Source organism: Sinohyriopsis cumingii, chromosome 8 (genome assembly GCF_028554795.1).
Source record: "Sinohyriopsis cumingii isolate HCF-2022 chromosome 8, ASM2855479v2, whole genome shotgun sequence".
Classification (NCBI taxonomy): Eukaryota; Metazoa; Mollusca; class Bivalvia; order Unionida; family Unionidae; genus Sinohyriopsis; species Sinohyriopsis cumingii.
Genome location: NC_142968.1, coordinates 97,990,798 through 98,279,155, shown reverse-complemented (window position 1 = coordinate 98,279,155; position 288,358 = coordinate 97,990,798). Strand labels below are relative to the sequence as shown.

General features: G+C 35.0%; 3 protein-coding genes across 5 annotated transcripts; 2 read left to right on the top strand and 1 right to left on the bottom strand.

The window, feature by feature from the left end:
- The first annotated feature begins 30,349 nt into the window (after positions 1–30,349).
- On the top strand, positions 30,350–47,961 carry LOC149794211 (uncharacterized). Its single transcript, XM_089968320.1, has 5 exons — positions 30,350–30,379; positions 32,009–32,075; positions 33,100–33,205; positions 43,779–43,941; positions 46,261–47,961. Exons 3-5 carry the CDS (start codon positions 33,125–33,127, stop codon positions 47,565–47,567), a joined length of 1,551 nt encoding a protein of 516 aa, XP_089824446.1. The 5' UTR covers positions 30,350–30,379; positions 32,009–32,075; positions 33,100–33,124; the 3' UTR covers positions 47,568–47,961.
- Positions 47,962–57,159: 9,198 nt separating this feature from the next.
- LOC149794209 (cilia- and flagella-associated protein 337-like) lies at positions 57,160–265,541 on the top strand. Its single transcript, XM_089968319.1, has 31 exons — positions 57,160–57,245; positions 61,680–61,850; positions 65,770–65,848; positions 83,179–83,277; positions 85,937–86,091; positions 87,374–87,443; positions 90,399–90,555; positions 93,055–93,142; positions 98,460–98,593; positions 110,333–110,434; positions 112,651–112,762; positions 120,291–120,326; positions 122,839–122,903; positions 124,933–124,997; positions 125,804–125,963; positions 133,649–133,827; positions 138,310–138,474; positions 140,366–140,481; positions 142,973–143,045; positions 146,577–146,759; positions 147,721–147,768; positions 154,722–154,814; positions 157,248–157,413; positions 158,049–158,183; positions 158,907–159,058; positions 161,506–161,571; positions 171,942–172,053; positions 172,586–172,704; positions 252,482–252,602; positions 254,479–254,579; positions 255,744–265,541. The coding sequence occupies exons 2-31, from the start codon at positions 61,732–61,734 to the stop codon at positions 255,930–255,932; spliced, it is 3,459 nt and encodes a 1,152-aa protein (XP_089824445.1). The 5' UTR covers positions 57,160–57,245; positions 61,680–61,731; the 3' UTR covers positions 255,933–265,541.
- LOC149794210 (uncharacterized) lies at positions 176,333–215,378 on the bottom strand. Of its 3 annotated transcripts, none has more exons than XM_089968317.1 (2): positions 215,285–215,378; positions 176,333–182,290 (listed from the first exon to the last, which is right to left on the bottom strand). In XM_089968317.1, exon 2 carries the CDS (start codon positions 181,002–181,004, stop codon positions 178,935–178,937), a length of 2,070 nt encoding a protein of 689 aa, XP_089824443.1. In that variant the 5' UTR covers positions 181,005–182,290; positions 215,285–215,378; the 3' UTR covers positions 176,333–178,934. The 3 variants fall into 3 exon arrangements, with proteins under 3 accessions (XP_089824443.1, XP_089824441.1, XP_089824442.1); XM_089968315.1 differs by lacking the exon at positions 215,285–215,378 and adding an exon at positions 215,095–215,277; XM_089968316.1 differs by lacking the exon at positions 215,285–215,378 and adding an exon at positions 192,011–192,131.
- Positions 265,542–288,358: the final 22,817 nt, after the last annotated feature.

The following is a 288,358-nucleotide window of genomic DNA, read 5'->3' as shown; positions in this document are numbered from 1 at the left end:
TGCCTCAATCTTGTTTCTTATTTCACTTATGCTGATTTCTGGAGGGAGGCCTGACACAAATAGATCCGTCACTTTGGCCTCAACCTCTCTGAATATTGGGGGTGCCATGGAAATTTTAGCTTTCACCCTTTTGACCTCTAATTCATTGTCTTTCAGTATCACAATCTTTGGGGTAAATAATGTTTTTATTTAAACACCCACCCACCCTCCAATTTTGAAGACCATCTACTCATTTTATTTTCAATGTCAATAATAATTTCTGATTGCCTTGGACACTGCGTTACTACACCAAAATCTGATAGTTGACATCATGGTGGGTGATAGGCAACAAGTCTTTGCGCTGTCCCACTCCCCTTTTTTTGTGACCTAAAAAAGGGTGCTTAGCTTAGTTCCGCTTGGTTTCGTCACGTAAGCCATTCTCAATATGGTTAAATCTAAGTTTACCTATATTTTCAAGTATAGGTGTTGCGTATATCTCACTCTGGCTAGGGATTCGCGGTACTTGGTCACACACCACTGTTTCTAAATTGACTAGTACAAATATTGACTTATTAAAAATCACGTGTAAAAAAACGGCGGTAAAGTATACAATAAAGTAAATGGAAGTTGTTCAAAAATCTTTGCACATCATACTAAAAATGAAAAAATTCTAAATATTTTGCTTAAATTTTGCAAAAAATGCGCATATTGAAAAATATGTAAGAAAATTTGAAACGAAAAACACAAAATATAGACCTTGACAAACAACGAAAATATGTGTAAGACACTCCCTGTCCTACAGACTCTGGCATTCAATCATCGGTTGTACGTGCCACTGACACTAATAAAGTAAGACTTTACTTCTCAAGAAGGAGATTCCCGCCAAATTAGGAGCGGCTTTCTCGGAGTAATTCTATTTGCTCAGCAATCTTCCCAGGAGAACTTAATTTTCTCTTGCTAGTTAGAAGTTATAATTCTGATCGAAATGGTTATCACAGCCTCCGTCTCAATTCTGATTGGATGTCGCTTTGATTCGATCCAGTCAACTTAGCGGACAACGTCTTTCTCGCTGTCTGTCCATGTGGGGACGGATTTAGAACATGCCCAGATTCATCAAGGGTTCCTCTGATCTTTGTAATACATAGGTGGGAAGTAGCCCGATCAAACGCCTGTGCCGATCCAAGATGCCGGGTCGTCTCTCTGGTCACAGTAACCTTGCGTAAGAGATTAACTCTAGCCTGCGGCATGTTTAGACAGCAACCATGGTTTGTGCTAATACCTTACTGGTCAGAAAGGACAGGTACGGAAAAGGCCCGGGTTAAAAAGCCCGGTCCAGAAAGCCCAGTAACTGGTCAGAAAGGACCTGAACGGGTAAGGACCTGAACGGAAAAGGCCCAGATTAGAAAGGACCGTTTAAAAGATTGAATAATAATAATAATAATAATAATAATAATAATAATAATAATAATAATAATAATAATAATAAGAAGAAGAAGAAGAAGAAGAAGATGATGATGACATCTTTTCTACAATACCCATATCTATCCATTTCTAAGTCAATGAGATTTTTACATAGACTGCTTAAACAGTGAGCTGCAAGAACTGAAGTACAAGTCAGTGAAGATTAACACCAAGACAAAAATAAAGCACGGATAGCAAACAGTAGACATTTACCGATTACGCAGACTGTAGTACTGATATTAGGAAATTAAGACGTAAATACAAGTCTCTACAATCACAACTCTTTCCCATGCCTTCAGCCTCAACAGAGCGTGACGTGTCATACGATTTGAACAGTTTTTGGAACGATTACTGAGAAACTCCTAACTAAACTACCCCAGGCGATTATCTGCAAACTTCAGGTGTATGGTACTTGTGCCTCTTTTTTCACCCATAACATTTTATTCATCATTATTTATACTTTTTCCCCATTACATATATCTTTTAGTGAATATAGAAATCAAAACATTCCCTCTAATAAATGCATTTAATGACCATTTTGTATTCGTAAGTACAAAAGGCCGAAATGATAAAAGCCGACTCAACCATAGCCGAAAATCACAAGACTGAATCCACTTGGACCAACCATATGGGACGAGAAAACAGCTACTCCCATAAGGTATATGTGCATGAGCAGAAACAAATAATAAGATAATTGCAACATGTAATACCTATATAAACGACAAAGTCTTTGCTGTTGATCACTGATTCAGGTGCTTCGGGATTTATTTGTATACTAATGTTATTACAACCTATTTATTTTAATATTAGTATTGTTTTCCTAAATTACCTGCTGTGTACAATTTATCTCAACGACATACAATTGAGTTTTTGGTAGTTATTGTTTCATCTTATTTCACCATAATCTGTTTTCCATACCCGTTTATCAATTTATTACGACTTATAAAAAAGATGAGCAATCCCTATAATGGCGTATGTTTACTGTATTCATTGTGCTCTGGAAGTTAGGCCACGACAGCATGCGATTGCTTGTGACGTGTGTGGGTTTTGGCAACATCGCACGTTGAACACTGGTAAGTACACTTTTAAATATATTCCTAAAGTTTCATATTAATAAGACTGTGCTTAAGCTATAAAGGTAATAAACAATATTGGCACCAATATCAACCATATTATATATACGTTTTACTATTAGAATCGGTTACAGTCAACCATAGTATGTGAAACAATCGTAATGCTTAACACACATGCTTATAAACTAACTTTAAATTATATATATATATATATATATATATATATATATATATATATATATATATATATATATATATATATATATATATATATATATATATAATTTGCATGTGTGAAAATCTTCGAATTCACTTCTGTGTGGCAAAACCATTCAATTGGAAATTGGGGAGCACAAGCAAACACATTTATTATTCTTACGTACTCGACACATTCTCGAAGTCACAAGTACTACAAAGAAACATATAAAGATGGCGGTGCAGGCCATTGAAAATAAAATTATCAACGAGACTTTTGCCCAATGCTAACTTTCACAAAACAGGACAAAAAAAGATAAGAAACAGTTCTTTATTTAGGAAAATTCTCTTTATTTAAGACAATTGAGACAATTCTCTGCTAATGATGGCGATATTTAGCTTCATGTGTTCCATTCAATCTCGTATGAATGTTTTGTCCTCTGCATGGTTTAATTATACATCCTACAGAGTATGAATCGAAAACATTTATCTAAGAAGATTATATAATAAATTATTTATTCAAGGAATATCCTTGCTGGCGTACAGGGAGGCTGTAAATAACAGAGGGGAAATCAGTTTTACATACAGGCCATGCAAAGCATTGAATCAGGTAAGATATAAAGCAACTAAAATATACGAAATCATAATTACCATTATGACCATGGGAGTTGTAGGTGAAGACAAAGACGAGCCGGTGAACCCATCTTTGTTGTATATATAAACAAGTAAAAATATAGTTAATTAATTTCTGATAAAAATTTACGGCGGTAATCTAGAAATGGTGCTGACAAGTCGTAATACTATTCTGTTCAAGATGAGAGTTTATTCGAGGCAAATTTAGCGTTTAAAAAATTTATCTTAATCGTTTACAACAGGTTCCTGTGAGTATGGTTGTACCAGATGAAAACCAAGACGAGCCAGTAGACCCGCCTTTTTTGGAGTTAAGTGTAAGTGTTTAAACTTCACTGACACTTGTAATAAGGTTAACAACAGTAAATTGTTGTTCGTGTGGTTTTCATGTATGTATGTATTTATGTATGTATGCATGTATGTATGTATGTATGTATGTATGTATGTATGTATGTATTTATAAGTATACCTTAATCGTTTACAACAGGTTGCTTTGACCAGAGCTGTATCAGATGAAGATCAAGACGAGACAGTAGATCCGCCTTTTTTGAGAGTTTTTTCGAGGCAAATTTTGCGTTTACAAAATTTACCTTAATCGTTTACAACAGGTTCCTGTGAGTATGGTTGTACCAGATGAAAACCAAGACGAGCCAGTAGACCCGCCTTTTTTTGGAGTTAAGTGTAAGTATTTAAACATCATAAGGCGATACGATAAATTTTAAGGACACTTGTAATAAAGAAAACAACCAATAAAATAGTGTTCGCTGCGTATTTAGGTTGTATATACATAAATAAGTAAAAATATAGCTGATTAATTTCTCATAAAATTCACGGCGGTTATCCAAAAATGGTGCTGCCAACTTTAATCTAAAAGTGCCCTGATTTGGCTATTGGCGGCATTTGGGGTAGTTGGGTAAAGAGTACGGATGCATCCAGCGACCTACCTTAAGCGAGAACCAAGTTTTCTCACATGCAAAGTTTCAACCTGTCTGACACTGGAATCGATCCTACGGTAGTGAGCTGGATGAATTCGTAAGGCGGTCATCGACGGCCTTAATATTTACATCTCCATAAGTCACAAGTTGCCGTTATACATATGACGAAAATAAAAAAATTCAATATCTGATGCGAAGAAAAATAGAAAATGGAATGGTTTTTATTGTTTGATTTATTTCATAGATCCCTAGTATTGGCTAGTTGACGAATGATATTCCTGTGGCCGAGTTAACGGAAACTGCAGTAGATACATATGGTGCCAGTGCGTTTGTCCACATTCCCAACACAGACACGTCATTCAATAGCAGCGACAGAAACATTGGTCCAGTGAATCTTATTGAAGAAGAGTACGTATATGCAAGTAATACTAGTAATATTTGCAAAGAGTATGAGAAACGTTATTATAAACTTGATTTTGAACTCCTTGGTAATCATATACAAACATGAAACATGTGCAACCGCTATACTTCCATAAAACGTAAATGCATCAATATTGTATGATTGCTTGCATAACATTGTTTATTTCAGGTCAATGCACGATGTTTTGACTGAGACGATGATCGAATATCGTGGGATAACGTATACAATCCTAGATGAATTTTCACAGAAACATACCCGGCTATTGGTGTCCAGTCTTGGTTATTCGTATGCGGTAAAGGTGTGTGAGAAATGCAAAATTATAAATAATAATGTTGTGCATGTCTCGTCGAAAAAGTGTGTGTGTGTGTGTGTGTGTCTGCGTTTGTAAAATGCGCGAAACGGGGACATCAGTGGGAATAAACACCAACAGACCGGGGACACACCTCAAAACGGGGACGTCCCCGTTTTGTAATGTCGGTTGAAATGGAATGCTAAGACCTTACTTAATGATACAAACCTTAAAATAAGCGTATCTGAGCATCTCCCCGTTTTATCGGTATTTTTTTTCCTTCAGATCTTGCTATGTACAACAATACACACGTCCCACTCGACTCAAAACCTCGTGTGTATCAGTTGGAAACTTACTCACCAAAGATGGCATCAAGAAGAGTTAACAGTATTTTAATTCATTTATGTAAACATAGACAAATACATACGATCTATTTTCTTTTTTAACACAGGGCGTAACATTGATATACATGTTTATTAATGGGTAGTCCAATGTTCATAACACATTTCACCAAATTAGATCGGGAACACACAAAAAAACAACAATAAATGTTTCATGCATATATTATGCACGGTTTTTACGATGGGCAAGAGATGTTAGCCGTTCATCTGTGCTTGTATATTTTATCTCCTTTTTAACTCTGAGAATTAATGATGTTACATGCAAGGGGTCTTTTTAGTGAACGAATGAAAGAAACTATACTAATTTTCCTCTAATTAATGCATGACCACCAATATCACAACTAAACAATTACATCAAAACTTCAGAACTGCCTGCCTACCTCACAGCTGCAGGGTTTCTCCTGATTACATTTCCGTAACGTAACGCCGGTACTTAAATATTGCAGATGGAGTAATACAATCAATCCACACAATTAGATTTTCAACAGGGACTTTTTGGCTTCAGGGACACTTATGCGGCTCTGTCCTGAGCTCACTAAACTAAACAAAGCCATCACAAAAAAAAATTAATATTTGGTTTGTTTCATATCGAAGAGATCTTATCATACACTGGCTTATTAATGAGGGGAGTTGCACGTTCTGATGGTAACGATTGTGATAAGGTGTTTCTTGGAAATCAACTACAAATCAATTACAAATGACATGTATACATCAAATGTGTAGTAAAATAGATCGTTATCGACCGTAATTTGTTAAAATAAAAATGTCTCCGTTTTGATGGTTAAAAATCATGTCCCCGTTTTGTAGGTTTTACAAGAACACACACACACACACACACACACCACTGCCCATGGCCGTCAGCTAAAATCACAGGTGTACGCCAAGGTAATTCTTTGTCAGCATAGCATGTCACATTGGCAAATGGAACAATCTGTACAAAATCAACGCTCATTTGAATTATAAGAATCAAAATTACATGTAGTGAAAATTCTTGAAATATTCAATCCTGACACAGTGGGATACTAAAGACAATAATCTTGGAATGAATGTCTGTTTTCTTTTCATAATGTTAGTGGCTTTCGGGGTAAAGGCAAGAAATTTCCATATATGTTTAGTGTTGAATTATACGCTTGTGATTACCTCCTTTAACATAACATGATTTCTTCTTTTTAAAAGTGAGACGTGCTGCTAGAGAGCAACTTTTCACACCAATCTTGAAAATTGCATAAAACGCTATTCTGGAGAGTTCGGGACCAGATACAGTCTCTCTCCCAAAGAAGGCGCTTTTGAAAAGAGTTGCTAATAGAACCAGAGCGAAGCTACGTCCAGAAGAGCCAAGACCGATGGACTTTGAAGTTCGCGGTTTATGTAGACCTCAGATAAATCTTCAGTTAGATATAAATTTACTATAAAATTTAAATTATTTGATATTTTTTAAAATAATATTTGCTCATTAATGTTACTGTCTGCTGTCAAACTTTTTAAAAAAAATCTTATATCTAGTTTGTAATTAAACTTTGCTAGTTTAAATTTTGTCTCTTGGTATTTTTAACTTGTAGTAATCACTACGATATGATCTCTAAAATGCTTCTAACAAAGCTATACTTTGATCCATATTGTGCATTGTGAGAGGACGAAGTTATGAATAATTTATTACATGAATGATATTGATAAAAATGATCTATTTGCTCTGATATTTACAGCTGAATGAGGACTTCATCAACGCTCCTGACTTCAGAGTAGATTGGGAGCGACACTTCCTGCTGGCAAATGAATATCAGTTATGACTTTTGCGAGAAGCGAAACGGTGGTACATGGATGGAACATTTAAGGTAAATCATTACGTTGAATTCATTACTTTTTGCTGTACGAGTACCAGTTATTGCTGAACTCCAGATTTTGTCGGTTTTAAATTTATAATAGCACACATTAACAGCCTTCAGGCCCATTTGTTTAATAAGTGTGGTTATAACTTCCAGGTCCTTGGTTAGCCATTTAGACAACAGGGTCAGCTCATTTCCATCCATGCCTTCATCTAAAGGAATGGCGCACAGAAGCACTTGCGGCTCGTATTTTGTCTAATGAGCCGGAAGACGAAGTCAGCCTACCTGGCTGTAAGCTATTATTTTAAAGCTTTCTTTCTCTCTACCTGTTACAAAACTCATTGACATTTCTCAGCATGTTTATTGGATAGATATATGATAGGTAGAAGAAACAGTAACAAAATAAATACTCTCTCTGACGAGACTATGTCGTGATCTCTCGAACTTGAACCATATGTCTCTTGAATGTTCAACACAGTTTTTCCAGCACGTGCATTTCTTTACAAGAAAATGATAATGAAAATGTATGATGTGTCATTGCTGAATGTAAGGTAAATGAACGTTATGTAACCGCTGTAGAATTGATTATGGTCAACGCAATACTAACACTGATCTTATTTCGATTCTTTGATTACATATGTTTTGTTCTCTGCAGTCAAGGTTGGGACATGTTTCGTTAGAATGATTCGTACTGGACTTCGAAAAAGGTAAGCTGTTTATTAATAATATTAATGTAAATTTAAAATTGAACATGACTCAACAAGGCTAACAGTGCAAGTCTGTAAAAATTTATTGCACCACGCAATATCATTAGAACAACCGTATTACCTTTCACGTAGAATGGCTTCATACACAAACAATATAATTAAGGGATTGTTCTTTGCATATTTTCAGCTGCATGGCTCGCCATCAGAGAGGCCTTTCCCGGCGTAGAACTTAAGGGCTGTGCTTTCCACTGGTCCCAGACCGTGTGGTGTCACGTTAAGTCTATTGGATTGGCTGAACGTACATGCGACGAGAGGGCCTTCACTCATTCGTGCGTCAAGTGCCGGCCCTTCAGTTTCTGCCCAGCGCTTACATACGCCAAGCAGTGCAGATGCTACAAATGAAGGCTACAACCGATGCTACACGGACCTTTATCGGGTACCTCCGCAGGCAGTGGCTGGACAACCAAGTGTTTCCAGCCGAGACCTGGTCAGTATACAGCCAGAAAGTGCGAACGAACAACGACGTTGAAGGTAAGCAAAACAAAAATAAAGCATATCAGTATAAAGTCATTAGTCTATTAATATGCATGATATAATTCTCAGTATCATGTTAATATTTATACATGTTGATATATAAAAAAATTATTACGTTTGCAAGTAAATTGTTCGTTATCTGTTATACATTTTCAGGCTGGCACCATCGTCTAAATTCAATGGCAGTACACATGGGACTGGGCTTCTACCAGTTAGAGCCACTGCTGCGGAGGGAGGCCGATCTTGTGCGTTTAGCCGTCGAGTGTAAGGACGTTGGATGCGAGAGACGAAGCTACAGATTAGAAAATTCATCAAACACACTTTGGGACCAGTACATGCAGCACGAGATCAAAACCTCAAAGTTTTTGAGCTCCGTCGGTGAGCTGTATGGTATGGTCTCAGATTAAGTATAAACACTGTAGCAACAATTAACGTCGGCAGCCATTGTGTGCAATTTTGTTGTGTTGTACGTTTTTTTGTGTGTTGAAAAGTGAATATCTATGTATGCATGTTTTTATAGTTGGATGATTATTTGCTGCTGTTATTGTATACTTGTTTACTATATATTGCTGTTAAATTTACTTGACAGCCATTATGAGCAATATTGTTGTAGTATTTGATATTAGATTTTAGTATTGATGTATTAGCAATAATGCTTGTTATTATTAACAAATTTATAAATCTGAAATGGCATTAGCATTTGTTTATCTTTTGTTGCTTATAATAGTTAGACATTATATCTTTTCTTCTTTTTCTCTTTATATCCCACCATACAAAATTTTGTTGTTTATTTTTTTTAAATATAAATTGCCTCTTAATTCTTTTTCAATTGTGACTTGACTTTCATTGCAACCACAACGCAATAACGGTGCCTACATGGCACAACATATAACAAATGTCTATTGAAGCATACATTATAATCAACGCAAATAAAATACGCATACACATGCATTAACGATATTGAATGTATGTGAAACAGGAAGAGTCAGTAGTCTTCGCAAATGAAAATATTCATCCATCATAAATGAAATCGTCATTACTTAAGGCATTACCATGACAAAGTTGGCATGCAGAAACCACACGTGGGTGACACTAACTCGTATTCAGTCTTGATATGTTATAACAAAGATGTTATTGATTCGCTTTACTTCCAATGTTTTCTTACACAATTATTATTTGCCTTCTTTGTTCATTTAAAATAGAATATGTAATGGCGTGTGGCAATTATTTTCATGATCACTTGACGTAAGTAGTAAAGTGGGCCACCCTAGCCTCAATGGGAATTAGCATTGCAGAACCCCTTGGGCCACTCTAGCCTCAATGGAAATTTAACATGGAGAAAAACCCTGGGCCACTCTAGCCTCAAGGGGAATATAACATGGGGAAAAAGTCTTGGGCCACTCTAGCCTCAAGGGGAATTGAACATGGGGAAATAGTCTTGGGCCACTCTAGCCTCAAGGGAAATTGAACATGGGAATAGAGTTTGGGTCTGTCTAGGGACAAGGGGAATTTAACATGGGATCTTTTTTAAAAAATAAAATAAAAATAAAAAAGGGGTAGGTAATTGAAAGTCAATCTCTTTTCGAGACCTATGAGTGGCCCTGAAAAGGGCCTTTGGGTTTCTTCTTCTAATTTCTTCTATTTCTCCACCAACTTCTTATTTTCTGTCCTACACTTTTTCTCTTCTTTTCTTTCTTTTCTTCCTCCTTTTTCTCTTCTTTTGGCTTATCCTCTTCTTCTTTCTTCCTCTTCTCATTTTCTTCTTCTTTTTCAATTTTTTCGTTCCATTCTCTCATCCTTATCCTTTCCTCTTCATCCTCCTTCTCCTCCTTTATTTCTTTCATCAGAGCACTGATCATGTCCTTTACTTTTCTTAAATCGTTGATCTCCATCTTCACTCGATGGGGACTATAAGAATAGTAATCCTCGTTTAGTCTCACTAACATTTGCTCCATCATACCCAAATTGTCCATGACGTCTTGCAATGTTTTCATTTTATCAAGTTGGTTTGAAGCCATCTTCTTTTTTATTCTCTGTACAATGGTTTGAACGACGAATACTGTGGGTTCTTATAGTGAAAGCGCGAACATGATGGAAAACATCCCCCTAAAACAAAATTGATCTTACCTAGATCATGACCAAACAACGCGCGGACGTGAAGGAAACATCCCCTACTTTTCTCATTTCATATGATCTACTATCCACATACGTGAACCAGCAATAAACAAACCCCAAATCTACTATTTACACACGCAAATCATTAAAACGAAATCCATAATATACTATCCACACAATCGTACGTGAGCGGTTACAAAACCCAAACTATACTCTCCACATACGCTAAGAAACAATAAACAAACCCATAATCTACTATTCACACAAACCTACGTGAGCGCTTACAAACACAAACACACAAACACAAACACATACACTCACACTAGGAAAAAAAAGAGTCAGTGATTATATTCACACTACTCTACATACACACATTGGCAAATCGATTACTATATCTTTTCTAGAGATTTAGGGTAGCCCTGAAAAGGGCTGTTTTTTTTTTTTTGAACTCCATGACACCTGGTTAATGATGGCACCTTCCAGGCCTGGCACCACACACACATCTTCTTCCCCAGTCTCTTTTCACTCTTTTTGGGGGGAGAGCAGAGGCGGGATAAGTGGCTTCAGAATCCCAATTTTCTGTCTCTGGGATTCTGAAATTTCCTCTCTCCTCTTCTTTGTTTCTTCTCTCCTCCTCTTCTTTGTTTCTTCTCTCTTCCTCCTTTTTCATCCTTCCCTCTTCTACGATGACCTCTGCAACCAGCTCATTCACTATACGCCTGGCATATTCCAGGTGTACATGAAGTTCAAGCAGTTTAGCTAGTCTGGTGTTCATTCTGGTGGTGTTGATCAATCAACAAGGGTAGCTAGACTGTCGAACGATTTTTAATTTATTCTGAAAGCGCGGACGTGATGGAAAACATCCCCTAAAACAAAATTGATCTTACCTAGATCATAACCAAACAACGCGCGGACCTAAAAGAAACACTCACTCACTTTTTTATACTACCCATTACTAATTTAAAAATTTTCATTAATCACTTTAATATGCTATTCACATACGCAAAGCAATCCAATCAAACCCCAAATCTACTCTCCCCACACGTCAAACAGCCAAAACACATGATCTTAATCTACTATCCACACTAACGTACGAGAGTACTTACAAACACACAATCATATACACAAACACTTACACTCACACCACATAAGAGTCAGTGTTTATATTCACACTACTCTACATACACACATTGGCAAATGTATTATTATTTCTTTTCTAGAGTATTGGGTAGCCCTGAAAAGGGCTGTTTTTTGTTTGCTATGGCAATCTTTTAGTTTCTAAGAATTCGATGTCCTCTGAGGATAGACTTTCTGACGATAGGTCTGCTTCTTCGGAAAGAGAAGAAGAACTCTTTGGTGTCGATACGACAATCGACAAAGCCTCTGTCAGCTTCAGGTTCTTGTTGCTGCTGTTGTTGTTGTTGCTGCTGTTGCTGCTGTCTCTGAAGTCTGTACTTCTCTGTCCATTCTTCTTTTTCCCTGTTCATTTCTTCTCTGAAAAGCTCTTCTATCAGGTCTTCAGTGACTTTTAACATTCTCACATTCTCTATCTCTTCAGGCTTCGGTATCAGACTGTGTCTGACCCTATGCAAATTCACGTAGGCTTCGTTTAGCTTAGCTAGTTTGGATCACATCTTCGTAGAAGGATGAGTTGACAATGGATGGTTAGACTGGAGGCTACCCCGGTTCTTAAAGTCAACGCGCGGACGTGAAGGAAAACATCCCTCCACGGTTTTCGAGCCGGAACGTTCAATGAATGTCCTGAGAGGGATAGTAAGAAGTCAAAGAGCATGAATCAAGATACCTATAGTTAAACAAACCACAAAGGCATTTTTTTCAAAACACAACATTTTTTATTCAAAATCACTTAACACTAACCAACAACTCTAACATTTTTAACAATAATCCAACAATATAACATCAAACATTTTTTTCAAATCACAAACATTTTTTTTTTCAATTTACACATTATTTTGGACAGGGTTGACAACGTTGTGAATGAAATTGTGATTTCCACTGTTGGAAGTCATTAGGCCATTGATGGATACTACGTTTCATAGCTTGAGACAAAAGATAAGCATAATGGTCACAAAACCATTGATCTACTTTCACATCGTTTCTTGAAGAAGAAAGAGGATCAAAATCAGTCACTAAATGTTCAAAGGAATAGCCCAGGCTGCGATGATGCAGAAAATACACACAGTACTGTCCACACACCAAGGAATCTGTGCCTTGTAATTTCACATTATTGAATCGGGTGGTCTGAGCATTTCTTCTCATAAAGTCGATGATATCGTCGTCCAAAGGGGGCAATCCGTACGAATCGAAATATTCCACACATCCTTCTTGAGGAAAGTAGACGGCTACCCAGTGGGTTCCTGGGAGATGACTGTCGTCCGTGTTGATCACATAAGCTAGATGGTCTTGAGGTTTACGATGAGGGAGTTCATCTTTAGCACAGACGACAGGATTCCAAGAAGCCGTGTACGAACTGTGGTTCAAAAGATAATAAAGTTCCCAGGTATCCATTGATTTGTGTGGGTTTTTTTCTTCACAGGTAATGATAAGTCATCAATTCGATCCTGACCTTTTGCTTGAAAATGTCTCACAAATAAAAGGCTTTTAGCTCCGACTTTTTATTCTGGTCAAAGAGAGATTCGATGCGACGGCGCTCCAGAGACGTTAATGAAGGAGAAGAATGTTTATCCAAGCCTTTATACCACTCGTTCAATACGAATTCTATCTTGATGACACCCCAAGCTTTGTCCAGATATTCGTCCAATTTTTCTTCTTGGCTCAGCATCAGACATTTGTCGTGTTGAATTTGACTCGGATGATCGTTGTGACATCCATAGCACTCTTCCTTGATCAATTCTTTCATTACATCTGTCAGGAATGTAGCAAAACAGGAGACTAAATGGGCTTCTTGTTCTGGCCATCTTGACTTCATCATGATCACTTCTTCGTCTTGGGATTCTTCTTCTTCCACAGTCTCCTCACATTCCATCTTCAAAGTTTCTCCACTAGGTAAAGAGGGATAACAGTCTTCCATGGCATCTAATAATCTAGAATGACTTCTCTTAAACTGTTGATTTCTAGGGTATTGTCAAATTCTGCATACAGGAGGACGTTCACCGTTTCAGTTAGAGCTTCTGCAAACTGAAGTTCCACACGAATCTGACCGGATTTTATAGGGTGGAAATGTCCCTCGTCGCTACCTTGGTCTGGAGTGAAATCAAAAGCCCACAAAGCATAACCTCCTGCATAATCCTCGTACGTAATGCCGTGAGTGGTGTTGGTTCCTAACTGTCCCGTGGCTTCGTACAGGGACAAGTACGACCTCAAGTAATTCTTCTTCTCAAAGTCAGGTTCGAAAGGTCGGGTACACAAGGTTTTGCCATCGCGACTGACTTCGATCTTAGACACTTTGTAATGTTTAAACTCAAAAGGATTTTGATTGTGGACTCCGTTGAAGGCTCTATTCTCGACCATACCAAGGATTAAACGTTTGGGTAACTGCCCTTGGAACAGATGATCTCCGATCGTGGTTGTTGTTGTGGGGTTTAACGCCATTTTTCAGCACGATAGGCTATACATGGCGGCCAGTATTAATGGTGGAGGAAGAACCCGGAAAACCCCGGAAAGAACCACCGACCCACGAGAAGCTACTGGCAAGCTTTCTCACATGCCCACATTGGCTGAACCGATCGTGGATCGCTGTCCAGCAGGAATGGTGAAGGTTTTCACTTCCACGCGACATATGGGATACTTGGCGGTCGTTCTGCTCAACGTCTGACTAATGTCGTTTCCCACATTAGGTAACACTTCCACACGACGTATGTAGAGTCTGGCTTCTTGGATGATGGTTTTGTAATTGTCACTAGCAGCCACTAAATGAAAAGCGACGCTGCTACGATTCAGTCTCAGGCGAACATTCACCCCGTTCAGCAAATACTTTTCTTGCAACCACATGTCCAAATGCAAAGGATCCATCAGTTCTAAACTCTGGCCATTTATGATTTTGTCTCTTCGTTCATAAATCCCTCATTGTGGTCTTTCTTTGCATCAATTTCGGTTTGGTCAAACTTGTCTGCATCGTCAGCTTCCCATACCACACAAGCATTGAGATGAGTGTTCTTGGCGTCTATTCCGTACGTCAAGAGATTTTCCAGGTACGCTCGATAAGGGTAAGTATCCATGTTGCTACTGACCAGTTTGTTATTCAAGTACAAGTCCACTCCGCTAAACAAGGAATGCATGAAATTGTTGACGGGAGCTACTGGCTCGTCATCTATAACACCGCCTGTTTTATCAAGAACTTTGACTTTCAGGTACAAGTAACTGCTATTCAAATCGATGTAATCTTCGGGCTGCCCTTTGATTTCAAACTCGATGGGAACGGAGTCCGTCAAAGAGGAGACAGGGTGAAATTCCACCCATTGGGATTCTTGCATGGTCATCATCGTGGGGGGGGGGGGCATGGCAAACAGATCCAGTTCCGACTTGGAACAGGCGCAAGACTCTCGGTGCATCATTTTTTTCTGTGTCTCAATGATCGAAAACGTCTAACTCTCGGACAGTTTTTCTTTTCTTTGTCTTTCTAGCTTTAGACGTGTGAAGTCTGGTGAAAAGGTGTTTTCTGCCTTGTCCTTGCTGAATGCCTGACTCGGTAGCGTGCAGGGCATTTATAGGTGTGTCTCGTCGGTCTAAAAGGTCTTTACCCGTTTGCAACAAGACATTTTTGCCTGCCCTCAAGAAAGCTTCTTTGGGGTTTTGTTTGTCGATGATGACATTTTGGAGAAATTCTTTGCCGTGTGTCAATGCCGCATCTTTCAAGGCGTGCAATCCGCGTGTCACCATCGGTTTCAAAACCGGAGCCACGGAACGAAAGGCTGATTTTAACATATCTCCTAAACCGTGTCTTCGCTGTCGAGCAACCCCTCGGTACACTGGATACATGACTTACGAGTCGTGAGAGAACCGTTTTCGAAAATGGAGTTTCACTGTGACTTTCCCTTTGGTGAATGGAATATTTTGTCCCAGATCTCCTTTTATAGCAATGTTGACCGTGTCCAAATACGACTTGGTGACAGGTAAATAGTGAGGATGTACAAATTCGCGGTGGACGTGGTAAGTGTTTCCACCTTCCTCGTCAGCGAGCGTAGCAGAATCCACTTTAAAAGGAATGACACGCAGTAACGGTACGGAGGTGTGTCCCACCACGTTATACTCCACCACATCGGAGTACAAAAACATCAAATTCAGTCCTTGGTTCAGTTCTACCGGGGCACGAAATAACTTGCTAGAAGACTCGTTGTCGGAAATGGCTGGCAATTCGTTTTTCTTGATCATGGCCATCCTCATGACCATGTCCCCGCCCAACATGTCAAACAATTCAGGACAAAATAAGAAAGACATTTTGTGCCCCTCAGGAAATTCCATCAGGAAGCGACGAGCTGCTTTGTGTTACTTCAGGGTGACACTTTTTCTGACACTCTCCAAAGCTTTTAGAAACACGACATTAAACCTGGAGCTTATGGTGCTGACCAAATGTTGACCACTAAAATAATAGCCTGGGGTAATGATCAAACGATAGGTCGTCTTTTGAGTTTCTGGGTTATATATTTTGTTATCATATTTGACGTGGGTATTCAAGTACTGTTGCATTTGCTCGTCATGAACTTCCACTGAAAAAAAATTTTGATTGGGAAGGACATTGAGGACTTAAGTCGGGTGAATGATTTCTACCAAAGCCACTTCCCAATAGGCTTCGTGATCTAATGGGATGGTCTAAGGTAATTTGGCCGTGTAACAGCACAACGTGTTCTTGGGAAACACCTCCATGGAACTGTCACTGGGTAAGGTTAAGTAAAATTGGTTTTGGTGACTCATAATTCCAGAGTTCTGTGGCTGTCCGAGGGGTTACAGGACGTTAGAGGTGTGTCTCCGCCCAAAATGGGGTTGTTGTTGTTGTTGTTATTGGAGTGATGACTGGCACTGACACTGGACACAAGGTTCCCGTTCGAGGAGAATTTCAGGGAGGGATTGGGAAGCAGGTAACCGATGCAACTGCTCAATAAAATGGTCCACAATTGTTTGTCTCCTTTTTGAAATCTCAAATTGGCGATGGCTGCCCCGATGACACAATACACCACAAAGATTTGGCAGAAAAAGACGATTTGCGTTTTAGGCACACGTTCTCCGCACCACACCCACAAAGGTTGTTTTTGTAAATCTTGCAGAGAAGAACTGGGTGAAGGAGTGGTCGACGTAGCTGCGTCTGTGTGAAAGGGCGTGATGGTCACTTCTTTTTATAGTCGATGACTTGCGAACCGTCGATCTAAGAATCAAAACTGGGTGGATATCCTTTCCAACGTACTTGGACTTCTTTGACACGTCGTTTGCCCACTTTACGGGTTCAGCGTTCGAGAATGCTTTCGATGTTGTACACGTCGTCTTCTTTTTTGGTGACACGTTGTAACTCGGGCAAATAAAACGTTCCTTTGAGCACTTCTCAGTTCATGTCTTCCAATTTATAGACGGCAGGATGACGGCCATGCACTCGTCCAGTGACACGAAACAATTCGGTCATCCAGTTAGGTAAGTAACCTTTGTCGAAAGTGCGTTTGATTTTACCAATGCGCACCCAATCCCCTACGACCAACACTCCACTTTTCCTGGGGACAGCCCTCGTCGGGGACGTACCAAATAGACGCTCAAACACCAACACTTCGTTGTCGGGAGTCACGTCTTGCGGGGCACGTCCGATGCTTCGATGGTAAGATTGGTTGTACGCTTGCACCAGGTGCGGTAAAATGTCGATGTACTTCAGAGTGTGGTGATGCGTAAAATATTTCCACATGCGTTCTTTCAAAGTGCGTTGAAAACGTTCCACGATGCTGGCTTTGGTTTCGGGATTCTCGGTGGTAAAAAAATGAGTGTCACGTTTCTTTAATTCTTTTTGGAAAGCTTGGTTCAGAAATTCGGTGCCTTTGTCCGTTTGCCATCGAAGAGGGTGACGACCGCTTTCTTTCACCACTCGTTGCAGAGCTCGCACTAAGTCGCTGCTCGATTTGGAAGTCAAGGGTACGACCCAGGCAAATTTGGAAAAGACGTCGATGACACAAAACAAATATTTGTAGCCGCGATTGTAGCTGGCCAAATGAGAGACATCGGCTAAATCGGCTTGCCATTGATGATCGATGCCTTCGACTTGGGTGCGACTTCTGGAAAACTTGCGTCGAATGGGTTTGTGTAAAGTGTAGGTAGCTTGTTCTTGTAACCATCGTTGCACTTGAGGTAAACGGAGACTTTTCAGTCGCGTTTTGCCAGCACGATACAATTTTTGAACTCCTGCGTAACCTGCAGGATGGGACGGATCGTAGTAAATGCTGCCTAAGACTTTTTCCATGTGTTGGTTTGTGTGTTAATAAGGTACCCACTCTTGGAGGATGCTACTCTTTTTCTCTTGGGGTACTTTCTTGGATTGCAATGCTTTGCGTGTGCGACCGGCAATAGGTGTCGCAGAGGAGGATGTCTGAACAGGGGATATCGGTTCTTGTTTCACTTCTGTCTTCACCTTCTTTTTCTCTTGTGAGGAAGAAGGGGTGGTCATCATCTTTTTAATCCATCCAATTCTGGAGGTAGGTGGTGTTGTTAACTTGCGTACTTTTTCTGGTGGAGTTTGAAACCCTTCTTCTTCTTCTTCTTTTTCTGTCTTGGTCACTGGTAGTGGTGGTACTGGTGATGGTGCTGGACTTTTCATCAAGGTCTTAAAATCTTTCAGAGTGGGTAGAGCTGTTTCGTCTAAAGCTTTCTGGTGAAAGAGTTGCAGACGTTGCAAGAGTTGACCGTACTTTTGCGATTTTTCTGTTTCGGACAAATCTTGGCGATCCATCAAGGACTGCAATTCGTGTTGTAACTGGGACAGCTCAGTCAAATGGGGATTGGGAGGTAAATGCGGGGTGTGTTGTTCTTGCCAACGATGGTATTCCATCCATTGTTTGTAAGGCACTAAAGCTAGTTTTCGTCCTTCCATGGGATGACAGGGGTCGATTCTGAGATCTTGGGACTTCAGAGGGTCTTTTTATCTTGCTCCCATCAGTCCTGCCAACATGGTTCCCAAGACTCCTTTCAGCAAGGGGCCTAACAAGAGGGGTACAATGCCTCCACGTTGGACCAACATCTTTTTTTGTCCAAGGGGACTTTTCTTTTGAACCATTTGGCGAAGAACGTGACGATGTTTGCCTAAGCATTGTTTCTGGTGTTTGGACAAAGGGATTGTGCCTTTCAAGACGTTCAAACAACATTCGCACACGGAATCGTTGACCTCTTTGGAAGCTGATTGAATGAGCTTTTTTCGTAGGGGTGGAGAAGCTTTGGACAGGACAGATAACATGTCCCCGTGTTTGACTAAACGCGGTGGCAGTCCTTTCCTTTTCTTTCCTTGGGGTTGTTTAGAAGAGGGATGTTTTTTGGAAGGTGACATCTTTGAATCTTCAGGAGCACCAAAACACTGATACCCCGCCTTGGTCACACACCTTTTTTATACTGGAACGCGTCGCCACTGATTGTCTTTGCGTCGTATCAACTTCAGGACAGGCATGACACGTCGTGCAGGGGTACGCAACGGACTAAATCGAGCCAGTTCTTGCTTGGACAAATCCAGTAAACTTTGTAACATGCCCGATCTCCCTTGAACTTTGATTTTGGGAGAAGGTACTTTGTGAGCAGCAGCCACTGCCACTAAATTGGAGGGTCCTGCCACTGGAGAAGTTCTTCGATTAATCAACGGAGAAGTTCTTGGTGTGATCAACGTCTCCAAGTACTCTTCAGTTCTTGGCGACATCAACGGAGAAGTGAATGAACCTGAGGCTGCCGGAGACGCAGTCACCGCCGTGGCAGGTCGTGGTTTGCGAGTTTAAGGTTGCGTCCTGGCCGAAGTGCCTCTCTTGCGACTAGTTTTCTTCTGTGGACTTTTCTTTTCCTGGGGACTTTTTTCTGTTTCTTTTTCTGGGGGCTTTTCTTCTTCTTTTTCCGGTGTGGTGTCTGGTAAGAGGAGGGTCCCGCTACTGGAGAAGTTCTTGCAGACACGGGTCTCCTTGGGGACCTGGTCTTTTTCTTCTTCTTGGAGCTTCGTTTGACTTCTTTTTTCTTGTGGAGAACTTTGGGAGTATTAGGATCCCATCTTAATAGAGAGCGAATGATGACTCCTCCTAGAGTACCGCTCCCTCCAGGTTTCAAAATGATTTGCTTTTTGGTTTGAGTGTCGAGGCGGGGATCGGCCAGTTGGGTCAAAGCGACTTTGTTTCGATCAAAAAAGCGTTTGGTTTGATGAGGGATCTGAATGATCCCTTGGAGTAATTGACGTGCCGTCACCGTGAACCATCGTAAAACTTCTTTGAGACTAGCTTCTAAGACAAGAGCCCGTATTTGTGAATTTTTTTCTCGACTGATGCCATACAAGGCACGAATCAATTTGACGGGAAGATGCGATTGAAGGGACGTCATGTTGACGGTGTGTGAGACAGACGAAAAGGGTCTGAGGTTTTTATAGATTTTTTTGTGGAGTGAAGTTAAGTCGAGGACGGAGACGTGTACAGGACAGGTCCTCCGTCTTGGCCCCAGTGGTGAAACAAGTGGGTAAGAAATCACAAATCATCGGGGGTCGTAGGTTTCAAATCGACGAGTAAATAGGCGTGTGGAGTGTGAGTGGCATCGTCGTACGCCTGAGTCAGCCAAGGTGTTCCTATCTATTTGGCTAAGACTTGCACTTGCGATTTATCTCGAGGGCTTTTAAACAAGACCACGTAATGCGCATTGAGACTGATGGTGCGATGGGCTTTACTTTGTTGAAACAAATTTTGGGTGATGTAAAAGACACTGGCATTACGGTGATGCCCTTTGCGCGTGAACCACAGTTTAATTTCTTCTTCGTCTTCTCCTAACATGTCGTCAAAAATGACCAATGGGTTTGACGGGAGTCAGAGACGATGCCGTCGTCTTCTTTAGGAATGCTTTCCACAAACACGATGGAATCGCCTTGACTTTCTCGCAAGAGGCTGTACGCCGATTGCCACTCTTTGTAACACCACACGATGCATTGAGGGGGACGATCGATCAAATGATGTTTATGTTCGATCAAACGTTTAACGAATTCGGTTTTGCCTGAACCGCTAGGTCCAGCAATGAGCATGTTAAAGGGATGGCGAAGATACAAAGCCTCCCAACTGGCACGATCTAAGTGTTCGTCGATGACTTTGACAGTGGAGGAAGAGGGAGCAGAGACAGTAGAGGTAGCCATAGTGTTAGGAATGTCACTTGTGACACGAAAACAAACAAGACGAGAGTTTATATACTTTTTTTCAAGACACGTTTATTGAATGTTTTAAACATGAATACGAAAGACAAAAATACATAAAAGCCAAAGGCTTAAGTACAACGATAAAAGACACATCAAAACCATTAACGTGGAATAAAAACAAGTCTCTGTACAACATGTTTTGGGTAAGGTTCTGGCCAGTTTTATAGGGGGTAAGGTCACACAAGTGTCCTCCCGAAAGGGCCTTTCAGGCCTGTCCACGACAGTCCTGTCCTGGGTGACGGGTTCTTCTGGCACCGTCACTAACACAGGTTGAAAAGTGACTTTTTTCTTTGGACGCTGAAAGGAAGGATCACAACTCTCGTGCATACTGGACCACTTCTTGGGTCCAAGCCTCAAAACCCCCTTTTTTCCAGGCACGGACATCTGTCCAGTGGGGGTGTAAGTCACAAGCTACACACACATCGTCATACACGTCTTCGGTAGCTAAAAGTTGACGAATCTTTTTTTCCCATGGAGGTCGAGAAGTATCCAGATGAAAACGTAAGGCTTTGAGCAAAAGGAGTCTCTCGTGAACATTTAAAGGCACCACTTTCATGTTGAATGGAGTGGCAAAAACTGTTCTTAAAGAGTCCACAAGGAATCGGCTGGTAAACGAAATCCCAGAAAACAAGTCACTAAGACACACACTATGCGTCGTCCCAAATTGAATGGATACAGTTCTTGTAATAATTGATGGTAATGATCCACGGTTTGAATATGGTTATTGAGTTCCTTCCACGGAATCTGTTGGATCACATGTGATAAAAGTCGTGGCATGGCAGACTGTTTTTATAGTCTCTTTGTTTCGGAAACAATACACGTACTTTCTAGCCAGAGATCTTCGTTTTCCAGTGGGGAATTTAAATGTTGCATACTGTAACCGAAACGTCAGAGTTCGTTTAGAAGTTTCCTCTTCCGCGAAGTAGATTCCACGTAAAATATGTCGGTAATCCTTTACCTTGTCTTCCTCAATGCATTGCTGTAGGTGAATCTCGAAGTAACCAAAATGATCAACACGTCGATCATCGGAGGCCTGGAAGTATTGAACAAGGTCTGGCCACTGAAACAATTTCTAAACGAATCAGTTCTCTTATGCCATTCAGGTACCAGTGGTTAAAGATCTGGTGACGTAACGGATGCAGCTGTTCTTTACGTTTCACTTGTATTTTCACCAGCTCTCGGTAAATGCGTTCTCTCAACTCCACAGGCAAAGCACGAATGTTCTCTTGTAAAGTATCCATAAACAGATTATGCTAAGTTACTTCAATGTCTCGGTCCCACTAAGGGTAAGTAATGACAATTCGGTGACCATCGAGCATGTTCTACGTAGGCCGAATCTTGCGGTTCCCAGTGGTGAAGTGACACACCCCAACTGAAGCACTTGACTTTATCTCCTTCGCCCAAGTAGAACAATCCGGCTCTGGCTAATTCTTCGGGGGTCGGTCCTCCCAGATACTTAGGCCATTTTCCTTTGAACGATTGAAGACGATTTTCAAAGTCGCAGTATTCCAACAAACGCACAGGAAAAGAATATTCGTCTTTCACAGGTTCGTTTCGATGAGGGTTGGGTGACATGGACAGGAGTTTGCTCAGGGCTGGATGACATCCGTAGGGAGGTAGACGTGAAGGTGAACATCCCCCTTTAAAACGAAACCCAGTAAAATGTCCAAGAGGACGAGCGGCATCGCTTTCGCATCCCTCAGGTTTGACACGCACAGCATCACTTTCCATGATAGGGGTAGTGAGAACAAAGTTCCCATGATGCTTTACGGCATCGCTAAGGTCACAGCGTACAGCATCGTTCCCATCGCAAGGCTCACAATCGCATTCCACTTCAGAAGCCCCACATTTGAATTGTGCCTGTCTGAACTTGTTTTGTGTTTCTCTGAAAGTATTCATCTTGTTCGCTCGGTCTTGGTAGTCACAATGAACTATCGATCTTGCCTAGGGTTCCTTTTTATATACAGACCAATACCGACGTGTCCATACGGTAAAGTGAAATGATTGGGCAGTTGCACTCGCTTCTGGTACACGATTTGATAGACTTTTTCCAAGGGTCGACTGACGATGTGGTGAGTGGGTAAACGTACAATCTTGTTGGGTTGATAGGTGGTCACTTTAAAGTGTTCATCCTCTCCAGATTGCAAGGCTTCTTTCAATACCCCAAAGTTGACCACACGACTGGTACGATAATTCAGAGTCAATCCTTTCACTTTACACTGCGTGTGCACTTCTCCTTGTGGGTCCCGGTATTCGTAGCCGTAATTTTTTGGACCGCCACTGACGAAAGTTAGAATCTTGTCGTCGGGATGCTCGTCTGTCCAGGCTCCTAAACGGTCTCCTTCGATGTCAGGGTGCTGTTGACTCGGGTGATGGATGTAAATGCAACTGTCCGTTTCAAAGTACAGGACGCGTTCCCCTAACAGTTCTAAAGCTTCGTACAATTTTAAGCGAGCATGAGCTGTCACGTAAGCCGCAATGATGACATTTCCAAAAGGGTCGTCTTGTACAAAGTCCAGATCTTCTTTCTAATTGACCAAGATCAAATCCTCGCGAACGACGTCCACGTGTTTCATGTATTTGGTTTTGTCGTGAATCATCTGGAAGTAGCGGGAAGGTTCTGTCAAATATTCCATCTTGGGTAAACACGGTCGTTGTGCCATTTTACCCCACAAGCAATTTAACATCACTTTGGCAAACGATCGCCTGCCTTCGTTTTTCACGATGTGGTCTAAAGGGTTGCCTTCTTGTTCCCGGTATTTCTCTTTGAATTTTATTTGGTCTTCGGGAGTGTGACACCAGGAAGGATAGCCGCTGGCTTCTTGCTTCAGTTTCAAAAAGGCATCCACGTAGTCTGCGAAAATGCCTTTCTGAGTGGGGTCACCCTTGTGGTATTGTTCTGTCTTAGGAAAGTGGCAAATTTCGTACACTTCTAACAGTTGGTATCCCATGTCCAGAGCTTTGAACAATTCTACGCTGACCCACGTTGGTCTTGGTTGCACGTTTCGGCACAAGTACGGCACAAAGGAAACATCAATTTGCCTTGGCAATGGTGATGTAGCACGGGATGGTACAAGTTAGTGGGAGGCAAGACTTTGCACTTGATCAGACCTTCGTATTGTCGAACGTTTTTCAGGTCGATGTGTTCCGTCAGCAATTGCGGGTGCCCTGCAGGAAAGTGACGATATTTGCACACTTAAGGATACAGCGAACACACGTCCAAGTATTTCGTTTCTTCTCCTTTCTCTTCGTCGGCTTGGTACAGCAAATAGGTGGCATTGGTTCTACCTCCGTACAAACTATCCCTCGGGTTCAGGGGGCTCATGAACTGGTAGCTTTCCACGACACGTTTAAATTCGTTATCGGTTTTCAAACGGTGATCTTACGCGTGTTCCCACATTTCCACCACTTGGTATCCTTGCTGTTCTAACTTCAAGCGTCGCTGACAAGTGTCCTGGTACAGGTCTTCCATGGTCCGTTGTAAAAACTGATTTTTAGTGTCACGGTCAGGGTAACAGACGGGACATCCGTGAAATAAGCAACCGTTAAACTCGTACACGATCTTGGGGTTTTCTAAGTCCCAGCCATCGACCGAATGCGTTCCGATGGTCTTTTCGTCCCCTCTGTTGCGGGCATGCTGAATCCATTTGTCTTCCTTGTCGCACAAGTAATGCAACCAGCGTAGGGCTTTGACCGAGTATTGACGTTTGACATAGTTGGTCGTTTGAGGACTGATGACAGCCACGATGTTTTCAGGCATGAATCGTTGTCTATACACTAAGGAATACGCTTTGGCAATGGTGCAAGCTTCTTTCAAAGGATCGACCCCTCCGTGTTCCATGAACAGTTCTCGAAATTTTCCACAGCAACGCCGTAAAATGTCCACTTCGGAACGACAATACTTTAGCATTTCTTCCTGAAAGTCGAAAGGGTCCGAGGCGTGAGCCTGGTACCAAGCGTAGAAAGCTTCTCGTTGTTCGGTACGCATGTTGTCGGGGTCGTAATAGTGAGCCTCAGGGAAATGGGGTAGAACGGCGTGTTGATTGGCTTCCGTATTGAAAAAGTGTGGAAAGTACCCTTTAGCAATTTCTGTCATTCCAAACGTTTTAGGCATTCGACTCAAAGGCATGGCCAAATAGCTCATCGAATCTTTAAACTGCACTTGTCCTAATTGCATGAAAATGATTTTGGCTCCGTTCAAAGTCACTTTAGGACGTTCGGTGCCATGTTCCGTACAGTACCTCAAAAGAAACTGTCCATCGTATCCGGAGATATTGTGAGCCATCAACGAGCATGACGATGACAATCTCCGTAACGTTCGATGTCCTCTTGGCTCCACGTCTTGTCGATGGGGTCTAAGACACATTGGGCGAAATCGGCTAACGTGTTCGGTCCTCGAAAGATTTTTTCACGCCCTCCGGGAATCTTACTGCAGTGAGGGCAATGACTGAAGATAGGTTCTTGAATGCACTTCTCGCACGCTCGATGAGCCACGCAGAAATTAGGAATGTGAATACCGGTCTCTTGCATGCATTCGAAATCGAAAAAGATGAAATTGCCTTTCTTCTTGTGTCCTTCCTCTTTCTCTGGTGGGCGTTGGTATTTTTGCACGTAGCATTCGTGTTCCAAGTCCACGATGTGGTGACAAATGTGACATTTTTTCTTTCCTGAACATACGTGTGTCTTGGCATTATTGGTACGTATGCCATGTCCACATGTAGGGCACAATCTCGGTAGTTGACAAGCACATTTCTGCTGTGAACCTTGCGTCTTCAAATGCTGTTGGTAACAGGTAGGGCTGACAAACTTGCGCAGACAAGTTGAACAATGCACTGGTCCTTCGCTCAGACAGGGTGGAGAGGCCAAACATCCTGAGCATTTCGATCCACAATGCTTGTGTTGCTCTCGATTGTTATAGCCATAGTCACATTTCTCACAGTAATATCTGTATCCCAGGAATCCGGTGATACTGGTAATGGTATCGAAATGGTCATCGTGATGATAAAGGTGAATGTATTTTCCATCCTGAAAGTCTTTCCCTCGAAACAACAGAGGCCCGCGCATTTCTTGAGGGTGCACTTTCAAGGTGTATCGTGGAGCTAGGACATCTTGCAATTTTTGCATCTCAGGAATGCCACAGGGTGTGTCTTTGGGCAAGCCAGCTTGTTGTAACAGGAGTTCTGCTTCGTTTCGTTGTTTGGCTCGGTCCGATTGTCGAATAGTTTTCCAGGCTCTTTTCCATTCTATCGTGTCGTTCTTGTTGACATAGGTTCGTCCCACCACGATGGCCCTGGCTAAACACATCTGGTCTTGAGGGTTGTGAATTCGGACGAGACTTGTTTGGTGCTGCGAAGCTCGTCCACCAATAACATCTTTTTGCGTCCAGTCCCTTGAGGAGGAGAGACGTGGGTCATGTCCAGTGTGCCTTTTCCATCGGTGATGTCAAACTGGTCATTGGATTGATGTACGTGTTGAATCTTGTCCATGACTTTGGAAGCAGTCAATTCTGCAGGGGTGCTAAACTCGATCCGAACAGGGGATTTCAAACCATCGTGTTGTATGGAAAGTCTCAAGCGATCGTCTTCTTTGGGTTGACATTGTCGCTTGAGTGCGGTGAGCAAAGAATCCCACACCCCAGTGATGAATCCTTCTGCTTTCTCTAACGGTACTTCGGACTTGAAATCTTTAAACTTCACCGTGTAGGTGTAAGCCATGGTTCTAAATTTTCTAGAGGAGCGCTTTTCCGTCTCTCGAATGGAATAGTACTTTTCAGGGTTAACTAAGGGTGGTGAACTTTGTTTAGAGGGTTTGGATTCTGGTTCACTCATGTCCTCTTCAAAATCACTGGCATGAATTTGTGCCAAGACTTCAGCCCTGGTACGAGGCGATAGATCACGTTTCTGCCTCTTACTTTCTTCTTCTTTCTTCTTGAATGAATTGGATCGTTTCATCTTGAGTGCAAAACGTCAAATGACTCAAGTTTAAACACCATAGACTAATTTATAGTCATGGCAGACCAGCGTATATAAAAGGGTGTGTGTCTTGTCCTTTCACTATTCATTTCACTCTCAAACCGAGCACATTGATGGAAGAGACTACCCAGATGGAACGTTTCATCAGAGCTTTGCGAGGGGTCATTAGAAAATTCTTTTCAGACCAGCCGACGGACTACTCTCCTTCCTTTCGAGATAAAAGTCAAGACACTTGCTATATCTGTCAGAAGAAAGGGCATTGGTCTTCAGAGTGTCCAGACCGTCAAAACAGAAAAAAGGGGCTAGAAAAGACAAAAGTCAAGATACCTGTTATTATTGTCAAGAAAAAGGACATTGGTCTCCAGATTGTCCAAAAAAGAAACAAGAGGAGTCAGAAGAAAAGAGGGATTCTTCAGAAGAAGAGAGGGATTCTTCAGAGGAAGAAAGCAGCCAGGTAAAGAAAAAGAAACAGGAGAAGAAAAGAAGAAGGGAAGAAAGTGAGAAGGAAGAGGAGGAGGAAAAGACTGTGACGGTGAAGAAATTTAAAAAACAGAGACTAAACAGTGAGACAGAAGAAGTGTATGAACTTTTTAAAGTGCTTTGTTGTGAATTGTGAATTGGATTGTAACTACTGACAAAAGAATACATTAATTATATAAGGTATGTGTCTTTGGGTTTTGATTTTAAAATAAGAACGTACACTCACGCACTCATATACACGTACTATAGGGGTAAAATGTTTTTTTTTTTGTTTTTTTTTTGAATTATTGGCAATTGAAAGTGTATCTCTTTTCAAGAGAAGTGGGTGGCCCTGAAAAGGGCCTTTGGTTATTGGTGTAGTGGTGAGTTTAAGCAATCAACTTTAACTGTCTTAAGCCTTTGCCACGGCCGAGGCCTACTTCTGATGATGATGATTTGGTTGAAATCACTAAGGGTGGTACGGTAGGCTTAGTCACAGGGTTGGCGTGTTTAGCTCGGGAAGGTCGTATTCTCTTCGGTCGTGATAAAGAAGTCTGATACATTTGTTTCAGACTTCTTAACTCCGCTAAAATGTCCAACAGTACCGTGACGGTTTGACTTTCACTCTCTTGTTTCTTTGCTGCTACTTCTTCTTCTTGTTGTTTTTTTCTTACCTCTTCTTCTTGCTGCTGTTGCTGTAGGAGAAAAGCTTGTTCCGCTTCCTTTTGTCGTTGTATAAATTTCTCCAATTCTTCTTTCTGTCTCTGTCTAAAATTCTCCACTTGCGGTAATGAAGAAGGAGACGAAGGTTCCGGAACAAATTCTTGCGAGGTAAGAAAATCCACAAAATCCCAATTTACCTCTTCTGAAAGTAAGTCCGGGTTCCCTTGGGTGGTCTCCACTACTGGTGCACCCCAGTTGATCGTTTTCTGAGTTTCCGTCATGTTGAAAAACTGTCGCATGGATTGACTACCCACAGGCGCTAGCGAATCTATATAGACCACGTGACGTCACAGACTGCTCTCTTCCGATTGGACGTGGGCTGACTGAATTTTGTAACGCGTGTTTGGACTGGTCAATGAATTCAATCCGTTTCAATCCTTCCTCTACCTATAAATAAGCGCAGTTTACTGCATTGATTCACCTGTTCTCGGCGCCTCAAGATGTGGGCCGATGTGCAATCTTCTACGCCTGTGTCTTCAATGATGTTCCGGACGGACATACCCATGTATGTCCGGTCCAAGTGGACAGTTGTCCACAGGACAGACACCAGTCTGTGGATACGTAGGATCTACGTAGAAAGACAAGGATGCCTCAAAAGAGTCCTGATTTACGGTCCTACAGTGAGACGCAGCCTAAGGACAAGAAGAAGACCAATGCGGTGCCCTTTATGTTAATGGATACATTAACATAAACCCAAAGGCCCTTTTGAGGGCCACTCATAGGTCTCCAAAAGAGATTGACTTTCAATTGCCTACCCCTTTTTTATTTTTATTTTTTTTAAAAAAATCCCATGTTAAATTCCCCTTGTCCCTAGACAGACCCAAACTCTATTCCCGTGTTCAATTTCCCTTGAGGCTAGAGTGGCCCAGGGTTTTTCTCCATGTTCAATTCCCCTTGAGGCTAGAGTGGCCCAAGACTTTTTCCCCATGTTAAATTCCCCTTGTCCCTAGACAGACCCAAACTCTATTCCCATGTTCAATTTCAGTTGAGGCTAGAGTGGCCCAAGACTATTTCCCCATGTTGAATTCCCCTTGAGGCTAGAATGGCCCAAGACTTTTTCCCCATGTTAAATTCCCCTTGAGGCTAGAGTGGCCCAGGGTTTTTCTCCATGTTAAATTTCCATTGAGGCTAGAGTGGCCCAAGGGGTTCTGTAATGCTAATTCCCATTGAGGCTAGGGTGGCCCACTTTACTACTGGCGTACGATTGCGACATACTGCACAATTATTTTCTACTGCAATTATTTATTGATAATTCACAGTAAAACAAGGATGTGATATTTACGTATTAGTTACTTTTAGTAGACATGATACTAGTAATTGGTAATTGATAGATAAATGGGCCTTGTTGGGTCGGGGCTTTTCAGACCGGGCCTTTCAAGCACTAGTCCGTTTTGGTTGTGGGCCTTTTTGGTACCGGTCCGTTTTGACCCTGATAGATTGACTTACGAACTGGCCTGAGCAAATGTGACAATTTCAGGGGCGTAGCTACCATATAGCAAGTTTATGCAAATGAATTATTTTTTATACTATGGATTAGGTAGGGGCCAAGAGTCAAGCTTTGCATAGGAGCCCAAATAGCCTGGGTACACCACTGAAAGTTTTGTTATTTCCGTTACTAATATCCATTCTGATGAAAACTGATATAAATAATACAGAGTGTATGATAAATTCTAATGACGGGGGAGGCGGGTGGTCTAAAGCGCTCGTCCTTACAGATCACTTAGTCCTACAATGTAAGACATAGCATGTTGTTTCTGGTTTAGTGCTATCACCCCCCCCCCACACACACACACACATGGGTTGGTATCGTTGCTTACAATTTACTTGTTATACGTGTACTATATAATAAGTAGTAGTTATTATATGGTACGTGAATGACAGGTCAGTTGTAACCAGCGATACAAGCCCCTGTGATCACCCCCAGAACAAAAATATCGGGTGATGTGTCTTACGTTGTAGGACTACAGATCACTTACATTGCACGTTTTGAGTGCGAGTCTTCGCTCGACCAACGTGGGTATGTGAGAAGTTTCCTCGTTGGCCGATGATTCTTCCTGGGGACTTCCCGGGTTCTTCCTTCACCAACTATATTGACCGCCATGTACAGGCTATCATGTCCGGAAACATTTCGTCAAATCCCACACAGCAATCCCGTATAACCCGGAGTTCATAATGTTCGTCGTCAGTCTGGTATTTCCGGAACCAAAGTCTAGATTTTGAGTTTAGTAAGTGATTAAACTTATACGGATGTCCTCAAATATTATCCTGGTAGAGGTAAACAAAATATGTTTTCATAAAGGTAGATTGAATTCTGTGAGCAAATTTTAACCTTTTAACCGATCTATTTGTGTTTCTAGCAATGCCTTTTTACTCGACTTCGAGCACTATATAAACGTTTTCGTTGAAAATTTTTTATTTTGGCAGATGACGCAGTTTGTCCAGTTTCATTTGACTCGTATTATATTATTCTAGGGCACACTCAGAATTGAAAATTTGAAAATTTGTCAATTGTGAAACAATTGTTTTTAAAGATTCCATAAAACAAATAAAAGCAGTACATACACGAAAATAGTACAGATATAAAAAAACAATGGGCACAAATAAGGAAACACTGATATTGTACATGTTGAACGTACACGAACTAAAGCTTAATGATATATATGCGAAGAGAAGAAGATATTTAGACTATTATGTGTCTAACATGTCACATAGAAAGCTAAACATATGTAACTGGAGGTGATACAAAGTTGAAATGTGCAGTTTATAATAGGCAGGTAAAATTTAAATTGATGCCAACATTCAGGCAAGATATTTATCAGAGAGGGCCAGTCCATATAAAATATTTACTAAGTCAACAAGAAAATATTTAATGGACCCGAGAAATTGCATTAAGTTCAGACAGAAAACAATGCTGCTCCTAAAAGTTGTAGGTTAATTCCTGGTTATTAATGTACTTGACACATTCATATATGCTAGTACATAACTAAACCATGACGTGTTGTTTTTGTTTGTTTGATTTTCTTGTTGTTTTAGTCTTAATTTTTTTTTGAAAGTTGGATTTTGACCAAATATGTTTTACAACAATACTTTAGTCCACCACTTTAGTATAGTAAATGTGCAGTTTATAATAGGCAGGGAAAATTTAAATGGATGCCAACATCCAGGCAAGATATTTATCAGAGAGGGCCAGTCCATATAAAATATTTACTAAGTCAACAAGAAAATATTTATTGGACCTGAGAAATTGCATTAAGTTCAGACAGAAAACAATGCTGCTCCTAAAAGTTGTAGGTTAATTCCCGGTTATTAATGTACTTGACATATTCACATATGCTAGTACATAACTAAACCATGACATGTTGTTTTTGTTTGTTTGATTTTCTTGTTGCTTTAGTCTTAATTTTTTTTTGAAAGTTGGATTTTGACCAAATATGTTTTACAACAATTCATTAGACAACCACTTTAGTATACGTGATATATGTCAAACATGTGATCAAAGGATCATAAATATATTTGTAATATTCACCATTAATTTATAACCATTTTGTAAATAAATATAATTTTTAAAACTATTTTGTCATGAATAATGAAAACATTGTTAATATCATTAAAGTCATAAGTTTTGTCTTGGAATTTCCATTTAGTCCTTAATGACAGAAACTACTGACATACCTATACAGTGAAAAAGTGCCAAGATATGCAGCACAGGAAGAAAATACAATGGTAACAATGGTAAACTGGTATATTTCAAAATCCCATTAGATTTATTTAATTAGCTGATTTCTTCCTGTAATTTTGGTTTGAAAGTTAGGTTTTTGTCTACTGTAATACCTAGTAAGTAGTCACAATTCCCACATTTTGCAGCTGATGTTCTGTAGAGTTTAAGAGATAGATTAGTGTCAGCAGTTTTAATTCTTTTTTTTTGTAGAACATGGGAGCACAGAGTTGATCTTTACCAAAGTGGAGACAGTTTGTTGCCATTCAGACAATCACAGGTATTAGTAAGCTTGATTGCAGAACTAATATTATCTTAACATTATTATTATCATAACATTTTCATTAGGAAAGTAAACTTCCTATTCTTAACCATAACTTTGCATGCACACAAATCAGACATTTTGTTCTGCTGATGGCATTACCTATCTACTTGAGTAATCTAACCACTGTTAAGCTGACTACTTTTGCTTTATAAATAAATTTCAAAGATAATAGCCATTTTATGACAGCTTGTTGAACCAAAAAAAAAACCCAAAAGGAATAAATTGGTTCTCACTTTCTAGATACATTTTGTAATAAAGAATTTACTTATTTGTCTCTCCTTGGTTAGGGTTTTATTTATGCAATGCTGAATGAAGGCTTGTAGTGATTTATCTATATGTCTGTTTGTCTGTCTGACTGTCTGTCTATCCCTAACATTTTTAATTTAATGTTTGCAGTATACATCACTATCTTGCTTTAATTCCTCTTTGGATTACTTAGAGCAGGGGTTGGCAAACTACGACCCACGGGCCGCATGCGGCCTGCCAAGGGCTTTCATGTGGCCCGCCAAGGGTTTTCATGTGGCCTAGGAACAAGTCATCATTTGCACTGACTCTGTTTATGTTACTCTGTTTATCAAATAAATGTGCTTCATTTGAAGTTTAACTTTTCAGATATTAACAACTGAAAATTAATTATGATGTTATTTAGAAAAACCTTCTGTTTTTGCTATTTCAAATATTAATTATTTTACTTAATGAACTATGCGGCCCGCAACAAGGTGTAAATTTGTGTATGTGGCACTTGCACTGGAAAGTTTGCCCACCTCCAGTCCATGTCATTTGTAGTAGTAGTACTGGTTGATTATGTTTTTCTCTGATAAATATGTATTAGGCATAGATTTTAAAATGACAAATGTGAATCACTTCCAGTGAGTGACATTTCTGCAGAATACCTGTTTCTCTGTTATATTTATCCTAATATAGCATATTTATGAATCTGTCATTAGTTAGAACCAGTATGCTTTTTTCCATTCTTTAGTCCTGTCTTCTTTCAGCTGTTGGACATGGATATTGAGGAAATTCTACTGGACCCAGCAAACAGACTCATTATTCAAGCCCTTCTTAAGTACCAGATACAGACACTGGTGGGTTGCCTTACACTCTGATCTTACCCTTTGATTTAATGGCTATATTATATATCCACCATTTGCAAGAGTCTCCTGCATTTTTTGTTTATTTTAGCCACTTAAATACTTTGGATGGGGATAGTGGGTGGAACCTGAAGTTTTTGAAAACAGCATTTTTTGCTCTAAAATAGCTTGATAAAATATTCTTTCTAATTTATTGCAAAAAACATATTTTGTCCATTATATTTTTTGAAATAAATTATCATCAGGTGAACAAAAAAAAAAGTTCCTAGTCCCAAAAAAAATTCCAGGTTCCATCTCCCCTGAAACTTAAATGCTTGGTCCCCAGCATTGAGCACTAATGCATTGGAAACATATATCTTCAGCAAGTTTTACATTGTATAAAATCCCCTAATGTACATTTTATAAAAAGTTATCATGGAAAAGATTTCATATGCATTAATTATATTTTATTGATCTTGGGAGTAAAATTAGATGGAAATATTAGGAACACCCAAAATTACTTTAGGTTGTATTTTAATGGGTATATAAAATGGATATGATGTCAGCTCTAGAAGATGATTGTTGGTGTCTTTTAGCTTTAGAAAAAACTGTAAGATTTTGGTCTCACCTTTGATGAATGTTGCAATAGATGAGACTTGGTAGTCACAATGTCTGTTTACCATAACAGTTCCATATGTCTTGTATGGTCAACATCGGGCTACATTTTTTGGTTTTGGAATCTCTTTTTCATACTGGCTTCAGTGTGATGAAAATCAGATCTCCACTGTCCTATGTGATGATCTGACAGCAACCATTTAGGAGTCAATCTGCCATGTTCTAGTGACCTTTAAATTAGTGAATGGAAATGCTGCTTTTAGAAATTTGAAAGTGAGTTAAATCGTTCGGCAACATTGATGCTTTACAGATATACTACTCAGCCTTCTAAATGTGAAAATATAAGATGTCATCTGGTTGGCTGATAAAATTAGTGATTATGATAATTACATAAGTCACCAGAACATGCCCCCCCCCCCCAAAGTGGTTGCCATCAGAGCTTCATGTAGGACAGTGGTGATCTGATTTTAATCAGATTGGTTTATCATCCACCAGTGTTTGAGTTTTTTTTTTTAAAGAAAAGGTATTTTCTGTTTGCATCATTGGATCATCATCAGATTTAATCTAAAAAAAGTCAAAGTTCAAGGCTATTGGAAGCAATTGTTGAAATTTTAGGTGAATGTAAAATATTTTGGAACTAGCATTACTGTTGCCATGGATGAATTGTGATCAGATGTTTAATATCGGATATAAAATATTGTTGCTGATGTGGAGGTCAAAATGTCAAAGGTCATGGTCAGAGTGACATTTTTACTTAGTGTTTAAGTAACGTGTGATGCATCGTTGGCAGGACATTAGACTGTGGACCAGATTGACAATGATCAGTGGAACATCCATGAGGGTTCTCACACTTTTTAAGCAGAATCGTCCAGGTCCTTTTCAGGTTTTGTCCTAGATTGAATCTGAATGGAATCGACTACAAATTTGGTTTCCCTAAAATATAAATTAGACATATGACTACATATCAATAAATAAAGATACCAATAAGGAGTTGACTACAGGGTAACTAGTCTGCTTGATAATTCCAATTACCTGAATGCTAGGATAGACTATACAAATATGTTTAGGGCAACAACCCAATAGATCCATCCAGTAATTGTACCTCAATTGACTTAAGAGTTCCACGACCTCCAAATATTCTGGTAAGATCTCACATGCATTGTTAAATTCATGATCAGTTTAGTTTTTACCCAGTTATATATCTTTTCTGCATTGTTACGTATTTAGGCTCAAATAAACAGTAATAAAAGAAAGAGTGAAAACAACAAGCTTTGAAAAATTTAATAAATAATTTATTTCCCTGGAAAAATACTGTAAATACTGTAAAAATGAAGAAAATGAGAACTTACGGTTTTAAGAATCAAATCCAAAAATAATCCATGAATACAATTTTAGAAGTGGTAATAATAAAATGTTCTAATGATTTCAAGTTTGAGTCCCCGCAAAGAATCCAAGATCGAAGGCGATGACGTATGCTGTATCCTGTATTGTGTTGAAGTCTACAGTACCTTGTAGAAACACAAGAAATAATCTGGTGTTTGAATTAATGAAATTTCTTTGTTCAAGAATTCAGCATGAGTGCTCAAAATATTTCCAGAGAAATGAATTAATCTTTTAGAATCCAAATTATTTTGAATAAAAATTAACTCCAACTGACACAACAGACACTTTCCAGTGTAAAAGCCCAACTGAGATTATTTCTCTAAAACTATGGTTATGCAGTAATTTTGAGGTGCAGAATTGGTTCCCGTATGAGGGTAACATGATCATGTTTACATCACATACTCAAAACATGGACCTGATAAAAACCAATCATTTTACTCTAAGAATAAAATTTTAAAAAATGTTGTTTACTTCACTAAAAACTATTTACAAGCCTAGGGTCATATGTCCAATGCAGCCTCGATTTTACGATTATCATTCACACATTAAAAATGAATTTTAAAAAAAGAAGCTGTTTACTTGCCCCCCCCAGTTAAGGCCAAGAACTAAGTCAAAATTAGAAACAATGTTTCTAATATTAGGTATTGATGAAAAGATTCAGGTCAAACTAAATTTTCTGGAAAAAATTAAATTCCTAGTAAATAAAACTACATTATTTTGACATATAATGAAATTAAAAAATAAAAAGATTTTAAAACTTACAAACAATTAAATCAGATATAAATGAAATCAAATATACATAACACTTCCACCCATAAAGAAAAAGAAAGATTTGTATGATAAAGATTTTTTTATACTACAGACTAATTATATTTGAGGTTAAAAAGAACTCATATAAATTACACACAATGTACATGAAATAATACATTGTTATACATGGGGAAAGTGCATCTGCTATTAAATTATCTTTTCGCTTGATGTGCCTGATGTCAAGATTATATTCTTGTAATAACAAACTCCATCTTACTAGTCTTTGATTTGTAGTTTTCATCTTGCTGATGAAAGTAAAGGGGTTGTGGTCGCTAAACACAATAATTGAAGAAGGAGTTGAACTAAAGTAAACTTCAAAATGTTGCAATGCCACTATCAAAGCCAAACATTCCTTCTCGATTGTTGAATAATTTCTTTGGTGCTTATTTAATTTCTTAGAAAAATAGCACACTGGATGATCAATAACATTTTCAACTTCTTGAATGAAAATTGCTCCAACCCTAACATTAACAGACAGTATAAGTGATTAGCTGAAATTTGGAGCTGTAAGAACTGGCGTGCATTTAAGTATGGCTTTTAACTTGTCAAAAGCCTTCTGACATTTTTCAGTCCAAAGGAACTTGTTTTTCTTACTCAATAAATTTATCAGGGGTTCAGCAATTATAGAAAAATTGGAACAAAATTTTCAATAGTATCTTGCCATACCTAAAAATTGCATCAGTTTTTATTAACAGGCACAGGAAATTCAGAGATAGCCTTCATCTTTGCATCTATAGGTTTAACCTGTCCATGTCCCACGATATGGTCTAGAAAAGTTCCACTAGCATGGCAGAACTCACTTTTAGATAATTGTCAAACATGCATCTGTGAGTCTGTCAAAGAATTTCCAAATTGTTGCTAAATATTCTTTCCAGGTGTCATTGGAGATGATAGATGTAAGCATCACAATTGTCTAGACCAAAGGTAATCATATTGATGAGATGTTGAAATGTACTTGGCAACCCTTTCATCCCAAACAGCATTACTTTATATTGGTAATATCCATCAGGAGTCACGAATGCCGAAATTTCTTTTGCTCTTCCGTTAGTGGAATTTGCCAAAATCCTTTCAGAAGGTCAAATCTAGTGATGTACTTGGCATTCCTGATCTTATCAATACAGTCATCGATTCTTGGTAATGGGAATGAATCTCTTTTTATCACACTATTCACCTTGCTATAATCAGTACACATAATGTTTTATCTGGTTTTGGAACATGTATGCATGGTGAACTCCAGTCACTTTTACTGGGCTCGATAAAATCATTCTTCAGCAAATACCGAATTTCTTTTTTCAAGTATTCCTGTTTAAGAGGGTTCATCCTGTATGGGTGTTGTTTCACAGGTTTGGAATTTACAATTTCATTGTCATGAAAAATTTTGTTTGTTCTTGTGGGAACATTTAGAAATAAGTGCTCATATTCAAATAATAACTGTTTGAGTTCATTTCTTTCTTGCTCTTGTAAATGTGAAAGTTTCTGGTCCAGATCTTTCATAATTTCTGAATTCTGAAGATTTGTCACTCCAGTATTAGTAGAATTCAGTTATATCACTTAAATCTTCACTGAGTGGGACATGTAAACTAAATTAATTGCATGTTTAACCTGGCTCTTTCAATATACCAGTACTCCTTTAGCATGTTTATGTGGCAGAGTTGTTTTTGTTTATGCCTCCCAGGATTATTTATGATGTAATTTAAATCATTTGTTTTCCTGTCAACTGTGTAGGGACCATAATACTTGGCCTGAAGAGGATTTTGTGGTATGGGCAAGAGAGCCACGATTCTATCACTAGGCTGAAAACTCCTTTCCTTCGAGTTTTTATCATATCTTGATTTCATTTTTCATTGAGTAAAGTGCAGATTTGCTCTTGTGACCTTACAAACCTTTGACAACTTATACTTAAAATTGGAAGCATAATCAAGAAGATTAATTTCAGTATCTTCATTAGAAAGAAGTTTCTCTTTCAACAACTTCAATGGTCCATGCACAGTTTGTCCAAAAACCAGTTCAGAGGGACTGAAGCCAAAAGATTTTTGAACTGATTCCCTAACAGCAAACAATAATAAATGTATGCTTTCATCCCAATCTTTACCTGTATCAAAACAATATGATCGAATCATATTTTTCAAAGTCTGATAGAATCTTTCTAATGCCCCTTGGCTCTCAGGGTGATAGGCAGAAGATTTGAATTGTTGGATGCCTAATTCATACATAACTTGCTGGACAATTCCAGACATGAAATTTGAGCCTTAATCAGACTGAACAGATTTGGGAAGGCCAAATTGAGTAAAAAACTTTATCAAAGCTTTTACTATTGCTTTAGATTTTATATTCTCAAAGGAATTGCTTCTGGAAACTTTGTCGACGCACACATAATGGTCAACAGGTATTGGTTACCAGACTTGGTCTTAGGTAAGGGACCAACACAGTGTACCATAATTTTACCGACTGTTTCATCAAAGGCAGGAATAGGTTGTAGTTGAGCCTTGGGAATTTTCTGAGTTGGTTTTCCTACCATTTGACAAGTATTACAAGATCTACAGTACTTACCAACATCACTTTTGATTTTTGTCCAGTAGAAGTGAGTCAAGATCTTTTGATAAGTCTTATTAATCTTTAAATGACCAGCCAAAGGTGTTTCATGGTCCAGACTAAGTATTTCCTGTCTGTAAGGTTTTGGAACTACAATTTGATAGTTCACTGACCACTCATCACCAGCAGATACCTCGGGAGGTCTCCATTTTCTCATAAGAATTCCATTTTTAATGAAATAACAGACAGGAACTTCTGTAGCTTCAGTTTCACTAATGGTCCTTTGAAACAAACAGCAGATCTCAGGATCTTTTTCCTGTTCGACAAGTGATTGTCGTTTGTCACCTTGGTTAGAATAAAGAGAATGTTTAGTTAAATGAGGATCACTGTGATGAGTTCCTTCTGATTGATCCAAGCAAGGAGTGAAAGTGACCTCATCAAAAACTGACCAATACATGTGTCAGCTAAAAGAATAATTTCCTTATCAACATCATTCTCAAGAGCTTTCTTTGCCATAGCGCTGGTAACTGCACAAGCTGGAAATAAATCAGGGAAATCTTTTTCAATTGGATCAATTTTCTGATCCAAGCAAGGCTTGTCAGTTACAGGTGGATTAACCACAACCTTGTCTCCAGCTAAGTTGTTGCCTAGTAATAAATAAATGCCCTCATTGGGTAAAACAGACACTGTGTTGACTGTCACAGGTCCTGAGACTAAGTCTGATGACAAATTTACACAATGGAGAGGAACGTTAACAATGACAAAGCCACACTCTACTCCCTGAATAAGAACACTCATTAGAAGAAGACTTCTCAGAAAAAGGCAAAGTACCTGACAATAAAAGACTCTGAGAAGCTCCTGTGTCCCATAAAATTTTAATAGGGATAGGATTGGCCGAATCACCTAAGAGTGATATAGAACCCTTCGATATGAATGGTTCATAATTTTCCATAATCAAATCAGACTGGCATTTGTTAGTCCCAACAAATGTATTGCTTTCAATACATGACCGTGACCTTGACCTCTTAGAAATAAGAGCATTTGGAATAGGTCTGTCTTGATTCTGATACCTATTTTTCAATTTGTAGCAATCAGAAATAACGTGTCCTTTTTTCTTGAAAATGGTACAGGTAGGAAGAGAAAAAGATCTTGACTCAAGCTTATCAGAAGCTTGATTTTTAGAAGTTGTGCCAGTTTGAGTTTTAGAAGGGCTTGTATTAGACTGAAATACTTTTCCACCAGAAGGCTGTTGAGTAGAAGTCTTATTTAAAGTTAAAGAATACTCATCAGCAGCTTGAGTAGCATTTTCCAAGGTTTCATTCGTCAAGATAAGACTTAATGTCACTATGAACAGTTTTTGAAATCTTCAAGTAATACAAGTTGTTTGAGACTTTCATAATCTCCCTCAACTTTCTTGGCTAAGCACCAGCTATCAAATACCTGCTCTTTTCCCCTAGCAAATTTGGCACGAGTTTGTCCAGCTTCTTTTCTATTGTTTCTGAATTTTTGTCAATAAGCTTCAGGGACTAACTCATAACCCCTTAGCATGCATTCCTTTGGTGAACTGACATTGAATTGTAAATATCACTAGCCTTACACATTATAATAATTGAGTCCAATGCTCCCTTGGTCATTTCAAATTTTCAGCAACTTTTTCAAAACAAGTAAAATATTTGTCTACTTATTTTTCTCTGAAAGGGGGCACTAACCTGATATTCTTTGCAAGATCAAAACTTAAATTTGGATTTGAAGTGTGAATATGCTTTTCACTTACCAGTTCCATTTCTTTCATTCTACATTGATATTCCCTCTCTTGCTTCTCTTTCTCCAGCTGTAAATGCATTTGCTCTTTCTGTAACTGTATTTGTTCTTTTTGTAACTGCATGTCTTTTTTTTTCTCTTTTCTTCCTTTTCTAACTGCATTTGCATCTGTTTTTCTTTCTCTCTTTCCTCTTTCTCAGATTGTAACTGTATTTGTTTTTCTTGTAACTGCATTTGTCTTTCTTTCTCTTTTTCTTCTGCTTGCAAATGCATTTGTTTTTTTTCTTTATCTGTCTGAAGTTCCAGCTTCCTCAACTCCAATTCCATCTTGTATTTTGATTCTAATTCCTTCATTTTTATGTCAGAGTCTGATACTGACTTACTGATCAAAACCAAAGCACTTATATCCAAAACATTCTTTTCTGGCAAATACCGAACCAAAATATATTTTTTTCTTTTTTTGTTAAGGAAGCCTTTACCTCAGAGTAATCATATTTGCTGGCAAGTCGAATCAATTCATCTTTTTTTTTGAAAAGATCTAATAGTTCCATGGGTAGGATTTGAAGGAAAGATTACCACGTTTGATGACATTTTAGAAAAAGCTTGCTGATTTCACAAAAATTAAAAAAATAGAGGAATTCAAATTTAAGTTTTCTGAAATATTCCAGCCAAAATTCAAAATAATCCCTAGGACAAGCACCCAATTCTTATGTTAAGTGTTTAGGCTTGAATAAACAGTAACAAAAGAAAAAGTGAAAACAACAAGCTTTGAAAAATTTAATAAATAATTTATTTCCCTGGAAAAATACTGTAAAAATGAAGAAAAAAAACTTAAGGTTTTAAGAATCAAATCCAAAAATAATCAAAGAATAATCCACGAATAACATTTTAGCAGTCCTAATAATAAAATGTTCTAATGATTTCAAGTTTGAGTCCCCATGAAGAATCCAAAATGGAAGGTGATGATGTATGCTGTATCCTGCATTGTTTTGAAGTCTACAGTTCCTTGTAGAAACAAAGAAATAATCTGGTGTTTGAATTAATGAAATTTCTTTGTTCAAGAATTCTGCATCAGCACTCAAAATATTTCCAGAGAAATGAACTAATCTTTCAGAATCCAAATAATTTTGAATAAAAATTATTACTCCAGCTGACACGACAGACACTTTCTAGTGTAAAAGCCCAACTCAGATTGTTTCTCTAAAACAATGGTTATACAGTAATTTTGAGGTGCAGAATGGGTGCCCATATAAGGGTCACATGATCATGTTTACATCACATACTCAAAACATGGCCCTTTTGAAAACCATTCATATTACTGTTAGAATAAAATTTTTAAAAAATTTTGTTTACTAAAAACTATTTACAAGCATAGGGTCACATATCCAATACAGCCTTGATTTCATGATTATCATTCACACATTAAAAATGAATAAAAAAAGTTGTTTGCTTGACACCCATTCAAGGACAAGAACTAAGTCAAAATTAGAAACAGTGTTTCTAGTACTTGGTATTGATGAAAAGATTCAGGTCAAACTGAGTTTTCTGGAAAATATCAAATTCCTAACAAACTAAACTTCATTATTTTGATATATAATGAAATTGAAAATCTTAAATCTTACAAACAAATGAATCAGATATAAATTAAATCAAATATACATAACAGCAATCAAGTCATTCCTTGTTTTTGTCCTTAATTGATCAATATTTGCACAATGAAAGGACTTTTCCCAGTCAGGAACAAGCACATTCATTGTCTCTTCTCTTTTTCCAATATCACAGCATTGTGAAAATCCTGTTCCTTGGGGATGAAGAATCCACTGGTCAGGGTCACAGATGAATTATTGTTTAGCATTTTGGACTAATGGGTTGTATCTTCTGTCTCTGTGCAGGTTGAAATGATTGTTATCAGATTTCAGTTTGAAGGTTGAATTGACTGTTATCAGATTTCAGTTTGAAACATATTAGTTTAACAGGAGAATGAGATGATTTCAGGTTTAGAGGTCAAGGCCACATGGACTTTTTGATTATGTGTTACATATTTTTATCTCAGTTTATAACATGTTTGTGTGAATGAAGTTGTGTTAGAGGCATGAAACTACATGTATAAATAGCATTTTTCACATTATGGGGTGGTTAGTTTAACAATGACTAAAAATCTGTATGCTCATTTTGTTCTATGTCATTCACTACCTTTGATATTCCTCTGTTAGTTACTACTGTACCTTTGATATGTCTCCATTAGTCACTACTGTACCTTTGATGTGTCTCTATTAGTCACTACTGTACCTTTGTTATGTACCTATTAGTCACTATTGTACGTTTGATATGTCCCAATTAGTCACTACTGTGTCTTTGATATGTTTCCATTGGTCACTTCTGTACCTTAGATGTCTCTATTAGTCACTATTTTACCTTTGATTTGTCTCTGTTAGTCACTACTGTACTTCTGATATGTCTCTACGAGTTACTCCTGTAACTTTGATATGTTACTATTATTCACTACTGTACCTTAGATATGTCTGGATAAGTCATGCAGTACCTCTGATATTTCTCTATTAGTCACTATGGACCTTTGATATTTCTCAGTTATTCACTAATCTACCTTGGATAGTTTCTATTTGCCACTACTGTACTTTGGATATTTCTCAATTAGTTACTATTGTACACTTGATAGTTCTCTATTAGTCACTATTATTCTTTTAATATTTCTCTATTATTCACTGCTGTACCTTTAATATTTCTCAATTAGTCACTACTGTACCTTTATTTCTGTTATCTCTATTCACCAGGAATGTTTTGTTTTTGTTGGATTTAACATCACTTTTAACATGTTAATAGCATATCATACCAAGGGAATGGGATTGGGAACTAAGTGTCTTTCCAATGGACACAATGAGGCAGCCAACATGGGATGACCTGGATGGGTATTGAACCCATGACCCTTTTATTACAAGTCTGATGCTCTACCAACTGAGCTAGTGTTGCTTCCTTCCTGGACAGAGAAGAAACAAATATGATAGGTTATGTTTGTGTTAATTGCTTTTTTAAATTTTTTAACTTTTCCAATGAGTTTTGAAGATTTCATATTAAATGCTTTTTCATAATTAACAAGGGCTACTTGACCAGGATTACTGCTTAAGTGGTGCTAACTATTAATGCTTGACACAAGCAAAATTATGTAGCACATGTGATATCCATCCATCAGGTATTCAAACACCATAGTCATGTTAAACTATCACTATGACTAACTCAGTATTTGCATGTGCACTTGATTGACTTTTCTTTCTTATTTATTGGAGTGGAATTGATAATCTTAATAATAATAAATAAACGACTTTATCAGCTGGGTCAACCGAACATTAATAATAAGTATTAGAACCCATCTTCATGTTTATAATTATTATAATTGTTATTAATATTATTATTATTGTTATTATTATTATTATTATTACTATTATTATTATTATAAATATACATGATTCAGCTGAAGAAACTGTCTGAGACAGGTGTGGAAACATTGGTTTTAACAGCCAGTACTGAGGATAAAGACCATGGATACCTTGGATCTGAAAAGGGGACTGACTTCCTAAATCATGTGAGCCTAGAGGGGGTCAGGAAACAGTTCCTTCATTTCTGTGCCAATACAGGTCACTATTGCTTCTTTATAATATAACATAAATGTGTAGCTTGTAGAAGTCATCATTAGGGAGAGATAAGGACTTGTCGCCATTTCCTTTTTATAAAAACACAAGCTCCAGTAAATGTTATTCCAACAGAGAGAATTTATGATGACCTTGTTTATGCCTCTTAACTAAGAATGTTTAAAAATAGTAAACAGTCATTATTAGCAGACCATTATGATTGATGCTTACGGAATACTATTAGCTCATGATGGAATACTATTACCCCATGATGGAATATTATTACCCCATGATGGAATATTATTACCCCATGATGGAATACTATTAGCTCATGATGGAATACTATTACCCCATGATGGAATACTATTACCTCATGATGGAATACTATTACCCCATGATGGAATACTATTACCTCATGATGGAATACTATTACCCCATGATGGAATACTATTACCCCATGGCAGTTTATACAGTCAATTGTCATAGATGTTATTAGAAGGTAAAATTCTTTGGAGATAAACAACTCTCATTCCACAGAGAGCTAGACAATAGCTGGATTCGTTTGTGTTGCTATTCATTTGCTGTGGGAAAGCTAATTAGACTGATTTGTTCAGGTAAAGTATACCATTAGGCAAATCAGAGACTTGTTAAAGAAACAACTGACCTACCATTAGGGCAGACATAAGCAAAATCTACCTATTGGCATTGAATATCATATAAAATTAAAATGTGTTTTATGTTGACACTTATTCATTGTGAATTAGTATTAATTATTTTTAGTGCCAACTGAAAATTTAATGACAAATAGTTGAAAAATGTTTTTAGACCAATTGAAATTTGTACACGATATATGGTGGCATTTGAAAAGGTGATTTAGGCCTGAAAGTCCATCTTGCTGTCAGTGTGCCTAAATGATATGATGATCATACCTTTGCCAGCAACAATACTGGTTGGTGGTCCATAGGTATTGGCAAGTTTGAGTGATTTGTTAATAGTTGTTACACATCAGTGCCTTACATAAGACTGTTGAAGTCATCTTTTTTAAAGATTATTGGGGTAGTTCTTAATAAGTGGCAATGTTTTTTTTAGTATTTTGATTCATACATGTAATAATGATTGTAATGTTTGTTGAATGGTAAACTTATGAGCATTTCAGAAGTGTGATTCCTTTTTGAAGTGAATATATTGAAATGCAGATGTCATCTGTCATCATGAATGACAAGGTCTGACAACATAAATGTATCAACTGAAGTAACTCAACATGCACAGATGCATGGTGCAGTTCTTAATGATGTGTCCAGGTTTTAATGTTGTTTCCTTATGAACTCTAAATTTTTAACTAGTCACATGTGTAGGTATCTTAGAGGTGTCTATGACCTATTAGTCTTTGGTATGACTTGGCCGGGGATCGAACCCACAAACTCCCACATCTGAGGCAGACGTTCTAAACACTAGGCCACCGGAGCAGTCATCTTAGAGTTGTCTATGACCTATTAGAACTGCTGCTTAAAGTGTGACAATACAAGATTATATCACAATACTATTCGTGTACAGCTCTGAGGATTTTCAAAGCTATGCTACTAGTGTCTAACATTCAATCCACTGGCTTGGATACTGCACTGTTGTAAAAATATGTAAGTTTTCTTAATGGTACTACTGCTAAATATATGTACAAGAAAAAGAAAACAACTAACAGCTATCAGTGCATCTTTCCTGCCAAACGGATTATTTATCATAAAGTGATATTGAATTTTCTGGTTCAAGGTTATCAGAATCAAATTACCTGAGTTAATTGCACAGTTTTGCAGGTGCGACAATCTACCGATTCATTAACACTTAGTTGGGATATTTCAAAAATCAAAATCACGTGGCCCTCAATGGAAATTGGGTCTGCCAGTTGTTTGAAATTAATATAATAGCAGATATGTGAGGATTTCCTGTCTTTCCTTTTTTGCCTACTTAATAAGCATTTCGGTCAACAGTGTTAATGTTTGGGTGGATGTCTGTGAAAGTCAGATACATATCAAGGTTAAACTGACAAACCTATAGATGCAAGTATGATACTGTGTTATTCTGACAAACATACAGATGCAGGCAAAATACAATGTTACAATGTCAAATACACAGTTACAGGTGAAGCACAGTGTACATTAACAATCATACAGATGCAGGCAAAACAGTGTTCTTCAGAACACATTTCTATGAGGTATAAGAGAAAGTTACAGTTCCATTATATTTGTACAGGATTACTTGCAAAAATGTGAGTTCTTTCAGTTAGTAAATAAATCAGGCCCCTTTTTTGTGATTGTTTCTTTCCCATTTCAGAATCAGAGAAAAAGTCCAGCACCAGTTTAGTAGCTGATGCTCCTTTACCTGGGAAAAATTTCCAATTGGAGTCCTACAATAGATGGATCCAGAGACATAAAAAGATTAGAAACACCAGCGCACATCTTGAAAGAATCTCATCCCAGCCATGTGCTGACAATTGTGAAGATAATGTAACAGAACGGAACAGATCCAATAACACTGAGTCTCAGAGAAGAATAAGCCCGTCTCTAGTGATTGATAGGACAGATCAAAAAGTAATTGATGAGTGTAGCAAATGCAAGAAATCAGAAAGCCAAGAGAGGGTTAGCAACCCAGTGGGAACTGAAGAAGACATTGACAGTAGGGCCAATTTTTATGTGGGTGGCAGGCAGAAAGATTCAAATGTCTTGACATCTAATAACATTAATGATTCTGATCTGGAAATGCTATGTGAAACAGTCTGTAGAAATATTTCAAAAGAGACTGAACATGACAAATCAGCATATAAACCTGATGAAATTTATGACTCCTCAATCAACAAAGAAAGAGAACTGTGTCACAGTAACCTTAATTTCAGTACAAGTCAAAGAATTAATTCTGTATGCATTGAGAAGAATGATAGTTCTTATACTGTTTCTGCTGCAGGAAATGACTCAAAACTTGCAAATGAACAGGAAGCAAGAATTAAATCTGAGCCAAATGACCTTGACCTTGACCCTGACCCTGACCCTAGTGACATGATGTACCCTAATGCTGAGTTAGAAACCAAAAGATTAAATTGTGATTTCACTATGAATGAAAACAGTGAATGCATTGTAAGTGTGAGCAGTGTATCCACTGTAAGTGAAGGCAGATTGTCTAGCACCAACTGTACTAGAGTGAATTCAATTAATACTTTAAATAACTGTGGCGATATTACCACATCCTCTGCCTTAGTGTCTGATATACTTTGTGCTTCAGAGTTTCCACTGAATTCCAGAGGAGATTCCACCACTAAAGTTCACCATATTATCAATTACAGAAATATGAGAAATGACCTTGCATGTTCAGAATGTGGTCAAATGTTCAACAAAACTCCTAGTTTGATTCGACACAAAGTGCGGAAACATTCACCACAGATTTTTGAATGTCTCGTTTGTGCCAAGAAATATGGTTATAAAAGTGATCTGGACAAACATTTTAGAACACATAGTGGAGAAAAACCTTATGCATGTTCAGTTTGTGGAAGGGGATTTGCAGATAGTGGCAATAAAAATAAACATGAGTGTAAATGTAGACTTCATATTAGAAGACTATCAATGTCAGAAAGAGATAACTTTTTTTAACAGAGTCAGGGTTCAAGCAACAAGGCATTTTGAAACCTTATTTTTTTTTATTTAGCAAGAAAATATAAGACTCTGTACCCAAAGACTTGGACACATCTTGCATTTTTATTTTCATACAGAATGCATTAAAATAATTAGAGAGAAGGGTATGCAAGTTAGTTACCATTTCGTTTTAAATGTTTAGCTTTTCATTTATTGTGTAGTAGATCACATAAACATGTACAGGTGAGGTTAATTACACATACTGTCAGTGACCTCAGTGGTTTGAATGATCATGATAATGCAGTATGCATGTGCTGTCCAGTACATTTATAGAGGTTATTTGAAAACAGCCTTGAAATGTTTTGGACTTGGTCATTTTTATTGACAATACAAAATAAACTGGATGATTTTGTGACAGTTTTTTAAATATTGTTACCCATTAGCGGTTACAGTAACCTAGATAGCACACATGTCGGGCCAACTTTGGTGGATAATTGCATAGTCAGTGTTCTGTATAAGGTGTTGAGCCAATGTTGGACCATTCTTTAATTGCAGACGTTGGAAAAGCACCGCTTGTAGTTGGGCCAGTGTTCAGTAGTTGTTCTAACATTCCAAGATGGGTCAACATTTTTTTGTGGTTGTAATGCTGATATAGGGGTATATGTGTTGATTGAATGTTGAGACAAGATTTTCCAAGTTTCATATTTTATACCTTAAAAAGTCTGCTGCCACTTCTGTCTGCACACATCGGTATATCTTTTATACATTTACTGATATTTCTAGTAGCTGCCATTCTTTTGGTGATATGTACATGCTATTTCTAGATCAAATCCTGGTTGGGGATTTGTAAATCCACGGGGATTAACACAACCCCCTGTCCTGTCACCATTTTGAATATTGCACTAGATATAGCTGTTATCAAATACCAGTAATTGTCTAAACTGTATACAGGTCTGTTCCAGAAAGATTTGCCTGCAGCAAAATTGTACATTTTACTAAAGAGGTGACATCAGATCCACATATCATCCATTAGTATAAACACAGATTTATCCTACTAGTTCAAGACTTGATCAGTTTTATATTAATATTCCCAGTTTTGTGGGCTGTTGTGATGGATTATATAGTAGAATGGAGTGAGAGGGATCAAATTTAGTATGTTTCAGGAGGATGAAGATATTATGAAAGTTTTGGTTTCTGGAGCCTGCAGGTGAGAGGAATCATTATGGGTAATATGAACTTCCTCTTTTAACCTGATCTTCATCAATTGAGGATGGATGATCATATTTGGTATGGTGTTTTAGACAATGAATGGATGTTATGTTTTTGTGATGGGTACCTTCTATACTTTTTTTGTCATAAAGATTTATCATGATAAAATCTGTGTACTTGTAGGTAAATAGATTTCATGGGGATACAGTTTTATGGGTCACACTTTTTCCCATTATATTTATAGCTCTACTGTTTAGAGATCAGAAATGGTTTGTTTTCAGTAAGCCATCGTCTGTTTATTAGCATAATTGTTGTTACTACTCCTCCTCAACTGATTGGAGGATTGGCATGAAACTTTATGTACGTATTCATGTTGTGGTCAGCTTGATTCTAAATGAAAATGGTGCTGCTTGCTTATCAAAAATGGCAACCACGGTGGACATCTTGAAAGTCTTGGTATTGCTACTCCTCCTGAATGGAATGTCACATGAATATAGGGTTTTCAATGAAGGAATTTTTATGATGTCTACTTCATCCTAAACAAAAATGGTGTCAATTTGATGTCCAACATGGCGACCATGAGAACCATCTTGAAAACCTTGTTTTCACTACTTCTCCTACATGGATGGTCATACCAATATGGCATATTTGCTAAAAGACTTATTATGGTATCTAGCTGGCTCCAAATGAAAATGATGCCAATCTGACTTCCAATATGGTCACCATTGGCAGCTATCTTAAAAATATTGCTATCAATACTCCTCCTGAATGGATGGTCACAGAAGTTTGTTACTGCTACTCCTAAACTACATGGAGGATTACCATGAAGATTTATATACACATTCATCCCACTGTTTGCTTGATCCTAAGTGAAAGTGATGCTGCTTGGGCATCCAATATGGCTACCAAAATGTCCATCTTGAAAATCGTGCTATTGCTTCTCATCCTACGTGGATGGTCGTCATATCAACACAAGGTTTTCACAAAAAGACTTCATACAATGTCTAGCTGATCCTAAATAAAACAGTATTGATCTGACATCCAGTATAGCTGAAAAAATGATCATCTTAAAAATCTTGTCCCCATTACCCCTGAATAGATGATTATTATATTTTTATCATATGTCTAATTATGTGTGTGTGTGTGTGTGTGTGTGATTTGGATTTTTAACATACCTTTAAACTTTTGTCAGCCATATCGCCATGATGTCTACAGTGTGGCATTTTATAGTCATGTCTACCCATGCAATGAAATTGACATGGGCAGCTATTAACAGATGATGTCTATCCATGCAACGAAATTGACATGGGCAGCTATTAACAGATGATGTCTATCCATGCAACGAAATTGACATGGGCAGCTATTAACAGATGATGTCTATCCATGCAACAAAATTGACATGGGCAGCTATTAACAGACGATGTCTATCCATGCAACCAAATTGACATGGGCAGCTATTAACAGACAATGTCCATTCATGCAACGAAATTGACATGGGCAGCTATTAAAAGACTACTTACTCAACACATCATAGGATTTTCACAGGTGTGCTCATGAGCCTTTAACCTTGATGGCACACAGTTATCCCCACATGGTCTGGACATCACTTTAGCTAGCCCAATGAAAATAAGGCTGTTTGAAATGACCATGATTGGGCTCACATTATTTCTGCTGTGGTGTATGGTTGAGACAGACTTGTTCTTCACCATGAAGTGACTGAGGCCATTATCTCCTCCATAAAATAGACCAAAGTATGGCAGCAAGAGGACCATGAAATTGGTAACATTATTATGTACAGACTAATTTACAGCCGGCAGTGCAAAGGGATGCAAGTTTGTGATATGCTTGTTACTGATGGGATGAACTAGACTTTCTCATTTGCACCTATCACAAAATCAATTTGATGACTGGTTATTGCAAGACATCCCTCAGGCATGTCATTATTTAATATGGTGGTTTGCAGTTACAGTACACATGCACTGGGGCTTCCTTGCTTGGCTACCTGAGTATTAACCATATTTGCATGCTGCAAAGGTTTCCTACTGATTAGGCATTTTTGGATTACAAATGACTGTCTGCATCATGCCTGACTAGATGAATGCACTTCACAAGCGTATGTGAAGGAAGAGCCTATCTGCAATGAATGTGCCACTGTTCAATGCAAATACCATAACAGCAGAGTGTAAAAACATACTGTTTCTATGGCAATGGCATGTTGAGGATGAGACAGGCAATGACAGGGCAGTATATGTTGCCTAATATGCACAGTACTTCTATTCCTTTATAAACAAAACTATTTCTGAATCTGGTGATATCAGGAAAGCCATAAATTTCCTTGAATTTGCAACCACCTTACTTATAAACACAAAATATCGGTCTACAAATTGATCAACTCCCCAGACGAACAAAAATTCCATAATTATCAGGCTGCTTATACAGGAATAATAATGTTGATATATCCAAATATCCACGATCCACAAGATTTTTTATTTAAAGGGATCAGCGGGGGACCAAACCTTATTGGCAGAGGATAAACAGCAGCACACAACGTACAAAATGATGAGCATCATGCAGTAAATGCGGTGATGATTGCGGTGGTTGTGTCTGTTGTCATCAGTTTGGTGGGGAGTTGTATATTGCCAACAATCATTGTCACTCTGCTGTCCATACCCTTGGTGATAACAGCATTGGAGTTTGGTCTAATTTCTGAAGCCAGGAGTTTTATCAGGTTGTGACTGTCCATGAAAGCTAAAAAGCACAATGAAATCCATGCCTTACATGAAGCATATCTGAACACAATCACAGATCACATATTTAAGTGCTATACGACAATTTATCTTCAAGAATTCAAGCTTATCTTCAATGAATTCAACAAATAAAAAACCATTAAAAACAAAATATGGCTTGTGTCACAGAAGGCATGCACTTCAGTTGTCACCAGTAAAGTGGCATGAAGAAGCTAATAGTTCTTAGAAGAAGCCAAGAATGTGAGGAGCTTATGAAAACTTACTGGGGATTCATTATAAGCTGTGAATTGTCTATTAAAATGACTGCTTACTGACTGAAGACCAATTCCCAGCACACCTCAAGCATATGATACAGTTTCTCAATCACAGGCACACAAAGAAGTTGCCAAATCAGCATATTCATGCACTTTCACCAGCTTTTTTAAATAGCAAATTAACCACCTCATGTGCTATTATCCTCATCTGATAAACCAGTAGCTTGCAAATCTGCAGTGAAAAGATATGCATTGCCAAAACCACTGTAAACATACCCTGGAACAACCACTTGTTTTGAGCCATAAATTCCTAACCCAAATTCAAGCAGGACTTCTAAAAATAAAATGTAAAGATGTTCAAGAGACCTGGGCCATACAAGGGGTGTCAGCTGCCTCTTCTTACCCTAGAAAGGCAATACAATCGATATTCTTTAAACATACCACATTTTTGTCCTGCTAGAGGGGGCAAGACTGAAATTCAATAAAAAGTATAGCTTCAGCGGTGGTGCAGCAGATGATGAAGATGCCACCCATATGTGGTCCCTCCATCACCTGCAGCATGTGAGAGCAAATGTGGACCTATGCAGGTCACAGATGTGCACATTATACATAATGTCAAAATGTATGTCATTAATAATTTTTCCATATTATATTGTCTTTCCCTTAATCATCATCATTTTAGGATTTTGGTATTTAATTTGGTTCAGACAGCTCTGATGGTTAGAGCATCTGCCTTGGATGCAGGAGGTCGCAGATTCAAACCCTGGCTGAGTCATACCAAAGACTTATAAAAATGGTACTAGCAGCTGCCTCGCTTGGAGCTCAGCATCAAGATGTTAGTGTTAGGACTGGTCGGTCTAATGTCAGGATAATGTGACTGGTGGAACATGATGCTACATGTCTGTGGCATGATGCCTCAGTACTGGACATCACTATAAATTGCCACAATGCAGACATCTTAGCAATATGACTGAAAAACTGTTAGAGCTACGTTAAAAATCTAAATCACACATACACACACCTTATTTTGTTCAGTAAGTGTCATCTTGCTGAGTATACATGGAACTTTTTTGTCTTAGGTTAACCATGAAATTGAATCAGAGCTTGACTTAACTGCTAAGAGATACTGGAATTCAGTGCATTTTTGACCTTTCCCCATTTACCATGATGAGGTTGCAAAGTTTGACTGACCTTAAACATTAAGAAGCATATGTGCACCATGGTTCATCTCTGTGCCTCAGACAGAATTAAATATTAAGCAGAAACACCAGAAACCTAAAAATATTGACCTGTGACCTTCAGGTAGGACATCAAATGTGAAATTCAAACATATCTTCAAGTAATAATAAGTACATGTATAACATGTTTTATCAATTTAATTTAAGTAAAATCAAAAGTTAACAGAAGGGAAAATGAGAACCCCTGATGGTATCACCCCCAGTGTCATATGTGATAAAACTTCCTGTGATAATACATGTCCACAGCTATACCAGTTTTGAAATCATGTAGTGGAATGGGAAGTATGAGGGAAAGTTCAATATATTACACCAAGATGTTGACCTTGAAGCTATGACCTTTAATATGGTATGCAATAGACCTGTTAATGATGACATTATGGTGTACTAACTTCAGTCCCTTAAACAGATCTAAAGTTATTGAGTGGAAAGCATAGTGTGATGGAAAACATAGAATACTGAGCCATGACCTTGACCTTGAAGATAGGGGCCCCGATATGGTTCAATACATAATGTATAATGATGAAATATATGTTACTAAGTTTCATCCCTTAATCTCCAAAGGTTCTAAAGTTAGGAAGTAGAAGTGAAAGTTAGCTGTAAAACTTGACTATTAAGCTCTGACTTGGATCATTGAGACAGAATGCCAATATAGTACTGCATGTTCCTTTTTAAGATGATGTATATTGTATACAAAGTTTCACACCTTAATATGAAGTGGCTCAAAATGGAAAGGAAGCATGATGGAACATCAAAATAAATGTCTGCAGCATTAACCTTCAAGATAGAAACCCAGCTGTTGCATATGACATTCATACTAATGATGATGTCTGATTATATCAAGATTGATTCCTTAATCTCATTTGTCTTTCAAGGGGATTGACCACTTCATTCTGGTAGCCGGTGATGTGATTTTCTTTCAAACCAGAATATGATGGATATAATTAGTTGGGTTTTTTTCTCTAAAATTCTGAGTTAGACTATTTGTTTCAGGTTATCTGAGGACCAAACATTTTTTTCCAAAGAATCCAAGCCCATCTCCTCAACAAAATAAATTAAATCTGTTTTTGTTTTGTCTAGCAGTAAGTAGTCTGAGTAAGAGACTTGTTGAAAACAAACTCCACATGGACATGTAAATACAGCCAACCTATATAGACTCCACATGGACATGTAAATACAGCCAACTTATATAGACTCATCTGTCATCCACATGGGCATGTAAATACAGCCAACTTATAGACTCAGCTGTCATCCACATGGACATGTAAATACAGCCAACTTATATAGACTCCACATGGACATGTAAATACAGCCAACTTATATAGACTCCACATGGACATGTAAATACAGCCAACTTATATAGACTCAGCTGTCATCCACATGGGCATGTAAGTACAGCCAGCTTATATAGACTCAAGTAACTTCCGTCACCCAGCTGTCATCCAGAGCACATCTGTACTCAAAATGTTTGATAAAGTTTATGTAGAATGTAGTTTATCTTGTCACATGAAACATTTGCAGCTTCAAGTAAGTCAGACAAACCACAAAATTACACAAAAGGACCAATCTTTACATATCTGACTGGATGACAAAGAAATTGGACAGCAGTCCAGCAGTGGAACACTTCTCTTTCCTTTACCATTCCTTTCTGTGACATTATTCTAACAACTGTTGCTAACAATGGCAGCTGGAGTTTCAAAACAAGGAAAGAAAGGAACTCTTACTGGATACATTTCCAAGAACACTGAAACCAAGTGACTTAAATAAAAAAATACTCCAAATGGGCACCACCACAGAAATAAAAGCATTATGTGCAGAGCCCATATTTGTCAAGTTATATAATTTCATTTATTTCATTATTCATTCAATTGCTTATTATTATAACTTTTCTTGTTCTTCTTCTTACTATTGTTGTGCCTATTGATAGTCAGGAGAATATAATCTATGACTACAACAATTTATATTAAAAATACAGATGACAATCTTGCACTCTTGCTTCTCCTTTTCTAGGGCAGTACTAAGCAGGTTGCAATTTTTATCATTGGAGTCCTTACCAATAATGTGTGATATTCACAATTTTGAGATGATACTTTGATACATAATCATTGAAAGCTATGTAAATTCATTGTCAAAGATACCATGCACTAACAAAATGTGTTACAAGATCAGCACCCCACCCCATCATTAAAATATTTGCTGATAAGCAAACTCATAATTTCTTTTTATAAGTTACGATCAAATAAAAAGATTCTGATATCAAGAAAAATCAAAGGATTTGTTTTATTTAAGCTCCCTTCTCTGATTCTTGCACCACTTTTCTTCTCTAATTTGGTGCCTCTCTGAAAATGGCTCCTTGTGCAAGCACACTGCTCTCACATAGCTTGTGTCAGCCCTGCAATCAAAGAGTATGACAAATATTTCAAAACTAAGAACATGCATACTAACATTTTTTAATCATGTTTTTATGCATTATAACCATTTAATACATGCAGTAAAATGTAATTTTAAAAATGTAACAAATACATTGCAATACGCAGCTTCTGTATTACTGACAATTTTTGGGGGGCATGAGGCCTAAGATTTTCTTTCTAATTTTCTTCTAAATCAAGATATATTGTTGTCAACCTATATCAAAAGTAGTTTTTGTTTTCTTCTAAAATCCGAGGAACAGTATTTTTGGGGGAGGGGAAGGAGATTTTAGTTAAAGGTGTAGCTCCATATGAGTCATGGCTTCTATTTACATAATATTGTATGGGTTTTCTCTGACCTTTCCCTCCCATTTTTATATTTGGAAAGTGGACTTTCACTAAAATAAGCTGGGAAATGTCAGTAGAAAAAAGTGATAAAATTTAAACAGTTTCATACCCTGTTAAATTGTAATGCAAGGTTCTACAATTTATATCACTCTCTTTCTCTCTCTCTCTTTTGGGGCATTGCAAGCACAAACAAAGCAGAATTGTTGCCCCCCCCCCCCACCAATGAAATAAAAAATGAGTACCTGCTATGTTTTCTCAATAGCTATTAAGGTTAAAATATTAAGATTAAAATGCAGGAGTTTCTGGTGGTTCATTCCATTGCCCCCACTTATGAATCTGACCCACAGACCCTTGTGTACTTTTTTTTGGTCCTCCACCACATATCCCTTGATATATGCCGCTTATTTCTCTCTCAAATGCATTTTGCGTAAGTACTGACGGTAAGTCAAATTTATGCACTCTATATGCGGTTAATGACTAAAATACGCAATGGAAAAATGGAATGCAGTGGAAATCAGCAAATTGTATATTAACACTGTTCTGTCAATATCTGAACTAAGTATAATTTCTGATGATCAATTTACATCCAAACTTAAAAATGAACACTTATTTTAAATAATAGTGCAAATTTGCCTGTTTCTATTGCATATCAGGTCGATCACTTTCATATGAAACACATTTTTCAATTAAGTTAATAATATGAAAATAACCAATAAACTATTGACATTTTGACCACTAAATATTTATTACAAACTTTCTCCAATTTCCTTATACTGATGTGCATAACGGTCTTTGCATAAATTTACACTATCATTTAAAGTATTCATTTTTATGTTTTGATATAAATTTATCAACTGAAATTATATTTAGTTCATACAGTAACGAAACATTGTTAATATACTTTTTTGTGTTGATTTCCATTGCGAAGGTCACTTTCATTGCGTTCCAGTTTTTCATTTTTTTTTAGTCATACCCAACTATATGTAGTTGCCAGCATTGTTGGGTACAATATATACGAGGGTCTATTCAAGGTAAGCTATATCCGATGCACTGCATAATATCAAGGCGATTAAATGGATCTCTCTCTCATTTTTGTAATTATGTTTTGAACTCAAAACTTAATTTGTTATTTTCGTAATCAGGCTTATAGTACCTATGTTTGAAGCAATACAATTCGTGCACCTGTTGGGTGTATGCAAATTTGTTGAAATTTGTTGGGTCGGCGAAAAACGAGATAAAATCATTCGGTATATTAAAATACGAGGTTCAAATTGATAAGTAAACTTTTATATATTTATAAAGAGTTATAAGAGGAATCTTACAGTTTTTAAAGCTACTTAGCGAAAAGTGGAAAAGTATTTTCAGAATTTCGTTAAATAATTGTGGCCACCATCACCTGGCAACTGCAACTGATTGAAAATGGCGATCGAATACCACTGGAATTAATTTTCCATAAGCGAGAAACAGCAGCATTTTGGATAAGCGTATTTTGGTGGTATTTTTCAACGAATTTAAAAATTGAACGTATACTCTTTACTTCTGTTAACTAACTGTCTTTTAGGAGGAAAGGAAATTGAAATATTTGCCGTTGTGCTGTATACGAAGAGTCTCCCATTTTCGATGTAGGATCCTGTTGTTGTTAACAGTGGTATATATTGGAATGTTTGTTGAATGTTCTCCGATAGGATTCATATATTCGTCATTATTATTTAAGAGATCAGATCCATCCTCCTTTCTATGACTACCCCCTCCTACCATTAAAAACGCGGTTAACTAAGTGCCCAGAATCTAATTAAACGACATGGTACAGGTATTGAGTACATTTTTCTTTGAGGATTCAGGCAAAAATCAAATTAATTTATTTGTTAATTTTGTTTGAACTGAGTACGAAAACAAACGTTTCTTTAGTGAAAAAGACAGATGGTAAAGGAAAGAAATTTGATTTTATGTTCAGTTAAATGCAGCTGATTTAAAAACGTATTTTTGGGAAGGGTTCTGCTCACATACAAAATTAGATGGCTAGGGGGACAATTTAACTGATTAAATTTGTATATATTGATATCATGTCTTGGGAGTTTGGTTACAAAGTACCTGATATGTCCAACAAGACTGACTTTTTGGTTGACTATAATATCACTGCATCATACATTCAGGTTTTCTGCTGAGCTACAAGAAACTTATACTTAGACTTCATAAATAGTTGATGTAACTGAAACCCATACATGGGTATTGATATCATCATGTGCTATGTGCATTGTAATTGGTGTGAAATATTTTTTCATTTCTGTAAACATTTTAATATTGTTAGGGGGCGCTCTAAAGATATTATGAACTTCTGTGGGAGTGGTAGGTATAAGGTGAAGTCCTTTACATGTGCAACAAGCACAGTGGATACAATTTTTGTATACCTCTACATTACTTTCATGTACTGTTGCTGAAATTTCTTTGGATATTGTACTTGTTGAAATTGTACATGATAAAAGCGCAGTCTCAGCTAACTAAAATGACTGCTCTCTTGTGCTTAACAAATCAGCCTGAACTAGTCTAAAGTACACTATCTTTATCAGCTATTAAGAGAAAATGAATTTTGGCAGGCTAGACAATACCAGCTTCTGAAAGTGCAATGAATGTATTACCAAATATATAAAATGTAAAAAAAATTATTGTCTTTTTTTTTTACAATTTGCTCTGAAGTCCCGGAAATAATAATGACCAAGCAGAGCTAGCAGTTCTTTTTAGAGGTGCACATCTGAAGTAAGGCCAAGCTGCTACTCTGTAACCCGTATGACACCATCAGCATTCACCAAAACAAACGGAATCAGAGATTCTTTGAGCAATACCTAAGATAATACAACATCTTTTTTAAATAGCTTATACAACCAGTGAGGAAATCCAAGAAATTTTTTTTCTTTAAAATTCTAAACTATGCAAAATACAAGACTTTAGTGCACCACCTAACATGCTTACTGAGGTTTAATTTTCAGTGCAAGCTCACTTACATTTAGTTACTTCCTGCTTCAGGACTTGAGTAACCATGTGAAGTTAACCTTGAATTGACATCATCATGTGCTTAAGATATACATTGCATTTGTTATGTAATGGTTTTTTCCATTTTTGTTGTTGTTGTTGTAGAGTTATACGCCATTTTTCAGCACAAGATAGGCTATACATGGTGGCCAGTATAAATGGTGGGGGAAGAATTTGGGAAAACCCCAGAAAGAACCACCTACCCATGAGAAGCTACTGGCAAGCTTTCTCACATTCCCACATTGGCTGAACCCAATGCTTGAACCCACGCAGAAAGAGGTGTGATGGCAGTGATCCATAATGGTGAGCGCTTTAGACCACTAGGCCACTCTGGGCCCCTTCAGTTTCTATCAACAGTATAATATTTTAATATGCTCACTGAAGTTTAATTTCCAATGCAAGCTGACTCAGAAAGTTACTATCACATAGACTTACATATGTCTTTTATGGGTTATGACCTCATTTACAAGATTGTTTTTCTTTTATACTCAGGTTTCTTGTTTTTCCTCTTTACTAAGATTGTTTTTCTTTTATACTCAGGTTTCTTGTTTTTCCTCTTTACTCTGGTTTTTGTTTTTCCTCTATACTCTGGTTTCTTGATTTTCCTCTTTACTCTGGTTTCTTGTTTTTCCTCTTTACTCTGGTTTCTTGTTTTTTTCTGTATACTCTTGTTTCTTGTTTTTCCTCTATACTTTGGTTTCTTGTTTTTTTTCTATACTCAGGTTTTTTGTTTTTCCTGTATACTCAGGTTTCTTGTTTTTCCTCTATACTCTGGTTTCTTATTTTTCTGCTATGCTTTGGTTTCTTGTTTTTCTTCTATACTCAGGTTTCTTGTTTTTCCTCTATACTCAGGTTTCTTGTTTTTCCTCTGTACTCAGGTTTCTTGTTTTTCCTTTAAACTGGTTTCTTGTTTTTCCTCTAAACTGGTTTCTTATTTTTCCTCTATACTCAGGTTTCTTGTTTTTCCTCTACACTCAGGTTTCTTGTTTTTTCCTCTATACGCTATTTTCTTGTTTTTCCTTTATACTCTGGTTTCTTGTTTTTCCTCTATACTCATTTTTCATGTTTTTCCTCTATACTCAGGTTTCTTGTTTTTCCTCTATGTTCTTGTTTCTTGTTTTTCCTCTATACTCTGGTTTCTTTTTTTTCCTCTTTACTCTATTTTCTTTTTTTTCCTTTATATCTTTATATTCTGGTTTTTTTTTTTTACTCTATGCTCTGGTTTCAACAAGATAATATCACAAACATTTGTTGGATTTCAACCAGATTTGCTATGTTGCTTCAGATTGATGACTCCTAAAGGAATCTAATTTCCATTATCACACAATATAATTTACAAGAGTTATGGCTTAGCAGAGTTATGTTTGTAGCAGAACGTTACTAAGCATTGCTTTGGATTTCAGCCAGATTTGGCATGAAACTTATGCTGATGATACCTTCAATTAGTTTTATTTAACATGCTCCAATTAATTAATTTTAGAAGTCTTATGGATCTGATTGTGTTTCTTCCTAACTTTGCTTTCTACAGCATATCTTTATTAAGGAATATTTGCATTTCATGAGTCTTTAATTATTATTATTAGAATAGTTATGGCCCATGAAAGTCCATTTCTCCCATTCATGACAGGTTCTTCTGTTCAAGTCACTGCTGAGCAGATTGTAGAGATCACTACCCTTTGTGATACACCTATCACTACTAGCTCTAGTTAAATAATTGGGTCATGACTAAATTTAATACATAGTAACCAGATCAGAATGAAAATTCCACAGTGCAACCTTTCTTGGTAAGCGAAATAATAGAACATTCTTGTATTTTTTTCATTGCAAAATGTGGCATTTACTTGGACATTTCTAGTGCCAACCTAGTTACACTGATACTTCATAATTTTGTTTCCTTTTTTAATTTTTTTATTATAAGAATGCAGCATTAGAATGGAACATCTGTAGTGTATATACCACACTGAAATGTTGCATTTGCCGTCCCAGTAGTCTTCATTGTAGTGTGGACAAAATTTGTTTTAAATTATGACAGTGATACATCAGAATCTTAAGATTTATCCAGATTTAATATTTATTCATTATAGCGATACACTAATATGCGGACTTGAATAGTTGGGTTACCAAATATTTCAAAGGTTACTGTATAAATTGACCTACTTTACAACCTCAATCATCAGATTTTGCCAGTGAACAAGAGAAATATAAGATAATACAAGTTTTATTCAATGTTGGCATGGCAACTGGTGAAAAGCTATAATGAGTTTATTAAAACCACATTCAAGACAACTACATGACAGTGACCTACAAAGACATTTATATTGCACAAAATACTTTGGTTTTGTAATAATGATTTTGCAAGCCATGATTCTGATAAACTTACTCTTGATGATGAGCCCATTTCATATCTTGGCAAAATTTTGCCTTATTTTCCATAAGAAAATTCTTAATATGTTAAACATTATCTCTACTTTCATATAAAACTGGACCCTGGGTTTATTATAGGAGACATGCTGTGAGTGGGAAAGTTCTTTTTTGCTTGATTCATGATTGACTGAGTAGAATTTGATGGTAGATCAACACATGAAAGGTTACAGCATACTGAGGCAATATGAATAAATTGTCTTGCACAGATATGCACACCACACCAGCTGACACAGCCTTCTTTGGGCAGCATTATGACCTACACTATTATGTTCATGAATGTGGCTTGCAAAACACTGTGCGACCATCACTTGTTGTGTGATTCATAGACACTTGGAGCACATAGAATTATTTTTAAGTGATTTGAATAATTGGGATAACAGTAATCAAAGCTGTTATTTAAACAAAAGTAATTTTTTTGTCTTGGTTTTCAAATATTTTGAAAAGGTTACATGTTAAGTCTTTGATTCTGTCTTTGCAGTGGGTTTTTCCTTAATGGATGAAAATAGCTTCAGTTGATGTGTTGAACAGCAATGTCCTCAGTTAAAACGTCCAGTCCCACTCGGTCCTTACGGGACCTTGACAAGTTAGGGAAGGATCCGGAGACCAGCAAGACACCAGACAAATCAGAAAAACAAGAAAAGCAAGAGAGGTAAGATATTTTAGACATCAGTTTTCATAGTTCTTGTGATATGACAGTGTTAGAGTGAGTTCTTGTGATGTGACATTGTTAGAGTGAGTTCTTGTGATATGACTGTGTTATGGTGTTATGGACATTGTTGGAGTGAGTTCTTGTGATATGACAGTGTTAGAGTGAGTTCTTGTGATATGACATTGTTAGAGTGAGTTTTTGTGATATGACAGTGTTATACTTAGTTCTTGTGATATGACCAGGTTGTAGCAAGTTCTTTTGATATGACAGTGTTATATTGTTTTTGTGAGTTCTTATGGTATTATTGTAGTAAGTTCTTGTGATATGACAGTGTTATACTGATTTCTTGTGATATGACAGTGTCTTAGTGTTATGGCAGGTTCTTGTGGTATGACAGTGTTATCCTGAGTTCTTGTGATATGACAGTGGTATATTATTTTTGTGAGTTCTTTTGGTATTATCATAGCAAGTTCTTGTGATACAACAGTGTTATACTGGGTTCTTGGGATATGACAGTGTTATAGTATTATGGAAAGTTCTTGTGGTATTGTTATAGTGAGTTTTTGTGATATGACAGTGTTATAGTATTATGGAAAGTTCTTGTGGTATTGTTATAGTGAGTTTTTGTGATATGACAGTGTTATAGTATTATGGAAAGTTCTTGTGGTATTGTTATAGTGAGTTTTTGTGATATGACTGTTATACACCTCTCCCTCGATAACTCATGCACAGCGGGGTCCACAAACATAGACCGCACTATAAGGGAGGCACAAGTTACCAGGGGACCTAAAAATATTGAAAATAATCACTTTGACTTTGAGAAAACCATGGGGGGAGTTTGTGGTAGGGAACTGGGCTGTTTATTGACTGAATCCTCATTTTACAATCACGTTGATAATAATTTTTAATAATGCGCTTTTCTAATGAAGTTGTTCATTATTCTGTTTAAATAACATTAATTTCAAAATGTCCAACATATGAAAGATTGTTCCAACTGGTTTCAACAACCATCATATGTATGCGAAAAAATCTGTGTATTACATAACTGCTTTTAGTTATCTTGATGAGTCTGGTTTCCATAGTGGTGTTTAATATTATCCTGCCAGATTGGGAGTCCACAGAGCAGGGAACTAAACTAACTGTTGATACACCACCAAACAAAATTCCTTTTCTCAAGAAAAAGCAACATTTATTTTGTGAGACAATCGTCTACATTGAAACTAAATTTTTGTATTGTCATAATTTCATTAGAAGTAATAATGAAACTTCTTACCATCCTTTAGGATATCTCTAAGTGCCAGTTCAAGAAATCTCTGAAACTCGCTTGCCCACAGTAGTCCATATCTGTGAAATCAAGCTCTTTATTTTATGAAGTATTCATTTTGCTTGGCTGCCTTGTTATCTTTGATCACAGTTATGAAAGAGTCTGTTAATTTAAGGTAGTTTATGTTACATGCACAATAACATTTATAAGTGTTCGATTGATCAGATGAAGTGAGGTCACCTGACATACAACCAGGGCTGCTAGATATTAAGTTTGTAGGATTTTCGCGCCTTTTAATTTTTCTTTTATTCCACCTCCTTTATTTGATTCAAAAGACATAATTAATTCGATAATACAAAGGATGCCAGCTTTTAATTCAGTACAGCAATACAACAATTACGTCCAGAAGTAAGTTATCAAAACATGGTCAGCACTTAATTAGGTTCTCAGAGAAACGCTCACGGACATGGATGTTTTGGTAGACTGATGCATTTTATGTTTAATTACAAGAGTACACATTGCATTTATGATGATTACAATTAAAAGGAACTAAAAGATAGAACTAGAACACAAATTTCAGTTGATAAAAAAATTATTTAATTTGTATTTATTTATTAAAGTACTGCCTCCACTTGGCGTAAGTGATATTTTCATTGAACAAAATTTCCTTACATGTCATTAATTGCGGTGTACTAGGAATGTCGTTTGGAAAGAAATTGTAGAAAATTGTATGACCTATCTTTAAATTTGATATTTCATAGTGTTGATTAAAATTTCCAGGTCCTATCTACCGTTTTTGACGACAAAACGAGCAATACATCAAAGTTTCTGTTACCAATTTTGATCGCAGTTTTCTTCAAGTTCGTCAAATAGAGATTAATTTTAGGGGTATTTTCTGGTTTTAAAAATGGGATCCATGCCTGACCCTGTGTTGTAAGTGGGTTTGTGAATTATCAGTGTGCGAGTTATCGAGGGAGTGGTGTACTGAGTTATTGTGATATGACAGTGTTCAAGTATTATGGCATATTCTTGTGGTATAATAATAGCAAGCTCTTGTGATATGAGAGTATTTTAGGGGTGCTCAAGTTTAAGTCCGTTCGTCCATGACCTGGTCTTGTTGAAGATATCTGTAGCAGCAATTGGATTCACCTTAAAGGTGTGTCAACCAATCTCGTTAACCAAGAAATTTACTTCTGACTGAAATTTATGTTTCGTCATCGTTAGTGAAGATAGAATAATACATAACATATAAAGCTTTCAGCAGTGGAAAGATGGTCCACATGGTCTTTAGTGATTAGAGCACTTAGTTTGAATGAAACAGATTCTAGGTTAAAGTTTTGGTTTTGCTGTGACCCTGTGACTTATTGATCATGTTAAACAATGGAGGAGAAATAACCTTATACAAATTGGAAATGTCTACCCTTACTTTATCTTCAATTTTTTTTTGTAGTTTTGGATCAAACTGAGTTTAAAGAAATCTTATAATGAAAATGTATAGAACTTCTCAGAAAAATCATATATATATATATATATATATATATATATATATATATATATATATATATATATATATATCTTATGCTTAAATTGGAAAAGTATATGATAAGGAAACAGTGGGACCAGTAATATATTGAAAGAATAGTCCAACTTGTGTGCTACTTGAAACCAACCTGAAGTTAAGTCATTTCTTAAAATGGTTTGGACACCATGTGATGGAAAGTGATACTGACATTTTTAAAGTATTTTATTTAAATTACTTGTATACCAGATGTGAACACTAAATAAATTTAAATAGGACATTTGGGTCAGATACAAACAACTGCCTGAAGATTTTAAAGAGTTTAAAAGCTATTTCTGAATAAATCCTAAAACACCAACTTCCAGCAGGTGATCTTCCAATAACATAATGCCTAGTTGTGTTAGAAACATAGTTTTTCATTGGCTATTTGGCTCGCGCATGAGCAAAAGGGTAAAAGTTGGAGCTCTTTTTTTCTTTTTCTCAACGGACCCATTATTTTTGTATCAAGACCACTCTTTATTCCAAATGCCCATCTTATCCTACTATTTGCAAAGTTTCATCCCGGTCTTCCTTAGATCTGACACCAAAAAAGTATAAAATCTGGACACAAAATCGGATTCCAACTACAAGCAAATTTTGAGTAGAAAAAAATTGGGTCCAAATAAGGTTTTTCCCTTTGTATTTTGTAGTGCAACTAGAAATTCAAGAGTTTTTGGTATCTTTGCCGAGCTACATCTGTCTACCTTTCTATAATACCACCAACTCTAGTGTATCATGCATGACCTTGATGCTACATAGGTCGGCAGTAGGCTACTACCTCCTGCCACATAAACTCGTCACCAGGGGTTAATGTGTTAATTGGTGCATCAATCTCATACATGCTATCAGTCTTGCTACATAGTTTAGTGTTAAAGTTTTATCTTATCATTTTCTCAAGTACAGTTAGCCACAGAGTCATTTTACTTGGAATGTGGATGCATCTTGGTGTGTACATGCAGGCCATGCTAAGGAAAACACATGTATATTGTACTAAATTAGGTTGGGAAGTGGTATTTTATAAATCAGAAGAATGCAGATTAAGGCAATTTGTAAAACTCAGCAAAAACTGTTCATCTTTCTCATGAATTTAATTTCAGGAAAGTTGTGAATGTGGACAACAAGATGGAAAATCGATTGAATATGAAGGATCTAGAGAAGTTACAGGATGCATTCATGGTACATAAACTTTTTTCCCATCATTTGTATGTTAAGAACTTTCATAATAGACTTGTATAGACTTGCATTGTGTCTTTATGATGTGTACTTAAGTCCAACATATTATGTCATATGTGTCTTTCATTGAAGCAGGTATAGTAAAGGAATAAGGTCGAGAAGAAAAAAATATTTGTGTTTCTGGTTGGCTGATTATCTCAGTTTTTCATTAACAACCCTAGCATTTTTCACCCCCAAGGGATAAAAAAAATCTTGAAATTTATTTGTGCATCTATTTTATCCAATTTTGCCTGGTACTTGAAGTTTATGTAGATATACACACACATACACACCTCTCCCTCAATAACTTCTGCACATCAGGGTCCAAAAACATAGACCACACTATAAACGAGGGCATGATTTACTGAGGGACCTCCCAAAAATCTGCTAGACATCCAGAGAACCACAGGGTTGAGGGGGGGGACTCAATAAAGCAATTTTTCTGATGAAGTTGTTAATTTTTCTATTTAAATTACATTTGTTTTCAAAATGTCCAACATCTGAAAGATCGATAACATGATTCCAGCTGGTTTCAACAACCAACATGGTACATGAATGTTTTCGTGTATTACATGATGGATTTTTGTTTTGTTAAATAGTCTGGGTCCCAGAGTGGTGTATAATTTTTTTTGTGAAGCAAGGAGTCTACTAAGCATGGAACCAGACTAACTGTTGATACACTACCAAACAAGATTCCTTTTTTCACAAACATGCAACATTTATTTTGTGAGACAATCATCTACATCGAAACTAAATTTTTGTATTGTTTAATTAGGAAAATATGATGACGTGATTTCATTGCAAGTAACAGTGAAACTTCTTATCATCCTTGAAGAGATCTCTGTGTGTGAATTCAGGAATCCTTTGAAACTTGTTTTCCCCATAATTGTCCGTATCTATAAAACAAAGTTCTTTATTTTATGAAGTTCTCATTTCGCTTGATTGCCTTGCTTTCTTTGATCACAGTTATGAATGAGTTGGTTATTTTAAGGTAGTTTAATTAGATTATGTACACAATAACATTTAAAACGGCATTTGATTGATCAACTGGAATGAGGTAACCGATGTATGATCGGGGCCACTGGTTCTTAAACATGTAGGATTTATATTACCGGTAGGTTTTATATGCCTTTTAATGTTTTTTTAAAATTATTATTCCACCTCTTTTATTTGATTCAACGTAGACATAATTAACATTATAACAGAAAAGGAGGCCAGCTTTTTATGTAGTGCAACATTACCACAACTACTTCTACTATTCTGATATAAAACACTGTTGGCACTTAATTGGGTTCTCAGAGAAACGCTCGCGGACATTTCTGTTATGATAGATTGACACATTTTACATTTAAATACAAGAGGACACATTGCATTTATGATGATTACACTTGCAATGAACTAAAAGATAGAACTAGAACAAAAATTTCAATTTATAAAAAATTATTAAATTGATATTTATTTATTAAAGTACAATGCCTTCACTATGAGTAAGTAACATTTTCATTCTTTGAAATTTCCTTCAATACCGTTAATTACGGTGTACTAAGAATGTCATTTGGAAAAAAAATGTACGAAATTGTATGACTTCTCATTAAAAGTTGATATTTCATAACGTTGATTAACATTTCCAGGTCCTATCGACCATGTTTCAACAATAAAACTAGTTATATATCAAAGTTTCCATTTCCAATTTTGATAGCAATTTTCTTCAAGTTCAGCAAATAGGTTTAAAATTTTTTTTGTATTTTCTGGTTGAAAAAATGGGACCCACACCTGACCCCACATTATAAGCGTGTTCACAAGTTATCCGCTTGCGAGTTATAGAGGGAGTGGTATATATATATATTGTTGTTGTTGTTGTGGGGTTTAATGCCATTTTTCAGCACACGATAGGCTATACATGGCAGCCAGTATTAATGGTGGAGGAAGAACCTGGGAAAACCACGGAAAGATCCAGCAACCCACGAGAAGCTACTGGCAAGCTTTCTCACATGCCCACATTGGCTGAATCTTAGACTTGAACCGCCACAGACAGAGGCAGTGATCTGTAACGAAGAGCGCTTTTTGGTAGGTGTGGGGGCAGACCTACTATAAGGATATATGTAGCTTTAATGTATTAAGACAATTTCACAAATTGTAAACAGTTTGTATCAGACTTACTGTAAAATCAGAAATATTGGTGTGGGATTTAGTTTTGTTTATATCATAGATAAGAAGTCTCTGCAGAATTAAAATTCACTATGAGAAACAGTGTTTTCGATTGGATGTAAAGTTAATCAGTGCGATCCTATCAAATTGTATCCCTACAGAATTATTTGTTTACTCCTAAATCATGAAGTTGTGTCACCACAAATATGTATGGTTTTAAAGTAACATTGGATAATATTTATATGTAGTACTCAGTAGAACAGGCATATTTCCATAAATTGTACTTAGCACTAAGTAAGGCACACCTATTTCAATTTTATCAGACACCTGTATATTTTCAATACATCTAATTCTTCAGTTATGTACAGTTTTCAAGAATCTCATTAATGTTGTAAATGGCTATTTAGAGAACTAGGTAAATGCACCACCATGCTGAATAAAGCAAAACTTGAACATAAATCACAACAATTCATGTTCTACAAAACCTATATGATACTGCCTCATGAAAAATGTTTACATTATTTAATAGAATCATTTTACTTTTTCTCCAGAAATAAAAAGATGAATAAACCAATCATATTTTTCCCCATGAAATATGTTCCATTCCTTTTTCAGTTATAGGCTTTAATGTGTAAATATTATCATACGTCATTCAGTTATTATGTTGTGCATAGACTTGTGTATGTATTGGATTTTTTAGACAGAAAGGGATATTGATATTCTGCCATATATTGTAAAAATTGTTACATATTGTTTTGAAATTTAAAAGAAATGGTTGAATGTTTCAGGCTATTAAAGCCTCTATATTTTCATTGTTTGAAAGCAGTATAGGTAGGTAAACATTTTTGAAATAGTTAAATAGTCATATATTTTAAGTTCTTTAAAAGACAAATAAGATTCATCTAACTCTAAATGCTTTTCCCAGCCTACTGATTATGAGGTATGAATTTGATAGATTTTTAATAATGTAATGTTTTAAAGTTATGCAAAATATACTTGCTTTTTTTAATTATGCAAGATTTGTTTGAAATGCTTGTTTTCTTTGTGTGTCACATAAAAGGCTACATAATATGCTTGTTGGATGCTTATGTAGAATGGTATACTGATATAGGAATAGTCTGTTGGATGCATATGTAGAATGGTATACTGATATAGGAAAAGTCTGTTGGATGCATATGTTGAATGGTATACTGATATAGGAATATTCTGTTGGATGCATATATATAATGGTATACTGATATAGGAATGGTCTGTTGGATGCATATGTAGAATGGTATACTGATATAGGACTAGTCTGTTGGATGCTTATGTAGATTGGTATACTGATACAGGAATAGTCTGTTGAATGCATATGTAGAATGGCATACTGATATAGGAATAGCCTGTTGGATGCATATGTAGAATGGTATACTGATACAGGAATAATCTTTTGGATGCTTATGTAGAATGGTATACTGATATAGGAATGGTCTGTTGGATGCATATGTAGAATGGTATACTGATATAGGAATGGTCTGTTGGATGTATATGTAGAATTGTATGCTGATATAGGAATAGTCTGTTGGATGCTTATGTAGAATGGTATACTGATATAGGAATAGTCTGTTGGATGCTTATGTAGAATGGTATACTGATATATAAATAATCTGTTGGATGCATATGTAAAATGGTATTCTGATACAGGAATAATCTGTTGGATGCTTATGTAGAATGGTATACTGATATAGGAATAGTCTATTGGATGCATATGTAGAATGGTATGCTGATATAGGAGTAGTCTGTTGGATGCTTATGTAGAATGGTATACTGAAGATATAGGAATAGTCTGTTGGATGCATATGTAGAATTGTATGCTGATATAGGAATAGTCTGTTGGATGCATATGCAGAATGGTATACTGATATTGGAATAGTCTGTTGGATGCATATGCAGAATGGTATACTGATATTGGAATAGTCTGTTGTATGCATATGTAGAATGGTATGCTGAGATAGGAATAGTCTGTTGGATGCATATGTAGAATGGTATATTGACATAGGAATAGTCTGTTGGATGCATACATTATGTAGAATGTTATGCTGATATAGGAATAGTCTATTGAATGCATATGTAGAATGGTATACTGATATAGGAATAGTCTTTTGGATGCATATGTAGAACTGTATGTTGATATAGGAATAGTCTTTTGGATGCATATGTAGAATGGTATACTGATATAGGAATAGTCTGTTGGATGCATATGTAGAATGGTATACTGATATAGGAATAGTCTGTTGGATGCATATGTAGAATGATATACTGATATAGGAATAGTCTGTTGGATGCATATATAGAATGGTATACTGATATAGGAATGGTCTGTTGGATGCTTACGTAGAATGGTATACTGATATAGGAATAGTCTGTTGGATGCATATGTGGAATGGTATACTGATATAGGAATAGTCTGTTGGATGCTTATGTAGAATGGTATACTAATATATGAATAATCTGTTGGATGCATATGTACAATGGTATACTGATACAGGAATAATCTGTTGGATGCATATGTAGAACAGTATACTGATATAGGAATAGTCTGTTGGATGCTTATGTAGAATGGTATATTGATATAGGAATAGTCTGTTGGATGCATATGTAGAATGGTATGCTGATGTAGGAATAGTCTGTTGAATGCTTATGTAGAATGGTATACTGATATAGGAATAATCTGTTGGATGCATAGATTATGGAGAATGGTATATTGATATAGGAATAGTCTGTTGGATGCATACATTATGTAGAATGGTATGCTGATATAGGAATAGTCTTTTGGATGCATATGTAGAACTGTATGTTGATATAGGAATAGTCTGTTGGATGCATATGTAGAATGGTATACTGATATAGGAATAGTCTGTTGGATGCATATGTAGAATGGTATACTGATATAGGAATAGTCTGTTGGATACATATGTAGAGTGGTATACTGATATAGGAATAGTCTGTTGGATGCTTATGTAGAATGGTATGCTGATATAGGAATAGTCTGTTGGATGCATATGTAGAATAGTATACTGATATAGGAATAGTCTGTTGGATGCATATGTGGAATGGTATACTGATATAGGAATAGTCTGTTGGATGCTTATGTAGAATGGTATACTGATATATGAATAATCTGTTGGATGCATATGTAGAATGGTATGCTGATGTAGGAATAGTCTGTTGTATGCATATGTAGAATGGTATGCTGATATAGGAATAGTCTTTTGGATGCATATGTAGAATTGTATGTTGATATAGGAATAGTCTGTTGGATGCATATGTAGAATGGCATACTGATATAGGACTAGTCTGTTGGATGCATATGTAGAATGGTATACTGAAATAGGAATATTCTGTTGGATGCATATGTAGAATGGCATACTGATATAGGACTAGTCTGTTGGATGCATATGTAGAATTGTATGCTGATATAGGAATAGTCTGTTGGATGCTTATGTAGAATGGCATACTGATATAGGACTGGTCTGTTGGATGCATATGTAGAATGGCATACTGATATAGGACTAGTCTGTTGGATGCATATGTAGAATGGTATACTGATATAGGAATAGTCTGTTGGATGCATATGTAGAATGGCATACTGATATAGGACTAGTCTGTTGGATGCATATGTAGAATTGTATGCTGATATAGGAATAGTCTGTTGGATGCTTATGTAGAATGGTATGCTGAGATAGGAATAGTCTGTTGGATGCATATATGGAATGGTATACTGATATAAGAATAGTCTGTTGGATGCATATGTAGAATGGTATGCTGATGTAAGAATAATCTGTTGGATGCTTATGTAGAATGGTGTACTGATATAGGAATAGTCTGTTGGATGCATATGTAGAATGGTATACTAATATATGAATAATCTGTTGGATGCATATGTAGAATGGTTTACTGATATAGGAATAGTCTGTTGGATGCATATGTAGAATGGTATACTAATATATGAATAATCTGTTGAATGCATATGTAGAATGGTATACTGATATAGGAATAATCTGTTGGATGCTTGTGTAGAATTGTATGCTGATATAGGAATAGTCTGTTGGATGCATATGTAGAATGGTATACTGATATAGGAATAGTCTGTTGGATGCTTATGTAGAATGGTATACTAATATATGAATAATCTGTTGGATGCATATGTAGAATGGTTTACTGATATAGGAATAATCATCTGTTGGATGCTTATGTAGAATTTTATGGTGATATAGGAATAGTCTGTTGGATGCATATGTAGAATGGTATGCTGAGATAGGAATAGTCTGTTGGATGCATATGTAGAATGGTTTACTGATATAGGAATAGTCTGTTGGATGCATATATATAATGGTATACTGATATAGGAATATTCTGTTGGATGCTTATGTAGAATGGTGTACTGATATAGGAATAGTCTGTTGGATGCATATGTAGAATGGTTTACTGATATAGGAATAGTCTGTTGAATGCTTATGTAGAATGGTATACTAATATATGAATAATCTGTTGGATGCATATGTAGAATGATATACTGATATAGGAATAATCTGTTGGATGCATATGTAGAATGGTATACTGATATAGGAATAATCTGTTGGATGCATATGTAGAATGGTATACTGATATAGGAATAGTCTGTTGGATGCATATGTACAATGGTATACTGATAAAGGAATAATCTGTTGGATGCATACATTTATATTGAATGATATGCTGATATTTCAGTAGTCTTTTGAATGCATATACATAATGGTATAATGATATGGTAGTGGACTGTTGGATGTATATATATATTTGGTAAGCTGATATTGGCAGTTGTCTGTTCAATGCATACTGGTATGTATAATAGTAAACTGATATAGCAATTGTCTGTTGGATGCATGCTGGTATTTATAATGGTATGCTGATACAGCAATTGTCTGTTGGATGCATACTGGTATTTATGATGGTATGCTGATATGGCAAATGTCTGTTGGATGCATACTGGTATGTATAATGATATGGCAGTTGTCAGTTGGATGCATACTGGTATGTATAATGATATGCTGATGTGGCAGTTGCCTGTTGGATGCATACTGGTATGTATAATGATATGCTGATATGGCAGTTGTCTGATGGATGCATACTGGTATGTATAATGATATGCTGATATGGCAGTTGCCTGTTGGATGCATATGTATAATGGTATGCTGATATGGCAATTGTTTGTTGTATGGATACTGGTATGTATAATGGTATAATGATATGGTAGTGAACTGTTTGTTGTATATATAGAATGATATGCTGATATGACAATTGTCTGTTGCCTTACAATTAAAGTGAATTTACTGTTAATGACTATGAAGAACAATGTTTAAATCTGCACCATTCATTTTATATATCCTTTGAAATTTCTCCAAACGTCTATCTAGATAGAGAGCTGTAAATGTTCTTTTATTTCAACAAAACATACAGAACTAAAATGATTCAAAAGTGATCTGAAGAATGATTCAAAAGTGATCTGAGGAATGATTCAAAAGTGATCCGAAGTATGAATCAAAAGTGATCTGAAGTATGAATCAAAAGTGATCTGAAGTATGATTTAAAACTGATCTGAAGTATGATTCAAAACTTATTTGAAGTATGATTCAAAAATTATCTAAAGTATGATTCAAAAGTGATCTGAAGTATGATTCAAAAGTGATCTGAAGTATGATTTGAAACTGATCTAAAGTATGATTCAAAAGTGATCTGAAATATGATTTGAAACTGATCTGAAGTATGATTCAGAAGTGATCTGAAGTATGATTAAAAACTGATCAGAAGTATCATTCAAAACTGATCTGAAGTATGATTCAAAACTGATTTGAAGTATGATTCAAAATTGATCTGAAGTATGATTCAAAACTGATTTGAAGTATGATTCAAAATTGATCTGAAGTATGATTCAAAATTGATCTGAAGTATGATTCAAAAGTGATCTGAAGTATGATTCAAAACTGATCTGAAGAATGATTCAAAAGTGATCTGAAGTATGGATCAAAAGTGATCTGAAGTATGATTTGAAACTGATCTGAAGTATGAATCAAAACTGATATGAAGTATTATTCAAAATGATCTGAAGTATGATTCAAAACTGATCTGAATTATGATTCAGAAGTGATCTGAAGTATGATCCAAAAGTGATCTGAAATATGATTTGAAACTGATCTGAAGTATGATTCAAAAGTGATCCAAAGTATGATTCAAAACTGATCTGAAGTATGATTCAAAAGTGATCTGAAGTATGATTAAAAACTGATCAGAAGTATGATTCAAAACTGATTTGAAATATGATTCAAAACTGATTTGAAGTATGATTCAAAATTGATCTGAAGTATGATTCAAAAGTGTTCTGATGTATGATTTGAAACTGATCTGAAGTATGATTCAAAAGTGATCCAAAGTATGATTCAAAACTGATTTGAAGTATGATTCAAAACTGATTTGAAATATGATTCAAAATTGATCTGAAGTATGATTCAAAACTGATCTGAAGTATGATTCAAAAGTGATCTGAAGTATGATTCAAAATTGATCTGAAGTATGATTCAAAACTGATTTGAGGTATGATTCAAAACTGATCTGAAGTATGATTCAAAAGTGATCTGAAGTATGATTCAAAACTGATCTGAAGTATGAAATTGAAACTGATTTAAAGCATGATTTATATTTGCAGTGCACATTTGCATTTTATGCTTTTAGCTTGTATACACAAAAAGTAATGGCTATGTTTACCAGTATGCAGTTGCAGTTTCTCATGCAGAGAGAAATTCTGTAGTGTTACATTTTTTCATCTTCCATTTTACACTGAGAAGGCATATCATATAATCCTTATCCCTCAGTTTTGTCGGTTCATACATCACAAGTGTCAATTCCTCTCTGTAAATTTTGAAAGACTTCATGAATTGAAACAAACTTTGGTATAAGGCTTCATAAAAATAAGACTTCAGCCAAGTCCAGTTTTCATCATTTAAGTCTGTGTGATCTGTGACCCTTGTTTGACTTAACAGCTTTCTGTTTGGTGTTTAACTAAACTTTGACTTAGCACCTTTCCATTTGGCTTTGAACCAAAGTTTCTTCACCTATGCTATGTTGGCAGTATCATCCATGTCACATGTGACAGCCAGTCATTTCCTTAGGAATTTTGTGATAGTATCAAGGTAAGCATGCTGTTGCATCACCAAAGTAAAAAACAAAGCTTATTATCAATATGAAAGTGAAAAAATAAATAGAAAAGAAAATACATACATAGTCAAACCCCTCAAAACCACACATTCATTGTGTATTGGAATCCCTATAAGTTCAACAAAAATGTTGGTCTGAATATTTCAATGTTTAATATCTTTTTTTATTTTCTAAAGTAAACAAAAGATCCTCAACGCCAAAAAGCAAAAGCTTCAATACAAGATTGCAATTTTACATTTTTTAAATAAAAAAAGCCTTTAAAACTGGAACTTACTTCAAACTAGGAAATGTATTGTAGCTGCTAATTTCCTGAAATACTGGTCCAGATTATTTGAGGCTAACCGATACTGTAGTAGGCTTATTAGAGAGTTTAAAATAATACTTGACACGTGTGTCAACACGGATTGTAGTAGGCTTATTAGAGAGTTGAAAATAATACTTGACACGTGTGTCAACACGGATTGTAGTAGGCTTATTAGAGAGTTTAAAATAATACTTGACATGTGTGTCAACACGGATTGTAGTAGGCTTATTAGAGAGTTGAAAATAATACTTGACACGTGTGTCAACACGGATTGTAGTAGGCTTATTAGAGAGTTTAAAATAATACTTGACACGTGTGTCAACACGGATTGTAGTAGGCTTATTAGAGAGTTGAAAATAATACTTGACACGTGTGTCAACACGGATTGTAGTAGGCTTATTAGAGAGTTTAAAATAATACTTGACACATGTGCCAGCACAGATTGTAGTAGGCTTATTAGAGAGTTGAAAATAATACTTGACACATGTGCCAACACAGATTGTAGTAGGCTTATTAGAGAGTTTAAAATAATACTTGACACATGTGCCAACACAGATTAGGGTGCACAAAAGATTAATCTGAAATCTTTATTCCATAAAAGTGACCCACTTTTAAGGCAAATTCTTAATAACTAAAACACTTGTAGATAAGTCATTTAAGAAATATAATGTTTATCTGCTTATTATCAAATTATAATTGGTAAATAACCAGTTTTATCAGTTTTCTTAATAAAATACATGTCTTTGGACATTTTTAACCAGACATGTGGCCATGCTTTTGATGCTTTGCCAACAAAAGTGCCCACAGACTGGTTAGTCATTTGTCATCCTCCATTGCTTTTGAAAGCCAATTCCAAGACTCACACATCAACAGGCCTTTTTATTTCCAAAATTATGGGAGTCATCAGTCTGAAACCTGTCTTGGACACTATATTCCCATCTCTTGACAGATATGTTAGGTTTGGGAATTTGAAAACCTTTTTCTTTGTGTATCAACTGGAAATCCTTCCTTGACTTGCAAAGATGGTTAACAACATTGTGGCAATAGTGCTTGACATGGTCTTTAGCAATCTGAAAACATTCTTGACCCTCTGTATTATGGACCTGATGACGGAGATTGCTGAGTGTCAGTCTTATGTACGGTGCATGTACTCAACAGGGCAGCTGAACACTCACTCTCCAGTTCCATATCTTCATTCGTTAACTTCTATCTCATGGACCGCTCTGGTGGCCTAGGGGTTAGAGCATCTGCCTCAAATGCGGGAGGTCATGGGTTCGATCCCAGGCCGAGTCATACCAAAGACTTACAAATGTGGTACTTACAGCTGCCTTGCTTGGCGCTCAGCATTAAGAGGTTAGTGTTAGGACTGGTCAGCCTGGTGTCAGGATAATGTGACAGGGTGGGACATCATGCTGCATGTTTGCGGCATTATGCCCCAGTGCTAGACATCACTTTAAACTGCCACACTGCAGACATCATAGCGATATGACTGAAAAATTGTTAAGCTACATTGAAAATCCAAATTACACACACACACACACACCAACTCATGGAAAGAGATGTATTTCTGTCCATGTCATTGCTGTTGAAGGGTCATTCACAAATAACATCCAGTATCTTCCATTCTTCTATTCCATTGACACAGGGAAAGGTAATCCACTTTCAGGCCCTTTTCCTTGTCTTGGGCCTATTTTGGGGAGCCATCAATGACAAAACATAGGGATTTTAGAGCGGGTTTCAATCAAGTCTCTCCCTGTCTGCTTTCTCACAGAAAATGATGACATGCTTGTGCCATCCTTTTCTGACATCCAGTTGGGAGGAAGGCTTCAGTACATTGCCACTTTATGGCAGAGACTTGGCTCCAACACCTGTGGGTTTTGTAAATCATTTTGTTACATTTGTCTCAAAAGACCCATCCAGAACCCATGTTTTGCAGGAACAGGTAATCATTCTTCTTATGAAAAGAGAGGTAGAGATTGTTCACAAAACCATCAAGAATTTACTCTGGACTTTTCTTAGTTTTCAAGGCTTATGGCAACGTTTGACTTGTCATGGATTTAAGCTCTCTCTCAACTAATGCATTCAGGCACCAATGCTCAGAACAGAGACACTAAGGTAAGTCTTCATTGCTGGGCAGACTGAGATTTTACTGTCAGCCCAGACTTCTTATACCTTGCATATGTCTTCATATTTATATTCATTAGTGTTCCAAGAAATTCCTGAGGTTTGCACACAGTGATTCAGTTTACAAGTTCACTGTATTCCCTTTTCGCCTGTATCTCAGTGCCGAGCTCTTTGTGAGCAACATTATCAGAGCAGTGTCATGGTTTAGAAACACTTCCACATCCATTACATTGAACTACTTGAATGACATTCTACAAAAGGATCAGGTGAAAAGTCTTTTGTACCAAGACTTGTAATGCCTCAGTTTGCTCTCACATTGCCTTGGATTCCTTATCAACAAGGGCAAAGTTGATCCCCTTCTATCTCAGCTATTATTCCACTAGATGTGGTATTCAGAACCTTCTTAAACTCTTCTCTTCTCAAAACAGTGGCTTGGAAATCATCAATATAGTGTCTTAGTTATTCACTCAGAGAATCGAGTTTCAGCCTGGGAATTTCATCATCTCCTTCACAAACATCATGGCTGTTTTATGCCATCCATTTATGATACTCCTGCAGATGATCGTTCTGTCTCTGTGGCAGTCACAACTTTGCCCTCTAAACCAAATGATCAGTTTCTTTCTACATGATCAGCTGTGGAAATCTTGCTCCATACACATTCCAGTATGACAGGCTGGGTGTCTACATACTGTCTCTCTTTCTGGGGCAAAATTATGGATCAACAACCTCTTGAACTTAGTACTGGAAATTGCCTCAAAAATTGCTGAAAGATGTGCTTGTGCAGGTTTTCAATTTGAACTCAGAGATGTTGAGCCTGTCATATCAAGCAAACTCACCAAAAGGATAAGTTCTCTGGACAAATATTAAACAAAAGGTCCATTTCTGTGCAAGCTTCTGAGAGGAAATAGTATTCTTCCATAGTGCAGGTAGATACACAGCCTAAAAGCCTCATTACCACAAAGAGCTAATCTCCTTCTATCACTCTTTAAACAGAAGTTAATTTCTTTTGCATTTAGGGGTTACATTCCATGATTTCACACATATTCTGCATGCATGGAAGGGAGGACATAAGCCAGAAAGAAAACTTTTGCATCTGTTTATCTTCACTGTAGGCCTTGGCCCATTGTCTACAGTGGAATTTTGTGTGGGTTTTGATGTGGCTGAATAAGGTACTTTTAAAATCTGCTGGCTTACTTATTGTACAAGGCCTGCATCCAGGCAAAATGATTGAGATATATGCCATATCATTTGACCCAAACTGTCATCGGTTCTGCTATGATTGTTTGGTTTCTCTCATAATGCCCCAGCATTCTTTGTTAAGAACAGGATTCCACTCATGAGAAATCAGTCCTTTTGCCTTGAAACTCCTGTCTGCTCTTGATCTTTCATCCTAGGGGATCAATATGACACATTCAGAACTCTGATAAGGTACCTGAAGCAAAGTGACTTAATCAGACAAGTGAAATCTTGCCTGTTCTTATCATTCAACAAAGGAAGGAATGATATTTTCACAAAGGCTATCTCATTTTGGATACATTGGGTTGCCATTCAACCAAGAAGGAATGATTGGGTTGTCTGCTCATGCTGCAGGGAACAAATGTAAGCCCAGTTGAAACTATTATGCATATCGACCTATGAGGTTAGAAGTCATTTGTACCCAACTGATTCTTAACTGACATCATTAGGTCTCTGGGTTGGAGGTAGGGATGACATTTTCCAGCATTTACCTCTGAGACTTTTCATTGCAAAGGCCTCACTTTGAGTTGGTGGGACCTATGGTGGGACATCATGACAAGTTGCCTACCCAGGCTGGTGGGACCTATATCAGCAGCACAACAGGCTGCCTTCCCAGGCTGTTGGGACCTATATCAGCAGCACAACATGCTGCCTACCCAGGCTGTTGGGACCTATATCAGCGGCAAAACAGGCTGCCTACCCAGGCTGTTGGGACCTATATCAGCAGCACAACAGGCTGCCTATCCAAGCTGGTGGAACCTGTATCAGCAGAACAACAGGCTGCCTTCCCAGGCTGGTGGGACCTGTATCAGCAGCACAACAGGCTGCCTTCCCAGGCTGTTCAGCAGTTTGATAGTAAGATGGGTTACTCTACTAATGTTACATTTGCAGGATCAAATATTTTTCACCCCTGCAAATCCAGCATTAGAATAGGGCACTGGTGATGTAATAGCCCTTGACTTTTCACACAGGGACATCATGTACTTACATCTACATCCTGCCTGTTCTCTGAAATGATGATTATGTAACATATTTGAAGAAGAAACTGAGTCTTGGATCAGAATGTTTCTTTGATAATGCTTATCCAGTTATAATATAGGTACACCCTCCCAAGCTCTCCCCACATTAACATCCCATGTAGAGGAACTGATGATAGTCAAGATTTGGTTCCAGTTCCTGTATCCAAGTGGGGACTATATTGTATAACATGGTCATTGCTAGCAAATGACCTCTCAGCACTTGTGCTGCTATATAAAAGCCAAACAACATAGTATCTTGAGTTGCCTTGGGAGGGCTGGATTTGAAAATTAGTGGTTGTACTCATTTATGGTCAGATGAGTATCATCAAAGAACCATATTTAGTCCCAACTTTGGTTTCTAAGTCCAGTACTTAGTGTGCAGTGAGGATGATATTTTTTTGCTGTTATTTTGCTTGTTCTAAACCACAGCAATATTCTTTGACATTTGTTGCAGAACATTTGTGTTAAGTTGTAGTGATGAAGTCTCTGAAGTGATTGTTTTTTGCAAATTACTTTTTTTGTAAATGTATTCAGTATTACAACATGCAAGAAATACATCGTAGTTGCTAATATTGTACTGTGCAAACTGTAAACAGATTTTTAATATTCTGCAATGTTCTCACCCAAAAATTAATGCATTTTGTAGTTGAAATAATGTTGTATTGTATTTGCCGGCCTATAAGTCGATGCGGAGTATAAGTCTAATCAGAAAATTTGGCCAGTTTTTCATCCTTCATCATAGTTAAGTTGATGCTGAGTATAAGACGAAGCCAGAAAAATACATGGGATTGTGTTTTTCACTTCATTCCGCACAGCATTGCAAATTTTGTCCTATCTGGAACTCAGTAACCTTTCCAGTTATGATCATTTAATGTAACTAAAAGAACCTAATTTGTTTCACACAAAGTATTTTAAATGTATTATGTACTTACCCAAAAATGTATTGAGTTACATTGAGAGGATAAAACTCGCAATGTTGAGTGGAATTAAATTATAGTAACTTCCAGTTTCAAAAATATTTAAAGTACCACTGTATGCTTTTTCAGATTACCAGCAATAGGGAAATTGCATCATTACTACTAAAATGTTTTTTCCAGATTGTTTTTTAGTTTTGTTTTTGGGATGGATGGGAAGAGAGATACAGAGAGAAGGATGCATATTTATTCCATCACATTTTTCTTCTTGCACCTCGTGATCAAAATAAAGTAGGCTCCGATATATGAAAGAGAGTTCAGTTCTTCGTTGTCGTTTTTTTTTACCTTATTGCCCCTGTGTTGTTCAAGCTCTTGTCAAAGAGAAAAAGCATTAATAAACGAAACAGTAAATGTAAACTATGAAAATACGTACCATACTCTTTCAGGGTTTAAATATTCACAATAGTTATATCCATATAGACTCCATTAGGTTAATAATGACCTTTCCATTCCCAACAAATAAGATTATGTTTAATGTGCATGTACTCTTCCTGTACTTAGGCGGCAATTGTTTTTGATCTTTGCTCATGCTAGATGTACTATTAATTGCTGTCAGTTCCATCAGCAACTTAAAAAAATGTCAAAGGCTGAGAAGTTTACACGAGTAACTACTTGGCATTTCCTTTCATTATAATACGCTATTCATAATACCCATGGGTAGCCTCATGTCCCTATTGATAGCCTTGCTAATCTGACCTGGTCTGCAGAATCTTGACCTCAAACAGGTGTTAGTTTGGAATGACTAAATACAGCAGCAGCATAATTAATTAACATGTAAATACCACTACAAAGCCATGTGATTCTTTTAATAATGGAAGTGGCAACAAAAATAGAAGGAATTACTTACCTAGTGGTATTAATTGATAATTGAATAAGGTACTACACTTTTACATGAGTAAGATCAGTCATCAAGTAAGTGAACAATATAGATTTACAATTGTGAAGATAGCTCTCTCTGTCTGTCTGCCTGTCTGTCAGTCAGTCTCTCAATGGGGCATACGTTTTATTTGATCATTAGGCGCTAGAAGAAAATTGTGATGGAATATGTTTTTGTCATGGTTATTCATCTGCTAACTTTTGAATTCTAATGCTCATATATGTAATCAAATTTAAACACTGTATATTACAAACAACATACGTTACTGGTGCATGCTGTTTTAGTTCAGTTACATCTGATATATGTAAATTTTTAATACTGACAATTATGTCATCATTTAAAATACTCAATGTCTGATCCTATATTTTTTATACATGATCTCTTACCCAAAATGAAATATGTTTTACACATTATTTTTTGTACTCTTGGAGAATTATTTTCCATACGAAAAATATGATAAAGCAATTTGAATGACATAATCCATAAAGTCGATTCGGAGTATAAGACAAGGCTAAGATTTTCTGGTCAAAAAGTATTGTCTTATAGGCCGGCTAATATGATAGTTGCTTTGGGGTTGAAGGCCATTTCTTAGCACACGATAGGCTATATATGGCAGATAGGTGAAACAAAATCTCTTCCAAATATGTTGATAGAGAGAGGAAAATAGAACCTGTGCAGAAAAGATTTTATGTTGGTCAAAAGCTTTTCCCAGGTCTCCTATGTCCCCAGGGTTAGATATCCAACTACTGCGCATTCTAAAAGTCTTCACAAAATCCATATCTCCCAATCAGTTTGGATAATGAAGTACAAACGGAAGAGGAAAGCTATAGCTAGTAGTTAATTTGAAATGGAATTTTTTTGTTGTTCGAAGTTTCTATCATCATCACACTGCTGTACAGGGGAATTAATTAGTTTCTTCAATTCCTGCAACATAGTTACGATTATGTGTTGAAGTAACTCACAGGATGCTCTAACATTTTCACATTAGTAAATAGCAGTAATTGTAGTAGTAGTAGTAGTAGCAGTAGTAGTAGTAGTATTGATTTTTTTATATGACTATAAAGCTGCCTAAAAATGTTGATTAATTTCTTTTACTTTTCTCAAATAAAAACATGCAAATAACATTAGACAAGCAATTCATCTTATTGTCCTTCATTAGAATACTTATAAATAGTTTCTTTTATTTTAATAAACTGAATGCATGATATAATTCAGCCAATCAGTTTAAAGGTAAGTTCTGCAGAGTATAAAGTTTTTGTATCTTCCCCTCCAATTAGTTGTACTAAAAATGGTTACTATTAAACTTTCATGTGCAGAATTTTATTTTCTGTAATTTTGTTTTTGTATTTTAAATTTTATTATGATGCACCAACTCTTAACAGAGTGAGGGAGATGGCTACGACAACAAATTGAGTTTAAATCGAGAGCAATTTTGTGAGGCACTGACCATCATCTTGGGCAGAAAAGGAAACAGAGAAGAGGTAAGACTTGCTGAATGGAGTAGGCACTTTACATTTGAAGAACCAGTAAAAGCACAGATTCAATTTTTTCGTTTTCTGTTTTGTTTTGTTTTGTAATTTGTTGTAGCCTACATAATGAACTGTGTCTTAGATTTTTTCTTCTGTGATAACCTGTAGTCATCTGAGTGCCACACATATAAAAAACAATCCCATCGAGAGAGTGTTTGCCTAGTTTTAAGAAATAATAGATTCTGCTTGTGTTCTGTCTTTTCTGATTTAGTTATTAGTGTGCCAATCAATTTATAGGGACTGTATATTGAGCCTATGACCACATAATTTTATTACAACCCTAAATGCATGCATGCAGTTTTAATTAGAATTTTGAAACTCAGAAAGTGGATGCATCTTGATGAGTATTACACCCGTTATCAGAAAAGTTGGGTTACAGTGACTTATACTAAATGCATCACTGATTTTGGTTCAATTTTGTGTTTTAAGTTCATTTTTCAATCACAGTTGATGCTAAAATGCTTGAACTGGAAGGTCAAATTGATCTTTATTAGTATATCACTCTCACAACAAAAATGATCATTGTGACCTATATTTAACATTTTACAGGTGTAGGTTCAGTTTCTTAACATTTAGCTCATGACAGCGTGGGATTTCTGCATCCTATACACATGCTGAAACCTGGTGAGAAGCACCGTTTTCACAAACATAGGTCACTGTGACCCGTATTTCAAGCTGGTTCTCATTTTTAAACAGAGATACTGTAATGTGGCAGTCTGCTCAAAATGGCAGCCATATTCGAAAGACAATGAAACAGATCTTAAATGACTAGTGGCACAAAGGGTTTAAAAGTATTTTAGATCTTGATAAATTCATGATTGCATTAAACAAGTATTTTTTAAGATAATTAGGTACCTGTTGATGTTTGAAGCTGTTGTCTCAATTTAATTGCTCAAAAACATATTGTGACTTTCACTTGGAAATGAGAAACGAGGACTCCTTAGACTGTGCCATAAATCAAATGTTTATTAATACATTATTGCGAAACATTGAAAATTATAATTCGTTCCAGACCAGTCAACCTTTAAAACTTTTGTATAATGCTTACTGAAATGACCACTAAATTCTGAACTTGTGAAACAAGAGCAAAGATTCCAAAACGTGATTGTTGTTGTCAAAGCTGGATATTGGCTGGTCTTGGTTTGGTTCCAGTCTTTGTTTTCATGTAAGAGACTCAGTAAATTGTAAGAGAAAAGACTAACTTGTATAAGGGGTGCCTGGCCAAGAGTAACTTTTATAATAAATATCTTAGAAGCTTTTAATAGACATTTTATTCATGCAAAGTGCCTATGTGACCAAGATTGTTCTTTTATATCATTGCATTGTCAGAAAATATCTAACAGATGGAAACACATTGAGGGCTCAAAAGTTTGCTGGTAAATTCTGCACTGCATTACACCTCCCAAATTACTTGGAGGATTACCATGAAACTTTACACACATTTATTCCCTGGTCTAGATGGCCCTAAATGAAAAATCATTCTGGTCTGACATCTAATTTTGTTACCGCTACTCCTCCTAAATGGATGTCATATCAATTCAGGGTTTTAAACAAAATACTTCTTAAGATGTGTATTTGGCCTAAGTAAAAGTAGAGTTGATGTGATGTCCAATATGACTACCATTGCAGCCATCTTGAAAAATCTTTTTATTGCTACTCCTCTTGAAGTGAAAGCAATACAAATCAGCATGAGGCTTTCACCAGAAGACTTCTGGCATCTAGTTGGTCTTAATTGAAAATTGTATTGCTAATTTCCTATATGGAAAATCATAGTGACTTTCAGGTTTTACCTGAAGGCTTCTTATAATGCCTAGTTGGTCTGACATGAAAATAGTGCCAATGTGACATCCAGTATGGTCGCCACCTTGAAAATCATGTTATTGACATTCTTTTTGGCCAGAATATTAAGTATATGTAGTTAGTCCTGAATGATGGTGCCAATCTGACCTTAAATAGGGCCCACCAAGACAGTCATCTTTACAATCTTTTCAGCACTTCTTCACCTAAATGGAAAGTATGATAATGGTCACATGGTATTTTAGTGATATTGACATAGGGTTGTCACCAGAAGATTTATGATGCCTAGTTGTTTCTGAATTAAACTGATAATCTGGCATCCATTTTGACCATCTTTAAAATCTTGTTAGCACTACTTCTCCAGAATTGATGGTCATATCAACGTTGATTTTTCACCAATAGACTTTTTATCATATCTAGTTGCCCCTATATGCAAATGGCGATAATCACATATCAGATATTGCTGCCGTAATAGCCATCTTGAAAATCCTGCTATCTCTACTCATCTTGTCTTAACGAGTATTTATATTATCTTGGGGTTTTCACTAAAAGCCTTACAATGATGCTAGTTTGTCCTAAATGCAAACAGTTCTGATCTTTTATTCAGTATTACTGCCATTACAGCTAATTTGAAAATCTTACAGCTCAAGAATTTTAGACATGGTTTCAACACTAGGCAGTTAGAAAGAAGAAATGTTATTATCTTGAATTCCTGGATATGACTTTTGGAAGTAGAGCATTATCCTCTCATTAGAACTTTATTTCCTTTATTTTAAAAAAAAATGCTGATCATCATAGTTTTGTGTGCTTTCAGTATGGAGAGCTATTTGACAAGGTTGATGTGACAAGGGAGGGAACTGTGGACTGGGATAAGTTTGCTTCCCATATGTTGCTGGAGTTTTATGAGAGAGATGACCGCGTAAAATCTACGCAGGTCCCACAATGGAAGGATATCAAAACACTTCCAAGGTATGAATTAGATATAACTTACAGTCAGCTTTAGTACAAGTAGAGCACAGATTAATCTTGTTCTCCTTTTGCTTAATTAGCAGGTTGTGCCTTTATTTCTTCAGAATTTGTGTTGCATATTGTTGAATTGCCAAATCTCCTATCAGTGTGAATATATATTACGGTTTGTTCAGAAATCCTGATTAACGTGAAACATTAATAACACGAGACATTAGAATTATTCCCATTATGTAGATATCAGTGTTGGTTTTACTTTCTTCTGTTAATTAGCATTGTGGAAAACCTGTCTTGAAAAACCATTGCTACGAGAGACCACCTGTCTTGAGAGACTAGTTTCTCAGCACATTGATTTACTGATTAATTTAGTTTTATGACCTTACAAGGGAGACCACCTCTCTTAGCATGATAGTTTAGCAAAAGTGATGCTCTTGAAAGACAGATTTTACTGTATTGTAATCACTAAGAGTCTTCTGGCAAGTGTTGATTCAGCTTGGCTAAGTGTTAAGCTTGTTTGATGAAATTTGTCATACATTGGTTTCATTTTTTTTTTCGTGGGTAAATTTTTTCTTTGTTACCATTCCTACCAAATTATAAATTTAGTCAAACTGCAGACATCATAGAAGTAGGTTTGCTGTCACATAATGCAGCTGCAAATTAGGGTCTGTGTTGTTTAATCTACCTATTATTCCTGAAAAACTGCACAGACCAAGATATGCCAGTGCATTATGCAGTGGCAGATCTGTGTCTGTGCAGTTGGTAGACCTATAAATGAGTGTATACAGTATCATGGTACTAAAATTCATAGATTCTCCTCCGTAAGAATTTGCATCTTATTTTGTGGAATTATCTTGACAAATATATAAAAAGAATAAAAAAATAAATATGATTGCTTGAATGGTTACAGCAATACTACAACTAGTCTGAGCAAAAATCAAGCCACCCATCAACATCAATCCCTTGCATATTGTTTTCATTCCAGTACTCAATATCATATGGAGCTGGTTGATGGCATCCTTTGATGTGTAGTGTAGGAAACTGGCTCTTGATCAGATTTCAGAAAAACTGGTTGTAATTATCCATGGCTTTGAGAAAGCTTGGCTTGTATAATTTTACAATTTTGAAATTATTTATGAGAGAAACCTTTGCATGTTTGTGATTTTTAAGAAAATATAAGAATGGAAAGTATCAGATTTTAAGTATACTGCATAAAAAATTTCAACTGTAACTTGTCAGTCATATTCCATTGTTTGATTTTATTTTTTTCTTTGCCTTTTAATTTCAGTCCTCACAAAGAGCTGATTCAGCGAGTGTGTTTCCTGAAGAACATGAACAAATACATCAGTATTAGCAAGGTCTGCTATTGTTAAGGCGTGTGCCTGAAATACTGCAGTTATGGACAAACCATACCATTGTTTATATGCATCCTTATTTTTAACATTTTATGACATACGGCATCTGTTTGTGCTTTTTGAGTATATGGACAGTCAGCTGCAAAGGTTCCCTCATTTTATTAGAAGAAAAAATTATGGTGTAACAAAGATAAAAGAAGAGAATTTCACTTATTAAAAGGCAACTCACCATTTATTTTGCAATTTTGTCATAGATGAACAGTGCTGAATTGTTGGGTTAAATTGATTGCTACTTGATTGCTTTCAGAGTTAGGTCATGGAAAGGAAACTTGCCAGCAGGTTATCAAACCATTTTCATCCTCAGGTTGATAGTTGGCTTAAAATTCAAACATCCGTTTGGCTTTAGGACTGACAATCAGAAGCTAGGATATTGGATTGTTTTTTAGTTTGGGTTGCTTTTGATTGATTGATTGAACTTTTGACTGTTCACTCTTTTGTGCAGCTATAAAAGAATGTTTTAAAAAAACTGAAAACTAGTATAAGTACAAATATTGCTTTGCAGGCAAATAACACATTTTCTTTGGCTTTTTGAAAATTGGATTGAATTTAACATTTTCAACAATAATTTAAAAGTAATTTCACTCACTCACTAAGCAAAATAGAAGAAAAAAATAATAGAGGCTTGATTTTTTAGGGTGCTTTAATTTTGGCTAAATGATAGTTTAGTAATGAAATATTTCTGACATAAATGTCTGCAAAACAGGGTGAAAAGACAAGAACAATTAAAGTCTGGGTAAGTTCTTCATCCCAGCAAATGATGGTCAGTCACCTTATTTCTCTATGATGTTTCCCAGAAAAGCAACATTTTTACATTTTGATTTTTATTGATTAATCAGTATGTCACTATTTGTTTTTTTTTAATTTTAAAAAATGGATTTTATAATGTAGCATTGAATGTCCACTTTCCTTAAAGTACAAAATCTATCAAAGGAAAATGATTTTGAAAGTTGGATAACTGTTAATAACTCCAATTATAAAAACTGTCATTTAATTTTATTTATAAAAGCACTCAAATTTACTTAGGTTTTATTTTCTTACTCGGTATTTCTTGTTCTTAGATTGTTACCTGAAAGGTCTTAAATGGCACAGCACTGTGTCTCGGGGAAAGATATCACAGATGTACACATTGTTTTCACTGCTTTTCCAGAACCATTCAAATACCCAGTTTTCAGAAAATTATTGTTTTTAGATCTTGATTTGTATGTATGTATGTATGTATATATATATATATATATATATATATATATATATATATATATATATATATATATATATATATATATATATATATACAATCCTACCTGTTTATGTCGACATCCTTGGGCCTGAGTAAATAATGTTGATATGGGCGGATGTCAAGATAAGTGTTGGGGAGGTCTGAATAAAAGATACAAGATAAATTTATCAGTAAAGGGTGACCTGTCATCAGTGAGTAGCATTTACACTTTGAGAAAACAAACAATTGAATTTTTGAGTACATGAAGACAAAACCAGTGTGAATTACGCTTGTATGTTGACAAATTACATTTTGGTATCCTTTGTGTAATAAAATCCACAATAAAATATTGCATCAGTCACATTCTGATAATGAACAACATTCACTACAATATTCAATCTCGATATTCAATGTCAGCATTAGCACATGATTACATAGTTGTTATTTACATGCTTCAAGTGCATGTATTCAGATTGGCCTATATTTTGGTCAGTCTGTTCCCATCTTATTACCAAGGGGATGGGGCTGTTCACAGGCAAATGAAAACCTGTCAACAGGATGGTATAAACAGTACATGTATTTAGTTACAGAAGTCATCGTGAAAAGTACATCAAAGCGAACAAGAGATATGCGGCTGATGTGATTAATGAAGGTATAGTATTGTATTCAGTGACACATGCTAAATAAAGTTAAAAAGGAAACTTTCACTGCATAATAAACTTGTTTTAATCACCAATCACTTTGGAAAATGCAAGAATTGATCAGATTTCATTGCTTTTGTTTAAGTCGCCACGAGAGGCCAACTTTATAAGACCAAACAAAAGCCTGAGATTTTTTTATCCAACCAGGACATTAAATCTTGGTGGCAAGACCAACTAATTGTTGAACAAAATATGGGTCTGTACTGGCATCTGGTCGACATAAATGATTAGGTGGGAAAATTAAAGCCTGGCGGCAAGATCAACTAATTGTTGAACAAAATATGGGTCGGAACTGGCAGCTTGTTGATATAAATAATTAGAAAACAAAGGATTTGTTCAAGCTGGGACCAAGGGCTTCTGTCAATGTGTATGTTTATTTTTTATCTCGACATCAACATAAGCATGACAGTTTTGGTAGTACAGTAATAGTTGACCAAGGGACTGGGACTTCGCTTTTTCGTCATAATAGGCGACTTGTCAACATAAGTGATGTTGATATAAGTGGATAGGACTGTATATATATATATATATATATATATATATATATATATATATATATATATATATTTACATACATAAATACATGCTTATAAGTCGAGTCTGACTACAAACTATACAGACCCAGCATAGACACTGATCTTGCATGCATGTCAGGGTCAGTGTTTGCTTGCAGTTAGACTATGCTTTTAAGTGAGTATATATGGTACCAAGTATTTAGATTTTAATGCTTAGCTTTTTCATATTTTAAACTTCTATTAACCTATTTAAAAATATTTTCTATATTTTGACACTTATCACTCTTTTCTTAATTTGACTAATTTAATGATATTTTCTGCAAGATTTAAAATAACTGACTCGTGCTTGAATATTTGTATGTGCTCTGTTAAAGAGTGATATTTTGTTCCATCAGTCTGCTGTTTATCATTGAGTTTCCGTGGTTACATAATACTTATTTGTTCAAGATGTTTTCTCATGCATTAGGAGGGGACAATTGGGTTTTGGGGAGTCGATATGAAACTGCAGAGGGCACTCAAGACTGGCACAGACTCGTGTAAGGCCAGAGACCTATGGGTGACTCAGTTTGTTGTTCTGCAGAACATCAACAAGGTTGCTCTCACCTTTACCAGTAAGGAAATAGGTAAGTTTAATGATAAGACCTCGGTTGCTGACTTCATTTGATAATTACACAGTAGCAATTATGATTTCATGTATTGTATTGAAAATCTTCTCTGTTCATCTGAAGGCCTTTGGTGGCACTCACCATTACAGATCACTGACATCTCACCTCTTTCCATGTGGGTTCAAGCCTCAGGTTCAGCCAATGTAAGTATGTGAGAAAGCTTGCCAGTAGCTCTCTGGGGGCTGGTGGTTCATCGTGGCGGTTTTCAAGACTAATTACTTGTGTCATTCTCAAGACTAAGATCTTACAAACTTAAAAGCTGTATGTAAACTTGTTAAAATAAGTCATTCATTTCATTCTGTGATAACTATGATGAATGTAAAGTTTCATGTTTTATGTGATGAAATACAAATATATATTTTTGTACAAACCACAAGTTATATTGTGATTTAACTTTAAAATACATTAATATTATACCTATGATAGTTTACAATTTCCATGTATGATATCATAAACAGTACAAAATACTGTGTTGGATTATAAAGTATATTTTACAATATGTAATGAAAGATGTAAATAAAGAATCAACTTTTAAATCCTAATATCTCTCTAAAAAGCATCAGTAGCAAGACTTTTCACACATCATAATGCCAGTTTTAATATGAGACAAACAGTTCAGGACTTAATTGAAATTAGGTTAAGTCATCCCTATCCTATGGCCCCATACCCAGGCATGTGATCAAAACTCTGTAAATGTTCGTTTAATTTATAGGACTATCATTAAGTCAAGTACACCGCTCGATAACTCATGCATAACGGGATCCACAAACATAGAGCGCACTATAAGCAAGGCGCGAGTTACCGAGGGACCTCCAAAAATTGAAGAAAAAAAATCGCTTTGACATCGAGAAAACCATGGGGGGAGCTGTGTTAGGGAACTGGGCTGTTTAATGACTGAATCCTCATTTTGCAATCACGTTGATAATACTTTTTAATAATGCGCTTTTTCTATTGAAGTTGTTCGTTATTCTGTTTAAATAACATTTTTTTCAAAAATCGAACATATGAAAGTTCGTTGCAACTGTTTTGAACAACCATCACGTGTACGCACAAAATCTGTGTATTACGTCACTGCTTTTTGTTTTCTTGATGAGTCTGGTTCTCATAGTGGTGTTTAATAGTATCTTGCCAAATCGATAGTCCATAATTTGGTAACTAGACTAACTGTTGATACACCACCAAACAAGATTCCTCTTTTTTCAAAAACACGCAACATTTATTTCGTGACACGTCTACGTCGAAACTCAATTTTTTTTAATGTTCAGTTAGTGCAATGGTAATGTTGTGATTTCACTGGAAGTTATTGTTATCATCCCTGAGGATATCTGTAAATGCAAGTTCAAGAATTCTCTGAAACTCGCTTGCTCACAAATGGTCCATATCTGTGAAATCAAGCTCTCTATTTTACAAAGTATTCATTTCTCTTGGCTGCTTTGTTATCTTTGATCACAGTTATGAAAGAGTCAGTTAATTTAAGGTAGTTTCTGTTAGATACAGAATAATATTTATTATAGTGTTCGATTGATCAAATGAAGTGAGTTGACCCGACATATGACCGAGGCCACTAGATTTTAAGTTAGTCTGATTTTTGTGCCTTTTAACTTTTCTTTTATTCCACCTCCTTTTTTATATTCAAAAGACATAATTAAAGTCATAATACATAGGGGGCCAGCCTTTTTTATTCAGTGCAACAATACAACAAATATTTCCGCAAATCAGTTGTCAAAACACGGCACTTAATTAGGTTCTCAGAGAAATGCTCGCGGACATAGCTGTTACTGTAGATTGACGCATTTTACGTTTAATTACAAGAGGACACGTTGCCTTTATGACGATTACACTTAAAAGGAACTAAAAGATGGAAGTAGAACACAAATTTTATTTGATAAAAATATTATTTAATTTGTATTTATTTTTTAAAGGACTGCCTCCACTCGGTGGAAGTAACATTTTCATTGATCGAAATTTCCTTACATATCATTAATTGCAGTGTACTAAGAATGTCGTTTGGAAAGAAAATGTAAAAAATTGTATGAGCTATTTTCAAATTTGATATTTCATAATGTTCATTAAAATTTCAAGGTCCTATCTACCATTTTCAATGATAAAGCAAGCGCTACATCAAAGTTTCCGTTACCAATTTGGATTGCGATTTTCTTCAAGTTCAATAAATAGGGATAAATTTTTGTGGTATTTTAAAAAATGGGATCGATGCCGTGTTATAAGCGGGTTCGTGAGTTATCAGGGTGCGAGTTATCGAGGGAGTGGTGTATCTAGTATTTAGCTTCATTGTTTAGTGGTAGAGTTAAATACATTATTCACAAATGTATACCTGTCGGACCATTCTATCTTACTTACATATAGATAATTATCAGTGATATTATAACAGTTTCACGGTTCTAGTAATTAGTGTTTTTGTTTTTTAAATTTCTTACAACATATGTCTTTTTGTTTTAGCAATATATGATTTGAGCTCAAAGGTGGAATTCAGCTGCCAGTATAAAGTCCAGGGACTTTCATATACTCCTCTTTCCATTGACTACTGGTAAGTGTAATCATAACTCCTTCTCAGTGTTGTAAAATGTCAGAAAAAATTGAAACAATGAAATTAAATTCCTACAACTTGAGAAACGTTGGGGTTACTTTTTTGTAAGTTCCGTAGGTTTAGATGCTTTATGACACATTCATATAGCAGTGACTTAATTGTTTAAAATATCATTTTAAAAACTATTAAAGACAAAAACAATATAAAATAGTCTACCAAAGGTTTTGTTCAAGATATATCTAACATCATACTGGTTATGTAGGTGTTCAGTTCCAGCAATTTAATTTTTGAGAATTTCATTACACATACCTTTAAATGGTGATTATTCATGTTTTTTTTTCTTCCTTATTGATTAGCATTCCTTGGAAGGACATTATATAAGTGCCATGAAAAATTCATATGAATAGATCAGTGTTAAAATACATTGACAGTTTTGGACAAGGTCAATAAAAATGTGTGCTCCAGTATAAACTAGATTAAATGTCATGTACTGTGATGTCAAAATAAAAGCATATTTGCATGTCGAAAAAAATGTGTACTGCCTGTCATTGGAAATGATTAGACCCAATGTCCTCATTTCTTGACCCATTTTAGTACCTGACTGCCATTGTGAAAATCCAAAGCGAGCTATCATTTTTTATTGGGAAGTTTATTTTATAGTTTAGATGCAGAGCATTCAGCAATCAGGAATAAACAGACTTTGATTAAACTATATTAGCATTTAATTCTAGAACAAACAATTCTCATTTTATTTAAGATAAGTAAATGTGCTTGCATTGCCACATTGACATACACTTTTGCATGTGCCAGATATAATCTCAGCCAGTAATTATATTGAAGACCAAAAAAATGAACTAAAACATAAGGACCACATATATAAAGACATTAGGATATGCATGACAGAAGTAAATGCAGTTAAATTAAATCTACATCATACTTAATTGGTTTTAAGCCCAGAATTGTTCACAACTGCATTCCAGTTCAATATTCTATTTTATTACATCTTAACAGTATTTAAATGGTAGACTTTTTGAAATAGCTTTGTCACAATATCAGATTTTTGCTTTGTTATAACACCCTAGTTTGTGAAAAAGAGAATCTTGACTCTGCATTTGTACAGACTGTATAACTATGTAAAATCTGGTAATATCACACAGAAAGATCATAGCATACTATTGTCTGCAAGAGTTAGAAGACTCTTGTGTTAGAATTAGCATACATTATAGCATCAACAGCTTCATATTATTACAAATTGTGCAAGTTTACAATCAGATGTGGCTGCCATCAAATGGAACATCCATTAAACATCATCTTTAAAAAAAACTGCACAACAGAATTTGACCACATTTTTTTATAGACTTAACTATGCCAGGGATTGCTTTAAATTAAGTTATGTAAATGAAGCCAACTACCGTTGGGATGATGTTACTACAGATTGACATATCTTGAAAACTTGTTTTAGTACACCGCTTAAGAGATTTTTAGAAAATGTGAGAGAAAGCATTAAATGCATTTTAAATGTATACAAATGCTGCTGTTCTGCCATCAAATATGACTTACATCAGTGACAGTAGAGAAACATTTTCACAACTTTATGTCAGAGACTTGCTAAACAACTTTGACACAAAGCATCCTAGTATAGGGGACTTTCAACATTAGATAAATGATGATGATGTACTATCATGTATAGAGAATTGAGAAATCTAAAATTTATTGTTTTCATAATAATAACATTGGAAACAAATTGAACATCCTACAGATCTAGATTTCTTATTATAGTAAAGCAAGGGAAGTAACTTAAGATAAGCACTATTTAGAATGGCAGATTCTGGGTTATGCAGAATGCTTTCTCTTTACTTTTAGGATAACAAGACACATACATTTCAATACAGCAAGTTATCAAAAATAGGAACATAAAACATGATATGGATTATATTGGATGGTTTATAATTTAAATTGAAGAAAAATAGAAAATGCTAATATAAAAAGTTACACTCTAAGATGATTATTATTTGATAAATATGACCAGTTTATGGTTATCAGTGGATAGCATGCTGGATTACTTTGTTTGATTCACTGATCTGGTTGCGTCTGCTGCCATGTTTTGTCCCCAGACATGACACTTCACTGTTATTGCTCAACTAAGATGAATTAAAGTTTCTATGAATTAAAGTTTCTAGGCAAAACTTCTGAAGTGTGTTTAACACAACTGAGCCAGAAATTTACTAATTATGCAGTGAAACTTGTAGGCTGGAGAACTAATAATATAATCTCTTTTGCACACTAATAAATATAACTAAGTACTGTAATTTCTTTACATATATAATTACATTCAAGAAAAAGATTTTGTTGTAAGAACAACATGTTCATGTAAGAATCAGGTCCATGCTATGATTTTCCTGCAAAGAATCATTGCAAAAAACATACAACAGTTGTAATTCTTTAATATTTGGAAGCAAGTTTGATAAATTTATTCAAACAGAGTTTGACATTTGCTAGTCTTGCCATATTATTAGTGCCTGAAACAATTGTTCTGTATTCTATAATATGTATTATGCTTTATTTTGAGGTATTTCTTATATTCAGTGCCATTACTCACAAATTATTTTAAATGTATATTTTGTAATTTTTGTACTTTAATTTAAAAAATATATAACCTAATATGCCTTCCTCCTCAATACCTCCAAGCATCAATACTATGAGCAGATAAATCCATGACCTTAAAAGTGAGAAATTTTAAAGTCATTCAAGGCAGTGGTGAAAGTGATACCTTTAATGCCTTAACCACTGAGTCACTATAGATCCCTTGGGTGTAGATCTTAATGTTTTTCTAAATTATGACTCCAATAGCAGGGGCCTATGGTGGTAAGGATAGACTAAGGAATCTATACTGACTGCACATATTAACTTCCCATGTAATGTCTAGTAAATGTAGATACAGTGGGACCCCGCTATAACGCGCTAAGTTATAACGCGAATTCGAATATAACGCGGTCGTGGCGTGGCTCCCGAAATTTTATATACATGTATTTTTCTTGTGCAAAAAAAAAAATCTTAAAAAGTACGAAAAAAACGTAAAAAGTTGCTTATCATTTTGGGATAGAGATCGCGTATGAATAAAAAAAAATGCTAGACGATTGTGGCTTGGCTCCTGAATATTTTTATGTATTTTTCTCGTACACAACAAAAAAGTATTTTTCTCGTACACGAAAAAGTACTTTTTCTTTCTTCTTAAAAGTAAGAAGAAAAAAATGCATAAAAAGTTTATTCTGGGATCGCGTAGGTCTTCGCCAATGTCGCAAACTTGGGTTGTTTTTCCTTATTGGCTGCAAAACATATCATGTGGCTTTTTTTATTTGTTGGTGACATTGTTGGCTGTTTAAACTTTTATATACAACCATTGGTTTGGAGTGCAGAAATTCAGAGGCCCCATGAAAGGAAGCTGCAAACTGGATATAAAATGCACTGAAATTTATCTATTGTTACATAAACAAATTCTTTGTCTATACTGACAAACCATCTAAACAGTGCATTGTTATATCATAATCCGCTTATCCTGACATCTAGCACGAGTTCTGTATGTTGTGAAATATCCACTTTTTTGTTGTTGACTTTTCTGGTAATGGAGATAAACTAGATGAGGCATTCTCTTGTAATCTGTCTTTCATCGGATTTTTGGCCGCTCGCTAGTAATTAATATATTTACAAAGACGTATTTGTGTGTGGATGGTAAGTAAAATTCCTCTTCTTTTCACTCAGAATTAAATCCTTCAGAACACTCACGTTTTCTGTAATAATCCATGTCGTCAGAAGACCTGCGTCTCTATCTTCCATTGACCCTTTCTTAATTTTCAGACGCATGCGTAGAAGGCAGCATCACGCTGCTACCACAAATGTTAAAAAAAAATTAAAATAATTCTTATTGGCTTATTCAGTAGGCATGTAGGGACAGTAACTAGAATAGTCTAAACGACGGCCAATTCCTTTTTAAAATGTATCCGGATAAAACAGTTTGCTAAAATTTCAAGGGAAACAGATTACCTTTGAAGGACCGACTGTTATGAAAACGTACTCAGCAAATGGAAAAAATCCCCGTCTCAGTCATACAATACAATTATTTGATGTTGCCACCACAATAAGAAATGGGCATTCATTTGGTTCTCCAAATCTGTTCTTTAGCGGCGACTTCAAAAGTGCATGCAGCCTTCATCAAAGAAAGCCAGCTACAGTCTTTCGATAACAGCAAAGAAGTTTTCTTCAAAGGAAGTCAGTACCAAACTTAAATAAAAGTGATGGAATCTGATGGATTTTTGCATTTTCCAACTGACTGGAACACTTTAACTGTGCTGTGAAAGTTTCCTTTTTGTAGGGAAAAAGTTTATGCCAACGGCGGCTTAAAACGCAAACTAACTTTTACCGACTTCGAACGTACTTCAAAGTAAATGTGCTTCGTCATTCGTTACGTGATTGTGCTATGTTTTTCCACTGAATTCAGACCAATATGACCTGTTACAAAATTAATGAATATTTTAAAGCTGCGTATGCATATTTTTGATGGAATCACTTGTATTGTGGATTCAGTGTATATGATGAGGTTCGCAGGTGAGTACACTGCATTGATACTCTGATCATGCTATACATTAGACATTTATATATAAACAGTATTCACGTATATGTACCAATTCATGGTTCTCTAAATAAAGTATGATGTCTTCTCTCTTTTCACTACTGGTGTATTTCTCATTTAATATGCATTAATTCAAGATAGAAACTGTGCCGACGAAGCACATATTTTACCGCCCGCATGTATTACCCCCCCCACCCCCAATATTTTTTTGATTTTTTAATTTTTTTTGGGGGGTGGTACATTTTCTTCAGCTGAGTTGGTTGCATATAACACGGTTCGGTTCATAACACAGTTGGATTCTATGGCTCCCAACTATCGTGTTATAGCGGGGTCCCACTGTACTTCATGGGTGGGGCTATGAATGGTTTCTAAGTTATGAATTAGGATCAAGTCCCCAGGGTTTGGAGAGATCCATGTGACAATGCTGGTTGTAAATGATGTGTCATTTGTAGATAGTGTATGCATGTAGGTATATAAGTATGTACTTACATATGTATATGTATGGTAATTGACAATATCGCAACTGTTAGTGCCATGTTTTTTGAATGTATATTCACAAGCTGATATACGTCAACTATCCAGGAGCTTCTTGTTTTTCAAAAGATGTGCGATCTGCATCCTGTCATTTAGCGATTTAAGAAGCATTTCAGAGAAACAAGTTTATTTATTGTATTTTGCATGCAATTTCAGGTTCAACCCCATGAATCCAAATGATGCCATCATTGTGTTTGGAGATGTCGGGGGCTATGTCAATTGCTTGTTTTTCAACTCCGCCCTCATAGCTCTTTTTGAGAGACCACCTGCACCTGCAGGGGAAAAGCAGGGTTTGTAGTTTAGAAGCTGGCATACATTAGATTATCATTCTCATCTTTGGTAGACATTAGAGGTGGATCATTTTTGTGGTTTATAATAATAGATTGATAGATAAAATTTCATCGCAGCAAAGGATCAACATGAGAGAGGGTTGAAAGAATGAAAAGTTTACATGAGAAAAAGATATAATAACAAAATGTTTAAATAGGTTTTTGGGTGCAGTCTTATTATATAGGCAGGTATGCCTGAATTATTTCTTATCATGCATTTTGCTGCCCACATCATAAATGTAAGTGTTGACTAATATTTGAACATTAACAACAATGGTAAGGGAAAATAAATTGTTTTTAAGACAGTACTTGATCATTGATATTCATGGCAGTTTTTGTTTTGTTTGTTTTTTGTTGTATCAGTGGATTGCAAAGCCAGTTTTTTGTGTTGTTGATCCTTTGGATGATGAATGTAATATAATGTCACATAAGACATATTGGTAGTTCTAGCTGCCTATTTCTGCATTTGCTTGTGTGACCGCCCCCCCATTGCAAATTGCCTAAATCCAGCTACCATATTCTCAAAACGTATAAACACAAAACTCAAGCTGAAAAACTCAAACTGGATATGATGCATTATTTAAAGCTTAGCATGCTGATGCAGTTATGAAAATCTTCAAAGTTTAATAACTTGAAACTTCTTCAACGCAGTCAACATTTTTTATACTTTAAGCTTGCTTTTGAGATTCATGCAAAAGAAGCTTTGAGACCATAGAACCACATCTGCTATCCCATGATGCTCCAGCAGATCATAGTCTACATTGTAGTCAAGTCCGCCTTGGTTAAAGTTTGACATAGGATTGACATTCATTTGCTTATCCATATGTCGGTGCATCGACACCTTAGCATTCATTTGCTTATCCATATGTCTGTGCATAGACAGATTAATGTAAGTATTACTTTTGTTAGATTAAGCTCAGTTTTTTCTGTCTCCGAAAAAAAGTGAGTCTCTTCTTTGTTTTGCTGAGAATCTAAATTGATCAATGTAGACCTTGATCAGCACCACACATCATGGTACAGTAGATTTTGCTGTATGCTTTTCTCACTTTGGTACAGGTTATCCATGGGTGAAATTCAGTAATTTGAAATAGAAACTACTCTATGAGTGAATGTCAGCAGTTTTTATATTGGCAGTGAGTACAATAATTAATATAATGAAATATTTATATGCCAAATACACCTCTCCCTTGTGCAATGTGGGGTCCAAAAAACACAGACTGTAGTTGAAGCGAGGCACGGCTTATTTAAGAAGGGGATGCTATCTTGGCCGAACTTTGACAAAGAGAAGATGAGGTGTGACTTAATACTTGTTTTATATTTGTGTTGGGATTAAATTTTCTTTAATATCATTATTCTTATGAAGTTTTAATTTTCAAGATAACCAGCCTTTGAAAATTTTTAAAAATATTACTTAAAAGAGTTTTTGAAACACATTGCATGTACCTCTGAAAACATTGGATATTACATCTCTGTATTTTTCATGTGGATATATTTGAGTGTTATTGCTGATTTTCACAAAAAAAGATTTCCTTTTTCCAAAACATTTGGGAGGTTTTTGAAACTTTATTCTTTTTTAAAATGTTGTTCTGTAAGTAAAATATTTATGCCACAATTTCAGTTCAAGTAATAGTGAAGTTTCTACTCATCCTTGAACAAACCTCAGGAATTTTTAAATTCACTACAAACTTTGGAATTCACTTCTCCATAATGAACCATATTTGTGTAACAAAGCTTTTCATACCCCAATTACTCCTTTGCTTTTCTTGCTGTTATTGATCACATCTGCAAATTAGTATGATAAACCACTGATTAATGTTAGATAATTAATTGAAATGAGTTGACCTGACAAAATATGATGATAAACCACTGATTAATGTTAGATAATTAATTGAAATGAGTTGACCTGACAAAATATGATGACTGTTAGTTCTTATGCAGAGAGGATTTTCATGTCTCTTAAATATTGTAATTATTATTCCACTCCCTTTATTTGATTTGATACAGAAAGTCATAATTAATGTGATAATACAAAGCAGGTCTGTTTTTAACTGAGTGTAACAATACAACAATCACTTCTGCAAATCGTAGATCTAAACATGCTCAGCACTTAATTTGGTTCTCAGAAATGCTCACAAGCATAGCTCACATTTGAATGCAAGAGGGCAGCTCACATTTGAATGCAAGAGGGCATCTATCATTTATGATGATTACACTGAAACCAAATTAAAAGAACAAAAACACGAATTTCACTTGACACAACATATTTAATTGGCACTTATTTCTCAAAGTGCTGCCACCCATAAGAATTGTTGACATTTTCATGGATCAAAATATTGACAAATATTGGTATTTACAGTGTTCTGTGAATTTATTTTTGGTATAGAAAACTTAACAAAATATATGACTTCTTGTTGAAAGTTGTAAATTTCATGATGTTGAATTAGATTTCAGCACACCAGCTGCCATGTTCAACAATAAAATATCTAAGCAATATATCAAAGTTGCATTTACTAGTTTTCATTGCTATTTTCTAGAGAAAACGAAATGGGATTCACTCCTGGCCACACATTTTTAGTGGGTTTGTGAATTTTCTGGGTGTGCGTTATCAAGGTAGAGGAGTATATTCACATGTCAGAGGTAGACAGTTCTACTTAAAACCACAATAGTAATGTGCATTATGGACAAATGAACTTCTTGTACAGATGTTGTGCATATCCATTATTATGAATTGGATGTTTAAATTTTGAACCGTGGATAATCTTTTACATATCTTCGCTGCTTTACCAGCTTCATTTATGCTTACTAATGCTTACTAACTGTTTTTGATTGACTCCTTGACTGTGTTACTAATCATTAACTTATCAGATGCATGCTTTATGAAATGTTAATTGTTATGTAAATCTGATGTCTTCTTAAAGAGTTTAAGGATAGCAGTGTATGAATTTCTCTGCCATTATTGGATTATGTACTGATTTTTAAATGAGATCAAACTTAAATAAATAGAAAGCTAGAGTAAACTAGTAGCTTTGTTTACAGAGAGTTCCATTGTAACCACTGAGAATTCTAAACTAAGATAGTAGAGATCAGTAACACCATGCAGTTGTTATTACTGCCATCAGTAAATTCCAAAGCATTTAACATTATAAACTTGTGTCAGATAGATAGTGATAGTTAATTAAGGTTAAAAGTATCAACTTGCACACTTGTCCTGGTGGCTGGTGAGTTTGTAAGGACAAAGGCAAGGTAGGAGAAAATTACAGTTAAAATTATCAGTAATGACCACCCATGGGAAAAGGAAAAGCTGGTCCTTGTACAATGGTTCATGTTTCAGAACTGGTTGGCCAACTTCTATAAATTGTGCTTGGAAACAGCTGTTCATGGTTCAAAAACAATGTCTGGATTAGCCAGTTGCTCAACTACCTGAGATCAAAGACAGTCAACATACATGAGTGGCCCATGATGAATATTGAATCAGAGAAGCCATATATGGCTATTTTTTGCAACCCAGCAGTTTGCCTGCCATTACAGACAAGTTTTAAATATTTAATGACCCCTGAACTTAATTGTATCTCTTCTAAGGTGTGAACATTTTCATCAGTGATAGCTTTGCTTCACAGGCAAATAGATGAAAGTTTTGAACTAGTCACACTGGCATGAAAACCGACATCCATTTCTGCAACATTAATGTGACTACTTTTCCTACCATCCAGCAAACGAATTGCTTTGACCCTATATCCTAATGATAAAAACTCCAATATGTTTGCATTTGATGTATCAATATCTTTGACTTTGAGTTAAATTGAAAATGGTAATGGAGTATGGCAAGTACAAGCATGATAAGACATTTTTGCACATTAGTTCACATGATATTCCTGTATCTAAACAATAACTTCCTCGTGAAGCAAATATTAGCTTGCATAAACTGAGTGATCACTGTAGATATGCTTCAGTGACTGTTTATGGCTGGAATAAGCCTTTGTTTGGTTAGAAACACCTGGCCACCTGGTTTTTAAATCACAACATTGTGGACATATTGTGATTGCCCATTACATACATGACATTTATATTGGAAATTAGAATAGCTTTTATGACCAGGTGACCATTAGGAAAGGTTTGACTGTATAGTCATATCATATTCTTATGTCCTGCAGGACAAATGGCAAATACAATTCAGTTAATGTTATTGTCATAGAAAATTCTATAGTTCACCAACCCAGTTCATCAGGGTTGATATGTCCTCGTGTCCAGTTCACCAGCCCAGTTCATCAGGGTTATGTCCTCATGTCCAGTTCACCAACCCAGTTCATCAGGGTTGATATGTCCTCATGTCCAGTTCACCAACCCAGTTCATCAGGGTTGATATGTCCTCATGTCCAGTTCACCAACCCAGTTCATCAGGGTTGATATGTCCTCATGTCCAGTTCACCAACCCAGTTCATCAGGGTTAATATGTCCTAAATAAAATGTTTTTGGTTCAACTTCATCACCTGTGGCAACAGTAGTGGGATTTTGACATTACTTCATAATCATCATATTCTAATTTTACCTTTTAGTATGAGAAATTCTCCTTTGGTAATCAGAATACAAGGAAACCTGTCTATAATGGACACTTGATAGATCCTAAAATGTTCTTTTTATGGACAGGTGTCTATCAAATACAGGTACAGGTTGGAAAAAATAAATAAATTAGTGAAAGTTCAAATATATTGTCCATAATGAGCAGATGTCCAGTGTATAGAAGTGTCCACATGGAGAAATTTTACTGTATTTATGACTTCCTTTAGTATTCAGTAAGAGATTCCCTAGGATATTGGTCATAAATGTAAATAAGTGTACAAGTCAAGTACAGCTGCAGACTGCACAGACCCAGATTTGCTCTTGTGTAATATGCAGGAATAATCAGTATAACAAACAGCATAGGTCCTGATCTGATATGGCCAATCAGGATCTTTGGTTGTTTACAGTTGGACTAAACTTATAAGTGAGTATATATAGTATTGTATTTAGGCTTCTTTATCAGCAAAATATTTTAGGATTTCTAATCAAGTTTTGTTTTAAGTGATACAAAAAAAACCCACATCTTTATTCACTAGACCCTTTTCTCCAGTAATACAGATGAGTTATATAGCTATCTATACTGCTGTCTTGATGCATTGTGAAATAAAACAAGTAGTTATTTCCATGAAGTAAGTAGTACTCAGTTTCAGTGTTGATACATTTTTAAATCACAACATTGTGGACATAATGTGATTGCACTCAACTTTTTCTTGTAATGAAAAGTGATGATTGTACTCAACTATGTTTTTTGACACTGCTCAAGTGGCTTAAGTGGTTAGAGCATCCACCTCAGATGTGGGTGGTCATGAGTTCTAACCCCGGCCGAGTCATACCAAACACTCATAAGAATGGTACTTGCAGCTGCCTCGTTTTGTGCTCAGCATTAAGAGGTTAGTTTTAGGACTGGTCTGCCTGGTGTCAGGATAATGTGACTGGGTGGCACATAATGCTTCATGTCTGTGGCATAATGTCCCAGTGCAAGACATCATTATTAACTTCCACACTGCAGACATCGTAGTGATATGACTGAATTTTTTTTAAAGCTGCAGTAAAAATCCAAATCTCTCACACACACACACACACACACACACACACCCACATGCATCTTTTGACAAACACTAGTTATTCTGTAGTGGTTGTGCTCACCTTTGTCTTTTGATGAACAGTAGTTGTTTGTATTCAGTAGTGGTTGTGCTCACCTTTGTCTTTTGATGAACAGTAGTTGATTGTATTCACTAGTGATTGTACTCAACTTTGTCGTTTGAAGAACAGTGGTAATTGTACTCAACTGTTTCTCTTGATCAACAATAGTAATTGCACTCAACTTTGTCTCTTGATGTGTAGTGATTGAATTCAACTTTGTCTTTAGGAATGTATTTAAAAGAACTTATAATAAAATGTGGCTTGGCTGTAGAATTGACTTGTGCCCCATAGCAGTTAGAGCTTATATACTTGATACCATATAGACTGAAACTACAGTTACAAAGCTAAGTAGGCATGATATCACAACTAGAGCATGTTCCTAGCATCTGTTAGAACTAGAACATGTACAACTAAGAACTTAGAAACATACATTCTTGCACAGGATGTTAGAAGGTTGTGTTTGTTGTCTTAATATAAAAATACTGCGAGCATAAATAGTTAAGAATAATTAGTTATTTTATATGTAGAAATCTGTAAGAATCAAGGAGTAAGTTATTGATATGTAGAAATCTGTAAGAATCAAGGAGTAAGTTATTGATATGTAGAAATCTGTAAGAATCAAGGAGTAAGTTATTGATATGTAGAAATCTGTAAGAATGAAGGAATAATTTGTATTTTGAAATCTTATCAGAATCATGTACTGAAATTATTGAAACGATGTAAAATATTAATTTTGTTATCGTAATTTATATAGGATATGATTGTTTTGTAGCTTTTAACAAATTGGATTATGTTATTTGTTAACAAATTAGAAGAAACAACAGAGGTGTGATACTAGTCATAACCTTGCATGGAAAAATAAAAAATCTCAACTAGCAAAGTATGTTAATTTCTAACTTTAAAATTATTTTTTCCTCTCACAGTTGTTATATATTTTTTGCATGTCATATGACCTTTTTATAACTTGAATAGAATCATGGAATGTCTGAACAGAACATTTGTTTAGATCTTTTTATTGTTATGCCAAGAAATGGCAATATACTCATCTTTGAAATAACATCACCCAGGTTTCCAGGACTCTTAATTCTTCTTGATGTTTTAACTTGTTTCTTGGGTTTGCATGATTTAATCTGTTTTGCTTTGTTTTGCTTTTTCTGGTGGGTTTTATAACCTCTGACCTCTGACCTTGTCACATCTGTATCACTCTTCACCTGTGTGTGACCACTAATAGCATGGCAAGGTAAGTTAATTATAGGTTTATGAAATGAAATAGATATATATTTCCAGTCAATCTGTAGTTTTGAAAAAAGTGTTGCATGTGATTTACTTTCACTTGTCTTCAGATAAGATGAACAATAATTTTAAATAAAGTACTATTTATCTTCTTCATGCTCCAGTCTATTTCAAATTGTTAGTGGCATGCTGTTTTGTGATACTAGCTATTGGCAATAGCATGAATCTCACATGCTGTTTTGAGATATGAGTTATTGTCAATAACATGAATCTCACATGCTGTTTTGTGATATGAGTTATTGTCAATAATGTGAATCTCACATGCTGTTTTGTGATATGAGTTATTGTCACTAACATGAATCTCACATGCATGCTTGGAAAGAAAAGACGCTGATGCTTATTATGAACACTGTCACTCAACTAGCACACAACTCTGTGAAAACATAAACACTGCACAAAGTCAAGTTGCCATTACTGTATACTTATTACATTTGTTAGACTGACTTAAGACATTAATTTTGGGAAATACGCTATTATTTATTATGGGTTTATCATACAATTAATTTATGAGGTAATTAATTTAAAAAAAAATAATGTCATATGCTTTTTGGAAGGTGTCAACATTTACTTGAACACATGGCAAAGACACTTTTTGTCAGGATAGCTGCCTGGCAGTAAGTCTGGTCATGTTAGCTGTTAGACAGTACAAACAGTCTTGTCAGGATAGTTTTCTGGCAGTACAAATATTCTTGTCAATATAGCTGTCTGACAGTATGGACAGTCTTGACAGGATAGCTGTCTGATAGTACAGATAGTCTTGTCAGAATAGCGGCCAGGCAGTACGAACAGTCTTGTCAGGATAGCTGTCTGACAGTATGGACAGTCTTGTCAGGATAGCTGACTGGCAGTACAAATAGTCTTGTCAGGATAGTTGCCAGGCAGTACAAATAGTCTTGTCAGGATAGCTTTCTGACAGTTCAGTCTTGTCAGAATAACTGCCTTGCACTTCAAACAGCCTGTTTAGGAGATGCATTTGCTTCAGGCTGACTCAGAAAGTAACATTGTTAACATTTATCTGGTGTATTTCCCATACTTGTTGTTCCAAGCTAGAATAACAGATTGTCTGGTTATCTTGAAACCAGATATATATTCATGTCATGTTTCACTTTGTTAAGTTTTAGAGCTTCATGAACTTGCAAACTTTATTTGTTGCTATTGCAATTATCAGATGCACATATAAATAGAAGATATTGAAAGGACTGATATAGATTTCTCCGTCGGAGTGAAATAAAAGTTGACACATAAATAAATAAATGAGGCAAAATCAACACTTTCAATGTTTCAGGACTCATCTAATAGTGTAGATTATGACCACTCTCAGTCACTCCCACAATTCCAGTCCAATATTTGTTGGATTGTTATACAACTATAAAATTTCAAGTGACATTTTTCATTGAATTGAATCTAGATACAGTCAAACCTGTCTACAGCAGCCACCCATAGGAAAAGGCAAAAAGTTACCTTTGTAAACAGGTGACTACTGAATACTGGCTGAATTCTAGCAATTTGTTAGAAAATAAATCATTTTCCTATCAATTTCATGCAGGCAGGACTTGATGTAACATTATTTAAGTTTGCTAGATCCACTGGAAAGAGGTTACACTATGCCACCACCACATACTAGTTGCAATTTACAACTTTTTTTTAAAATTAATCTGACCCTACACCTAACATAAATGGGGTGGGAAGAGCGAGAGGAAACTTGGATTACAGAACTGTAAGGGATATCACTAGTGCATTGTATTCCATGTAAGGGTAAAACTGTCTTGCTTTCAAAGCCGACAAATTGACACCTATTAATTTCCCAGCATTACAAAGAACACTTGAAATATGAAATGTTTATACATTGATTCACACAATATACCTTTATATATACAAGGCCTTGCTCATTGAACAAAAGAAGTTCAATTTTCATACTTGGAGCAGTTGCTGCTGATATGCTTCATTGACTGTAGAAGGCAGGGTGAAACCACTGCTTGGTTAAGAAACACATGGCCTTTTGATCATAGAAGACAGGTGACTGCTGATGACATGACATATATATAGGAAATTTGCATAGGGGGGATTAGAATGGCCATTGTGACCAGGTGACTGTTAAACTCAGGTGATCATTAGGGCAGGCTGAACTGTACATGTTGAGATTTGGAGCCTGTAATGCACAAAGTCTTTGGCAGATATGAAGGTAAGTTTGCACTGACTAACTGATTCTGACTGTTGAAAGCTGTTAACAACCTCTCTGGAAATACCCAACCTAACCAAAAGGGATGTTCATATCATAGGCAGCTTTCTTCTAAGTGAGTGTAGCTTCAAAACAAGCCACTTATTGCTACTGGGCTAACAGCTATCCTGACAAGGCTTGTAATTTCACTCCACAGGTTTTGCTTGTGTGTTCTAAATCTTTTGTGTTCCAGCAAACATTTTAACTTCAGTGTGAGTTTTAAATTACACTCTGATCTCATTTATCTGATAGAGATGATTGCTACTACAATTGCTAGGTATCATTTATTGTCCAATAAATGGATTCATTTTATGAATGTCTTTTTAAATATTTCCATTTGTTGTGTTACTTAAAAGGATTTGTCGGACAAACTGGACTAAATTGTAATGCACTGCATAAGTAGTGAAAGAAATCAATCACCACCTCATGATGAAAGCTCATCTTAGACAGAGATTATAGAAAGTAAATCACATGCAAAATATATTGCAATAAACAAATTTACACTTTAGACCAGATTTCTAATGTGGTAATCATCAAAATTGCAAAGATTTTTTAAAGGTATACTTCTAGTGTTGTTTTAATTTGCCCATATTTCTCTATAAAAGGAAAACTTCTCTATATATTTATGACAACATTAAATGGTGATTATTTACAAAATGCTTACTTCTTTTTAAAAAACAGACATAGTACCATATATACTTGTTTATTAGTCAAGACCAACTGCAAGCAACATAGACCAGGATGTATAATCATATAGTATACGACAGATCAGGGTCTGTGTTACTTGTTTTATTGGTTACTCATAACAAACTGTAGAGATCCAGATCGGCTGTCAAATTTTGTGAAGGAAGATCTGGGTCTGTGCAGTGTGAAATTGGACTTCACTTATAAGCAAACATATATGGCAAAACTACTATATTATCATATTTATATTGTCTCTCTCAATCAGCCAAACAATGTATCAGTTTCTTGATGCTGTTCATCTGGATGCTATTCATCAAATCAACAAAATGAAAGTTACATCAGGACCTTTTATCAAAGTGCTTGTCATACATTAGTATTGGTCATGTATTGTATTAGAAATTTGGCATATTAATTAAAAAAAAGTTTTTAAAGCTTAAAAGCTTATATTAAAGATATCTGTTGACATGCTGTGCACACATTCTTTTTTACCCTATTCTTCTGATGATAAAATCAGAGGGCCAGTCTAATATAATTTTTATAAAGTGGAGGATGGGCTTACTATCAGACATGGCTTTGTCATATTATCAGAATTTGTACATATCATGCTTCAGTATTCACTAGGTTGTAGACATGTGATAGCAAAGTGAGAGACATTTCTTTAAGCCACAGTATACCTTTTAGATGAATTATCTTCATCATAAAAATATTTAGGGAACATAACACTTTTTATTTAAAGAAAAATCCTTTGAACTTTCTATCAAATGACCAGGAAGATAATGTCTGATCTGCCATTGCACTTAATACTAAAATCCATATTCACACGTGGTGTCCATGAATCTAGGAATTGATTTCACTTGAGAATATTTATTTTAAATATTAACTCTGCAACTTATAGTTCATGTGCATTTCATACTATGTTGAATTTGTGAGCATTGGAATGTAATTCCGTTTATGATTTCTTTGATGCAAGTTTTCTCTACCAGTGTGCCAGACTCCACCAAATGGGATCAGTTCATTTTCTTCTGTTATGAAGATTCTGACTTGACCAGATAAGGACAGCATGTTGTCCATGAAAACATGCAGTTCTCAAAGTCATCACATCGAGCCATTTTGGTTATCAATATAACATTCCAGATATCAAAAAGGACATTCGTTTTACTGTTTTTTAAATAAAACTTAGCAATCAACAAGTACAATACAGGATCACTCTTACTCATGACTGTACTACACTAAAACACATATTTTACAAATTTTGGATAGCTGATGAATTTTGAAATGAATTTTTATGAATAATCAATTTTAATAGAGTGACTGAATGTCACTTTAAAAACATTATATATGTGTAACTATTTATTGATTTATTACTGATTGTCTTTCTGCAGAGACTCTAAAAAAAGAGGAAACTATTGACAGTTTAAAAATCAAAGTACAATGTATTTAGTGGGTGTATTTGCTCACCCTTGGTCAGATTCTGAGGTAGGTTTAGTTTAGCAGACTCTACCTCCACTGTTGGGAGGGAGTTTACTTTTGAATATGGGTTTATCATTGGAATTTGTTAAAATTAGAAATATGCAATACTGAGGTCTTCTTGCTTTCAATTTTAGTTTGAAAAGGTTGTTTTCCTCATATTCATCAAAATATCATGTTTTATGTAAAATGATGTTGCACTTATTCAGTAATGTGATTTATACACTACTTCATGTCTATATACATCTACATTTTAATTATACAAAAATTATATATTCTTATGTAATTATTAATTTAATAATCAATGAAAACCTCAAAAGTTTTCTTTTCCTTTTCAGAAACCTGTCTGAATGTGTTACTTCCTGATGTTGCCAATGACAAGTACAAGAATTGTAGCTTCACTAAATATTTGAAACATGAGAAGGAGTGGGTCAGACAAGGTGAGTTATTCATTATGCCCCCCCCCCCATTGTATAAAAGGGAATATAATCTTACTCATGTCATACATCTCATGCTATCTATACTCCCTTATAAGTCAGGTCCAATTGCAAACAACATTGACCCTGATCTGTGGTTGAGTAATGCACCAGCAGATCAGAACATATGCAGTTTGTTCTAGTAATTATTCCTAACAAACTGCACAGATCCAGATCTGTTTGTGCATTATTTGACAGCAGATCTGGGTCTGTGCAGTTTGTAGTTGGTTATGACTTATAAGCAGGTATATACAGCAGTAAAAAACAAGTTTCAAATGAGGCTTTATGTTTAGAAATCCTTTTTAAAGTTTGTTTTTTTCCATTTTTTTCACCATCAAAATTGTGTCTTTATAACACTGATGGTTCTGTATAAATGTGCATTTCTATGAATAACAAAAACAACTTTGTTTGAAAATTTTCCATTGTTTTACTAGAAATTAAGCCTATATTGAAAGCACATTACAGTAAGGACCAAACATGATTTATCAATGAGTGACATATGCTGCATCATGCTAATACATGATTGATCAATGAGTGACATATGACACATCATACTGAGACATGATTGATCAATGAGTGACATATGCTGCATCATTCTAATACATGATTGATCAGTGAGTGACATATGCTGCATCATACTGAGAAATGATTGATCAATGAGAGACAAATGCTACATCATACCAAGACATGATTGATCAATGAGTGACATATGCTGCATCATGCTGAGACATGATTGATCAATGAGTGACATATGCTGCATCATACTGAGACATGATTGATCAGTGGGTAACATGTGCTGCAACTTACTGAGACATGATTGATCAAAATGAGAGACAAATGCTGCATCATACTAAGACATGATTTATCAATGAGTGACATGCTACATCATACCAGTGGATGATTTATCGATGAGTGACATGGACTTTATACTGATACATGATTTATGAATGAGTGACATATGCTGCATTACACTGAGACATGATTGATCAATGAGACATGCTGCATCATACTGAGGCATGATCTGTCAATGAGAGACATATGCTACATCATACTGAGACGATTTATCGATGAGTGACATATGCTGCATCATAATAATACATAATTGATTAATGAGAGACAAATGCTACATCATACCGATACATAATTTATCAATGAGTGACATATGCTACAGCATACTGATACATAATGTATCAGTAAGTGACATGCTACTTCATACCGATGCATAATTTGTCAATGAGTGACATATGCTACATCATACTGATACATAATTTATCAATGAATGACATGCTACATCATACTGATGCATAATTTATCAGTGAGTGAAATATGCTATGTCATACTGATACATAATTTATCAATGAGTGACATGCTACATCATACCGATACATAATTTATCAATGAATGACATGCTACATCATACTGATGCATAATTTATCAATGAGTGACATATGCTATGTCATACTGATACATAATTTATCAATGAGCGACATGCTACATTATACTAATACATAATTTATCAATGAGTGACATGCTACATCATACTGATACATAATTTATCAATGAGTGACATGCTACATCATAACAATACATGATTTATGAATGAGTGACATAATGCTACATCATACTAGTACATGATTTATCAATGAGTGACATATTCTACATCATACCGGTACATGATTTATCAATGAGTGACATATGCTAGATCCTCCCAGTACATGATTTCTCAATGAGTGACATGCTACATCATACCTGTACATGATTTATCAATGAGTGACATATGCTACATAATACTGGTACATGATTTCTCAATGAGTGACATGCTGCATCTTACCGATACATGATTTCTCAATGAGTGACACGTTACATCATACCGGTACATGATTTATCAATGAGTGACATATTCTGCATCTTACTGATACTTTTAAATATTAGGATGTTTATGAAATGTCTTTAAATGTATATTTTATTTTATCTCTGGTTTCACTTTTAAATATTAGGATGTTTACAAAATGTCTTTAACTGTATATTTTATTTTATCTCTGGTTTCACTTTTAAATATTAGGATGTTTATAAAATGTCTTTAAATCTGTATTTCCTTTTATCTCAGGTTTCACTTTTAAATATTAGGATGTTTACAAAATGTCTTATAAATGCAAATTTTCTTTTATTGCTGGTTTCAGTGAAGTACTGCCAGGGATTGGAGTGTTTCATTAGCTGTGCCACTTCCTATGCCACCTCCATGGTAATTGGATGGATGGAGAAACACACATCTTCCAATCAGTCTTCCAGGTCGTGAGTATTATTTCTTATCTGTTATTTATATACATTTATTCTCTTTTAAGATCTTTAGCTTTGTATGTTATCTCTTTTCACTAAATTTTCCATTTTTTCACAAGGCATTTTCTTCCTAAATTTTTGAGCAATTCATTTTTACATTTTTGGGACTTAACCCATTTGTTGATAAAGTCATTTTTGTGTTGAAGTGCCGTAAAATCCTACAGCATACATACTGACAATGTTCACTTATCTCTTAATTCAACCTGGAACATTTGTATATGAACCGAAGTAGTATAAAATTGTGTTTTTTTCTACTAATTGTTGTTTGTCACAATATTAGAATGACAAATTAAACAACAGTATTGCTGTGTACATGTGCTGGAAGCAAAGTTTGCATTTCATTGTTTCTTAGAATCTCAAGGCAAGAAGGTTCAGAAATAGCATTCATTTTTCTGTGTGTTTTCACTCAGTATATCAGTCCCATCTGTATATGATAGTTCTCAAACATCCATATATGATAGTGCTCAAGCATCTGAACTTGTTAGTATTCAAGCATCCAATTTTGATAAAGCTAAAGCATCCATACTTGATAGTGCTCAAGCATCCATACTTGATAGTGCTCAAGCATCCCTATTAGATACTGTTCAAGCATCCATACTTGATAGTGCTCAAGCATCCATACTTGATAGTGCTCAAGCATCCATATTAGATACTGTTCAAGCATTCATACTTGATATTGCTCAAGCATCCAAATTTTGATCGGTTTCAACCAGATTAAGTTTAAAATTTTCTTTCAACAAGATCTTGAATGAATTTGCATTAAGTCATTTATTTCTTTGAGGCAAAATTATTTTTGAAAGACTGAAGTATGTTTTAAACATAGAATATGCTATATTTTTATGTACAATTTATAGACAACCAGAAACAGATTTACCATTAGCATATTGTGTTGGCATATCAGTATTTTTTATGTTGTACCATTTGCATAGTATGCTGACAGATCAGTGTCAGTGCTATTCTGGTTTATATTTACCATTTGTATAGTGTGCTGACAGACCAGTGTCAGTGCTATTCTGGTTTATATTTACCATTTGCATAGTGTGCTGACAGACCAGTGTCAGTGCTATTCTAGTTTATATTTACCATTTGCATAGTATGCTGACAGGTCAATGCCAGTGCTATTCTGGTTTATATTTACCATTTGCATAGTGCGCTGACACATCAGTGTCAGTGCTATTCTGGTTTATATTTACTATTTGCATAGTGTGCTGACAGATCAGTGTCAGTGCTATTCAGGTTTATATTTACCATTTGGATAGTATGCTGACAAATCAGTGTCAGTGCTATTCTAGTTTATATTTACCATTTGCATAGTGTGCTGACAGATCAGTGTCAGTGCTATTCTGGTTTATATTTACCATTTGCATAGTATGCTGACAGGTCAATGCCAGTGCTATTCTGGTTTATATTTACCATTTGCATAGTGCGCTGACACATCAGTGTCAGTGCTATTCTGGTTTATATTTACTATTTGCATAGTGTGCTGACAGATCAGTGTCAGTGCTATTCAGGTTTATATTTACCATTTGCATAGTATGCTGACAAATCAGTGTCAATGCTATTCTGGTTTATATTTACCATTTGCATAGTGTGCTGACAGATCAGTGTCAATACTATTCTGGTTTATATTTACCATTTGCATAGTATGCTGACAAATCAGTGTCAATGCTATTCTGGTTTATATTTACCATTTGCATAGTATGCTGACAGATCAGTGTCAGTGCTGTATCACTGTTTAAGCTTTTATTCTCATGCTGATTTTCAAGCAAACAGCACAGACACTAATCTAATCTGATGGATAAATGTTTTATATGCAGTTCTGTTATTTTGTACACAAATACTCATAGTAATGCCTGATTTTGCAGCGATGCATGGAGATATGCTCAAGGGTAGGTTTGATTCTCTGCACACATGGTCATTCACTTGTGGTTATTAACTGCATGATTGCATGCATTGTAGTCAGTCTCATTGTAGTCAGTTACTGCTTTGTTTACATATATTTATTGTTTTTTTTGCACACTAAATGGCACTGAAAGATTATGTAAAGACAGAAGATTCACAGAGATGGATGCTACCTTGTCTGTCGGCTGCCTTTTAGGAACAGCTGTGTACTGTGTGTTTGTTTTCTTTAAGCACTTGAGTAGAACACAGACTTAAAATATACACGTATGTCACCAAGACCAACTTTTTGTGATTGAGTGAGTCAGATTTTAGGTATTGTACATGGTTTGCTGGAGCGCAAGAAACGAGTGTGAGTCCAAGGATTCAGAGTCTGACTGCTCTGGCAAATATTTGAACACATTTTAAACAATGTACTATTTTTGTTCTTGCATGATCACTTACAGATACCAGCAGGCAAAATACACCCTTCCACAAAAATTCTTATCATATGAAGGGGTGCTTATAAAGTTAGGTTGGTTTTGCTTACCCAGACCTCTCACATGGTTAATTAAGATGTCTGCATGTGCCAAGTGTCCTTTGTTATAATGCTATAACTGAGGTTACCCAAACATATTGGAAAGTAGTTCAGTTGGCTGATGAGAAGAAGTGATTTATTACATCACTGTGACAATAAAATGATGTTAGGTTTCAGATATGTATGGACATTTTCATTAGCATCTGTGTTAAATTATATCCTTTCAAGGTTTCTGTATAATTTTGTTGCAAATGATTACAAAAAATATGTAAAGAAAAATGTTGAGATTTTTTAATACAAAAATTTTAATGAAGCACCTTCAATCGGTAACAGAGGTTAATAAAGCATTTTACAAGATCTCAGTGAATCATATCCTCATATGCAGAAATCTCAGTGAGTCATATTGTCATAAGCAGAGATCTCAGTAAGTCATATTGTCATAAGCAGAGATCTCATTGAATCATATCCTCATATGCAGAGATCTCAGTGAGTCATATTGTCATAAGCAGAGATCTCACTGGATCATATCCTTATATGCAGAGATCTCAGTGAGTCATACTCAGATATACATAAATCTCAGTGAGTCAAATGAAAGTCTGGTTGAATGAGACTAAAAGTTAGGTTTTGATATATGTTGAATCAGTTCACTAACTGCATCTGTATTATAGTTTGATTTGTAGAATTCACACTGATAGAAACATGCTACCCATAATAAAATGCAATTTCAGGTAATATGTGTTCATTTTTTTGGTTACTTATGACGTTTTATTAAACTGATACATTTTTTATACCAAAGGAAAAAAGGTGAAAAATAGAACAGGTCCTGTAATTATGGGTTTCTAAATCTGAGCTGCAGAGTAGTCAGAGGTCACTGTTCATTTCATGATTCCTTTTGGGACCAGTCAAATGTAGCTATCAGAGGTCACTGTTCATTTCATGATTCCTTTTGTGACTGGTAAAGTATAGCTGTTAGAGGTCACTATTCATTTCATTATTTCTTTTGGGACCAGTCAGATTTAGCTATCAGAGGTCACTTTTCATTTCATGATTCCTTTTGTGACTGGTAAAGTACAGCTATCAGAGGTCACTATTCATTTCATGATTCCTTTTGTGACTGGTAAAGTACAGCTGTCAGAGGTCACTGTTCATTTCATGATTCATTTTGGGACCAGTCAGATGCATCTGTCAGAGGTCACTATTCATTTCATGATTCCTTTTGGGACCAGTTAAATTCAGCTATGAGAGGTCACTATTCATTTCATGATTCCTTTTGGGACCAGTCAAATGCATCACCACTGCACTTAAAGAAACAGGAAAAAACCTAAGCTAATTAATATCTAGATTAAATTGTAAGATTTGCATGTATTTTTGCCACATTTTCTGCATCTTTATGTTAGTTTGATTTGTAGAATTCACACTGATAGAAACATGCTATCCATAAAAAATACAATTTCATGCAATATGTGCATTCATTTTTTTGGCTACTTATGGCATTTTATTAAACTGATACATTTTTTATGGAGAAAAGGTGAAATATAGAATTTCTGCTCTGTGTGTGACTTTATAAGTGAGATTTTTAGAAGATCTGTAAATGTGGTTACAAATTTTCTATCTAAATTTATTTAGCCACATATTCTTCAAAAGAAAGATACAAGTTATTTCCTTTTGGACAGGAGGAAAGGTCATTCAAGTAAAAAACATATTACTTTGAAAATATTTGTAAGACTTGATCAGAAAAAGTATAAATGCTCAAATTATACATGAAATTGATATCACTTTAATTTAGGCATAACTTTTACACAGCATAAGAGATTGTTTCTTTGGAACTGGCACTAAATACCAATCTTTCTTCCAAATAAACATTTGTATTCTCATTCACTTCTAATCATTAGAGCTTTATGCATTTTTACCTGCACCCTCAGCCAAAATTCTAACTTTACCACAGTAGAAAATATGATTCACATTCAACTTGCAAGACCTTTTTTTGAATGTATGAAGAAGTCTAATGCATTTACATTTGTATATTGGCGCTGTTGTTTAATCTGACAAATTATCATTTATGCTTTATAGGATGATAACATCACTGAAACCTTTCACTTACTTTGAATAATGATATCTTGCATTTCTACATATTTTTGAATTTTAGAGAAGTCATTTGTTAGACGAAGATTGCACCTTTGTTGAAAAGTTAGTGCACAGTGTTGTGTAGCATGTTTTAATCTTCTTATCTGAATTTTGATATTGCTGTGGTTGCAATGCCAGATAAAAAGAAAGAAGTGTATTTTTTTGCTCTAGATATTCAAATTTTCTGTTCAAGTTTTAATAACTGTTTACTTGGATAATAACAAATTCTAGCTCAGTGCTTACAGTATCTTCAAGGACACTGTGATGTATTCTAAAACTTCTTATGTTGCATTTTTGTTAGCTTGGAGGGAATGAAATTCCTCTCCCAAGCCCTTAGCATGCTGTCTACTCTTCTGTTACTTAGAACAGTTTCTGTTTCAAATAATAAGGCATTTTCTGTATTTAGCTAATTTTGCCTTTTGGCTTTGAAATGAAGCAAGTTATGTTAAGGGACATAACTCAGATTTTTTGATTAAATGAAAAGATTCAGTAGTTACATCCCTTGAAATAGTTTGCATTCGTGTAGTACATGTACCGGTACTTAATACATCATTTCAGTAGCAAATGCTCATATCAGGTAACTGCCTGAATATTTTCTCTCAAAACATTTTTTGATCTTTTTAATTCTCTTTCAAGAAATAAAGAAAGAAAGGAAAAATGAAAACATTTACTTGCAGTTAGAAGGATGTTGGAATTTACATTTGATAAAAAAACCATGCTGATAATAATAATAATAATAATGAGGACTTTGTATAGCGCCTAATCTTTAGAAGCTCTAAGTGCTTTACAACATTAGACAACACCTATAAGATAAAAAACATATAACGATATGATTACAAAAACAAACACCATGAAATTAGAAAACATTAAAAAAACATGCTGAGAATATTTAAGGTAGGAAACGTTATTAGGTCTTTAAGTTTGTTCTTGCAGTCGAAATAAGTGAGTTTTTAGAGCCCTCTTGAATGTGATCACTGTGTCTTTGTGTCTAAGTTCAGTGGGCAATTCATTCCACGTTGCTGGGCCCTGGTATGCAAAAGAACGCTGTCCATATGACTTTGTTTTCATAGTGGGAATAATGAGTATACGATTGATACATAGCTCACAATTTATATTCATCACTTTGATCCTGTGTAATGTACCATATTTCCTGAAACCCCCAAACTGTAAGTATTCACAATACTTAGATTATTGTTAGAATGATTTTGCATACCTATTTTACGGTATGTATTGGGATGCATATTCATGTATTTATAAGCTGTTTACTGTAATCATTATAATGTATCTTGGTATTACAGTAAAACCTGTCTTGAAAAGCCACTGCTATGAGAAACCTCTTATTTTGCTGGACTAGGTTCTCAATGCATTGATTTATTGCTTATATGGTGTCATGACCTGTCTTTATAGGTAGTAGAAGAATATGTAGACTTTGAGTAGATAAATCAGATACATTGAAATCGATTGATGTAATTATGTATTCATGCACAATCCCATGAATGTTACAGATGTCTCCGTGTGTCATCAACACAGCATACTCAGTATTACATGCAATATATACTAATTTATAAGTTGAATCCAACTGCATAGACCCAGGCCTACTGTCACATAATGCACCGGCAGATCTGAGGCTCTACATTTTATTAGAAGAAATAAAGAGAACATCATAGACCTTGATTATGCAATAGCAGATCGGTGTCTTTGTAGTTGGCAGTTGGATTTAACTTATAAGCAAGTAGATATGGTACATTGTCATCAATGTAATCATTGCCCTGTCTGTAACTCCTCCAGACACAAATGTATTCATTGCCCTGTCTGTAACTCCTCCAGACACAGATGCATTCATTGCCCAGTCTGTGATTCCTCTGGGCACAGATGTATTCATTGCCTTTTCTATGACTCCTCTGGGTACAGATGTATTTATTGCCCTGTCTTTGACTCCTCTGGGAACAGATGTAATCATTGCCATATCTGTGACTCCTCTGGGAACAGATGTATTCACTGCCTAGTCTATGACTCCTCTGGGAACAGATATAATCATTGCCCTGTCTTTGACTCATCTGGGAACAGAAATGATACAAGCATTGCCCGGTCGGTGACTCCTCTGGACACAGATTATCAGATGTTGTTCAGTTAAGTTCAAAATCTGGCAAAGATAAATGATTTATTGATACACATCTGGATTTTGAGGTTACTTTGGGATAAAATACTGGCCTTTGTTTACAGTGTTATCCATTGTGGTAACACTTTGGGATAAAATACTGGCCTTTGTTTACAGTGTTATCCATTGTGGTAACACTTTGGGATAAAATACTGGCCTTTGTTTACAGTGTTATCCATTGTGGTAACATCTTTACATCAGCCCAAAACCATTTGAATGAATAAAACAAAATGTTTCTTGAAATATCCATTATCTTCCATTGAATTAAATTTCCTATTACTGTTCTTAATATTATCATCATTATCAAACTGGCACATCTGTAATGAACTACTTGTCTGATCATTTATGTTGACTTCATGGCTTTGAATGTAAAAGCTATGTACATCCATTGTCCTATAATATCAAATATTACACATGTGTATGAGTACATATAATTATGTTATCCATTGTCCTGTTATGTCAAATATTTATTACACATGTGTATGAATACATAATATATGTAATCCATTGTCCTATAATATCAAATATTGCACATGTTTATGAATACATATATATATTCCATTGTCCTATAATATTATATATTATATGTGCATAAAATACCAACATGTAATCCATTGTCCTATAATATAAAATTTTACATGCATATATGAATACCTACATGTAATCTATTGTCCTATGATATCAAATATTACACGTGTATATGAATACATACATGTAATCCATTGTCCTATGATATCAAATATTACACATGTGTATGAGTACATATATGTAATCATTTATTTCAGGAATGTAACCCAAAGAAAGGAGTTGCTGAGATCATTGTGAGTATTGTTTCATATTTTATATTATCACAACATGAGTGGATGCTATGTAAGATTCACTTTTTCCATCCATCCATCTTTCCATCCATATTTTTCTTCCGCCTGTTTTAGCTGTAACTCAAGTATACCTTCTGTAATCAGATTATAATATAGGTAAATCATGTGATGAGTATATGCTGCACATGAAAACTGGGTTACAGTGACCTTTTTAAAGGATTGATTCAACTTTACATGATGAAATTTGTGTTAAATGTTCTAGTTAACATTCTTTTACCATATTTTAATGAAATTTATAATGTGGGGGCATCATAGGATGAATGTTTGAGACACATTTAATACTGGATCACTGCTACCTGCTTTTTAGTGTTTACTCAGCATTACTTAAACAATTTTCAAGATCAAGATCATGCCACAGAAACTCTCTTATTTTTCTGCTGGTTGATAATGACTCCAGTCCTTTTTGTTTCAGTTTATCAGGCCATAATAGCATATGAGGTTATGGTATGGTCCTTTTTTGTTATGCGTCATCCAGTGGGCAATATTTATGTGCAATTGCTTTTTGCAGCTTATTCTAAAAATACACTTGACCCAATTTGGTATGATTTTACAAGGAATATTCAGCATCATAGTATTGTTCATTAGTCATTCAGTATGGCCATTAATAAAAATTTTAAAACGTTTAGACACCTTTTTAAAAACTTCTCAACTGTGTTAGACCAGATGTGTCAGCAATTATTCTGGCATAAAGGGCTTTCAGTTTTTATTCAAAGGTTGCCAATCTAATATAAAACATGGTCATTATTACTGTAAATAGAAAACCTGTAAATGACTTGTTTGTAAATAGCACAAAAAAGAATTAAGCCTAATTTGACATAACATCATGGCATAGAGGGCTGGAGAGTTTCTATAAATAATGCCAATCTACCTTCAAAAATAGCTGTTATCATTAAAAATATAAATCTTTGCAATAATTTCTTCTCAAAAACTGTTCAGCAGAATTTGACCAATTTGATAGATTGAAATGATCTTGGCACAGAGGGGTTTCATTTTGATACAAATGATGTTACTCTGCCACATGAATATGGCCAACATTGTTAAAAACACAAATCTGTAAATTACTTATATTTTTAAAACCACTGAACATAATTTGACCAAATGTGACAATAAAGCATACTGGCACATAAAGGACATTCAAATTTCTGCAAATAATGCTGATTTGTATTAAATTATGGCTGCCATTACCAAAATTAGAAAAACATTTGAATGACTATTCAAAAATCGCTTATCGGAATTTGACCAAATTCATCAGAAATCCTTCTGGCATAAATGTGTTTCGTATTTGTGCCAAGGACAACTATCTGCCAGCAGGTATGGCCATCATTACTAAGTTTAGAAAAAAAATTTAAAACAATTTCTTCTATGAAACAGCTCAGCAGAATATGACTGTATTTGAGGGAAAGCATTCTGGCTTTAAGAGCTTTCACATTTTTAAAAATGGTACTGATTTGCCATCAAATTTGGCTACATTTACTAACAAAACAAATCAAAAACATCTTTGAAATGAATTGTTTTTTAAAACCACTGAACAGAAGTTAACAAGAAGCATTTGAGGCATGAAGGGCTTTTAATTTTATACAAATGATGTCAACCCGCTTTTAGATATGGTTGCTGTTACTAAAAATAACAATGCTTGAATAACATATTCTACATCTACAAGCAAAACCTTTTAAAATAATGCTCACAGAATTTAAAAAAAAGTTTCCAGGCATGAAAATCTTTAAAATTTGTACAAATGATAAACAATTTGGAATCAGATATGGACATCATTAAAAAAAAATACACTTTGAACAACTTTATATGTAAATAAAATGGTCAAAATTTAACTAATTTGACAAAAAGCATTCTAGTATAGATGTCTTTCAGTATTGGATGCTGATATGACATGAGGTATGCATAAAAATGCAAAGACATAGAGAAGCCATGAAAAATTTGTTTTCATCAAATATACAATCAACAGCATTAGAAAATATATTCTGCAGGAAACAACCTGCCAAGTCAGATCCAGATTTCATTGCCAACAGCTCATGTAATTGGCTATGAGGCAGATGTAAGTTTGAGAGTGATCTCAGCCCCACATGGGTACCTTGTCTCAAAGTCACACTCATTTAAGCTCTTGAGCAATGCTAAAGTAATATGTAGTTATTTTGACCATGTATAATTCTTCAGTACGACATGGATTTGGTTTAAATTTTGAAGTTTATAACTTAAATTTAAGGCAGTAACTTAAATTTTTGTTAAAAAAATTATGAATGCTGAAGAATACATTTTACAAGAATGATCATAGTTGGAACTTCAAGCTAATAGTTGATCTTTTCAGTTTTAGTTGTGTTCATTTTAGACTTGTATTTTTCTTTCTTTTTTTTCTTTAATGGATATATATCATTAGTACTAGAACTCAAAAACTTTTTACATCTGACAATTTTTACCTACTCATATATTCATTCTTTTTCAGTGCAATATTTACAATTCCACAGGGTATCAATGCTTTTGATGTCAATGAGCAGATGAACCTTATAGGTAAGATGCAAGGTCACTCACATTTTTATTCACTGCATACCACAAGTATATACAGTGGTGACCTTGACTTCCAAGTATTCCTGATCTCCACAAGTATATACAGTGGTGACCTTGACTTCCAAGTATTCCTGATCTCCACAAGTATATACAGTGGTGACCTTGGCTTCCAAGTATTCCTGATCTCCACAAGTATATACAGTGGTGACCTTGACTTCCAAGTATTCCTGATCTCCACTAATTGTGGCCATGACCTCAGTCAGTCCTGCCTTTCATATTATGGTTTGTGCACCAAGTATTTCAACTCACTTTCCAGTTAAACTTTATATTTACATTTTAACAACATTACCTTTAATCTGCACCATGTAGCCATTATTGTGCTGATGTGCAGGTAAATGCTAATTCATATATATGATCTGTATGTTTTCTGTCCTGTGTGGCTGAATTACACAGGTCTACTGTAAATTAAAAGCAGCATGGAAAATGAGTTGTTTCATCGACAGTATAATAATGTATGCATTTAAGGATATGAGCCTTTCAGTAAATAGAGAATTTTTCAAAAAAGGTTTGAACTTGAACCTTAGTGGGTGGGGGAGATGTATAAAAAAATAAATTCCAGATTTATTTTAATTCATTCACCATTGTAGTTAGTGGCCAATAAAAAATATATCTGGTATTTATCACGCAGATGCAAATATAATGGAATATTTTCTCAGCTTATTGGCCAAAATATTCAGTAATCAGCCAAAAGAAGGGATAGCTTTATCTCCATTTTTCTGGTAGATTTCATAGCAAATCAGCTAGGAGAGATTAACAATTTACCAGACATAACATGCAAAACCCTAAGTGTAACAGGAGTCATAGCTCCATAAAATTGCAATGCAAATGTTGAAAACTGAACTAAGCATAGGTCTTTTTAATAAATATTTTTTTGGATGACGTTCTTCACAGTTATGACATACCACAATATGTCTGATGAATATGGCTAACACTGTATTCACTCCTTAACATGGCTGATGAATATGAGTAACACTGTATTCACCCTCTGTAGATACTGTGTACATAAAGTTATGACATAACATGACATAACTGATGAATATAGATAACACTGTATTCACCCATTATAAATACTGTGTACTTAAGGTTATGACATAACATGATATGCCTGTTGAATATGAGTAACACTGTATTCATTTTCAGTGGATATTGTACACATCAGGTTCTGTTCAAAAACATTTGGAGGATTTTACTGATTGAAACTAGATTTGGTTTCATGCTTTACATTAAGAATACCCAGATCATCTGTTTTCCAACAGAGTTAAGGTCCTTGTTTGACTTAGAACCATGTACTTTGGTTTCCACATGATAGCATTGGAAGTTTTTTATGATTTAAACCAAATTTGGCATTAAATAGGCAAAGTTCAAGTTTTATTTTTAACATTGTATGGTAAAATGTTATAGAGTTATAATGCTTGTAAGACTTAGACCTTCTCACTTTGAATTTCACTCAGTAACTATTGAAAGACTTGATGGATTGAAATAACAAATATAGCTTGAATTTTTCTATCAAGAAAACTTATTTCAGGTTAGAGTTTAATCAATTAGCAACACAATTTTATGGTGTTAATAGCCCTATTTTGGTTTAAGATTTTGCCATTCATTTGCATGGTACTGGTAGGGGCAAAATAATCTTGAAAATTCACAGAAAGTTCATTAATATTTTATTACATTTGTCAAGTCTTTTTGAAACGTGAATAAACATGACTCAGATAAAACTATATACATATCATCTTTAATTCATTAATACATGGATTATATCTATATTTGATGGATTATATCTATATTTGATGGATTATATCTATATTTGATGGATTATATCTATATTTGATGGATTATATGTATATATTTGATGGATTACATCTATATTTGATGGATTATATGTATGTTTGATGGATTATATCTATATTTGATGGATTATATCTTTATTTGATGTATTATATCTATATTTGATGGATTATATCTATATTTGCAGCTACTGCTGGTGTGAATCATCATGTCTGTCTTTGGAACCCTTATGTTGTGTCCAAGCCCAATGGTGTAAGTTTCAACATTTACTGACTGACAGGGGTCTCTGTGTCCAACCCCAGTGGCATAAGTTTCAACATGTTCTGAATGACATTGTTCTCTGTGTTGTGTCTAATCACAGTGGCACATGTTTCCACTTTGTACTGACTGACAGTATTCCCTGTGTTGATTCCAAGCCCAGTGACATAAGTTTCAACTTGTACTGACTGACATTGTTCCCTGTGTTGTGTCTAATCCCAGTGGCACATGTTTCCACTTGTACTGACTGACAGTATTCCCTGTGTTGATTCCAAGCCCAGTGACATAAGTTTCAACTTGTACTGACTGACAATGACAACTTTTATTGACAGTGTTCCCAATGTTGTGTCCAGGCCCATTGACATAATTTTTAAGTTTTCACTGACTGAAAGCATTCTCTTTGTTTTGACAAGGCCCAATGGCACGAGTTTCAACTTCTACTGACTGACTGTTACACTGAATGACACTGAAGGACATTCTTACACTGACAGACACTGAATGACACTGTTACAAATGAAGCCAGTATAATATTGGGAAGAAAAAGTCATTGTAATGGTTTAGTGGAGAGATTGCACTTTATATAAAAAAATGAACAATTATAATGATTTTACATTTGTTACCTTTATATTTTATTTTGTAAACATTTTACAGAATTGTAACATCTGTACTTTTCTATATATTTAATTTATATGGAATGAAGTTAGTCACACTGTATTAGGCATTAATATTATAGGTGTTAATAAAGGTGGTGAGTTTTTTGAAACTTCTGCTTTGAGATCATATGCTGCCTATTTACACAGGTACTTCGTGGTCACATGGCTGGAGTTGTACAGGTACAGTTTCTCAAGAGTCGCGGTCAGTTGATCAGTTTTTCCAAAGACAAGATCCTGAGGATCTGGGATGTCCAGTTACAGGTCTGCATCCAGAGACTAGCTGGCATGTTCCCTAAAGGACCAGAAGGTAACCTTGTTATGAACAGATATTTACAGAGGTCAGCAAAGTAATTAAAAAATATACAATAAACAGTAAACTCCAAACAATTATAGTATCTTCAAAATTTGTATAGAAGATATTTTGTTTGCATGACTTGAAAAAACAATTACAAAGATAAGTATAAATAATAGGTGTTAATACTATAGGTGTTAATATAATGGGTGTTAATATTAAACATGTTAATATACTGCATGTTAATATTATATGTAAATATTCTTGGTGTTAATATAATATGTTTTAATATTATAGGTATTAATATATTGGGTGTTAACATTATAGGTGTTAATATACAGTGTGACCCCGCTATAACACCTTAGTTGGGAGCCATAGAACCCATCTTTGTTATAGACCGATCTGCGCTTTAAGCAACCAGGTCAATTAGCTGAAGAAAATGATGCATTTACCACAACAACAAAAATACGGAGGGGGATAGGTAATAAATGCGGGTGGTAAAATACATCCTTCATTGGCACAGTTACCATCTTAAATCAATGCATATTAAATGAGTAATACACCTCTAGTGAAAACAGATAAGGCATATATAATATTTTACTTTATTTAGAGAACCACAGATTGGTACATGTATGTGTATTCAGTTTATATATACATGTCTTATGTATATCAACACCATGTACTCACCCATGTATCTCATCACATACATTAAATTCACAAGTAATTCCATTGAACAAATGCACAGATTTAAAATATACAGTAATTTTGTCCTAGGTCATATAGGTCTGAATTCAGTGGAAAAACATAGCACAATCACTCTATGATGAAGCACATTTTCTTTCCAGTACGTTTCAAGTTGGTAAAAGTTAATTTGCGTTTTACGCCACTGCTGGTAGCATTCATAAGCACAAACTTTTGCACAAAAGCACAACTGCTGGTAGCATGCATAAGCACAAACATTTGCCCTGCAAAAAGGAAATTTCATGGCACAGTAAACGTGTTCCAGTCATGTTGGAAAATGAAAAAAATCCATCAGATTCCATTGTTTTTATTTAAGCTTGGTACTGACTTCTTTGAAGAAAAGTTCTTTGTTTTTATTGAAGATTGTAGTCGGATTTCCATGATGAAATGTGCACGCCTTATTGAAGTCACTTCTAAAAGCCAGCTTTGGAGTACCATACAAATGCCCATTTCTTATTGTGGCAGCAACATCAAAACAAATAATTGTACTGCGTGACTGGGACTGATTTTTTTCCATGTGCTTAGTATGTTTTCATAACAGTAGTGCTTCAAAGGTAATGTTTTCTTACAAATTTCAGCAAACTATTTATCTGGGTACATTTTTAAAAAAAGGAATTGGCTGTCGTTTGGTTGATTGTAGTTACAGTTCCTCTCTGCCTATTGAATAAATCAACAAATGAGGTGCGCTTTTTTTTTTATACATTTGTGATAGCGGATAAAAACAAAGAACTTCCACTAATGTGTCAGAAATTTAACAAAAGGTCAACGGATGATAGAGACGCAGTTGTTCTGGTCTGATGACAAGGATTAGTACAGAAAATGTGGGTGTTCTGAATGATTTAATTCTGAGTGGAAAGAAGAGGAATTTTACATACCATCCACACACAAGTGTCACTATATGTAAATATATTAATTAGTAGCAAGCGGCTGAAAAGCTGACAAAAGATAGATTACGAGATAATGCATTGTCTGGTTGATCTCCGCTACCAGAAATGTCAACAACAAAAACAGTGGGTGTTCACAACATACAGTACTCATGCTAGATGTCAACATAAGCGGATTATGATATAACAATGCACTGTTAAAATGGTTTGTCAATACGGACAAAAAAATTGTTTATGTGACAATATATAAATTTCAGTGCATTTTATATCAGGTTTGTGGATTCCTTTCATGGGGCCTCTGAATTTCTCCACTCCAAACCAATGGTTTGTATACAAGTTTAGAAAGCCAACAATGTCACCCATAAAATAAATCAGCAGATGGTATATTTTGCCGCCAATAAGGAAAATAAAATCACAGTTTGTGACATTGGCGAAGCCCTATGCGATCCTAGAATAAACATTTTACACTTTAATTTCCGTACTTATAAGAAGAAAAAACTATTGTTTCGTGTATGAGAAAAATACATAACAAATTTCAGGAGCCACTCCACAATTATCTTGTATCATTCATGTGTGATCTCTTCCCCAAAATGATAATAAACTTTTTATGTTTCTTTTCGTACTTTTCAGAAATTAATAATTTTTTTGGGTGCGAGAAAAATACATTTATTTAAAATTTTGGGAACCATGCAGCGACTGTGTATTATCCGAATTTGTGTTAAAATGGAGCGTGCTATAGTGGGGTCACACTGTATTAGGCATTAATATTATAGGTGTTAATATAATGGGTGTTAATATTATAGGTGTTATTATAATAGGCACTAATATTATTGGAGTTAAAATTACAGGTGCTAATGTTATTGGCATTAATTTTATAGGTGTTAATATTATTGGTGTTAATATAATATGTGTTAATATAATATGGTGTTAATATAATGGGCATTAATATTATGTGTTAATATTATACATGTTAATATAATTGGTGTTAATATTATAGATGTTAATATAATGGGTGTTAATATAATAGGTGTTGATATTATATGTGTTAATATTGTTGGTGTTAATATAATGGGTGTTAATATTATAGATGTTAATATAATGAGTGTTAATATACTATGTGTTACTGTAATAGATGTTAATATTATATGTGTTAATATAATGGGTGTTAATATTATTGGTGTTAATATAATGGGTGTTAATATTATAGGTGTTAATATAAGTGGTGTTAATATAATATGTGTTAATATAATATGGTGTTAATATAATAGGTGTTAATATAATAAGTGTTAATATTATAGGTGTTAATCATATAGATGTTAATATAATAGGTGTTAATATAATGGGTGTTAATATTATACATGTTAATATAATTGGTGTTAATATTATAGATGTTAATATAATGGGTGTTAATATTATAGGTGTTAATATAATAGGTGTTAATATTATATGTGTTAATATTATTGGTGTTAATGGGTGTTAATATTATAGGTGTTAATATATTGAGTGTTAATATACTATGTGTTACTATAATAGGTGTTAATATCATGATAATAAAAGAAGCCAATGAGATTTTTGAACTTTTAACAACTTATATTTTTCTAAATTGTTGCATGCAATCAGAAAGACACATGGGATTTACGAACAAGTAGCCAAATTTAAAAATGCAGGCAGTAATTTTACTTATTAGATAATAAATTTATTTATTTATTCATTGTACTGCAGTATATAGATTTCAAATAAATACAGACTGGATAAAGATAGAGATATGCATTGTCATCACTGTCATTAATTACCACTGTCATAAAACTCCTCATCTTCTCATTTCTTTCTCACCACAACTGCCACTGACTATCACTACTATCATTATAATGTATGTTGCAGACATTGTTCAGCTCTATATGGCATGGTTTGGTATAAAACCCAAAATAAGATGGACCATTCATTGGCAGAAAAAAACTTGATTTGTTTAAAGAAAATGGGTGGGCGATAAAAGCTGTTGTCATAAAGCATATGCCAAGAATATGCCACGCATACATTACATACATATATGTCTTTTAACCACTTCAGATGACCTATCAGGTAAGAAAACTGAATATAGGTATGCTGGGCTATCTGTTCATGGAAAATGGGAAATATTTATATTATGATATTTTTCCTTATTCTTCTTTTAGCTTTCTCAATTTGGTATTTGGCAGTATAAATAATCAATTTGCATATACATTCATCTTCAAATGTATCTTCCTAGAAGTATTTAGGGTTCAAATTATATATATATATATATATATATATATATATATATATATATATATATATATATATATATATATATCTATATCACACTTTACCTCAGATCTTGGCCATTGGCTTTTGGTGGTGTTTGAGTACCTTTTAAATTTTTCATTATAGACAGGATTATTTTTTAAAAATCATTTACTTGCTCTCTTTTACTCATTTTGTCCATACAAAGTTGATAAATGTAAACAGCATGACCTTAGGTTGTCTAAGTAAAGCATGTTGTGATTGCCTACCTGCCATATTCCCAGACAGTGATGTATAAGTAAAAGTTCCAGGTATGTGTGTGTGACCCCAGAAAAACGTCATCCAATTGAGAATAACTATCTTTTCATAGCCTATACAAAATGATTGGAAATTCAAATCTGAACAACATAAAATAACTTGTCTGTAATAGTCAATAGACATACTATTGTCATATATTATCACTACACATATACAGGTGTGTGCATTTTGCACACACTCACAAGCACAAGCACAGACTGGTGGTTAGAGCATTCACCTAGGATGTGGGTGGTTGAGGGTCCGAACCCAGGCCAAATCATAGTAAAGACTTATAAAAATGGTACTAACAGCTGCCTTACTAGGTGCTCAATATTAAGGGGTTAGTGTTAGGACTGGTCGGCTTGGTGTCAGGAAAATGTGACTGGGTGTGCCTTTGTGCTACATGTCTGCAGCATGATTTTCGAGTGCTAGACATCACTATAAACTGCCGCAACGTTGACATTGTAGCGATATGACTGAAAAAGTGTTAAAGCTACATTAAAAATCGAAGTCACACACACACACACACACCAAGGTTTGGTCTTTAAAATCCATTGGATGGCAAAAAGGGTTAATTAGATTCAAAATCCTCTATTTTCTGCCCCTAAAAGATCTGACAGCATGTACCAGTCAGAGGTATCTTGCAGTGTATTATGTTTCATCTCAATCACTTAAAAATAAGAATGACTACAACTATGAATGTGTGTTGTTAATATATTTAAACAACATGATGGAAAACATTACATCATGTTATGTCATCATGCTGTAATAATAATAATAAGAATAATAATAATAATAATAACAACAACAACAGCAATAATAACAACATCATCATCAATCAAACAATTGCCAAAAAATAACATTATAAACATCCCCTCTTTTGTTCTTGTTGGCTGACAGAAAACTTAATTCAAATTAACTAAAGATATGTCTTCTGGAAAACTGCTTCATTATACCCTGCATGGAGGTTAATCACTTCTTCCATCTGTCTGTCTGTCGGTTCCTTCAAACATCTTGTAACCACCATAGCTCTGCAATCCTTGCACAGAATTGGATTCCATTTGGTAGGCGAATTGCCTGTTACATTTACGTGTTTTATAGGTTTCACTTTTTTTCAGGTTTTATTTCAATATTACCCTTTTTTAAAATATCAAAACGTAAATCTCCACTACTTCAGATCGTGGAAATCAGCAAAGCACAGGAACCGTTCAACATATTCTGATATAGTTTGGTGTGAATATTTATATGTTTTGTCTTATTAGCTCTATTTTCAGTAGAGTTATGGCCCTTGACAATTAATTTGACAGCTTAACAAGGGATGTCAATTGTCACTAGCATTGCTCCAGAACCATTAAAAATATTCTGATGCACTTTGGTATGTACATTATTTCATGGACTTGCATATACTTTTTATGTGTTTGGTTTTGTTTAGAAGGGTTATAGCCTCCTGATTGTTCATCCTTCTGACTTTGTTTTCCAAAAGATGATTAACTCAAGTTTGTTTGAGTTCAGCAAGATTTTACATTTGGTAGATGAGCTTCTAGCATTCTGTGACATCATTTACAGAAGGTATGCTCCTGAACTGCACATGCTTCTTTTGTTTAAAATGAAATTTGTTTAAAGTTAGATTTTGACTAAGTATGTTCTGCTGGTTTGTATTATAGAAACCTTGGGAGTTTAATTTTCAGCAGGTGTTATGGTCCTCCTAGCTTCAGTTTTGAAAAAGTATAACTTTAGTAAACATTGTCGATTTCAAATAAAGTTAGCAACGATTTCAAATAATTTTAGCTTACAGCGTAATATTGATGAGACCTAGAACAAGTTTCATTTCCAGCTTGCCACAATATCTTTTAAGGGAGTTAAAGTCACTGATTATCCAATTTTCCTAACTTTGCCTATTACAGTACAACTTAAATAAGGAATGTACAATTTTAAACAGTATTATCATTCACCTCAAATATCAAGGTCACTGACCAAAAAATTATTTCTGAACAAAACTGTCAGTTCATGACTATTTACAATCAGCAAAATTTATGGATGGCTTACACACTGGATAAGACAGAAGTCTTTTTGATTTTGGGCTCAGTGGTCTGTGTTACAGTGACTGAAAGTAGAAACATGGTTTTTGCATGATAGTTTAAGTTCTACCTTGTCCAACATTTATGAAGGGCTTGCACATAAGGTAAGGTATGAGTTGATTGATTTTGAGACCAAAAGGTCAATATTCAGGGTCATTATGACTGTAATAAAACTATTGGTTTCTTGACCAAGCTTTGTGGATGACCTACACTCAAAGTAAAAAAGAAAACTAAAAATTGTGGAGTCTGAAGGCCATGCTTAGTGTTAAAAAAAAAAAATGGTTTCTGCAGAGTATGTTTCATTGAGAGGTCAAGGTCATTGAATCCCATTGGTCAGTAAGATCCCCAGTCAATCTAGGTCTATTAGTGTAATCATAAAGGACTATTAAACATATGGATGTCACAGAATGTACTGTTCACTGTGTATCACACTACAAAACTCAGCAGATACTTTGTCCAAAATACTGTTTAAATATGTTTATGACCACTCCAGTGGCCCAGTGGTTAGAGTGTCCACCTCAAATGTGGGAGGTTTGGGTTCAAACCCCAGCCAAGTCATACCAAAGACTTATAAAAATGGTACTAACAGCTGCCTTGCTATGTACTGTGCATTAAGAGGCGAGTGTTTGGACTGGAGTCAGGATAATGTGATTGGGTGGGACATCATCTGACGTGTCTGTCGCTTGATGCCTGAGTGCTAGACATGACTATAAACTGCCACATTGCAGACATATAACGATATGACTTTTTTTTTAAAAGTACGTTAAAAATATAAAAATCACACACACACACACTCACACTAAATATGTTCATTGTTTTGACATGGCATAGACATGTTGGACCTTATGCCTGTAAGCTGTGTAATATAAATTACTTGTGTAATATGGCATATAGATGATGTTTTAATGAGATATCAGTGATCCTATGTACGATAAACAGGAACTTACATGGGTGATCTTTTCAAAATTAACAAGTGTCATGAATTTTTGCCTTTGTGAGCTTTATAAATTGCTTACAGAAGACTGAAATTATTTAATGGATTTTATAAATTTCATCTGAAACAAGTAAAAACATACCATCTATTAATAAGATGATGAAAATTACTGTTTTTATAAATAAAGCAGCAGATTGTTAAACTGATTATACTTCTTAAGTTCATTTGGATACCTGGGATATCTGGCCTTTGCGTTAAATGATGTAGTGTTGAAATTTGTTATATCATGACATCATTTGTGATGTCATAACATTAAATTTTGACTAGTTAAATATGAAACCTCTGAAAATGTTAAAGCATTGACATATTCAGTATATGATAACAATTATTTATAGATAATTATGGCTAGAAATTTAAGACTAGACTTGATTTATAACAACTATTAATAGAATAAAACTAGAAATTTAAAACTAGACTGCTGATTTATGACTTTGTTCTCTATCTCAGTGTACAGTGCTTTGTTCTTTGATGAGGGTAGGGACCGTAATGGCCAGGAGAGGAATCGACTCTTCATCTCCTTCAACTACCAGTTGACTGTGATGGAAATGAAGTTAGAAATCAAAGACAGAGTTCTCAGTCATGAAAAACCTGTAGTTGCTGCCATCAACAACAGTGTCTACAATCAGGTACAAATAACAGCTGTTAAGAGCAGGTATGTGCAACCTACTGCACACAGGTACAAACATCCCATGGCCTGGTTGTATCCATTTATAGTTACATCATATGGTCTGACTTGAAAAACTGCTATCAGGACCATAACCTGGAGGAAGTTGCACATGCCTGTGTTAAAGTATTTTTAGTAAAGCTTTAGATGTTGCAGGTTTTAACAAAGATCACATCATGGACTGTCTGGAGGATAACATTTGAACTCAGGCACAACATTCAGTTATTTTGGTTATATTTTTTGGGATACATTAACTAGGAATAGAGGTACAATTACCATTACACTAATTTTAGAGCTTTTAGCACTTTCTTTGCTCTACATATTTGCAAGATTTTATAGTCATCAGAGGAATCCGAGTAAGATTTCTGATTTTGTAATCTTGAGTCCAGCTTCAGTTCTTGTGCTCAGAAAGTTTGACGAATATAGGGGCTTAATGTACAAGTTACAGTGGATACACAGCTTGCCGTAACTTCATTTGCTGCACAACAATAACCTAAACCTAGGCTTCGGGATAAAAAGGAAGTGATGCAAAAACAAGGTGCTTGAAAATCATGGGGCTTAGTAAAGTCCCATTTTAAAAAGTAATGAAACACTTGAGATGCTTGGGTAAACAGAAAAATGCTTTATTATGATGTACATTTAATTATGTTAATAGAAAAATGTATTTATTATGTCATACTTGTTATGATGTTAACTGTGTTGTAATGGACAGTGTCAAAGCATATTCTGTTGATATGACTGATTATACTAAATTTGCTATACAAGATAACATAAGCTGAGTAGCAGGTACAAGTTACCATTGTAACAGTTAACAACCATGTCATAAACCAAGTATCAGATGTCATTTCAGTCTTGAAAAATGTTAATAATTAAACATGTTTCAGTTACAGTCTGCAGCAGTATCTTGAATCATAATCTGTTGTCAGATATAATGTAATTCACAATATCCACATTTAGCTATAGCGCCCTGTTTTAAGGAATTCTTAGATTTGTGTGATTACTTGTTTGATTATTGCAGCTTGGTGCAATGGAAATATTCCCAAGCCCAAAATAACTAGCCAGTTGTAGGAGCAAACATCATGGAGTGAAGTGTTAGTGAGTTTCCATGATGCCATGGCTGACTTTTAATGAATTTAGGTCAGAAATGTGTAAGTGTCCCTGGAATAATATAGTCCCTATTAAAACCTAATGGTGTACATTGATGGTGTGACTGCAGTGGCAGTATTTACAGTAGGAGACTGCTTGAGTGTCCCTGGAGTACCATAGTCCCTATTTAAACCTAATGGTGTACATTGATGGTGTGACTGCAGTGGCAGTATTTACAGTAGGAGACTGGTAAATTACACAAAGGAATAAACAAGAAGGGACACAGCATATACCATTTATATCACCATGATGCAGTTGTACTGGCAAAATGTGCCTTGAAACCATGAACTGACTGGCCTAAGGTGGCGCAGTAAAAATAGTTCCCTTTGTTAGGGGTTAATTGTATAGTTTCTGTGGCATTAACAGCTGACAGTACAGAAAGTTGATGAAGAGAAATCATGCAGATGTGCAGTTGATCAATATTTGGCAAGTTGTGAGATCTGTTTTCTTGCATTGATTAGAAAAACATTTATGTATAGAATGGACATGTCAGGCTTTGTAATTTACAGCTGAAGTTGTATAGAAGTCTTAGGAAATTTGGGGTAAACTTATGTCTTCTAGCAGAATCTCACCAGGGTTTGACACTGCTCAGTCAAACAAATACCCCTGGCTTGTAACATTACTGTTTGGCTGGATTTGAGCATTTATGGCAGGAAACTTGCCTTATCAGCAATCACTATTCGCTTTTTAACAAAATAGAGTAATATCTTTGTTGCATAATACTAATACAAATCTTCTCTCTCACTCTCTCTGGCATGTGCAGATGTAATGTTGAAATTAAGAACAAATGTTTGTGTTACCCATGTTGTGTATTTCATGGAGACTTTGTAATTTTCAAGTCACTTTAGCTAAATAAATTGATGATGTATACAACATTATTTCTGTTGCAGTCTGGATAGTGGTTTATCTCAACCTCAACACAAAGAATAATGATAGTAAGACTAAAAACATCAATAACAACAGCAACAACTTATCTATGTTAACTGAATTGAAACCTCCTAAATAGCTTTAAAGTTCAGTAATTGTAGAATTGAAGAACAGAGTTCTATGAGAGTACATGTATGTATAGAGTTAGTGGATGGTGATAATTTTCTAAAACCTTTTTACAAACAGTTTATCCTGTTTTATTGTTCTGGAGCCATGAATGAACAAAAATTACTTTAATGGTACAACACTTTCTTGGTTCATCTTCCAAATCACTTAGTTTATACATTTGCTAATGCAAGGTACCACATAAAGGATTTTTTTTTTATCACTGATTGGAAGTTTTAAAGTTTTTTTCCATGTCGCCTTCTGTATAAAACATACTGAAAAAAGGCTAAAGGTGTAAGAATATTACACTATAATGCTACTCTAAATAAATGTTTTTTTGAGTTATAAATACAAGTTTCACTAGTATAACATCCTGAGAATTTTGGCTATTGTTTAAAACCTCTTTAAATTTGGGAAAACAATATAGATTCATGCCTTGTTTTTTTACGTTTTGTGTGTTGTTTTAATAAGACTTCATGTACAACAGAACTATTGATACAAATATAATTCATGATAAGTTAAGCAAAGTCATCAAATCACCAACTGAAGCATGTATATACATTTAAAAGGACATTGCAACAGTTTATGATTGCTTGCACATGTAGTTGCAGGTCTTACGGGTGTGATTTATGAAAAACATATTGCTGTAATTAAAGTTTTATTTTGGGACTGATCATCTTGATGATAAATGTTTGACCTCTGTATAATATATTTATCTTTCTATATATTTACCAAAGTTCTATGCATGTAACTTCCAAATTTGGTTAGTGATAATTCGATCTCACCTTAACGTGATTTTTCACTTGATTCACATCTGTTCTCTCCTGTTTGAACACTAAGTAGGCAGATGATGAAAATGGGGTGGATATAGCTCATTTAATAATCATAAATTTTTTTTGATTATCAAGGATGTCTTTTCAATATCTTTATGTATGTAAAATCTCGCCGCAAGTGGGCGTTTTAACTTTACAGCTGGGTCAGATGATTAGGCGATTTCGGTACAACTCTACAGTGAATTCATGCATATTTCCAATAACATTTTGATGTACCTCTTTTGTACATGTCGTAGATATATTTGCCTGTATTGGACATGTACGGTATGAATGTTTCCCAACACTATTGTCTCACATGCATGAAATATTTAAAAAAAGTACCAGGGACTGTTATATGCACCAGCTTATCTTCTTATAGTTTAGCTAAGTAGTTGGTATCTGATGCTTGGATCAAAAGGGAGATAATGCATTTTTGCAACATGTAATTAGACAGCGTAGATCTCTCTACAAGTTTTCCACCGGGTAATTGAGTTTTCATGCATGTGTATCACCAGCTGTGGAAGAAAAATGCACTCCAAAATCACAAACATGTACCAAGTGTGTAAATGGGGTCCTTCCTAAAAATCACAATTTTATGTTAATCTAGGCTAAAGTAGTTGGGAGAAGCAAGATTTTACCATTTGTAAATGATATGTCCTCGGTATGTTGGTGTGTACTCTCATGAATGTCCTCAGTTTACACACACACACACACACAGAGCTTTTTTGTTCCATTGAAAGAGCATTGTTTGTTGTTTTCATGAGAAAAGAAGTCCTACTCATACTGTTACCACAGCAATATTGTATATTTATTGTCCCTAACACTGTTAGCCTTTTGGCATTTTGGCAGCCTTTTGGCATTTTGAACCAGACTGTAATTCTCAATATAAACAAGCGGACATACTGCTTACTGTCCTTTTCTGTTTTCTATTTCAGTAATATCTGTTGTCTCTGTCCAATACTTGCAATATCTAGTTTTAATGTTTCTAAAATGCCTGAGCAAATAAGAACTCTTGCATACATCTGTTCAAAGAGATTCAGCTCCAATTTTTTTTTGAGTTATTGAGATTATCAAAGACAGTGGACTATATCATATATGTTTCCTGAAAGTGACTTGCCCATGTAAATATGGTAATCCTGTTAATAAAGAAACTCCTGTTTGATTTAAAACAACAAGTTGACAGTGTTTGGGCGCCCCTGGTGACAGTCGGGTTAGAAATTATAAATTGATGAAAGAAATGACTAAGTTTTGTAAATGTTTAATATCCTGAATACTTTTTGAACAAAATATCATTAGGGGGTACAGTCATTATGTTTTGTAGATGGTCATTGTGTGTCAGACTGGTACCATTACTTGTAGGTGGCCAGTGTGTCAGGCTGTTATCATCATTATGTGTTTGCTATCGGTGGTCAGCTTGTGTCAGGCTAGTGCTATCATTATGTATTTACTTGTAGGTGGTTAGTGTGTGTCAGGGTGGTACCATCATTATGTGGATGATAGACACAGGCCAGAAGGTCAAGCAGTTTAATGGAACTCATGGCAACTCAGAAGTCACATGCCTGTCACAGGATCAGAGTGAGACCAGACTCTTCACTGGGAGCACAGACGGTACTGTCAAGGTAAAGAAATACCATATTCAGCATAATACTTGCACTGCACGATAGAGAAATAATCTCTGTAAATTTTCTGAGGTTTAATCACATTATAATAAACACACACCAATAATATAAACAATGTCCCCATTAATGTGTATGGAGATACTAGAAGAGTTAGCTCCCTTTAATTTTGGATCTCTTCACTTGGAAGGTATCATGCCTCTCCCAGTATGGTCATGCTGACCAAGTATATGTAAGATTTTAGTTTTAAATTTGATTTAACCAATTATGTTGAGCAGTAATGAGACATCAGATCTACATAGTAAGCCACTTTCCTCTCAAGGAATACTGGGATACAGAAATACATGCTCAATAAGAGAAATGTTTTGATGTCATTTATGACTAAAATGAGTTGTGTGGGCTTATTAAGGCATGTGCAGGTATTATAGTCAAGGTATTGTTGAAACACTTACACTAATTTGCTTACATATCACCTTTAGTTCTATGATTGTTTTCTTTATGAGGGTAATGATAAACAAATTCAGGGATAATATATTGTTTGCCTTGTAAAGTAGACTGAGAGAAGTATTTGCATTAAGAAGCAAAGCTAGTATCTTTGAGTTTCTGGAAATTTTGAAAGATAATAAAATCCCATCTGAAGATAACATAACATATACCAGAGTTCAATAATACATCATCAGTGACAATTATTACTCTGTTATACTGATGAAAGTGACATTATCTAGGTAAAAAGACCAATGGTTAGTTAGTTTATTCTGAGTCATGTAGTACCTTTGTCAACAGTCCCAAGCAGATTAGTTTTTATTTTAAGATGGAGCCCTGGGTGGCTGAGTGAACTAAGGCACTTGCCTTTACAGCTTACTCACTCTCACCTCTTGTCCATGTGGGTTCTAGTCTCAGTTCAGCCAATGTGGGTATGTGAGGAAGTTTGCCAGTATCTGCCCATGGGTTGGCGGTTCCTCAGAGGGTCTTATTGGCTCTTCCTCCACCAAATATACTGCCCACCATGTATTGCTTACCATGTGCTGGAAAATGTGTTAAACCCATAAAACCACAAATGTTATTTTCAACCCAAACATTCAGAGAAACACAGGATAAACTGTTAGTCATATGACAGTAAATGTTATGGATGTGTGAGGATAATATGTCAGAATGTAATACTGGCATGTGATAATAATATGTCAGTTAACTTATCAGCATGTGAGGATGGCATTTGTTATGGGCATGCCAGGAGGACAGACATTATATCATATGTAAATGCAAGGATAATATGACAATATATGTTGTGAGCATGCGAGGATAATATGACAGTAAACATTAAGGGCATGTGATAATAATACTATGGCATACATTATGGGCATGCGAGGATAATATGACAGTAGACATTAAGGGCATATGATAATAATACTATGGCATACATTATGGGCATGTGATGATAATATGAAGTATACATTATGGCCATGTGATAATAATATGACATTATATATTATGGGCATGTTAGTATGCTATGACTATACATTATGGGCATGTGAATATGCTATGACAGTATACATTATGGGCATGTGATAATAATATGACAGTATATATTATGGGCATGTATGCTATGACCATATTCATTATGAGCATGTGAGGATAATATGACTTACATTATTGATATGTGATGATAAATATAAAAGTATACATTGTTGCTCAACAGTATCAGACATGATTTGACAAAAGAAAAAATCATCATATTTCCAATACATAAAACTTCTTTCAGGTCAGTAGAGCATCAGTTAGATTCAGGGACTCTTGTTCTTCTTGATTTCTCAGCTTAATATTGATATGCTTGAAAGATGATTATTGATCTCACAGAAACATTAGGTTGATGAAATTATTACTTTCTTCCTTACAGGTATGGGATTTCAATGGAAACTGTTATCATACACTGTCATGTGCTGGGGGACAGCCAGCAGATGTAGGACAGATACTTAACCTCAAGAGATGTGTCATTGTGGTGGGATGGGCCAAGTGAGTCACTTTGAAGAATATTCTTCTTAATTTTTGACATAGTGATTACTTTTTTTGGTACCTATGGTCATATCAGAATATCCTTATTTCCATCTTTTTGTCCTTTTCCATCTGTATGTCCTTGTGTCCACTCATATGTCCTTGTGTCCACTCATATGTCCTTGCATCCCTCTGTATGTCCTTGCTTTCATCTGTATGCCCTTGTGTCCTTGTATCCATCTGTATGCCCTTGTGTCCTTGTATTCATCTGTATGCCCTTGTGTCCTTGTATCCATCTGTATTCCCTTGTATCCATCTGTATTCCCTTGTATCCATCTGTATGCCTATGAATCCATCTGTATGCCCTTGTGTCCTTGTATTCATCTGTATGCCCTTGTATCCATCTGTATTCCCTTGTATTCATCTGTATGCCCTTGTATTCATCTGTATGCCCTTGTATCCATCTATATACCCTTGTGTCCTTGTATCCATCTGTATGCCCTTGTGTCCTTGTATTCATCTGTATGCCCTTGTATCCATCTGTGTTCCCATGTATTCATCTGTATGCCCTTGTATCCATCTGTATTCCCTTGTATTCATCTGTATGCCCTTATATCCATCTGTATTCCCTTGTACTCATCTGTATGCCCTTGTATCCATCTGTATGCCCTTGTGTCCTTGTATTCATCTGTATGCCCTTGTATCCATCTGTATTCCCTTGTATTCATCTGTATGCCCTTGTATTCATCTGTACGCCCTTGTATCCATCTATATACCATTGTGTCCTTGTATCCATCTGTATACCCTTGTGTCCTTGTATCCATCTGTATGCCCTTGTGTCCTTGTATCCATCTGTATTACCCCACCCACCCCACGCCCACAATTTTTTTGGGGGTACATTTTCTTCAGCTAACCGACTTGGTTGCATATAACACGGTTCGGTATATAATGTGGTCGGATTTTATGGCTCCCAATTACCGTGTTATAGCGGGGTCACACTGTACATCTTTGATTTGAGTATCATTTAATTCTACCCTTTCAAAGTTTTACATGTGTAGCTTCAGTGTTCACTTTTTGTTATCTTTTATCATTCTGGTCTATGAGGCATCACATGGGGTGAGAATTTGTCCCCTTTTTGACAGTGACAGCAAATTGGGCTTGAGATTAACCTTGATGTTAGACTAATTATATATCAGTAATGTGTTCAGTTGTACAATTGGTCCCAGAGTCAACTTCATATGATATGTGGATACATTTTGATGTGTATAACATTAGCTTTATAAAGTAGGTCATTGTGTTCAACAATGACTTCTTATGATGTATCCTAAATGAAAATGGTGTGCATCTAAAATGCCTATTGTTATTATGCCATCATAATGGAAATTCATAACATTTCATCAGAAGACTTTTTATAATATATTGTTCCTAACTTAAATTGGTGCTGATCTGAGATTTAATATGGCCATCTTGGGGAAAATGATGAGAATCTTGTTATTGTGACTTGTCTTAATTGAAAGTTATGGGGTTGACAAGGGGTTTCATCAGAATAGTTCAGATGTTGTCTAGTTGGTCCTGTTATGTCTATTTAATTTACATTGTTTCTTAGGTTTCTTTTAATTATTTGTTTCATTTCATTAAATGCTACTTTGTATTTTTTTGGGACTCCTACTGATTTTTTTTTCAGGACTTAAAATATTTAGGACTTATTTCTGTAATTCTTGGATTATTTGGAAATTAATTTGCAGTAACATAAGTTCTTTTTTTCTTCTCATTTTCACTTTGTATTATAGGAAAATCAATTATTTGTTGAACTTTACAAAGCTTGAGGCCTTTCATTCTTTTCTGTTGCTCATTTTAAGAGCATAGACTCATAACAGTCATAAATTAAAATGCTGCAAATTGACCCAGCAGATATCATTATCTCCACTCTAGAGGAATGGATGGTTATGTCAACATGGGGTTTTCACCAATGGACTATAATCTTATAATATCTACTTTCCTCAGTGAAAATGATGCCAGTCTAATATGGCTGCCAGGAATGCTGTCTTGAAAATCTTCTTGTCACTACTTTCTCAGAATAGATGATACTTTTGACGTGAGGTTTACACCAAAAAGACTTATGATGTTGTCTACTTTGTCAGATGTCCTAAATGAATATGATGCCAATCTGATAGGCAGTATGTCCACTATAGAAGCTTTGAAGACCTTATTATTTTTGCTGAAGATTATCAGGTAAAAAGAAGAAATGAAGAAATGAATTCCTGGAAATTCCTTTTGGTAATCAGAGTGGTATTCCTTCAGAGGAACTCATTTGTCTTTTATGCTCTGTCACAGTAGGTAGGTAAGTAGGTGGGTGGGCTTAGGTAATAGTTAAGACGCTGTGATTCATATAAAGTTTCTTAGTGTTTATTTCATTTACAGTTGAGAGTATATGATACTTATAGATTGTAGACACATATGCTAATTTTAATACTATACAGCTAATGTATATTCAAAACACTGTTTCTTATAGGTATATCACAGTATTCAGAAACACCAGCTTCCGAGATTTCCATGTGCAGCCCTCAGATTGGAAAGGAGGACAGGTGAGTGTCTCTTTCTTTGCACATAAAGAATAGACGCTATTAATCGAATCTATATTGGGGTTGACGTCAGTAAAAGGGAATCCTGGGTAAAGTCATCATTTGCTCTCTCTTGCCAAGGTAACAATAAATTTCAGGATTTCTTTTCTTGCTACTAAATGTTACTGTGATTATTTTCTTGCCAGTTTGTTTGTCATTTAATTTAGCATGTATTATATTTGTTACAAAAATTCTTAATCTAGAATGAGTGCCCTTGAAGACATGAAGTCAATATCAGCCATAATTCTGCTTCAAGGATATGTCTTTCATAGAACAGTACTTAAGCTCATTTGTAAGTGAGGGGCCACGAGTGGCTGAGTGGTCTAAAGCACTCTCCGTTACGGATCACTGCCATCTCACCTCTGTCTGCGTGGGTACGAGTCTCTGATTCAGCCAACGTGGGTATGTGAGAAAGCTTGCCAGTAGCTTCTCGTGGGTCAGTGGTTCTTTCCCGGGGTTTTCCCGGATCCTTCCTCCACTATAAATACTGGCCGCCATGTATAGCCTATCATGTGCTGAAAAAATGGCGTTAAGCCCTACAACAACAACAACATTTGTAAGTGCTTCTCCTGACAACTGACACTGAGACAAGAAAAGAGTAAACATTTTAAAATATTTCTACATAATGTTTGTGAGAAATAGGTACCACTTTAACCAATGGCAGAATTGTTGCATTTATCTCCACTTTTCTGAAATTTTTGCATTTATAGTTATGCAACATGATGGATGTACTCAATTTCCGTCATTCTGCTCCAGACTAGTTACCGGTAAATTTAGATTATACAGCCCACTTTTTGCACATAAGTTATAACTAGGAGTCAGATGAAGGTTTAGGTTACATATCTTGCAGCAGGGAAGTTGGCAGGACATATTTTTCCATATTATCCGGTTTCCTTTTACTCGTAATAACCATTGTTCAGTGTTCAGAACAAAAAACATGGAATCTGATTTTCCAGCACATTATGCAACAGCAGATCTATGTTTTTTGCAGTTGGACTATACTTTTACACAAGTGTGTAATGTATCATGTCTCACATTTTACCAGGTTCCAAGATGGAAGTATAAACTCTCTCCCTTACAGCTATGATTTTAATCATGAAATTATTATTATGCAATTTAAATAGTCATTATCCTTAAAATTTTGATGAAGAAAGTTTAATAAAGGTTTTTATAAAACATTAAAAAGAAAAGCCATTTCTGTGTTCAGTAGCTTATGTTTACATGTAGAGCATTGCTTGTTATTAAAGAAGAAAATCAGATGTTTGACCAATTGCATTGGTTTTGGATTTGGAAAATTAGATGTTTGACCAATTGCATTGGAGTTGTATTATCACATTAATTATGTCTTTTGAATAAAAATGGAGGTGGAATAATAGAAAAGTTTAAAGGCATGAAAATCCTTCAAACTTAAAATCTAGTGGCCCCTTTCATATGTCGGTTGAACTCACTTCCTTTGATCAATCAAACACTTATAAATGTTATTGTTTATGTAACATAAACTACCTTAAATTAACCGACTCTTTCATAACTGTGATCAAAGATAACAAGGCAGCCAAGCGAAATGAATACTTCATAAAATAAAGAGCTTGATTTCACAGATACAGACCATTGTGGGCAAGTGAGTTTCAGAGAATTCTTGAACTGGCACTTATAGATATCCTCAAAGATGATAAGTTTCAGTATTACTTCCAATGAAATCACTACATCAATATTGTACTAATTGAACAATACAAAAATTGAGTCTTGACGTAGATGATTGTCGCATGAAATAAATGTCCCATGTTTTTTTAGAAAAAGGAATCTTGTTAGGTGGTGTATCCAACAGTTAGTCTAGTTCCCTGCTCTGTGGACTCCTGATTTGGCAGGAAAATATTAAACACCACTACGAGAACCAAACTCAACAAGAAAACAAAAGGCAGTGATGTAATACACATATTTTTTCGCATACACATGATCGTTTTTGAAACCAGTTGGAATGATCTTACATATGTTGGACATTTTTAAATGAAATGTTATTTAAACAGAATAATGAACAACTTCATTAGAAAAAGCACATTATTAAAATTTATTATTGATGTGATTGTAAAATGAGGATTCAGTCAATAAACAGCCCAAATCCCTAATACAGCTCCCCCCCCGCCCACAGATTCCTTGATGTCAGAGTGTCAGAGTGATTTTTTTCAATTTTTGGAGGTCCCTCAGTAACTCGTGTCTCGTGTATAGTGCAGGCTATGTTTGTGGACCCCGTTGTGCGCGAGTTATTGAGGGAGATATATATATATATATATATATATATATATATATATATATATATATATATATATATATATATATATATATATATATATATATATATATATATATATATATATTTATATATAGTGATTCTTTGGCATCCTACTGTGTGGGATATTTATTTTGTTGTTATCAAAACCTATTCAATAACCTAATTACCTATTAATTTTGTTTTCACATTCAATTTTCACACTGAAAACAAAACAAAACTTCAAATTTGACAACTGTTAATACCCTAGATCTTTTACAGAAAGATCATTTGCTAAACAAATCTGGAAAAAGTATTCTATACTATAGACTGTCTACTAGTCACATGGGTAATGAAAGGGCAGATAGAGTGGTCATGGTAATACTGCAGTTATCTATGACCAGAGGATTACATATAGTGACTTGAAATATTAATTGGCATGTTGTTTGTAGTTGGCAAATATATGGAATGAAAAAACGCGACAAACACATTTTGGAAATGCAAATCATTATTGGAGAGAACCATTCCTCATATGGAATAAACTGCAGAGACGAAGTTTCATCGCACCACTCACATATAGGACAATCATACATGACTCATGCATGCCTTCCAAAGGGTGAACCTTGACCAATGTCCACTTTTGATGAAACACAGTCATGTTATGTATTCACTTCCACTCAGTGTGGCAGAAGTTATGGTTCAAATGGAAACTCAGTTAGGAAGCCTTTTGATGATGTACCACCAGAAACAAATCTTGGACGTTTTGAGCAAATGTGGTTTATAAGTTTAGACCCTGTATTTTAAGGATTTAATATTTTTTCCTTCATTTTTTATTTATAATCTTTTTCAAGAGTTTTGGCATCTTTATGTTTTATCTTGCATCTTTTATGACATTTGTGTACACATATCTTGTGTACATTTATTTGGAAGAATTTATTCTCCTAAAGGTTTGTGTAATTTTCGCTTATACATATCTTTGAAATAGTGTTATATATCCATGATTCTTCTGATGTGCTGTCAGACCCTATACATATCTTTGAAATAGTGTTATATATCCATGATTCTTCTGATGTGCTGTCAGACCCTATACATATCTTTGTTTGGCTGAAGTAGACCTCTTTCTTTAGCCGTCTGTGTTATTGTTTTGTAAGTTTTCACTTTTCAACATGGTAGTTTTTCAGCAGTGTTGGTTTTTTGTTGCTATTTTACTGCATTTGGGTGCTCTGTTATAGGAACATTCAGAGGATATTCTGGCTGCTGGCTTTCAGCCTCCCAACCTTCTTGCCACAGGGTCATATGATGGTGAGATAGTCATCTGGAACACCAACTCTGAGCATGCATCCAAACATTTCAATCAGAGGTCCCGCAAGCATCTCAAGTCCCGTGGCCGAACCTTTGTGACCAACAGCCGAGAGGTATGGCTAGGAATCTTAGTGTCAAAAGCAATATTGTCTTTCTCCTATTGTATGCACCTAATACATTTTTGGAACAAGTTGAGGTTTTTCTTACTTAATAAAAGCTTCTACATTTATGTGAAAACATTATCCATACATATGGGTTTCACTGCATTTCATCAGAAACCTTTAGTCAGTCAAGACAAAACGTTATTTTCATAAAAGAAATGGATTCTATGAATCTTAAGTATTTTGTTGTAGATTTGTCATTAAAATATCACATTTTTATTTAGAATTCATTATTAGAATTAAGGTTCTCATTGAGAAATGTTTTGGTGCATTTGGTAGAGAAAATGATAGGCTTAAGACAGTGTTTCTCAAACTTTTTTGTCTTGCGGCGCACCAAAAAGATCTAAATATTTCACGGCACACCTGAAAAGATTAAACAATTTTTTGTGGTGAAGAACTTACTTATTTTTACATATATATTTAATTTTAAATTTAATGTGAAGGATTGAAGAGAGGCTCCAACGTCGACAAACAAGCATGCATTTCTTAAGAAGTCTCTCTCTCTTTATCGACTTGATTTCAGTCAGTGCTGAAAATCCAAACTCACAAAACCACGAAGACACAAACGGCAGAATTACTTTGATTGCCTTTGAACTGATTGCACTATATATGTGACTTTTTTAACTTTTGCGACATTGATTTACCATTTAATTTTTCAATTCGTTCAAGGTTTCAAAACGCTAGCAATTTTAAATATTTTTCAAAACTCCCACGGCACACATGCAAATTTCTCGCGGCACACTAGTGTGCCACAGCACACAGTTTGAGAATCACTGGCTTAAGAGCATAAGGACTGAAATATCTGTTATTTTGCTACACTTGTATACTTTAAAAAGATAATATTCTCTTATGTATATCAAGGAATAAAGATATAAAATAAATATTTTCTCCATTACCTATGTTGTAATTACAGACTTCACCAAAACCACTCCCAAACAAAGAACAGGGAAACAATGGGGAGGTAAATCTAGAGGTGTAGGTCATACTCAGAATAGTGTGGAGTTACCCCTCTTCTTGCACTTTTCTTTTGTTGTTGTTTCTTTTATTGTCTTTCATTTTGTACAGTGCATGACCCACTATGATGATGCACTAAATTTGCACTTTCTTTAGTTTGTAAGGGATGTGATGGATTTGTTATATTTTATCAAATACTGTGAATTACATTAATGAAAGTAATTATTTAGATTTTTTTCATATCCAGTCTGTTGCATTAATGAAAGTAAATATTGGATCATATAAGAATCATATCATCTGCAATGCACCTGGTTAAGCTATGACTTTCTAAAATCATAGAGTACAATGCAGAATTGCTTTAGCTCTTAATACATAGAAATCACAGGCACTACACTATCCAGACATTATAATTTCCTTATGACATGAATTAGAATAATTATAAAATTACGTTTTACTATACACAATTGCATACCTAGCTGGACCACTTAAAATAAATGAATTACAGTAGTTTATGCATGTATCACCAGTTTTAACATAATATTCACTTGTATAGTTATCTTATAGTCATAAAATAAATATGGTATTTTATATTTTGATATGACTCCTAGCAGTATCACATAAATATTGTATGTCACTCTGAGACATAGCACCTTGCAGTGTGATGTAAATGTGATACATCAAACAGTGACATAACACCTAGCAGTGTAACATAAATGTGATAAACAGTGACATAATGCCTAGCATTGCCACATAACATCATTGATTTAAGTGTAACATTTGCAGGTATGTTCGAAATAGATCACAAACTTAAGTTATTCAGACCGGGTACATATGAAATAGAGCACAAACTTTAATTAGACATGGAACATATGAAATAGACCACAAACATGAATTAGGCAGACATGGTACATATGAAATAGAGCACAAACATGAATTAGTCAGACATGGTACATATGAAATAGAGCACAAACTTTAATTAGATGTGGAACATATGAAATAAAAAACAAATGTTAATTAGTAGGATATGAAACATGAAACCTGTTTGAAAAATACAGTATTACACTTTCATTATTCAGTTTGTTATGTGTAGTAGTATCCAATAAGTGTCAAGAATTAAAGTTTAAATGGACACTCATGTCAGATGCAGAGTGTATCAGAATATCACTGAAAAGCAGTTGGAAATTTACCATTTGGCTTTTATCTGTTCCCCTAGCCATTTCATCTTGCTTGTAAAGACCTGTAACCAGATTGATAGAATTCTTTCCCATGTATATCACAGCTCATGGAACTATTGTTCCCACATAGTACTCTTTTTATATCTTAGTGACATGATGTATGCTACATTATCCCCACGCTTTGTAAAAATATTACATTGTAGCAGTCTGTCAGTTGATCCATCCATCCAAAATTAGCAATTTTTTAAAATTTACTTTCCTATTTGATAACAGGTGCAAATGCAGTATGTTTGGTCCTCACTCTATCTTTCTCTCCTTCACACTTTGGATACCTGAGAGGGGTAAAAGGATTGAATATTCTACAATATCAAATGCAGTAACATTTTCCAAAAAAACCATTGTCAATAATACTATATGTATGTACAGCTACAGCTGCCTGTTACAAACAAAGTTCCTGTACTACAGGGAAATGGGGAAAATGTTAGGAGAAGGAATAGATTTGTTCCTAAAAAAGAAAAGCACCTTCATTTTGCAAATATTGATGACAGTTGGGGACAGACTGTTAATTTTAAGCACCTACTTAATGACAAAAAATATGTAATTGAGTTGCAACTGAATTGATTAGGAGTTATATTTACTGAGTTCATACTGAGTTCTTGCAGGCTGTGGAACTCTTCAGTCAGTTGAGATACAATTGCTGTATGGATCATTTGGATGCTTGTTCTAAACATATTTATCTAGTCAATTGGTCAAGTAGAATGGATATCCCTTACTCTGCTTCATATTGGTATCCTTTTTAAGAAGACCAGTCTAGCTTACCACAATGCTAAGATGTCTGTGTGATTTTACCTCAGTAAATGGATGCGAAAAATAGTAAAGCTTATCTTCCCCATTTTCCTTTTGATATGTAAAGTTGACAAATATGTATTGTGAGAAATCCTTGCTTATTATTTGATATTTTGCACTAGGAACATGATATTAAGAATTGTCATAAATAGTAACCTTTGATATCCCCAGCTTGCCTTTGTGATGGGTTTTACTATCAGACCTTGCCGAATATGTAGAAATCTTCCTGTTGTGGGGACAGTTTTCACTGCAGAATCCTATGCTCTCTTTGTTCTTGACAACGACTGCATTATATAAATGGGTCATTGTTGGATTACATTGAAAGTAGATGTTAGGATACCAACCAGACATAAGCAGGGCTCAGTAAAACCACCATTCCTCTTGTCTTGACCACATACAAATGAGCTTTTCCAAGGAATATTTTACTAATGCTTCTGTAGGTCAAGTTGATGCAGATTTGCACCTTGAGAATATGTGTGCATTTTCATCCCTTAACAAGCTCTGAACCTTGGCATTGCATAACATCTAGCACACATTAAATATTGATTACTTTTGCCTATTTTATCTACTTATTGTCAATCCCTGACATGTCATAAAGGGAGTCTACATGCTTTTTACACAGGCTGACAAGTGCAAAGTTGATACTTATATGGTTTCAAATCATTTTTAAAAATCATGTTCAGTGTGAATAAAGCTGGTTTAAAACCCTTCTAGTACCAAGTCTGTGTTAAGTGCCAGTGGTCTTTTAGGATGAGTTTAAGTAGTATAGTGAAAGGTGTAAATGTACTGTGTTGACTACAGTGATATGTTAGTGTACTGTGTTGACTATAATGATAGGTGTAAATGTACTGTGTTGACTATAGTGATATGTTAGTGTACTGTGTTGACTATAGTGATAGGTGTAAATGTACTGTGTTGACTATAGTGATATGTTAGTGTACTGTGTTGACTATAGTGATATGTGTAAGTGTACTGTGTTGACTATATTGAAATGTGTAAGTGTCATGTGTTGACTATATTGATATGTGTAAGTGTACTGTGCTGACTATAGTGATATATATAAGTGTACTGTGTTGACTATAGTGATAGGTGTAAATGTACTGTGTTGACTATAGTGATATGTTAGTGTACTGTGTTGACTGTAGTGATAGGTGTAAATGTACTGTGTTGACTATATTGATATGTGTAGGTGTACTATATTGACTATAGTGATAGGTGTAAATGTACTGTGTTGACTATAGTGATATGTTAGTGTACTACATTGACTATAGTGATATGTTAGTGTGCTTTGTTGACTATATTGATATGTGTAAGTGTACTGTGTTGACTGTAGTGATATACATAAGTGTACTGTGTTGACTATAGTAATACATGTAAGTGTACTTTGTTGACTATATTGATATGTGTAGTTGTTGTTGTTGTTGTTGTGGGGTTTAACGCCATTTTTCAGCACGATAGGCTATACATGGCGGCCAGTATTAATGGTGGAGGAAGAACCCGGAAAAGCCCGGAAAGAACCACCGACCCACGAGAAGCTACTGGCAGGCTTTCTCACATGCCCACATTGGCTGAATCTTAGACTCGAACCGCCGCAGACAGAGGTGAGATGGCAGTGATCCGTAACGAAGAGCGCTTTAGACCACTCGGCCACTGATATGTGTAGGTGTACTGTCTTGACTATATTGATATGTGTAAGTGTACTGTGTTGACTGTAGTGATATGCATAAGTGTACTTTGCTGACTATAGTGATATATGTAAGTGTACTGTGTTAAATACACTGATACATTTAAGTGTACTGTGTTGACTATAGTGATAGGTGTAAATGTACTGTGTTGACTATAGTGATATGTTAGTGTACTGTGTTGACTATAATGATATGTTTAGGTGTACTGTGTTAACTGTAGTGATATGCATAAGTGTACTTTGCTGACTATAGTGATATATGTAAGTGTACTGTGTTAAATACACTGATACATTTAAGTGTACTGTGTTGACTATAGTGATATGTTAGTGTACTGTGTTGACTATAGTGATATATGTAAGTGTACTGTGTTGACTATATTGATATGTGTAAGTGTACTGTGTTGACTGTAGTGATATGCATAAGTGTACTATGTTGACTATAGTGATATGTGTATCATGTGTTGACTATATTGATATGTATAAGTGTACAGTGCTGACTATAGTGATATATGTAAGTGTACTGTGTTGACTATATTGATATGTGTAAGTGTACTGTGTTGACTGTAGTGATATACATAAGTGTACTATGTTGACTATAGTGATATGTGTAAGTATCATGTGTTGACTATATTGATATGTATAAGTGTACTGTGCTGACTATAGTGATATATGTAAGTGTACTGTGTTGAATGTACCGATACATTTAAGTGTACAGTGTTGAGTAGTGATAGACATAAATGTACTGTGTTGAGTAAAGTGATGCTTATGTAATTGTACAGTGTTAAGTACAGTGATACAGGTAAGTGTACTGTGTTGAGCAATGAATATTCATTGCAACTCACTTAAAAAATGAGTGCTTATAACTGTTTTCCCAGATAACCTGCATAAGTGGAAATTTAAAAAATTATTCCTTTTTTATACAAAGTTATATCATTTTTAGGAGCTCGTTGTCAAAAACAACTTTTTGCTTACATACAATCTTCAGACCATCACATGCATTTAGGCAGAGTAAACAGTTTTGTTCTTTTATTTAAGCCAAAATGTTTCTAATTTCCATTCAGTAAGGTTATAAACAGACACTGAAAAAGACAAGTTCAAATAAATCTGGCAGGTTTGTTTATTTTAAGTGTGGGAACTCTGTACAATATTTGTAAAGTATTTTGGGCTATTACATTTGTGATTTGCCCAAAAGTGGACTGAATTGATGGAATTATCATAGAACGTATCATGTAAAATTATAACACTTGAAACATGGTCAAGGGTAGGCTGAGGTGATGGAATGAATGTGGGAAATATAGGTATGAAATGCTAATCCTGGTAAACAGAAGTGTAAAATGATATGTTATAACACTTGGAACATGGCCAAGGTTGAGCTGAGGTGGTGATGATTGTAAATGGAGGTGTAAATAGATAGGTTTCATATAATTCACTATGTTAAAGTTTCTCAAGTTTTATAAGTGTGCATGTAGTATTTTTTATATAGTTACATATTTTGAGTGCAGTTGAAGACATGCTGACTTGTGCAATGTCACATTTTAAATAAGATGAAGAATAAATCACCATATGTTACTCAGACAATAGTAATGTATTTGATGGTATTCCAGAATTCATTACTGTAGTCTAATCAGGAATTGGTGCCTGTATAATTATTCTTCCTATAAACTTGAGTAATATATATATATATATATATATATATATATATATATATATATATATATATATATATATATATATATATATATATATATATATATATATGTGTGTGTGTGTGTGTGTGTGTGTGTGTGTGTGCGTGTGTGTCAAATGTTTGCACTTACTTTGAATAATAATACTTATTGGAGATTGGCACCTTATGTCTGTTTTTTATTTCTTATTTTTAAATTTTGTATTATTATCTGGTGAGGCAGTTTTTGGGTGGATATTACCAAACCTTGTCTTAAAATATAATAATTTTGTAGTTTGCATTTCTTGATCAAATTCCAGCTTTAAACATGCACATGCCTAGATATGTGTCCAACAGTATACTACAAGTCCAGGGGCTACTAGAATGATGGATATGGACTTCCATATATTCTGTTCAGGTGGCTTAGTTCTTTATCAAGTTCTAGCTTTAAAAATGCATATACCTAGATATGGGTCCAACAAATATCATACCTGAAGGCAAGGGGTGACTAGAAGGCTGGATATGGGCTACCATATATTATATTCAGGTGGCTCAGTACTTCATCAAGTTCTAGCTTTAAAAATGCATGTGCTTATCACATGATCCAATAAATATCATTCCTGGATCCATGGGGCTACTAGAATACTGGATCTGAGCTATCATATATTTTATACAAGTGGCCTAATGGCTTACTTTTATTTATGTTATATCAGACTTGTTATACATTTTATTTAACCAGGACTATACAAATATTTCACAAAGGAGAGTAATTACTTAATAATTACTAATGACTATATCTACTATACAATTATTATACAGTGATTCATATCAAGGTAAAAAGGAAATACCTAAAGCCCTCAGGCTACCATCTGAATTTGAAATTTATTGAACTCTATATATGCACTTTAGCAATGGAATGCAAGAATGGGCTATGAAATTTATTGGACCCTAATTATGTACTTCAGCAGCGGAATGCAAGACAAGACTATGCAATTTTTGGACCCTAAGTATGTACTTTAACAATGGAATGCAAGAATAGGCCATGAAATTTATTGGACCCTAACTATGTACTTTAGCAATGGAATGCTAAAATAGGCTATGGCTTGATGATTGTGCATCTTACTAAAAACTTCTTTAATTATGCCCTTTGCTTGACAAACTTTAATTGAAATAACATTCATCCATTCTCATACAAGTGACCATTATTCTGTAATGTGATATATTTTTTTATCTGCTAGGTTGGACAATTGTCTTTTAAACTTTCAGCAGAATGCCTTGTTGATATGCGTAAAATCTGCTAGGTCAGACATTATTTTGAACAGTCTTTGGAATGCCTTGTTGATATGCACATATTGTTTGTTTTAACAATCAAATGAAGTTAAAGAGGTTATTGCTTAAAATAGGAGAACTAATATTGTGCAAACAGCACTGACTACTATAACTTAGAATTCAAACATATTGATATGAAATACTTGTAATAATTAATGAACAATTACAAAGACTTCATGTGAGTCAGGTTTTGTTGCTGTTGTAAGGTGGCATTTAAGATAAAGTTGGATAAGAAACATTACATGAAATTCTATTTATTACAGATAACCAATGTGTCATTAAACAGCCGTCCAAAGAGCAGGCCAAAGTCACGAACAACTACATCTCGAGTTAGCATAGTAAGCAGTGAAGAGCAGGTAATATATAGAGGATGGAGAAATGCAGTCAAATCTGCTTAAAGATCAATTTTGTATGCAATATACTGTTTTATATTTCAGTTTTTTTCCAAGGTCGTTAAACCAACAACATCTGAGCAGTCACCCGTACTAAGAAGTCAATTTGCACAGGTGTCTGGTCTAGTAAAATTTTATCTGTACACATAGTTAATGTAAGAAAAATAATGTGAGGGTCTAGATTTTTTTAAATATTATTAACCAGCGATCACATGGTAATAGTATACAAAGGTTCACCTGTCCTTCTGTCTGTCACATGGATATGGTATGCAAAGGTTCACCTGTCCTTCTGTCTGTCACATGATAATGGTGTACAAAGGTTCACCTGTCCTTCTGTCTGTCACATGGTAATGGTATACAAAGGTTCACCTGTCCTTCTGTCTGTCAGATGGTAATGGTATACAAAGGTTCACCTGTCCTTCTGTCTGTCACATGGATATGGTATGCAAAAATTCCTGCCCTTTTGTCCATCATATGCATAAGGTACACAAAAACTCATCACCCCCCACTGTCCATCACATGAAAGTAATATACAAAAAAATTCATCTGTCCTTCTGTCCCTCACATGAAAATGATATACAAAAATTCATCTGTCCTTCTGTCCCTCACATGAAAATGATATACAAAAATGAATCTGTCCTTCTGTCCATCACATGAAAATAATATACAAAAATGAACCTGTCCTTTTGTCCATCACATGAAAGTAATATACAAAAAAATTCATCTGTCCTTCTGTCCATCACATGAAAATGATATACAAAAAATAATCTTACCTTTTGTCCATCACATGGATGTGGCATACAAAAATTCATCTGTCCCTGCTGTGCTTCACACACTCCTGTGAATGCAGATGGTTGTACAGGTTTTTGATTGTTTGCCATTATACGTTGTAAAAATTATGGTGATCTCCTAAAAATGTGCATATTAACAAATTATTGTGCTCCTATAATTTAGTTATTGCCCTTTTTGATTATGAAATTGATGATACATTACTGAAACTAACTCCTGCTCATTTTTTATGTAAAATATATTCAAAATATACCGAAGATTATCTCACCATGAAACTTGGTAAATATCATGGCCACTGACTGAAAATGCAAATATTAACAAATTACTATGCACCTGAAATATTTTGTAAGAGTTATTGTTCTTTTTAACTTGCAGCTGGATACAGTTTATTAATAGAATGAAACTAGTCATAGTTGTCAGTTGATCACCATGAAACATTGTACATGTTATGGTCAACATCTGAAGATCCACAGATCAATAAAATATATTGCCCACTCAAAGTTTGTTAGAGTTATTTTATTAGCCTCATTGTCTGCCAGCTGAATGAAATGTATGACAGAATTTGTGAATACAACTTGTTTCATAGTTTTGATGGATTGCTGTTAAAAGGTGATGCCTGTCATGATCATCATCATCATCAAACGTGCATATTTTTAAATCACTGCTATCGTACAAATGTTATTTGTTACCCTTTTTAACTTAAATACACCTGGATGGAATGCGTGAGAGAATTTTTGTGATTACAACTACTCTCAGTTTTCATTGGATTGCTGTGAAACCTTTAATATGTTGTTTTGTCTGGAGACTTTAAATTAAGTAACATGACAAGGTAAAACCCAACAAGCATTCAAGTTTCTAAAATATCATTTTAATTAGCATTGTAGTTATTATGGATGCCTCACATATGCATTACGTATTATGATGGTTATCTAAAGATGAACATACTGGCCATTTACTGTACTTCCAATAGTTTTGTAGGAGTTATTTCACATTTTGATTTACAGATCTGTGCAGGGATTTCAGTCATATTTGTTTTTAATAAATGATCATCACAAGCCAGTGTACATACTGACAAACCATGGTGCTTTCATAATTTTGTAAGAGTTATTGTTCTTTTTGACTTATAACTGGAGCTAACTAGTCCCAAAGTTGTTTTCAAATGAGTCTGTAGTGCAGATTCACTTCCATCATGATGGTGAGAGTTGGGCTAGATAGGGATATATTATTGTAAGCAAATTGTTCACCATTCCACTTGTTGTTAATGGAAATACTTATGTCTGTACACAGGTTGCTTTCATGAATTCAATTCAGTGGAGTTTGCGTATAGTGTTACTACATTCTTCAGTTCCTTCCTGTTCTGTCCATTATCAATTTAATTTCCACTTAATAACTTTTGAAGGACTTTTGACCAGAATATTCTTTGTAGTAAAAACTCCATGTTATGTGCAATTTTCAATATATTTCAAAAATATTTGACCAGATTCTTTTACTGTTTGACTTAGATTTTGTCCTTGCATACCAGTATTTCTTCATGTCTCAGTATTGGCAGGGTATCCATGTTGTGTCTGCATGGTTCATCATGTAACATATCCAATATGTATTTTTCAGAATGAGTTTGGGTCTGCCATTGCTAAGCTGTTGTTCCTTGAAGCCAGGAAGGGGCACTCAGCAGGTGGGGGTGCCAATTTGGTGTCCTGTGGGGGAAATGGATGGGTTCGATTCTGGAATACTGCACACTGTCAGCTTGTGGCCGAGTTCATAGCACACCACCATGGTAATATATTGACAGTTGCAACGCACATTTTTTTTTTACCATTCCATTCCAGTTTTACTGTGCAACCCTTCATACAAAATTTAGACTTGTGTGCATTTGATGAAAACAAGAAATGGATTACTTCCTAGTGATATGACATTATCGCTGTTGACAATGTGAACTGCGGTATTGAAGCTTTTAAAAAAAATGTATTCAGTTCAACCTGCCCATGCCCTTTATGGACAGGTATCCTTTATACAAGGGTAAAAAAGGAGAGAATTATATGGTGTCCTTTAAGGCAGATTTTACTGTAACATATATCATAATGCTGCTGTTCCTTTTGTCTTTCATGTTCACCAAATCTTTGTAAGTGATGTTTAATTGATCAAGTGATATTTAAATACATTACACTAAACTTGTTATCTCCTCTTACTTGTGATCTCACTCAGAGTAAATTCAGGAAAGATAAACAACATAAAATATCTAATATTTATAGTGCTCATGTGACATATATAGCCATGTGATTATTAAATAGATAAAAGTTGTTTGAATCTTCAATGCAGATTGGATGATGCAAATTTTCCTGTAATTTATTTGCACTTTAAAATAGTAGACAGTCTGCTTGAAAAGCTGTGTGACTGTCTTCCTTCTTACAGCTGGTAGCATTCTGATGGCTACAGACAAGAAAAACCAGTTCCTCGTTACAGGGGATGTAGATGGACTCATCAAGGTCTGGAAAATAGTTGAATATGCCACTCGCCAGGTGGAAGAGCCAATTACAGACCAGCCACGTAAGTCTTTGCTGCTATAGTCATGAAACTACCTATTTCTTCATGTAACACATTTATTCCTGTACCTAAAGAAGGAGACAGTACATGTATCATTTCGTTCATAATGCCATTCTGTTCCTTCTTTGTGGAATGTATTTCAGAACACCTATTAAGTTGCTGTGACATGCTTATCAGTGGTTCGTTAATTCATGTCCAGACTGTAATTCAAATTCCCGTTAATCAGCTTTCGCTGTAGTTTCAAAGTTAGTACATGATGGGTTGGACATGTTATACATCAAGAGTGGCTCATTGTGACCCACTTTCCATGAGTAATTCATAATTGCGAAAAGATTTTGTCTCATACCACAAAAGAGGAGGTATCTATCATTGTTTACAAATTTTACCTATTTGACCACTCTTTGTGTCTTTTTTCAGTGTATGTCCATCTTAAACCTAATACAGGTGTCTCTAGTGCACATGTGCTAGTTTGGAAAATGACCCAGTTTTAATCCTACAGGTGTTGATGTCACTTTTTGAATACTTATCATGAGGCAGAGCATATCAGAATAAAAATTATCATGCTGTCCATGCATTGTCCTTCTGCCCATCCATCCATCCATCCATCCATCCATCCATCTGTTCCAACTATATTAACCAAATTTTGTAAATATCTTGCATCTTGGATAAGGAAGAACTCGGTTGATTTTAGGCCTTAAAGATGAACAGTTTATTTTTGTTTTACAGCCCATCAGTGCCAGTTCCATGCGCACCAAGATATGATTAACAGTCTGGAGATTTGTGAGAGAAATGAGCGCATTATCATCATCTCAGCTTCCTCGGACTGCAGCGTGGCAATGTGGGATGTCTATGGCAATAGGATTGGAGTGTTTGGGCAGGTAAATGGCAGTGTTTTCCTACTGTATTATCAGTGTGGCATTGTGAAATGTGTGTCTGAATAGAATTAGCCTTTTGGAGCAGGTATTTAGCAGTGTTTACTATTGTATCAGTGTGGTAATGTGGGATGTCTGTTTCAGTAGAATGGAGTTTTATGGGCAGTGTTTCTTATTGTATCATTGGTGTGGTATTGTGAAATATCTGTTTCAATAGAATTGGAGATTCAGGACAAGTAAGTGCCAGTGTTTTGGGCTGGTATGTGTCAGTATTTCCTATTGTATGATCTCTTATTATTATGTACCAACAGAACAATTTTGAATAGAATTGATGCAAAAAAAAGCAAGGAAAACTATTACCAAACTTTGTGAAAGACTTGCCTCTTTAGGATTGTGGTATTTGAAACCTAATCATTCATACTTGATGCTGCTGATGGACTGTTGTTTTAAAATGGGTTTAGATTCAGCACTAAAAGGATGGAAAAATAGTGTGGCTGACATGAAATAACGTCTTTCTTCAGAAAACTTCAAATGAAACCAGTTGGAATTATTGGTTTTCTAGCCATTTCAGTACTTAATAGCCTTAGTATATTTCTTTCCAATTAAGCTGTCCATCTACAAAGTGTCACAAATGAATAATAGATGTCTATGACTCTTAAAATGGCATTTCTTTCCTCGAGTTTGGTCATATTTGTTTTTCTCATCATTTTATATAGATTCCTTATGGATGATACTATAGTAGTTGTTTTTCTGGAAACAGGATCAGAGTTTCATGGGTTTGAGAACTAATCTTTCCATTTCACATTGTTCTTTTATTTGAAAACAATTTCTTAAAAGAAGTTAAATGATTAGGGAAATTCTTGATTAGAGAGACACCTGTTTATCTAACAAGCTTCTGATATGATTCAATCCCCTTGTGTCATAAAAAGAAAACATTAATTTTCAGGGTGGAGAAACAAACGTTTCCCAAAGATGGAAATAAGATTATTTTTCCTACCATTAAGGATGAATTATTTACTAAGGAAGATTGTAATTATTTCACTGTTTTTCCATGAAAAAGACTAACAAGAGTTCATTTGACCAAGTATGTTTCAGAAAAATTTGTGTAAAGAATTAACTTCCACAGAATGCTTCATCAGTCAGATTTTTAACACCTTTTTCAGGCGCTGTAGAGATTCTGATTGTTGGACAGTCTCTTAATTAATTCCTTAGAACAGTGGTTCCCAGCCTTTGGTCCACGGACCCTCAGGGCATATGGGGTTATTCCAAGCAGGCCATGAATAAACTGTCTAAATAATGTCTCACACATGCACTACTTTTTTTCAAAATGTATGTATTTGTTGCTGTGATGCATAAATGGGAGTTCAGTTACATTTGTTACTAAGTCCATAACAGTTTTTTTCTTATTAATTTTCACAATTAAGGGAACGTATTATGTACAACTGTTAGCATATGGGGGTCCACTAAATATTTTGAAGTTAAGAAGGGATCCTCATATTTTGGGAACCACTGCTTTAGAAGTAGCTTTACATTAATAACAGGTGGAGAAATATTAATGAATGCCAGATGATATAAACCACACACAGAATATGTGGGTAGGTGATAGACTGTTGTAATGTTAAATAGATGATCTTGCATCTGATTTGCTTAACTTTTTACAACTCTGGAGGCCATATTTTTTATCAAGCTTGAAGTATGGGATTGTACCATCAAGATTGTATATGGATTGATAATGAATGAGATCCATAATAAATCAATAATTCATAAATGTGGTAATCTTGCATATAATTGACTGCCCTGTTAGCACTCAGAAGGCCAGATTTCTGAATTAATTTTTATCTGACTTAGAATATCGTTCTTACATCATCAAGGTTTTGGACAGTTTCAATAATGAGCAAGACCCACACATTTTAATGTTTTGACTGTTACCACTCTGTTCTGGATGTTGTGTTTCCAATCTGATGATTAATTAGAATGTATGCATATATCATCATGATCGTGGAGAAGTTTGATAAGGAACAAGATATTAGATAATCTCTCTTGCTCTCAGTCTCTTCCTACATGTTTTATAGACATGTTAGTAGCACACGAGAACTTGATGTGAATTGATATTTTATTTTAGTTATTTTAATTTGTGATTACTTTATTAAAATTAAAATGTAGGAAAATGTGATAAATCTATTGTTGATTGCCAGATGATCTTCTAATTCCCACTTCATTTGTACAGTTTTGTGTTTTTACAGTATTTCTTCATCAACATACCACATTGAGAACATTAAAGCAGAAATTTAAGTGTAAATGAACTAAGACTAAATAAAAAAGAAACATAAATGGTTAAGTGTTATTTTGAAATAGTTTTGAAATATAAAATCAAGTAAAATGTTGACATTTTATGTTTCAGGATTTTCATCATTATTTTTATTATTTTTTATTTTTTTATTTTTGGGGGGCAGGAGGAGCACTGGAAAATTGAACCTTATGATCCAACACTTGAGATGGCACCAGAAAGAGAAGATGAGGTCAGATATGTATATTTTCCCATTGTTTATTGATGGTTTATTGTATGCCTCGCCATGTCTTATTATGGCTTTTGTCAATCTATCTTTTCATTAACATTTAATAGTCTGGTCCATAACTTTGTAATAAATGGATAGATTTTCATTAAAATTTGTGCAAGTGTATATTATAATGAAACATTTGTCTCCTAAAATTCCCATACCCCTCACACAAGGTCATGGCAAGGTCTTCATTTTTTTTCTTGTATCCCTGTCTGGAGTACAGCCTTTGAAATGTGCAAGATATTATGTTGTGACTTTGCCCAAGCATATACACCTCTCCCTCGACAACTTGCACACAATGGGGTCCACAAACATATACCACACTATAGGCGAGGTGCAAGTTGCCGAAGGACTTCCAAAAATTTAAAAACATCTCTTTGACTGTGAGAAAACTATTGAGGGGAGCGGCATTAAGGAACTGGGCTGTTTAATGACTGAATCCTCATTTTACAATCATGTCAATAATAATTTTTAAGAACACTCTTTTCCTGATGAAGTTGTGTGTTATTCCGTTTAAATAACATTTATTTTCAAAATGTCCAACATATGAAAGATTGTTCCAACTGGTTTCAACAACCATCATGTGTACGCGACAAATCTGTGTATTACGTCACTGCTTTTTGTTTTCTTTATATGTCTGGTTCCCTTAGTGGTGTTCAATAATACCCTGCCAAATCAATAGTCCAGAAGCAGGGAACTAGACTAACTGTTGATACACCACCAAACAAGATTCCTTTTTTTCTTCAAAAATATGTGGCAATTATTTTGTGAGACAATCATCTACGTCGAAACTAAATTTTTGAATTGTTCAATTAGTACAATATTGATGTGTGATTTCATTTGAAGTAATAATGAAATTTCTTATCATCCCTGAGGATATTTCTAAGTGCCAGTTCAATAATTTTCACAAACTTGCTTGCCCACAATGATCCGTATCTGTGAAATCAAGCTCTTTATTTTATGAAGTATTTCACTTGGCTGCCTTGTTATCTTTGATCACAGTTATGAAAGAGTCGGTTAATTTAAGGTAGTTTATGTTACATACACAATAACATTTATAACAGTGTTCGATTGATAAAATGAAGTGGATTCACCCGACATACGAACAGGACTGCTAGATTTTGTTTGTAGGATTTTCGTGCCATTTAAATTTTCTTTTATTCCACCTCCCTTTTTTTGATTCAAAAGATATAACTAACATGATAATACAAAGGAGGCCATCTTTTAATTCAATGCAGCAATACAACAAATACTTCTGCAAGTCAGTTATCAAAACACGGTCGGCACTTAATTAGGTTCTCAGAGAAACACTTGCGGACATAGCTGTTGCGGTAGAGTAACGCATTTTACGTTTAATTACAAGAGGACACATTGCATTTATGACAATTACACTTAAAAGGAACTAAATGATAAAGCTAGAACACAAGTTTCAATTGATACACTTATTTTAATTTGTATTTATTTATTAAAGTACTGCCTCCACTTGGCGTAAGTGACATTTTCATTGATCAAAATTTCCTTCCATATTGTTAATTGCTGTGTACTAGGAATGTCGTTTAGAAAGAAAATGTAAAACAATTGTATGAACTATTTTTAAATTTGATATTTTATAATGTTGATTAAAATTTCCAGGTCGTATCTACCGTTTTCGACAATATAAAGAGCAATACATCAGAGTTTCCGTTACCAATTTTGATCGTGATTTTCTTCAAGTTCAACAAATAGGGATCAATTTAGGGGGGTATTTTCTGGTTAAAAAACTTGGATCCACGCCTGACCCTGCATTATAAGTGGGTTTGTGAGTTATCAGGGCACGAGTTATCAAGGGAGTGGTGTATTATGTTTAGATGGCATGTCACATGCCATAGCCACATATCCTGCCCAAGGATATTGTAATGTCATCCCTGCTAGTAAGAGGGGTGGTTAATTGGGTTTGGCTGGCATTATCCAGAGGATGACCTCCCTCAATATTATAGCCCAGCGGGAGTGAAAGAAGAAGAGAATTTCAACAGAGAACTGAGCGAGAATACTGGGAAGAAATAAAACAATACAAGCCCCCTTTTGAAAGAAAACAACAAATTTAATCAGAACAAATTAATACTGGCAATTCCAATTCAAGTTGGATTATATAAGTAGAATTTAACAGGTGTGTCCAATTTGGATTTATGACATCATCATAACGAGAGGTGAAAAGAGCGCAATGTCCATGATTGATTGCATCACCTTCCTGTCTGACCGTTTATCAATGTCTCCTAGTTCATCCTTTCTAAACTCTATGTTCTGCCCCTTCATGGACTTCCTGGTTCATTTATTCTGACCTCATCCTTCTTTCTTTCTTTTCCCTGTACTCCTGTCTTCTGACTGTCTCGTCTTTCTCTCAGAAAGCCATTTCTTAAAGGACAAATTTGCCCCATAATTCTGTATACCCATGATCTAGAGATACATACAATTCACTTATGCTATTCAGAGTGTGTTGCTATCCACACACTGCATAAATTCTGACTTAGTACAGTAGGACATTGACCTTGCTTCCAATGGCAAGTCTTAAATTACCATGTGAACGTCCACCAAATATTACCGTATTATTTTACATATGCTACTACTTGTTCGATTACTGTTGCATGAAATTCAAACGAAATGTAACTCATTTTTTAACTCCAAGATTATCCAAGCATTACAGAATCAGATATAATTAGGTAATTGTTGTTAACTCACGATGATCTCTATTGTCCTAATAACAAAGGAAGTTATTTCATATAACCATATGAAATCCTACACATGTGAACATTTGGGTCACATGCAGTCAATTCTACCAATGAACTAATAACTGTATAATTAAAAGGTAAATGGCATAACAAATCTGGCAACAATGCTTTCCATGAAATTGCATAATAACTCTAGCATCAAAAATTTCCATGAAATTTAGTAAAATAAATTGCATAACATCTCTAGCATCAACACATTTTCATGAATTGAATAAATGATACATACTATGGAAACTTAGTCAAGCAAACACATTTACATAAAACAAACAATCAAATAATAAAATATTAAGTGAAACTAAAATTGCATTCCGTATCGCTGTTTCTTTCAGAACTTGTCCGTCCTAGCACTGAACATGCCTTTCTTTTTACGTGACAACCACCTGGTCCCTTTCTTTTTTCACGAGGAAAGCACTAATGTCTTTATGCCTTCCTGGAGTCAACTAAGTTTCCTCTTCTAAGAATTTTCCAGACTAAAGAATTTGGTCTAAGGTCGTCACTTTAAAGTCAGATTGCTCTAAAGTGTACATCCTAATTTATTCTAACCAGTCATAGGCGGTGGTCTCTAATCATTCCCAAAGAAATAATTCCTTTCATCAGGTTTAGACAGCTCATAATCTGTGAACAACAGTGCATGACAATTTCCCTTTGAAAATATAATAAGTGGACATAGGTTCCTACCAAGCAGTTAGGGTTGGTAGCTCAAATGTTTACTTTCTAAGGACCATGTCAAGATACCCCAGTCAATTTCACTTGGTCTGAATGCTGTCCCTTCAAAGTTTACACTGACATGGGGGAGATGCACGAAGAAAGATCAAAGTGACCCTTCACAAAGACTTTTCAAGCTTAAATGCAATAAGACTTTAATGCTCAATGCATCCAACTTTAACATTTTCCGTAATTCAAAATTCAACACTTCACAGATATATTATGATTAGATGGTATGTCACATGCCACAGTCACATAACCTGCCCAGGCATATAGTATGATTAGATGGCTTGTCACATACCATAGCCACCCTCCTGCACAAGGTAAAAATCACCACTAGGGAAAGTATAATGATAACTTTTATCTTTGTGTTAAGCATAACCTTTGAGCCACTGAAAATGCTTTGATGAAATTTTATCCAGTTGTACATCATGACTTGGCATTGTCTTGCATACCATAACCACAATTCCTGTTTCAAGAACAAATGAAAATATAAATCACTGACCTGTATTTAGTTACAAGTTTTGAACCAATGAACTTCACACAAGATAGTTTAATGAAACTATAGTCTGTTATATATATTGAATTGACAGTGTTATACTTGCTTATTCATGGTCAGTCTCAAAGTCAAAGTCCCATCAAGGGATAATGTAAGTTAATGCTCTGTTTTCTTGTCCATATTCATGGTCAGTCTCAAAGTCCCATCAAGGGATAATGTAAGTTAATGCTCTGTTTTCTTGTCCATGCTGTCACTTTTTAATGCCAACAGGTATTCTGATGAAATCTTACCTAGGCCCACATCTTTTCATACAATAATCAGGTTTCTAGCTCAGAGGTTGAGGTCATTAGTGGGAGAAATGTCAGTGATAGTACTTTTTTAAAACTTAACTGGACATAGACACAAGTTTGTTATGGCTATTCCTCCTAAACTGGTGGCCATCAGGAACATCTCGTTATCACAGCACCTCCTATTAACATGACACTAAAAGACTTGACATGATCCTAAATAAAAATGGCACTATTCTGACATCCAGTATGGCCACCATGACAGCAGTCTTAAAAATCTTTTATCACTTCTCCTGAATGGACAGTCACATTGACATAGATTTATAACCAAAAGACTTTTTTTGAAAGTTGATCCTTAACGAAGAGAATGACAGTGGTTGAGTGGCTACAATGTGGGTCTTATGAGAGCACAAAGGGGTGTGGATTCAGCTCAGGTCAGCCACCATGGTTGGTATGCCCACAGGCAATTTATTATATTCCAATTTCTGCAATGCTATGTAATATGCTTGCATTATCTGACACCAAACCAAAACCAAATCTAGATGAAAATGGTGCCACTCGGACATCAGATATGGCTGCTATGTTGGCTGTCATTAAAATCTTGTTATTTCTGCATCTTTGGATGGCATGGTCATGTTAGCATGGAGTTCTGACAGAAACGCTTCTTATCATATCTAGTGGGTCCTAATTGAAAATGGTACAATTCCGGCTTCCGAAGTAGGCACTGTGGCAGCCATTCTGAGTACTGCTCCATCTGAGCAAATGGTCATATTGATGTGGAGTTTTAACTAAAAGACTTCTTATGAGGACTAGTAGAATGTGCCAAATATTTAGTATGGCCACCGTCGTAGCCATCTTGAAAACCTTATTCTCATTAGTTGTATTTACATCAAGTTTTCACAGAGGGACTTCTTTTGATGTCTGCATGATCCTGTAAAAATGGTGATCCTTTGGCATCCAGTTAGACATCTTGAAAATCATATTAACGCTACTCCTCCTGAATGTTATAGCTTCAGTTTGGCCACCACAATGGCCATCTTGAAAATTCTTTTAACACTTCTCCTGAATTGATGTTCGTATTGTCGTGGGATTTTCATTAAAGTAATTCTTATGATGTCTATTATGTCTTTATGGATACAGTAGCCATCTTGAAAATCTGTAATCACTGCTTCTGTTGAATTGATAGCCTTACGTAAATGGGTTTTCATTGAAAGGCTTTATATGATATGTAGTTACTTCCATATTAAAATGGTGGTAATAAGACCTCCAATATGGCCACTCTTGTGAAGCTACTACTCAAGGACAGATGGTAATATAAACATGAGGTTTTCATTACAAGGCTTCCATTTACGTAAAGAAAGCAAAACAAAAATGTCACTGGCCATCTTGAAAATCTTGTTATGGCTACTCTTTATAGGGTGGTTGTATTGATGTGGGTTTTTTTTACTTCAATCCTTCTTACTGTAGTCCTAAATGAAAATGATGCCAATGTAATAACCCAACTTTTGAAAAATCTCATAGTACAATAAAAACCTGTCTTGAAAGACCACTGTTATGTGAGACCACCTGTCTTGAGTAACCTTATTCTCAATGCATAGATTTATTGATTTTATGGTATTATGACCTGTTATGAGAGACCACCTGTCTTGAAAGACCATATTTGTTTTGTAGAAGGGGTGGTCTTTCAAGACAGGTTCTACTGTAATTACTTTACCTAAACAGATGGCAATTCTGACATTTAAAAGGAAACACAAAACATTGTTCCTATATTAAGATAATGCAAAAATATTTGCCTTAATATAAATAATGGATATCTTTGTATGGCTACTTCTTGTGAACAGATAGTTGTATTGAAATGGAGTTTTCAGTAAATGCTGTCGTATTATATAGCTGGTTCTCAGTGAAAATGGTGCTAGTCTGATCTCTAACATGGCACAATAGTGATCCTCTCAAATATCTTGTCTGATCTCTAACATGGCACAATAGTGATCCTCTCAAATATCTTATCTGATCTCTAGCATGGCACAATAGTGATCCTCTCAAATATCTTGTCTGATCTCTAACATGGCACAGTAGTGACTATCTCAAATATCTTGTCTGATCTCTAACATGACACAGTAGTGGCCATCTCAAATATATTGCCTGATCTCTAACATGGCACAGTAGTGGCCATCTCAAATATCTTGTCTGATCTCTAACATGGCACAATAGTAACCCTCTCAAATATCTTGTCTGATCTCTAACATGGGACAGTAGTGGCCATCTCAAATATCTTGTCTGATCTCTAACATGGCATAACAGTGACCCTCTCAAATATCTTGTCTGATCTCTAACATGGCACAGTAGTGACTATCCCAAATATCTTGTCTGATCTCTAACATGGCACAGTAGTGGCCATCTCAAATATCTTGTCTGATCTCTAACCTGGCACAATAGTGACCCTCTCAAATATCTTGTCTGATCTCTAACATATCACAGTAGTGGGCATCTCAAACATCTTTTCTGATCTCTAACATGGCACAGTAGTGGTCATCTCAAATATCTTGTCTGATCTCTAACATGACACAGTAGTGGCCATCTCAAATATATTGCCTGATCTCTAACATGGCACAGTAGTGGCCATCTCAAATATCTTGTCTGATCTCTAACATGGCACAGTAGTGGCCATCTTAAATATCTTGTTATCTTTACTCTTCTTGCATGAGTGGTGGCATTAATGTGGGTTTTTGCAAAAACACTTTTTGAATTATTTAAATGGCTCAGAATGGAAATGGTGCAGATCTGACCACCAGCATATTCACACTTTTGTCCCAAGACTTAAGAAACGAAACAAATTTGTATTGCAGTTGTGCTTGTCCTCCCCCCACTGCACATTGCAATAAAATAGATAAATAAAATGCTTAATTGATAATAAAAAGAAAGAAACTAACCTTGTGTTGTTATCATTTATTTCTTTTTTCAACATGAGCATTAAAGAATAAAATATTTCCATGAAATCTGTATAAGTAGCATAGGCTTCCATACTGTAGCGTGTATCAACTGTGTCCGATACCACACACCACGTTGTTCATTGACATGAACATTGAGAAACAGTTGTGTGTGGTTGTGCTCAAAGGTTTGAACATGTTATCTGACTGAAAACCAGAGCCAGCAAAATCGCAAACAAGAGGGAAATAGTCAACCGATATCTTGAAGATGCCATTCACACATGACACAGTGTTGGGTGCAAAATAATAAAGATTGAATTATATCCAGGTCTACTGTATGACAGTATCTTGCAAATAAAAATCATCGTTTGAAACACATTCACTTGAGTGCAAGTGACAATCTTTTCACCAGCTTGGGTTACAAAATTATCCTTACTATTTACCCGCAGGCATCAATGCTCCTTTGTATTAATTGTAACCACATATGCCAAGAACATAGAAGCCCTGGTGGTGAATAAACATGACTAGCAGCGAGCAGTTAACTCCTTCTTTGAACCTACTGACACGAAATCAAAGACAAAAGGTTATTTTTTATTCTTACAAAGCAAGCTGATCACAGAAGCTGACTTTGGACACTTTTTTGTGTAAAGGATATCAATACAAAGGTTATTTTATTACAAAGCAAGCTGACATTGGAAGCTGATTATGGATTCTGTGAAGTGAGCCAAAAAAAATTTGTTGGAATAGACAAAGACAGCCTAGATATGGTTCCTATTCACCTGTATTCATGTGAATTTCAAAAATAAATTGAAACAATGGAACAAAATTTCAAGTGACACAATTTTGTGCTTTGTGCACAGATGTCGATGGCCCAGTGTCACCCAGAATATTTGGATAAAATAAAATCATGTGACGAATTCATGAAGGCCAGAAGCAAAGCAAATGATTTCACAAATGAGAGGGAAATAATCAATAGATATATTGAAGACAACTGCCATTCTTGCATGACATGGTGTTAGGTGCAAAATAGCCAAGATTGAATTATATCCAGGTCTACTGTATGACAGTATCTTGCAAATAAAAATCATTATTTGAAAACACATTCACTTGAGTGCAAGTGACAATCTTTTCACCAGCTTGGGTTACAAAATTATCCTTACTATTTACCCGCAGGCATCAATGCTCCTTTGTATTAATTGTAACCACAGATGCCAAGCACATAGAAGCCCTGGTGGTGAATAAACATGACTAGCAGCGAGCAGTTAACTCATTCTTTGAACCTACCGACAGGACATCAAAGACAAAGGTTATTTTTATTACAAAGCAAGCCGACTTTGGATCCTGAAGCCCGAATTATTTTAAAAGATATCTATACAAAGGTTTATTTATTGCAAAGTAAGCTGACCTAGGAAGCCGACTATGGAATCTTTTAAGTGTGCCAATGTTTTATTTTTATTTTTTGAATTTACAAAGATGGTTGAGATATGGAAGCTAAATTTGGTTCCTTTTCACCGGTATTCATGAAATTTTGAAAATAAAGTGAAACAATGGAACAGTTTTTGAAGTGACACAATATAGTGCTTCATGTGCAATTATCGATGATCCAGCATCACCCAAAAGATTTGGAGAAAATAAAATCATGTGATGAATTTGTGAAGGCCAAAAGAGAAACAGATCATTTTGCTGACAATATGATCATTAACATGGATGAAACTCCAGTGTACTTTGATCGCATTCCTGGATGGACTGATGATAAGATGGGGGTCAAAAGTTTGTGAATTACCAAGACTAGTGCTGATTTGAAAAATTCTGACTTTTGTCCTTGCAGTTTCCACTTCAGGTCATGTGTTGCCTCTAACAAATTTTCACGATATGAGAAAGCTAAGAAAAATATTCATGTGCCAAAAGATTGGATCATACGTGTGCAGGAGAAGGGTTGTGTTGATGAGATGCTGCTGCAATGGATTAAAGAGTTTTATCTCAAGTACAGTTTTATATTTTTTAAATAAATTTCAGTCAGAGGGCATTTTTCGACATGTAATTTTTGAATGATTTAAAAGGTGTCCCATAACTTACAACTCGTAAAAATTGATGTGTCCCAGAACATAGAGTGCACAAAAAAATTACTTTTAAAATTAATTTATGGTGTCCCAACAAATATGCTGTCCCAACATATACGGTAAATATGGTAGTTATATTCCAATCAACAAGTCAATTATCATCAATCTGACACTGATTTCAAAGCCAAAAATCTTGACTCAAGTATGTTGCTGTACTGGCTTGTAATCATAATAACGTAAACAAGTTTGAATGGAATTGTTTCAAAACCCAGTTTGTGGATATATTAGTAAAATACCCTGAGTGATGACACTAAGTACCTAGAGTGTTTTCTTTTCTTCAAAATATTAAATATAGATTTAGCCAAAGTTTGTAAGTGGATATATCTTGACATTGTTTGAGACAAGTTGAATTATTTTCTACCCTTGATATCAATTCAATATGAAAGGTCGTGACAAATAATCTTGTACTGCACTTACATTGGTGTCCTGTGAGCATGTTTACAACAGAAATGGAAGAAAATATTTCTGTTACTAAATTTGAAATATTGGGAATTGCCAAGAACAAAAGAAATAGATTCCGTTCTCAGGTGTCTAAAAGAATAATTGGAGAGAAGAAAAACTCCTCTTGGATCATTAGAATTCTTGTAAGACGCATTATCAGTCTCTTCGAAGGGCTCTTATTTTAGGCTGCGTGTATCTTTATAAGGTAAAGGAGACTTGAATATATGGCCAAAAAACTGCTAACCAGGAAATTTTGCATTGGGTTTTCAAATGAAACTTTACCCAAGTCAAGTAGCTTGTAATTATTACATGATATTTTTTTATATACTTGAAGTTATTAAATTTGTGAGTTTACAAATTACATCCAGTCTCTGTCTCATTGCACATATGGAAAACAGAAAACTTACATGGTGCCAGTTAATCAATTTTGGGAGCAATTTTCATGACCATGTTTTTTTCAAAATTAAAACATTGTGAGAATTTAAGAGATTAGTTAAAAAATAATTCATGGTTCATTTGTCAGTGAAGACATAATGTACCAAATTTGAAAATGTATATCCTAAGGCCTAGATATAATTTTCTAACAGGAGAAACTAGATGAGGAGAAGACCGAGATAATAACTGATGATGACAGTCAATGGGAGCCAGATGATGATCCTCTTGGTACCAGATACAACACTTGGGCAAGCACCATTCTTGGTGAGTGTGCAAATACACACACATGCATGAATACACTCTAACAAATACTTTTTTAAACCCCCTGCTGGCTTGGGATATAGAATACACACAGTGTGGCTTCTCCATGTTAGTAGAGGAAACTAAAAGAGGTAGGAGCCAAATTAGTGGAATAATTAGCATGCTATACTCATATCCAAAAAGTTTGGGTTTTTTTGTGGTGTCGGGTCATCTTCAAAGGGAGATAATTCTGGGTTTGGGGCATTAAGACCCCGAAAATAAACATAGTAACAGTGTTTTGAGATTAAATGTTCTGAAAATTATTTGGGCAAGAAAACTGACAGCAGTCTTTTTGTATGTGATTTGAATATAATTTGTGTGTGACCAGTCATATATCTATGGCTCACAATATTTTGCATGTATTGGCGAAAGTGGGACCAAGTTAGAGCCTGAATTTGTCTCTTGAAAAGTTTAAAAACACAATACATGATCACTCACAGAATCTTGAATAAAATCTTCAATATTCAGGATATGTTAAGTCCATTTTAAACTATAGGAAAGGACTACCAGGAACTGAGGAGTAATAAGCGAGAAAGACGGCAGCCAGGGACCATTCCTGACTTACCCTACCTCCACTGGGAGAAAACAGGACAAGCACCTGCTGGCCCTTACTCAGTATGTATAACATTTATTATATGATAATCTGCCCTGCTACATCCCACATTTTACAGTTGGAAATATATATATACACACACAAAATGCCCCTCCCATTTACCATAGAGTTGGCATATAGTTTTAACTCTATTTGATGGTCCCATCCCAGCCACCCGACCATTGAGTAATTCAGTTTCGTTTCATGAACATTTTGGATTCAGTCTGATCTGGCATTGGGTTTTATATTATAATGAGTTCAATCAAGTTTGATTTTCTCATATTTCCATCAAAATATGATGGAGATACTGCTCTTGTATGACTCAGTAGTTTGCCCTTGCATCATGAGTTCCATTTCTACTCATAAATATTTCATTGACTTTATGGATTAAAACCAAATTTAGTATGTAAAGTTTGATTTTGATTTATTTATATCAGAATTTTACAGTTATGGCTCTTGTTTGCTCTCGTATCATGAATTCTATTTCAGCTTAGTAATTCTTGATGGACCAACTTTAGGATACTGTCTTATATTAAGAAGAAGTCATTAAAGTCAATTTATATTAAAATTTGATGACGTTGTGGCCCTTATTTTTTCTTGCATTACAGATTTTATTTCCACATAGTAACTTTTGATGCACTTCATAAATAAAAAGACACTTAATATTAGTATGTGGATTTACATTGAAGAAAAGTATGTCAGATTTAATACTGATCTGTTTTTTTTACAGAGTTATGATCCTTGTTGGCTCTTTGTATCATTAATTCTATTTCCACTCAGTAATTTTAGATGGACTTCACAGATTAAAATTTAGTACAAAATTTTGTATTGAGGAAAGTTTCTTTCATTTTAATGTGTTCATGGCAAAATTTGACTTAGTTATGTAGAACTTAGCCCTTACATCATGAATTCTATTTTGATTTGAAAATCTTAAGATTGTCTCGTGGATTTAAGCCCAGTTTAAGATTCATGGTTTATATTGAGAGGACCTTGATCAAGTTTGATTTAAAATATTTGCCTCAGAATTTTATGCAGTACAGTCCCTATTTGACCATAAAGTTTGTTCTTGCATCATGAATTCCCATTCCACTTTTTAATTTTTAAAAAAATCCTTTTGACTGAAACCAAATATTGTACAGATCTTTGTATTGAAAAGATCCATATGAATTTTGATTTTCACATGATTTTGTACAGACTTTCCTGATGTAGAGAAATATGACAACCAAGATGGCTTCAACAATGCTATAATGATGAAAGTATCAAGTTTCGCCTACTCCTCTTGAAATATTTCTAGTTTTGTACCATATATATTTCCAAGTGACCAATTCTACTTCGCTACCACCTACATTTTCAACTGGCCATTTCTAGCTTATACCACATAAATTTTCAGCTATTTCTTGTTTTATACAACATACATTTTCAAATGACTGTTTCTAGTTTATACCACATAGAGTTTCATCTTAACATTTCAAATTTATAACACATACATTTTCAACTTACCATTTCAAGTTTATAACATATACATTTTCATCTGATCATATGATCTGTAATTATTGGAACACTTTTTCTGAAGTATCTTGTTTTGGGTGTAGAGGTAATTCTGGGTAAAAACAAACTGTTATTTATGATTTACAACTAATTCTCAAGTTCAGATGTGCAAAGTTACCATGTATATTAAATCCTCTACAGAAAAACAAAAGGAGGGGGTCATAGCTGCTAATTTAGATGATTTATCAGGCAGTCCTAGTTTTTAGCTCTATATGTCACTGATTGCATGAGATTATGGGATGACCTGTTGTATATCATCCATTGATTCATTAGCACAAGTTTGTTATTGCTACAGCTTTAAACTTCCTGGAGGATTGCCATGAAACTTTACACACACATTCATCACATTGTCTAGCTAGTCCTGTATGAAAGGGGTGTGCCTTGGACATTCAGTATGGTTTCTACAGTGGCCAATTCTTGAACTCTTGATATCACTACTCTTTCCTAAACAGGAATTCATATCAGCATGGGATTTGTACAAGAAGACTTCTTATGATGATTGGTCTTAAACGAAATTAGTACTGCCTGGATATCTAATAAGGCCAACACAGTGGCCATCTTGAAAATTAAATTATTACTTCTCATTCTGGAAAGATGGTTATATCAAAAATTTGATTTTCACTCAGGTACTTATCAAGGAGTCTACTTGGTCTTGTAGAAAGAAACCACCACTGATCTAATGTCCGATATGGCTGCCATGGCAGCCATCTTGAAAATCTTCATATCAGTATTTCTCCAGATTGGAAAGTCATATTAACACTGTGATTTTCACCAGAAGGCTTCTTATGATGTCTTCTTAGTCTTAAATAAAAATGGTAGTAGACTCTTGTATTGACGATTTCCCGAAGTAGTTGGAATTCAAGCACTCATGGTCATCATTTAGAGGAGTTATGGCCCTTGAATGCCTCTCCTCTCCTTATACATTTACTCAGTTGAAGACCATAAGTAAATAAACAAATTATAGTGAGTGGGTACCATTGAAATGCAACCATCACTAATAAATCATGTTTATCCAATTATAAACTACACCCAACTGAAACAAGTGACAACTCAGATCTTCTGTCCCAGAATGAACCAGGAACTCAAGGTATATGATGTTTGCTTGCAATCATAAATACAGTCAGCTGCATAGACCTCAATCTGCAAAGGCCCAATACAAGAGCAGGTCTAGAGATCATGGATCTTTAGTTTGAGTTTAAGATTGAGCTTCATTATTAGTGAATCAGAACTTATCTTTCAACTGTAAGGTTGCTTGTGATAAGGTCTGTGCTTCAGAGTCGTATGATTTCTATATCAGGTCAAGGTTTATGCCAGTCAAAGCATGTATGTATCAGCAAATACAGCACATAAAACTTTGATTGTGGACTGTTGAAATAGGCACATATAGAACCAGGTCTCTCGTTTTCTCTAATTCTGTTATTATACTTGAAAATGTATTGAGCCATGAAGTGAAAAAAAATTCTCTTCAAAGAGTATGATGTCACTGTAAGAAAATATCATGCAAAGGATTAACTGGCATAAAAACGTTTTGCTGTGCATTTCACATTTCTATCTCTGTTAATATCCGTGATATTTGCATGAAACAAATTGTATTATATGCTGAAATAGAACTCATTTTTAAATACTCAAAACATAAATCTTATGCAGAAAGCGATGTTTTCTCATGCTGCAGTTCATATATTATTATTTCTGTCCTAGCAACAAGGTCTTGTAGAAGTTGGTTTCTTGCCTTTTTGTTGTTTGATATTGATGTCACTGGACTGCATTGTTATTGCTTTGTTGTACATTTTTTCTGCAAAAATGCAAGACAGCTGGTGCAAGATGTAAATTAATCCAAATACCAATTAATTAACATGCAATCATTTTGAGGCAGATTAGGCTGGAAAGGGATGCAAATGAATCCAAATACCAGTTACTATACAATCATTTTGAGACAGTTAAAGCTGGAAAGGGATATAAATGAATCCAAACACCAATTATTATGCAGTTAATTTGAGACAGTTTAGGCTTGAAAGAGTTGTAAATGAATCCAAATACCAATTACTGTGCAATCATTTTGAGACAGTTAAGGCTGGAAAGGGATGTAAATATGTCAAAATGTCATTTATTAAGCAATCATTTTTATTTACAGAATTTGACAAATTTTTATTGCAAGTAGATCATAATAAAAATTATGTTGCAGAACAGTTATGGACAATAATTCCAGAACAATAAAGATCTGGGAATTAGCAAATGATTTAAATACGTTTTTGTACTCCTCTTGATTTGTAGCTATACTGGTCATAGACTAGAAGAGCTTATGGGATGGTGTGTAACTTTTATGTCTGATATCTGATAGCACAAGTTCGCTATCACTGCTTCTCCTAACTACTTGGAGGATTGCCATGAAATGTAACACTTAAAAAACTAAAATGTTTGATCCCACAAAAAGAATTAAGTTTTGTGGGAAATTTCATTAATGAAGTTGATTAATCAATACAGTAAGTTCCCACCCCACCCCCAATTTCATCACATAAACACAATTAATGATATGTAAAATTAATTCAGTATAAAATGAAATAATACCATTTTTTGAAACCAGTTGATTTAGATTGTCTTTTTCGATTTCTATATTTCTTGATAAATTTATACATGTTAATACCTATACTTTTACCTACAGTACAACTTTCAAAGATCAAAGTGCTGTTGGGCTAGAATGTTAGTCTAAGTTGTTTATGGACTATATATACAGAAAATTATTGTACATGTGGCTTTGACATTTTGTTTGTTTAGTCTCCATGCCTTGGCAATTCATTTGTTCAGTCTCTAGACTCAGTCAGTCTAAAGGATTGGTACTTAAGAGAAACAAAATCTGACATAAGGCTTTCATGCTGGTATTTAAGCTGGGACTTAGCTGGGAATTTTTTTAATGAACAAACTATGAGAGTGCTAGGGAGGAGAAGGGGGGGGGGTACTTCCTAGAAATTTTAAACATGGTATCTTGATTTTACACATCAAGCATGTTCGTTTTGTATGCATAGCAACACCGCTGTTTTGTATGCATATCAATACCATTGTTAAGTGATTGATGTTTTTGAGTTCACAACAGGTTTAATTGATAATTCTGTTGTGCAGCAGATTTTGCTATCATTGATATTCAGGCAGACTTAACGCTTTTTAGGTACACCACTCCCTCAATAACTCATGCCCTGATAACTCGGGAAACACACTTATAACACGGGGTCAGGCATGGGTCCCATTTTTTAAACCAGAAAATACCCCAAAAATTGATCCCTATTTGTTGAACTTTAAGAAAACTGCGATCAAAATTGGTAACGTAAACTTTGATGTATCGCTCGTTTTATCGTCAAAGACGGTAGATAGGACCTGAAAATTTTAATCAGCACTATGAAATATCACATTTAAAAATAGGTCATACAATTTTTTATATTTTCTTTCCAAACGACATTCCTAGTACACCGCATTTAACGATATGTAAGGAAATTTTGATCAATGAAAATGTCACTTACACCTAGTGGAGGCAGTACTTTCATAAATAAATACAAATTAAATAATTTTTTTATCAATTGAAATTTGTGTTCTAGTTCTTTCCTTTAGATCTTTTTAAGTGTAATCATCATATATGCAATTGTCCTCTTGTACTTAAATGTAAAATGTGTCAATCTACTGTAACAGCTATGTATGCAAGCATTTCTCTGAGAACCTAAGCTGGCCTCCTTTGTATTATCAAATTAATTATGTTTTTTGAATCAGATAAAGGAGGTGAAATAAAAGTAAAATTAAAAGGCACAAAAATCCTACAAAACTTAAAACCTAGTGGCCCTGGTCGTATGTTGGGTGAACTCACTTCATTTGATCAACTGAACACTTATAAATGTTATTGTGTTGTAACACAAACTACCTTAAATTAACCGACTCTTTCATAACTGTGATCAAAGATAACAAGGCAGCCAAGCGAAATGAATACCAGTACTTCGTAAAATAAAGAGCTTGATTTCACAGATACAGACCATTTTGGGTAAGTGAATTTCAGAGAATTCTTGAACTGGCACTTAGAGATATCCTCAAGGATGATAAGAAGTTTCTTTATTACTTCCAATGGAATCATGACATCAATATTGTACTAATTGAACAATACTCAAATTGAGTTTTGATGTAGACGATTGTCTCATTAAATAAAAGTTGCATGTTTTTGTTAAAAAGGAATCTTGTTTGGTGGTGTATCAACAGTTAGTCTAGTTCCCTGCTCTGTGGACTCCCAATCTGGCAGGATAATATTAAACAACCACTACGGGAACCTGACTCATCAAGAAAACAAAAAGCAGGGATGTAATACACAGATTTTTTCACATACACATGATGGTTGTTGAAACCCGTTGGAATGATCTTTCTTTATTTTGGACATTTTGAAAACAAATGTTATTTAAACAGAATAACGGACAACTTCATCAGAAAAAGCTCATTATTAAAGTTATTGTCGACGTGATTGTACAATGAGGATTCAGTCAATAAACAGCCCAGTTCCCTAACACCACTCCCCCACCCCCCATGGTTTTCTTGATGTCAAAGCAATTTTTTTCAATTTTTAGAGGTTTATCGGTAACTCGCACCTCGCTTATAGTGCGGTCTATGTTTGTGGACCCCGTTTGCACAAGTTATTGAGGGAGAGGTGTAGATAGATACATAGAGAGAAAAATGTATATTATTAGAAATAGGGTAGTTCTTGATAGATTGTATGTGACCTTGGCATGGGACAATTTCTACTGCTTGTCCAAATCAGAGTTAAATTATCTGGATTAATTTCATGAGAAGTTATAACATAACTTCTGTATGCACAAGGATTAAACTTCACAAAAACATTGTTAAATCCTCTAAGGCGTTTTGGTATGATTCTCAACTGCTTTAAACATAAAGCAACATAAACATCCTCCAAATAGAAAAATGGAATGTTTTTGGAGACCTGAACAACTTCTTTAGCCGTATCCCTACTCATTACATATCCTGTTCCAGAGCACATGGGGGGAAATCTTGAGTTGCTGTACATTTGATAAGAAACATACCACTTAGAATTCTTGTTTCGGTGTGGTGACGATTCAGCCCAGCAAAATCCTCCCATGAACTTTGTTGGTTTAGCATCTTTTAGAAACATTGGAAGTAACTCTGTATTAACATACATGTCATCATCAGTTTTCATGATAAATTCGGCCAGAGCACAATTATCAACGGCCCATTTCAGCCCCATCATAGTTTTATAGGTGAGATTTGCATAGGAATCTGTAAAGTTGGCCAATAATAAATCATGATATTGCTCATGTTCATTGCTTATAGCATTCATGATTTCAGTATTTGAACCATTGTTCATTCCAAGAAGAAAAACACAGCCTAGGTTTGTGCCAGAATTATGACAGAATGATCCCCATGTTTCCCTGATCACATTCCTTGCTTCGAAATTTCTAGGTGTAGAAGAAATCAGTAGAAGAATTTTGACATGTCTGGGTCCAGTACACACAGCTTTGGGGTTAAGGTAATACATGTAATGCTGGTTAAAACAGTCATTACAGTCATCGGGTCTCATTGTAGAATCCATTTGCAAAGCTGTGCCATAGTTTTTATTTGAATTATATAAACTTTTAAAGGCATCATTTTTCATAAGGTTTCTATATTCTTCCATCCTATCCTTTTTAGCAAGATTATTGAAGTAAAGTAAATTTTTACTCTTATCCAAAGGATATTGAGGAATATTTGTCTCTGGTAAATATCTATTTTCTTGACGCAATTTATATTTATCCAGAATTCTGTTTGTCTTTAAATTTCTGTCTTTTGACATTAGTGATTGAAATGGAAGACTCAATTTTGTGGTTTTATTACTGGGCTTGGAAGATGATGTTAACATGGTGTCCATACTGTTGGAAGATTTAGGCATGGTTATATTTGCTGCTGTTGAATTATTTCCCATAGAATTTGAAAACTTTGAAACCTTTGTAAAGCTTGAATTCTTTTCGTGTTGATTAGTCACATCACTTTTGACCTCTAAGTGACCATTAGCTGCATCGGCAGGACCAGATGTTGACCAGCTTTGGGCATTTTGTACAAAACTTTTTTCAGTGTTATTCATCCCAGAATTACTGTTCTCGTTCGTTGTTAAATCTGAGAACCCTTTCTCTACCCTGTCTGATTGAAATATAGAAGGAAGTATCTCTGCGTAGTTGGTTAGCATTTGCTCAGAGTTTTCCACAGAAGAAATCAAATTTTTGTCCTCATGACTTTGTGCATCAAATGACCTAGATCCTTTTTTCTGCCATGACCTGGGATCTTCCTGAAATTCCAAGTTGATACTTTCCATAAGATTCAAGCCATTGTCATGCTTACTCATTTGAATGCGTGCATTGAATTCATTAAAGCCTGTAGGTTCTCTCAAATCATAACTGTCAGCAGTTTTAATGATTTTTATCTTTGGGCTGCTTGGACCATCCATTACAGCTTTGTTTGAATTTGTATGATGCATCTCTAAAGTGGCAGTGTCAAGGATACGAGATATGTTGATGCGTTGTTGGTCATTGGAAGCTCTGTCTTGACTCTTGCTCATGGATGCCAGCATTCGGTTAGAGAATCCGGGCTTTCGATTGCTCAGTTGTGTTACCCTGATGGAAATATTGTTGGCTGAGATACTTGCATTTTGGTATGATATATAAAAAATTACAGTGCCCATAGAAAAAGCCACTAAGAAAAAGTAAACCTTTGTTTTTGGAAGTCGCATTTTCAACATCTCTTTCATTCTTTTATTCTTGGCAATGAAGCAAAGCACTTGTGAAGAAACAGTAAGAAGCTTGTTAGAGTGTATAGTTCAAAGTTACCTCAAAATTCATCCCTTTTGTACTGTAAACTTGTGATTTTTTTCAAAAGTCAATTTTTATTTATATGACATTTTATCCTTGTCTGCTCTGAAGTTAAAATTCTGATTTCTTCTTTCCTTATAATCCTGCTTTCTACTTCCACTTAAAATAATCTTAAGATTGTGCTTTAATTAATTCTGTGTCTTGAGTTAAAATTGAGTTTCTCACTTTGAAATCCTCATCTCAGCTTGAACAAAGAATCTGGCTTTCAATTCAATTCAAAACTTTGTTTTCCTTTTGGTTATAAAATCCCTGTTCTCAGTTCAAAATCATTATCTCAGCTTCTGGGTTCTAAAATCCTGGTCCTCAGTTTTAAATCCCAATTTCTACTTTGTGATGCATAATTTTAAAAATTTAACAATACGAGATGATCATATAAAATGAAAAGTTGGTAGACATAACATATTCACAGTATTCATGCAGATGAAAACTCTCCAGTAATTCACATCATTTATGTGGACATCAACGTATTGGATTTCCTGTATTTTTAATCTAACTTGGAAACATGAAGTATATCCAGAAGTTGAATAAACAAATTAAGTCTTTCTTCCATAATATTTCCCCTCCATAAAAGAATTGCAGTACTGAAACACAGCACACCAAGCCCATGTGTAAGTTCTGTTTGACAAATATTTGTGCCTTTCAGTATAAGTGATATTTAGATATAGGTCACCTGCACAAGTAGATAAGCCAGTGTCATTGATACAGGAGTCAATAAGCCCACTTTTTATTGACTTATGTAGTTTGTTTGTTCCTTATTTTATTTTATCACATATTGTCAGCTAGTCATGATGCATAGAAGATAATATCTGTATGTACACAGGAAAAATGAACAAATAACAGTTTGAAACATGGTAGTTGTACATGGGTCTTGGTTTTTCATTTGATGTTTAATTTGCTATTTTTGGGTTATCTTTGTATTACTCTTATCTTGTACTTTCCATTAGGCAGCAATTTGCTTTCTTAAAAGCTTGATAAATCAAAAAATCTTATGCAAAATATATTTTTTTAAATCAGTTTTTGTTATTTGTTCTGTTCGTCTTTTTTCTCCAATTCCCATCAATTATTTTTTCTATATGTCTTTTTTCTCCATTTCCTGGCAATTATTTTTGTATAATCAATGATGGTTGAGTTTTAATCTCAGTTCTTTTTCCTCCAAGACTGCTGTCTGAAAGAAAAAACAAATTTGTATTAGTGGATCACAAATTTTAAATGCAAATAGATTTGTATTTAAAAAACAAATAAGTGCCAATTTTGTGGACCAAAACCTCCAAAACCTCCAAAATCCTAAAAGCTCTAAAGCATTTTAAAAGTTGTTGCAGTAGAATGACACTTAAAAGCAGATCAATTACCTATGCATACATAATGTACATACATACCAAATTTCATTTGTCTACCTCAGGTGATTTTTTATTTTTCATGTTTCTTCATGCTACATGAAAAAAGTATTTTATTTTTTAAAAAGTCTCAATCCCAAAAGTTAAAAAAAAATGTTACAAATTTAATTTCACTCTAATGGCCTGAAAAACTTGTAAGTTCATTTACTTAAGAATACCATTATGTCCACCAAATTGCATTCCTCAGTCTCAAGTCATTTTCTACGATATTGCCAACAGATATTTTGTCCAAACAGTCCTGAAAATGTTTAAAAATATGTAAACAATGAAATGGCTTTTAGAAATAGTCATTTCATCTGCAATATCACTATGCATATTCAATTTGTGTGTCTTGAGTACTTTTTTTGCAATCCTGCTAAGAAGGTAAGGTTCTATTTTGGCACTTGTCCATTTGACAGTTGCAAGTATTTTTGACAGATGACAAGTGATTCTTTTTTCAGAGGGTTTGTTCTGTGGACAAATGGGTTTTAAAAGTGACTAATGTTGAATAGTATATTATGAATGATGATATGTACACATTATGCAAATCCAGATCGCAAAGAAACATGAAATAAGGCAAAATATCATTAGTTTTGTAGCTAGTGAAAACAGGTGACAGATTTGGGAATGTAGTTTAATACACATGCTATTCTGTGTTTATTGATTGCACAGAATCAGCTAAGAAGTTGTGAATGATGTTCATTGGCAGACTGGTCTACCATTAGTGGGGAATTGATTCTACCAACTGATGTATTTGTTAAATGTATGCATCCAGTCACTGGATATTGGAAATAAATTCTGGTTGTCCAGATCAGAGATTTCATAAATAATGTAAGGGAGCATGATTGACAGATTCTGATGTAACTGACAATCATAGCAAATTTAAGAAAGTCACTGAAAAGGGTATTAATACAGATAATGTTGCTTTTTATCAGAGAGGATATTAGTTAGTTCAGATAATGGACAGAAATATGTCACTTTGTGATAGCCTGAGAATGTGACATTCACTGTAAATGGTTGATAGTGGGGAAGTAACCAGTTTTGACTTTATTTCATTTAATTAGTATATTTAACAGTAAAACTGAAATACATGTGTTTTGGGAGCTTGTAAAACTGCAGTGTAGGGTCTATGTTATTTGCAGTTGGACTCAACTTAAAAGTGAACATATATGGTAGTTTTCAAAACAACTTGTCTGTGGGACACTTGTAAAACTAAAAACCTGAACCCAGCAAGTTGAACAAGTTCGGAAATGTTTTTAAAAATTGCTTGGATGGCCTGAAATCTAATTGGATTATCTAGATATGCATATAAATTTACTAGCAAAATTAAAATTGCCAACATTGAGTGGTTTTTGTGCAGTGTTCCAAACAAACATTTCAATACTGACAGACATACAAACATATGGACAGAAAGAACCAAATCAAGAGGCTTCCACTGAAAGCAGTAGTATTATAAATAATGACATAGAAAAATTTGACTGCCAGTATTATAATTTTTGCCAGTAAGCAAACCTCAAGATTAAGGCATTACTTCATCATGTTATTTACTTTAATATTGTAAAATTCACGCATTAATGAGAAAACAGATTGCTGTATGTAATTATGAAGAAGTTTTATTTCGTATTTATTGTTGGAGATATTGTTTATTTTGCTGTTAACATAGTAGAGTTTTAATATGTTTCCATAATGCCTTTCAGCCCTCCAGTTGAACAAAACACATAAATGGATTTACTTAAACATGTCATTTGGGTTATGCATTAGTTGGGTTATGGAAGTACTAAAAGTATGGCATTAGGAAAGGGAGATAATATGCTATCTTTGCACTGACCTCTTGACATGATATGCTGGAAATTTTTGTGTAATTGTGACAACTATTCCATGCCATCTCCATACTGTTATTTCTGTCTGTAAAATTAGCACACTGCACACATAAGTGTCAGATATATACTTATAAAACTAGCTGATTATGCATTTGCTTGTTTTTATGTGGCAGGGGTCACTCGTTGAGTTTACAACTCGTAATCTTTCAAGAAGTCAGTTTATTTGGTAAGCCATGCTGTTATCATGGTCTAAATAAAGACTGTTGTGTAAACTGCTGTTATATCTCAGTGACAAAGAGACCTTTGATATATAGAGACACAGAGGACATCTGAGATTTAAAAATACAGATGACACCTGATATATAGAAATACAGAGGACATCCTAGATAAAACCCAGCATAGACAATATGGAGGATAAAAAAAAGAATAAAAAAATCAATATAATTTATTTAAATTACATATTGAAGAGTTATGGCAGCATTTAATATTTTGAGCACAATAGCTATTGGTAGCCCTTGTTTTATATTGCCCTAACTTCCAGATATAGCCACCCATTTTCCATACACAGTAGACAATATCATATTAGGCTATAATTTTTTGTGAAAATGTGCTGTTTTAACCCTTTTCTGAAATTTGTTTAAAATATTACATTTATGAAATTGAGTTCTAAAGAAATCTATAAATAATGCCTATTGTAATATGTATGATGTGACAGTCTTGATTTATCTGTATTAAAGACTCAATAATGCCTGTTGTAATACATATGACATGACAGTCTTGATGTATCTGTTATAGACTCAAAAATGCCTATTGTAATATGTATGACATGACAGTCTTGATGTATTTGTGTGATAGACTCAGTAGTGTCTATTGTAATATGTATGACATGAGTCTTGATTTATCTGTGTTATAGACTTAATAATTCCTACTGTAATATGTATGACATAACAGTATTGATGTATCTTTTATTGACTTAATAGTGCCTATTGTAATATTTATGACATGAAAGCCTTGATGTTTTCTGTGTAATAGAGTCAATAGTGCCTATTGTAATATGTATGACATGACAGTCTTGATGTATCCATGTTATAGACTCAGTAGTGCCTATTGTAATATGTATGACATAACAGTATTGATGTATCTATTTTTGACTCAATAGTGCCTATTGTAATATGTATGACATGACAGTCTTGATGTATCTGTGTTAAAGACTCAGTAATGCCTGTTGTAATACATACGACAATTGACAGTCTTGATGTATCTGTTATAGACTCAAAAAGACTGCTCCAGTGGCCTAGTGGTTAGAGTGTCCACCTCGGATGCAGGAGGTCGTGGGTTCGAAACAAAGACTTTTAAAAATGGTACTTGCAGCAGCCTCACTTGGCGCTCAGCATTAAGAGGCTTGTGTTAGGACTGATCGGCATGGTGTCAGGATAATGTGACTGGGTGGGACATCATGCTACATGTCAGCAGCATGATGCCCCAGTGCTAGACATCACTATAAACTGCATTATTGCAGACATCGTAGTGATATGACTGAAATATTGTTAAAGCTACGTTAAAAATCCAAATCACGACAACAACAACAACATACTCAAAAATGCCTTTTGTAATATGTATGACATGACAATCTTGATGTGTCTGTTTAGACTATAATGCTTATTGTAATATGTAGGACATGACAGTCTTAATGTAATTGTGTTATAGACTCAATAATACCTATTTGAATATGTATGACATGACAGTCTTGATGTATCTATGTTATAGACTCAATAATGCCTATTGTAATATGTAGGACATGACAGTCTTGATGTATCTATGTTATAGACTCAATAATGCCTATTGTAATATGTATGACATGACAGTCTTGATGTATCTATGTTATAGACTCAATAATGCCTATTGTAATATGTAGGACATGACAGTCTTAATGTATCTATGTTATAGACTCAATAATGCCTATTGTAATATGTAGGACATGACAGTCTTAATGTATCTATGTTATAGACTCAATAATGCCTATTGTAATATGTATGACATGACAGTCTTGATGTAACTGTTATATACTCAGAATGCACAGATTTCCATTTTGATAAATTATTTGTGTTGTTGTCCTTGTGTAGAATTGCAACCAGTGACTTGCTGATGTTTACACATAAATGGACCATTACAGGCTGACAGGCACTTTTGTGAGGACATAAATGCTAACATTTGAAAAAAAATGAAACTATTTTGTGTGCTAGATGGATCAGTACATATGTGTTTCTTGATTGAAATGAACATAAACTTTATGGGCAATCAAAGTGGGGTGCTTCTTGGCACTTTTAAGAGATAAGTGGATAGCTGTCATTTAAGTTGTGTACTGATAAAAGCTACCATATTAAACTATCAGCCTTAAACTGGGTAGGCACATGATAATTTTTGCCTGCTGGAAAAAAAAATCAAAATTGTTACATACAAAGACAGAATCCATGTAGAATTTGATAGTTCTGATAAAAGTCTCAACAAATCATAAATTAATAATTTTACATTAATATTGCAGCCCATGGCCCAACTAGTCTCAAAGTATTAAGTATAGTATCCATTGTTCACCCAATTCAAGACTTGTACCCTGTCCATTTAGCACCACTTCAAGACTGGTACCCTGCCCATTTAGTAGAGTGCATCATTAAAGTGTGATGTGGTTTGCTTCAATGTAAATTTGTAATAGTGAAGAAATGTAAACTAGATGGCTTTAGCATATTTACTTTTCCACTAATACTTTGGGTACCTATTAGCTCACCTATAAGCTAGTGCTAATAAAACAGTGTGTGATTCACAGCATGACTGAATTATTTAAAAACATGCATTGACCCAGATCTGCCATCATTTTACTTTCTACTGGCATAGTCTGCCCACCAAACTGTGATAACATTGAAATAGGTCTGCCATCATATCAGCATGTGATGGTGGAAATCATGCACACACAACCATGTAAAAGATTGTCCCAGACTGGTCATCATATTACTTGATGCCGGTATATCCTGCACACTTAACCATGATTAGCATTGACTCCGATCTGTTATCTTGTATCATGCACACCTAGCCATGATTAGCATAGACCCCAATATGTTATCATGTATCATGCACACCTAACCATGATTAGCATTGACCCTGATCTGTTATCATGTATCATGCACACCTAACCATGATTAGCATTGACCATGATCTGTTATTATGTATTTTGCACACCTAACCATGATTAGCATTGACCGTGAGCTGTTATGTATTTTGCACACCTAACCATGATTAGCATTGACCGTGATCTGTTATCATGTATTTTGCACACCTAACCATGATTATTATTGACCCTGATCTGTTATTATGTATTTTGCACACCTAACCATGATTAGCATTGACCGTGATCTGTTATCATGTATTTTGCACACCTAACCATGGTTAGCATTGACCCTGATCTGTTATCTTATTGTGTGCTGCTGGTATATCCAGTACAGCTAATGCAGATAAGCACTGACCTAGACCTGCCATATCAATACATAGTGCATTCACATCTAACCATGATATTAGCAGATTCCAATCTGTTATTTTGTATCATGCACACCTAATCATGATCAGCATTGACCCTGATCTGTTATCATGTATCTTGTACACCTGACTATGATTAGCATTGATCCCAATCTGTTATCATGTATCATGCACACCTAATCATGATCAGCATTGACCCTGATCTGTTATCATGTATCTTGTACACCTAACTATTAGCATTGATTCCAATCTGTTATCATGTATCATGCACACCTAATCATGGTTAGCATTGATCCTGATCTGTTATCATGTGTCTTGTACACCTATGATTAGCATTGATCCCTATCTGTTATCATGTATCATGCACACCTAATCATGATAAATATAGACCCAGATCTGCCATCATATGTGCTGTTGGTATATTATATCATATGCACATAACTATGATAAGGACAGACTTAGGTCAGCTATTTTAATATGTGAAGGCAGATCAGGTCTTTGTTAGTCAATTGAAATTACAAGGTGATTCATTGGTTGGTTGGTTAATTGGTTCTTTTTTAATTGATGTTTTCATCATATTATTGGCATAGGTCGATATCAAACCCAAAGCACTTGAATTATGAGTCCAGCAATCTTTAAACTGAGCACTGGCTTCCACAAATGAAATTTGTAGTTCTGACTTGTTCTTCTAACGCATTATGCAGCCTTTATATTTTTTATACATTGCAATACACCCTGATCTTTTGGCAAATTATGCTGCATTTATCCCTTTACACAGTACATTACACCCTCATCCTCTAGCAAATTACTGAACACTGATTGTCTAGCACATTATACTGGAGTGGATCAAAGTTAAAAGCATGTTGAACAGATGTGAAAACAGTATTTGAGATTTCACCATTTATCCATCAGAAGCATTCTCAGACTGGTTCATAATTGTAACCATGTGATGCTGTCTGTTACCTACCTTCTATCTATGCTGGATTAAAGAGGTTTGCACTCTTTTGAGCATGTACCTCTGATTTGTGCATACATGGTAGGTTATTTAATTGCTCCTAGGGGAAGGAATTGGAGCCACTTCCCCCAGGCATATATGTGCTCAGGGAGCACTTTTTAATTGAAGCCATCAGGCAAGTGGACCTATCAAGAGGTCCTAACTGTCTGAATGGAGGGATTGAAGGCGAGTGGGAACAGACCCAGCACACACTCAACCTATTCAGTCGTTACTAATTAGTTGCATATAGGTATGTATGAGTGGGAATGAACCCATCACACACTCATATGTTTGGTATTGAATTTTCAGTGGTATTAAGGGCGTGCACTGCACGCTGATTGTTTTTGATGCCCAGCCGGGGCAAGGGAGGAGAGGGCAGAAAGGCAGATCCAAGGTCACAGGTCAGTGTTCCTAGACTTCAGGGTATTGGTCTAAATTGTCATCCTACACAATTCTCAAAAGCTCTGTGCTGTTTTGAGTATAGAGTTTTGCTAAGGAGAGATATCTTAGGTGACGGTTTTTAGTAAAGTTTGCCCGTGTCCTTGTGTGGCTGGTCCTGATGGACTTGTGAGACTACTTTATATGTTGGATTCGGTTTTTAGGATCTCACGTGTCTAAATTATCATTGTTTTATTTCCAGCCTTGTGCTGCTGGGCCTGACGGTCATTGGTGTTTTAGGCCACCTTATAGAAACTAGTTTGAGGTCTTTCTTTCCTAAAGTTGTTTATTGGTTTGCCACTTTGTGCAGCAGGCCCTGATGGTCTTGGGTGTTGGACTAACCTTATATGCTCTAATTTTAGGGGCCTAGAATTTTTCATGCTATAGATATTACTGTCACCTTTGGCTAGAGTGTTAGATTCTGAGAGGTATTAATGGTGTTACGTTGTTGTTGTTGTTGTTGTAGTAGTAGGGTTTAACGCCATTTTTCAGCACAAGATAGGCTATACATGGCAGCCAATATAACTGGTGGAGGAAGAACCTTGGAAAACCCCGGGAAAAACCACCAACCCACGAGAAGCTACTGACAAGCTTTCTCACGTACCAATGTTAGCCGAGCCTGAGACTCGACCTCACGCAGACAGCGGAATGGTGTTACGTACATGCTGGGTTGTCAGGTAGAATTTAGAGAGATGGGGTAAAGGAGGGGTTAGATTGATTGTATAAGAGAGAAGTAACTATAAGAACTTTTTTATATGGTAAAAAATAAAACAATTTTTTTTATTTCTCTCCTCTTCTCTAAAGAAAAAAAGGGCAAAAAGACAACAAATTCCCCCCCCCCCCTTTTTCTAAATTTTTTTTCCCCTTCCTATTTCTGTTCCTAGTTGTTAGGTGTTATTTTATATCAGGTTAGATTTGTTTGGTGTTATTTTATTTTCAGGCTAAGTCTATTTGGTTAAGACAGATATCTTTGCCGAATACTCAGGTGGCTGAGACATGTCAAAGACATCTGATCTTATTTATTCCCTAAATTGAGGTTTGTTAGCCAGTCTATTAGTTGTGTGATGTTATTTTCAGGCTAAATCTATTTTGATAAGACAGATATCTTTGCCAAATACTCGGGTCGCTAAGACGTGTCAGAGACATCTAATCTTATTTATTCCCTCAGTTGAGGTTTGTTAGCCTATCTGCTAGTTGTGTGATGTTATTTTCAGGCTAAATCTATTTTGATAAGGCAGATATCTTTGCTGAATACTAGGGTCACTAAGACATGTCAAAGGCATCTGATCTTATTGGTCCTTACATTTACTTTGTTAGCCTGTCTCCTGGTTGTAATTAATTGAATAATGGATTTTTAGTTTTATATTTTGTTTTGTATCGCAGATTCATGTGTAAAGTTAATTATGTTTATATATGTGAGATTAATGTCGGGGTTGTTATTCGTTAAAATCTCAGCTATGATCATGGGGATCCAATCTTATTTTGCTTCATTTTTAGTTTGGTTCTTTCTTTCTTTAGTTTGTGGCAGGTGTTGAATATATGTGTTAGTCTTCTGGAACCCGGCAGTGGTAGCAGTTTGGGTTGTGGGGTTGGGGTCCTATGTATTGCCCAAAGCTGCTGGCCAATTTGTTTTTTTCGGTATAGATTCTAGTTATGGTTTTTTGATCAGTGTTGTTGATTTTGGGTGGTTTCTTATTCCTGTTAATATCTTTTAGAATAGAGTATGGTTTCCTGCCTTTGGTGTTTTGGTTCCAACATTCCTGCCATTTACTATCAATAAAGTTTTTTGTTATGCTTTGGAGTTCACTGACACTGTAATTAATGGCTATATGATTTAGTTCATTTAGTTTTTGTTTCACTATTTGGTCAGCTAACTCATTTCCTTGAATATCAGTGTGAGATGGTATCCACATGAATTCATTTTGTTGTTTGTTGTTATATAGTTCTTTAATTAATAAATATGTTTGCCTGAGGAAATATTCTCTTGATTTAGTATTATTATTTAGTATAGATGATATGATGCACAGCGAGTCACTTATAATCACTGCTTTAGGTATGTTGTTGTCCTTAATCCATCTGAGGGCTTCTAGGATGGCCCAGAATTCTGCCATGTAAATTGAGCAGTGGTGGTTAGGTAGCCTTTTGCCCATTTTAACGTTCAGCTCGGGTATTACCACTGCTGTTGCTGTTCTGGGGGACTGATGTTTTGGACCCATCAGTGTATATTTTAATTGAGTTAGGGTAATTGGTCATAATTTCATTAGTGATAATTGTTTTGAGTTTTAGTTCCTGGTCTTTTTTATTGCCAAATTCCATGTTTTGTGTGTTGATTGATGGTTTGATATTAGTCTATGGCGTTGTGTTATAGTTTGTTGTTAATTCAGATTGATAATCGTCAGTTGGTAGTTGGTTAATCAATTGATGTATAAGTTTTTCTGCAGGGACGGTAGATACTCGTTTATTACTGAATGGTGCATTGCATTTATTGATGGATATACTGGTGGGGGGTGTTAGGGTGGATGGTTACTCTAGCTGCATATCGTAAGGTTAACTCCTGCCTTCTTAGGTGTAGGGTCAGTTGTCCAGTTAGTATTTGGAGTTTAGCTATGGATAAAGATGGCAGAGCGCCGGTACAGGTGATTAGCGTTTTGCTTCGTATCAGGTCTAATCTTTTCTAGTGTCTATGTGGAGCTGAATTATATACTGTGGAAAGAATAAAGGATGGAACTACTTACAAGTTTATGCAGGAAGCACTCCAGGGAAATTTTTCTGAACGCAATTTTAATGTATGGTTGATAGGAACAGTTACCGTTCTGCTCATGCTTCTTGAAGACTGTACAAACAGTGCTGTTAGCAGCTTGTCAGTGGGCCCTTAACATTATCTACCATATCAATGCTAATTATGGCATCCTTTTTGTACATAAATTCTGTGTGCAAGATTAGGTATTAGTAAATTGGCTGTTTCAATTTTCATATATTTTCCTGTGGTGGAGTACTAACTACCTAATGAGAAAGATATTTTGCAATTGTAATTTTGAACTGTCATATCAGGAAGCAAATATAAAGATGGGTGTACTGATTAGGACATGTATGGTGTTTTTTCCTTGACTACCATCAGTATTATGTAAATAATTGCTGTGTGTGATGTCAGATAAAGAAAATAAAAGTTTGTTTACATTTTGAATTTAGATAATATTGGAGAGCAAAAGAAGATAATTCATCTTGCCATTTTATGTGTGACATTACTGATTACATGCATATGTATGTGCTTATGTACATACATACATACATACATACATACATACATACATACATACATACATACATACATACATACATACATACTTACACACATACACACACACACATCTTTGCATTTGGGAGACTAATCAGTGTACCTCAAGAGCATCAGCATGTGCCTATTGATTTGATTCACTTTCATATTTCTGAAAGCTGCATTTCCATTGGCTAGTTCAAAGGTCACCAAAACATGACCCATAAACGGTTGCTGTCAGATCTGCACCCAGGGCAGTGGAGATCTGATTTTAATCAGACTGAGTGACACATTATCCAGTATCAATTAATGCACATTAAACAGTAAATACTGAAAACAGTCATTACATATTTAATATTTATTTTTGGGTCAGAGGACCATGCAATGACACATACAAGAAAACTGGCAACTGAATAATGTCAATAGTTAGTATATGTGTACTCAGCAATTGATTTAATTGGATCCGTAATAACATTGCAGATATGCTCAAACAAACATAATTTCTGCAGTTTTTCTGCTAGATTCCATTTGAATCCAAAAAATTCATTTCTTTCACTCACATTAATTTATGAAGCACTCAGCCTATCTTCAGAAAAATTCCTAATGCTTGACATGTCCAGAGGGCTGGACCACAACAAAAGAGAAACTTGTACTTAGGCTTTAAAAAAACTTTAAATTGCAGACGCTGGTATTAACCTCTCAATGGACTTGAGATGGATGATTTAGCAGGGGTAAAACTGCCTCAACAGTATTTGCGAGTAAATAATTTGATATAATGGATGAAAAGTGTTCTAAAAACTAAACATGTGAGTCACTTTCTAAAAGACATAGAAAAAGGTATTTATGACTTTGCACTAATGCACTAATGCAGAGTAAAAACACTACAAGTTAAGATAGTTCTGCTCTCTCTCTCTCTCTCTCTCTCTCTCTCTCTCTCTCTCTATATATATATATATATATATATATATATATATATATATATATATATATGAAGCTTATGCTTGCATTTATGACATTTTAAGGAAATTAAAAGGACACTGATTTTTAGCTATGGGTATAGGCAGCAGATGACTTAAGAACATGAAAGATATAATATGTGTATTAAGTTAAAAGAGGTAAGATGAATGGGTGGGTGGGTGGGTGGGTATGGATAGATGGTACATGTATGTGGCAGTGACCAAATTTGTTCCTGATAATTTGGTTGATAAACTTATGTCAACAATGGCATTGTTTGGTGCACAGATGCATATGATGGTTGATTAAGCAAGCATTGTGTCCTATTGTTTTCCCTTAAGTAATTAAATATACAAATTTGTTGTATAAATCGGAGCCATTGTTGGTATTAAGTTTTGTATGTCAGTTGACAAGATAAAATAAGGTTTTATTTAACATGAGTGGTCTAGATAAATTACACAAGACACTAACTCTATAGAGCTATTTTACCGATGGAACGTAATGAAAGTACTTAATTATTCTACTTCTGATACACTGATAGTACACATTTACAGTGAAACAATACACATATAAATGTTACAGTGTCAATGGTTACAGCAGATTAAAAAACATTACAATGGTAGATAACATGGAATTATAATTATTTTGTTTTAATACATATCAGCATGTATAACACATCACAGAAAGGAGCACACTTAAGAATTTAAGTAGGGAATATGGCATATTTATTATTAAAAGCATGCACAGCAGGTTAAAAGACAAGACAACCGTATGTGTTGTTATACATGTAGCATGCAAATAAAGGCAAGCATTGGAAAAGACATGACATCAGAAAAATTAGAGGCTGCTAGAGATTACAGTTGAAGCCTTAACAAAATCAAATTTTAAGAAAACAAAACAAAAATATATTTTAATTGAGAAGGTGAGGAATTCAAATAGGCATCAGGATTTAAATCATATTATCTCAGTGAAGCTGGTAATTTTCATGTTGAAATGCGGCTGACAGCTACATAGACACTTACACTTACAGTGCAGCCATGTCTGAATCAGCCTGCTGAGTTCTTTGAAATCAGGGATTATCCTCAGTTCATTGGGCAGTCTGTTTCAGACTCTGGGGGGTGTCAGATTTGAAAGACAACTTACCAAGAAATCTGTACCCTTGTTATTGTTACCAAATTTTGGCGTGTTAGATTATAGGTTGAAGTTTTTGAATGTTACCAGGTTTCTTAAGTAATTATGTGTTTTCTTATGAAGTATCTTGCATACTTCAGTTGTTGTGTATCTTAATTTAGTAACGTGTTTAATCAGGTTTTCTTTTCTTTGCGTTCAGTCACATGAGTATTAAAATTATCAAATGATATTTACCATGTTGTTCCAGTTTCGTCTGCTGCAGAAATGCCAAATAAGGGGACAGTAGTAGAAAGTTTGACCAAGTCAAGGACTTTAGAGATCAATAGCTAGGAGTTTGACCAAGTTTTCAAGGACTTAAGAGATCAGTAGCTAGGAGCTTTTTGACAGATGCTAGATGTGTAATAGTAAAACTGAGTTGAGAATAAATATAAACTCCAAGGGGTTTCACACATTTGTCACAGGCCATTTCATGGTTTTCTACATGAAATTGGATACCATATCTACTTGTTTATGAGTCCAGCTGCATAATATGCCCGCAGATCTGGATTTGTGCAGTAGAACAAATAACATATACCCTGAGTAGCAGGCACATTATGCTACAACGGATCAGGATCTTGGTTGTTTGTAGTTTGTCTTATAAGCAAGTATATGCAGTAATAATGATGAGGAAACAGCTGTTGACTTTTGTTTACACAGGATGTATGAAGACATATTCAAAATATTCAAAGAATAAATTTATTCCACAATTATCAGCTTTTGAAAGTGCTAATGTCTTTCAAAAATAAGCAAGAAGCAGTGATAAGAGGTTTGTTTTTGCTTCAAAAATACAACACATCCTGCCAGGTTATTAAATCAAACTTTTGTGTTTATCTAATGGCACAAATCCTGTATAGTACTTCAAGAAATTGTTGAAATTGTATAAATGTGTGAGTTACACCACAGCAATGCTACATCCAACAAACCCATTTTATAATGAAGTGTGGTATAGCTGGCTTTGACTCTGTGTGTGTGTGTATGTTTGTGTGTGTGGGTCTGTGTGTGTCTGTGTTGGGATAATCATATCAGCATATCTCTGACAATACTTCAACCACTTAATATCTTTGCATATTTTGACTGGGCCTTCAGTTTTCTTCAATTGTTGTCTCTTCCCCTGATTTATTTCTGGCCATGGCATTAAATATCAAGATTTAGTATGGAAAAGCAAAATGTTTCTTGTTAAATTTCTTGTTGCTACTTTGAAACATGATACTTATGTGAAAGCCAAGCTTTAGTTTTGTTTTTGATTGGGTTTTTTTTTTTTTTTTTTTTTTGCTGTTATAACACATGATGCAAAATGTCAGTGTGTCATTAATCATGATGCTATATGTAGTTAATGTGGTAATTATCAAGAACTCTATTTTCCCAAACTGGTAGGCTCCTCACTATTGTACTCATGACTGACTTGGGCAATAATGATGTATCTATGATGTATCTATGATGTATCCATTGATGTATCTATGATGTATCCATTGATGTATCTATGATGTATCCATTGATGTATCTATGATGTATCCATTGATGAGTTCAAGGACAGTACTGAATTATGTTTTGGGAGGTAGGTGGAAAAAGGTGATCGACTCTTTATTGGATGATATCCTGACAAATTGGAAGAATGAGAAAAACAGACTCATGGTGCTATAAAATACCAGGTACATATAAAATTGCAATTTTATGGATACAGATAAAACAATTGCCTAATTCATATAAAAATTACTGTCTTTTTCAGTCTGTAGGAGTTCAGTAAAATCAGATAATCACTGCTTCAGTGGCCTAAATGGTTAGAGCATCTGCCTTGGATGCTGGTGGTCATGGGTTCAAAACAAAGACTTTTAAAAATGGTACTTGCAGCAGCCTCACTTGGCACTCAGCATTAAGAAGTTAGTGTTAGGACTGGTTGTCCTGGTGTCAGGATAATGTGACTGGGTGGAACGTGATGCTACATGTCAGTGGCATGATGCCCCAGTGCTAGACATCACTATGAAACTGCCCAGGCTTGGATATAAGCGTCAGTCCCCTAATGCAGGCTCATGGACACAATACACACCATGTCCTCTTTTGGATATGATCACAGCTAACTAATGGAGGCAAGAGTTTCAGTAGCTCATTGGTTATAATGCTGGGCTTGTGACTTAGAGGGTGCAGGTTTGAATCCTGCTATCTGGATGAGCTGTTGTAATGTGTCCTTGGGCAGGGCAATTGACTCCATTTATCTTGGTGCTGACTAATCAACATTTTTTAGTGTGCTATAAAAAATCAAACCAATCCAGACTGGACCAGATAAGCTTGGATATTCTCTATGTTGACAAATTATTCTGTTTAATAAAGATAGGCTGGCTGTTTACACAGTTACAGATAGTGAAACCTTGGCTTCCCTACTGTTTAGATCAGAATGTTGTTGATTTTACCTCCTTGAATACAGCAAACTTGGCAGGTTATTGCCATGGTGTGATTGGGCATACTTAACACATTAACCCCTAGCGACGAGTTAACGTGGCAGGAGGTAGTAGCCTACTGCTGAGTTCTGTAGCGTCATGGTCATGCATAATACACTAAAATGGCTGGTATTATAGAAAGGTAGACAGATGTAGCTCTACAATGATACCAAATAATCTGGAATATCTAGTTGCACTACAAAATACAGAGGGAAAAACTTCATTTTTTGGACCCGATATTTTTCTACCCAAAATTCACCCATGGTCGGAATCCGATTTTGTGTCCAGATTTTAGACTTTTTGGTCTCAGATCTAAGGCAAACCGGTATGAACTGCAAACAGACATATGCACCTTTGCAAAAAGTAGGATAAGATGGGCATTTGGAATAAAGACTGGTCTTGATACAAAAATAATGGCTCCATTTAGCAAGAGAAAAAAAGAACTCCAACTTGTATCCTTCTGCTTATGCGCGAGCCAAATAGCCAATGAAAAATGATGTTTCTAACACAACTAGGCAGTATGTTATTGAAAGATCACCTGGGATTTGGTGTTTTCGGATCTATTCAGAAATAGCTTTCAAAATGTGTTTCCTACTCGAATTTCAGGTGAAAACGACAAAAACCTCCAGGGGTTGATGTGTTAAATTAAGTTTCCCTTCAAACACAGTATGCTTTCCAATGGCTCTTTTTAAAAAAAAACAACATAATTTGTATATGAATCACATAAATTGGGTCTTTATGCAGCAGCTGATAATGGACTCAGAATGTGCATGCCTTTGAATGCAGGCACCATGCATGTAGTTGGGTTTTTTTTGGTGTGTTCTGGGTTGTTTACAATAAAGGATGCAGTGTAACTGAAAACCAGATGCCTATGATAATGGTGTTGACCCAATATAAATCATTCAATGAACTGGCCAGAAAGAGTACTTAAAAATCTTACTGGGAAGAATTATACCATTTTAGGGGCAATTAGGCCTGTATAAAACTACTTTAATATCTACCTGAATAGGAATGCAGACGAAAACCCCAATAAGGTATAGCATAAAGCCATAAGCGCTCACTCAAGTGTAATGCTATACAGCCAATGCACACCAGCATGACTGCATCCTATTTATCTGACTTACCTGCCCAAACACTCAATAATTAATACATGGTAAACTCAAGAGGGGGAGCTCAAATACAAAAAGGCCATTCTTAGATGAGCCATCTGAAGTTTGAGCCTCCCACAACTGTAGTAAATCACCCTACAAATCCCAAACTTAAACTCTTCAACAAAATTTTCAAAATTAAATCAAAACTCATAAGAGGAAAAAAAAAAATATATAAAAAAACATTTAAAGAAACCCAAACCATTCCTCTTCCATAATACTATTCAAAATAACACCAGAACGACACAATAAAATATAAACAGAAATGCATACAAACACACAATACAGACCACAACAAGTAGACATATTATTGATTTCCTTTTTTGGCTTAAATCCTTATATATTCCAAAATATTATTTTGGGAATAGATAGGGCATACAGACCAATAGATGATTTGACTAAGATAGTGCCAGTCCTCACAATAACACAAACAAAAACAACAAAACATACACATAAACTACAATCACAGGACAAAATGACTCCGGCAAAGCCACTATGTGTTCTTAACAACCAAAGGGAAAAGGGACAGAAACCCACCTGTGGCACAAAATGTTCCAAGGGATGGGGAGTACAGACCAAAGCTCCAAGCCAAAGGAAAATGAAAACCAGGACCAAGGCAAACCTGGGCCAAGGGAAGGGAATATGTAATATTCCCAAAGCTTATGGGATAAAGAAACTAAAACAATATGATGAGCAAAACAAAAAGCAACTCTGCAAAATTCATATACTGTTTATATTTTTTTATCTAAAACAAATAAACACCAAACACTGTATGGGTGGACAGGGAAACACATACAAGACACACATATTTTAGAAAAACGGGGTGTCACTTCTAAGTCCTAAATAGCAAGACATGCTGTGAAAGGGCTAAGAGGTGTGAACAAATTTTAAATTTGCTAAAGTAACTTAATAAATAATTTTTTCAACAAAAAAAAAAACAGTGATCAGAATTTGTCGAAATTTGTGAGAATGATCATGGTGGCACAGATTGGAATGTATGGAAAGTTATAGTTGTGCAGTAATTTAGAAAACTTACACTACATCATTAAATATTACTTAATTAATGTATTTTGGAAAAATGAAATGATGATAATGTTGAATTCCTCTCTGCACAAACAGACTGAGGAAGAATAATCAGTGAAGTTTTGTTTACTTGCTTGAATGCCCCCTAGAAGGTGGTTAACAATGACATCATTGAAGGTTCAGGAGAACAACAGGGAGTTGGTGGAGCAATATAGGATAATCTTTTTCCTGATGGACTACCATAGACCTATAAAAAAAAGTTTGGATTTCTTGCGTATAAAACAAGGACAAAGGGAGGTTCAGATTTTATTGAATTCAGTGAAAAGGACCTGAATTGGGAAAGTCAGAGTGAGACATAATGGGCATTATAATAAGCAAATTTGGGAATGCTCTCTGTAAAATTTAATCCATATCTGTTGAACTATTCTTGAGATAAAGCTGTTAAAAGTTTTTTCTGTTTTTAGTAATGGTGACCATATTTGACGGAAGATTGGCATTATCAGGACAGATTTAAAAGAGCTTCATGCCAGCATAGCATGTTTTCTATAACAGTTGGCCATATTTTGTTCAGTAGTTTTGAGAGGATGCAAATAGGTATTGTTGACTGACAACAAACAATGCTTGATGGACTAAGGACAAAACCTTAAGTTCACTAAGCCTAATATGGAAAGTGGAGTACAAAATTGGACAGAAACCAATCATGGCATGAAGGTCTTTCTTATTTGTACAAACAATTAGAGCTGCAAATTAAATATGTATTTGACCACTCCATTGGTCTAATGGTTAGAGCGCCCACCACGGATGCGGGAGGTCATGGGTTCGATCCCCGGTTGAGTCATACCAAAGACTTACAAAAATGGTACTAACAGCTGCCTCGCTTGGTGCTCAGCATTAAGAGGTTAGTGTTAGGACTGGTTGGCCAGGTGTCAGGATAATGTGACTGGGTGGGACATCATGCTACATGTCTGTGGCATGATGCCTCAGTACTAGACATCACTATAAACTGTCACACTGCAGACATCATAGCGATATGACTGAAATTTTTTAAAATCTATGTTAAAAATCCAAATCACACACACACACACACACACACACACACACAAATAAGCATTTTGATTAAAAAAGGTCAAGACAAGCTTTATATGCCTTCTTTTAGGCAAGATATTGCTCACCTGTCCATTTCAGCTTGTGTATTGAAACTGTAGAGGGTAAAGAAAGCTTTATGTATATTGTCTGTTAATTCTGGTGTTATTTATCATAAAAGCTTCAAGCATGTTTGTGTCATTTATTATAAGAAAAACTTCATTCGTATTGTCAGTTAATGTGGTGTCATTGATCATAAGAAAAGCTTCATTCATATTGTCAGTTAATGTGGTGTCATTGATCATAAGAAAAGCTTCATTCGTATTGTCAGTTAATGTGGTGTCATCGATCATAACAAAAGCTTCATTCGTATTGTCAGTTAATATTAATGTCATTGATCATAAGAAAAGCTTCATTCATATTGTCAGTTAATGTGGTGTCATCGATCATAACAAAAGCTTCATTCGTATTGTCAGTTAATGTGGTGTCATTGATCATAAGAAAAGCTTCATTCATATTGTCAGTTAATGTGGTGTCATTGATCATAGGAAAAGCTTCATTCATATTGTCAGTTAATATTAATGTCATTGATCGTAAGAAAAGCTTCATTCGTATTGTCAGTTAATGTGGTGTCATTGATCATAACAAAAGCTTCATTCGTATTGTCAGTTAATATTAATGTCATTGATCATAAGAAAAGCTTCATTCATATTGTCAGTTAATGTGGTGTCATCGATCATAACAAAAGCTTCATTCGTATTGTCAGTTAATATGGTGTCATCGATCATAAGAAAAGCTTCACTCATATTGTCAGTTAATGTGGTGTCATTGATCATAGGAAAAGCTTCATTCATATGGTCAGTTGATATTGATGTCATTTTCTTCCTTCCTAGACCATATAAATAGGACCATTTTCTCAGCATACAAAGGACAAGTCATTATACAACCAGCATTTTCCCCTGGATTTTTGCCAGACCCTGGAGACTTGGCCATAATTCATTGCTTAGTAATTGTTAATAGCCCTACCATTAAACGGGGCTTAAACAATATTTATTTTGCTACATGCCCTGAAGGGCAATTTCATTTAGCCGCATGCCTTGCTGGACAAGTGACTTGGAACTTACTTACTCATCATGCCAAAATTTTACTTGTCCCATACTTCTGTGTTTTTTTGAAGATTAAAAACTAAACTTTATTTAGGATATTTTGTAAATGATTTTGGCGAAGTGTATACTTTCAGGCTTTTTAATGTCTTTTCATACTATACACACTGTAATAAACCTACAATTAAGGATGATTTTCAGTCTGATATTGATAGGTAATTATAAGAAGCTTAATGAAAAAAAGGCACATTTAATTCCTAATAATGCTCCAATGAATCAAATTCAGCAAGCCATGCCTACTGAATGCTTCTCTTTTGCATTACAGAGTCGTAACTGCTTTTTCTGCAAATTTTTTTCCTTGCTTGTATTTTGCCTTTCTTTTTCATTTCCTCTCTTTTATCTCCCAGTGTCACAAAAATATAGACAGATGCATGTGAAATCATCTGCTAAAACAGAAGTAACCACATTGCAAACCAGTCTGTATTGCAAAGTACCTTTAATTCATTTCTAATGAACAGCATTACATACTAAATGCAGAGTTGAAAGTGACCAGTTGCTAAATTCAAACAGTTTCTGCTTTGAACATAGGAAATACGGGAGTATTCCTGGTTTATGAGATTATGTAAATCTAATTCATGCAAAAAGACATAAAGCATTAATAGTAAATTAGTATGCATCTGGTTGATAGAGACTCATTACAGAAGGACATGCTTGTAATCAAACATAAGTAAACAATATGATTTATGGAAATACAATATGTTGGCTGAGGCAGCTTCTAAATAAAATGTACCACTGAAAAAAAACATATTTTTCTTAATTTGTTTTTGATAATTAGCTTAAAATTACACTCATCTTGTTGGCTAGTATGAAAATGTAACTTGCCCTTCATTACCTGTCACTTGTAAAAAAATTGGACACCATGAAATTTTCGGACCCTGATAAAGTGTATTACACTTAATTGGCATTACAAATGTGTTATACACTTAATTGGCATTACAGATGTGTTATACACTTAATTGGCATTACAAATGTGTTAATCTGTGAGATCAGCATGAATTCCTGTGTCTATATGTATGAATTCCTAGGTCTATCCATAGCCCTAGGGACCCTTACTATGGAGCTGTGCAAAATCTGATTATTTTGATTAATTGTCGTACCACTATCCCTATTAGAAACATTTGAAAACTTTCATAATAGTTTAAAAAGTTGTCCTTGAATTTGTTTGTACATGTGGCAAAGCTCAGTTTCTGGCAGTGAATGTTATATCCCATATATCTCAACTTTTTATAGTTCTAGTGAATGTTCCTATTATGCCACCAGATTTGTTTCTTAATTATGATTAAAATAAAACAGTGCTCATAAAATGTTTGTTGTATGCTTGAATACTAGAGTCACTTTGAATAACATGGTGTAGGAAGTCTCAATAATGAGATCAATTACAGATGATTGGCTTTTCAGAAACATAAATTGTTGAAAAAATGTACTTTTTATTTGGAAGTGTTAATCTTCTGTACGATTTTTAGCAATTTTCATCCTGCATATTGTTGCAGCCATTTTAAGCTCTTTGGCTTTATTTCAAAGGATTATCTTCCAAAAGTTTTTCCACTTTATATTTTAAAACTAACCTTTCAAACAACACTGCAGAGACAGGGTTAAATAGCAGATTTGCCAAAGAAACCTGTACATATACACACATGGTACATAATACAAACATACATGCACACAGTTCTAATTATTCAACCTTAAAGTGCTGTCAGTTGAGACTGGAATTAAGTGGAATGTACAGGGTCTGGCTAGACATTTTTGGCAACTGGAACTGCACATGTTATTTCTCATCACATGTGAAAATTATAGGTCTGAGATGATGTAGTTTGATTTGGTTTTGTTGGGTTGGGTTTGGTTTGGTTTTGTTTTATTTGGGTTTGGTTTTGTGTTTTATGACACAGCAACACAAGTAGGTTATTTAGTGCCTTAGTAGTTGGAATAAAGTTTTTTGCTTAATGATTCACCATTGCATTCGACCCAAGCTGATTTGCTGGTAGGATTCAAAGCCACACCATTTTGGTCATGAGTCTGGCATGGTAACCAAATTGTCGGTCTTCAAAACTCCTAAGATGAAGTAAACTACTCCATGTGCATGGTGGAGTTTGTTTCATAATAAAAACACTGCAGAAGACATAATTGCTCTATTTGAAATAAAAGGCATGCATAATCTGTTTGGTTCCATTGACCGTCAGATTTGCTTCTTAATTCACTTTTAAGACAGTCATTGTTTTTCTCCCCTCTGACTTGTTCAGAATTGTTTCAGTTGTGTAATTAAATTCATGCAGATGTAACCCTTTGAGATATTATCACTCAATATACCAAGCAGAAGAAGGAGAAAATATGATTGGCTGTTATCTTGAATGAAATGGTGATGCTGACCCTATCCACTTATATCTTGACCCATGTACATGCTGCTATGGTCAGCCAAGGTCATCTTGGTCATTAATAAAGATTAGTTTATAGTTTGAGACATAGGTAGGATTTAGTGTGTGTGAGAGTGTATTTAGTATCAAGAGTTGAAATTGAGCAGTGAGAGTGTATGTAGTATCAAGAGTTGAAGTTGAGCAGTGAGAGTGTATGTAGTATCAAGAGTTGAAGTTGAGCAGTGAGAGTATATGTAGTATCAAGAGTTGAAATTGAGCAGTGAGAGTGTATGTAGTATCAAGAGTTAAAATTGAGCAGTGAGAGTGTATGTAGTATCAAGAGTTAAAATTGAGCAGTGAGAGTGTATGTAGTATCAGGAGTTGAAGTTGAACAGTGAGAGTGTATGTAGTATCAAGAGTTGAAATTGAGCATTTGTCACTTGTATGTCAGCTTAAGGAGAATAAAGACATTAAATACCTGTGTTCCAGTATTAATTCAAAATACAACATGAAGTTAGAAGTGAAAGTGGCATAAGGTGGAATTGATCAAAAAGAAGTAATAATACAGTTAACCACAAGACTCTACATGCTGGGAAATATTCAAGAGTTTGATGTTGTCTTTTTTGCATTGCTTGAATTGCACAGCAAATAAAATGCAGCTTTTTGCATTTGGTAGTATATGATTTAATATTTACACTTTATGACTTGGACAAAAATGAATAGCTTCAAGCAGCACCTAGAAATGAATGTTTTTCCAGTGATAGAAGTTTATCAGAAGATTACAGGAGATGGAAACAATCAGTGGAAATATTAATAGAACTAGCAATGCCTGGAAAAGATGAAAAAGAAAGATGCCAAGCTTTGTCATCATCATCAGCCAAGAGAGGGAAAAATATATACCATAATGCTTTATACTTCCTGTTGAGGATGCAGAAGTCAATTTAGGATCTCTACTGAGGAAACTTTGTAAGTGTTGTAACCCACAACAAAATATCACAGTTTAAAAACACAAGTTCAACAATACAGCTTGGGGAAGAAATGAAATTGTTAACCAATGCATACATGTGACTGAACCAAACATGATCACCAAAAATTGTGACTTTATCACGCGTATAGACAAACTGATCAGTGGAACTAGCACCAAGTTAAAGATAATTAATTAGAAAAGACAATCTCATGTTTGATAAAGCTCAGTCCATCTGCAGAGCACATTTAAATTTTAAAAATCAAGTCAAAAAGTTAAGATCAGATGCATGCATTGGGAAGGCAATAAAAAAGCACAAGAAAGTGTAACATTTAGACCTCAGAACAAAAAGAATTTCAACTACTTAAAGTATGAACCAGAATTATCCATCCCTGACAAGAAATTAAAAAGTGACAAAACATGAATCATTTCAAGAAATGTTCTCTGGAAAAGAGAACATTAATAATCTTTATGATAAATTGGATTCTAATGACAATTCCAAAAGAAGGAATGCTGTGTTGTGGCATAGACAAAAAGACCAAAGTCAGCCCAGATAAATGTTAAGTAACATTTGATATTCATGGGAGAAAAGTGAAGTTCAGAGTTGATACAGGTTATACTTTGTCACATTCGTTATTTACAAAAAAAAAATTGAATAAATTAAGGTGAAAAAGGCAAAGGTTACCATAACTTGCTACATGGAGGATAAACTAAAAGTGGTTGAAAGGCATAAAAAGACATCCCTGCAAAAGAATTACCCTTGTACATTACTGACCCCTTTCAATCACCAGTAATTACATTCAGGACTTTTATGCAATAAAAGTAAGGACTGATAAGACCATATGATGAACCAACAGGTTGGCAGGGCCAGCCTTATGCAGATTGGACTAATTTGGCTCAGTCAGGTCCCATGCTCACAGTGGCCCGTGTGTGTAATTTTTAAAAATATATTTATAGAGAGAAAGTAATTTTAATGTGATGGAAGAAAATTTTAAGTTCAATTTCATATAAAACTTGTTCAAAAGTTTATTTCTAAATGCTGTGCTCACAGGTGGCTCCACATGTAAATCCAGGGGAACCCCTCCAAAATGATCCAGATTGAGCCCCACATTGGCTAAGGCAGTTCCTGAAGGTTGGGTCATTTCACTTGTGACTGTGGTAAGCAAAATCAGGGAAATTGAGAGCATGTTTACATTGAAGAAGCCAAAAGAAGTAACCACATGAAAATGTTGCAAGCTTCCCACAATATACAATGCACATAACTGGTGCCACTCAGGAGTACTTGTAGATGAGGAATGTCAGAATGGATGATTACATTGAACACACTTTTATTTACATACTCTGCAAAATTCATACTATATATCTAACTGGTCTACAGTTATTGACAACAATCAGATCACTACTGAAGGAAGGAACAAATTTATAGGGGAAAACCTTTAAAAAAAAAGAAGCTATTAATGAAAAAAAAAGGGATGCATGTGACAGAACCAAGACATCAGACAAGTAGATTTACAAATTTTGATAGTAGATTGACTTCTAAATGAGTAGACTTTTAATGATATAAATTTCATGTCCTTTAATAGGATTGAAAAATTATGAGGGCCTCAAGGTAGATTAGTTCTTCGCTAATTGTGTTACCCTCTTTAAATGTTGTTGTTGTTGTTGTTGTTGTTGTGGGGTATAATGCCATTTTTCAGCACCCGATAGGCTATACATGGCGGCCAGTATTAATGGTGGAGGAAGAACCCAGGAAAACCCCGGAAAGAACCACAGACCCATGAGAAGCTACTGGCAAGCTTTCTCACATGCCCACATTGGCTGAATCCGAGACTCGAACCCATGCAGACAGAGGTGAGATGGCAGTGATCTGTAACAGAGAGCGCTTTAGACCACTCGGCCCCCCCCCATTTAAATAAAGTCATTATTATTATTATTATTATTATTATTATTAATAAAACATAACAAGTGCAGTTTGTGTGATATGTGCATGTGTATTTTCTTCATACTGTAATAAAAAGAAAGTTTTGAACATGAATAACTTCTGATGGAAAATGTTACAATGATAATTAATTTATATGAGTTACAGTATTGTCAATTAAATGATAAATGAAGAGTTTTAAATCTCATAGTTAATTACAGCAGTGATTTTTTAAAAATAAAATCCATAAGCATTTTTAGTTTCCTTAACAAGATCACAGACTGGTGATCACTGATGATATTCACTGTAATTATTTTCGCATTTAAGAGACTCTCAGTGGTTTTCTGGTCCAGATTTCCCCTTGAATAACGTATTTTGTGAAGAATGGAGAAATATCCTCAGTACTGGCATTAGAATGTGACAGTTGAGAAAACAACTATGCTTTTGTTTAAAAATCTTTAAATATTAAAACAGTACACATAGTATATGACCTTTAAAATGGTACTTACCACAACTGGAATCACTTGTGCAAAGAAATCCTAACAAGGAGCCATGTATTTCTACATCGACGTCCCCTTGGGCTGAATCATTTGTGATGATTCAAAATCTGGTCTTGATACAGGACAAAAGTTGTGTTACATATGAATCAAGGTCAGTGACGAAATGGCAGATCTATACATACTCAGATAGAAAGAAAGTCATATTTACTGTGGAGAGGTTAATCTTCCAGTATCACATAGTAAAATAAGATTAATTTGTAATCTTATCTTCACAGAGCATTGGATTCTGTAAGTAAGAAACCTTTGTCATTGGCTCATTGTAGATCTTCAATGCGTGCTGCCAAGATTGGAAAAGTATTTCTTGTGGTTTATCATAGATGAAAGAAATTAGTTATCACAAACACATTGTCATATATGTAACACAGCAAAACCCTTAATTTAAAAATGGAGTACAATGTTCACAGTCTGCCATATTCAGGTATAAAACTTGAGGAAATTGAAAAAGCAACAGAAGACAATCAGGGTAAATATGCTCAACCCCAACCAAAAATATACCAAAGACTTATAAAAGTAGTACTAACTGCTGCCTCCCTAACCGCTCAGCATTAAGAGGATAGTGTTAGGACTGGTCAGCCTGGTGTCAGGATAATGTGTCTGGGAGGGACATCATGCTACATGTCTGAGGCATGATGCCCCAGAGCTAGATATCACTATAAAAAGCCACACTGCAGACATCATAGTGAAATGACTGAAACATTTTTAAAGCTACATTAAAAATCCAAATCTCCCTTCCTCACTCACTCACTCTCTCTCTCTCTCTCTCTCTCTCTCTCTCTCTCTCTCTCTCTCTCTCTCTCTCACAAACACCAACAATATAGAGATGGGTGGTCTGGAAGCAACAGATGTACCCACTGAAATAACAGAATTAGGCAGTTCAAGGATCAAATAGCAATAATTTATTCTAAGAAAAAAGGAAATTGTAAAAGTTTAAAATTACTCTTTAAATGTGCTACTTAATTTCATTCTTAACAATGCAGGACACAGTCCATTGTTAAGTTCTATCTGGATACTTGTACATAAGATATATATAAATATATATACAGCTGTATGTAACATTAGATAAATTAATTTAAATACACTTTACATATATATATATATATATATATATATATATATATATATATATATATGTGTGTGTGTGTGTGTGTGTGTGTGTGTGATCTTTTATGTTTACAATGTTTCTACTTATATCTGTATTTTAATTGAGATGTATGGACTGTGTAGTCTGAAATAAAGAATTCTTATCTTAATGAAATTAATTGATAAAATTGATAAAGGTCATCTTTAATTAGAAAAAGAGCTACGTTATTTTTGGGTCTGGCATGAATGTTCAAATCAATGAGGCAATATGCAAAATGCAGTATTTGCGAAGAAAAAAACACCAGTATGCTGACCAGAAAGAGTCCATGACTCAATCAGGAGTGACTGATTGACTGATCCGTGTTTTGGGAAACAACTGGCACAGTTCTATTCACATGGAATCGATATGACTGCTTAGTTATAGTGGAATAGTGCTTGAGATTTGTTATGGTTGCAAAATATCAGAGCATCAATATTAGTTCATCACACAAAAAAATGTTTTTGTATGGCATGGTTGTTGACCTTGTGTTTTATGGCACAGATTGGATCTTTAGTGTCAAGGCAACTGGAGTAAACTGCCCTGCCCAAGGGCACACAGTGATGGCAGATCCAAGCAAGCTGATTCTGTGGTAGATCTTGAACTTGCACCCTTTCAGTTGCGAGTCCAGCATGCTAGCCTCCATGCCTCCATAAGGCATGGCATTCTATGTGAAGTTAAAAATTGGAGGCAGAGATTTATATGTGCTCAGCCTTATTGATTACCTTAGGAAGTAGCCAGCTCCAAATCAAACATATAAGGCTGCCTCAGTGTAACAATATGACAAAACTGTTAGTGTTGTAAAACTAGACTGCTACACTGTTAAGACTGACAAAATGAGAAGGTTTTTTGGTGTTGTCAGCTAATGAGACATGATGTTTTTGTGTTAATTCCTGTATATTTTGCTTTTTACACCTTAACATTAACTGGCACTCTGTATCTGGGATCATGCTGTTTTGTGATTAATCCCTATACACTATCCAAGATATTTCAACACACACACACACACACACACACACACACACACACACACACACACACACACACACACACACACACACACATAATTTTGAACCATATTAATATATATAATGGTGCAGGGAATTGAGAACCATAATGCTCTGATTTATTTTCTCATCTTCTGAACATTCAGTTCTGATGCCTGAAGGGAGTAAATCGGAATGTAATTGTTTTCCCCAGGGATGTCCTTTTTTCTTTATGCTGGAATTGTACTGGTTGGGAAAAATGTGGTCCAGCTTGCATGCAACCAGGGTCAGCTCAGGCCAGGCTTAATTATTAGACTGATTTACATTTAGAGCTATGGGGAAACCATTATAGAGATCAAAGTATTCAAAATACTGATGGTTTGGCAGATAGAAGTGATCATAATTAGCATGGAAGAATATGGCTACAGAGCTGTGTTGATTCTTGATCTTTTGTTACCAAAAGTACACAAATCACTTATAAAAAGCTGTGTAATATTTTCCTAAAGTTTCTTTTTTTTATATGTCTGCTGAGATGTTATATTAATGTTATATTAATGTCTGAAACATTATTTGCAAAACTATTGTGATTTCCTTCTAAAAGAATCTGACTAACAATATCATTAATTTAAACTGAACAATTCTTGGCAAAGTTATGCTGCAGCAACTAAAGTTGAGTAAGATGAGCAATCATTGGCCATAAATCCTTGTAATCATACAGTTGATAGATCCAACTCTTTCAAGGTCACCTTGGCAAATTGCTACATGCAAAATTAAGTTGAAATCCTACAGCTGCAACTAAATAATGCAGAATGTAGAAATAAGAATCAGAAAAGAGCAAATATTGCCCATAGCTTCTCAAAATGAAAATGTGGAAAACTGGAAATCAAACTTATTCATGGTGCTTTATCCCTCCCTCCCTCCATCTCTCTATCTCCCTCCCTCCATCCCCCTCCCTCACCCACCCACATATATATCTATCATCATGCATGTCAAATTTGTTTCCAATCCAACTAATGCTCTTCCTTTTACTTGATATGACTGAAATTTGTTTAAAGCTACATTAAAGATCCAAATCACACTCACACACTATTGCTTGAACATCAATCACCCACTATTACTTGAATACCAATCACCCTCAATAAAGTGACCAAGTAACCAATTATAAATTATGTGATCTATTCAGTTATGCACTATTTCAATATTGGCAAATATTTAAAAAATTAGTCCATGTTTGGCAAGACAGCATCATGGGACAAATTAATACATCATAAATTGAACCTGGATCAGTTTAAAGAACACATGATTAGTTATAACTTTCATCTGATTTCCAATACTTAATGTAGTAGTCCATCATAAAGTTATGCTGCTGATACCAAAGTTTGTCTTTTTTGTAAGTTATAAATAGGTTGTTTGCTGATGTTTGAATTCAGGGTCTATTTTGTATTAGAAACAGAAAATGTTCTGGAAGCGATTTTTGATCCATGTCCTGGTCAGTTTATTGTGTCTTAGATTTTTATATAAGGTTCTTGTCAACCAAATTATTCATTTCTCTATTACGTTCAATCTATAGAATTATTTACTGTTGATGTTCAGATACATTTATTTAAAAATTATTCATTGGAATTACGTAGTGTTCATTGATATTTTGGACAAATTACTGTTTGGGGATTATTGCAAATTCATTCAAAGACATTCTGAATTATATCATTGTGATACATCAAGACTGTTGTAACATCAGATGATTCAGGGCGATTGGTACATAAGCATATTCGATATTGGAATTCATTCAGAACACAATACTTTTGGACTGGTGATAGAACTTTAGAATTATATGGGATTTAATTCATAATAATGTCATTTTCTCTAATATTTTTGCTGTGTACATTAGACAGATAAGCTTGATTGTTATCTTCACTAAACTTGATGGTTTCACTTCTTTCTTTTGCTTAGTTTGAGACCTTTGTGTTATAACACTGAGTGTACATAAAAGTTGATTTGATTTGACATGGGTTTCCTTATGCATACTACTACAGCTGTACTTTCTTTGGGTTTGTATGCATCCTGTGCTGAATTACATCACACAGTTTATAACAAAAAGGAAAACAGCATGGTTAGAATAGGTAAAAATTCAAATAGATTACAAATTTGGACATCTGTTTTATCAATCTATACCATATGCCAGTACTTCAGAATTTGTATTCCTATATAACTGCAGCATTGAACAATTCATTTCTCCTTCAAGTACATTCCCTAATCACATTATGTTAGGAATATTAGCCTGCTACCTCGTAAAACCAGCCATAGTAAAAGACAAAAAGTCATCTTTCCCTGTCTATATCAATAGAAAAAAGGCAATAACTTTTGCACATTACCTCCCCTTAGCAATCATGTTTAATTCTATGGCCAGAGAAAGACAGGGTGTAGTGTTTATCACAAGATCTGACTTTGTCCTATTACATGTCATATTCTTGTCTTTTGAATCTGAGTCAATAAAACTGCATCCATTGAGCATGATGAGCATTTAAACTTTGACATGCTGAAATGACATCCACAGAAGTGGTATCACATGATCTGGTTTTAATCCAATTGCTATGATCGTTTCTTACTATATCTCTATGCATGTATAGAATTTTTGGCACATCATCACAATCATGATTATAGTGCCACATAGGTATCTCATAGAAATCATATAAAACAAAGCTAAGACAATGTTAAAATCCTTAAAATATGAATTAGTCAAATTTTTGTATATAAATTGCACCCGTTTCAAAATATCAAAGAACTTTTCAGCTGGAATATCATCTTGGGACATACCCTAGAGCAAAAAAAGGAACACACCCTATAGCAAAGTAGGGTACACATCCTAGAGCAAAATGTTTGTTTCCATTAGTTGCCTCTTATTTTGTGTGTGATTTGTGTGATTTGGATTTTTAACACAGCTTTAACAAATTTTCAGCTACGATGTCTGCAGTGTGGCAGTTTATAGTGATGTCTTGCACTGGGGCATCATGCCGCAGACATGTAACACGATGTCCCACCCAGTCACATTATCCTGACACCAGGCCATACAGTCTGACACTAACCTCTTAATGCTGAATGCTAAGTGAGGCAGCTGTTAGAACCATTTTTGTAAGTCTTTGGTATGACTCGGCCAGGGATCGAACCCATGACCTCCCACATCCAAGATGGATGCTCTAACCACTAGAGCAGTATACCCCTCTTACATTGTACAGGTTGGGTGTTGAGGGAGGATAACATACAAAGACATGAATGAAAACAACATACTGTCAGTAATGTTTATTAGAACATTTATATGTTACAGTTACATTTGTGCAATTTTTGCAATTTTTCAGTGAGCCTGTACTGTACTGCCCAGATAAATTTGTCAATTTTTCAATGCTTTTGTACTGTACTACCCAGATAAATTTGGCAATTTTTCAGTGTTCTTGTACTGTACTGCCCAATTAAATTTGGCAATTTTTCAGTGTTTTTGTACTGTGACTGCCCAGTTAAATTTGGCAGTTAATGCAACTGGTCATGAAAACAGCAAAAATCAAAGCATGTAAATACCTCCATATAATGTTATTTACATTCATGTACATTTTCTTGTACTAGGCAGTTTGATCATGCAATGCTTCCTTTATCTGACAGTTTGGTAATATGGTTGTACATTTTATGACAGTTTGGTCTCAAAGCGGCATGAGGTCGTACTTTATCTGACAGTTTGGTCTTGAAGTGTCATGAGGTGGCAGTTTATTTGACAGTTTGGTCTTGAAGTGTCATGAGGTGGCAGTTTATCTGACAGTTTGGTCTTGAAGTGTCATGAGGTGGCAGTTTATCTGACAGTTTGGTCATATAGAATCACTTATCTGACAGATTGGTCATACAGTCCCACTTTTATCTGTCAGTTTGTGGCAGATGAATGAGACTCAACTGTATTATAAGCTTTTGCACTGTACACCAGTCATAACCTTTCATTTCACAATAATCTTTAGTTGGCAGGTAAATACAGTCATCAGCATGGAATAAGTTTCCTCATTGATCATTCATGTACAGACACTTTACACAATCTTTTGTTATTAAGGATGGATTGTAATATGGTTAGGGTGTCTATATTTTTAAAAATGAAACATCCCAAACTATGTTCCGTGGTATATATCTAATATCATCAAGGTGTCTCTGCTGACAAAATTTGACCCATAGGGTCAAGTGACTTCAGCATAGTGAAGGGTGTTGATAATTTTGGATTTTATTGGGGTTACTCACCCAGACATTCTCAGGTTCTAAGTCATCCTCAAAGCTAGAACCAAGATGATATTTCTGGTTATTGTGGGTTTAATGCCATATATAAGCACAAGATAGGCTATACATGGCAGCCAGTATGTATGGTGAAGGAAGAACCTGGGAAAACCGAAGGAAGAACCTCTGACAAACAGGAAATTACTGGCAAGCTTTCTCATTTACCCACTTTGGCCAATTCCAAACTTAAATGGACAGAGGCAAGAAAACAGTGATCAGTAAAGGTGTGAGCACCTTGGACCACTCTGCTACCTGGGGCCCCTAAAACCAACATAGAAGGGTCTCTCAGAATGTGTTTATTACTGCCATTCTAACATTGGTTTTGACTTGATGTACATGTACCTGAACTGGAGAGTATTTGTTAATGTGTCTACTAAATATATACCCTGGAAAATGAGTATGCATCTCAGATCTGTGTAAACTCAAAGACACGCATTTAGTTGTGCCTTGCACATTTCTCCTTATTTATATAAGATTGATATAAAATATAAAGACATGGTACCGTATATATTCACTTATAAGTGGATCAGACTGCAAACAACATGGACCCTGTTATGCCAACACATAATATGCATGCAGATTAGGGTCAGTGTTATTGGTTCTACTGATTGCTCTTAAAATACTGCATAGACCCATATCTGCTGGTTTTATTATGTGATAGTAGATCTGGGTCTCTACAGTTGACTCAACTTTTAAGTGAATATCAATAGTAGTAGAAAGCTGGAAGAATGGTCGATTTCTTTATTTATGGATATTAAATGGTCTTTTGTTATATAAATAAAGCATTTCAATTTTTTTCTCTCACTTTTTCTTATCTTTACTCCTGAAATAATGTAACTGAAAAAAAAATACTGTAGTGGACCATTTCTTCTAATTTTATTACATATCCATCAACAGTAGTCATTTAGTACAACATGTATTTTTTACTTTTTGTAAATGTGCTGTAGTGATAACATTGCAGATTTTATATTTGTTTTTCATTCTTCAGAACTTAAATGCCTACTTTCCTCTCCCCCCCCCCCCTTCTATGCATTGATATATGCATTTGCTATGCAAATTAAATCAGATATTCTTGGAAAATTAACAGGAACCACAAAATCTGGAGTTCTGATGAGGATTTGACATCAGCCTCACTTAGACACAAAAATTAATAAATGTTTTGATTATAAGAAGTTCCATAACATTAAAATGCATCCCTTATGAAGATTTGTTTTAGAAATAAATAAATTAGACTGGCATAAAGCCCTGAGCTGTGTGATGAAAACAAAGGCATTCATTGTATTGTGTATGTCAACTGCATTTTTTGGAAATACACTGTAATTTACTCTAGTTACAGTATAGTGCTTAATTTTCTTTCAATACTTTTTTGTTTTTACTAACCTGCTGAAGAAGCTGCCATTGTTTGGCTGTTGAGCCAGAGATTTAATCCTCAAAGAACATAAATTTGTGTCTGTACTGTTAGGTACACAAGACCTGGGATGTCAACTAATCATTTCGCTGTTACTGCTTTAAGGCAGCACATAACCCATCATACTGGTACTGCATATGGCTTCTTGTTACCATTACTCACCACTGTGCTTCCTTTGCCACTGCCATGAAACTGTTTGGTGAAACATTACACGCTGTTCAATGGTAATTGTTTTCTCAGTGAGGAGTGCAGACAGTATGAATGAGCTGACTGACTTAGGTGTGTTGTCAATAACAAAAAGAAAAGATCAATCATAAAGTCTGCCCATCCTTTGCTGACACATATGACCAGCATAATACTTTTTCAAAGGAACTGTTTATATATTTTTATTTAATTTTGACATTGAAAAGAAATGATAAAAAACTGACCCATCTTTTAAATTACATCATAAAAAAGAAACATCATAAAATTCATCGTAAAATTAATTTAAACTTTTTGTTGTTGTCATTGCAACAAGATAAAAAGCCCCTGTATTATTGAAACAAACTTTGTAATCTGAAGCAAATAATAGATTTGTTGCCCGGAAGAGACTTAATATCCATAGATATTCAACCACAGGTATGCAAAAAAATAATCAAATCATGAACCTTTTCAAAAATCAGTGAACATTTAATACAGCTTGCAAAAATCTATACAGTGAAAAAGTGCCAAGTTTACATGTCATAAGATTTTTAACATTTCTAGTCAAGTTATGCCATTGTGTTTCAGCCAACAGTACAAAGTCCATCACCACACCTAATATTTAAGTAGTTTTAATAAGCTGATGCAAGTTGCCCATAATTAGCCTGTACACTTACGGCTGTATGATAAATTCCTGGGAACTCCTTCATTTTCAGCTATTTTTTTGCACAGTTAACTCTGGCCTACAACTGAATTCTTTTTCATAAATCAATTAAATACACAACTCACAATTTGAATGAATTTCTATGAGAAGAAAAGTTGTTTGTGCTTTGTAATATTAATTTAATAAGTCTACCTGACCTCTAACAGTCTTCATTTCTTAGAAATCCTTAACGAACACAAAGAACCATATATTCAGGTTTGTAAAATCTCACAATGATCTCACATACAGTCGTACAAGGAGTAATGTAATCAAATAGAACAGAATACTGTATATAAATATTGTTCTACTGGACATGGTTTACAGACTTGTTTTTTCAAAGAAAATTTCAAAATGCACTAAACTGTTTCTTGATTATCAACATAAGTTTTCATTCAGTAAAGATGGAGCCTTTGTGAGAGTGTAAAAGTGAAACAAACGTATTTGGCTAGAATCTAGTTAGACAACAAGGAGCATGCATCCATAATCAACCAGAAATGATTGGGAGGTGGTTAATGTTATATGCACAAAGATTTGCAATACCTTTGCCCTGCCCTACCCCACCTCACCATATTTCCCTGCCCCTTAATAAAATGGCCTCTCAGTTGCATAAGAAACTTGCTTCATACTACCCTATAAAAACACTATGTTTTTTAGAAATATTTTACACAATAATTCCTATTTTCATTAAATATTTCTTCTGTTCCTTTGACATTACTTTGGTGAAAACTTAACTGTGTAGTAATATTCATATTTGACAATATATTTAACTTTTCAATTAAATACACAGAAATATAGAGAAAGCTAACCTAAGGCTGTTACAACCTTCCGCGTATCTGGAACAATCTGTTAACATTACTCTCCATTCCATCTAGCGATGTTGACAGTAGATATCACATCTGAGTCTGCTGATGAAGACCTAAGCATTGCTAAAGGACAAAAGCTTCAGGTTAGCTTTCTCTATATTTTTGTGTATGTAATTCAAACGTTAAATATATTGTCAAATATCCCTTTGACTTTCTTGAAAAAACCCTAACAAGATTTACAGGCTGATTATCTAAATCTTGTTTACAACTAATTTATTGGTCTGCATTATTTTTAGGGAAAAAATTTTGTTAGAAGTGTTCATATTGCCCTGCAGTAATTACACCAACATCATATTGCCCTGCAGTAATTACATCAACATCATATTGCCCTGCAGTAATTACATCAACACCATATTGCCCTGCAATAATTACACCAATATCATATTGCCCTGCAGTAATTACACCAACATCATATTGCTCTGCAGTAATTACACCAACATCATATTGCTCTGCAGTAATTACACCAACACCATATTGCCCTGCAGTACTTACATCAACAGCTTCATAGCGAGATCATTAAGTAATCTAGATAATAAACATCAATACGAGGGTAGATCCAGCCCTCAATGTTTTCAGTCAGGTGCTTGTTGTAAAGTGGGGCCCTGGGTAACCCAGTGGTCTAGGGTGCTTGCCTTCACAGATCACTGACATCTCACCTCTGCCAGCATGGGTTTGTGCTTTGGCCTGGCAGGTGTGTGTATGTGAGAAAGCTTACCAATAACTTCTTATGTGTCAGTGATTTTTGACAGGGTTTTCCTCCATCAGGTAAACTGACCACCATGCACATGTATAGTCTAACAAGAGGGTCTTAAACTCAAACCACCCTGAGGGCTGCATGAAGGCATTTTTGATGGCCCAAGGACCGCACCACCTTTGTTATCTCTCATGGTACCTAATGTGATGCCAATCATTTTGCAGACCACAGGATACAGCTTGTTGAGATGCATGTGACCTGCAGGCCACATGTTTGAGACCCCTGATCTAGCATGTGCTGAAAATTAGAGTTAGATACACAAAATCAGATCAAAAGCAACCATATTTTAAGGTGTTTGGAAACTTTTGATAAAACTGTATCATTGAAATCTATTTCTTCTGACTTATTTTTAAATAAGCAGAATCTATTTCACACTTGTAACCCACATTGGTGATTTTGATCATTCTGCTGTTTCATAAGCCTCTGTTATTTCTATGTGTGAACATATTTTATTCTGGCCTTTATTTAATTCCTGAACATTTGGTTTCATATGACTGATAAGGTCATCAATCGTACACTCACTGCAAGAGTGGTCTAAAGCGCTCTCTGCCATGCATAGTCTATCATGTGCTGAAAAATGGCATTAAACCCTACAATAACAACAACAACAACAACTCACTGCACGAACAGCCATAGCAAAGTGAAAGTGATTTTGAAGAGTTATTGATTTTCATGACTTCACGAAACCTGTAAAATATAAGGTTCAATTCTTATAATTACACATAGTTAGCATTTTAGCATTTGTTTACAAATATTGTCAAAGCACACAAGAAAGGCATTTGAATGCATAAATAGTTCCTTTCTGTTTTCATTAACTATCATATATGTCAACTTACAAGTTAAGTTCATCTGCAAACAACATAGACCCTGATCTGTTGTCACATAATGAGGTGGCAGATCAGGGTTTATGTGGTATGTTCAACTGACAACTTTTACAAACTGCTTAGACAGAGATCTGCCAGCACATTATTTCATAAATTTATAGTTGGAGATTTCAATAGGTACAGTATAGAAGGTAAAGGATTAGAACGAAAGCCGATGACTTGCAATGTTCTTCTTTTCCAATGCGAAAATTGTACATAAAGTATATCTGAATATAAGATAGATGATAATAAGTTTTAATGAAAACAAAACTAAGTTATTTAATAGTCAAAGTGAAGATTATGTTAAAATTAGCATTTAGATGAGGGAAATAGAGGAGGAAGATGAAAAATGAGAGAATGAGAGAAAGATGAGAAAGAAAAGAAAGAGGTTAAAAGGAGAAATTGTCAATTAAAATGTGTCAAACATGGTGTAGAAAATTGAGAAAACTAGATGTTTATACATAAAGGTCCTTAATTCTTTGTTTGAGCATATATGGTGGATGAGAGGGTTTATTAATTTTCCTAACAGTTGTTGGGGATTCAGTTTTAGAAGAGCTGAAAGATACAAGACAAGTATTTGCTACTGGGAAATTATTTCCAAGTTAGAGTTAAGGTTATGAGCAGTTATGATGGGATTATCTACAACAAGGACGAGAACTTGTGTCACCCACAAATAAACTTGGAGTGTATGTACATCTCCAGTCTGAAAACATACGTGGAAGTCATTCATTTGTCTTTTGAGACTTGAAATAGTTAAATAATTAAGCTTTTGTCAGCTTCATTGGTAAGTATCTTTTTTTTTTTTTGGGCACCAGACAGATGCCCCCCCTACCTAGCCAAAGAATAAAAGTGTTTTTATGTTTCACTGAGTCCCCGAGATATGTTGCTTTGTTTTTTAAATTTAAACAGAATTTCGATCAAAAATTTTAAATGAATTTTTGACGGGGTATTTATTTCCTAGTGTATTCTATAGGATTGTTCTTCCGAGTCGGTTTCGATCACCTGACTTGGAGTCCCTCTCCTAGTATCTTTGTTACCTTGGCTAAAGGTTGCCTACGTCCCGTGTTTGCTATGTGTGAATGTGCTATATGTTTGTTCGTGCTATGGTTGTGTTCGTGTTGGGACAGCCGTCTATATCGAATTCTTCCCCAGTTGTCCTGTGATCCTTATAACATGGATCTTCTAAATTTTGTACATATTTATATTTCCAAGATTTTAGAATAAGAATTTTGAATTTTGGGCGAAGTAACGGTGTAATAATATTTTTAGGGGGAAAAAAAAACTATTGTTTTAATGTGTACTATGTGTGTGTCGTTCTTGGTAAGTATCAAACCATTACATTCAAGGTATAAAATAGAATGTGTACAGTGAGGACTGTACTAATTTGTCATTTTGTAGCTGTATGGTTTCTTGAGTCATAGATATTTTGTTCCACAGGAAATGAAATTTAGTCCAGTAGGATAATATAGGCTAGATTGCTTGATTTTTGATAGGTTCTCTTGTGTCTGCGTATTGACTGTTTAATTGCCATTGTGATGCATGGAGGTTCCAATGATTATACTTTGACAGTTTTGTTTGGAATACATTGGTCATATATCAAGACGATATACAGCTCTCCATCATTATAACATGACACTTGGGGTTCATAATTGCTGTCAATGCTTTCTACAGAACCATTTTATATTTAGATTTTGATAAGGTTTGTAATTTTTAGCTTGCATGGAAATTTTTATAAAATAGACATGGGTTGCATTTTGAGTCCGTATAATTGGACAATGTATTCGGGTTTAAATGATAGAATAATTGATGACTACAATTTGTATGTATTTTTGTTTCTCACTGGACAGGACTGCTCCGGTGGCCTGGTGGTTAAAGCCTTTTCCTCAAATGAGGGAGGTCATGGGTTCAAATACCGATCGAGTCATACCAAAGACATAAAAATGGTACTAACGTCTGCCTCACTAGGTGCTCAACATTAAGAAGTTAGTATTAGGACTGGTTGGCCTGGTGTCAGGATAATGTGACTGGGTGGGACATCATGCTACATGTTGCCCCAGTGCTATACATCATAAACTGCCACACTTGAGATATTGTTGTGATATGACTGAAAGTTATTTAAAACTATGTTAAAAATCCAAATCACACACACACACACACACACACACACAAGCATGCAAACACTTCTCACTCGACCTGTTAAAATAATGGACCAACCATTTAATTTCATTGAGGGATTGGGATGGCTGGGACCTGGGATTTTCTTTTGAACCTGAATAAATTTTTTAATTGACTTCATCATGATCATAAAGAGAATGTTTTCATTTAATTTTTTATATTAATTCAAAATATTGTGTATTCTAAAAAGTGTATAAAGGTTTGAATCCATTTACCGTTTCTCCAGAAATGCTATACATAAATTGTACTTTAAAGTAGTCATACATAAAACTCCACATGACAGGCTTATCAATCATATTGTTTGTATTTGATGACAGGGACCATTAATTTAATACAAAAAAAAAAACAAATCAAAGAGTTTTAATAGTAATAGAGGTATACTCATTGTATTTATAAGATATACAAATAAGATAGCTGCATGTGATCAGATTGGTCGTATGCATCTGGTAAATTTTAATTCCAGTGAAACTTCTACATGAGACAGATACATCTGTATGAGATTGAGACAACCATTTTTGATGTTTTCACTACTCTTCATACTGAAACCTCGGGTTGAGACAACCATTTCTAATGTTTATACTACTTTTCATGCCGAAATGAGTGGCTGAGACAACCATTTCTAATGAATTGTCACCTTTTTGTACATTTGTTGGTCCACTGAATCACAGAACACAGGATAAAACTTAGATAATTCTATCATAGCTCTTTTTAATTCCACAGGTCATTGACTCTACATTTTTATAGTCATATCATCAGAACAAACTTTCTGTTTGTGAAAAAAAAAGACATGCCTAAAGGGACATGGACTATTAAATAGAACAGTTTTCTTCTAGAAAAAGTCTATTTGTCAGAAATAAGGGTGTCCACTTTTTTACACCAAATATTGCTAACACATGAAGGCATTTCTTTGATATTTCTGTTATTTTATATTATGAATTTGTTCACGGACAGACTTTAGGCTCAAAATGGTCAAAGAGGTGGATACAGGATCAGGTCAAGCTGACCAAATTTTTTCAGTCCCTGTAAATCAGGGGTCTCAAACTCAAACCACCCTGACGGCCACATGAAGGCATTTTCAATAGCCCAAGGGGCACAAAACCTTTGTTATCTTTCATGACGCCTTGTGACGACAATCATTTTGTGGGCCACAGGATACGGCTTGCCAGGCCGCACGCAGCCCACAGGCCACATGTTTGAGATGCCAGCTGTAAATGATTATGGAATTAGTCCCTGCCCTGCCTCATTGTGCACACACTATATATAGCTTTCTAATTTGGTCACTAGGGGAAAAAAATGCACTGATTGTGTTCATCATTCTACAGCAGGTTTTAGCTCTGAATATTCATTCATAAATAGCAAAGAAGAACTTAAAATTGGTCACTTATAAACAGCAACAGTAAGGTAAAATCAGGCATTTGGAAAAGGACTTGCCTTTATTCTAAGTTAAGATAAATTGTTGTGACTGTCAGAATAATCATCAAAATATTTGATTCCTGACATTCAGGACCAAAGGAAAGCTAACAAATAAATCATGATGACCACTCAGTGACCATAGTGGCCAAAAGTAGACAGTCTAAGCAGTGCCTCAGTTACAAAGTGTGTGTGTGTGTGTGTGTGGTGTGTGTGTGTGTGTGGTGTCTGTGTGTGTGTGAGTGTGTGTGTGTGTGTGTGTGTGTGTGATTTGGATCTTTAATGTAGCTTTAACAATTTTTCAGTCATATCACTATGATGTCAGTTTATAGTGATGTCCAGCACTGGGGCATCATGCCGCAGACATGTAGCATGATGTCCCACCCAGTCACATTATCCTGATACCAGGCCAACCAGTTCTAACACTAACCTCTTAATGCTGAGTGTAAAGCAAGGCAGCTGTTAGTACCAATTTTGGAAGTCTTTGATATGATTCGGCCGGGGATCGAACCCATGACCTCCCGCATCTGAGGCGGACGCACTAACCACTAGACCACCGGAGCGGTCCAGTTAAAAGGTATTGATGGATGAAGGATTGATGCAGCACTCAGAAATATCAGCAGTCTTGGCCAAACAGAAGTTTGATATTAAAAGTGAACACCTAAATGAGCTGTAATCCAATTATGGAAGCTTTTAAATAATGAAATGGAATGATGGACAGATGGAAAGACAAAAACTCTGCACCTTTGTTGACGAGAAGTACTATATGTACTTTTGTAAGTCAAGTCCAACTGCAAACAACATAGACCTTGATCTTTAATCGCATAATGCTTCAGCATATCAGGGTTTATGTTGTTTGTTCTACTAGATTCAAACTGCATAGACCCAGATCTGCTAGTTCATCATGCAATGACAGACCTGGATCTGTACTATTTGAGTTGGAATTAGTATATAAAGAAGGATAATTTAACGATAACTTTCATTAAAAAAATTCCAACTTTAAATCAACCTACGTTTCTTTTTGGGCAGGTTAATTTTTAGACATATATATATATATGCATTCAGCAATGAGGGATTGTAGCCAGTTCTCTCCCCTTTAAATCAATAGGTGGCAGCATAGAACAAAGTGGTCCAAGATTACTTCGGGTGTACTTCCATGTTCCCACACACACACGCACACATGCTTGCAAGCATTTGCATGCACACGCACACACACACACACACACACACACACACACACACGATGTATTATTAATCCTTTATTTATATGAGGCCTGACTCTGTCCTTTGAGGTAATTATTATAAATTTAAGTCTATCTGCCTCCCTGTGACTATTTAATTCAATTTGTTCACCTAATAAATGCAGTCTTTACAAATTTTTTGTTTAAAGTTTAAATTTGAAACTGTTCGCGCAGTTGCTTTGCTTTGCTGAGACGCATCAGCTCAATTTGCAAATATCTTTCAGTTGATGCCACTAAAACACTTGTGTGTTCATTAGTAATTTGAAGACTGGACTATTGTAACTCAATTCTGTCTGGTTCATCTCAATATCTACTCCAGAAACTTCAAAAAGTTCAAAACACAGCTGCTCGGATCATATTTAGAGTACCATGATCAGAGCACACCTCCCCGCTACTCTGTACCCTACACTGGCTATCCATTTGATCCGGAATCAAACACAAAATTTGTTCTCTGTGCTACGTTTCACTGTCGGACTCTAGTCCAGCATACCTATCTGAACTCACCCATGTGTACACACCAGCAAGATACTTACGCTCCTCGTCTGACAATCATATACTCATTATTCCCACTATGAAAACAAAGCCCTATGGATAGTGTTCTTTTGCATACCAGGGCCCAGCAACGTGGAATGAATTGCCCACTGAACTTAGACACAAAGACACAGTGATCACATTCATGAGGGCTCTCAAAACTCACTTATTTCAACAGCAAGAACAAACTTAAAGACCTAATAATGTTTCCTACCTGAAATATTCTCAGCATGTTTTTATTTTTTAATGTTTTTCTAATTTAATGGTGTTTGTTTTTGTAATAATATTATTATATGTTTTTTTATCTTATAGGTGTTGTCTAATGTTGTAAAGCGCTTAGAGCTTCTAAAGATTAGGCACTATACAAAGTCCTCATTATTATTATTATGATTATTATTTACTTCTCTTGTAATGAATGAATACACATAATAAGGCTGTAAGTTGTTCTTTTTAATTTACTTAAAAAGATCTTTCTTATATGTGCTGAATAGTAAATGGCAGCATGTCATTTGCAGCTTTTGTTTAGGAGATTTTCATTAAGCCACACTATCAGATTTTCATTAAGCCAGACTAGTCAGATTTTCACTAAGCCAGACTAATCAGATTTTCACTAAGCCAGACTAATCAGAGTTTCAAAGCCACACTAGTCAGATTTTCACTAAGCCAGACTAATCAGATTTTCACTAGGCCAGACTAATCAGAGTTTCAAAGCCACACTAATAAGATTTTAGTAAAGCCACACCAATCAAGAGAATTTCATTAAGCCACACTAATCAGGAGATTTTCACCAAGCCACACTAATCCGCATATTTTCATAAAGCCATACTAATCAGTACATAAGAAAATATAGTTAATGACATTAAGATTTGGAAGAAAATCAAGGTGCTAAAGTTTTAAATAAAAGTTTATGTTAAGAAACCATTTCAGCTGAAATTCATAAAGATTTAGTTACCTAGAGGGTAGAAAACAAGTAGATGCTTGGACACAAGATAATTTTAATTGTTTGATTGGTTCAGGATATCATATTAACTTTCCATTAAATGGATTTGACCATTTGATAACCTTTCTCCATCGTCTTTGTTATAGATAGAGAAAGGTGGAAACATTTCTTACATCAAACCTCATTTGATCCAGTCAAATAATTTTATGTTGTAAAGTTAATGGACCTTCATGCGTCTGCTAATGATGCTGTATGGAACCTTCATGCATCATGTGCAAGTGATGGTACTTTAATGGACCTATATGCATGTGCTGGTGATGGTACTTTAATGGACCTATATGCATGTGCTGGTGATGGTACTTTAATGGACCTATATGCATGTGATAGTGATGGTACTTTAATGGACCTATATGCATGTGATAGTGATGGTACTTTAATGGACCTATATGCATGTGATAGTGATGGTACTTTAATGGACCTATATGCATGTGCTGGTGATGGTACTTTAATGGACCTATATGCATGTGCTGGTGATGGTACTTTAATGGACCTATATGCATGTGCTGGTGATGGTACTTTAATGGACCTATATGTATGTGCTGGTGATGGTACTTTAATGGACCTATATGCATGTGATAGCGATGGTACTTTAATGGACCTATATGCATGTGCTGGTGATGGTACTTTAATGGACCTATATGCATGTGCTGGTGATGGTACTTTAATGGACCTATATGCATGTGATAGCGATGGTACTTTAATGGACCTATATGCATGTGCTGGTGATGGTACTTTAATGGACCTATATGCATGTGATAGTGATGGTACTTTAATGGACCTATATGCATGTGCTGGTGATGGTACTTTAATGGACCTATATGCATGTGCTGGTGATGGTACTTTAATGGACCTATATGCATGTGCTGGTGATGGTACTTTAATGGACCTATATGCATGTGCTGGTGATGGTACTTTAATGGACCTATATGTATGTGCTGGTGATGGTACATTAATGGACCTATATGCATGTGCTGGTGATAGTACTTTAATGGACCTATATGCATGTGCTGGTGATGGTACTTTAATGGACCTATATGCATGTGATAGTGATGGTACTTTAATGGACCTATATGCATGTGCTGGTGATGGTTCTTTAATGGACCTATATGCTTGTGCAAGTGATGGTAATTTAATGGACCTATATGCATGTGTTAGTGGTGGTTCTACATGGAACCTACAAGCATGTGTTAGTGGTGGTTCTACATGGAATCTATAAGCATGTGCTGGTAGTGGTTCTACATGGAACATACATGCATATGATAGCAGTACTACTCCATAAAATTTCCTAATAAATGCTGTTGACATTTTGTGACATGTGTTACTTCATTTTTTTAACCATCCATCTTTAGCTTTTACTAAATGATATTTTTTTTTGACATGTCAGATTTGAATGGTTTACTATCTAGACATTCTAAGTAGAGCATACTGTAAAGCTGCACTAGACATTCATCTTATAGTTGGCAGGAAGATATGGAATGGGTCTCCGTTTCATTCTGACATCAGTTTTAATTCTTGTGTACCATTCATTGGCATTGTAAGGCAATGTAAATGTTAAAAGTAAATCAGATTATGATGGTTTCTTGTTGAGAGCTAGCTGAATATTGATTGATCTAAAAATTCCCAAACAGATTCTTGCTGCTTGTTATTATGGAAATATACAAGGGTAATAAAACATCCTATGCCAGTTCAGGGGATACACCAAGACATTCTAGCACTGTCTGAGAAGTGCTTGGTAACATTTATCCTTACACTTTTGAAGAAGAAAACAAAACATTGGTGTTATGTCATGATACCCATCTGTACTCCATGCATCAATCCATCTATCTGTCTTTCATGTCCATGCAAACATTCACCTGTCAATCAGCTATGTAATACATCTTCTCCTACAGAGTTACAGACTTGACATTTGGGATATGGGGGTGTCATTTGATGTGCACAGTCATCTTACATTTTTTATTTGTAAGCTAAGGGGTAGAGAAGTTAGTTTTTTAAAATCACAGTTACTTTCTTACATTTTGTGATGTTGATATAAAAGTATCATTACAGAGGCTATAATGTATATAAAGTTTTTTTCTCCATTAAACCCATACATCTTGTTCCATTAGGGGGAATATTGCCTCTGTGTTCTTCCATAAAAGCTGTTCAGATCCCCACCTTGTAACCATATATAGATTAGATAGACAGATTGCAATAATATTATATGAGTATGCAACAAGTTATAACCCTGGGATATAACATTCAAACTGTTAAGCATCCTACCATGAAACTATATATATACCAGTAAGTTTGAAGCATATGTGGAAACCAATATATATATATATATATATATATATATATATATATATATATATATATATATATATATATTCACACATACACACAAACATGTATATATGTCAAATACAGATCTTGTATCATGCCCATGAGGGTAGGGACTTGCCTCTGATTAATAACTTGGAAACTGTTGAAATCTTTATCATATAACCATATTTATAATGTGAGTGAAGGACACGATAAAATCACATGTCATGTCTCTGGGGTAGGAGACTTGCTCTTGACTTGGAAGCTGTTAAGATTGCCACTCACTATGTGTACATTTAATATGTTGTTCACTGTTGTTGTTGTTTTAGGGTTTAATGCCATTTTTTCAGCACAAGATAGGCCATATACAGTTCCCACCATTGGATTAGGCTAGATTGGCTACAGTGTTGTGGTAGCCCAGATTGGCTACAGTGTTGTGGTTGCCCAGATTGGCTACTGTGTTGTGGTAGCCCAGATTGGCAACTGTGTTCTGGTTGACCAGATTAGCTACTGTGTTCTGATGTATCCTTGGGCAAAGTACTTTACTTGCATGGGCATGCTAAACCTTCAAAGTGTTGATGTGAAAAAAGTTATCAGAGACCAGGCAACAATAATAAGAATAATGATACTAAAGAGAAGGGGCTCCGAGTGGCAGAGTGGTCTAAAGCGCACTCCGTTATGGATCACTGCCATCTCACCTCTGTCTGCATGGGTTTGAGTCTAGGATTCAGCTAATGTGGGTATGTGAGAAAGCTTGCCAGTAGCTTCTCGTGGGTCGGTGGTTCTTCCCGGGGTTTTCCCGGGTTCTTCCTCCACCATTAATACTGGCCGCCATGCATAGCCTATTGTGTGCTGAAAAATGGCGTTAAACCCAACAACAACAACAACAACTAAAGAGAAAATTTTATGGAATTCAGACAGTCTAATCCTCATTTTTTAAAAACTCCCCTTCTTCTTTGTGGACTTTGACCAAGTGTCATAACCCCAAATCTTTTACATATGCTAAGTGTCCTAATGTTTTTATTGCATGTATAAAGTTTAGCTATAAAATATTCAAAAATGTTGGTGTAATAGAATTGTTTAAATATTTGACTTTTGACTACCTTCCAAGGACAATGGGTTAGAGAGTCAGAAAGGATAATTCTCTGGTTATCTTGATCATAGGCTACGATACCAACTTAATAGATCTTTTTGTAGAAAATGGTGACAATTAAGGGTAATTCATGACAAACTCAAATCAATGCTGTACTCCACCATCCAGAAAATGGTGACGGGAGTAATTCATGTTGTACTCCACCATCTAGAAAATGGTGACAATTAAGAGTAATTCATGCTGTACCCCACTATCCAAAAAATGGTGACAATTAAGAGTAATTCATGCTGTAGCCCTCTATCCAGAAAGTGGTGACAGTTAGGAGTAATTCATGCTGTACCCCACTATCCAGAAAATGGTGACAATTAGGAGTAATTTATGCTGTACCCCACTATCCAGAAAGTGGTGACAATTAGGAGTAATTTATGCTGTACCCTACTCACTATCCAGAAAATGGTGACAATTCAGAGTAATTCATGGCTAAATCATAAATGATAGAAAGAGTTTACTTAATACTGATTTTGTTTCAGAACTAATTTTAAAGATGGAAACTTTGTGTATTTTGAAGCCCAACTATATGACACCTGTTGCAGGATACAGTGTTACTCTTGCCTGTCTGTCTGTCTGTCACACATTAGCTAAGCTCTGGTATTTAGGTCATTTCAGCAAAGTTTTAGTGTGTGTGTGCGCATGTGCATGCGTGCATGCATGTGGTGTGTGTGTGTTTTCTTCTCCAGGTTTGTTTGGAAGTATTTCAACTAATGCAATGGATATAATTCAATCAATTAGAGCAAGAATATTTTTTGCCCATGCTATTTAGGTACCAGAATTTGTTTTTGGTAAAAAAATCTTTCCTGCCTATCTTCACTAAATGATCCGATAAAACGGGTATTTTTATTTTTATTCAAATTTGAATTTTTTCCAGTCATCCTGAATAGGCTTGTTTCACTTTATACTTTTTCAGTTGTAAATTATCGCTTAGTATAACCAAATGCACTTCAGTCCACAAAATCCATTATATTTAGTCTCAGACCCCACCACATCTGTTTGGAAAACCTGGTTTCTCAAGACAGATGGTCTCTTATAGCACCCAGGTTTCTCAGTACAAGTTTTACTGTTCTCCAGAACTTGCTATTATACAGTGAAAAGAGTTTTGCTGAATGATGTTCGTTTTTCATTTTACTTTTATGTGCACAAATATCTCTTTGAACACTTTAACATGTTCTGACAGCTTCAAAACTGGCTTGGTATTGATATTTAGGTGGATAGAACCTGAATACTTTGGAGAAAGTCATTTACAATGTTTTATGGTCCACCTATTTATGCTGAAACCTGAGATTTGACTAAAACCTTTTGAGGCTCAAAGTGTGCACATTATATGTGCATTATTGAGTGCAAGCTGAAAAGAGTGTGTGTATGCATGTGTGTATGTTTTTTGATTTTTAATGTAGCTTTAGCAATGTTTCAGTCATATCTCTACAGTGTCTGCAGTGTGGCAGTTTATAGTGATGTCTAGCACTGGGGCATCATGCCACAGACATGTAGTATGATGTCCCACCCAGTCACATTATCCTGACATATCAGGCCGACCAGTCCTAACACTAACCTCTTAATGCTGAGCGCCAAGCGAGGCAACTGGCAGTACCATTTTTGTAAGTCTTTGGTATGACTTGGCTGGGGATCGAACACATGACCTCTCGCATCCAAGGTGGATGCTCTACCCACTAGGCCACAGGAGCGGTGAGCTGAAAAATAACATGATTGATATGTTGGCTGGATAGTGATTTATTTTTTAACTAAGATGAAATGTTCATTAATTTTTGTCTCTTCCTGTATCTATTGCTTATTCACTTGTGTTGAGATGTCTCTCTCTCTCTCTCTCTTCTCACACACACACACACACACACACACACACACTCTCTCTCTCTCTGAACTCAGTTTATCAGTTTTCCCAAATCTGCATTTGTAATAGAATAAAGACTATAATGATATTTTTTCAATCATATAAAACAAGCATAGACTTTATTGTTATGCCCATCCTGTGCCAGCAGTTGCTGATGAGGCACATAGTGTGACCTTTATCTACCCATTTAATATAAGATGTACTTTAATTCATGTCTATTTCAGTATCTATCACTTATTTTCTTATGTTTTTCCACACTGTACATGTGTAGCAGCGTCAGTTATCATCATTATTGGATCAACTGAATAAATCAAGCATCATAAAACTGATAACCAGTGTGGCAAGAATTTTAGCCAGTTTAGTTTCAGAACCAGTCCCATCCAGTTACTAGGTTAACATGTGTATAATTAATTGTAAGCCTATTACCATCAAATCCTATACCCAAATTTAATGTTGTATAGTGTGCCGTCATATCATAGTCTATGGTGTTAATGTTGTGATTTGAAGCAGATAGTGAAGGTATTGATCTGCCAGTTCTTTATGTGACATAAGTGTTTCTCCTGTTAGTACTTTATAATGCAGTGGAATCCTTCCCACACAGTTCATTTGAGTAACTTTTCAATTCTGTCTGGGTTAGTCAGGGATAGTGATATAATGCTTCATTGTTTTAAGAATCCATAGAAGTGTAGACTGACAGGCAGACTTAACAGATCATGTTACTCCTTAAAAACATGAGATGCATGCACAAGGTGTCTGAGTTATTCATTCTCTCTCTCTCTCTCTCTCTCTCCATCTGTGTGTGTGTGTGTGTCTGTCTGTCTGCCTCTCTATGTTGGTCTCTCTTTCTGTCTGTCTCTGTCTTTCTGTCTCTCTATTTGTCTCTCTCTGTGTCTATCTCTCTGTCTCTCTGTCTGTCTGTCTATCTCTGTCTGTCTGTCTGTATGTTTCTCTGTCTTTCTCTGCATCTCTCTGTCTTTGTCTGTCTGTCTGTCTCTTTGTCTGTCTGTGTCTCTGTCTCTGTCTTTTTCTCACTCTGTCTCAGTCTCTATCTGTCTCTCTCTCTTTCTCATAGTTTCAAAGTTCCAGTTTGCAAGATTGGACAAAATCATAACTTTTCTCTGAGTACATTTCATCATGATAAGATGTTTTTACTCCAAGGTCATTAATCTGCAGTTATGCCTATTGCAAGCAAGCTGTCCTTAGGGGTTTAGCTTTTGCCACATGCTAATGTAGTTGCAAACTGCATGGAATATGCACTCAGTAATGTATAAAATGATCTTCATTATAATCCATCTATATGTTTAATTAGACTTTTATTATTATGTAAATTAACACTTGCAAGGTACTGACTGTAATATTCTTGTCATTCATTGTAACACACATTATTGTATCATTTTAAGAAGTTGCCACCAAGAAGTATCTTAACACAAGCCACTTACAATTCTGTGAGAAAATTGAACTATAGGAAGTGGTTGTGTGATTGTGTATACTCTGGATCATTGCTAGTTTGCGCAGGACTAAATTGTGCCCCGGACATGTATTATCTTCAACACCCCACAGTAACTGTAAAAAATTTACCACAGCAGGCTGTTATTTTTTAAATGTATTAATACACATGAGAAGAATAAGTAAACAAAAGTATTTTATTAAAAATGCTACATATTTAAGTAAAAAACAGAATAAAAGAACATGATCCATGAAATGGTTCTACCTGGGGCCCACCTTAGCACTTGGGGATGTCGCCCATGCTAATTGCCCACACTTCCAATGGCCCTTCTGTATACACTTCAGAGCCTGCCAAATGTATTCATCAAATCACTGCTACTTTTGTAAATAATACTGGTGTAAAACAGGGACATATTTAAATTCTACAATTTTGTATTTTCCTGATTGACTTGAGTTTCACAGCTATTTTTCACGCTCCAACATTGGATACTCAAAAAGTTATTCCCCTTTCATTGGCATATGACCTAGTTATTCTGTCAAGGAGACATGAGGGCTTAGACAACTCCTTGAGACACTAAGTACTGCCAAAATTGGCACATTTTAATAATTATCAGTGTTCAAAAGGAAATTAAAATCAGAGAGCGCAAGTTTTCACTTCTAGGAAACAACTTCACTATAACATATCTTGACTATAATCAACTTCAAAGGTACATTCAGAGATGTGAGAGAAGACCTTATAACAAGGTGTTCAAAGTATGTTTAATACCATGGGAGTATTTTCTGACTCAACATCTAAACCAGAAAAACAAATGACATCCTAGTCAAATCAGTGGTACTATATAATTGTGAAATGTTGATTCCAGACTTTGTGGCAAGAATAAAAAGCCGGCTCGCTAGATAAATTATTTGATTGGATGAATAGATAACCTTTTGAAAACCAAATTCTGTAAGTTAGATTAAGATACTGTAGCTTCTAAAAGTTGATGTGAAAGAAAGTCCTTGAAATTAAATGAATTAGTGTGTGTCTGTGTGTGTGTGAACCACCATATTGTCAGAATTATCAAATATTAAATGAATTAGTGTGTCTGTGTGTGTGTGAACCACCATATTGTCAGAATTATCAAATATTAAATGAATTAGTGTGTGTCTGTGTGTGTGTGTGAACCACCATATTGTCAGAATTATCAAATATTAAATGAATTAGTGTGTCTGTGTGTGTGTGAACCACCATATTGTCAGAATTATTAAATATTAAATGAATTAGTGTGTGTCTATTTGCGTGTGAACCACCATATTGTCAGAATTATCAAATATTAAATGAATTAGTGTGTGTGTGTCTGCGTGTGAACCACCATATTGCCAGAATTATCAAATATTAAATGAATTAGTGTTTTTTTTTTTTTAAAAATGCCAAGCAAACTTGCAGTAATAATTTTACTACCTGCCAATGTATTTAACAGTCATGGTGAAGATTGCCCATGCCTGATGAAAAATCATCACTGCACTCAGTGTAAGAACATTAATTATGATTTTCAAACAATAGGTTTCTCAGACTTAATTAGTTTTATCTATTTGTCAGCTTGGTTGATGTTCTGAGTAGTGTCAGAGAATAATGGACATCTAAGATACTGGAAGCCAGGACACAACAGTGTTATATCAGAATTCATATTAAAAGAACGAGCGTTATAGTAGAGTTCCCCTGTATTGGCATGTTTTAAGAAAGAACATTATTTTGTTATCATTGATTGTCTAGATTATACAGAGTGTTAAAACGGGGGGAGAATTGTCCCTCCGAATTTGGTTTTCGTTATCTAGGGGTTGACCGCCCTCGATGTTATTGCCCAGTTCGAGTAAATGTAAATATAAGTGATGAAACTTATAGGTGAAATAGATAGAGATCTGAGCAGGTATATAGAACAAGCCAACACGAGCCCCCGTACATGTAAACAAACAATTTAATCAATTACATACAAACACTGTGAAAATTCATTACATCAGGAATGTACTCTGCTTTTAGAAATTTAACTTTCTCCGAAATACAAAAAAAACGCAAATAGATCTAAATAAAATAGTTGATCTGTTTACTGATAGATTTAGTTCATCATAGGATCGAGTGAACAATCGAAGTCAACGTCTTGTACGATGTCATAACCTGCTCGTCCTCAGTTTGGCTTGCTCCCTCTGTCGCTGTTCAGACTCTTGGATCTCAGGATGATACTTTCTACCATCCGTCTCAGGATATTCTCAGGATACGTCTTCAGAAATTAATACGTCGCAGGATTGCATCACAGGATAATACGTCTCATACGTCCCATACATCTCATACGTCTCAGGAGCTATTTTCTCCCTTTTAAATAAATATAAATAGAGACAACCTAAATTTCCCGTTATTTATGAAACAGTTAATTCTTCATTATTCTCCCTCGTTATCAGATTCTGCTATCAGTGCTAAACAGACGCTAAGGCTATCAATTGACTCCACATGTCCTATAATGACCCTAGTTAGTCAAATGGCTAATTCGTTACGCCTTGACCTTACACATTAACACATACGCGAGGCCTGGGGTTCTGAGCCAGCCTCAATTTACACAGCGAATAAATAGGATACATCACATCAATCAATTACTAGATCATTTCCGTCAATACACACTTATTCTTAATCAAACGTGAAATCTTCTAAATGTGGCGAATTCACATGGATTCTTGTAATCATATTAACTAATGTAATGTATTAAATTCTTAGAACATAACTCTTATGCAAACAAGACGACAAATTCAAACAATTCGTCAAACTTATCTAAAGAAGATTAATGTACAACTTCCTATGCATAAACTCAACACAGTTATACTTCATAAAGCAAATTATTACACGAATGTAGAAAAAAGATTCATGCAGATACAAGTAAATAACTTCAGCAAAGCATTATATGTGGCATCAACAAATTACATGGAATTGTCACACTACCTTTGCTTTAAACGTTCCTCCCTCTAATCGGTAAATTAGTTCGGCGGTTCCTTTCGACAGTAGTCCCCTTTTTGGACAACAGTTGTTTTACGGAAATTTCTTGCAAATTCCCAGAGTTCTACTTTTTGGGTCTCCTCTTGCAGGAAAAGCTTAGACTGATTAAAATTCGATGCGGGCGATATTAAAACCTATGAAAAAAATTTTGTGTTGGAACACGCCCTCTCATTTAACATAACCAATCAGAATCAAATATCTCTGCCGCCTTTTTCCAGAGGCGCCAAAGTCAGGGTCAACTTGACCTGGTAGTTTGAGTAATAGAGTTTCTGCGTTCTCTCAATTTGTGACAACTTTACCATGAAAATGAAGTTTTCCTTGTCCTAAATTGTCTGCCTGGCTGCTGTATAAACAAATGTTTAATTAGAAACGAAATTCTCCCTCTAAAGGACATTATCGTACACAGCAGTATGGCGATATGATACGCGCTTGTCTCCATAAATCTAATTAATGGTTCTCTGGTCTCAACTAATGTATTCTTGTTAGATCGACATAAAATTTGCCACTTCACACAGAGCCCTGGAACTCATTGGATGAACAATGGTCCTTAATGACCTTTGACATGTTTCATAAAGTTAAATGCTATTATTATAAATATGACAGACATGTAATGTGTAATATAGTAAATATTATAATAACTGAATTCTTTCACATCATTGTTGTACATACAGTGGTAGTTAAGAATTTAAATTTGAATGGTGACAGCTTATCGAGGAATTGTAAATTGAATCAAATCAAATTTTGGGAATGAGATATTATGGTTTGGCAGAAAAATTTATTTTCGTTGGTACTCTCTCTTGTGGATAAAATAAAATAAACATGAAACTCATAAATGAGACTGACCATCTTTTTCATGAATATATGAGCCAAGAGAATTAATTCTACTAACAATGTAATTGGAAAAGGTCAAGTTATTCATTGTCTTTTGAAAAGGAGTGGAATAATGGTCTGAATCTTTTTTGGTTTTTTTTATACTTTGAATTTGTAGATTAGCTTCACAAAAAGCATGAAATTTGATTCTTTTTAATACTCTGTGTATTAACTTACAAGACACAGAGGTCATGGGTTCGATCCCTGGCCGAGTCATACCAAAGACTTGCAAAAATGGTACTAACAGCTGCTTTGCTTGGCACTCAGCATTAAGAGGTTAGTGTTAGGACTGGTTGGCCTGGTATCAGGATAATGTGACTGGGTGGAACATCATGCCACATGTCTGCAGCAAGATGCCCCAGTGCTAGACATTGCTATAAACTGTTACACTGCAGACATTGTAGTGATATGACTGAACAATTGTTAAAGCTATGTTAAAAATCCAAATCACACACACACACCCAACCACAAACTGCACAGATCCATATCTGCCAGTGCTTAATGAAATGGTGGATTTGTGTTTGTCAGTTTAGTTTGAAGTAATCGGTAGAACAAACAAACATACTCTCATCTGCGGTGTGGTGCATTATAAAAGAAGCAGATCAGGGTCTTTGTTGTTTGCAGTTGGACTTGACTTATAAGTGAATAGATATGGTATCTGTATTGTGCCCATAAATTGTATTTATTGTATGTAGTTAATGCACAAGAATTTTATCATGAGACATAACCTGAGATAAATCTTAAGATATATCATGGCTATTATTGTTACATAAAGAACTTCATGAGATGGCAATATTACCTTGCAGCATGGAAAGGGGTAAACAGCATGCTATATGAATAAAGTTGAGTTTCCTTGAACTTTCTATAAGTTTTTTGGAATTGATTGGAGATATGAAAATGCCTAAAACCAATAAGATTTTCTTTCTTGAGATGACAATTTAGATTTGGATTTCTTACTAGGGATATATACTGACAGTAAGTATTTTGAAGATATAGAACATGAGAAAAATTGTGAAATATATGTAATTAATGAAACAAAGAAATTAGAAGTGAACAATTCTGTTAATTCACTGAAAAAGGCTTTGAAGTCTGAGTTTTGTATATGATGGTTTTGAAAACAAGTCTGTTGATAGAGAAAACAAAACATTGGCTGCCCAACAGAATAATAAAAAATATTCAGGGCTCTATGGCCAGCCCTATGAGTATGTGCATGTGTGTGAGGGAGAGAGTACAGCATGATACATTCAGCTGTGGAATATTGTGAGTATGTGAGAGACAGAGTAGAGCATGATGCATTCAGTTGTGGAATGTTGTGAGTATGTGAGAGACAGAGTAGAGCATGATGCATTCAGCTGTGGAATATTGTGAGTATGTGAGAGACAGAGTAGAGCATGATGCATTCAGCTGTGGAATATTGTACATGAGAGACAGAGTAGAGTGTGATGCATTCAGCTGTGAAATATTGTGTGTGAGAGACAGAGTAGAGCATGATGCATTCAGCTGTGGAATATTGTATGTGAGAGACAAGAGTAGAGTGTGATGCATTCAGCTGTGAAATGTTGTGTGTGAGAGACAGAGTAGAGCATGATGCATTTAGCTGTGAAATATTGTGAGTATGTGAGAGAATATTGCATGATGCACTCATTAGAGAGAGGAGAGAGAGAAAGTTCACAGAAAGTCATGGAATCAACTAATCACAGATAAAATGTCACAGGAAAAATATAGATTTATTAAACTTTAATAATAATATGTACATTGTAGTTTTCATAAAATAAATTATGGAAATCTAGCTTTTAAAGATGTAAAGGAAACTGAAGGTGATATTGCAAAGCATGAATGGGAACAATTTTTTTTTTCTCTTTGCACTTGTTTATAACAGAAACTTTAAAATCATATGAATTAACATTGTGAATTATTTAATAAAATGAAGAAAGTAATAAATTATACAAGAAAGAAACCTATTTAATATGGATTTATGAACTCTAATATTAAAGATATTTCAGTAGTTAAATTACATTTATCTGACAGTTAATGAAATAATTGTTAAAACAGTCTTGAAATTCTTAATATCACTACTATTAAATGTAAAATCATTTTGATACTGGGTCATAAATGAAATTGACCAACCCTCAATACAGCCATCACTGTGGTTTTCTTGGAAATGTTTTCTTAAGTAGCTGCTCCCAAATGGCTGACTGTGTCACTGTTTGTAATTAGAACTTTTTAAATAGGCAATCAAAGCATTTTATTGTCAAAATATGGACAGAAACTTGTTATTGGAAACCATTTTTACTGTCACTTCACTGAATTAATTCATGGTTTTATACCCAGTCCTAATAAAAAGGAGGATACAAGATCTGTTTCCAAGGTTACATGTACACCAATCATGCTAGAAGACACTGCAGTAGTGGAAATTTGTGAAAAAATTCAGTACTGATTGCAGAGGTTCCATTTTGTTTCATATCTGTCTCCAGACAGATAACCCAAAACCAGTCCAGCCTCATAGTCATGTTCATAGAGATTCCCATGTAAAGTATATAAAGGCTATGAAAGTCATGAAAGAAAAGCCACCAACTCTAGAATTAAGCCTGCTAAGACCTTTGTTCAAGTTGCTGCCAGCTGTGATGCCCATGAAACAAAAATGCACAGAGAGAACTGCATTAGTGAGATAGATATCAGTGCCCATCACTACACTTTCTGCAGGGCTTCAGAGATAACCATATCCTGCAGCAGAATGTACCACTACTACCAGCAGCCAACAGGTCATACAGCATGACAGTGGTCCACTGATACTCGAAACAAAATTTTGTATTCTGCTTAACAGACAGCCTATGGGGATTAGCCAGTGGTCTAACACTGTAAACTGATGACACCTTATCCATAGCAGTCCACACTCAGCTCTACACTATCCATATTCTTTTCAGAGATGTCCCAATAATAGTTGTTTATACATTGTTACCAAATGAGAATCAGGACACATAGTGGGATTCTTCTGTCCATAGTGGATAGATGCTAATGACTTGAACCTCTGTGTGAATGTTGAGATTGTGTTGATCAATTTTGAAGATGCAGTCATTTATCCATGACAGCTATATTTAGCTGTGACAGTTGTTGTTGGGGATGTTTTTACCATCAAACTCAGTCCACATGAAGAAAGACTGAGCAACTTGGGTTGTCATTATGACAATGATGAATTCAGATTTTCTTTGGTATGATGGTGGGCCTGGTCTTTGTACCATCATTAGCATGAAAGACACTTTGCTCTGATAGTCCACCTGAGTCAGCAGGGTGTCTGGCCTACTTTATCAAAACCTACGGTATTGGTTCTCTTAGACAAGGAAAGAATGGAGGATATAGTCACCTACCAAGATTAATTGTCAGTCAACAGTCCATGACTGTTTTACTTCGGTTGTTTGGAACATACATGATGCCACTGTTGATGATAATCATATGACCGTTAACATTATGAAAGCTGGAATAAAAAGTTCTTCAACCTAATTAGTTATCCTCATCCAAAATTCTGGCAACTTACTGAATGGTGTTGGCAAGAAGAAGCCGCTGTTAGAACTATTCTTCAATGATATACTGATACCATTGCCCCTGTCAGACATGTGCAAATGAGATTCATTTAGCTACAATAACACTTACAGAACATGGGTGTGGTGTTGGCTGGAACATCTGACTTTCACATCAATATTAATTTAATGACATTTCAAGAAAATAATCATGTTAAATAATTTATTGATTTTTATCATGATTACTATAAATTACCTCAATTATAAGATTAAATGTGAACAATATATTATTATATTTTTAATAATTGAAATGAAAAATACAAATGTGACTTTTTGCTAGTGACTTATTTCTACCTAGATTGCTTGTAAAGGTATTGAAGGTAAATATACTTTCCCCAGGTATTTTTTAAACCAAGCCATAAACACATGAATGTGTCCAGTAAGTTAATTACACAATAAACTTTTCCTCGCCGAGTCATTTACTCAATTATAAATTTGTAGTGAACTGATTTCAAAATCCATCTTAATAAGGAAATTAGTAAATAAGAAACTTTTTGATAACTTTAATGAATTGTGTGACAAGCATCTTGCTCCTGTCTGACATTAATACAGTGACTGACTGACATTAACTCATTTGGCCCCAGAGGTTTTTGTAGTTTTTGCCTGAATTGTGCGTAGGAAAGACGTTGGGGGGGTGTGCTATTTCTGAATACATCGTAATACATTGGTTTTCAACAGATTTTTCCTGAGACTAATGCCTAGTTGTATTAGAAACATCATTTTCCATTGGTTATTTTGCCTGCTCATGAGCAGAAGGGTAAAAGTTGGAGTTCTTTTTTTTTTTTATAGCTTAATGGACCCATCATTTTGGTATGGAGACTGCAATTTATTCCAAATGCCCACCTTATCCTGTCTGTGTGCAGTTAAGACTGGTCTGCCTTAGATCTGAGGCCAAAAGGTCTAAAATCTGGAAACAAAATTGCATTCCGACCTCGAGCGAATTTTGGGTGAAAAAAATCCGGGTCCAAAAAATGAGGTTTTTCCCTCTATATTTTGTAGTGCAACTGGAACTTCCAGATTATTTGGTATCATTTTAGAGCTGTATCTGTCTGCTTTTTTTTAATACCACCCACATTAGTGTATCTTAAATGACCTTGATGCTGCAGAGCTTGGAAATAGGGTACAGCCTCATCACGCCTACAGACGGGATCGGGGCCAAATCGGTTAATACAGTGACTGACTGACATTAATACAGTGACTGACTGACATTAATACATTGACTGTGTGACATTAATACAGTGACTGACTGACATTAATACAGTGACTGACTGACAATAATATAGTGACTGTCTGACATTAATACAGTGACTGACTGTTTTCTTCTCCTTTACCTTTATTTATCTTCCATTATTTGTACCTGCAATTGCTCAATTTTCCACCACCACCATGAATAGTACCTTACAAAAAGAAAAATCATTAACACCCAACAGCAAATGCATAAATAAAAACAACAGTAGGAGGCCAGGAGTATTGTTTATTTAGCCAAGTAGGCATTGGAAAATCACTCAGACCTCTGTAACATAGTGTCATATAACAAATACATTCATGCAAAAGTTTTTCTTAAATTAAAATCTTCACATGAAAATTCACTTATCTAAAAGCTTCACATTAAAATGAACTGCCATAATAGTGTCAAGAAAATCTCACTGTCCATGATACTTGGTAACAGTTTGAGAATTATGATGGACCTTTCCAATCTTGGGTTTGATAAAGTCTCTGCTTATATCTAAGTACTCTTTAGTCCTATATACTGGCTTTGAGTTTTGGTTTTGAGGTTCAAAGCATGGCACAATCCACTGACCTTTAGATTGGTAATCAAGTCAGACCATGGCACTGCCAGGTACTGAACCCACAACTGCAGAAATACAAAGCAAGCATATTACCATTTTCAGTATCAAATCCTCTTTTTGATTATCTATTAGAAAGTTATGACAGTAAAATGTTGATTATATACATACCACTTTCAAACTATTTGATAGCAAGCAACCAACAGAATACATAACTTATTCTGTATAAAAGTAGTCAGATAAATGGACAACCAGTTCACTGTTAGCTGTCATTGATCTCTGGTGGAAGCAGTATGAACAACCAATAAATATGCTGCTAGTTTTATTGAGCCCTCCTTTAGTGGAAGCTATATGGACAACCAATACACTTTTAGTTTTTGTTGAGCCCTCCTTGATGGAAGCTATATGGACAACCAATACACTTTTAGTTTTTGTTGAGCCCTCCTTTAGTGGAAGTTATATGGACAACCAATACACTTTTAGTTTTTGTTGAGCCCTCCTTTAGTGGAAGCTATATGGACAACCAATACACTTTTAGTTTTTGTTGAGCCCTCCTTGATGGAAGCTATATGGACAACCAATACACTTTTAGTTTTTGTTGAGCCCTCCTTGATGGAAGCTATATGGACAACCAATACACTTTTAGTTTTTGTTGAGCCCTCCTTGATGGAAGCTGTATGGACAACCAATACACTTTTAGTTTTTGTTGAGCCCTCCTTGATGGAAGGGGTTTACGGACAACCAATTTACAATTTGTATCTGCTGAGCTGAGCCCTCCTTGGATGAAGATCAGCATACTCATTACTGTGGCATCCATGTGCATGTTGTTGTTGCTCCAAATTGTCCCTCCACAACCTAGATTTACTGTAGGTAGTCCAGTTTTTAGATTAAGCTCAGTGTTAAAGTAATTTTACTGTCTAGCTGTTTGTCATTGCTTAGGGTTTTAGCTATTATAATGGTTGACTGGAGAGACCACTAAAATTCAGTTTTTCCATTTGATTTATTATTGGCTTGCTATCAGGGGAACTAATATAAGTGTAATCAAATGGAAATTACCATAGGAAATCAACGTGATCGAATTCTAATGAAAGACGACAATTATAATGGCCTTACTGTACAAAGTGCAGTCATGAAACTATGCAACTACGCAATTTTCTACCAACTGTGCCTCCTATTGCTCTATAAAAGTGGTTGATTGCATTTTGCAATGAAATATTAAAGGTTGAAAGGAAAATAAAATTACATTTTCTTTGTATGTAATCTTCAGGTCTGCAGTTAGCAGCTCGTTTGTGAATGGTTACCAGATAACTCTGTGCAGAGACGCATTAAGGGATAGTGTAATTGTTGGAGCAGAAGATGTAATTGCATGGGACACAAAGATTATCAATAATTAAATTCTTGTCAGACAAGGACATCTCCTTAATAGAATTAGCAGCTACTGCAGACATACACAGAGGAATATGTCTTGCATAATCATTGTCTTTAGAGTTGGATTACATCAACAACAGAATTTCCTTTCTTCTCATGACTAAGGAAAATTCCATACATTCTTAAACTGGATGCAAATGCTCAAATACACTTGACATTTGAAGAGGAAGGGGTTAACAAAAGAGCTGCAGAAACTTACATTTGTATCATGCATACTGTAAAACATTAGCAAGAAACCCATTCTAGAGAATTAAAGCATATTGTTAAAAGCCAAGTATCCACAATCTAACCTGAGTTCATCATTAACTCTTATTGTACCTGCTGTACACAAATGCACCATTTTAAAAGTAAAATAATAGGCTTGGGGCTACTACCCCTGGGTCTAGGTTTGGTGTTGGAGGATTTAGGTGGGGCTACCATCCCTGGGTCAAGGTTTGGTGGTGGAGAATTTAGGTGGGGCTACTACCCCTGGGTCAAAGTTTGGTGTTGGAAAATTTGGGTGTGGCTACCATCCCTGGGTCAAGGTTTGGTGGTGGAGAATTTAGGTGGGGCTACTACCCTTGGGTCAAAGTTTGCTGTTGGAAAATTTGGGTGTGGCTATCACCCGTGGGTCAAGGTTTGGTGATGGAGGATTTGGGTGCAGCTACCACCTTGGAGTCAAATTTTTGTGATGGAGGATTTTGGTCAAGGTTTGGCGAATTTGGATGGGGATGTCTTGATATGTAACTAAAATGCTTGAGGATTTGTCATGCCAAGATATGGAAGTAGTTCTTGTTTTGGTTAATTATATTCTCTTTTGAATTAAATACACCCAGACTAGAGAAATAATTACACATGTTGAAAATATTTAAACCCATGTTTTGTGAAAAACATTAAATAAAAATCAGTGAAAAATATGCCTAACTTCTGATAAATTATTTCCATTTATTTTAGCAGTATTTTCAGCTCCATATAATTACAATACACAGATAAGTTTATTCTTCCACAAAAGCTAATGATATAGTGAAACCTGACTTGATAAATCCCTACTTATAGTAAAATCTGACTTGAAAGACCCCTATTTATAGTAAAACCTGACTTGATAGACCCCTATTTATAGTAAAACCTGACTTGGAAGACCCCTATTTATAGTGAAACCTGACTTGATAGACCCCTATTTATAGTAAAACCTGACTTGATAGACCCCTATTTATAGTAAAACCTGACTTGAAAGACCCCTATTTTGGAAGACTCTCTGTCATGAAAGAACGCAGTTCTCATGCTCCAATCAATGATATCATGGCTGCCAATGATAAACTACCTGTCTTGAGACTGCTCCAGTGGCCTAGTAATTAGAGCGTCCGCCTCAGAGGTCATGAGTTTGAACCCTTACCGAGTCATACCAAAGACTTATAAGAATGGTACTAACATCTGCCTTGCTTGGTGCTCAGCATTAGGAGGTTAGTATTAGGACTCGTCGGCCTGGTGTCAGGATAATGTGACTGGGTGCAACATCATTCTACTTGTCTGCATCATGATGCCCCGTTGCTAGACATCACTATAAACTGTCACACTGCAAGACACCGTAGCAATATGACTGAAAAATTGTTAAAGCAATGTTAAAAATCCAAATCAAACACACACACACACATGGTTTCTCAAGATGGATTTGTTGTATTTCTTCAAATTATCAGTATATTGGTTATACAGTAGTGTGGGTTATGATGGTGGAGATGATCACGTCCCATCACTAACTCTTGTTTCACTGTTTCACATTGAAAGGAAGAAAAGAACACACATGCACCATATTGATGTGTTTCATATGCCTCCAGGAGACTTGTGCAATCACATGACAGAATAAATAATTATAATTGTCAAACTTTGCATCAGTAGAATAGAATCCATCTTATTGATTATGTTTCTGATTTCAAAAGTATGCTAGACCATGGCATGAACAGCATAAAACTTGTGAACCAATTTGAACAACCTTGTGTTTTTTTCCTTGTAATCCAAATAAATTTGCCTCTCAGATATAGAATCAGGTAATCTGGTAGTGATACCATATATTGATGAGAATTTTGGTGAAGGAATATCCAGCACATTTCAACCATCAAAGAAATACCTGCATTTTTAAGTTCTGATTTTATTCCTGCAATTTTAAATGAAAAGCAAAAATGAAAAAATCATTTACTGTGATATCAATAAAATTATTATCACTTGATAATAACCACAGGCTTGAGTATAGTTCATAATGGCCACTATTTACAACTGAGATTTTTTTTTCTTGCTGCTTCTGAGCTTGAGCCTTGAAATTTTATGTTAGCCAATTGCAAAGGGCTTTACCTTTGTGACACCACTTCTAATTGGCTGACAGTGAAAATTCAATCTAAACCTAAGCCATGAGTTTTATGATCTGCATACCCCATCTGCTGGCACTTTATGTTATGGTATATCAGGGTCCTGCTGTTCAGTTGGTTTGTGGGTTCAGCTGATATAGAAGTTGTATTATATTTGCCAATTTTTTCAGCTGATTATGTTCTGTGTTATATTATGTTTATCATACAGCATTAGGGCAACCTTACCAATATCACATGATCCATCAGGTCACATTGTGACTGGTTTCAGTATATGATGTAGGCCCTATCAGGCAAGGGTAACAGTGATCGTCTTTAAAAGTGTTCAAACATCAGTATATGATGTAGGCCCTATCAGGCAAGGGTAACAGTGATCGTCTTTAAAAGTGTTCAAACATCAGTATATGATGTAGGCCCTATGAGGCAAGGGTAACAGTGATCGTCTTTAAAAGTGTTCAAACATCAGTATATGATGTAGGCCCTATCAGGCAAGGGTAACAGTGATCGTCTTTAAAAGTGTTCAAACATCAGTATATGATGTAGGACCCTATCAGGCAAGGGTAACAGTGATGGACTTTATAAGTGTTCAAACATTAGTATATGATGTAGGACCCTATCAGGCAAGGGTAACAGTGATGGACTTTATACGTGTTCAGACATCAGTATATGATGTAGGCCCTATCAGGCAAGGGTAACAGTGATCAACTTTATAAGTGTTCAAACATCAGTATATGATGTAGGACCCTATCAGGCAAGGGTAACAGTGATGGACTTTATAAGTGTTCAAACATTAGATATATGATGTAGGACCCTATCAGGCAAGGGTAACAGTGATGGACTTTATAAGTGTTCAAAAATCAGTATATGATGTAGGACACGATCAGGCAAGGGTAACAGTGATGGACTTTATAAGTGTTCAAACATCAGTATATGATGTAGGACCCTATCAGGCAAGGGTAACAGTGATGGACTTTATAAGTGTTAAAACATTATTATATGATGTAGGACCCTATCAGGCAAGGGTAACAGTGATGGACTTTATAAGTGTTCAAACATCAATATATGATGTAGGACCTATCAGGCAAGGGTATCAATGATAGATTATGTAAGTGTTCAAACATCGATATATATGATGTAGGACCCTACCAGGCAACGGTAACAGTGATGGACTTTATAAATGTTCAAACATCAGCATTAAGGCTTCCTCATTGATAGTGCCTAACCATTAGAGTCATCACAACTTGAATAAACCCAATTTCTTTGGCTCACTCTCTGCCAGTCTTCAGACATTTATAACTACAGTTGAAGGGTCTCAGACTGGGTTTTCTGCTAGACCAATGCTAAATTTGATTTTGATCTACTAGCACTCAATATTTATTTGTACAAATGTGCGCTCTGGATATCCCCATGGACACTGACAATATTTTTGTTGATATTAACTCATGTTTCTCACAATTCGAAAGGCAATGCTTCAGAATAGAGTTTTTTTTCTAGCTATGAAATTGAAAATGCAAGATTTGGACCCATATTTTGTATCACAAGAATCTCTCTAAAACTTGAAAGCAGACTGCCATACTAAAGTCACCCAGTCATTTGGACAATGAAATTATGGATCAGCTTGGCCTCATTGAAATTATGGATCAGCTTGGCCTCATTACAGCCTTTTCCAAGAGTCCTGACTTAAGGTTATCAAGATTTATAATCAATATCATGTGTGCTCATGGCTCTCCATATCCCCCTTTATATTCTTCTCACAATTTCCTCCAGCATACAGAAACCTTTGCAGGAAAATGGTTATCATGTATCTTTAAAAAGTCGAAACTATCCAGCATTCCAACTGTTTTGTAAAAGTCATAGGCTGTAGGATGAAAGAACTTAGCAAGAGATTTAAAATGATAAGAACAGAAACAACCCTGTCATTGATGAAGTTGCGAATAAACTTTGGAACTAATCCAGGTTTGACATTTCCTATCTTTATTTTGCAATTTCCAAATGTTTGGCTTCAGAGTCGTGAATGAACACAGAAATGTGAATTTAAAATAAGATTGAATCAGATTAGTGATTCTGATGGTGTTCATTGTTGGGAATTTGGAGGACATGTCTGAAAATAGGCAGGTTTGTCTCAACCATGGGAATTTGGAATCTTAATTGCTCACACAGTGAGAAAGCAAATCAAATCCAAGGAATGATGTAGTCTTAAATGCCAGATACCTGTCTTTGATTCTATCCACAGAATGGTTTTATTGCAAGCCATTACATTGTAGATCACCGTCTGATCCACCCAGCTTTGCTGGCCATTACATTTTAGATCACTGTCCAATCTACCCAGCTTTGATGGCCATGACACTGTAGATCACTGTCTGATCCATGCAGCTTTGCTGGCCATTACATTTTAGATCACTGTCTGATCCACCCAGCTTTGCTGGCCATTACATTTTACATCAGTCTGATCCACCCAGCTTTGCTGGCCATGACACTATAGATCACAGTCTGATCCACCCAGCTTTGCTGGCCATGACACTGTAGATCACTGTCTGCTTTGCTGGCCATGACACTGTAGATCAGTCACAGACTGTTTGCTTGCTAGTTTTTTTCTCTATATGTATAATTGTATTTTGGACCTGACCTTGTCCAAAATCACATTCATGTTATAGCTGACCAGTAACTTCTGTTTTGAGGGCAACAACAGACATAGCTAATATTTTTCCTATGATTGTGGATTAAGTATTCAGATTATTATTACTGCTAACAGGTTTATCTCAGTCTGGGTCTGGGACATTGGAATTACCCCCTAGAATAACCCCGTCTACCTGATGTTTACCAAATTCTTTATTATAATTTTAGTAACATATTTTATTTTGTTAACAACTTAGAATGAACTAGAATGAAAAATTCCATTAAGTGACAGAGTATTTCCAGAAAATGGTAATTGCAACCTTTGTCAAGTAGAGGGTTTTATAATCTTGTTTACTTGAGAAATTATTCATTCATGTGATAACATCAGAAGCAGTATCATTTATATTGTTCTGTTTAGTTTTGATTTGGGTGGAATCATTTATTCAAAATATTATTCACTGGAAATACAAAGTGCTTATCTGTAATATTCTTGGACCGGAACATTAAATTGGAATTATAGTGAATTCAGATAAGGACATCTTGGATCATATTTATTGTAATTAGTGGGAAGATTGTTAGCACTTCAGCACACTTTAGGCCACTGGTACATTCAAAACTACAGGCACATCAGCACCTTCAGCACTGGATCTTTTTCAGATGCCACTGGAATGAAATTAGAACTTCATTCATTAAGACTGATGATAGAACTTTTAGACTATTTGGGATTTAATTCATAATACTGAATGTTCTTTTTAAATTTTCACTTTGTATTCTAGGGAAATAAATTATTTATTGAATGTTACAAAACCTGCTGGTTTTAGCTCTTTTCTGTTGCTTAGTTTATGACCATAGATTTGTAATAGGAAATACACATACATATAATTTAACTACTGCATATTCAAAGTGGATATGTGACTATACCTGCTTTATCAAAGGAACCAGGTTATAATAAAGGGCACTATAGTGAGGGAGTGTTATACATAAAACTGGTGTTCGAGATGACTGATATTTATACAGTAGTGGAGCAATCATTAGCAACCATTCAGGGCAAGGGCAAGAATCTTGTGTGAGCACTTTGTATAATGCAGAATGTTTACAGTAAGGTAGTGGTTTCACATGCTGGATACTGTAGCAGTGCATTTGAAACTTACATGCACAGGTTAAAACACATGCTAAAGGATACAAGTAATGCTTTGCAGTCTCCAAACCCAGACAAGGCCATGAGACCAAACCCAGTCCAAACTGAATGACTCCAAATCCAGTCCAAACTGAAAGACCCCAAACCCAGTCCAAATTAAATGACTCAGACCCAGTCCAAACTGAAAGACCCCAAACCCAGTCCAAATTAAATTACTCCAGACCCAGTCCAAACTGAATGACTTTTGAATAATAAATTACATCCCAAGCAAAATTGTGTGAACCCTGTTAATTCAGTAGAATAGAAACTGTGAACTCATGTCATGGGTAGATGGGCAAAAATCAGATATGAAAATTATTTTTCTGTGAAAAGATTACTCATTGAACAAGATAATGGTTAAGTATATACATTATCTTTTGATTAATGCATGAAGATATATGATTGTAATAGCATCATTTTCTTCTAAAGTCACTGGGGAAAAAAGTAACAGAAGATTTCAATTTTTTATTCATTTTCTAATTAGAGAACTGTGTCATTTATTTTTTTGCCCTGAAAATTTGCTTTCAGGACTTCAATATAAAATGTACCCAGTCATACTGAGTTCATTCATTTGCATGTTTTTCATTATTAGATCTACAATTATAATCCCCATATGTTTACTCTACCACCATACACATATTATATTGATGTGATTTTTATGTAAATTACACTGTCAGCTTATTATTAACAGTAAGTGGGAACCACAGTAAGAGAAGGAGTCATCTTAAAGTTCATTTACATTATTAAATCATGTAAGAACAGGAAATTACATCAGCTTGCTGTACTCATTATTACCACATTAACAAGACATAGTTTGATATGGATATATGTCTAATTTATATCACTTGTCATGTGTACATGTATTTATGGGAAATAACACTTGCTTTAGTGATGTGTGTATATGTATGTATTAGATGTACATGTATATGGGAAATAACGCTTGTTGTTTTAGTTATGTGTATATGTATGTATTAGATATTTATGGGTAATAACACTTGTTGTTTAGGTGATGTGTATATATTTGTATGTATTAGATATTTATGGTTAATAACACTTCTTATTTTAGTGATGTGTATATATTTGTTTGTATTAGATATTTATGGGTAATAACACTTGTTGTTTTAGTGATGTGTATATGTATGTATTAGATATTTATGGGTAATAACACTTGTTGTTTTAGTGATGTGTATATATTTGTATGTATTAGATATTTATGGGTAATAACACTTCTTATTTTAGTGATGTGTATATATTTGTATGTATTAGATATTTATGGGTAATAACACTTGTTGTTTTAATGATGTGTATATGTATGTATTAGATATTTATGGGTAATAACACTTGTTGTTTTAGTGATGTGTATATGTATGTATTAGATATTTATGGGTAATAACACTTGTTGTTTTAATGATGTGTATATGTATGTATTAGATATTTATGGGTAATAACACTTGTTGTTTTAGTGATGTGTATATGTATGTATTAGATATTTATGGGTAATAACACTTGTTGTTTTAGTGATGTGTATATGTATGTATTAGATATTTATGGGTAATAACACTTGTTGTTTTAGTGATGTGTATATGTATGTATTAGATATTTATGGGTAATAACACTTGTTATTTTAATGATACTCCTCTCATTGGATTTTATATGAATAAACTGCATTGAATTGATGTATGTGTTTTAAAAGTGCTTTATGAAACTTATTAAATGGCTATGCAAAAACAGACATCTGGTGGCACTAAAAACCCACGCTGTATTAAACTTATTGAATGGCTATGCAAAAAGAGACAGTTGCAAGCCTGGAGCTGTGCGGTAAACATTTTATTCTTTTTTCTTGTAAATTGTAAAGTTTTGCATTTTGTTATTTCAGTCATTAGGAGTGTAACCTAGCAATCTGCCACTGTCATCAGCTACTCTGCCAGTGTGATCTACCGCTTTGCCACAGATAATTACAATAAAACAATCACATCCCAATCTTCCAACCTGTCCATTGATAATTAAATTATTTCCCATTTAAAATTTAGATTAATAAAATTATCCACTGCAGTCTTACTCAGACCATATCCACAGTCTGACTATTGGTCTTAATGTAAAGTTTTTTTTTGTATATATAGATCTGAGTCGTGATATAGGTTTTCAGTCCAGTTCAGATTTTATCCCCAGTCTGAGCAGTTGTCTAATTTTGGAGGTTATACGGTATATGCAGATTAGAGTCATTATAGATGTTTCCAGTCTAATTCAGACCACATCCACAGTCTGAGCAATTGTTTTAATTTGGAGGTTGTACTATTTATGTAGATCTGAGTCGTTATAATGGTTTCTGATCAAATTCATACCATGTCTCATGCCAGAGTGATCTGTGTGTGTGCATATATATATATATATATATATATATATATATATATATATATATATAGGTTTAAGTCATAACAAGGTTTTCACATTTACCCAAAATTTGTGCTAGATTTTGTTTATCACTAAAAATATTACAAATTGCAGGAACAAAATCTTTATTATAAATGTTTATGTTCCTACATGAACTTCTGATTGAATTCTACTTGAATGTGTTTTATTTATTATTAGAGGGTTCATTTTTTGCATGTCCAGGAAATAGTTACTGGGCCATACAAGTGTAGGAATGTACAGTTTAGAAGGAGTCCTGCCAGCACATTGGTGTAATTTATGTTGATGACTTTTTGGCATATCAGGTGGCTGACAAAAAGCAGGTGCATGCAAGATGATTAATTTGTTAAATTCTGTAATAAATGTTCCCTTGTGATTTATGGAAAAGCTGGAAGAGATTAAAAAAAGAAAACACAGAGGGAACATGCAGGTTGCACACCATTAAAAAGCAAAATTGAATCAGGTCTCGTACTGCTCTAGTCATCACATGTCTTTGATGGAGCTCAATCATACACCTCTAAAAAAAAGGTTGAAAAATGTTATTTTCATTTGTATATAGGAATAGCAATCATAATTTATTTTTCTTTCTGGTATCAACAGTCACCAAGTCCCTTAGTTGTGTTAAAACCCTCACCGTTTGGGCTTAGACTAAGCGACCCTCTTGGGATTCAGTGAATGTTGATACCAGAAGAAACATGTTTGTACCCTGAATTCATGCACCTGATGCAACAATGCTCTGAGAATGTTACATGATTTAACTTTGCATGGTGTTATATTATTTTGTAACATGCAGTATGTAAAGAAGTTATATCTGGTGTGACCTTGCAAGGTCTTACATCACAATATTAGATACAATATGCCTGAAGTTGTAACACTACTAAATATTAATATTATGTGATTCTAGAAATTACATCAGTGTTTGACACAATATACCCTGCAATTTTGACTACTGAATATAAATGTTATGTGATGCTTGGTATTACATCACAATGTTAGATATATTATACCCTGAAATTATGACACTTCTAAATATAAATGTTATGTGATGCTAGGTATTACATCACAGTGTTAGATACAGTATGCACTGAAGTTATGACACTACTAAAAATATAAATGCTATGTGATGCAAGGCATTGTGTCACAATGTTGGATATGTTATGCCCTGAAATTATGATACTACTAAATATAAATGTGATGTGATATAACTGTGCCAAGTGTGCCAAGTGTTACATCATAGTTTTAGATTCAATATGTGATATACCATTGCTAAGGTGTTACATCACAGTGTTATATTCAGTGTGTGATATACCCTTGCTAGGTGTTCTATCACAGTGTTAAGTTCAGTATGTGATATACCTTTGCTAGGTGTTATATCACAGTGTTAGATTCAGTGTGTGATATACCCTTGTTAGGTGTTACATCACAGTGTTAGATTCAGTGTGTGATATACCCTTGTTAGGTGTTACATCACAGTGTTAGATTCAATATGATATAACCTTGCTAGGTGTTATATCACAGTGTTAGGTTCAGTGTGCGATATACCCTTGCTATGTGTTATATCACAGTGTTAGGTTCAGTGTGTGATATACCCTTGCTAGGTGTTATATCACAGTGTTAGATTCAATATGTCATAGAGTAATGACATCATTAAATATGAATGTGATAAAACATTTATTTTTCAGGCCCTAGAGACACAAGACCTGCAAGAAGTACCAGTTATCACCAAGCCAGACTCTGACAAATACTTCCTAGAGAGACCACCAAGTGTTGATATCTCAAAGAAACTTCCAGCCCTTGCTGAGAGTGAGTCTCTCTCTCTCTCTCTCTTTCATAAATAATAAATATATAAATATGCACACACATACAGACTTAATGAGTTTGATTTATTTTTTTATCAGTTCCCTTAGACTTTTAAGATTTAACTTTCTCATCTTACCAGACATATATGAAGGTGAAGGTATTGCCTTTTATAAAGGTTCTTAAATTTCAATCAGTGATTAATATATGGGCATATATGATTAATATATGGGCATATCATTTGAGGAAAGAGATTGTAAAGCTACAAACCTCTGAAGATTGGTTTATTGTGAAACCCAGATGATATGTATTCTAATTAGCCCAATTTTTACATATTCTGGTTAGCCAAATGTTTAATTTCTCTGAAGTTAGTGACATAATAAAAAACATTCCTCATTCCTATTCCTATTGGCTGTGAGAATGCATTTAATTATTTACACAGTATTGTTATTTTACCTTACCTGGCCATATTGGCAAGTAAACTCATGTTATAGTATGTCCATCATACATCATATATCATCCGACAACCATCTTTTGTCCATCAAAAATTGCTGTTTTCAGCCACTTATCTAAACCACTCAACGAGTTTGAACCAAATTTGACAGGGTGCATTCTGGCATTGAGGCCTTTTAATTTTTTGTACACATAATGTATATCCACTCTTAAATATGGCTTCCATTACTAAAATAAAAATATCTTTTAAGGACTTCTAAATAAAGCTGCAAAACAAAATTTGACCAAACAGGACAGGAAACATCATGGTGAGGGTTACCTTTTAATTTTATGCAAAAACTGCCAATACACAATCACTAAAAATTAGAAAACCTTAAATAAAAAAAAGTTTATTAAAAATTAATCTGCCATCAAATATGGGCAACATCTGAAAAAGACAAACTTAAACTTGAAATGGCAAATGCTGAAAAACTTAAATAGTATTACAGAAAGCATCTGAGCATAGAGGTGTCACAAATATGTATAAATAAATGATGCCATCAGGTTTCAAAATATGAAGAAAAAAAAACTTAAAATTGTTTTTTTTTCCCTTAAAAACTGATGAAAATAATTAAATGAAATTTGAGAAAAGCAAATTTATACAATCTGTCAAATCCAGCTGTAAAGTATTTCTTATAATACAAAATTTTCTGATAAACCATCTTAGCTAACTGTCATAGTATTTTGCTTATGGCAGATGTTATTAGCTAGATGATTGGTCTTAGTGCACTGGGACCTCTTGTGTTGGTTTTTTTCCTCAGAATAATTCATTTGATTTTTATCAAGTCATGTCCAAGCATCTTTCTCAATCTAATTTATACCTAGCAAATGTACTGCACTAAGAAAAATGAAAAAGAAGATTCTCATACAATCTGTGTTTTTAATTTCTACCAAGCAAAATATTCAATTTTTAGTATATTTACTGCAAATAAATTTATTTTGATGCATTTCAGTTTTCATTCTTTTGCATAATTACATTTTCATATGTATTTTCATAGTAATAAAGGAAGATCCTTCTGTTGCCACAGAAAGATCTTAGGTTGTCAAGTCCTTCAATTGTTTTTTTTTCTTTTACCAACCATGAAATTCATTAAAAAAAAAACAATTGTGAATTCACAGTAGTTTAAGCATCTTGGTGAATTCATGGTACTTCAGCCACTTGGTTAAATTCACAATAGTTCAGACAGCTTGTTGAATTCATGGTAATTCAAGCAGCTTGTTGAATTCATGGTAATTCAAGCAGCTTGGTTAAATTCACAGTAAATTAGGCAGCTTGGTGAATTCACAGTAATTAAAGAAGCTTGGTTAATTTCCAGATAATTTAGGCAGCTTAGCAGGTGTTATGTAAATGCATTACACAGCGATAATTACATTTTTCTTATCCCAACAGCACTGAAGACTGCCTATGATGAGAAGTCCCTGTTCCCTACGTATATTCGTGAATTTGAGATGAGGATGAAGACTTATCACCATTCGATCCTTCAGGGGGAAGTAAGTTTGATAAGCATAGTTCTTAATTGGAGGAGCTTATACACTTAAGCTGAAATACTCTTAACATTCTAAGGTAGTCTTGAAGTTAAATATATTAGATTGTTCGTGGGTATGCAAAATATTTTTTGTCCACTACCATGTAATCTGTAGAAATGGCCATCCATCTGTCACACTTTTATCTCGACATATATAACTTAAATCAAAGACTCCTTCCCCACAATTTCTGACATGTTCCTTCTTCATAGAAGAGAGTACATTGGTCAGAACAAAGACTTTTTCTACCATCTAGCCAACTGTACTTCTCTCCAGTGTAGGTTTTGGCCCTTGATCTGAAACAGATTTTAATTGGTGTTTTGACATCGTTAAACAAGTCCTGCTGTGAACCACTGTCTAAAACCTTGCTGACTCACCTTTCATATAAGACTACTTCATAGTCACCCAAGCTGTTGTAACCAGTGAAATTCGTGTATTTTGAATGTTCAAAACTTTCAGTAATTCTGTCATGATGATTTGATAAAAACAAGCTCACAATACTGTCTGGGAATATGGCAGGTATTGTACAGGGATGAACCTATTTACACGTGTGTTTTGTTTATGCATTATATCGTAATGGCTGCCTGGTGTACAGGGATAAACTATGTTATACTTACGTTGCATATTTTTTGGGCCCGTGCAGTAACTCTACAACTTTTACCAATCTTACTGTCTGATTTCAGCATTGTATACTGTTGGTGACCTGGTAGGCGTGGGAACAAATGTTCACTTAATTACTTTGTTTTACAAGAACAGTGGCGAAGACTGTTTTCACAGTCAGTGGTGTTTAATGTTTCAACTTAAGTCTGATTTTATGTTTTGAACATGTCACTTCTTTTTCATTTCTCATCATTCAAGTCATGTGTTGCAAGGTGTTTAACATGCAGAATACAGTGTAGATCAATATTATTGTATATTTTGGCTTTAAATTTGTACACTTATTAAAATAAATGTATTACATGTAAACAAAATTTGCAAAGGATGTTGTCATTTAGTGTATACATTTTATTGTTTTATGATGATGGTGGTGATGATTGTGATAAAGGCAATGTTGGTTGTAATGATGATAACAAATTTCTTGATAAAATGAGCCTGAACTGTGATATGAGTACATGTACATCTTTTTTTCAGTCAAAAGGTGGTGGACTTCTTTCCAAGACCAGACCCAGCCTTCAGCAGTTAGGACTTCAGTTGAGCCAGGTTCAGAAACAGGCAGGAACAAAATCAACATCATCCACAATTAAAGCACGTGGTCTGGCTGGACTCAAACTGCAACCAGTTGCACGCTCCCGCACAAGTTCTGTGACTACAGAATCATAACTGCACAAAACCGTGATACCAGTGAAAATCATTGATAGTTTTGTAGAGAAACTTTGTGATTTTCCAGTTGCATTACTTAAATGAATGTTTTACTTCCCATTATTTATTATTGGTATAGAACATGTCAGAGCGATTAGATTTGTTGGATTTCCTCCAGTATGCATTCTGTATATGACAAGTATGCCTCACAATGAAAACAGAAATTTGTTATGCACATGAAAATTTAGAATGTGAATTTAATTGGCAGGAAATGTGTTTTAATTTTATAGGCCTATATAGAATTTTTTTTTTCAGACACGTTAATAAATGCAAAATTAAACTGGTTTTGTGTTTTGTAATAAATTGCAATCTAAATTCCGTTGTTTACATTTCTTCACTTTAGGAATGGGAACAAGATGGAATAATATATAGCTTTGAATATTACTGTATATTAATTTCAAGTGTTTTGGACAATTTGTGTAATTTACTAATTCAGATTGCCTTTGATGATGGAATTTATAAATAATTACACATCCTTGGATGTTAGTGTACGAGTTATATTCGATATTATCACAGATTCTTATGGTAATTTCATTTGGATTGGTGAGAATATTATTTTGATACTTAAATCATATGGTTTTTGGCCTTTTCTGACTTTTTGTTAGTTTTGTTTTTATACACCAACCATTAGGTGGAACATATTATGTTGTTATATCCATCCATCTGTTAACCATATTTTACTTTATCTTGGTTGTAATCCATAAACTGCACTTAGGTTTTTTTAATAGAACAGATGCATGCAGACAAAGGAACTGAAACTGGCAATTTAGTTTAATTATATTTTCCTAAAATGTGCATTAATTTTGTAATGATATTTTTGCCAGCTTAATATGCAGCCATGTAAAATATCAACTATCCATAGAAGTAAAGAAACAATGATTGATTGTATTAACAGGTTATGTATCTTGATTGATTTTATTTTTGAGGATCATATAAATGGCTTTATAAGCTTGTAACAGTTTTCGTTAGGCACTAATGAGATGCCTTTATGACTAATTAATTTGTACTAAGGTTTTAATGTATAGGATACTTATATATATACTTTTGGAGCTTTCCTTCAAATCAGTGTGAAATATTTATTTCATTGTGATATAGATTATTGTAATGGTTCCTGCCTGTATCTCTTTCCCTTCTCTAGTAAATGATCATTGGTAATTTCTACTAATCATGTCCTAGATTCTATTCCATAAATTATTCTAAGGGAATAATTACAATGTTTATAGATTAAATCTTATATAACTGATGTATTTGCCTTAGATATGCTTCAATGAATCTTTTGCAGATAGGTTACATGTTCTTGTTTTGTAAATATGGATCCAATACATACCATTTAAGTCAACACCAACTGCAAGCAAACTAGACAGTGATATGCCATCAGGTTATGTTGTTTGTTTTGCTGATCACTCCTAACAAACTTCATAGAACCAGATCTGCAGGTACATTATGTGATAACTTATATGATATGAAGAGTCCTGTAGTCAAACAAACTGCATAATTCAAAAGATATGCTGGGTCCTGGAGTCAAACATACTGCATAACTCAAATGATATGTTGGGCCCTGGAGTCAAACATGTTGCATAACTCAAATGATACGATGGGTCCTGGAGTCAAACATGCTGCATAGCTCAGATGATATGATGGGTCATGGAGTCAAACATTCTGCATAACTCAAATGATATGCTGGGTCCTGGAATCAAACAAACTGCATAACTCAAATGATATGCTGGGTCATGGAGTGAAATGCACTGCATAACTCAAATGATATGCTGGGTCCTGGAGTAAAACGTTTCTTTGCTTGTGATTCTTGCAGACTCAAAACAACCTAAAACTCGGATCCATATATTTAAATCTGCACCATTTATGGTTTCCAGAGTAATGCACTGTGGCAGATAAAAATTAATGCAGTATACAAATTATACATTACAGTTCATTTATTTGTAAAAAAATGTTTACATGGTTTTATTTTTAATGGAACAGACAAGAAGTAGTTACAGCTGTAATTGTAAATGTTTCAAATAATATCCAGGATTTTATTTTAATACTTGTGTTCTGTCATTGGCTCATTTGTTGCACTGATTTATCATTATTTAAGTCTGAAGATGATTTTTTTAAAAACAATCTCGTTACATTGACTGTATGACTGTAATAAATATAATTGGGTGTACATGGGCTTTTTGATATATTCTGCATATTGACTACCTACATGTTATATTTAAAAGAAAGTTTTTGTACAGACTTGCATAATTTTTGCTAATATGCTAATATTTCTTTAAAATTAGCATTTATATCAACATCATAACTGTGATTTTTTGTTGTTGTGGTCATTGATTTTTTCTTTAAGTTTATATGAAAATTGGATCCATAAAAGATGCATCATAATTCATTTATAACAGGTTTGGATTTGATAACCTTCCTTCTATGAGAAAGTATTGAGTTTGTATGAATAATTATATAATGTACCAATATGTACGTAGTAATTTTTATATATTGTACCAGTATGTTTCTGGACATGTTTATATAATGTACCAGGATGTACTTTGTCATGCTTTTGTTATTTACCAGTATGTTTTTGACATGTTTATATAATGTACCAGGATGTACTTTGTCGTGCTTATGTAATTTACCAGTATGTTTTTGTCATGTTTATGTAATGTACCAGTATGTTTTTGTCATGTTTATATAATGTACCAGTATGTTTTTGTCATGTTTATATAATGTACCAGTATGTTTTTGTCATGTTTATATAATGTACCAGTATGTTTTTGTCATGCTTATGTAATGTACCAGTATGTTTTTGTCATGTTTATATAATGTACCAGTATGTTTTTGTCATGTTTATATAATGTACCAGTATGTTTTTGTCATGTTTATCAAGAGTACGTTTGACAGTCAATATAATTTTGTCATAATTGATTTCCCATTGTGTACAATACATAAAATATGATATTATGATTCTCTATAGAAATGAATGGATGCATTAATTTTTTGTAATATTGTAGTAAAATCTTATTTACCTGGATGGATTGATGACATACGTCAGTAAGGATGCCTCCTCAGTGTAACAAGCGTCAAACTATGTATCAGCACTGTTCCATCTATGTACGGACCCTGTAATGGGTAATTTACCAAATCCACATTTCATTCACATTTCAGTAGTGTTCCATTCACATCGCATGCATGTTTACATTTCATTCATCATCTGACTGTTTTTCATTCATGGTCTCAGAAACATATATATTTTGTATTTATCACTTTGATCCATCATTTACCTGGTGTCATTTGAAAGGAAATGGAAATGTTTTTGCCAAGTTGGGTTTTCCATTTTTGAGACTATGACTGTAAAGGGAGAGAATTATAGCTTTTACATCACATAAAAAAAGTGCTACAATGATATAGAAAATGTATAAAATCCTAAAGACAACATTGATTTTATAAGGAATTAAAAAACAACTTTTTTTTGCAATAGGTTTTAAAAAATATCGTTCTTGAGTATTTGTCAGCAAATGTTATTTCATTTTGTTCGACCAAGATTGCAAGATGAGTCACAAATGATGATGTCATCACATCAATGAAGGTTGTATTTTTCTGTTTGTTTCACCAAGAACAATATCACAGATGAAAAATTGTCAGTTTAAAGAAGCTTCTCCTGGACTATCATGTGAATAGGTTTTCAACGGCAGAAATTTAGCAGCACCTTGAAAACAATCCAACTTCAGAATCGATTTATGAAATGCGTTTGCATTTCATTCAGTTTTAGTTATCATTCATCATTATTTTACATTTATATTGTCTGGTTTCTTCAAAATGCAATAATTCTACATTGTCTGCTTTGAGGCTACATTCTGTTGGCATTGGGGGCGTCAGGAGGCCAAGTGTTAAGGCACTCACTTTTACAGATCTCACACGTCTCACCTATGTCTGCGTTGGTTCATTTCTTGGCTTGGTTAACATGGTTATTTGAGAAAAGCTTGCCAGTAGCTTCATATGGGTTGGTGGGTCTTGCTGGGTTCTTCCTGCACCAAGTATACAGGTGACTATGTATAGGCTATCTCATGCTGAAAATTGGTGTTCAACGCAAAAAAAACAACCAATCTGTGTTTTTTATGTCCATTCTGGATTCCATTTGGATTCTGTCATTGTTTCACTGGTAAAATAAAAATCCACTGACTTATAAGAATAGTCCAACTGCAAGCTGCACAGACTCAGATCTTCCATCACATAATGTGCTGACAGATCTAGGTCTATGCAATTTGTTATAGGAGTAATCAGTAGAAAAAACAACATAGACCCTGATTTACCAACACAATATTTGATAGCAGATCAGGGCCTTTGTTGTTGCAGTTGGACTTTACTTATAAATGAGTATATATTTTACCCATTTAAGGGTCTGTATGTATACCAGCAAACATATTCAACCCAGATGATAAATATCATTATGCATGGCAAATCTACTCTGTTTATAGCTGAATGTGCATTATATATACCAGCCATTATACTAAAATATAAGCTGCCTTGTCCATGAAGTGTGCTTTTGCCCTCTGCAGTTAATTATGGAAAAGTAATTCAATAGCATAACACATATAGTAATCATGACATTTTAATTAGCTTTCTTGGATATATTCACATATATTATTAAAGTGAGAGAAGTGAATTGCTAACAGAAAAAATTGGCAGATTTACAAGCAAAAATGCTAATTAATTTCTTCTAGAAATACTCTTGTTGATAACTGTATCCATGGAAATGGAGATGATACCAAGTAACTAATTATTAAAATTGGATTGGCTTGAAAAAAAAATACTTGGTTAATAAAACAAAGGTATGGAAAAAAGAGACCAATAAACGCACTTTAGAAATTATTGTGAATTAAAAATACCTACTAATTTGTTTCAGGTTTGTTTCAAGTTTGTAGATATACTGCTTTTAAGCCTTTTACACACTTCATTGTAGATAAAGATATGGAGATTTTAAAAAAAATTTACATATAATTTTCTTATTTGTTTACTTTGTTCTCCCCAACACTCAGTGCTATTCCAATTTCACCATACATGTAAACTTTAACTTGACAACAGTTTTAAGAATACGCTATGGAAAAAATGGATATTAATTTGCCTTATCAATGGTGTTTATTTTATATGCAGCTGATTTCCTTATCAACGGTGTTTATTTCATATACAGCTGATTTCCTTATCAATGGTATTTATTTCATATACAGCTGATTTCCTTATCAACGTTGTTTATTTCATATACAGCTGATTTCCTTATCAACTGTGTTTATTTCATATACTGCTGATTTCCTTATCAATGGTGTTTATTTCATATACAGCTGATTTCCTTATCAACCATGGATTATTTCATATACAGCTGATTTCCTTATCAACCATGGATTATTTCACATACAGCTGATTTTCATTATCAACAGTGGTTAATTCATATACAGAATTTTTGCTAGATCTTCATTTTCTATAAAGTCAAACAGAAAAAAGTAACTTGTCAATAAACACAACCTTGCTTTAGGCATAGGTGTAAAGGATATTATCATTTCTTGTTTTCTTATGTTGCATTCAGGGTGAATTTAGATAAGTATAACTGATGTTTACTGTTGAACATATTGGAATGCACATAAGTCCATATAGATTTTGCAATAAGTCATCAAGATGTTGCCGTGATGCATTTAGATGTGAACTAAGTGCTTTTTGGTACCTGATATACTCATAGAATCCAGCATAAGTCGAGTCCAACTGCAAACAACATAGACTGTGATCTGCTGTTCTATAAGATGCTGTTAGATCAGGGTCTGGTTTGTTTGTTCTACTGAATGCTCATAACAAACTGCTGAGACCCAGATCTGCTGGCACATGATGTGACATCAGATCTATGTATATGCAGTCTGCAGTTGGAATCAATTTAGAAGCATGGTACCTTAGACATGTATAACATCAATTAAAATAATTTTCAAGTCATTAGAAGAATCTTATTCATTTTATGTATAGAAAATAGCATTTATGCATTTTATGTACCTCACATGTAAAGAAGTTGATTACTGAAACAAATTGAAATATGTTGAATTTAGATATTGTTCTTTTTTAATCAGCAGTAAAATTCACTTATACCAAACATTTTTACAATATGGCAGATTTTTTTTTATTTCATCACATCATAGACATGTATTCTCTTCACTGTAATTTTTATTCAGAGGAACTAAGACATGGGAAAAGTTTAATTAGTCTTTTAGCAATAGAACAGTGTGATAACATGCTTGTATATTCATGGAGTTAGAGTACTGGCATAGAACTATGTGACAACTTGCTAGTACAGTGGAACCCCCGCTATAACGCGATAATTGGGGTCCACAAAATTGGATCATGTTAATATCGGGGTCGCACTAATGCTGGGTTTTACAGTATTTTACTTTTTTGAGAGAACAACTCATTGGCACATATACGTGTATTCATGTCTAATGTATATAATGAATAGGTTAGGGTATCAACACCATTTACTATTGTGCCGTCGTAGCATTCAGTTCATCTATAATGCATGTAATTCCACTGAAAAATTGCACACAGATTTACAATATTCAAAATTTTTATCCCTGATCATTGTATCTGAATTCAATGTCTAATATATAGCATGAACAGACTATCAACACCGTTTACTTGCCGTCTGATATCGTACTGTCGGGGCTTGAAATTAATCAATAAAATATGTAATTCCATCGCAAAAATTGCATACATAATTAAACTATTCAATAATTTTGTCACACATAATTATGTGTTTGAATTCAACAGGAAAAATTAACAGCAAAATTAGGTTAAGAAAGACGAAGCACATGTACGTTTCATTACATTCCAGGGTCTATGTCTGTACAAATTTCATACTGCTAAAATTTTCTCATATGTGTTTCCGTGTACACTTATCCATTGCAAATTTCCAATAATTAACGCTTGTATGTCTGTTCGGTTGAAGATCTACAACAAGAATAATTACCAATCAACACATACTTTCAGCGTGTATATAACTTTTACTTCAGATTTTGTGAATATCGAAAGAAACGTGTGAAAACTACTATAATAATCATGGCGCAAAGTGCAAAGAACGATTTGTGAACTTGCTTTTCCATAATGGTAAAATATTTTTATAAAAAATAAGATATTAATAATGAGTTCATAAACAAACACCGTACCCATGTAAAACCTGAGAACTAAATGCAGTAGGCCTGCAATGGTCACGAGCCACTTTTTAAAAAAAAATGTAAAGATGAACGCATGTACATTTTCATACTCTTTCAATTTCCAGCTAATAAAGCAGGCATTATTTACTGGTCAACTGATTGCATCTAATAACACCACCAAGCCCAGCAAACATGTTGGCGGCTTTCGTTTTTTGATGTTTATTAAATTGTGAGAATTTTTTATCAAACCACCGCATTGTCTGCTGCTTGTTTGTGTATGCAGTTAAAGAAACATATGTTCGCTATTGTTTGAGCAACACTGGTATACAGAACTAATTGAAGACAGTCACAAAGATGACTAACTGGCTTTACTCATGGATCAGTAACAAGTAACATTTCCGATAATGTTTATTTTGGCATAACACTTCAAGAATCTGGTGAAATTGTTAAATTTCAGAAGCCAAGCCATGATCATATTATATTCGAATTCATACTTGAACTCTTCCCTAAAATGATAATAAACCTTTTACACACTATTTCTCATACTTTTAAAAAGCATTTTTCCGGGTACAAGAAAAATACACGTACTTGTATTTAAAATTTCAGGAAAAATGCCACGATCGTATTATATATCGTATTATACTTGAATTCATACACGATCTCTTCCCCAAAATGATAATATTTTCTTTTTTGCACAAAGTGCAGAGAACGAATTGCGTTTATGAACTTGCATTACCATAATGGTAAAATATTTTTATAAAAATTAGGAAATCAATACCAAGTTCATAAGTAAACCCCATACACATGTAAAACTTGAGAACTAAGTGCAGTAGGCCTGCATTGGTCACGAGTCACTTTTATAAAAAATTTTATTAAAGCTGAACGCATGTACAATTTCATATCATTTCAATTTCCAGCTAATAAAGTGGACATTATTTACTGGTAACATGCCCAATAATGTTTATTTTGGCATAACACTTAAAGAACCTGGTGATATTGTTCAATTTTAGAAGCTATGCCACAATCGTATTATGTTAAAATTCGAATGAGAACTCTTCCCTAAAATGATAATAAACGTTTTACACACTATTTCTCGTACTTAAAAAAAAAAAATTTCCCAGTATGAGAAATATACACATAAATGTATTTAAAATTTAAGGAACCATGCCACAATCATATTAAATTCAAATTCATACACTATTTCTTCCCCATAATGATACTGCATTTTTTATTCACTGTTTCATGTACTTTGAACACAAAATATTTTTTCATGTGCAAATGAATATACGAAATTTCGGGAGCCACACCACGACTGTGTTATATCCGAATTCGCGTTATAGTCGGGTGCGTTATAGCGGGGTTGCACTGTATATTCATGGAGTTAGAGTACTGACATAGAGCAATGTGACAACATGCTTGTATATTCATGGAGTTAGAGTACTTGCATAGTACAATGTGATAACATGCTAGTATATTAATAAAATTAGAGTACTGGCATAGAACAATATCATAACAGGCTTGTATATTAATGGAGTTATCTGTGTTTAGCTCATGACTGGTAGACTTTTTCCATGCTATATATAGCTTTTTATGACCAGTATATTTGGAAGTAGGAATAAATATGTTTATTTTATGGTTCACTTTCAGTATTAATGACTGTATATTGTGATAGGTTATTCTCAAAGACTGAATTCCTCTATTGTGCAGGTAAATGATATTAGGAATTAGAAGAGTGGACACCATGCAAAACCTCAGCCAGCTCTAATCAAGCTTGTTACTTATGCATAAACTGTGGCCATCACTCCAAGTTTGCTCAAAGCCTTCACCCAGCAAATTCTGGCTTCTAACATATGAATGCTTATTTCTTCTAAGGCAGAATATGAGAAGAACAATAATCAAAATAAAAGAAAAACATAATATCTGGTTATTATCAACTCATTGTAGTACATGTACTTTTAAATTATCATATTAAAAAAACATTAGCCTCAATTTATTATCTGCACGAAAATTTATGTTTTCATTGGTTACTAGAGATAAGTGTTGTAGAGGTTATTTATGTTGTTACTAATTACACTTCCAAAATGATCTTGCTGCAGCATAAAAATGCCCATGATTGGCATTCACATTGATTCTGTTTTCTTGTATAGATTTTTATCTTCACTGGTATTTTTTTCTTCATGTTTTTGGAATTTATGATCTAGTTCATTTACTAACCGTACTAAAATAAAGTTTTCCTAAAGGTTAGTATTATCTGACAAATATGTATTTTGCACCAGGCAATATCATTGTATATGTTTTATTTGTTATTATTTACATTCATTCCGTCCAGACTATGTTGACATGTCAATATAACCTTGTGATTGATTTTTAATGCAATAAATAATTTTACATAAGATGAAAACTGTTTCTATTTATTTAAAATTGATTTATGACTTGCCCGCTTTAACATAAGTGAGATTAATAAAATCTGTCCTGTATGGGAAAGGAAATTGCCATCAGGTGATGAGGACATGTGGGCAAGAATTTGTTGTAAACCAGGGTTACTGTCAAAATCAGGGGAGGGGGGTCAATGTTAGGCAAGCAAGAAACAATAATTGCAATGCCAGTAGCTGGTAAAGAAAATTAACATTTCCATTCATCAGAATGTTACCACGTGATCAAAATGAACTGCATTTATTTCTGTATGAACTGTAAGGAGAACTACATTTCTAATAATACCCACTTCTATAAATAGAGTCATGTGTACAGTATTAAGATAAACACTGCCAGTGAAGGCAAACAGGAAGTAAGCATTAAAGGAAAAGAACATTTTTAAAATTTAAAAAAAAATATGACCTTATTACAATCAAGCAGGACAAACCCAATTGCTATAAATATCTACATAATCGAAAACCCCTAACATGTATTACTACACTCAATTAAGATTTCTGTTTTTTATTGATGCAAAGAAAATAACGTAATGAATAATTGAAATTTCAATTATAAGAGTTTACCGTTGTTTTTTCTGAGTTTATCATGGTATAAACTGTCAGTTGCTAACTCACACAGCTTACATAATGCTCTTCGGGTATTATTTACTGTGTGAGTTGGCAACTGACAGTTTATACCACGATAAACTCAGAAAAAACAACATTAAACTCTTAATTGAAAATGTTCATGATGTATGTCTATAATGACACCATCAATAAGCATAATGACACAATAAGTATGACATCATCAATAAGCATGACATCAGTAAGCATAATGACATCATCATCATTAAGGAAGATGACATCAGTAAGCATAATGACATCATCAATAAACATAATGACACCATCAATAAGCATGATGACATCATCAGTAAGCATAATGACATCAATAGCATGATGACATCATCAGTAAGCATACTGACACCATCAATAGCCATGATAACATCATCAATAAGCATAATGACATCATCAATAAGAATAATGACATTATCAATGAACATGATGACATCAATAACCATAATGGCATCAGTAAGCATAATGACACCATCAATAAGCATGATGACACCATCAGTAAGCATAATGACATCAATAGCATGATGACATCATCAGTAAGCATACTGACACCATCAATAGCCATGATAACATCATCAATAAGCATAATGACATCATCAATAAGAATAATGACATCATCAATGAACATGATGACATCAATAACCATAATGGCATCAGTAAGCATAATGACACCATCAATAAGCATGATGACATCATCAATAAGCATAATGACATCATCAGTAAGTATAATATCATCAGTAAGTATAATGACATCATCAGTAAGCACAATGACATAATCAATAAGCATGATGACATCATCAATAAGCATGATGATATCAATAAGCATAATGACATCATCAAGAAGCGTAATCACATCCGACATCAATAAGCATAATGATATCACTGAATACAAGTGTGAAAAATATATACCACACACCTCTCTTACATAGGCAAACTGTGTCACACAGAAATGACAAAAATATACATTAACAGTACTACTATCATTGCTGTCAGCATTAGCAATAGATAATTAGGAATTATCATTTAGTCAAAATACAAAACCTTGGCAGTGACTGTAAATTCTGGAAGTTCTGTCCTTTTTATCCATGCACCCTACTCCTCACTCTAACCCTTAGGCAAGTATGGATCATTTGAAAATTGTTATTACATTTTTAGTTAAAGTTCTGTTATGTGACCACAAGTTCTAAACCCGGGAAGGGATAGCTGTCATAAATCATAAACTGCATTAAGAGTAGATAAGTACTGCCCTTTTATATCCATGCATAATTTTATATATTTCTCTGACAAGGTCAAAGTGACAATATACCTTTATTTGGGAGAGAAGCAGGTGAATCCCATAATTCCTTGTAATTGTCGGCTTTCTTTGGTCCAATGTTTGCTCCATCTTTAATATATCTGAGTTTGTCAACAAGGTAGAAAAGATTGCATCCACCAACATTGTAAAATTCTTTGTTGGCCCCAGGTGGCAGAGTAATCTAAGCAACTCACTTTTACAGATCACTGAAATGTCACTTCTGTCTGCATGGGTTTGAGTCCTGGCATGGTCATCATGGGTACATGAGTAGCTTTGCTAGTACATGTAGCTTCTCATAGTTCAGTGGTTTTTCCTGGGTTCTTTTTCTGCTAAATATACTAGCTGAGATGTGTAGCAGATCATTTCTTGAAAAATCATGGTTCAGTGGTTTTTCCTGGGTTCTTCTTCTGCCAAATATACTAGCTGAGATGTGTAGCAGATCATTTCTTGAAAAATTTAATTGAACTACAAGACCACAAATAATTCTTTGTTATTTATATCGATTTTATTATAAAATTCTTTAGCTGATTTGACATCAATGGAACTTCTCACATAATATTATTTGACATGATGTACTAGCATACACAGCAATAAAAAACTAAAATTTGGACATTTCTCCTCAATAACAACAGATGTTCCTTATATACTTACAAATCAAGTCCAACTGCAAACTGCACAGACCCATTATTTGGCATTGAGTCATTGTTAGGAGCAATGATTCCAACAGAAGAACAAACAACAAAGATCTGCCAGCACAGTATGCAGTGACAGATCAGGGTCTATAGCTGAACTTGACTTTTAAACAAGTCTATATGGTATTTAAAAGCCCCACATCAGGCTGAACTTTGGGCAGGATATTAAAAAATTCCTGCTTTATTGGTGTTAGCCATTTGTGAGACACATATATTTATTTTTTGGCCATTGATTGGGGACTTTGGTACATATCTATTTATTACAGTTTTTCAAAGTCATATAACAACTTTGGTACTATATCACTGTATGACTATCATTAAAACCCTAATACTGTACATACATGTTGTACCTGTTACTGTGGTGTGTTTAGGGGTGAAAGCAAGGAATTTGCATCTCACTGTTGTATTCAAGGAAGGATGAATTGGCTGTGAACAAACTCGTCAGCATTACGATGTAAACTTGGTCAGTACAATATAATGGAGCAATTTTTAAGCATTTTCCAAAGTATGCATGAAACATTTTTTCAGTAACAGCATTGAATTAAATACTGCATTTAAATAATGTTGTATTTTAAGCTCCATTTTGCTTGTAATAAATGTAAATGATTTGATTTGTGACTTAATCAGTGATCCGATCCAGTTCAAATTACAGGTTTTAATTTATCTTGCTTATTAAATGCTTATGCTGTCCTACTGTCTTAGTTCGTGAAGATTACAAATGGTTTTAAAGAAGTTAATATATGACTTTTGTGATGAAGCAAAATAAAATTCCTATTCCACACACTCATATTAAACAGAACTGTCTGAAATGTTATCAGGTAATACTTCAATACATCCATGTTCTTTACATATATTTGTATGAGAGCCAAACTTGTTATAAACATTCTTTTTTCAACATCTGTGACCATGAGCAAAGGGTAAAAGGGGTGAGTAAGACTATAACAGAGAGAAATATATTTGCATCATATTAAATATCCTACATGTGATGATAATCCACCTAGGAAGTGAATGCATGTTAATTATTGTGATCAAAACTTTCATTCAAGTTTTTCATGACTGACCAAAACAACTTTACATGTGATCTAAAATCAAGTGCCAGCTTTTTGGTATCATGGAATACATTCTGAACAAGATAAATTTTTTAGGAAAACAAGATAGTCTATTTATATCCAAAGGATTCACATGTAACTTTAATATGAGTATGGGGTATGGTACTATATGGGAAAACCAAAAAGGCAATGTTGACAATGGTATTAATATTTGTTATTGATCAAAAACTTCAAAAGTCATATAAAGAATTCTGACAGTAATAAATCTTCCTGTGCTAATAAACTTCAAACTTAGAAAACACAAATTTTCTAATCACGAGACAAATATTTCTTGGCTAAGCTCAAAAGGTCAATTCTCTTAATCTAAATAATTAACTTGGTAGACATAAGATTCCATTATGGGAATGGACTTTGTAGACATAAGATTCCATTATGGGAATGGACTGGTCGACCTGTTGTCAGGATAATGTGACTGGGTAGGACATGATGCTACATGTCTGCGGCATGATGCCCCAGTGCTAGACATCACTATACAGTAATACCTCGTGCATTCGTGTTTCTGGATTCGCGAATTCACGGATTCACAAAATTTTCATTGGAACCTAACTAACTGCTGGAAGGGTTGGAAGTAGTCATTATGGATTGAAGACTGCCGTAAAAAGGACATCCCCTTGCAGGGCAACGTGATTCGGGAGAAGGCTTCAAATCTTTATAAGAAGCTTGTTGAAGAGGATACACAAGACCCGTTACTTGGTTTTACCTTACTGTGAGTGCAAAAGAAAAAGGCAGCCAATGAATTAGTATAGGGGTAATATTAGTATACCATACTGTAAATGCGCTAGTGTAGCAAATACCCATCAGGCGATACTGTACTCTATTTTTACGTCAACCATTTATTTCTCTTTTTAAGGGTAATGTATTAAGCTAACTTTTAAATGAAATTAAAGTGCTTTGGGAGCATGATTTGGGTCATATTTAGGGTTTAAACCCTAGAAATAAGCATTTAATAGCATTTTTAGTGACTCGTACCAAACATTCGCGATTCCTCCTGATCCACGACTGTTTCTGGAACCTAACCTCGCGAATGTTCGAGGTATTACTGTAATATATGTTGCAATACAGGATGGTGTGTTGTAGGGTAGAGGGGGGCAAACCCCTCCATGTGATAAAATGCCTCAAAGCCATCCTGATGCCCCTGCACTAGAAAATGGGCTGATCTTTATACAGCAAGCTTGCCCAGGTTACACAGGCCTTGTGAATGGCGGCTATTGTTTGATGCAGCCACACGCATGGTTTTATGCAAAAATATTACTTTTTTGGCATCTTCCTGTAAAAGTGTTCAATCCATTTGTTTGCAGTAATTTTGACTTTAACTACCTAAAGAAAACAGGGTACATATGTTTTTAAATAACATAGTATAGAGATGCATTATTCACAGCAGTTAATTCCACCTATTGTTAAATTGTCAATGCTGTATAATAGAGGCAAAATGCCCCTACAGTGTGTGTGTTGCCCCATAACTGTTTAAATGTTGTACACTGTTTAGCTAACCATTCATATGCCTAAAATTATTCTATACTTTTTTGGCAGATGGTGCGAACTTACAGAAGGAAAACTGACCAAGGAAATCATGGGACACCAGCTTTAAAAGCGGCTTTTGAAGCAATTCATTCTGGAACTTCACTAAAAGATGCTGCCAGGAATTATGGAATTCCAGCTAAAACTTTGCACAGACATAGAGATTTTAAGGTTTTGCAACCTGGAGTGTCAAAACTGGTAAGTTAGACTAATGTTTTCAAGCCTGATTATGAGTTACTTCTCTAGTTTAGCACATCCAATCCATAGAAAAGGCATTATTTGGACTTACCACTATTGATGTATGGCATTTGGCATACGACTTAGCACTTCATCTGAATACTGAAAACCATCCATTTCAAGGCAATGCAGCAGGTATTGATTGGCTGAAAGGCTTATGAAAAGGCATCCAAATCTAGCCATTAGAGCTCCAGAGGCAACCAGTGTCAGCAGAGCCATGGGCTTTAACCGGCTACAGGTAGTCAATGTTTACCAAGTATATAAGGAATCTCTTGACGCAACACTTGCTGATGGTCTGAGAATATGGAACATGGATGAAACAGGCATTAGTACTGTCCACAAGCCAGTAAACATCATTGCATCAAAAGTTGTTAGATCAGTTGATAAAGTTACAAGCAGTGAATGTGGTCAAACTATTACTGTAATATGTGCCTCGAATGCGGCCGGTACCTTTGCACCACCAGCATTTATCTAAACACGTAAACAAATGGTTCCATCACTGATGAATGGTGCACCAGCTGGAGCACTGGGCTTGTGTAGCCCAAGTGGGTGGACAGACAATCATATTTTCTTGCAATGGCTGGAACATTTCACTCATTCTGTGAAATGTATGAAGAACTCTCCACACAATCTTCTTCTTGATGGGCACCATAGCCATAATATGTTGGAAGCTTTCTCTATGCATGCAAGAAAAGGATTATGTTGATAACCTTTCCTCCTCATTGCACACATTGGCTCCAGCCTCTTGATGTCACATTTTTCAAGGCACTAAAATGTGCTTTCAATTTGGAATCTGGAAACTGGATGACAAGCAATCCAGGATGATGAATAAGTGTATTTGAGCTGCTAAAATAAATTTTTAGCATATAACCGATCTGCCAGTTTATGGAAAGCTGTCATTCAGGTTTTGAAGCCTGTGGACTTTGGCCAAATAAGTTCACAGATGACAATTTTGCTCCTTCTATGGTAATTGATGGCGAGGAATCACCTTACTATCCATCTCCAGTAAGATTTTCAGTCGCATCATTCTCCAACGCATCACAACAGCTGTGGACGGCATCCTACGCCAGGAACAGGCAGGCTTTAGGAAGGGCAAATCCTGCATCGACCACATCTTCGTTCTGAGACAGATCCTTCAGCAGTCCCATGAGTGGAATGGATCCCTTTATGTGGTCTTTGTTGACTTTGAGAAGGCCTTCGACAGCCTGTACCAAGCTTCTCTGTGGAAGATCCTACGACACTATGGCATCCCCCAGAAACTTGTCAATGTCATCAGGCCCCTGTACGAGAACTTTGAGTGCAGAGTCATCCACAACAACCTACTCAGTGAACCATTCAAGGTGGAAACTGGAGTGAAGCAAGGATGCATTCTCTCGCTGATCCTCTTCTCACTGGCCATTGACTGGATCATGCGCCACACCACAGAGGGCAGGAGGCAAGGAATACAGTGGATGCTGACCTCAATGCTGGATGACCTGGATTATGCCGACATTGGGTTGCTGGCAAGCAGACAGCAGGATATCCAACAGAAGACACAACAGTTGGTACAGACAGCAAGCACCAAAGGTCTTTGAATCAACATAGGGAAGACACATGTCTTGAGGAAGAACACTAGAGTGGGCGACCCAGTCACCATCAACGACCAGCCTCTGCAAGAAGTAGACGAATTCATGTACCTGGGCAGCAAGGTCGCCACGGATGGAGATTGCACAAGGGAAGTCACCACAAGAATCAGCAAGGCCAACCAGGCCTTCGCAATGCTGAAGCCCATCTGGAAGACAACAAACCTCAGCGTCCACACGAAGATCCATATCTTCAAGAGCAACGTGCTGAGCGTCCTTTTGTATGGGTCAGAGTGTTGGAAGACCACTGCTGACATAGAAAGCAAGCTCGAAGTCTTCCAGACCAAATACCTGCGACGGATCATGAGGATCTTCTGGCCAAACATGATATCGAACGAGGAACTTCGGCACAGAGCGGGCGCAAGCACCATCGCTGAGACCATTGCTACTCATCGATGGAGATGGCTCGGCCACGTCTGCAGAATGCCCCCTGACTCACTACCAAGGGTGGCACTGAGATGGACTCCACAGGGGAAAAGGAACTGTGGCAGACCCAAAGAGACCTGGCGCCGAACCGTGGAGCCAGAACTCAAGACCAGAGGCCTCACCCTGCAGACCGCCCCCATAACAGCAGCCGATAGAACAAAATGGTGCTCCCTTGCTGTCGCCTCAAGCACCAGACGGCGCAGAGAGGATTGATGATGATGGTAATTGATGAACCTCAGCCAGTATTAGATAGGCCTGATGCATGTCAACAAGCACTGCCTGTGTCATCACAAATGCTCCTTTATAAAGTTTTATCATTTTTCATTTTTCTCAGCCTCAGCATCAATGTTCTGTCGACGGGTATCTGCTAGCGATAACACAGTGGCATTGGTAGATCTGGAAATCTTTTTCTGTGAAGTGAGACTAATATACATTGAAGTGAATCACGAACTATTTCCTAGATATGACAATATAATTGCTATGCCGCCATATGTTCCATAAATCACCAATCTTCCCGTCTGAAATAATTAGGCAGATTCCACCTGGAACTTAAGCAGACTCCAGGCGGAATCTGCCTAAAATGTTAAAAATCTGGTTACTACAAAGGCGGACATGGAAAATTTGAAAAGTCAAAGATGAATCCATCTAAGAGTCCGTCTAACTCTAAGATGGACTTTTGTCAAATTCCTGCTATAAATACATCTTTAGGCATAATTTTGGACTTGGTTGATTTTCCACCCACCATCTAGGTGGAATTAGGAACTTAGTCACTGGCATCTATTATATGAAAGGAGGAATCAGGACTTTGTTTATTTTCTAACCAACATCTAGGCGGAATGAAGAACTTAGTCATTTACATCAGTTAAAGAAGGCATAATTAGGACTTGGCTTTTGTGTGTCTGTAAAGTTAAATGACTGACAATATAGTGATATTTTGTAATATCACTGACAGTTCAATAAAAATATCAATAAGATATAATAAAATTTATTGTTTCTGGTACAATTTGAATGATTTTCAGCAGCATTTAAAATTATTTCCTGTTTCTGATAGCTGTAAATTTTTATTGTTTATTTTGGACACAATTTTTTTAATAACTTCTTTCCACAGCTTTCCTTGTTAAATTTCTTTTTCAAATTTGTTGTTGTTGTTGTTGTATTTTTATTTAACTTCAATTGGATTTAACTGCCCTCGAACAAGTTTTCATCTTGTTTTCCGTTTTAAAACATAATTTCGCTTTTCTCCTGACCTGAATTTCCTCGATATGGACCCATTTTGTAATATCGTCTCCGAAACTCTTTTTTAAATAATGCTCTATCCGGTCCCATTCCACAACGAGCTTTCAAATAAGTATTTGTTCCGTTTATTGTTTAACAGAGGATCGTTGTATAAAGCTTTTTGATTGGTCAATATTTTGTAATGGCCCAATGAATCATCGCGTAACAGAAATTGAATGGAAAGAGCATGTTTACTAAGCATGGTGATTCGAATTTTCGAGCGGGATGAGAGATTGAATAACCATTTGAAAAATGTGCGGCAATGAGAATACCCTAAACGCAAATTTGATGAGAACATAACTGGTCAATCTGTATGAAAACTGAACGCTAGGACAAGTATTTTGCTTTTTGTGCCATAAAGAGCTTTACAGTAGCGGCTAACGTGCTAGGACAAGGAATTGAATCGGGACGATTTCTAAGTAATATACAACTCCAAACTGATTAACTTCAGAATTTAAGGAGGGACAACGTGTAGATCACTGGTGGGAATTGTTGCCAGATATCCATGTCTATCAAAGATAGTCTTATCTTTGCGGAGTTTTCTTGGCCGAAAAGTAGAATCTACTTTCAATCTCGTGAGGCATTATTGTGTATATTATCAAAATATTATTGCTGTGCTGGAATTCAGTGTAAAATAAGAGTTATTATATCATGATAAACGTTTTTCGCGGCTGCTTTTGGAACAAGGACTAATTCGAGAGACCACAACAGTATCATAGTTTGTGCAATCAAAAATCCAGTCTACAGTACAAATGACATACAGCAGGCTCCTAGCTTTTCTTCTTCTCATAATCAAATTGTCTCAGATGGATGCTTTTCTGTAATTTTGCATTATTTTCACGACAGAATTTTTCAGTGCAGATTAATATTTTATATTTTATATGTGTTTGTGTGTTCACAGATGCCTTTGCATATGTTCCAGACTTGATACTTTGATTTTTAAAACCACTTAATTTTTTAGTGTCAGATACTTCATATCATGTTGTATATACTGTATATGTTGTACATCACAGATAGAAGGCCTCAAGGTAGATTAGTTATGTAACTAATTGAATTACCTTCTCTAAATAAAGTCATTATTATTATTATTGTTTTTATTAGTATTAACTCCCATTTCTCTTGCCTTGGATGTCATATAATTACAACATCAGTATAATTGTTTTCATGCACACTTAAATATCACCTTGGTTAATAAAGTCCTGTTTAATTCATATCCATTATTTCTTTGAAATGTCTGAAACACTAACAAAAACTTCAGTAAAATACTATATAATGATCAAAATTTTAGTGAAATCTTACAAAAGTTGTAGTCATTTTTTTTGTGAAACCTCACAAATATTTTAAAGAAATTTGAGTGAGACCTCAACATAATTTCAATGGAAGTTTTGGTCAAAATATGTGTGAAATCTCACCAAACTTTAAAGTGAAATGAATATTACTGAGCGATGCCATGTTGGATTAAATTTTGTATGCAAGAAAGAAAATGGCATTGCCCCTTAGGACAAGTAAAACCTAAATCTTATTTGATAATGTCTGTCAAAATAAAATTTATGATCCATTTTAAATATTACCGTGAATATTTATCATTGATTCCCAATAATATCTAAAAAAAATCATTAGGCAGTTTAATACATAATAGAAATCTGAAGTATATTTTTTATGGTTTAGGCAGAAAATGCTTAAAAAAAACCCATATGAAATCTGCCTTGACATTTTCATTATTGGATGGGGTTTCTGCAGGTATTTCCATGTAATTAGGCAGAAATAAAGATTCCGCCTAGTAACAGTAATTTCAAGCAATATTCCACCCTGAATCTGCCTAAAAGTGATAATAAGGGGAATCTAGGCTAAATAAGCAGAATAAACAGATTCCGCCTGGTAGACGGAATAAACAAATTCCACCTAGTAGGCGGAATAAACCAATGCCGCCTAGTTGGCGGAATAAACAAATTCCGCTTAGTAATAGACAGACTAATTTGCATATTTCGGGCTGTATTCCGCCCTGAATCCGCCCTGAACCCACCTAAAATTTATAATAAGTGGAATCTAGGCTTTAAGGAAAATCCGCTTTAAAATTCCACCTGGAATCTGGTTAAAGTCAAGGCGGAAGTTTTCGTACAGGTTAGTCTCTGGGATTACCTCATGTAATATCTCGCATTGAATCTTGTCACGTTGCAATCGTATTAGTACTTTTAGCTCTCTCAGCGATTCATCAACAGCCCTGTGGTCATATATAATTTCTTCGTAATAATCTGTGGATTCTTTCAACCAACTATGTGTTGATTCTCCGACAAAGGGTGTTGGTTGACCATGATCACCGCACATGATAATCGACGTTGATTTTGTAGATAGCCAATCAAGAAACATTTTTAAGGTGTTCTTGGTTACCGTGCATCTCTCATCCCAGATGATGATTCAAGGAACATATTTCTCAACCATTCTTTCTGGACTCCACGCATCACCACTCCATCGAAAGAAACTGTGATAGTTATGAGACTTAACACCTCGCTACTTTATCTCCCTGGCAAGTCGATGAGTTGGGGGTTAGTACTATCATATCTTAATCCCTGAACAATTTTAACGCGCGTGTGGTTTTACCAGAATCACCAGGGCCATTGAGATGAACCATTTTATGTCGCGATACAGGATCATACACCGGTGGTAACAATGATGGCTTCAACAATTGTCTATTATTGTATTAGCCGGGAGCAGGTTTATAACCTGAAGACTCAGAATAATCAAGTATCATCTCATTTTTTATTGGCTAGTGCCCCCATGGGGCATCACCCAATGAAAGTTTTTGTATCAGCGTTATGTTTGAATCGCTAGAGATTGACTTGCTGATATACAGTGAGTACGTGGCAACTCTGACAGCGTCCTTTGGAAATCGTTTGATCATCGATAGCAGGTTTATGAACACATAAGCGAGCATCGAAGATCTTAAATGAGTAAATTGCGGAGAAACACCGTCATATTAGCTTGGTTCCATCTGGTAGATTTACAAGTTCTCTATCCACAAATACACCTTTCTTTGTCCTATCGGCAATTATGAGGTCTGTCTCATCTATGACCAATCTTGTACAGCATCTCTTATTACCAGACGAGGCCTGGTCCAATAAATGTCGCTAGAGATTGTCTCAATAGATTTTCTAAGTAATCGGATCACTCCTAATCTATCGCAAAGCAATCTGGGCAATCCACATAATATTTTTTCTAGCGATATACAATTATAATTTAGACAAAATGATATATACTATACAAATAGAGCAAGGACACAACCTCGATGAATTTAGAATGCATCCCATCATCAATAATTACGTAGTCTCACGTGCTGATGTGATTAGGAACTGCCTGCAAAGAACGCCGATGTGGTTTTGTTACTAATACGGGTTATCTCAGGTGTAGTGTTGGAAATACATAAATCTATCCCATGGGTCTCACTAAACACCCCAAGACACTCCAAGACATCTAAACACTCTCCAAGAACACATTAAGACTTTACAAAATACCATCTTTAAATTTCAACAACAACAAAAACAAGCAAACTAACAAACAAACAAAAAGTGTTTTTGTAGCAGGAAAAGTAGTGAGGTCTATAGTTGCCAAGGGAAATAACTCCCGTTTGACGAAGAGTGTTCGGGTACAGTAACGTGAACATTTGTCAATATTCATCAATAAGGAACAATACCACAGGAGAGAAAGATCTTTCGACCCCATGACATTTCAACTCCAGCTAGGGGACAATTCGACCCCAATTCGTGCGTTTATAAAACAATAATTAGCACATTGCTTATGACAATTAACACTAATCACACGATTATTCACTGATGTCCGCAATTAAAGATACCACCAAACCGCTACGTCGCCTAAAAAGATGTCAACAGTTGATTATAATTAAAGTAATTTTATTAGGCTAATGAATGTACGCTAATTTGAATGAAAAGAAATCAAATTTACCACACACTGTAAATTTGTATTTAAAAAATCCGAATTTTTAAAAACAATAATTAGCACACTGCAACTGGTCATTCCCACTAATCACACGATTATTCATTGATGTCTGCAATTAAACAATCTAAACAAACCGCTAAATCGTCGACAAAAGATGTAAACAGTTAATTATAATTAAAGTCACATTAATTAAGTTAATCAATACACACTAATTTGAATGAAAAGAAAAAGGTATGGAAATTAAACGTACTACACGCTGTAAATTTGTATAAAAGAGCCGAAAATTTTAATTACATGCCAATTTTTTACCGAAGGTTTAAGAAAGGTGTTTGTTATACTTGTATGTAAATTTTGGATCAGTTTATAGTAAATACAGTTTATATCGTGAAATTTCGACCGGATATATTTTGGTATAAATACGAACTGAACTGTGTTAATTATGACAATGGAGTTTTATCCTTGTGTACAATGACATAAGCATGTCAGGCCACGCGAGCTTGTTTTGTCTTGTAATAGATGCGGAAAATGGCAGCATCACATTTGCAATACAGGTAAATGTAATGATTAATTATCTTTTTTATTCTGTCTGTCGGTCTTCCTCTCTTAAATATTTATTTATTTATTTATTTATTTATTTATTTATTTCTGAATTTCAGAGATTAATTTACTGAGTAGCATAGATGTGTCTTGTATATTCATACATTTTAGATATAAAAATACATGTAAAACATGTATTTACCATCGAGATTACCACCTTCATACAGTTCTAGAATTTCTTTATTTTTAGAACATAATATAAATAATTAAATGTCGAATAAGTTAACTATTAGCAAAATAAAATCTTATTTGTTTCAATATTTCAGACTGACACCAGAATTATTTGTAGTAATTACAAATTATTAAATGTTTGACTTTAAATGCCAATATAGCATGTTTTGTAGCTTAAAAGGTATTTTACTTCTAAATTTATTATTACTAGGCATGAAGTTAGTAGCGAAATCTTCCTTACAATAAATTAATACTATTATTACAGATACATGTAAATTCTTAATAATATTTAACTTTCCAAAAACAACATATATTTATGATTATTAGTATATAATAAAATAAATACAAAAATATTTGGACATATGATTAGACGTCTTGCTGTATTTAAGTAACAATGACAATCTTTATTAAAATGATACAAGTTAAAGATGCAACAATAAAAAATGCATTTTGTAAAACTTCATTAAAACTTTGATCTTCACATGTATATTAAGTATATAAATTTGTGTAAGTCATTTATCCGTTGTGCTTAATACATTGGTGACCTATACAGATAAAAGATTGTGACTTTTTCTTTTACATATTAAATGTTTTTCCTTTGAAGTTGACATTCTCTTCCTTGGATTAATGATAGTGTTCGATCCTTAATTAGGTATGAATGACACAAGCCGTTAAATACCTTTCTGTTTCTTACACCTTACTTGATTACTATAGCTAGTATCTCTTTTCAAGATTTATATTGATGTGTGTGTGTGTGTTTGTGTGCGTGTGTGTGTGTGTGTGCGTGTGTGTGTGTGTGTGTACGTGCGTGTGATGTGGATTTTTAACGTAGCTTTAACATATTTTCAATCATATTGCTGCAATATCTGCAGTGTGACAGTATATAGTGATGTCCAGCACTGGGGCATCATGTTGCAGACATGTAGCATGATGTCCCGCCCAGTCACATTATTCTGACACCAGGCCGACCAGTCCTAACACTAACCTCTTAATGCTGAGCACCTAGCGAGGCAACTGTTATTACCATTTGTGTAAGTATGTTAAAAAGAGTGATTATCCCTATGGTACTAGAACTGCAACGTATTTTTCGTCTTTTGATTTTATACCGTAATTATTCACCATTTCCTTTATTGTGTCAATTATTGGCATATCTCATAAACAGTTTAATTATTCATTTGTTTGTAAGTGTTTAGCGTTTATTGGCCCTCTCATTCAAAGGCCTTCTTCGCTGACTAGGTTTTCGTTTAGTTCCTTTAGCCTTATTAATTACGGTGTTTTTCCATCTTGTGATTGTATGTACTTTGATTTCTGTGTAGGTTTAATGCCTCTGATGAAGTCTGCGAAAATCTCTATTTTGATTTTCGGATCTGTACCTCCAGACGCCGTCATGTATGTGGTAAATGTGTTATTTTGTTAATTGGTAATTCCCGCTGTCGTGAAGAGCGCTTCTATAATCCATGAAATGGAGCTGTGTCGCGCTGAAAAGTGTATGTATTAGGTCTTGCATGTGCTGGAGTTTCCAGTAAACTGAGAGTTCTAGAATGCTATTGATGGACTCTGTATTGTCATTAGTCGAATTCACGCGTTCAGTATTTTTGCGGCTAGGTTCGAAAAAATATTCATGTAGTCTTGATTTCAAGTTGTTTGGAAAGTATGGTGAAACTATCGGATCCTGTTCATTGATGATTGTTTCAAGATGTTCCGATCGGCTTTGAAAATCTATTGTAGTATTTGCATCTTTGGTGCCACCAGTATCAAATATTTGGGTCATTATTATATCACGTTCACCTTTTCCATCCAAATTTAATTTTGAAGGTAGTGCTTTACATTATCATTCAGAATGTTAAGTTAGCTTAGGGGAATACGGGCTCTATTGCCTTTCTCATCATCACTTCCAATTCCATCATTTCAGGCACTCTTACTTCCACTGACTCAACAACTCTATCAAGCTCTGCAGCAATATGTTCCAGAAAACTCGTGTAAATTCTGTAAGAAACGTCTGTGTACATAAGGACAGGATCAATACGTATCGGATGTTCGTTTGTACTGTTTCCGACGACTCTTTGATACGTTATACTATCGTTTTACTCATCAATGACTCTTTGATACGTTATACTATCGTTTTACTCATCAATGACTCTTTGATACGTTATGCTATCGTTTTACTCATCAATGACTCTTTGATACGTTACACTATCGTATTATTCATCAATAACTATTTATGCAATTTGTTTTGTAAATATAATGTGACGAAAGCACGATTTGCTAGAGAAGTCAATAATCAAAATATTTGCTTTACTGTTTGATAGTGTTGATAACTGCATGATTTATAAAAGTTAATTTTATATTTTCTTTATTGAAACATTGGGAAGTTATTTTGGCAAATATAATTGTAAATGCCATAGTTCATATTTTTTATCTGATTTCAGCTAGAAACGTGCTATTTGATGTAAATTTAAAACGACGAAAATCTACTTTTTATATCCTCTAACATTGCTTACGAAAACTTTAATAACTTCTAAAATAAACCAGGTTTCGTCGTTTTTTCTTTCTTCATTTAGCCAGTGTGTAATTTGGGACGATTCAGCTCATATTTAACGCCGAGTAAACATTGTCCCAATCAGCCATGATCCGAATCAGCCTGATACCTAGAGCGAAAAATTGATGAGGGAAGGCAAAATTTTAGTTGTGTTTAAAAAAATGCTGCTTTTGATACGAGCTTTGACGGTACTAATACAGAAAAATAACCTTTATAATTGGATTTAGACTATACCTACGAACTACGACATCTGCATTACTTAAAACATCCTAAGATAAATAGATAAACGCCCTTTCCGTCAATGTGGAATAGTACCTTTTAAAAACCATTTTTTAAAAAAATAATTCAGTTTTCAAAGGTTTTCAATCCAGTAGCGGCATCATGTTTGATCAACATGTATCATATTTTGGGCATGTCATCTCGATTCGCTATTGAGACAGAGTAATTCATACATTGACAGGAAGAATGTAACATGAAGAACACCACTAATTGTATTAATTTCAGTAAATACGTCTTAGTATAATGAATACATTTTATATTTCATTATACAGCATAACAAGAGCAACAACTTGGTGGAGTGTTGATTACAATATATATATGGTAAACCGTCATCTGGTTACCTAGTTACATAGAGGAAGAAAAGACGTGTTACCACCCCATCCACCTGAGAGGAAAAAGCAATATACTGGTCATGTTCACGCGTTGCCTTATATCCCTTTGGTTACATGAATGTAATTATATCCCACTCGAAGGGATATATTAATCGTATATATATATATATATATATATATATATATATATATATATATATATATATATATATATATATCATGAGTATTTTTATGTCTGCCTCGAGAAAATATTCTAGCTGGATTTGAGTGTTTATCAAGCATTACATCATCGTATACCAAGAGATTATTAACAAATCCATCGAGGTCATCTACAAATAAGGCTTCATCAATATCGGTGATAAAATCAATAATATCACTTGCATCCTCGTCCAACAATTTTGCATTTTCATTAAAATATTTAAGTACATCGTATCATCTCCGATCATCAACTGACGGCACTACTAAATACAACTTATCCCATTTGAGCCATCTTATTATCATATTAAGTAATAATTGCGTTTTACCAGACTCAGATTGACCTATGATAATTGCTCTGATCGAATTTGGAAGCAATAGATGATGCTTGACTGGCTCTTGCTTTCGTGTCGCTGAGAAATCAATGACATCCATGTTATACAAATATAATAAATAATATGGATTTATATTGTGTTCGATGTAGAGCATCCACCCCCACAAGTGGATTAAAAACAATAATAACAACAAAAAAAGCGTGCACTTACAGGTAAGTGTGTAAAATGTGGTACAAATAAATATAAATGTTTATTTCTAATAATAAAATTGGTGGTTATATCGCTACTTCATTAGGAAAATTACCAGGAACTCCATGGGCTAAATACCCAGGAGAAAAACAATTTCCTGGATATAACTATTGTGATCCTGGAACTCGACTTGATATCGACTTGACGAGCGAGATCAACCAAGACCTGGAGAATATCCAATAAATGCTGTTGATGAAGCATGTCGCAATCATAATGTAGCTTATAAAATCTAGATCTGCAACGACAACATATTGCAGATGTGAAGTTGATTCTTCGTTAAATTCCATAAAAATAAATCTTTTAGAGAATCATTAGCAAATTGTTTGGTAAGATCTGCGATGAAAGGTATACTAGTATTAGGAGCCGGTAATTAATCAACCGATTATTATAAAATAATTGGATCGATTTATTATAGCCCAAGAGGATATTGGAGAGGTAGAGAAGCGATTAGTAAACTCGCTGACGCAGCAAATGTTACACGTTATGTTGCTGCAAACTGGTTAGCACAACAGGCAATGTGGCAAATTTATCAACCACTACCTAAAAACATTCCACATGCACATTTCTGATGTCAGCACTCGACTCGTAATGAAATTCATCAAGCAGATATTTTATTTTTACCACACGATACTATTAAAATTGGTAGACGTCAATCACGTACATATAAATACGCGTTAAATGGCGTTGATGTTGCAAGAATATATAGGGAAGAAGAGCCGTTATCAACTAAAACAGCAGCTGAAGTTGTATCTGCTTTTGAACAAATTTATGAACGAGGACCCTTGCAATGTCCAGTTACTACATATTGATCCTGGCAGAAACTTTCTTGGTGCAGTATCATCTCTGATGAAAAACATAATGTAAAAATCAGACGAGGACATACTGCAATTCATCGTGATCAGGCAATTGTTGAACGATTTAATTGAACACTTGCTGAGCGGTTATTTGGATATCAATATGCAAAGGAAATAATTAAGAAAGATATGAGATATCGCGAATGGGTTGCAAGATTTCCAAGTGTGATAGCTGCAATAAATAATGAAATTACTCGTGCGATTTCTATGAAAGAATCAGTACAAGGTAATGTTACTGTAAGATATTTGTATGAACCTGGTGAACTTGAAGGTGGTATAAAAAGAGCAACTGATTCTATTTGAAGTATTACAATACATACAATTTCAGCGTGGTGAGATCCACGGGTAGACCCGCAATATACAGATTAGATTCAACTGCTCCTCAACGTGGATTTGTACGCGAGAATTACAATTAATTTCTGAAGACACACAATTACCACCGCATTCACTTTTTTAAACTAGCACCTCGACGTCGATTAGATTCAAGACTGGTCAGCATCACATTTTCGCGTTTATGACCAAGACTACTATTAATTCTGTTTACGGTATATTGTCTTGAATTATTATTTGAATACTGCCACAAGATTACTGTGTTACAGCTCACACAATGATTATTTTGCCGTTGTTTAAGTGTCATCACATATTCAACATCGAGATCAAAGTCCGGTTATTTTTTTGTCACAATGTTTATCACTAATTTTATTCTTACTATATTATCGTTAGTTTTCTGAAATTGGTTATTATTTTCTGTGAAATTTATGACAATTCACCGCCGCTGAGATATTCTTCTGACTCTATACGCTGCGAGAGAAACTAAGTTTGACCATTCGATACGATCATCGACCATCCAAACATTTGCACCAGAGATGGTTAATCCTTGTGATGAATGAATTGTCATTGCGTATCCTAGCGTCCATGGAGTTTAATTCATAGTTAACGCGCTCTCAACAACACTGGCAGGAACTAAAACAATATCATTTTTAACACAAGATTTTGTTTCTCTGACGATCCCTGTCAAAATTCAGTTGTCGCGTATCTGCTGGTCGACAAGATAATAGTAAGGGTAGATTTTAATTTTTTTCTTTATGTAACATAAATAATTGATGTTGAAGTTGTTCAACTATCTTTCTACTTGCAACTATCAAATCATTTGGTCTCCATAAATTCCTAAAATTGTTTAAAGGAGTTTCTGAAATTATTTCACGCATTATTTCACATTGAATTTTATTCGGTTTTAGTATGAATAAGTTTCTTAAACTATCTTAATTCTAGATCAGGCATTCTTTGTTCATCAGTTGTTTCTACATAATAAACCACAAGTTTTTTCAACCATTTATGTAGAGACAATCCAACAAAAGGTGGTGGCTGACCATGATCGCCACACATTATTACAGCTGTATTTTTTGTCAATAACCAATCAAGAAATATTGTTAATGTTTCTAATTAAAGGGTGCACATTTCATCAGAAACAATAATCCTTGGAATATTGTTCTCGCCCATTCGTTAATGAGTCCATTTATCTCCCTTCCCTTCCATGATAAGTGCATGATTTAATATCTCTTGCGAGTCTGTGTGTAGGTGTTAATACAACTATATCAAAATTCCGAAATAATTCAATCACACGACTTGTTTTAACAGAAGTCCAGGCCCATTGAGATAAAATGTTTTATGTCTAGCTGCAGGATCACATACAGATGGTGCATCATAATCTAATTAATTTTGTACAATGATCATATGATCCTCCTTGGGTGAATTTATCGACTATTTATCTTCCAGGATCTTTTGCGATTTTATTCTCAAAATCAGTCATATCAGGATTTTCATCGTCAGAATATTTTTTGTTGTTGTGGTAACCAAACTTGTTTCTGCGAACTATATGATATAATTGCTTCACTTACACTCAATGATATCAGTAGTTTTATATCGAGCTGATATCGTAATAATACTGTCGGTGCCATCATATTTTCTGAAAAATATGTGCCAAACCAAGCATAACAAATTGGATGAAGATCTTCGGCAAAGTTAAAAGACTCGATACAAGCAAATCCAGTCCGGTCAAAATCTGGTATTGGTCCATTTATCGATACTCTGGTCATCTCGTGTGTTGGCTGTCGAAATCTCTCAACATACTTAGAACATTCTCCCATACCAAGAAACTTCCGGGATTACATGCATCCATATCAACCGAGATAACAGCCATGTATCTGGTGTTTCACAATCCATCGTGTCCGTATTCGACACAACTCGATATTATATCATTGAGAAAATCAAGCCTCGAGAGCTTCCAAGAAATTTTCTCTCTAGCGAAATGAGCTGCGACTGATGGAATCGTAAAACAATTACTGAGGAAATTTTCATGCATGACATCTTCATGGGTGAATTTTGACGCAATATCTTTCGTTTCTTCATGGAGAGATTCTGTGCGATAAATATCTCCATTTGGTAGTACAAACGGTTCATGGTTTCTATCATCGGAACTCTGAAATAACCATACTTATACAGGGTAGTTCTTACTTATTTCATTAATAAAATCAAATATATATCCTTGGTAAATTTTAACAATTCGATTTCGTGAAAATATTGTTACTGCATTAGTCCACGCATGTGTATTATGATCAATAATTTCAATCGAAGCGCCTTTCGATTTATACTTTGATGCGAACAAAATCTCTTCGGTTATCGTTTGTATCATTATTGGAAATTTTAATTTCTTTCCTAGCTCAGAGACGTCTTTGATAGACGCTCGGGTATCTTTAACTATTTCTGCCCAACCAGTCATTATTTTACCTCTTTTATCTCTTAGACCATTTCTCGAGTCGAAATTGTAAAATGTTACGTTACTCGCTCGGCTACGCAATTTATTATCGAAAATTTCATCGGTTTGAGATCATGAACGCTGGGTTTATCATTCAGCGGATATATTGCATAAATAACTGCGGCAAAGGATGCGCTTTTTCATAATACGATTTGTCAATACCAGTCAACATTCCTGGTTTGGATTTTTTACTTAATACGGCGATAATTTCATTATGAAGGACAGGGTAAGGTTTGCCACTGATAATCCAAGTATCGTCTACTTCCCTAATAAATAATTAATAATCGTAGCCGCTCGTTAGTCGTTCATTGTAGTATCAATAACATGATAGATGCGTATGATTTTAAATGTTGATCACACATGAGATGCATCATTGTTGCGAAATTCTTTTTTAGCATCACGAATTCGTTTACGCAAGCTTTGTTACAGAGAGTTGTCGAAACTATCAAAGCCATTTATATTTATTCTTTGTTTGAATCATTATATAATGATTCAAGCAAAGAATAAATGTAAATGGCTTAAGATAGTTACTACAACTCCCTGTAACAAAGCTTGCGTAAACGAATTATGTGGACTTCACTTACAAAGTATGCAGAGAGATAATTTAGGACATAAACGGTATTTGAAATGTGGTGTTGTGGTTAGAGGAAAAAAGCATTTCTGTAATCAAGAACTATAGACTAAAAACCAATTGGTAATGTCACTAATACTGGTTATCACTTGATCAGTACTAAAGGGAATAAAGATTATTTCTGTCATAGATTTTTCTACGAATGTTTTTTTTTTTTTGGGGGGGGGGTAATCAAGGACGGTCATATTAATAACCAGAAACTCGATAATTCTTTAGATAGTTTGCGAGCCATTACACAAAGCCAGAGCAGCAGATTTAGTGGTACTGGTAAATATTCAAAAACTGTACAACTTGTTAAGTCTGTATATACAGAAACTGGTGAAGAAATACTATTTCAGTCAATGAAAGCAGCTGGAAAATATTTTGATATTTCACTGCGTTCGGTAAAATATGCTGCAGATAATATTACCAGGTCTGCTTTTTTGAAGAAATATAAACAGAAAATTACTTTTCATTATTGTTGAAAGGGGATCACTCGGTCAATCTAAGCTCCATCCGGGAGAGTAATTAAGTAGTCATCTCGCTTGTTACTTAGCCTCATTTTTTGTCATTGTAATTACTTATGTACAAATATTCAGTAATTTAACTATCTGTGTGATAATTAGTATCAGTGAAGTAATATAATTTTGTAACAGTTAAAATCAGTGATCTTAATTTCGTCTCCCTTGACAAAATCAATCGCCTGCTTTGTAAAGTTGTTGTTATTTCAAAATCTTTCTGTTATACAGAGATACATGTATTTTATACCTGACGTAGTCAAAGGCAGAAATATATACAATATATGATTATTTTAATGTGATATGTTCTGGAATTCCGTGCAGTTCGAAAGTTAACGCTAAATTCAGGATTATTGGTGCTTACTGATGTCATCGTTGTTTTTAACGGGGCTGTATTAATGACGATTTTTTGGAGTAATTGGTTCGGCATTGACTATATTATTAGTATTACTATTATTATTATTATTATTATTATTATTAGTTTTATTATTATTATTATTATTATTATTATTATTATTATTTAAATTAGGCATGGAGTCTGTCTCAGTTATCTCTGTAA

Bases quoted from the DNA above. Each gene is read 5' to 3' on its own strand.
- LOC149794209 (XM_089968319.1), top strand. From the start codon at position 61,732: ATGTCCTCAGTTAAAACGTCCAGTCCCACTCGGTCCTTACGGGACCTT. The intron at 65,849-83,178 runs GTACATAAACTT...AACTCTTAACAG, and splicing joins AGTTACAGGATGCATTCATG to AGTGAGGGAGATGGCTACGA. The intron at 87,444-90,398 runs GTCTGCTATTGT...CTCATGCATTAG, and splicing joins AATACATCAGTATTAGCAAG to GAGGGGACAATTGGGTTTTG.
- LOC149794210 (XM_089968317.1), bottom strand. From the start codon at position 181,004: ATGAAAGAGATGTTGAAAATGCGACTTCCAAAAACAAAGGTTTACTTT.
- LOC149794211 (XM_089968320.1), top strand. From the start codon at position 33,125: ATGGATATTGAGGAAATTCTACTGGACCCAGCAAACAGACTCATTATT. The intron at 33,206-43,778 runs GTGGGTTGCCTT...TACATGATTCAG, and splicing joins AGTACCAGATACAGACACTG to CTGAAGAAACTGTCTGAGAC. The intron at 43,942-46,260 runs GTCACTATTGCT...TTCCCATTTCAG, and splicing joins TCATTTCTGTGCCAATACAG to AATCAGAGAAAAAGTCCAGC.